Here is a 212,677-nt window from a genome sequence, read left to right as displayed (position 1 = left end):
CACAGCAAACACAGTGAAAGGGCAACCTAAGGAGAAAATATTTGCAAATCACATATCTGATGAAGGATTAATATCCAGAATGTATAAAGAACTCCTATAACTCAATAACATAAACTCAAATAGACCAATTAAAAAAGACAGCAAAGAACTTAAATTGACATTTCCCCAAAGAAGACATACAAATGGCCAATAGTCACATGAAAAGGTGCTCAACACCACCAAGCATTAGGGAAGTGCAAATCCAAACTACAATGTGATATCCCCTCACACCCTTTAGGAAAAACAACCCCCCCCCCAAACCAGAAAATAACAAGTGTTGGTAAGGAGGTGGAGGAATTGCAACACTTGTGCACTGTTGGTAGGAATGTAAAGTGTGCAGCCACTGTCAAAAACAGTATGGTGACTCCTCAAAAAATTAAAGATAGAATTACTATATGACCCAGCAAGTCCACTTCTGGATGTACACCCGAAAGAATCGAAAGCAGGGTTGCAAAAAAGTTACCTGTACACCTATGTTCATAGCAGCATTGTTCACAATATCCAAAAGGTGGGAACTACCCAAGTGTCTATCAATGGATGAATGGCCAAACAAAGTGTGGTCTATCCATACAATGGAATGCTATTCAGCCTTAGAAAGGAAGGAAGTTTTGACACATGCTACCACATGGATGAATCTTGAGGACACTATGCTCGGTAAAAGAGACTAGACACAAAAGGACAAGCATTGAATGATTCTACTTATATGAGGCACCTAGACTAGTCAAATACATGCAGACATAAGATAGTGGGTGCCAGGGGCTAGAGGGAAAGGGATGGGAACTTGTTTAATGGGGACAGATTTTTCAGTTTCTCAAGATGAAAAGAGTTCTGGAGATTGGTCGCACAACAATGTGAGGGCACTTAACACTAGTGAACTATACACTTAAAACTGGTTAAGATGGTAAATTTTGTTATGCGTATTTTATTACAATTGTTTCGAAAAGATTAAGCCTCCACAGTAGTCTGAACTAAGGGGGGCAAAAAACCTAGACTCCATAGTTCATCTTAGACGTGATTGTACCCCTCAACGTCGGCCTCCACCTAGGACAGAAGGTCTTGTGTCCCACTTCTGGGGCCCCTGGGTGGCTCAGTCAGTTAAGTGTCAGACTCTGGCTCAGGTGATGACCTCGCAGTTGGTGAGTTCAAGCCCGGCATCAGGCTCTGTACTGATGGCTCAGAGCCTGGAACCTGCTTCAAATTCTGTGTCTCCCTCTCTCTCTGCCCCTCCCCTGCTCATGCTCTGTCTCTCAAAAATAAATAAATGTTAAAACAAAACAAAACAAAACAAAACAAAACAAAACAAAACAAAACTTCCCACAGGGAGCCAGAAGCAAGCAAGAGCCCAAGTCCCAGGCAGCTAGAAAAATGAGGGAAGCAAGAACAAGAGTCTTTTCCAAGATAAACACCACCACCTCTTCTTTGTGTCACCGCCAAATACTCACAGGAGTTGTTGGGGAGGGTCCTTTCCCGGATTGCGCCCCTAAACCCTTCTTATCCACTCTGAAGAAAGCATCAAGGAAAAGGCTGGGGTGTGCAGGGGAGCAGAGGCCTTGGAATTTCCCTAGAACCTGCATCCTAAGGATCGCACCCATCAGAGGTGGGGAGCTGGGGGGAGTTCTTTCCCATGTGCCCCAGGGAGAGTCTGAGGAAGGTCCTCCCTTTCCACTTAGAGCACCCGGGGATCACTTCGACCAGTGGAAGGCATGTTCACCCACCCAAAGAAGCCTGTTAATCTTATGAGTTTTCCAGGGGTAGCTATTTGTGAGCGGGATGGAGCCTCAGCCCCTTCTCCAGCTCTTAATCCTTGCCTCTGTCAGGCCCCAAGAGAGTAAACTGTGTGATGTTTCTTCTAGCATTTCTTCTAGTGGCAGTGCTTCTAGTGAGAGCGGCAGACAACTCACCTGTCCTTCCTCAGCGATGGGGCTCATGGGAGCAAAGCCCAAGTGCCTGGGAATGAGAGGGCTGGCAATTCTCAGACAGTGAATAGAGCTCCAGGAAAGCCTGGTCTCAGTGCTGCATGTGGAAACCTGCTTAGGCTAAGCTCCCCCTCTCGTTCTCCTCTCCCCTGCCCCCAACACAGAACATTACATGAGCTCTCTCTCTCTTTTAACAGCTTTATTGAGATAAAATAAAATTCACCCACGTAAAGTGTACAACTCATTGGTTTTTTAGCATATTCACAGAGATGTTTAACCACCATCACGATCTAAATCTGGGACCAGGGCACCTGGGTGGCTCTGTCAGTTAAGCATCCGACTTCAGCTCAGGTGGTGGTTTCATGGTTCCTGAGTTAGAGGTCTGTACTGGGGCTCTGTGCTGATGGTGCAAAGCCTGCTTGGGATTCTCTCTCTCAAAATAAATAAATAACTTTTAAAAAGTAAATCCGGGACATTTCATCACTCCCCAAAGAAATCCCACACCCATGAGCAGTCATTCCCTATTTCTACGTCCTGACTATCCTGGGGCAACTGCCAACTTTCTCCCTATAGATTTGCCTATTCTGGGCATTTCATCTAAGTGAAATTCTACAATATGTGGCATTTTGTGTCTGGCTTCTTCCACCTAGCATAATGTTTTCTTTTTTTTTTAATATTTCTTTTTTTTTTTTTTAAGAGAAAGAGTGCCAGCAGAGGAGAGGCAGAGAGAGAGGGAGTGGCGGACAGAGGATCCCCAGCAGGCTCTGTGCTGACAGCAGAGAGCTCGATGTGGGGCTTGAACCCACAAACTATGAGATCATGACCTAAGCCAAAGTTGGACACTCAACTGACTGAGCCACCCAGGTGCCCCTAGCATAATGTCTTCAAGGTTCATCCATGTTGTAACATGAATCAGTACTTCATTGTGTGTATATATACCTACCACATTTTGTTTATCCATGCATCCATTGATGGACTTTCGGGCTGTTTCCACGCTCTTATGAATGAATAACGCTTCTATGAATCCTCATATACATGCATTTTCATTTTTCTTGGCTATACACCAGTAGAATTACTGGATCATATGGTAATGCTATGTTTGGCATTTGTTAGAACTGCCAGACCATTTCCCAAAGTGGCTGTACCATTTTACGTTCCCACCAGCAAGGTGTATCAAGCTGCCAATGACTCCACGTCCTCACCAACAGTTGTTACTTTTTCATTCTAGCCATCCTAGTGGGTGTGAAGTGGTGCCTCATTTTGATGGTTTTGATTTGCATTTCCTGATGACTAGTGATGGTGACCATGTTTTCATTAGGTCACTGGCCATTTGCATATTATCTTTGGTGAAATGTCCATTCAGATCTTTTGCCCATTAAAAAAAATATTCTATTGTTGAGTTGTAAGAATTCTTAATATATTTCAGATTCAAGTTCACTGTAGATATATGATTTGCAAACATTTTCTCCCATTCTGTGGCTTGTATTTTTATTTTCTGGATGGTTTCTCTTGAAACACAAATGTTTTAAATTTTATTGAAGTCAAATTTACCTATTTTTTTTCTTTTCTTACTTGTACTTTTGGTGCCATATTGAAGAAATAGTTGTCAAATCCAAGGCCATGAAGATTTACCACTATTTTCTTCTAAGAGTTTTATACTTTTAGCTCTTACATGGAGATCTGTGGTCCACTTTGAGATAAGTAAAAAAAAAAAATTTAGCTTATTTATTTTTTGAGAGAGTGAGCAAGTGAGCAGGAAAGGGGCAGAGAGAGAGGGAGAGAGAGAATCCCAAGCAGGCTCTGCCCTGTCAGTGCAGAGCCCAATGCTGGGCTTGAAATCATGAACCGTGAGATCATGACCTGAGCTGAAATCAAGACTTGGACGCTTAATAGAGTGAGCCACCCAGTCACCCCAGTTTGAGTAATTTTTGTGTATGGTATGATGTATGGGTCCAACTTTATACTTTCACTTGTGGATATCCAGTACTATTTGTTGAAAGGGCTGTTCTTTTACACAAAATAGTCTTGGCACCCTTGTTGAAAATCAATGACCAGGGGCACCTAGGTGGCTCAGTTGATTAAGTGCCTGACTTCAGCTCAGGTCGTGATCTCACGGTTTGTGAATTCAAGCCCCACATTGGGCTCTGCATTCTCAGTGCAGAGCCCACTTTGGATCCTCTCTCTCTGTCCCTTTCTCTCCCTCTCTCTCTGTCCCTCTGTCACTTGCTCTCTCTTAAAATAAAGTAAAAATTAAAAAAAAAATCAACGACCATATGTGTAAGCATTTATTTTGCAGCTCTCAATTCTATCCCACCAATTCATATGTCTATCTTAATGTCAGTAAGGTACTTCTTTCTTTTTCTTTTCTCTCTGGGTTTATTGGGAAGACCATCTTGGAAGGCCCCTAGTATATCCGGTGACTTCAAGTTCCCCAACCACTCTCATCCCATCTTGTTATCTGGTCCACACAGCAACCTTTGAAGACAAGTGAATAAAGTGATAATCCCCCTCTTACAGATGAGGAAACCAAGGCTCAGAGAGGCTGCAGGTAGTTCAAGGTAACTGTGCTGGTAGCCGGCAGAGCTGGGAACAGAACCTCAATTTTCAAGTATGAAGCTCCCTCCTGGACAGTCACCAGTGTGACTTTGGAGACACACTATTTGACCCTTTTATTTTTTATTTATTTATTTATTTTTTTTCTGAAATTTATTGACAAATTGGTTTCCATACAACACCCAGTGCTCATCCCAAAAGGTGCCCTCCTTAATACCCATCACCCACCCTCTCCTCCCTCCCACCCCCCATCAACCCTCAGTTTGTTCTCAGTTTTTAACAGTCTCTTGTGCTTTGGCTCTCTCCCATTCTAACCTCTTTTTTTTTTTTTCCTTCCCCTCCCCCATGGGTTCCTGTTAAGTATCTCAGGATCCACATAAGAGTGAAACCATATGGTATCTGTCTTTCTCTGTATGGCTTATTTCACTTAGCATCACACTCTCCAGTTCCATCCACGTTGCTACAAAAGGCCATATTTCATTTTTTCTCATTGCCACGTAATATTCCATTGTGTATATAAACCACAATTTCTTTATCCATTCATCAGTTGATGGACATTTAGGCTCTTTCCATAATTTTGCTATTGTTGAGAGTGCTGCTATGAACATTGGTGACCCTTTTAAATAAAGGCAGCTTCCAGCGCTTCTTTCTCTGCCCTGGCTAGTTCACGAAGGTGTTGTGAGACCCGGTGTAGCTCATATAAATCAGAATTTTGTACAAATTCTCAGTGACTCAATACACATGTAGAGTTATTAGTCGTGCATTTCTATAACAGCTCTCACCTGAAATCACCTGGATCAGAGGTTGAAATGGGCCATTTCTCACATCTTCCCTCACCTTGCAGCCATTGTTTGACAGGAGATTACTGTAACTATATCATTTCTCTTTCCCAGTGGAACAGTCACTCTGAGAGAGGTCATTGTTTCAATTGTGTTTGTTGTCCAGAAAGCCCCCAATATCCTTCAATGAGGGAAGCAAATGCAGTATTCTTTTTTGACTCATAGTATTGTATAGCAACTGAGTTAGGCTCTTAAATTAAGCATGCTCTTAATAAATAGGCATTGAACACCTCTGATGTTCTAAACACAGTACTAGGTGCTAACGGTGACACAGAGAGGATTAGGGTACCTAATCCCGACAACTTTAGAAGGGAGGATAAGCACTCAAAGAAACACCTAGATGCTCTTTTATTCAAGTTGTGTGCCAGGACACAGACACGGTCCCCACTGCCACAGGTTAGGAGCAAGTAATAGATTACTGCAGTGGATATGAACTCCCCCGAGTAGCTCATTACAACCCAGACTACAAACCATGAAGGGAGGAGAGCTCAGGACACTGAGAGCAGTGACCAGGGCACTGAGTCAGTCAGGATGTCAGGGAGGCTTCCCCGAGAAGGGCATGTTTGGGCTGACATGATATAGTAACAAGTATCGTGGTCTGGAAACGTATAAACTTCTCTGGGGACCCAGAGGACCAACTGATGAAATCTTGGCTGAGGTGGTGTGTGTTTCACAGAAGCAGTGATTTTTGGGACAGGTTTTGAGCAACGAGGTACCAAACGAGAGGGAGATCGCTCGAAGCTGGAGTTGGCACAGAAGAATGCTACAGTGACCACAGAATACACAGTCCAAACTAGGATGCCTTTGAAAGGGGGCACTGTTCATTATTATGCTGGCACAACAAACACACGCTGGGACTATCCCAGTAAACCCGGACGTTTGATTCCTCTTGGCCAAGGCACAGAGTAGTGGGAGTATAGGATTGGAGGCGGCCGGACGGATCAGGATGGAAGGTGAGTGCATTCCTTTGCTAGGGCTGCCCTTACAATGTACAACACGCTGAACTGCTTAAGCAAGCAAAATGTATCATCTTCCAGTTCTGGAGGCCAGGAGTCTGAGATTAGGCTGTGGGCAGGGCCGTGCTCCCACTCAAAGTCCTAGGGAACGATCTGTTCTGGGCGTCTCTGCCAGCTTCTGGTAGCTCCTTGTGGCAGCATCACTCTGGTCTTCTTGGTGTCCTCCCCATGTGCCTCTGTATCTGTGTTCAAATGTCCCCTCTTTCATGAGGACACCAGTCCTACTGGGTTAGGGCCAACCCTAATGACCTCATCTTAATGTGATCATCTGAGAAGACCCTATTTCCAAAGAAGGTCACGTTCACAGGTACTGGGGGTTAGGACCTCAGCCTCTTTTGGGATGACACAATTCAATGCTTAACAGTGAGGCAGAAGATGGTGACAGCTGCAGAAGAATGCCACGTTAAAATGTCTAGACTATCCCGAAGGTCATGGGGCATTACTACCAGTTGGGAAGCTGGCACACAGCATGATCTCTTTCAAAACAGTAATCCTGGCAGCCAAGCCCTTCAATTTAGTCCAATTAGACATGGACAATGCTTTTTTGGCTTTTTTTTTCCCTCCTCACAGTTACAAAAATACCTTGTTTAGTATTGCACTTCTGTTTTGGAAATCAAAGAAAACAAAATATGCACCCTGAAAACAATGGGGCCCCCTTAATAGAAAGGGTATTTCCTCACTCTCCAATCATTTTCACCACCCAGCTTGCAAGACAACAATTGCACTCTCTACTAGAGTACACGGTGTAGGCTGACTCTTGGTAAATGCTTGTGGGGTGGAATAAAACGCTGTTGAATTTTCCCAAGCGAATTTCAGGGGTAGTCCTTGGTGATCTGTGTGATGTATCACTGGCACTCAAACATTTCATTTGCCTTTGACTCCTGACCTACAACAGGGATTTCCACGTGGCTCTTGGTGCCCCCAGGAAGTACCCTGGGGACTGTCCAGAGGGTGGGCAGGGCAGACCAGAGGGGCTTAGCTTGGACTGTTTTCATACTTGTGAGATTTGTGTCAAAAATGCCTCACACTCTTTTTGTAAGAAGTTGGGAAAACTTGGTACTTCGTGCCCCACAACCAGTTTCTCTTAGCCGAAGGGCTAGTCCATTTGGCCATTAAATGAATTTCATTACATTCATTCAGCCAACGAATATTTATTGAGCATGTACTATATACCTGGTACTCTTCTGGGGACTGGCATTTCAGCAGTGAGCAGGGTGTGTTTCTGTGGTTATCCCTTCAGAGGGGAATTTGATGACAACAGAAGCTACTTTGAAGCACATATTTCTTTTTTTAAATGTTTATTTATTTTTGAGGTGGGGTAAGGGGCAGAGGGGCAGGGGGACAGAGGACCCGAAGCAGGCTCTGTGCTGACAGCAGAGAGCCCGATGTGTGGCTCGAACCCATGAACTGTGAGATCATGACCTGAGCCAAAGTCAGATGCTCAATGGACTGAGCTGTCCAGACACCCCTGAAGCACATTTTTCTCAATCAATGATATCCTCCTAAATAATATCTAGTAAAGATCATTTCTGAAATGCCTACACTGCTGCAGAATTCAGTTAGGAGCATATAGTGGGTTGAATAACGTCTCCCCCAAGTTCATGTCCACCCAGAACCTCAGAATGTGACCTTATTTGGAAATAGTTTTTGCAGGTGTAGTTAGTTAAGGATCTTGAGATGAAATCATCCTGGATTTAGGGTGGGCCCTACATCCAATGACCGATGTTCTCGTAAGAAGGGGAAAAGACACAAAGACACACAGAAGATGAGGCCATGTGAAGACAGAGGTGGAGATTGGAGCAATGAGGCCACAAGCCAAGGAATACCTGAGGCCACCAGAAGCTGGAAGAGCCAGTGGAGTTTCCACCTCTGGAAACTTCAGAGCCAGCACGACTCTGCCATCACCTTGAGTTTAGACTTCTAGCCTCTAGAACTGAGACATAAAGTTTCATGAAGTTCAAAAGAACATGAAGTTCTTTTGAGCCATTGTTCCGTCAGTTCTAGAAAGGCTTTCTTTCAAGGCTTCCCAGACGCTTTACTTAACCTTCTCTCAGCAGAAGAGGGACAGGCCACAACAGTCTCCACACACATCATGACGAACTAGCACCAGCTGCTTTCTTGCTTCCTCTTCCTTCTCAGCTTCTCAGCAAAGGTTGGCCATGAGTGCTGGGGGTCCCTCTGCTCTTGAATGACACTGGGAGAAGTGTCCACAAGAGTAGGGGAGCAAGTCTAGGTGGTTTCTGCTCCCCTCCCCTCCTTTCTCGAGGCAAAAACGTCTCACACACAATGTTTTCAGCAGCAGCTCCAGCCCTTCCGAGTACCCCAGCCCAACCACCTTGGGCTGGCCAACACGACCTTGGTAGAGGAACACAGACCTCTCCACTCTCCGCACCCCCCATGCCATCAGTTCTGCACCCTCAACCTCACGGTGGCCAAGAGGCCAGCGGGAAGTGGGGCGCAATCAAGCCCATGCCAGGTAGGGCAGCTCTAAGTGTGGGAGCCACTGTTGGGAAACCCCTTTTGAGAAATCTGCCTGGGTGACGTGTGCGGAGTGAAGAGCTGTAACCCTGTGAACAAAACGCCTCTAGCCCGACTCCCACTGCTTCCTGTCTGAGGGCCATTCATTTGCGTGCTTCTGACAAGAGTGTCCATTTCCTGAGCCCTGAACATATCGTATTTATGTTTATTATCTTACTTATTATCTTATTAAAATTTCACCACTGCCCTGAGAGGTTAGGAGGATTACTATGGCCATTCTAGAGATGAAGAAATGGAAGTTCAGAAAGGTGTGGGGGACCCTCCTCACGTCAGGTGGCTCTTGAACCCAAGGATGATCAACCCCAGAGCCAATGTGTCTGCCTTTGCCCCACTGCTACTCGCGCTTTCAGATGCACTGTGTAGAGGGCAAGCTTCAGCAGCTGCCGTATCTCCCCCCTGCCTGTGTTCACTAGCTGCTTCATTTGTTTTTAACGTTCACCTCTAAGACCGATGGGCTGCTTCCCAAGGCCTCCAATTTCTATAGTGGATTTATGGGACCTAAAGAGAAGGCACTGATTGCCTCAACCATCCTTGGGGGTGTGCCTGCTTCAGGAGAGATCTGGACCTTTACAAGAATCTCCCCCAAATGCCCTGAGCTTGCGAAAAAGCAAACAAAATCGCTGCTAGTTTGTAAATTTCTTCCTGTGTACCATGGTTAGCATTTTAATTTTAGGCCCAATTATGGGGGCTGTGTACACTTTGTGTGTTGGGCCTTGTGTGATCCATGGCCAGAGAACACCAGTGCCCACTGACCCCGTGCTCCCTTTCTCCATTTTCGGCGATTCTCCGGGTTTAGATGGCTGTCGGGCTGGGTATATGGTGGTCGTAGTTATGCTTTTTCAGATGTCATTTGGTACACCCTTAGTCGAGGAGCCCCAATATGGCAAAGGCACTGGCAACTGTCTTTTAGACGTGGAGTCTCAGTTTGCACCACAAGTGGCAAGGAGAGAGCTTACAGGAAAAGCCTGCCAGGTTTTTGGAAAGTAGCCTTGGAGAGAGAGGACTGGAAGGGACACGGGAACCAAGAGTAGGGCCCAAGGGCAGGGGCTTAGAGTGTTGAGAGGGACAGCCTCCTCAGATGCCACTGCAGTTCCTGGGGCCACACCTGCACTGCCCGGAGCCCTGAGTTTTGGCTGGCATGGAACCAGCTCACACTCCCCTCCCCTACTGCACCCAGAGCCTGCCCATCCCTTTTTCATTGTTCACCCCCAGGGGGAAGCAGCCAGCCAGCCAGTGTCTTCCCATGCAGGGAAAATAACAAATTCCACACTTGCAGTCCTCAGGACATTGTGCCTGGTGTGGGGGTCTGGAGCTCCTTTCAGAAATCATCCTGGAAGCATCTAGGCCTCTTGCCCTTATTCCTTGGGTGGGACTCATCCTACTTCTTCTATTCCTTCCTTCCCCAGTTGGTGGCTGTCCCTCCTTTATTGTGCAGGGTTGAGCAAACAACTGGCTGGACACCAATCAACACTTGCTCCAGGGCTCCAGGACCCTGGGGAGACATTTTCATCTGAGGAAAGCACCAGACCAGACCGGGGACTCTAATCAATGCCTCCATTCTCAGACAAGGTCCTTTTGGGCCATTGCCACACCTCTTTTCCCAAAGTTCCCAGATTTGCAAAATAAAAACACAGGTCATGTAGTTACATTTGAACTTCATGTACACCACGATTATTTTTGGTGTAAGTATATCCCATGCAATACTTAGAATATACTTATACCAAAATTGATAATTTTGCTTATTTATTATTTATTTATTTATTTATTTATTTATTTTAGAAATAGAGCCCAAACAGGGAAGAGGAGCAGAGGGAGAGGGAGAGAGAGAGAGAGAGAGAGAGAGGAGAATCTTAAGCCCCAACGCGGGGCTTCATCCCAGGATTCTGGGATCATGACCTGAGCCTAAATCAAGAGTCAGATGCTCAACTGTGTGAGTCACCCAGGCACCCCTGCTTATGCATAATTCAGCTGTGACTGGAAGTCCTAGTGAATGTACCATCCCCCACCCCATCCCGCATCCCACTGATCCACACTGCCCACGGTAGCAGCACCGGGCTGCAAGCCATGCTCTGGGAATAACCAGGGTATTCGTGAGCAAGCATGAACTTCCCCCCTTCTCAGTAAATGGCTCTGCTCTCGTTCTCTGCAGGAAGCAGGCCCATTCACACTGTCTTCTGTGTTCACAGTCACCTCAGGCACAGCACTTACTGGCTTCCAGTATAATTATGGGTTTGCACATCTTATTCTCCACTGGGGTTGGAGCTTCTTGAGGGCTGGTTAATCTTGCTCCTGTCCCTCTGCTCTCTCCCGTTCCTTGCGGTGCCCAGCAGAATTCAGGACTCAGGGCAGGGTGAGCTCAGTAATGGCTAAATGGTGAAACACCCGCCTGCATACATGCCTCTGATCACAGCGGGGTGACTTATGACAGGAAAGGCCTGGTGTGTCTTGCTTTATGTACTAGAATGGCTGGTCCCTAAGGGCAAGAGCTTACCTGATCACTCCCTACTCTGTCTTCAGGGCCTGGCATGGTGCCCAACACCCAGCAGGTGCTCAGTAAACACGTGTTGCATGAATCAGCAGTTATGCTCCTGGTGACGGAGGGCAGCCTCCACGAACATTTCCCAGATGTCTGGCCCCGTATCCCATGGAAGGAGTGAGCTGGGGTGGTGGTGACCGCCTCCCAGGGCTGAGAGGCAGAGGAGTCTGCAGGGCAGGGAGCAGGGCAGGACTGTGGGAGCAGGCTGCACGCTGGGCTGGGGGAAAGGACTGGGCCCACTCGGGAGGGAAGCACGGCGTGGCCGAGCCCCAGGGATAGAGCCGGGCCGTGTGCCGCGGGAAAGGCCGGGCCCTGGGGAAGCTTCCCGTCCTGGTCCCCGTCTGCCGCCCCGTGAGTGGGCAAGGGCACAAGGGATGGCTTCTCGGCCGAGCCTGTGGCCCAATCCTGGCGGGGGGGGGGGGGGGGGGGGAGGGGGGTTGGCTCTGGCCTGTTGTCGCCCGCTGGGCCGGGCACGTGACCTGCCAGGCCAACAACGGGGCGGCGGGGGACTGAGGTCAAGGGCCCGGGGTGGCGCCGAGGCTCGCTGCCGCTGCCGAGGAGCCCGGGCCTTGGGGGGGCGGCTGCCAGCCCTCAAGGGCGGGAGAAGGGGCGCCCAGGCCTGGCCGCCTGGCAGGAGGCCCAGCCCGGGAGGGCTGCCGCGTGGGTGGGTCCGGCAGGGTAGCGACTGCCAGGAACCCCGGTGTGGGCTCCCCCTTGAACCAAAGCCGGAGGGAACGGGACACTCCTCCCGGTTGGCGGCCGGCCAGAGCGGAAGGCGGACCCTCAGACGTAGGCCTGCCTGGGGGACTCTGCGGTGGACACCTGCTACCCTCAAGCTGCCACCAGCCAAGGCCCCACCTGCCTCCCTGCAGGGGGACTGCTGAAGCCCACCTCGCCAGGGGGCAGCTGCGAAGGACCCGTCTCACCCGCCTCACCTAGCCGGGCTCTGAAAGAGTGGCGAGAGAGGCACGCGCACCCTAGAGGACAGTGAGGGAGCCCCACCATGATGCCCTTGTCAGCGCAGCGAGGCCTGGATCTGTGACCCCACACCTAACACCTCACTCCTACTAGGTCCTCGGGAAGTGTTTGTTACCGAGGAAACAGATGAAGGGATGAATGAAGGAAAGGAGCCTGGCAATGACTGCTGAGGCTGAGGACCGGCCCCTTGGGGATGCCTCCCCTCCGTGGGTGTCTCCGTCTGTGGGGCTGTGGCCATTCTCCTGTGTAGTGTGTCTTTTAAAACAGGGCTGTGGAAGAGGAAGCTGTTGTTCTCTCCTGCCCAGGAGGGGTGAGGTAGAGCCAGGTAACCGCAGTGCCCACTTGGGGAAGACATCGTAAGTCTGAGCCATGTGGGGAAACAAACCTCAGTGTCCACTCCTCCCCGTGTCACTGTCCTCCTGCAGGGCCACAGCGCTCTCCACTCCGGGAGGGTGCCTTGGGTGCCTCTTCTGTGGACCACCACACCCTCAAGGTCCTCCAGTGCTGCAAGGCCAGCATCAGGGGCCTCCTCACTTAAGAAGCATCCTGTCTCCTACCACGAGGGGCCCTGGACCCCTCCCTTCCCAGGATGTCGTCCGAACATTGTATTGTGGTTCCACACTCTGAGCACAGTCCTGTATCCTGGAGTCTGAGAAAGCTGGGTGGAAATACTGGCACCCCCACTTCCCAGCCTGTCTTCGGGCCTCTTTATGTGTGTCTGTAAAATGGGATGACCGGAACAGCACTAGGATTACTCTGAGGGCTGAACGCAGTGTCTCCTCCGAAGGGTCTAGCGCAGAAGTGGTCCTCGGCAAATGGCAGTCTTCAGTCTCCTGGAAGGTCGGGGCTGTATTCTCTTGGCCCCCCAGCCTAACTCTGAAGCCTCCCAGACGGGCTGGCATGAGCAGGCACTCCAGGAAAATCTGTTGTCGCGCTGCCTTGCCCGACCAGGACTGGTTCCCAAACTGGGCAGGGCTGAGCTTGCAGGCTGCCGCTGGGGCTGGGACAGGGAGGCTGACCAGTCTGCCAGAGTGGCTCGAAAAGCACCTACCACTGAGACCAACTGTGTTTTGAACTGGGTGCAGAGAACTCCTTCTTGGGAGCTGAACTCCCTTCAGCTGCCCCCGTGGCCCAGCACAGAAAGGAAACGGAGCATGTTTGGCTGTGTCCCTCTTTCAGTGCCATCCACAAGATGGCTGCCTCTGGAGGTCTGGGCAGCCGGGGCGGGAGCTCAGTCAGGCTTGATCCCCTGCTGCAATTTGCCTAGTGACCTAGATTTGTGGCCAGGCGCCGGTCTAAACTCCTGCCTGGTTTGGCTGGCGCTAGGGTTTCCAGTTTTAGCAAATAAAAATACAGGATGCCCAGTTAAATTGAAATGTCAGATAAACAATGAATAGTTTTGTAGTAGTATAAGTATGTTCCATGCAAACTTTAGGACATACTTACACTACGGAATTATTTGTTGTTCATCTGAAAATCCTATGCAACTGGACTCCCTGCGTTCTCCCTGGCAAACCTAGCTGGAGCTTTTCCAGCCACTGGGGATTGGAAGGGACTCAGCCTTGGGGGGCGGAGTGGAAGGGGATGGCTCCCACCGAAGGCACTTTGAATTGATGTCAGAACAATGGCAAGGGTTGTTCTGTTTTTCTTTGCATAGAAAAAGAGCATTCCATGTCACTCAAAGGAAAACAGAACGGTGAATTTCAGCTCTCTGCCTTGTTCTATTGATGTTGACCCGGAACATGCCTAGATTCTGAAAGGGATATTGACTGTTAGACAAGTGGCCCTTTCATTTGTCTCCGCAACGCTCCTTCCAGTGGTTGGTGCCCACTACCCTGTGGCCCGTTTGGCATACACTCGGGATGGGATGTGCAGTGGCCATTTGCCTCTCCAGAAGTCCCTGTTCTGCAGGGCTTTTCTGATGCTCCAAGTACAAAGGCCACTTAATCGAGTGGCCTGAGCCGCACACTAAGGAACAGATATAAAAAAGGAAGGGTTGTTCAATTTCCCAAGCACCTCTGAAGCCTGGGGTGCTTTGCATTATACGATCTCTAATCCTCATAACTCTGAGAGGCCATGTTATTCCCATTTTACCTATGGGTAAACTGAGACCCAGACAGAGAAGAGCATTTGTGTGGGATCATACAGCAGATGAGCAGTGAGGCTGTGGTTCAGACTCCTTTCTCTCTGAATCCAGTGCTTAAACTCATCCCTATTGTCCTGCTCTGTGACCTTTGTGCCCACCAGCTTGCTCAATCCCTGCTCCAGGCCTCAGTTTCAATATTCATCAAATAAGGGGGGATAGAGGAGGTGATACCTGAGATCTGTCCTAGTGATTCTCTTTTTCAAAAAAAATATATTATATTATATTATATTATATTATATTATATTATATTATCTCAAACTCCCAACATGGGGCTCCAACTCATGAACCCAAGATCAAGAGTCGCATGCTGTACCCACTGAGCCATCCAGATGATTTAGTCACCACTTTCATGCACGTGCCTGTTGCAAGCAAAGCAACCTCTGTGGATTGGCATTTCTATTGCAAAGCTTGGCTAGCAACTTGCAGGCTGCCTATTCTCCGCAGCACGGGCATGGTGGTGGTATAGACACACTGAAGGTCAAGGGCTCACAGCACTTTCTGTGCAGGCCAAGGGCTCCTGCGTGGAGCCCTTGGTCTCCAGGCCTGAGCAGAAATGTGGCATTGGGATTAACTACGTGCCAGAAATACCTGTGACATACTTGTAAGTTATGAAATACAGGCCTGGGTTCCGCATCTGGACCCAACTCTCCCACAGACATCATGAGAACAGAGGAAGAGTAAGTCTTTTCAGACCTGCTTCTCTATTTCATGGGAAATGGATTTGGGATTTGAAGACCAGGCTCTGGGTGAATGGCCTAGGGACTGAACGTCTTCAGGTGCAGCTCCTGGTAACTGTCCTTCGGTTTCAACCACAGGGGTGGGACGCTCCTCACACCATCTGGTGGGGGAAGGACATGGCTTACAAGGAGCTGGTAGTGCCTGACCTGACCCTCCCATGCTCTAGGATGCCTACAGGCTGCCAATTCCAGGGCGCTCAGCCCCACACAGCCCACAGATGCAGAGGCTCTGCTCCCTGGACACAACAACAGGCACAGGTGTTCGGTGGGCTTTTCCAGAGGCAGTCCTTGCAAAACACTCTGGTGGTTTCTCCAAAAGTTAAGCACACAGAGTTACCACGTGACCCAGCAGTTCCACTCCTAGGTATATGCCCAAAAGAATTAAAAGCAGATGTTTGAACAAAAACTTGTACATGAATGTTCATAGCACCATCATTCACAATAGCCAAAAGGTGGAAACAACCCAAATGTCCGTCAATGGATGAATGCATGAAATGTGGTATTGTCATCCAATGGGGTGTTATTGGACTATAAAATGAAACGAAGTATAAAATCATTATACTGTGTACAGAAACTAATATTATATGTCAGTTGTACCTAAATAAAAAAAGAATAAAGTGCTGGTGGATATTACATGGCCGATGAACTTGAAAGCATTATGCTAAGTGGAAGAAGTGAGACACAAAAGTCCATGCTTTGTACGACTCCATGTGTATGAAATATTAAGAATAGGCAAGTCCACAGAGACAGAAAGTAGACAGAAAGGCTGCCAGGGGCTGGGGGCAGGGTGGGGTGGTGAGATGGGAAGTAATGGCTTGATGGGCATAGGGTCCCCTTTGGGAGGGAAGGAAATGTTTTGGAGATAGGTAGGAGTGTTAGTATAGCTCTGTGAACGTGCTCAATGCCTCTGACTCCAGCTCTTGAAGTGGTGAGTTTTATGTTATGCAAATTTTGCCTCTCTTTTAAAAACAAAAAGCAGCCTTCTCTGCCTTCGGGTCCTCACCAGGGTTGAGTTTCAGGAAAAAGCAAGAAAATGGTAGGCGGCTTCTTGCCAGGAATCCCTGGGCGCTGGCACTGGTGCTCCTTGGTTCACCCAAGAGCCTGCTGTTCTGCACCCGTAATTTCCCTTGGTATTTTCACTCCTGAGAGAGGAAACCAAATAAATAACTATTGTTTCCACCCTTTGTGGGCCAGTGTCCAGAATATATGAGATGGGGGAGTCCTGTGGCTTTTCACATCCAGGTAACCCCCCAGGGATTTCTGGGGCTAGCACACCAAGTGTACAGTTGCTCAATTTGACAATGGACAATAGCAAAAGGCAGCTTCTGCTGGGAGGTGAACATCGTCACTCAGAGAACAATCTCTGCTCCAGGCCCACAGCACGTAGAATTGTCCAGAAGCATGGCGCTGACTCGCAGGCAAGTATGCAGATGGGTGGTGCTGCTGTGCCAGGTCCTGCTTCCCTCTAATGCTTCCTGAAGTGCAGGAACAGCCTGTGGAAAATCTCAAAAAGAGCAATCAGGCTTTCGGAGCCTCTCCACCCCCCCACCCCCCCGCCTTTCCCAGGGAAGGTCCCAGGGTATTCAGGCTACTGCAGACTTCAAAAGGTCACCTTTGTTAGAAGCCAGAGTCCAGCCGAGTCCTCAGGTCTCCCACGGCTTGCTGGGATCTCCCACGGCTCGCTGCTCCTGCCCACCTGCTCAGGCCCTCCCAGCCCAGGTCTGCTCTGAACCTGGAACACTGCTTCGAATCCAGTTTGGAAGCACATGGGAACTAACTTATACATTGATTAACATAGTCCTCAGTCATACCTCCTGATGCCAGAGAGATCTTAGTAAAGTACGCATCTGAAGGGGCCAGTTCCTGCTTAACACTCTCCTAGACCTCCCCATTGCCTTCTGGATCAAGTGCAAGCCCCCTAGCCTGCATTTCAGAATATCTGTAGATCCCAGGTTCATCCTGGCTCTAGCCTCTTGCCCCACCACTTGCGTGACACTCTTCCCCGCTCCTCCCTTCCACCACCTCCCCAGACTCAAGCTTGATGGTGTTCCAACCAGACCTTACACATCTGGAGTGGGGCACAGGGAGGGGGCTTCCGTGAGCCGGTTGCTAGAGTCAGGAGGGGCCAGGCAGGCATGAGGCTTCTGTGAGAGGCTGGCAGTCACACAGAAACGTAGCCTGGACCCCAGGACAACAGGCCAGGTCACTGAAGCCAGAGTAGGTGTGCTCCGGGTCTGCCTTGAGCTGCCTTCGGTGGGCTAGGAAGACGCCTCCTGGCTTTTGTTCCTCAGCATCTTAAACTTGCCACCAGGCCCTGTCATGCTAACAGCTCAGCCTTATGGAGCCTTCCCGATCACAGCTTCTGGCCTTCCTCTGTCACCTCAGCTTGCAATGTCCTTAGGCCCACTTTTGAGCTTTCAAGCAATAAAAAAGTTATTAACTCATAGCAGAAAGTCCAAAGGTGGGACAGACCCCATGATATCGTCAAGCACTCGGATTTCTTTCTGCCTCTCTTTGCTGTGAACCAAGCACTCATCCAAAGGCTGGTTCCCCCTGTGTCCCTAATATGGTTGCCAATGGCAGTTCTGGCTTCTGAGATTCCTTGTTTGCACCCACTGGGTGAGAGAGCCAGTAAAGGTCTCAATGGGCCCACTTAGTTCACAGGCTCATCCCTGAATCAGTGACTGTCCCGGGAGGAAAGGTCGTGTGCTTTTTGGCTTAAACCTAGGTGGTCACTTGTCACCCTGAACCACAGGACTGCCTGTGTCACCAGGCTGCACGCGGTCCCACACAGAGTCAGGCAAGGCTACCCCAGCCGCTGTGCCTCCTTTGTCATGGCACTGCTGCCACAGTGTGGTCACTGACGTGTTTTTACTGTCAGCTCTGAGAGGACAGGGGTGCAGAGGTCCTTCTCGGGGTCTCTGTGGCCCCGGGGACTGTCATAGGAGAGCTGCTTTGCGTTATTTGTTGAATGAAAGACAGAAAGGCTGAGTGATGGGGCCAGTGAGTGAGGGACACAGGAAGCGTGGAATGGAGGGAAGGGAAGGCCACTTCCCCAGGCGGGTTCCAGTATGTAAAGCCAGAGTCAAGGTGGGATATGACCCTGCGTGAGCTCTCTCCTCCCATCTGGAAGCCTCGAGCTACAGCCGCAGGAGCCCTGGCTGCCCAGAGCCTGGCCTGGTGTAGCTCCTTTAAGTAGCTGGGCCAACACCAGGTCTGGCCCATCCTCCCTCCCCCACCCTGTCCTTTCCTGGCCACTGACTTCACCCCTCTTTCTGCCACCTGTCCTTGTCTCACCCTCTGGATTTGACACACACTGGTGCCCTCTGTCTGGTTATTAATAATATTCAACTGGCTGTGCCCGTTCCCGGAGTTTCTCAGTGCCAGGCCCTGCACCCGGGGCCGCTCCAGGTGTGGGAATCATCACCCTGATTCCCAGAGGGCACTGGGATCGGGGTGCTGCCTGATGGGTCGCTGGGAGAAAAAGAACCTTAGCCGAGGCCAGCGTCAAGGTGCAGTGCAAAAGCAGTAGCTACCTTTCCCAAGGGAGTCCTCGGTTAGGTCCCTGTCAAAAGGTGGATCATAAGGCAATTGCTCTGACTGGGCCTTGGGGACGGGAGCCCTGCTGCCTCAGCTCCCCACCTTGTGCTCAGTGGACTCCAAGACTCAGCCTGGGTTCAAATCTCACCTCTGCCACTCAGTAGCTTGGTGCCCCCAAGCAAATTGCCTCTCTAAGCCTCAAGTACCTTGTCTGTAGCGAGGAGGGGGAGAGCAGGGAGGGTCCTCACCTCAAAGGATTCTTTTGAGCGTGGCGCGATTTGCTGAGAGGTCAACGAGCCCGTGCATGTGAAGTTAGCACCTGCCTGGCACTCAGGAATTGCTCCTTGCTCTGCTCAGGTACTTGTCCCTGCATCTGAGGACCGCAGCAGAATGCAAGCCCACTTTTTCTGTAGCTCTTCCTATCATCTCCCAACCTGCTCTTTATCACCCAGATTGCCTCCCCATCCACACATCCACCAATACATTTATTAATGTGACAAATATCTGTCGGGTGCCTATTACATGCCAGGCACCAAGCTGGGCACGGAAGGCTGCCCTCGTGAAGCAGTTGTCATCATTCAGTGTCTAGGAGAGCCAGACTAGGGAGGCTCCTCTGCCCAGATGTCATGGGAGATACATTCCCACCTCCCCAGGTTCCTGTGCGGCTGATGACTGGGACCCAGTCCCATGCCCCCATGCTTTCTGCATCTCCTGATGCCTCGGGGAGAGGGCAAATGGTGACAGGCCCCTGCGTCCCCCGCTGTGCCAGGCTGGTGCCCTCAGCAATGTAAGACTTGTGAGTATTATTGTATCATATTTAAATAAATATGGATGCAGTATGCCCTTGATTGCAGTCATGCAGTGGACACGTGCTGGATGGTCCTAGGTCCAGGAGGTTCTCTTGGGGCCACTCTGGATAAACGCTCTGCAGCTCAATTCAGGCAGCTGAAGAAGCCCTCCCTCCACTGTGAACTGGAAATCCCTTGCAATCACAGTCACAATGTCTGAGGGGAAGAGAGCATTTGATTTACAAAAATCCCACATATATATGTCCCGCAGCCTTGGGTGACTTTCTGGGCACTCTGTGATTTGCCACTGTTTCTGTGCATTCCGGCTGCTGTAACAAAGTGCCATATGCTGGAGGGCTTATAAGCAACAGAAACTTAGTTCCTATACTTCTGGAGGCTGGAAGTCCGAGATCAGGGTCCCAGCGTTGTTGAGTTCTGGAGGGGACCGTCTTCGAAGCTGGAGACCATAACCTTACACAGAGGACGGCAGAGAGGGGAGGCAAGCTCGCCCGTGACTCTTATGAGGGCACTAATCCCATTCAGGAGGCTCCACGCTCATGGCCTCATCTAATCCTAATCACCTCCCAAAAGCCTCTGCTTTCTCATGCCATCTGCATTGGAGGGTGGGGCTTCAACATACCAATTTTGGGTAGACATGAACGTCCAGTCCATAACAGCCATGGGTGAGGGTGCAGGGAGTTAGGGGACATGCTTCTCTGGTGGGAGAGCCACGCCCTCTCTTTCTTCCCACAGATCTGATGGGGCCAATGGGGCCCTGTTGTGACAAGCTGGGCAGCTGGATGGGTGCATGAGCTGGGTTGATGTGCTCACAGATGCTAATCCCAGGATGCCAGGCCTGTCAGCCTTGGGAGCATCGGGACACTCATGGAGGTACTTGGAGATCCTTAGCTGAAAAGGGCAGTGCGTTCTCTGATTGTCATAAGGTCAGCACCCTGGCAAGAGTGCAAGTTGTTGGCTTCACCTGGAATGGCCTTCCTTCCCCAGACTCCTGGGAAGGTCTTTCTTCTTTCATGATAGGCTTTACTCCTTCCAGGAGTGACACCTCCCCCTGTACCCCTGCCAGGCCAGGCTGGGCCTTCTCAGTTGTACTTTCACTGCCCCCTGAATTTATCTTTGCCAAGATACTTACCATCTTGTACTATCACGTATTTTCTCCTCATGACCTTGTGACCACTTCCTATTGTCACTTACACTCCAGCTCCTGGCCAAGTAGCTGACATACAGTGAATGCTCCAGAGGATGAATGAGTTAACAATCTTCTGTTGATATCTTCAAGGACAGGAGAGATGAGCCATATAGACATCCCACCAAATGCCTCTGATCCCCTAGGCTCAACCCTGACATCTCAAGTTCAACAGGCAAAGCTTGTTGCCAGGCACTGGGGACATGTAGGCAGGCCGGGCTGCTGCTGGCTGTGGTATGCAAGGCCTTGAGTCATCACAAGGCAGAGTGCATGCACAGGGCCTGCCAGGCCAGCGTGGGTTGGCTGGAGGAATAGGTTCCAGCTCTGGGAGGGGGAGTGAACAAGGTCAGGAGGGCTGGGGGGAGCCATGACCCTCTTGACCTGTGTCCTGAGGGCAGTGTGCAAGGAAGCACCGCCTGCTCCTGGGGGGGGGGGGGTAAGCGTGGGCACTTGTTAATATTGAATATTAACCTGGTGAACACCAGGCTTTTCCAGCTGGGATCCCTACAGCCCATGATCTCTTCGTGGAGGGTCAATTTTACTTTCAAACTGGGGGCAAATAGTTACTTTAACTGGTAAGACTTGTGAGTATTATTGTATCATATTTGAATAAATATGGATGCAGTATGTCCTTGATTGCAACCTTCCTGTGGACTTTTGATGCCCGTAACATAAGGTATCAAAAGGGTAACATTGGTCTGCGCCCTTAGGCCACCCGTGGGAGCTGCATCTCATTCCCTTCAGTTGTTAGGGAGACCTGGTGGAAAAACTCGAGAAACCCAGCATGTTGGGGGGAAACAGCAGTAGCCTCTGGCATTAGATTGACTTGAATTCCCATCCCACTTCCCCCCACTGGCCTCCCTGCTGATAAGATTGCTGGGACCTTGAGCCAGTGATTCTAATATTTGGAGATGATGAAGCCTGCCTTAGAGATTGGCACAAGGGCTAGAGACTAAGGTGGGAAAAGAGATCCTGCCCCGATCCCTGCCTGGGGCTGGGAACCCGCGACTGCCGAGATAGGGATGGATTGGAAGTGCCTCCTGCTTTCATTGGTGGGTGGGGGCATGGCTGTTCCTGAGCCTATGCTGGGTCCGCTCTGTCAGGCACGGGTCTGAACAACTTGACCCCATGATTTCTGCCACCTTCCTGCCAGCTACAGGAGAAGACAGGAGTCTCTGGGGCTTTGAGGGGAAGAGAGGAGACAGGGGCTTGAGGGCCCGGGAAGGCTCTAGCTTGCACGGTGAGTGCTGATTTGTTGCTCCCACCCTTGGAGGAGAAGTGCCCTCCTCCTCCTCCTCTCCATGGCCACCTCAGCTTCTGGGTCAGCCTTCCCTGGTCTGGCCTCTCCTTGACCCCAAGAAGTAGACTGACTCAGCCTGACAGTTCATTTTGCTCACTTGGCCAAGCCCACTCCTGGGTCTCTGTATGGGGAGGTTATAAGTTCCTGGGCCCCACAGGGGTCTGAGCAGGGCCTGCTTTCCTAGTCCCTAAGTATTAGCATCACCTGCCCAAGGTCCCAGTGATCTTCTCATTGGTGAGGTTGGGCTATGGAACAAGGTAACAAAATACCACAAACTGTAGACAACAAGAAAGGACTGTCTTGTAGTTCTGGAGGCTAGAAGTCTGAGATCAAGGGGTTAGTAAAGTCAGTTCCCTCTGAGGGCTGTGCAGGAGGATCTGTTCAATGCTTCTCCCCTCACATCTGGTGTTTTGCTGGCAATCTTTGGTGTCCCATGGCTTAGAGAAACATCCCCCAGTCTCTGCCTTTATCTTCATGTGGCCGTTTTCTCCCTGTGTGCACATCTGTGTCCGAATGTCCCCTTCTTATAAGGACCCAGTCATACTGGATCAGGGGCCCGCCCCACTCCAGGATGACCTCAGCATAGCTTACTTAATTCCATTTACGATGATCCCATTTCCAAGTAAGGTCACATTTTGAGGAATTAGGGGTTAGGACTTCAATATACAAACTTGGGGGGAGGGACAGAATTCAACCCATAACAGAAGAGAAATGGAAATTCAAGTTCATCTGATGCCAAAGGCCACCTTTTATCTCAACACGCTGGTGCTTCTCAAATTTTGCCACGGAGCCTCCCTAACAACTGCAGAAAATGAGATTTTGAGTGATCATCCTTGGTACTGACCTCCCAGGATATCTTTTGCTCAGGGCCACCTCCTAATGATTCACATGCCTTGGTCTCCTGATGCCTCCCTCCTCACCCCACCCTCCTCCTCACCCCACCCACCCCACACCGTCCCAACCAAGTCCAGGGTTGATTTTAAGCTCCTCGATTTGTTCCAGACTCCCAATCTTGGTATTCCAGCTTTTCTTCCAGAGGGGAGGCTTGGGTGTTACCACGTAGGAAGGATTCCCTTGGTCTACTACGCAGAGCCCCAGAGTGTCCGCAGTGGCTCCCAGGTTAGGCTTCCATGGGCACCTTAACTGCAATTCATTGTCCTGCCCATTTGCACCATCCTCTAGACTGGGAGAATGTTATTCTGGCCCAGGCTTCTGGGTTTGTGGAAGCCTCCAGACTGCATCTTGAAGAGGAATTGCTTGGGGGACCATGTGGAGCCCTTTCCTGGGTATGCGGCTCCTCATTTGCTGCGGGCTGTGGGTCACAGCCTGAGGGTTCTATGATTCCCCTCTCTGCATGCTGGCCACACATTTACTTTTAGACTCATCTCAGGAAAGCACGCTCCGATTTAATGCCTTTCAGCCACACTTTCACACTGCTCAAGCCTGTTTCTATTTCACAGTGTGAACACTGAAGTGCCTTGATTAGAATAATCAATTCTGTATCAAGAAACCGCCTCCCCAGGAATGCAGAATCCAGCCAGGTGCCCTGGTGCTGAGAAAATGGTCCCGTCTTATAGCCACATTACCCTGGTCCTCAGGAGCTTTTGTGCATGGTGGGCTCACCATTCCCCAGGTCCTGCCACTATGAGAAAGGAAATCAGTTCTGATCATGTCCTTCTCAAGGATTTACCAAGGGTGACTTCTCCTCCTGCACAGCAGCTTTGGGTTTTAAGTTTGTCAGCCTTCTTAGCCAGCCTGTTGTCAGTTGATGCATTTTAAGGACAATCAAGCATTCGTGATAAAAAAAAAAACATTTTTTTAAAGGAAATAAATAATTTGAGGATTTGATTCAGCCTCTTCATCTGTGGGTAGGGACACTGATGTCTGGGGATAGAAAGGAACCTGCCCAAGTTCATAGGGCAAGGTGGAGCCAATGTGACTTCACAAGTCACCACAGTGGGGGGATGAAACGAGCCCCTCAGAGATCAGAAGGAGAGGCCATTGCTCTAACTTGTCTGTACTTGAAGCAGTCCCAAATCTTTTGAATCACCCCTTGAGTGTCCCGCTTTCTTCAAAGGTGAGAAAACCCCAGAAAAATCAATCCTATGCTAACTCAGAATGAGGGTCTTGCACTCTTTACCTCTGGGCATTTAGTCACACCTTCAAATATTTATCATGCGCCTAATATGTGCCAGGCACTGCTCTACGTGCCAGGGAAACATGAGTGAACAAGACAGACACAAGCCCCCACCCTCATGGGATTTACGTGCTAGAAGGGAGACAGCAATAAGATGGGAAAAAGTAGGAACCACAAGTGGAGAACATGGTATGATGCCATAGAGAATAAGTGGCTTGGGTAGTCAGGAATGGTCTCAATCTAGCCATGGGAGGCTATAGAGGAGCACCGCAGGCAGAGAGACCAGCAGCTGCAAGATGCGGTGTGGAGAGGAACTTGGTGTGTTGAGGAACAGGAAGGAAGCCGGCATGGCTGCGGTGTGATGAACATGGGGCAGAGTGGTAGACGAAATGAGAGAACTTAGCAGGGCTGGGCCTGTGGGGCTTTGTGAGCTGAGGAAGGGTCATGCTGATTTCTGTGGAGAAGAGGCTGGGAGTGGGCAGGAGAAGCAGGGAGACCAGTCTGGATGCTGCGGTGGGTTAAGTGGTCCTCCCTACCCCTCCGTGCCGCAATGTGTCCACCTGGACCCTGTGAATGTGATCTTATTTTGAGAAAGGATCTTTGTGGATGTAACTAAGCCAAGGACCTTAAAATGAAGACCATCCTGGATTGCCCGGTGGGCCTAAATCCAAAGACAAGTGTCTTTACAAGTAAAGGGAAGCTGAGAAGGCATATGAAGATGGTGATGGGGGAGCAGAGATCGGAGTGATGTGGCCACCAGCCAAAGAACACCTGGAGCCACCAGAAGCAGGAAGAAGCAAAGAAGGATTCTCCCGTAGAGCCTGCAGAGGGAGTGTGGCCCTGCAGACACCTTGATTCTGAATTTCCAGGCTCTAGACCATGAGAGAAGAAACGTTTGTTGTTTTAAGTCATCAAATTCATGGAAATTTCTTACAGCAGCCCTAGGAAACTCCTACAGATGCTGCTGCAAGAATCCAGGTAGAGGTGATGGTGGTTTGGACCAGGGTGGTAGTCATGGAGCTGGAGAAGTGTGGACAGTCTTGGGATATGTTTTGAAGGTCCAACTGGTAGGACTTGCTGATGAATGGGCTGAAGGAAAGGGAGGAGATTGCTAGCTACAGATCTCCAGTGGGCACCCCACACTACCTGGCCATTTTAGGAGACTGCCTGGATTTGCTACTTGAGTAATAGGGAGAATAGCAGTGCCATGTATTAAGGTGAGGAAGATTGGGGCAGAAGGCTCAGGAGCAGCCAATTGGCAATGTGTTTGGTCAGGTAGCTTTGAAGGACCTGTTAGATATGCAGGCAAGGTTGACATGGCAGCCAGATATTTGGGTATGAAATTTGGGATGGGAGCTTGATGAGGATGCCTAGATTTAGGGGGTTGTTGGTGTAGACATGATATGTTTTTTTTTTAATTTTTTATTGTGGTAAAATACATATAATAAAAAATTGACCATCTTAACCACCTTCTTTTAAACAGTATATTTTTTTTATTTTTTAAGGATTTTTTAAATGTTTACTTATTTTTGAGGGAGAGAGAGAGAGAGGGAGAGAGCAGGGAGGGGCAGAAAGAGTGGGGGACAGAGGATCCGAAGTGGGCTCTGCATTCAAAGCGGAGAGCCTGATGCGGGTCTTGAACATACGAACTGTGAGATCAGGCTCTGAGCCAAAGTTGGACACTCAACCAACTGAACCACCCAGGCACCTTGACCACCTTAACCAGTTTTAAGTGTACAGTCCAGTGGTATTAAATACATTTACAGTGTTGTGCAACCACAACTAACATCCATCTCCAGAACTCTTTTTCATCTTGTAAAGCTGAAACTGTCCCCATTAAACAGTAATTCCCCATTCTCCCCTCCCTCCAGCCCCTGGCAACATCATTCTACCTTATGTATCTATGATTTTAACTACTCTAGGTACCTCATGTAGGTGGAATCGTGCAATATTTGTGTTTTTACAACTGACCCGTTTTCCTTAATGTAAAGTCCTCAAGGTTCACCTGTGTTATAGCATTTGTCAGAATTTCCTTCCTTTTTAAGGCTGGATAATATTATATTGTGTGGATACACCACATTTTGCTTGTCTATCCATCCATAGATGGACACTTGTGTTGCTTTTATGTGTTAGCTAATGTGAATAATACAGCTTTGAAGATATGTATGTAAATACCTCTTTCAAACCTTGCTTTCATTTCTTTTGGGTGTATATACAGAAGTAGAATTGCTGGATCATATGGTAATTCTATTTTTAATTTTGTAAGCTTATTTATTTATTTTGAGAGAGACAGACAGACAAACAGAAAATCCCAAGCAGGCTGAACACTGTCAGTGCAGAGCCCAACATGGGGCTCAAACCCACAAACTGTGAGATCATGACCTGAACCCAAATCAAGAGTCAGATGCTTAGCCGAATGAGCCACCCAGATGCTGCTCTATCTTTAATTTTTTAAGGAGCCTCCAAACTGTTTTACACAGAGGCTGTACCATTTTACATTCTCATCAGCAGTGCACACGGTTTAGATTTCTCCACATCCTGGCCAACAATTGTTATTTTCTGTTTTTTTCTTTTTAGTAGTAGCCACCCTAATGGGTATGAGGTGGTATTTCACTGTAGTTTTGATTCATATTTCCCTAATGATCAGTTCTGTTCAGCACTTTTTCATGTGTGTATTGGCTATTTGAATATCTTTGGAGAAATGTCTAAGTGCTTTTTTTTGGTTGCTGAATTTTGAGAGTGTAGAGGTGATATGTTTTGATAGTCATGAGACTGGCTGATACTATCTAGCAGGGGAATACAGATAGATAGGAAAGAGAAGTCTGAGGACTAAGCCCTGGTGCATTCCACTGTTTATAGATTGAGTTAGTGAGGAGCCAGCAAAGAGTCAACTGCTGTCAACAGATCAAGGAAGATGAGGACTGGCTGTAGGTCATTGGTGACTTTCATGGAAACATTTGTAGTGGCATGATGAGGCTGCAAACCCCACTGGAGGGAACTGCGGAGGTAGTGTGAATGAAAAATGGAATTATTCTGTGTAGAGAACTCTTTCAAGAAGTTTTGCTGTGAAGGGAAGTGGACTAGTGAGGCAGATAGCTGGAGGGAGATAGGAGTTGGGGTGGGGAGATATCTCAAGAATGATCTAGAGAAGGGATAAATCGATGCAAGGGTGGTGAAAGGGGATGACTGTATGAGCAAGACCTTTGTGAAGGCGAGGTAACTGGAGTCCAGGATGTATGTGTAAGGGCACAAGGACATGTCTTCTGTGGTGACATCAGGGAAGACAGGATGAGTGGGTACAGATGTGAGTCCTTGGTAGGTATGGTATTGTTTCTGTTTTTGGATGGGAGGGAGGAAAATATGTGTGATAGTAGTTTAGGGAAGAGAGGAGAATGTGGTAGGGTACTGGGCAGTGTTGAGTGCCCACATGGTATGTATTGCTACTATTATATTTAAGCAGACTTAGGTAACACCACGTCTAGGCATCACTGCTTGACAAGTGGTATCATAGGTGAGAACTCTGACTTTGAATGTCTGCTTCTTGGAGGGGCCCTTCCTAGCTGGGGAACCTTCACCAAGTCACTTACGTTGCCCAGGACCGCATGGCCAAAAAGTGATGGAGCTATGCTTTAAACCCAGAACCTCCAGGCTTCCTCCTGTGTGGCATGGACTCTGTTCACCAGAGAAAATGCAAAATATCAAGAAATAGCCAAAATGCTTTTACTTTTAAGATATTGTTTGGGAAAATGTGATTTGGGGGTCCATACAGTTTGCCACAGGCTCATTTCTGGTTATTCCAGTCTGGGTTTGAGAGACCATGGAATGCTCCATGAGCTGCCCCTGCCAGGTTCCCAGGCTCTGCCTCTCCTCTCCCCATCCCTTGGGCAGCTTGTCCCTGGAACCTATGAGCCCCTCTCTTGGGGCCTGGAGCCTAGCCCAGCCCAGCTCAACTCTGTGCACCAAGACTTTTGAAGAGAGGCAGGCTTTGTCAGGCTCTATGGGATTCTTCCCTCATGTTCCCAGAACTAAGAGGACCCAGGTCTGGGACTCTCCGATGGTCAGAGAACTCAAAACTGCTCTGAAGGTCTTGAAGAGACTGGCAGAGAGGCAAGGGCTTCTAGTTCCATCCCACTAGGCACCCATTAAAAAACGCTCAGCCTGGTGTCAGACGTTCACGGAGGAAACATCTCAAGCACTATGATTGGTGTTAAAAAGAACTTTAGACACAAAGGTATTCTGGGCCAAAGAAAAAAATCTCAGAATTTTTCAGTGAAATCTTCCATTTTGTTTGTTTGTTTGTTTATTTATTTAGTCATTCATTCATTCATTTGAGAGTGAGCGAGAGAGAGAGAGAGAGAGAGGGAGAGGGGCAGAAGGAGAGAGGGAAGCCTAAGCAGGATCCATACTCAGTGTGGAGCCCAACACAGGGCTTGATCTCACAACCCTGGGATCATGACCTGAGCTGAAATTAAGAGTCGGACACTCAACTGACTGAACCACCCAGGCATCCCTGAAATCTTCCATTAAAAAAATGTTGGCCATCAAATCAAATCAAAAACACAACATTAAGTGTCCCAGGCCCCTGTCCTCATCATTGTTTCTTCCTAGCACAACATGAGTCTCTTTGGTGGATTAGAGAATATGGCAACCATATCTTTAAGGCATTCATGGAAACCAAAAGAATCACAGAGGGATCCAGTTGATTTCATGGGTGAATTGAAGATTTGCTTCATTGATGAGCATTTTTGGAGACTTCTTGGAGTCTTTTTGATATTCTACTGCCGCTTACCTTTTGAGTTTGTAGCAGACCATTTTGCTGGTAGGGTTAGAACAGGAGTCAAAGAACCATGCACATAGGCTTCATTTCTGTCCAACAACAATGTCCTTGAGCAAAGGCATTTAACAGAAAGGATCAAATTGGCCAGCTGGGGCTTGGCCACCCCACCACCCCTTGACCCCATACCATGCTTTGTGTTCTACCTGGGCAGCCTCCAACAGGAATGCTGACAACCTGGGACTATCCCAATGGTAGGTAGATATCACAGAAGGGCTGTTATGAACTGAATGTTTGTGTTCCCCTAAATTCATATGTTGAAGCCCTAACCCCAATGTGACTATATATGGAGATAGAGCCTCTGAGGAGATTAATGAGGTTAATGAGGTTAAATGAGGTCTTAATGGTAGGACCCTAATCTGATAGGGCTGGTGCTCTTATAAGGAGAGGAAGAGACACCAGAACTCTCTCCATCATATGAAGACACAGCAAGATGGTGGCCATCTGCAAGCAGCGAAGGGAGCCCTTACCAGGAAGTGAATCTGTTGGCACCACTGCCCATTCCCCATGCAGGTACCAAGCACATCTTGGTACAGAGGTTGCACTCCCTTGGGGGTCACTCACCCACCAGGGGTTGGGCAGTGGATTGTGGAAAGTGAGAATGACTTCCCTGGCCCCAGCTTACATGTCACATTTTCATTCTGCAGCTTTTTTTATTGCTGAATGATAGGGTGGCGTTCACCATTCTGTCTGTAACTCTTCTGCCTTTACCATAACACCCAAAGATGAACATCCCGGGTAGGACTGGGCAGGTAGTGACTCTACATGCATGTACCTGGGTGGAACAGTGCATCCAGATGGTATCCTTGGCTATCCCACAGCTGCGGTACCTAGTGGATAAGAGTGGGGGGACAGGAGTGCACCCAAGGGTTTGTCCTGACTTCACCTTTATCAGCTACATGGCCTTAGGCAAGTTACTCCACATCTCTGAGCACCAGTTTCTTCCTATGTAAAAGGACGTCATAGTACCACCTCTTGAGTGTTAGTAAGAGAAGAATACCCTATGCCCTTAAGGCTCTGAGCTCAGTGTCTGGGATATGTCAAGTGCTTAAGTGGGATTGCAAATTTACCCCCATGAAACTCTTCACATGTACAAAGAAAAAGGTCACTTCAACAGGTGATATCACAGCTTTACCCTTGCTAATTGATGGTACTGGTCTTGTCAGGCCTGGAGGTAAATGCATCCCTTCCCTGTGCCGCTTTCCAAGACGGCATCTCAGGCAGGCCCAGGTATCACCCCTTCCACCCTCACTACCTCTGGGTCTTTTCACCTTTACTACCATGGGCTCCTCCCATGCTCTTGGACGGCATGAGTGGGATTAGCTTTCATGTTCCCTGAACCACCGTCCAATGTGCTCCTAGTGTGCATAAAGCCTTCCTGGGATGCTAGTCCCAACGAGAGAAAAGAGACTCATGTGCCTACATCTCTCTTTGCTTTCCTTTCCCCACCAACCCTTTGGCCTGAAGTGGGTGTGGGGAGCACTTTCTACCTTTTTTCATCACAGCCTGACCTTGTGCTGCCCCTAGCATAGAATAATATGGGCTCATCTTGATATGATGATAATAGGAACTCTATTAGTCAGGGTTACACCAGAGAAACAGAAACAGTAGGATATAAAAAGTGTGTGTGTGTGTGTGTGTGTGTGTATTATAAAGAATGGGTTTAGGGGCGCCTGGGTGGCTCAGCTGATTGAGCGTCCGACTTTGGCTCAGGTCATGATCTCTTGGTTTGTGAGCCTGAGCCCCGTGTCAGACTCTGTGCTGACAGCTCGGAGGAGCCTGGAGCCTGGAGCCTGCTTCAGATTCTGTGTCTCCCCCTTTCTCTGCCCCTCCCCTGCTCATGCCCTGTCTCTCTTTAATTCTCAAGAATAAATAAACATTAAGTTTTAAAAAATGGGTTTATGTGACTGGGGAGGCTGGCTAGGCAAGTCCAAAATTTGTAGGCTGGAAACTCAGCTGTTGCTGCAGCATTGAGGCAGAATTTCTTCTTCTTCAGGGAAACCTTAGTCTTTGCTTTTAAAGCCTTTCAACTGATTGGATAAAGCCCACCTCAGCTTATGGAGGATAATCTCCTTTACTTAAAGTCAACTGATTACAGATATTAACTACAGCTATGAAATTCCCTTCACAGCAACATCCAAATTAGTGTTTGATTAAATAACTGGGGACTACAGCCTAGCCAAGGTGACACAGGAAACTGACCATCGCAGGAACCAAAGGAATTTAGAAGAAACATCTTTCTCTGTAGATAAAGTCTGGCTTTCAAGACTATTGTCTAGTCATGGACAGAAAAATCCTATTTTAGATATCAAAAGCGGACTTTATCTTTCTTGTTATATTTCTTGTTATGTTCTTCCTGTGATCAGAATATTGTGGGTAGAATGTCGCCCACAGGAAATGTGAATGAGAAAAACACATTAATAAATTTTTAGCACAACGTTTTGCCCAAGGAAGGACATTTTGTCTTTACAGCCACGAGTTATCTCACTGGAGAATAAAAAGAAGCAACTAATGAAACCAGCAAGCTCCCATTTGAAAAGAGCGTGAACAAGGGTGGGTGGTGGGGCTTGTCCATAGACTGTCAGAAAGACACCAGGAAGGCCAAAGCTGAGGGGATGGGAGGCACAAGAGGTGCCGAGGACACAGCCAGGGAGTGTTTGTAGCCAAGCCTGGTCCTTGGTGAACCCGGAAGGATGGGCTTGTTGCCTTAGGAGGCAGGTTTAATATTATCAGCTGATAGAGGTGGGGAGAACAACTCAGTTTCTAATTTACTTCTCATCCAAGAGACGATCTCACACCACAAAGGGCCCAGCTAATGTCACCAGCTGGTAATGGCCTGATTCCAGGCTCCACTCAGCCCTGGTTCATGCTCCCATGCTCTTGGAAGACTTGATGAAGAAGCGAGAGGGAGGAAGGTCAATCTGTGCACAGTAAACTTGGTTTTGCTTCCAGAAAGTGTAAAGAAGGTCCTCCCAAACCTGGACCTGTTACTGTCTTCTCCTCTTTTGATCCTTGCAGCCCAGCCAGTGCCAGGCCATGCCCAGGGGTGGGGGGCCAGGAGCTTGGGTTGCATTTGAACCCCCTCCTGGGAGGCAGTGAGGATACTGGAGAGGTGGGCAGCTGGGGTACTGAGCACTGTTCTCCAGTCTTCGCAGGTACTGATGCTGTATCTTTCCATGTAATTCAATGGGAACGGACAGTTTCTTTTATTTTACTTTGGTAAATAGTTTAACATTTTTGGTGTTTCAAAAGACAGTTTTGTTGACATCTAATTCGTATAACATACATTTTACCCACTTAGAGTGTGCAATTCAATGGTTTTTTAGTCTACTCACAGATATGTGTAACCATCACCATAGTGAGTTTTAGGGCATTTTCGTCACCACGATGAGAAACCCTGTACCCCTTAGCTATCATCCTCCGTGCAAACCAGCCCCTGGAAGCCACTAATCTCCTTTCTGTCTCTATGGATTTGCCTCTTCTGGACTTCCAAATGAATGAAATCCTATAAAATATGACCTTTGGGGGGGGGGGGCGCCTGGGTGACTCAGTTGGTTAAGTACCTGACTGTGGCTCAGGTCATGATCTCATGTTTCATGGGTTTGAGCCCCATGTCAGGATCTGTGCTGACAGCTTGGAGCCTAGAGTCTGCTTCGGAGTCTGTGTCTCCCTCTCTCTCTGCTCTTCCCCTGCTCAGGCTCTCTCTCTCTCTCTCTCTCTCTCTCTCTCTCTCTCAAAAATAAATAAACATTAAAAATATTTTAGGGGCGCCTGGGTGGCTTGGTCGGTTAGGCATCCGACTTCGGCTCAGGTCATTATCTTACGGTCCGTGAGTTCGAGCCCCGCGTTGGGCTCTGTGCTGACAGCTCAGAGCCTGGAGCCTGTTTCCGATTCTGTGTCTCCCTCTCTCTCTCTGCCCCTCCCCTGTTCATGTTCCGTCTCTCTCTGTCTCAAAAATAAATAAAAACGTTAAAAAAATTAAAATATTTTAAAAAAGCAAAAATATGACCTTTGGTATTTAACTTCTTTCATGTAACAATGTATTCAAGGTCCATCCAAATTGTGGCATAGATCAGGATCTAATTCCTTTTTATGGCTGAGTAATATTCCATTGTACAGAGAGACCACATCTTGTTTACCCATTCATCTGTCAATAGACATCTGGGTTGTTTCCATTTTTTGGCTGCTGTAAATAATGCTACTATGAACACCGTGTCCAAGTTTTTATGTGGACATTTGTTTTCATTTCTCTTGGCTATTGCCCAAGAGTGTCATGTGGTAACTCTATGTTTAATCTTCGAGAAACCTATTGGTTCTTTTACTCTGCACAACAGCCGTATGGGGTATAGATACTACTACTATCTTCATGCGGCAAATGGAGAAACTGAGGCACAGAGAGGCTAAGTGGTTTGCTGAGCTGCCCAAGGCCCCATAACTAACAAGTGGTAGAGCCGTGATTTGAGCCCAGGGGCTCTGGCGCCAGAGTTCCAGTGCTGACGGCTGCCCTTTGCTGCCCCTTGGCTCACAGACCATGTCCAACTCCCATGAGGCTCTGGGGCAGCCAGGTCTTTGACTTTGGCCGGCATCCACTCTTGCCAAGTCCTCCCACTGCTGCTTTGCAGGCCAGGATGGTCAGTGTGCCAAGCCTGTTCCTTTTGTTCCCAGAGGAGCTTTGCAGCCATGGCTGCTCAGAAGGAGGCCGGGTCTAGGCGGTGCCTTGAAAGGCCCACACATTTCTTTATTTCTTGCTGACTGTGGGCCATGCTACTGAGTGCAAGGAAATTGATTTCTCAAATCCAAAGGCAAAGCAATGTAGAGAACAGGATGAGGGTGCTGCATTTCCACGAATGCTCTGTGTCCCACACCCCTTGCATCTTTAATGATCAGAAGAATTCAGTTTACAGAGAACCGGTGAATGTTTCAGTGGCCATGATGAGGCTCCAGATCTTCTAATAGAGCAGCTTCCACCTACAGCCACCCAGCAGTAGGGGGTTGGAAAGAAAAGGAGGAAAATCCACTGTAGAAGAAAAGAAATGGAGCTGGTCTGTGCCCATGGAGATGGCCTTGGGGCTGGAGCCAAAGCCAGGCAGATGGGGTCAGAGTAAGAGCCTTCTGCAACCTGAGATTTGGAAAGCCTTGCACCTGAATCAGCAGCCCCAGTCCTGTCTCAGGATGAACCCCTTTCAACTGTGGGCTAGGTGACTTGGGGACAAATTAAACCTGCTGGGGTCATAGCTCCCCCATATCAGAAACCACAGCAGCAGAAAGCAGGATTCTCCCTCTTGTCTGCCCAGGGACAACCTCGGGTAACATCTCTGGGTGCCTTCTTCCTGATGGGTTGACCAGGTTACTCTAGGTGGCAAGAACTCTCATGAAAAGATCATTCTGTGTAAGTGTGTGTGTGTGTGTGTGTGTGTGTTCTCCTTACAGTCCTCCTATCCCCAATGTCAAGCACATCTCTGCCCCAACAACCTTTTGCTTCATACCTTTACTACTGGGTTGCACCTTGTCATTGACTTTAGAATCTGAAAACACACATGCACATGGGATGTGCCAAAGGAATGGACAATTATGCTAATAATCATAATTCTTTTATGCAGGTATAATTCTGCGTCTTGTTGCCACCTTGTTTTCAGCTCCCAGAAAGCCTCTTTGCAAGGCAACACAGACATTCACACCTGTATCCAACTGGATCTCCATCCTGCGTGCAAGACAAGCCATTAAAAGTGAATCTCAGATGCTTTGGAGTTTCTGTGTCATGAAGAAACACCAAGTTCCCATTTCTGCTGACTGTTTGATTAGATCTTTTCTTCTTTGTCTGGCTGCTGGAACAGCTCTTCCAGTAGGTGGTAGTAGGACTGGTGGTCAAGTTACTGAGGCCCTTAACTGGCATTCATGAGGACAGATAAGAGGGTGCTTTCTTTACTGTAAGATTTGAAGAATGATTTATGAAATTCAAATTCAAATTTCAATCGACTCTGATAAAATAAATGCTGAGTGAGGGTTAAGTGCTAAGCAAGAGCTCTCTGTTTCATTAGTTTTTCAACATCCAAAGTACTGTGTCTGCTCTCATGGCCTCTTTTGTTGGATCTCTTCCTTATTGTCCCATGCTTGGGGCAGTCAGTCTGGTGGGGGGATGGGTAGTTGGTACCAGGACTGAAGGTCAAGTTACTGGAACCCTCTATCAGCATTTCTGAGGAGGAATGATGAGAAGCTGCTGTATCTTCTCGAGAATTTTCTTTTGAAGGCATCTGGGAAAACTCAGGATCTAAGGCTAGGTTGAACTTCTGTGGTGGCTCCATGGAGCTCTAGTCACAGCTTGAAGCTCCTCTTGGATCATTGCGTCTGAACAGGAAAGTGATGCTCGAGGCTCTCATGTTGGTATAAGTTGGCTTGGAAAGGAGTTCCAGGCTAGTTTGGGCAGTGGAACCCAGACTTCCAATAAATAGGAAGCCCACATGCTTTTTCACAGCTACATAGCTGAATGGCTTTACCTAGTCCCTATTTTGGACACTTAGGTTATTTCTAATTTTGGCTAGGTCAAACAATGCCGCAATCAGTAATTCCATACACACATCTTTGAGCGCTCGTGTGAGTTTTCCCTGTAATGGATTCCCACCATGTTGAAGGCATAGCCAGTTATCCTCAACCCTGTAGCTTTAAATACAGATTCCTGGGCTTTCCTCTAGCCCCTCTGAGTGATATTCTCAGAGGTTAGGGCCCACATGGATGTATTTATTTGAAAGCTCCAGGTGGTTCTGACTCACAGCCCAAGTTCAAACTCTCCCATCAGGGAGAGAGAGGGCCTGTGTGTCCATGCTCCGTCTATACTGGCTGCCATCAGTTGTTACATCTGGGGCCAGTCTGGTAGAAAGGCATGACAGAACATCATTGGTGTTCCTGTAATTTCTGTCATTATGAGGGAGGGCTAGCACCCTCTCTGTGTCCACTGGCAATTTGGGTGTCCTTTGCTCTATTTTTAGTTTTTGAACCCACAAAATAATAAATGTTTATTAACATAAATAATTTAACTATGAAACATGAAAATGGAGAATTTTGCAAAGATCCATTTCAAAGATATTGAGAACATAGAGACAATTGAGTTGAATAAAACAGGCGAGCAATGGTTTGAGCGAGCAGTTGCCGCAAAATTTTGTCAGAATAGGGGGAGACAAGACCGATCTGTCTAGTTTTTCATGTAGCGACTGGCTATGAGCTCCCTGTGGTTTTGTGTTAAGCTATACGGGATTCCAGAACAGACGCTGTAGGAAAATCAGGCACTATTCCTCTTCCTCCTTCCAAATATAAACTTGGTCTCTGTGGCCTTTTTCTTTCACTTCAAATCGCTATATTTGTACTTAAAAGCACCTCTGTACTTTAAAAAATTTATTTTCCTCAATGTTTTGTTATGAAAATTTTCAAGTAGTCAGAAAAGTTTGAAGAAATGTACATTGAAACTTCATAGACCACCTCCTACGTTCTATAATTGACATGTTACTCTATTTACTTTACCATATCTCTCTCTCTACCCATCCCTCTACCCATCCACCAATCATCTTTTTTTTTAATGTATTTCCAAGTAAGGTCCAGACATGAGTACATGCCACCCCTATGCACTCCAGCAGATAATCAAATAGAGTTCAATATTTGTTTATGATTTTAAAAAATTTTAATGTTTATTTTTGAGAGGGGGGTGTGGAGGGGCAGAGAGACACGGAGACAGAATCTGAAGTATGCTCCAGACTCTGAGCTGTCAGCACAGAGCCTGAAGCAGGGCTCGAACTCATGGACCGAGAGATCACGACCTGAGCCAAAGTCGACAACTTAACTGACTGAGCCACCCAGGCGCCCCTGTTTAAGATTTTTCTATTTTAGGTAAAACTCACTTACAGTGAGATTTCTAGATCTCAAAGGAATCATTCTCTGAGTTTTGGAAATGCATGCACCTATGTAACCCATGCCCCTATCAAGATAGAGAATTTACCATCACCCCAGAAAATTCCTTGTGCCCCTTTCCAGTCAAGCCCCATGCCTGTCCTGAGGATCTCCTAGTTCTGATTTTTTTGTTCCCCATGGGTCACTTTTGCCCATTGTAGCACTTTATATAGATGGAATCATATAGTGCATATGCTTTAGCATCTGGCTTCTTTCTCTCAGCATAATGCACCTGAAATTTATCCACATTGTACCTTGTTATCAGTTCATTCCTTTTCATTGCTGAGGACTCTCACTTGGTACACACGAGGAGTACCGCGTTGCATGAACAGACCACTTTGTTTATCCATTCTCTGATTGGTAGATGCCCAGGTTGTTGGCAGGTTTCGATTACTGTGAATAAAATTGCTATGAAATTCTGGTATTTGTAGACAATCTACTACCTTTATTTGCAAGTATTAGGTATATCAGCCTTTGTCTACCATGTGTTCCAAAATTTGTTTCTAGTTTGTCACTTTGGACTTTCATGGTGTGTTTTTCTGTATGCAAGTTTCTATGTCTTTTCCTTTATGGGTCCTGGGTTTCGTGTCATGATTGGGGAAGTTTGATCTACCCTATATTTTAGGAATAGCCATCCTTGTTTTCTTATAGTGCTTTTACGGGTTATTTTTGCTATTGTAATCTTTGAATCATCTGAATTTATCTTGATGTCAGGAATGAGGTCAAGGATCCAGATTTATTGTGCAAATGGCTAGTCAATTTCTCCAACACCATGTATTGTGTCTCCCTCACTGATTTGAAATGCCACCTTCCTCATTGTCTCAGTTCCCGTGTATGCTCCTATTTCCTTTCTGCTGGCTCATCTGTCTTGCCCTGTGTCAAGGGCCACATTGGAAGAGAGAGAGAGAGAGCTAGAGAGAAACAGTTAATTATATACAGTTGAACCATGAACAACACAGGGGCTGGGGGGCCAATTCCCTATGTAGTTGAAAATTCCACGTATAGCTTTTGATTTCCTCAAAACTTAACTACTATTAGCCTACTGTTGACTAGAGCCTTACTGATAACGTCAATAGTCGGTGAACACATATTTTATATGTATTATATACTATATTCTTACCATAAAGTAAGCTAGAGAAAAGAAAACGTTATTAAGAAAATCATAGGCAAGAGAAAAAAGATTTACAGTACTGTTAGTGTATTTATTGACAAAAATCTGCATATGAGTGCCCCCACATAGTTCAAACTCATGTTGTTCAAGGGTCAAATATGTAGATAATGTTTAATTTTATGTGTCACCTTGACAGGGCCATGAGCTGCCCAGATTAAACCTTGTTTCTGGGTATGTCTGTGAGGGTGTTTCTGGATGAGATCAAAATTTCAAACAGTGGACTCAGCAAGCAGATGGCCCTCCCCAACGTGGGTGGGCCTCTTCCAATCTAGTGACGAGCTGAACAGAGCAAAAGACAGAGGAAGGTGGAATTAGCCCCTCTTTTCCCCTGCCCCGCTCCTTGAGCTGGGACACTTCATTTCATCTTCTCCTGAGTTCAGACTGGGATTTACACAAATGGCTCCCCTGATTTTAGGCCTTCAGGCTCAGACTGAACTACAGCCCTGGGTGTGTGGAGTCTCCAGTCTGTGGATGGCAGACTGTGGGACTTCTCAGCCTCCAGAATCGTGTGACCTGATTCCTCATAATAAATCTCAATCTCTCTCTCTCTCTCTCTCTCTATATATATATATATATATACACATATACATTTATGCCTATATATCTACAGATATCTCTATATATGTATATATATCTATAGATATAGATGTCTCCATCTTATTAGTTCTGTTTCTTTCTTTGGAAAACCCTGACTCACTCTCTCTCTCTCACTCACACACACACATACAGACACACACCACACGTATAGCTCCCACGGGTTCTGTTCTCTGCTATAACCCCGATGGATACCCCCCCCCCAACATACCCAGTTGACTCCATGAGGCAGGGGACCATGTCTGTCCCCGTCCCTGTGCATGGCACCAGCATGCTTATTGAATCGCTGAATGGCTACACAGTAGAGAAGCCAACAGTACGTGCTTCTTCAGAACCCCATGCCCACTGGCAGATCCCCTGGGCTGAATGGCAAGTGAGAGATGGTACCTTATCTAGGGATCTTGGCCCTGGGGGCTCCAGTGGCTTGAACCTGCTCTAGTGAAGGAGGGAGGCCCTAGGTTGTCACAAAGCTACCTGGGGACTTGTAGCATTTCCCCTGGGGTTGGCCCCAGAGTTGGGAGGGGTGTGATAGGAGAGGGTGTGGAGGCTGTGACTGTGGTTCTTTCTGCAGCACTGTGGGAAGGCCTTCAGGTAGCCACCTGTAAGCTCCTCAGGAACCACGGGCAGTGGATGCTTTGGGTCTTGCGGCCCCCCTCAAGGAAGGACTTGCTCAGGCCAGGGGCGTATGAGGGACTCAGACCAAGCCTGCTTTCTGAAGCAGATGAGGGAGAACTGTCTTCTCAGGAGTCATCTGCAGGCCTCTAAGCTCTTTCACTCTTTCTTCAAGGGGCCTAGAGGGTTTCAGCCCAATGTGCCACCCAGTCCAGAAGCATTCCCTGGGGGATTGAAACTTAGACCCTGGCCCAGATGCACCATACTCTTCTTGACCAGGCCGTCAAGATGCTGAGATGCTGGGATGCTGGGACACAGGCTCAGAAACCTATTTGCCCAGGAGAAGGAAGGCAGAGGAGGAAGGAGCAGTGTCTCCTTATAGAGGGGTGGGTGAGAACACACCTCAGAGCAGGACAGGGCCAGCCTGCAGGCCAGAGGGGATGAAGAATCCAGGGGCCTGTGGCTCCTAGGAGCCAAGGGGCAATGTTTTTCTAGAAGGAAGGAGAGTGTAGTGCTACTGAAGGGGCAAATCCACTGAGGACTGAAAAGCTTGCATTGGAATTAAGGCCAGGAAGAAGCCATACTCTGAGCAGTGTACTTAGGGGAGAGATGGGGGACTGGAGATAGGTTGCTCTGTGTTGAAGAGTGAGTGGGAGGATGGCAGGGAGCTAAGGTGGCAGCTGGTTGCACTGTGGTACTTAGGGTCTTTTGAACACGGGTAGGTTGGAAGCCCTTGGGAAGAATCCAGCAGAGGAGAGGCTGAATGCACCAAAGAGAGGGGAGCTAAGTGGTGGCAGAATGGCGGGAGCTGGCACTCCCTGAGATCGGAGGGAAAGGGCTGCTGGGGGGCAGGGAGACCATGCTGGGGTCTGGTGGCAGGCATCACTCAGGGAGCTGTCAGTGCTGTGGTCCACGCTGGCTCAGCTTTGAGGTCATGTCTGGCTGGGGTGGGAAGTGGGCCCCCTAGGACTGGAAAATGGAACCAGCCCAGTGGGCCAAGCTCAGCTTTTCTTTGGGGGTTTGGAGGGCCAGCAGCGTGGGGACAGTTGTGATCCCCAGAGCCCTCTGGAAGGCTGAGGAGGCCTGACTGGGAGTGCTGGACTGGGGGATCTATGGGGATTCAGCTCCCCAACTGACTGGCTGTGAGCAGCATTCACTGGGCAGGTGGGTCCAACACAGAATCAGGAAGGGCACCTGGTCCAAATCCGGATACCCCGGGGCCATTGGAGAGAGGGAACAGGAGAGCTGGGCCCAAGTGCCCTAGCATGGGCCTGACATGAAGCTGGGGACTGCCTGGGGCCTGGCACCCTGGGGCATTTGGGGTAACACTGGGAGCCCCCGTGAGGATGGTTCCTGGGGACATACTGCCTGTGAGGGGCAGAGGGAGCAGGGACAAAGAGTGTGACAGGGAGTGAGGACAGGAGCTCATGAGAGACACATACATTACCCAGACCTACAAGGAACGCTCTGCAAGAAGCAGAAGGGGCCTCTGTGAGCCAGTGGGCCAAGAGCAGGGCTTTTGAGTCAAGGCTGTTTTTAGCACCCGTCTGACCGGCAGGCTGGGGAGGTCAGCTTCCACCCCTGCCTGTCTTTACTTAGTCACACCAATCAAGAATGGTGGGTGGGGGCGTCCTCTTGGAGCACTTCAGGCTCTATTGGACAGGACAGGCCTGCCTCAGTGTTCCAGCCTCCCTCGGCCCCCAGAGTGTGCCATTATCCTGGAACATTCTGTACCTCCAGGATAGGATATAAAAGTCTCCCAGCCAGTTTGGAGGGTAGATGTGATGTATTCAGTTTCTGCAACGATCTACAAATGATCACAAGCAGTGCTTCGGCTCTGCTCTCAGAGCTCACCGCAGGGGCGTCCTGGCTAGCTTCCTCGCTGCCTCTGCGGAGGCGTGCTTTCGTGTGCACCCCCCTGCCACCTCCTGGGAGAGGCACAGGTCCCAGCCCTCCGAGTAAGGTTCTCTTCCGAATGAGGCCCGACCGACCGTAAGCCAAATTCCTATTAAGCTCTGTGGAAGCCACTTTTTTGCTGTGAGGGGGTGGCTCGAGCGTGGAGTGACAGCAGTCCCTACTGTTTCTGTGCAGTTTAAATCGGAAACAACCAGCCGCCAAGCCGCGTGCCACAAATGCCAGCGGGGAGGGGGTAGGAGGGGACCGGAGCGGGGGGCGGGGGGGGGTGTGGTGGTGGTGGCGGGCTGGGCCGGGCAGGTGCTGACCGCGAGGGCAGCTCCGGGCCTCCAGGGGGCGGGTCTCCGGAAGGGGTGGAGCTCGGCGGGGGGTGGGACCGCGGGGCAAAGCTGTGGCAGTAACTTCCCGTCCACAGCGGTCCCGACCCTGAAGCCAAGTTCTGCGCCCCGTCGCCCCCGCCCCCGCCCCCGGGCGTGCTGAGCTGCTCCCGCCCCACACTCCGGAGGAACAGGGTTGGATTTAGCCTAGGCTTTGGGGGAGGAGGTGGAGGGGAGGCGGGAAGGCCCTCCTCTCCCGGGTGTCTTTGTGAAGTGACAGGACTTCTTTCCCGTGCAGCAGACTGCCTCAGCGCCCCCCCCCCCCCCAACTCGCCGCCCTACATGGGTGTCCCTTAAGTGGGAAGAATACAGATCTTTAATTGGGTCTGTCACCCTCTCAGGGGTGAGAGGATAGTGGTGCAGAGGGTCTACATTGGCAGTGGGAGTCTCCCCCTGCCCCTTGCCCCCTGCCCCCAGTGCACTTGGTTCAGTGGCCTCGGCTTCCTTCTCTGGAAAATGAAGGGCTGCAGTGAAAAATAACGTGCTTCCGTGCTGTGATGCAGACTGATGGCAGAGGCAAACTTTTTACCCCTCGCCCCTCGGGTCAGGGCCTGCCCGGTGCACAAGGCACGTGTAGACTCTGAAAGAACCAAAGACACCAACAGGCTTAGCTGCCATGGCTTTGTAAGTACTGAATGCTCCCTTGAAAATTGAAAACATAGAGGCACTTTTCTCCTGGCTGTTTATTATAGAACAAAGAAAAAACGCACTGGCTTGAAACAGACGCCAGATTTCAAATGTAAAGGCGAAATAGGAGGTGGCAATTAAAATGTGATTACACAGAGTCTGGACACTGAGAAAAAGTTTACAGAACACATGTGGGTTTTCTATAACAGACACTTAAATATACATGACAATAATTGCAGATAAAAACCATCAAAGACAAACCCCAAATCAACTATTAATGTTTACAGACTCCCCCCTCCAACCACAGACCATACATGAAAACAAATACTGAAAGGCTTTAAACCAGGTACATCTAATCTCCACCCTGCAAGGTGCCACTGGAGAAGCGTGAACCTGGGGGTTTCTCTGTCTGAATGATAAACGGAGAACACTCTAGATCCTCAAGGTGGACAGCGCAGCCAGTGTTCAGCTCACAGGCTCTCTTTTCACCCCTCCCAAATCTACAGAACTCTTAGCCTCCTGGCAAATTTCCTCTGCGGGGCACTTGTAAAGCTTCCGCTGTAATATGCGCATCAGGAAAGAGCCAGCGGAGACCCAACAGGTTTGCGAAAGAGTTTAAGAATCACACAAGACGATATAATTTTTAGTGAAAATGGCAATAAATGGCCAAGGGGTTTCTACTTGGCATTTGTCAGTTTGTACAATGCCTCTTGGTCACATCCACACCTGCCATTACATCAAAACCATAAGCAACAACCACCTGGCTTCTAAGGTAGTGCTGGGGCTTAACAACCAGCTTAACAAGGTAGCGCTGGGGCAAAGAACACAGCCTGCATATTTGCAACAATGTATAGTAAACACAAACAATGCATAATAAACACAACTCTACTGAAACAAAAGCCGTCACTTTATTTACAAAGTCACAAAATGAAGTATAAATACTTCTGTCATTAACGTTTACGAAAACCATTTACAAAATTTTCAAATATGTACAGGTAGCTTGAAAAATCACCAGCTTTCCATTTTGTCACAGGTAGAGACAGGGATGAGCACAGGCTGATGCCACTCAAATGTGATGAGGAAACTGGCTGTGGAGGTGGCTGTGAATTTGCTATGGGTCCAGCCACTGCCTAAAGTGGTGACAGCGCAGGGTTTTCCACGGGCACTTAAAGCACCCCCGCGCTCTGGGCGGCAGCATCGTGGGCGGCGGCGTGCTCTTCCAAAATGTCGTCGATGAGCCTCAGGTCGCACACCCAGCCTTCCTCTGGGCTTGCGCTGGGGCCCTTCAACAGAGCTTCAATGAAATCCGCCTCACTACAGTCAGGGGGTGAGATCAGACCATTTAGTTGGGGCTGGGGCTGGGGCTGGGGCTGGGGCAGAAAGTCATAGGGTGGCAGATCAGGGGGGTTGCCCATTCTGGGGAATGGACCTGGGGACTGGCTGGCAGCGACGGCAGAGGCGGCGGCGGCGGCGGCGGCCATGTAGCTTGGCGGCTCGATGCCCTGTATGGGACTCATGGGACCAAAGCTGGCCATTCCCTGCTGGAGGGATTTGGTGGCATTGAGCGCAGGCACGGGACCCTGCACCGGGCTCTGGCCGAGGCTCTGGTTGCCCAGCGGGCTGAAGCTAGGGTCAACCAGAGCCGCACTCACTTTATGGCCTGGCCTGCCTCCTGGGGTCACCTGATTGGGGGGCGCAATTGCCTGATGCGGTGGAAATGTCGGGGCTACCATGGGAACTCTTGCGGGCGCCTTGGTGAAGATGGAGTTGCTATCAAAATGCTGCTGGACGCTATTATCTACACGGCTCAAGGCCGGTTCCCTTGAGACCGCTGTGGTCACAGCTGCCGCCGCCGCCCATGCAGCATTGTTGAACACTGCGGGCATTCTTGGCACACAGGGCTGTCTGAGCTGGTGGGGGCTCGGGGGCTGGGTACTCAGGGGCCTGGGACAGAACCCAGGCAGGGGCACTCTTGAGGGAGTGGCCTTGGGAATCTGCAGACGACGACAGACAGAACCGAGGCTACTTAGGGGGTTCTGGCCCAGGCGCAAGGGTACGGGAAACAGGGGGCCGGAGTTGAAAATTCCTTGCTGCTTGCCCGGAGTCGGTGAGATCACGCCCATGCCTTCATGGCTCTGGTGCCTGGTGGGTGGGATCATTCCTGGACTCAGATTGTTCTGAAGGAGCCCAGCTCTGGGTGGCATCATAGGCTGGTTGGATGGGGGGCTTGCCTCAGTCTGGTTACACTTGGACGTGACTTGTTCTTGGACGGCTACAGAAAGGGAAAAGTGGAGGTCAGTTCCACAGTCACCTTCAACTTGGGCTGCAGCTGCCGCTGGGGAGCTACTGGCCCGGCACTGATTTCTTGCTTTCTGCACTCAGCTCCTCAACTCTTCTCAACTCCCCTTCTTTCTCCACCCTCAGCTCTCCCCACGCACACACCGACATACGATCCCACTGGACTGAAAATGCCAGCTTTTCGGTCTGTCTTTTCAGGTAGATCATAAGCTCCACAAGGCCAGGGTCCGGGTCTGGTTTTATACTCAGCACTCCATACACAGGCCTGGCCCTGCCCACGCCTTGACAGTGGTCCACCCCTTGCCTCTGGCCTTCCTGGAACTTGTCTGTCCTGTCACTGCAGCTGAAGTATGGCCTGACATGCTACCCCAGCTTGGGCAGGGAGGACATTCGGCTGGTGTCAGGCCCAAAGGAACAGGGGTTTTTGCTGGAGAATGGAGGCAGCACTGGGCTAAAACCAGGTGAGGGCATTCTTGGCCCAGCCCACTGTCGCTCCGCTGGCTGCTAAGTATTGTTTCACACCCATCTCCCCAGCTAGTGTGAAAGTTCCACAAAGTGGGGACCATGCCTGGCTTTTTTGTTAAGGACTGTATCCGCGGCCAATAAATGTTGAGCCCATTCAGAGCTGCCGTGGTAGGGAAGGGACCCCTGCTATGTGTTCAGGCTCTGGGAACCCCCGCCACAGACTCTTTGAGGAAGAGTGTCCTCAACCCCTGTCCCACTGCCCACACCTGAGGGATGGCTCAGGAATGATTAGAGTGGAAGGTCACTCCAGCAGTGGCTGGGGTGGTGGTGGTTGGGGGGCGGGGACAGCTTCATGCTATTTAACTGAGTTGCAGACCTCCCCTTTCTCCCTCAGGAGTTTCAGAAACACTGACAGTAACGGCTTACTCTGGAGTGAATTGTTCCCCCTCCCCCGCCCCCCACTCCAGCCTGCCCCTTTGGGAACAATGACCTTAACTGCTTACCTTGAAACTGACTCATCTGTTGGGCAATATATGTACTCCGCTGTTCAGGGGTCATTGCCATAAGACCTGATCTCTGCTTCTCTTGCTAAACAGAAGATGAAAAAGATGTGTTAGATAGCGGCTACCAAGAAACTCGGCCTTGGGATTGCTGCATGGGGGCCCAGGACTTGGCTTTGGTGTAGCAGAAAGCATGAGTGAACACATCAACACACACTTGCATGCATGCCCCACCCTCCCGCGCAAAACTCCACAGGTATAAACAAAAGTAGGATTCTGCACCTGGGTTAAAAAATCAACTGTGACAGCATAGGATGGGGGCGGGAGAGACAGAGCTTAACAGCAACAGCACACAGAGAAAAGATTCAGGCATTTTGGATGTCCTTCTGCTCAGGATGGGCCAGCAGTGAGATGTGGTCACCAAAAGAGCAAATGTAACATTAGGCTGCATTAATAGAAGCAGAGTATGTAGAAGGAGGGAGGTGACAGTCCTACACTCCTCTGCCTTGGCCAGACCATGTCTACAGTGCTGACAACAGTCTTGGCAGGCCAGCCTCAAGGAGACCCAGACGAACTGGCTATATTCTGAGGACGCTAAGCGATAGGGGTGGGGCTCGGACCCGGAACCACGCAGACAAGGAATGGCTAAGCGAACCAGGGACGCCATGGCTGGGGCAGAGCAGACTCTGGGCTATGTGGTGGTGGGTACCCCGCTTCTGCAGGGCTGTCACGGGGAAAGGGCTCAGGCTCCTTCTGGGTGGTCCTGGCATGAACGGCAGGATGATCACATGGTCAGATAAATGCATTGTCTGCCACCCAGAGTAGCCACTTACTGCCAACTTCCCGTCATTCTCCCGCCTGGCTGTAGGATGGGTAATTGGGACAAGCTTCCTGTCTCCCTCTCAGGGGACGGCTGGTGGGCTGGGGCAGGAGCCGAGCTTCAGGGCCGCAGTCTCAGCACTGAGTCTCAGTGGCCCAAGGAGATAGCAGAGAACCGGATGAGGGGCCGGGGGCACGACTTACCCGGAGACCCTCAGCCATTTGGTTCCAGGTGGTGACTGGGACCCAGATCTCGCCCACTGCCCTCTCTCTCCCCTTCTCAGGAAGCCTGCTCCACAGTGTGCTGGCAACCAAGGCAGCTCCCACCCCTTAGCCCATGTTTTGAGCTGCAACCCCCTCCCCAGATGCCAGAGGACTTGACCTACAACATGGGCTGCCCAGCGGGGCCTGCTTTTCTGCACCCAGTGGGGCTGGCGCTTCGGAGAGTGCTGGGCTCCCAGCCTGGCGGCAGAGGACAGACACAAGGCACTGGGCAGACCACGCCAGAAGCGATTTCACCATCCTGCAGTTAGCCTGCTTCCTGTCTGGGCTCTTGTCCTCCTCCACCGAGGCAGCTGGATGTGGGCGGTGGGGGGCTACTCCTGGGGCTGCCCATGGAGCTGCCCTCTTCCTGCTAGAGTATGGGGCACCCGGGGCCAGCCCACGCATGCTCACTGTGCTGAGCCGCCCGCACCCTTCTTTCATATCATTGCAGTTAGGGATCTGGCCCCCGAGTAGCACGGGGGTCACATGGCTGCCCGAGGCAGGAAGCAGGGCATCGAAGCCAGGCTCTGCCTGCCACACTGGGGGCAGGCAGGCTTTCTGAAGGCAGGCCTTTCACCCTGGGCCAGCACTTTCACTTCTGCTCTTCCCTTCCATCCTTATACCAGCGGCCAAGATCTGGGCAGAAGATCCACAGCCCCCCGCTTACTAATGTGACATGTGAGGCTCAGAGAGGTTAAATGCCATGCCCAACGTGATATGGCTAGGAAGTGCCATGTGTCTCAACAGCAGACCCGGTGCTCTGGCCTCTCCAGCCCACTGCTTCTGGGGACTGGCTGCTTCTGGGGTCTGGTTCCTGTGGCTGGCTGGGTCAACACCCACCCTAAATCCATTTCCACTGTTTGCCCCATTAGTTGCCTCAAAGAACGCAGTTGTACAAGGGGTGGGGGTGGGGGCCAGGGGGCAGGTTGGAAGAATATAGAGCGCAACGGAAGAAAATGCCAGGGAAGGGCAAAAGAGTCCAAAGGGAAGGAGGTAGAGAGGAAAGACACCCATGGGGCAAGGGGTGGAGAAACTGGGTGGTGTTGGCCAGATGAAAGAGAATGCTTCTTGAGCAGTCCGGCGTTACAGGGACCACGGGACAGTGCCCAGTGTTCATCCAAGGAAGCAGAAAATCCGGACCTTCCCAAGTTTAAGGGCAAATCTGGTCAGCGGCATGGCTACAGAAACTCTCAAGTTCACATAGCACGGTGACACCCGGCCTGTGGGGCTGGGCCTCTGGCATCCTGGGACACAGACATCAAGCAGGAGTCTCTTCAGTGGCCTGGGGCCTCCAGAGGCCAAGGCAGCCCTCTGCTCCTGGCCTGGTCCTGTTGGCCCTGGCAGAGGAGGCCTCCCTGGGAGGCTGCTTCCTTTGTTTTGCAGACGGAGGCCCCCATCCTTTGTTCTGAATCAATGTGCTCCAAAGATAAGCCCCAAGAAAACAGTTGTTGCCTTTTGACACTGACAATTGGAATCGTTGGAAAATGGAGAAAACAGGAAATGACAAATGTTTTCAGTGACCAGGAGGAAGTGATGGCTGAAAGTTGCTGCTTAGTGACAGACACTTGTGAATGATGGCCCAGGCAACCTGTGGGTTTTCATAAGCATGGTTCTGGAGAAGGTCATCAAATGACTCATTTTTCTAGTGCCGCAGTTGTGGAGGTGTCCTATTGTGCCAGGTGACACTGACAGAGCAGTGTCAGGTGAGTGCTGTGTGAGCCTAGCTGTGCTTTCCTCACGGAGAGAGAGAGACCAAAGGCTGGCCTGAACCCCACCACTGTCCCCTGGCACAGCCCAGCCTCACACAGCGTCCCCCACCAGCAGGCCAGGCCAGACGCTGTGTCAACCTCACCCTTCAGCCACCGCAGGTGAGTGTGTCCTATAAGGCCCAGTGCAACCACCTGGATGCTTTCTCACCACTGCAGGGAAAGTGGTTGCCAGATTCAATCACTTAATCAGAGGGACTCTAAACTGGATGGGGGATGGGGGAGAGAAGGAAGAGCAAAGGACCAGCAGGACTCATGGACAAAAGCCTACAAAGGGTTTCTGGATTTCAGCCAGATTCAGACTGAGGTTACTGTCCCCAGGACCCTGCAGGAGGAGAGCATTCTGACTCAGAAGGGGATTCCAAAGGAATAGCTCCAGGGGGATGGCAGGGAATGGGCCCAAAGCCTTGTTTTGTAGAGCACATTGAGGGTGAGAAGGAGTGGGGGAGAGGGAAAAAGGGAGATCTTTTTCTGCTTTTAGGTAACTAGGCCTCCTTTCCAAGCAGACCCACCCCCTGAGTGTCCCCAAAGGGAGCCAGCCTGCCTGGCCGCTGAAGGCACTCAGCTACCTTAAAGGTTCAAAGGTTAATGAGTTCTACTGTGTAGGTTTGTTTGTTTATTACTCCACTAGGAAAATCACCTTCTTTTGTAGTTTCTGGAAGCTAGATTTGGAAACAACTCACCCACCTTTTGACTTTTCTTTTGAAATGACAGGAAGACAGCTTTCTGCCTGGAAACTATAAAATCAAGATCAGAATTCTTGGGACTCTTGCTCCCATGGGGGTGGGGTCCCCTGATACCCATGGGCTCTGGTTTGTCATGGCCGATGGATGAAGGCAGTCAGATACTTCCATCGGGAGCCCTGTTTTGAGGGGGTGTTGACTCTTTTCGGCTATAATCCTCCTCAGTGTCCTTCGAAACCACAGGGGCTTTTTCCTACAGTGAATGACAAATGAGGTTCATAGTTTCCTGGTCCCTCCTAACTCTCAGAACCCGTGACTCAGTTTCTCCAGGAGGCCTCTCCGTGGACCGCTAAGGCCAAGATCTGGGGAGAAGGGGTTTGCCGAACACCTGTTCTTTTGAGTTGCCTTTGCTCAATGCCCTTCCTGGTCCAGAGTGCACCCAGTGACATGTGGGCCTCAGTGGCTCTGGAGCCCCCAGCGTGAACATGCTCAAGGACCGGATGGGAAGACAAGGTTTACTTAGCAGCTCGGTTAGTCCCTTTGTCAATCAGCGGACAAACACTTCTTGTGGGCTTCTCATTCTTCCGGAGCTTATAATGGAGGGGGAAACTGACAAGATACAAGTCAGTCAAGGAAGATCACTTCAGATGGTGACACGTCTTCTAAAGAAGATAACGACAGAGTGAAGGGATCAAGAGTGGGTGGGCACGGCAGAAACCTTGGGTCAGGGCATGGGACCCTGAGGGTAAATCAGAGCCTGCCACACTATTCTCTAAGACAGGTGAAGCCTGGGGCAGCAGTAGTCTGCTAGGGTCTTTCTGTGCCCCTCCCGGCCTTTGGCATTCCTACGCCAGAGACCTCCCCCAATGGAGATGCTGCTGCTTTTGGGTCGGAACCCATCTGAGGCTGTCACTGGGGGCTTCACAAAATCAATGCCACCAAAAGCCAACAGCAGAGAGCTGTAGCTCAGGTTTTTCACTCTCCGGTTTTCTGTCTTTGTACTTGATCTCCAACTGCATGAACTCTATTCTGACTCCTCCTCCGTCTTGGTGGTTTCAGGGCTGCCTGGTCCCGGAAGGGCTTGGCCTCAATGCTGGGAACAATCCTGGGGCAGAGGAAACAAACGTCTTTGCAGCTCACCTTTCTTCTTCCCCTATGGTGCCTGCGTCCTCCGTCTCACACTGAGTCTGGCCTTCCTGAGTCATGGGCTGAGCTGGCAAGGCTCTGTCCCTCAAAGCCCCCCAGGAGGGTCCAACTTCCAGAGATTCTTAGGAAAGATTTGGGGGCCAAGCGTCTGCCTGGTCCTCCACTGCTTGGTGGAAGGCGTTGCCTTGGGAAGAGACATAATAAGGTAGGGGCTAGGAATTTGAGGCAAGCTAGCTGGGATCCCCTTCAATGTTTGACTTCTGAAGGAAGGGAAAGGCAGGGAAGACTAGGGTGGAACAGTGACATCCTGAGTGGACCATATCCCCATCCATTTTTGCTAATTCTGTTTTCCTGGTGGCTTTGTGCTGGACGTGATTTCTCAGGTTTCAACTGAAGAGCGAAGGGCTGAGGAACACGGTGACTCTGAGAGCACACACAGAAAAGGGGGAAAGAGGCAGGAATCAATAGACCTTGAGCAAAAGGCACTGCTTGTTCTTCCCGGCTGGGGCTGGCAGGATAAGGAGAACAAGGCTGTACCTACCAAAGCAGAACTTCCATTAAAGGCCAGAATCCCGGCGCCCTTTCAGCTTGATGACCATCTTCTGATCACTATCACTTAGCAAATGCTCATTTCGCCAGTTTTTTTTTTTCCTGCAGATAGGGCAGATGTCCTGTGCACACTGATATTTTATGTACCAGAACAACATTTCCACGACCCAAACGATACGCCCTGCAAAGGCCCGCTCTGGCTGGCATCCACCATCTTGCTCCCACCACCGCTAACGTGACTCTTCAAGCGGTTCCGTCTAGGCTGCAGGGGATGGTCCAAACTCACAGCCATTGTGGACAGGCTTGGCTCGGCTTCCTTCTGTCTGCTCTCCTCTGGCTGCCAGTCCTCCAGTGAGGTGATCCAACTTCCCACTTTTAGGGCGCACGAGTCTGGAGTGGGGTCAGAGAACACTGTGGGGTGCAGAGTCCACAGCAGATCGCTGGCAGGAGAGGCAGTTCCTGAGTACCCGCTAGGCACAGAGCAGGCAGGTAATGGAGGGTATCCAGAGGTGCAGAAGCAGAGTCCCTGTCCCCCTTGGGCTCACAGTCTGGCCGCAGGGACAGACAGGCAAGGAAAGACCCGGGGTGCTGGAAGGCGTACCACAGGGAGGGAGTAATTGCAACCGGGGCAACCCCCACTCATTTCCCTGGAGGTGAGGCTCAGGCGCCTGGAGCACTCTGCTTGCTTGGGTGGTCTCTTTGCCAAAGATTAGCTGGGACACAGTAGAGAAAGCACTAGAAATCCCTCATAGGTGTACAAGAGCTTTATGGGCTGTCACCTCCTGTGTTCCTCCCAACAACCCTGTGAGGCAGGCGGGCAGGCTGAGCAGGGGACTGCGCCCCAGTTGACAGATGAGAAAGCGAGGCTCGGGGGAAGTGACTTACCTACAGCGTCGCAGCTAGGCAGTAGTGGAGCGGGCACCTGCCTCCAGGCCTTCGGATCCCAGCCGCCCCAGGGCGCTGCCTCTGAGGTGCTGTACGAGGAGGTGACTCGGGCCAGCTCATGAGCAAAGGAGCTGCCGGGCAGGAAGGACTCACTCCCCAGGGCCTGGCAGGATGGGGGCTGTCGCCCGAGGCTGACCTGGGGGGGCCTGGCTTCCCCAAGCTTGCAGGCTTTGTCTACATGAGTCTACAACAACCGATTGAACAATCCATCAGCTGTTTGGCCACAAAATGGTCCTGACTGATCTTGTCACTGCCATGACCGCCTGCCTAGCTGGGTCCTATGAGTGTGGTGCTTATACACACCACCTGGTCTGGGGCCACAAAACCAAACAGCTTTGCGCTCTTAATTGTCATGGGTCACAAACTCCTTTGAGAATCCATTAAAAGCTATGGTCTCTCTCCACAGAAAAAGCACTCCCAGTGGTGTTTCCCCTTTCCCGGCCCACCAACATTTTACATATAATCTCAGGGGTTTTCTGGACACTTAATACCCATCCAAGGATCTCAGTTAAGGATCCCCTGCCTTGATCAGTCATTGTTTTGTTGGAAACGGGAGGAAAGCTAGGTCACATAAGCTGGTTCATCGGCAATGACCTTGACCAATCCCGATCCCTCCCATCCCTTTACCGCCCCCCACCCACCCAACAGAGCACACAGTTCTAAACTGGTTTGTAGGTTTGTGTGTGTAGAAATGTTGAGGAATCTGCAAAACCAAATGGTGAGTGCAAAACCAAACAGTTAAGTGTAAATCCCACAACAGCCAAGTCCTGAACTCTAGCCCTCACCGCACTTCACCTTACCAGGGCCCCGAGGTTTTGGGACTTGTGTGTGTGTGTGTGGGTGGGGGGGGGGAAACTTTTCCTTTCTGTCATGTTTTAGATGACAGGGATTTCACCAGAACTGAACATATGACCCGATTCTTTCAGCTAACAAACAGCAATTTAAAAACCTCACACTTGATAACCGTGTCAGAGAACATTTCAAGACTCAAATGAGCTGCTGATATAGCCCTGACATCCTGATGAACACACCGAGCGCTTGACACAGCCTCTTCCCTCTCGTGCTGTAACACCTGGGCTGGGAGGCACGATCTGTGTCTCCTATCACCCCAGTAGAAAGGGAAAGCTTCATCCCCCAAACTAAGCTAACCAGCTGGAATCAATTCAATTCACTGCAATAAACACTTACTAAGCACCTACCGTGCACGGGTCTGTGCCATGGACACTAGGCCGGTAGATATTTGGATGTATCGTTTGAAATAACACTAAACATCGCCACCACTGATTTTATTGAGCATTTGCTATGCACCAGGCACTGACCCAAGTGCTTTCAATATGCAGTCTCACTCGGTCCTTTAAGGAGCTGTCTCTGAGGCAGGAACTACTATTGTCCTTATTTCACAGATGAAGATGCTGAGGCCCAGAAAGGTTAACTAAGTTGCCCAAAGTCACACAGCTAGTTAGGAGCAGAGCAGGATGCAAACTCAGGTTCGCCTGGTTCCCAAGCCCACACGTAGTTTGCCGTGGTGTGTGTGTGTTCAGTCATTAGCTTACCAAACGCAAAATGCATTTTGAAATGTAGAAACTATTCAAATGCAGCATTTAGAAAAGTTCAAAGTTTTACAAGGGCGGTCCAGACAAATTTTTAAGAACAAATTATAGACTTCAGGAGGGGACTGGGAAGACATTCTAACTACCTGGAGAGTTTCAGAGAGTACACCTGTCCCCCAGACAGATACAAACCCCCCCCCAAAAAAAAACCCACAAAAAAACACAAAAAACCAAACCAAAACAAACAAACAAACAAACAAAACAACAACACAAAATATCCTTAGCAAGTAAAGTCCGTGCACTTGGGAAAGAAAAGCTCTTCACCATCTGATGGTGTACCCACCGCGCAGGGCCCAGTGCCCCTCCTCTTGGGGCGGTTCACTCGTAGGGAGCTCAGCTCCCTGGCCATCTGTGGCTCCGGTTTTTCAAGCTTCAGTTTGTCCTTGGAGCAAGGTCATCCGGGACGTAAGCAGAGAGGTCGCTTTCTACAACTGACAATTCTTAGTGCCCGCACACCTAGCTCCTTGATAATTTTACACACTATTTTATAGCCACATTGGAGTTTTTACAACCCCCAAATGCAAATATTACTAGACCTCTGATTACTCACCCGCTCCATGACGACACAACTGAAAAGCAATGAATAGGGCTTATTTGTAGGGAACTGAAGCATTTTAAGCTTTTGCTCAGGAATCCCTGGTAGCTTCATGTGACTTGTAGGATATTAGTGATGGGTCAAGAAACAGGACCCCCCATCAGTGTTAACATACGCTTGCAGTGCCTCAGTAGTTTATCAGGCAGAAAAAACTGCAGATGGCACATGGAAATTACCAGCGGCGGAAGATGCCCCAACAGTGTGGGCAGTTCTATTTCGGCAGCAATTGGGAGTGGGCCTGGAGCCATTCATTCGAGTGGAGCAGAATGGGAGCAGGCACTTGGCGGACCAATGCAATCCCCAGTTGAAAAACAAAACACATAAAATACATGAGATTCAATCTTGACTGTGACTGACTAGCTTTATAGCCGATGCTCATGTGTCTCCTCTGTTTTATTTGGTTTGGAAAGAAACCCTGCTTATCACGTACCCTGTAAGCGTGAGGCCTAAGTTTCAAAGAAATGGTGGTTAGGGACATTTCAATTCCTTGAGGTTTCCAAATGTAAGGTAAAGCCATCGCTTTCTTTGGAATCACTGAAAATCTGAGAAAAGCTAGTCAATGAACAATTGGTGGGTACAGTCACTAGCTCTTAGACTGGTTGGTTCCACGTGACTCCAGATCTCAGAGATTTAGACCACAGGTGGATAGTGTCTGAGAGTAGTGCCCAATTTCACAGAACTCACAACCATTCAGTTCCCTGGATCCTGAGGTTTCCATGGTTGCAAGAGAGCCTGCTGGACTGAGGTTGGCCAAAGGTCCCTCCCCCTGAAAAATCCTCCAATGGCTCGCAGCTGCCTAGAGATGCAAGAACATCCTGTTAAATTCTGCTCTTAGGGCTGTCCATAACCTTGGCTTCCTGTCGTCTTGGCAGTCAGGTTTCCTGTCCCATGGTGTCATGTACTCTATCCTCCAGTCATGGCAAAATTTCCTTTGAGCTCATCAGATCTCTCCAGACAGGCTGCCATGTGTGTTCAGCCCTCTGAGCTTGTGCCCCTTGATTCACCCAGCCTGGAATTCCTTTTCCCCAAGTTTTCACTCTGGGAATCCTACATGTCCTTCGAGATCCAGCCCCTCCACCCTGAGAATTCTGCCTCTCCTTCAGCCTAGCTCCTGTGGCTGAACACCTGTGGCTGACTGAACATCCTTGCTGGACCAGGTCTTAATTATCTCTGAATCCCTCTGGTGCCCAGGTAGTGCCTGTGCCTTTGCCAGGGGCTCAGCAAATACTCAAAGTCCAAATGACCTTGCTTTGTTATGAACTTGGCGTGATGTCCCAGGCGCTTGGGAGATGGTAATCTGGTGAGAACCGTGCTGGCCTCTTTTTGGGATGAACCTTACTGACAAAAGGAGCCTTGACCCTCACTGAAGCACATCTACTCATCGTTTTTTAACATTGTCATGTTAATAAAACCCATCCAAAGAACAGAGAGGAATCATAACTGCACCATAAAAATAACATCAGCTAACATATTTACTGGGCACACACTGTGTGCTAGGCACTGAACTCTGCATACATGCAGTTGAGACTGTGGCTAGTTTACAAGACAAAGAAGTAGAGATACGTTTACCCAGGGCACACAGTGGCAAGGAAGGGTACAGACCTGGATCTGATTTACAGTGTGGCTAAAACCCAAGCAACTCCTGGGTCTGGAAGTACAGAGGCTCCTTCTCTGCACATGAAGAGGAACAGTAAGGTATCCTCTTTCATTTACAGTGGAGTAACTGCACCTCGTTGGCTATTCTGTGACATCATTGTAGCTCAAACGGGTTCTGGGACATGGAGTGAAGGTTATGACTAACCCCCGTAGACATTCAGCTACTTTGCAAGAAGCGGATGGGTGTTCTAACTCTATAAATTATTGGCTAGATTATATATTGGTCCAGTCTTCTCCACCATGGGGATTCAGAAGGAAGTATATGTGTACTCACAAAGTTATAGCTGTGTACTATAATTCCACCAGCTTCCGGGAGCTTGTGGATTTCTAGCCCCCATCATCCAAGAGTTCAGGTAATGAATCTTGAACTCCTTTCTTTCTTTTCTCTGGCCTTTACTAACCATGTAATAGAGGTGAGCAGAGAAAGCCCAAGAGAAGGACCTGGAGGCTTGGCACAAATGCCAGAGACCCTCAGAACCCAAGGTCCTTCAAGAGCTGGGCCGACTTCAGAAGCCAGCTCCAGTTGTTATCCAGATAGCCCAAAGAGGTCAAGGTGGAGCTGTGGAAGAAGCTGAATCTTTGGGCATATTGGTGAATGTCCCTACGTGTCAGAAGTGACAGAGGACAATTTGGTAAATGTGAAGTAATGCATTAGGAAAACAGGAAAAATGTAATGTGAGTTAGACTTCTTGGTTTTCTGCTTGCCATTTCCCTACTTGCCCAAGTGCAGATGAGAGTTCAATATATCACAATTACGTGTCTGTTAATAATAACACAAGACAGCTATACAACTCAAGTCTGGGATTTCATAAGGAATAAAATCCCAGAAGCTCTATAAGCAGCATTGTCCCACAGAACTTTCTGAGATGATGTTGAATCATCCTCCCAGAAAGGAAAGAAGGCTCTGCCCAATATAGTGCTACAGAGCCCAATATAGTGGGCACTGGCCTCATGTGGCAAGTGAGCACTTGAAATGTGGCTACTGCAAATGGAAAACTGAATTCTTAATTTTATTTACTTTTAATGGATTAAATTTATTTAAAAAGCCACACGTGGTTGCTGCCTACAATACTGGAAAGCACAGCTTTTGGCAAGGCGGCCAAGAGTGCATGTAGGCTCTGGAGACAGAGGTTTGGGCTGGGGTCATGGACTTGCTGCTTCTTAGCTATGTCATTGTAAGGAAGTTACTAACTCTGTGTCTCAAGTGGTAGGGATTGTGAAGATTCCTTGAATTAACACATATGCAGGGCCTGCCTGTTACACGCACTGTCTGAAGACTAGTGAGTGGTAGTCTTCATTAACAGTAACACTTTTGCCATATACTGAGCACTGTTGCGATGCTCCATGTGGTGTCCCAAGAATTGTTCAGGGATTAGCCTGGAATCAGACATTCTACTTTAAGCATGGTTTGGCCAACACAGTTCAACAGGGCCATCACCTCTCCCAACTCTTGGTAACCCCTTCTGGCGGTGTCTTTCAATTAATTTTTGGGACAAACCTATGAGGAACGTACTATGATGAACCCCCTGTAAATATGAGGAAACTGAGGCACAAAGAGGGTAAACAACTTGCCCAAGGTCACTTGTTAGTAAGTGCCAGAGCCTGGACTAGAACCCAGATATTGTCTGACTTCAAAGCCCACCCTGAGTTTTGCTCAATCAAGTGGCCCAGCTGAAACCTTTGCTATTATATAACAAGCAGACCAGCAGAAAGAACATTCTGGAAAGCCCTGAGGGGTCCACAGCTGTGAAATGGCTGCTGGGTTGGCTACTGTGTGGCCCACATGTTCTTTTTGCAACAACTGTATCCCCAAATTAGGAGAACTCCAAGTTGGAGCATTTCTGTTATGATACATGTGGTACAGGGGATGAGAGGGAGCTAGGGCTCACTAAAGAGATTCTGCTAAGAACTCTAGGGTAGCACCAATCCCACCCACTGGGTGAAGCTTTCCCGTAAATTTGCATTTTGTTAGAGTGTCCTTGGAGCAGCATATTCTGTATGCAAGAGCTGGAAGAGTTTGAGCTTTTCTGGATTTTTCCCCTTTATAAATGTATATTTAACCTTAATTTTTCAAAGTTTAAATGTCTAAGGCTGACTAAAATTGATGAGGTCCAAAATCAAGTTCACTTAATCAAGTTCTCAGACTTGAAATTTAATCACAGGATTAAGTTCAACTGGTAAATTGCTACTTTGCTGAGAGAAGAAAAAAAAAAAGCCAAGAACACAAAAAAGGCAAAATCAATAATGTATACATCAATTAAGGAATGAAGGAATAAGTATCTTTTCTGCAGCATGAATTCCAATGAGTAGGCAAGTGGCCTGAGAAGCACCGGGGCTAAAGACTGGCATACACCTCAGTATCCCCCATCGCGTGAGGCTCAGAGCAGGTCTGCGGTAGTCTTGATATTTAGGTGAGCTGTTTTCTGTGGGGCACTTCTGTAGTGTGGCCAGTGCTGCACCTGCTGTCATTAATGCTGGAAAACGAGATAGGAAAACTGGCTGGTCAAGGCTAGGTGGGCCACTGGGAATCATCACAGGAGCAAGGTGAGGTCTAGACCCCTGCTATGGGGGACATCAAGGGCGGGGCAAAAGGGAGGCCATCAAGGTTCTCTGGAAGCTAGAGAGCCTCAGCAGCCAGGAGAGGCCTGTGGCACTAGTTGCTCTGATAGCTTCTGGAAGGTTCCTATTGTCTCATGACGGTGATGGTGATGGTAAACCCCTACGATGTACTGAAATTGTACAACATGCCAGGCACTGAATAAAATGCTATACAGTTTTTATCCCATTTAATCCCCATGGCAACCCTGAAAGATGGGTACCATTACCACCCTCATTTTAATAGGGACGAAAATAAGGTTCAGAGTAACAAAGTAACTTGCTCCAAGTCACACAGTAAGTAAGTGGCAGAGCTGGAAGCCAAACCCAGGTCTGGCTTACTCCAAAATCCAGGCTCTTAATTACAAATACTAACCCTTATGCTTATGCATTCCCACATTCTTTCCTCAGCAGTGTCTCCCTGCTGGGCGTAGTGAGCACTGCTGACAGGCCCCAGGGCGCCAAAGGAGCCATCCGACTAACCATCACATTCGGGCAACCGAGGAAGGGAGTGGCAGGATTTCCTTTGGAGACTTCCGGATTTAGACAGCAGATTTAATGCAAGCATCTAACTTCACTCCCTCCCAAAGCCCCACTAAAAGTGCGGTAAGGGTTTTGTTTTGTTTTTTAAAGGCACAATCCCATGAGGGTAAGGAGAACAGGAGAGAAGACAGCAGCACCATAGTTTCCCAAGCCAGTGAATGGCTAGACCAAGGTTAACGGACTACACAGCCTGAAGAAACTGAATCACAAGATGTCAGAGGGAAAGGCAGAAAAGCAGCTTGGTCTGAATGGCCTAATCTTCATTGGGCTCAGAGACAGGAGCTCCAGGTTTTCTCTGGAAGGAGGTGAAGGGGACAGAGGTGGCCAACGTAATGCAGTAGATCCTGGATCCCCTCCCTCACTCTATGTCTGTGGGTATCTGCCTCTCCTTGACCCTGGCAAAGGTCTGGCTTGACCATTTGCTTCTAAATTCCTGCTCTGCCTTCCAGATCCTGCTGCCTGGATCAGCTGAGGACACTCAACTTCACCCCACAGAGGTGTCCTGTGTTCACCTACACCTAAATGCTGGAGGAACTCGAGGCAGGCTGTGGTGAGCTCAAAAGGAGACACAGAGCAGCCCAATCCCTTCTGCCATATTTTCTGTGTGTCCAGTATCATGCCCATAACTCTGCCAGGAGTCCTGATGGTGGTGGGCTCTATACGTGCCCCAGTCCACCACTGTCTTTGGCCACCAACTTCCCTAAAAGGGGAGCTGGGGGCAGACAGTGGCCAGGACTACCCAGCTTCTCTTCTTTCGGAAGCCTTCAGCTAACAGCAGCACTATGGTTCTTTGCTGCTTACGTATCTACCTCGTGCCCACTGCTCAGTTCTCCAAAATGAAGGGACTACTTGTTTAAGAGTTCATTAAGGAAACTATAGAAAAGCAAGAGAATGATTACATCAGAATCAAGAGAGTGGTCGCCTCTCCGGGGAGGAGAGGCTAGGATCACAGAGGCACATTGGGGGTCTACTCAGGGGGTGGCAACATTCTATTTCTCAACCTAACTGGTGGTGACACAGGTTTTCACTTTGTACTTCTTCTTTAAATTGTACATATGGGCCTTGCACACTTTTCTGCACCTATGTTATATTTCACAATGAAAGTAAAAGCTATATACAAAGCTTGGTGTCAGTAATGTGACAAATATATTTCTGCATAGGAAAAAATGGAATGCTGTATTCCAACATGTTAACAGTGGTTATTCCTGGCTTATTTGTATATTATATATTTGTGTATTTTATTATCACACGGAGTTTGTGTTTTCTCTATACTTTCTTGCACTTTCCAAGTTTACTATGAAGAACACATTACTCTTGTAATCAAGAGATCATAAAATGTATTGGAAAATGACGAGGTCCCCATCTAAAATTGAAACCAATGAGGATCAACACAAAATAGATGGGAGGAGCCATCAGTGGAAATCAGACAATAAGTACCTAAAGAGATTGGAGAGAAAGAGAGAGAGAGAGAGAGAGATTGGTGACTGTCTAATCTACCTAGGAAGACCTCAAAGCTCATCAAGGGGCTTCAGGTGCATTCCTATATTTGACTCTTAGAAGTCAGGAGAGTTGTTATCTCTGGGAAATGGGAGGGGTACAGAAAAGGCTTCTAAGATATTTAAAATTTTTTTAAATGTTTATTCATTTTTGAGAGAGAGAGAGGCAGAGAGCCAGTGGGGGAAGAGCAGAGGGAGAGGGAGACACAGAATTGGAAGCAGGCTCCAGGCTCTGAGCTGTCAGCACAGAGCGTGATGCAGGGTTTGAACTCACGGACTGCGAGATTATGACCTGAGCTGAAGTCAGATGCTTAATGGACTGAGCCACCCGGGCGCCCCTAAGGTATTTTGAATGTTTCATTTCTCAACCTGGTTGGTGGGTACATGGGTATTGGTCTTATTATTATATGCTTTATATACTCTTCTGTATGTATCATATGGATTCAAGAAAACCAGGATTAGAAAAATCCAGGAATCCTGTAAACAGAAAATATGGTGCTATGTCAAAGGAACAACTCAAGTTCATAAAAAAATCATCATTGTTTACAAGTTAAGAAAAGTTGCTTTGGAATTTTGACCTTATTTTCTTTTCTGTTGTCAATCCCATCTCTCTGGAGATGCTCCAGTCAGACAGGTTTAGGGTGAGGTCAAGGCTGGAAAGACCTAGTACAGCACACTCTTCATGAAATTTAGGGTTGGCCTGGTTTCAGCTCCCTGAACCCTGGCAAGAATGCCAATACTCCCAGAGCTCAGGGTTCCTTCCCCAGATTTTGTCCACAAGGATGTATAGGTGAACTGCAAATGAACCAATGCTTTCCTGCTACCAATGCTTTCTCATGCCTCCTGTGTGCTCTCCTTCCTTCCCAACCTTTAAGGGGCATCATTCTCTACTTTCTTTTTACTGAAATCCTCATCTTCTGTCGTCTTCTGACCCATTCTGCCTCCCTGGGGCTAACACCTCACCCTACTACCCTAGCACTTTTGTAACTGGAGGGGAAATGAGAGATCACCTACTTGAGTCAACATTCCCTGTAGATGGAGAGGTCCATGGTTTGCTCAAGATTGCCAAGCAATGGACAAGCCTTGCTCTGGGAAAACGGCCTTGGTGATCACAGTATCCCTTCTGTCAGGTAAGTACAGTGGTTGCCAAGGGCTGTGCAGAGTGTGTCATGAAGAGTATTGTTTAATGGGGACAGAGTTTCAGTCTTGCAAAATAAAAAGAGTGCTGGAGATGGATGGTGATGATGGCTGCACAATGTGAATGTACTTAATGCCACTGAGCTGTACACTAAAAAATGACCATTTCTATGTCATGTGTACTTTAACCACCATAAAAAAATCAGGGAAAAAAAGATTGCTGAGCAAGTTAAGGACAGAGAGTCTGAGAGACCTACAGGGAGCACCTGTCTGTTTTTGCAGGGATTCAGTCTCTGGGAGTGGGACCTTGCAACACGACCTTCTGAGAAATACTGCTTGCTACCAACTCCCTACCTGGTGGGTGGGGACTCTGGGGCTCATGGTAGGGAAGAGCTTCACCCCAAGTCAGAGGAGACTAGAACTCAGCACTTGTGATTTCCAGTCCATGGTGCCTTCTTGCAACCCCTTTATCCCAAAGGAAGCCACTTTCCCTGGTCTAAATGTCAGGAAAGAAGAAAAGGGCAGGAAGAGTATGCAGTGTTGATGCGGGGCCTGGTGGGAACATATCCATATGCGAAGCAGATGGCATGAAGAAGAGAAGAGGTGTCCCATACAGAGTCGACCTCTTTAAACCTCTCTGTGATTCTCAGTGAGAGCAAGAAAAAAGGGTACCCCACATTGCTGAGTTAAACAGGCATAACAGTACTGGGAAAGCCCTGCTTTGTACACTGCTGACAGCCAGCACACCCCCACCATAGCCGGCATGTTCGAGCCCTGAAAATGGCCTGCAGGTTCAGTGCTTGACTCTGGGGTGGGCTCTCCCAATGTATTTTTGAGGAGAAGAAGTTTTGGAGGCCATGGTGAACACATCCAGAGGCAACTTGGCCAACTGGGCCCTCAGTAGAGCACCATCTGAGATGCGCAGGTGTGAGGCCAAAAAACCCACAAAACAAACAAACAAACAAACAAACAACCACTTCACTGCATCCTGGCTCTGCTGTGTCTCTCTCCCTGACTCTCTGAAATGTTTGCCTTCTTTTTCTTGTCCCAGCAGGGAGAGCCAGGACTCAGTGGCAAGAGCTCTCATTGGGCTAGGCCCTGCCAAAAGCCAGGCCAGCCTGGCCCTCAGCTTCTCCGGGAACAAAGAACAGCCTCATCCCTCTCTTGGCCCCACCGGCCTCCACTTCCCAGCCTTCTGGCCTCTGGCTTCCCCAGTGCTTCTTTACAGACCTCCAGTCCTTGCACAGATGTTCTAGTCATTAGCATATACAAATGGCCACTTAGCCCAGATTACACCAAGGTAAGTCAACAGCTTCAGCTCTGAGAGTTGTCACACTCTGGCACAAGAGAGGGGCTCTTCCCCCGGAGAATCTGGAGGACACTTGTATCCACTCAGCACAAAGCCCATCTATTTGGCTTGGCAGCAGATAATGTGAGAACTAATGGAACCAATTTAATCCAGTAGCACCAATCAATAAGGGGATCAGTGATGGGTGAGGGAAAGTACCAGAGGGAGAGACAGGAGATCTGGGGTCTAGGCTTAGCTCCTCCTTGTGCTTGGCAGCTGGGTGGCCTCGGGTGGCCTCTCTATGCCTGCTTTTTCATGTGGAAAGTGCGCTCTGCCAGGGGCTATTGTGAGAAGAAGATGGAAGGAAGAGGGGAGATTCCTCAATATGGGCTCAGTGCAGTGCATGGATGTGGAAGGGCTAGTTCCACCTTCTGTCCCCATTCCCACTACTAACTATGAAGAGCTCTGGCCTGGAAGGTAGGTGACTGCAGTTTAGCCTGGGCTTCGCCATTAGCTTTATGAGCTTGAGAAAGTCTCTTGCCTTTTTTGTCTATTGAGATGATCTTTTTGTTGTTGTTGTTCCTTGTTTTACTAACAGGGTTCATTACAATGAATGATTTTCATAGGCTGAACCAGCCTTGCATTCCTGGGATGCAGCCCACTTGGTCATGGTGTCTAATCCTTTTCATAAGTTACTGGATTTGTTTTCCTAGGGTTTTGTTGAGAATTTTTACATGTTTTTTTCTCTAAAGGATACTGGTCTACTTTTTCCCTTTAGGGCCTCACTGTGTCCTCATCTGTAAAATGATGTTGTTGAACTAGACAAACTCCAAGGATTCTTTCAATATTCATGTTCTCTGATTTTAGCATACACAACTAAAAAAATAGTGATTCTTAGGCACTAGACAGACAAAACTTATACTCTTCCTTGTGTAATCAAGAGGCTGAATATTCATTTGTTTATTTCCCAAATAACTGTAGTCCCTTCAGTCTGCCCCACTTCCAAAGCCTGGGAATCTTTTGATGCTTAGGATAGAAACTAAAGCCAGCCAGCTAATTCATTTTAAACTTCTTCCAAATGCACATGGTTGTATTTTCCTAGACCTGGGGTCAAAGGGTGAATTGAACAAACAAGGGGACAGGAGGGAAAACCAAGAATCCAAACACTAAATAAACAAACAATGAAGAAGCACAGTCCACCTACAGACTAATCAAACCAGCCTTGGCCTTGTCCTCCAAAGTAGTCAGTCTTGTTCAACCCCATGAATCTATCCTTGTAGCTATCTGTCTGCCAGGGACTCTGGGAAGGGCCTTCCAGTCATAGCTACCGAAGGAGGGATGTGGTGGCTGTGCTAAAGGCTGCTGGCATCTCCAGCCATGGGAGGCATAATTGACTGATAGCCTCCAGAAGCCATCCCTTTGGATCTGTCACCGTATCTGGCCCCAGTCCCTCTCCTAGCCATTGACTGAACATAGCAGGTATACTACTAATGCAGGCCCACTCCTGTGAGGTACAGGTCTCTTCCAACAGCAACTTTGGCTCGAGGACTCTCCACTGGCCTTGCCGAACCTTTCCTGGAGCTGCACTGCAGTCTAACATTGTTATTTTTTTGTGTTTATTTATTTTTGAGAGAGAGAGAGAGAGAGAGAGAGAGCAGAGGAAGGGCAGAGAGAGAGAGAGAGACAGAGGATCTGAATCAGGCTCCATGTTGACAGCAGAGAGCCCCATGTGGGGCTCAAACTCACAAACTTCGAGATCATGACCTGAGATGAAGTCAGATGCTTAAGTGACTGAGCCACTCAGGTGCCCCTGCAGTCTAAGATTGTTCTTACCCAATCCCCCTCTGTCTCCCGATCATCATGGACCACCTGCACTGTGGGCTGAGGCTCTCCCCGCCTTCTCTTGCTTCCTTTGCCTTTAGCATTCATAGGCTTCCCCTACCCTCATACATTTCTTATATGTCTAACTCCACACAGGTGTCTGCCTTTCAGCAGACCTGAACAGACACAAAGGAGCACTTGGCTAGTTAGCTCTTCTTGCTTTCCAAAAATATAGAGGAAACCCTTTTTTCTCACCCCCCGCCCTGCCACTCCCCACACTGCCCGTGAAGCACCATGGTGAGCAGTGAGCAACATGAGAAGCACTCTCCTGCCTCTTCCCTTAAGCACTTGGCTCACAGCTCAGAGATTTCATTTCTGTCTGAGTTTTATTGGAGTTTCTGTAATTTCCTGGGCCAGATATCTTTTTCTGTCGTCTTCCTGCCTTACCCTAGTCATGAACTGGGCAATGCAAGTTGTGGGGAAACCCTGGACAAGTCCAGCAGCTCTCAGAAAACGCAGTACGACTGGCCTGCAGAGAAAGTTGTGATATCTACCATACTGCTCTCTTGACCTCATCAAAACTTTGCAACCCAGTAAATGGGTGGATTATGGGGCTGTTTTGCAGGAATAAGGGCTAGCTCTGGGAACTAGAAAGGCAAACATATACATAACCTACCATTAAGGCTGGGCAAACAGACATCCTTTTTGATGTGTGGACATCCAATGAGAATGGGTCCAGCAGTTACACTGAACTTAGGCACAGTTTTTAACGTCAACATCTGCATGATATACTTCTAGTTAGTTTGTAGACTTGAATAATTGGCCTTCTCCAAATAATTTATTTTAAGGGTTTGGTTTGATTTAATTATAAAATTCTATTTAATAGCAGAGGGTTGATTACAGCAATGGTAATAAACTGTCAAGAATGTATGAAGTTCATATCCCATTCCCAGATTTGAAGCCACCTGCGTGCTTCAAGATGTAGAATTTATTTATTTCCCTACTTATTTATTGAAGTTGATTTATTTATTTTGAGGGGAGGAGGGGCAGAGAGAGAGGGAGAGAATCCCAAGTAGGCTCTGCACTGTCAGCACAGAGCCTGATGCAGGGCTCGATGTCATGAACCATGAGATCATGAGTTGAAACCAAGAGTCAGATGCTTAACCAACTGACCCACCCAGGTGCCCCAAGATGCAGAATTTATGAGCTCAGAGTCTGTGTCAGAAGTCAGGGACTCCAGCTATTACTCAGAGCCAGTCATTTCATGGCCTTGTGGAACTCCCACTGCCCCAGTGGGTAAGTGCAGGGTTCACCCAGATCAGCTGTGTCCTGCTGCCTGGGGCATCCTGTGAGCTGAGGGGCCTCTACTGCCTTCCCCCAACCGCCTATCTCCAAACTGTATGGGTGTGGGATAAGAGGGAGCTGGGTGCTCAAAGGGCTGCTACCTATGGTGAGGAGCCCCAGGGTGCCTGGTAGGTAGGGAGATACCCAGGGTCCCTGAGGCACCAGGCTGCCAGAGAGAGGAGGAGGGGGCTACAAAAGAGTTGGCTGCAGTTGCCAGGGACACTAAGGTTCTCTGTGTGTTTGTTACTTCTGAGGACTTGACTGTTGTGTTCCTTTGAAGCACCTGTCATCGTACACTGTAGAATGCAGAGTGTAGATTGTTCCATAGTTCTCCACTGTAATAAAATACTGCAGCTCAAATCTGCTCACTCTGCCTTTTATAACATTCGCACAACACATATTTACTGAGCACCCACAATCTAGGCCCTGTGCTGTGACAGCATTGGTGGATAAGGCAAATGTGCTTCTTGCCCTTTTACAGCTGGCACATTTGTATTATGGAGAAGCACTTAGATGAGGGTCGGTAATACAGATTGATTAAGTGCTGCACGGGAGCACTGCAGAGTGCTAGAGAACAGGAGAACCCAATCCAGTCTGGGGAAGGGTTGGTTAGAGCAGGCTTCATGGCAAAACTGAGCTTTAAGCTGTGGCCTGAAGAACGATGGTGTGTTATCCCCAGGTGAGAGGCCCTGGGGAGGAAATTGGGAAAGTTCTCAAACCAACTTTATCTATCATAGCTGCACCCAGTGCCACTCCTCTTCCAAGACCTGACTAATACCTAGGTTATGGATATTTGGGGGAATTCTTACAAAATGAGGCCTAAGGATACGGGTTCTCCCTGGATAAAGGGCTGCTTCCAGGAGTTGCATGGCCACTCCAAAGAGCCACCTTCACATTTCTGTTCCTAACTTATTAAATGCCAGAACTTCGTTAACCTTCTTAAAGCCCTAAGGTGTTCCGGAACGTGAGGGTGGTGCATCACCTGCAGTTTCTAGATTGGAGCCGAATCCTCTTGGGGAGGGAGTAAATGGGCTTTCTGTAGGGGTGAGCATCTGGGAGGCATACGCTTGGGAAGGAAAGAGCAGATGGACGTTGATGACTGAAGACACCGATTGTCACAATATAGTTGGCCGCTTGGCCAACATCTAGTTTTCCTTCCCTTGGCACCTTCCCCAGTTTCCGCTCAGGCAACCTCACCTGCCCCATGCTGCCTATACGCTTTGGGGAAACCTGGCTCCACCTAAGGGTTCTAGAGGTGGGGCACTTAGCTCAGCTCACAGGAAACAACGCAGTAGGCGTGCAATCAGTTCAGGCCACGAGGCCCCGAATTCCCAGGGGTTTCTGGGAAAGAAGCCTCCTTGTTTACCTGACAGAGCTTCTAGAAGCAACTCTCTCTCCTGCTTCTCTGCCTGAGGGAAAAGGAAGTTTGTAGCCCCTGGAGCTGCTGGCAGCCATGGGTGCCCACAAGGGGGAGCCAGCTTTAGGATGACGGTTGAGCTGTTGATTCAAACCACCCTGCAGTCCCCAACTGCTGGACTTCCGCTTATAGGACTCAGTCCGTTCCTTTTATTAGCTGAGCCAGTGTAAGCTGGTTTTCCTGTTATTTGTGACTCAATACACCCTAACTGGTAAGGATTGAAGCCTGGGCCCCTAGGCCTCTGAGCTCATGAAGTCTACATTGTACCTCCAGCCTCATGTTGGAGAACATTGCATTTCTAATGATGAAGCACAGAGCCTGTTGGACCCTGTTCAGCCTCCAGTCATGCTCCTTTATCCCTGGACTGGTTTAAAAAGAAATCTACCACACGTGAACCACCTGCACCACCTCCTCCAGCAAACATATCTAGTGCAGATCAACTACGGCAAGCTTGGGCTCTTCATTCAGATCTCAAGTGCAGTAGTCAAGCTCTTAAATACTCTATTTTGCATTAGTTGAGTGCATACACATTTTAGAAGCAATCGCGTAGCTTAACAACATTAAGGATTTCTAGTTCATATTCAATTCCGATGCAAACCTGAATATGTACTTTGTGGCTTTCTGTGAAGAAAATAATTGAGGACCCAAACTGGAATTCATCTATAGAAAATAGGCAGCGCTAGCTCCTAAAAGCAATTATTGGCATTGAGTTCCTGAATTTTTAAATCCCTTCAAAAGTCCAAGAACATACCAGAAAGTAGAGATTTCAGAGGTAATAACTGTAAACAAAAAAATTAAAAGCCCGTTAAGAGGTGTTGCCAAGTCGGATGCTGATGGCTCTAGAAACAATTATGAGGGTTCATTCTCTTTCTCAATCCCTAGTCCAATATTGTATTGCAAACTTTATTTACCAGGAGAGTGGGAAATGGACAAGTCAAGCGCAAGTTTACAGAGAAACACTTCGCCTTCACGAACCTCTTCTGCAACAGGGGAGTATATAGATTAGAGTTTGGCTGGACAATGAGATAAGGCAGGGCGGACAGGGTATGTGGTCACCCACCACTGCAAGTGACATTCAGGGGGGCAGGAACAACACGTGAACCTCTCTGTGGCCTCTGCACAGGGCTGATGCCTCTGGAGCATTTGGTTTGGTGGAATAGAGCCTTCCCTCCCCAGAGGGCCTTACTGCAACGCTTTGTGTTCCTTTCAGAGGTAAGCCATGAAGACAGGGGCGGAGGACTGGGAGGGGTGTGTGTGTGTGTGGGTGGGGGGAGACTCTGTAAGAACATCACAGTTGTCTTCAATTCTCCCAAGGACCCTGAAGTCAGGAGACCTTTCTAGAGGGCAATGAGAACACATCTCCTTGTAATGTAATTATTCTGCCAAAGAAGACACTTCCAAATGAAAAGTTAACAATCAAAGAAACAAACAAGACAACTGTCAAAATGACAAAAACACACAAATAAGAACAAAACCCTCATGACGTCGTTTCCGCAAAGGGTGTAAAAATCTGTGCTCATGAACTGGTAAAAAACAAAAACAAAAACAAAAACCTGACTGAAATGTATTGGTTTGTCAGGAATATTGGTGCCACCCCAGAGTGGCATGAATGAATCTTAAGTGGGAAAGAAGCAATGGAAAGAGTGGCCTGAATTTCTAAGCCAGCAATTTTGGGGGGGGGTGGGGTGCAGTTCTTACGTGCTGCTGTCACTGTGCTACCTGCAGCGGCCCCCGGAGGTCCCGTTTCGGCCTTCCACCAGCACCACCACTGCCACAGAACAGCCGGTGCCAACTGCCACCTGAGGTACTAGACTGTGGGTCTGTCGGAGGTGGAAGAAACCCTGCGCTCTCAGATCCCACATTTGGAGACTGCCAGGCACTGTTTGCCCAGTGCTGCAGGAGGACACGGGCCCCAGCTGGAGCAGAAAAACGTGTCACGAGCAGGGGGTGGTGGCACAACACGAGAGCCCAAGTTCATCGGCCTCCTAGGCTTGAAGTCTGGGACTTCTGACCGATAATGACTCAGAAACACTCAAAAATCGTCTCAGGAGCTTAATTCTGCAACGCCACTTTATCCCTTCCCGCCAGCTCCCATTCATTCCCCCAAAGGGCCCTCCAGCTCACTGTGACCGAGCTAGAGAAGACTTCTTCCTTTTTGTCATCAAGTGACAGCACAGACAAGACACAAGTGACTCTGATTAAACAGTGGATGCCACCAAGCCCTGAAATGTCGAAATCAGTGGTCTTGGGAACCGGGGTGTGAGTAACCAACCAGGTGTGTCGACTTTTCAAATGTCAGTTGGCATTGGTCAGAGGCTCTCACTCCCTACATTGTGTGCCAGCGTCAGGCCTTATGCGCTGGTTCTTGTGTGGTTGACATCCTTCACTTTTTCCAGAACTCTACCCCAGGGCCTAGCACTTGCTCCAAAGGGATACTTTGCACAGAAAACCAGTCACAGACAGCGAGTGCCTAGCATCATTCTGTTGGCTCTTGTATTAATCAGCAAACTGTGAGTCATCGCAGCATTTCCAGACCTGCAGCTACACCAGAGAACCAATGAAGCAAGTGGAGTTTCTTATCCCATTCAGAAGCAGAGACAATGTCCCTTCCTGTCTATAGTCGCTTCTCTGTTCTCTGACCTGCGTGTTGTCCTGTCTCCAAAATGCCCAGAGAAGGACAGAAATTGTGTTCAATTTACCAGGAGAGTTATTTCTCCGTGGTGGCTGTGCCCGAGAAGTCTATCCCACGTGTTTGACATACATGCATCTTGCTAGGACATCCAGCAAACGCAGCTGGCTCCCCGAGACGATGCGCATACCCATATCCATACCACTGCTCCCTATGACAGAAAGCGGGCAGTGCACCTTGCTGCCACCTGTGCGTTGTCTGCTAATTCTATTTGCAAATAAAATATTGCTTTTGATCAGGAGAGGAATAGCAAGTGTTTTAAAACTTAAGGTTTTTGGGGCGCCTGGGTGGCTCAGTGGGTTAAGCGTCCGACTTTGGCTCAGGTCATGATCTCGCGGTTAGTGAGTTTGAGCCCCACATCGGGCCCTGTGCTGACAGCTCAGAGCCTGGAGCCTGCTTTGGATTCTGTGTTTTCCTCCGTCTCTGCACCACCCCTGCTTGCACTCTGTCTCTCAAAAATGAATAAATGTTAAAACTTAAGGTTTTCTTTTTTATCATGGTAAAATTTGCCATTTTAACCATTTTAAGCGCACAGCTCCGTGGCATTAGGTACGCTCACAGTACTGTGCAGCCATCCCTGCCATCCATCTCCAGAACTTGTTCATCATCCCAAACTGGAACTCCATTCCCATTAAACACTAACTTCTCCTTTTCTCTCCCCCAGGCACCCACCAGTCTGCTTTCTGTCTCTAAAAATCTGCCTACTCTTGGTGCCTCATAGAAGTGGCACTGCACAGCATTTGTCCTTATGTGTCTGGCTTCTTTCACTCAGAATAATGGTTGCAAGGCTCATTCATGTAGTAGCACATGTCTGAATTCTCTTCCTTTTTAAGACTAAATAATAATCCATAATATGAGCATATGGATTTGTTTTTCCATTCACCAGTTGATGGGCATTTGTGTAATTTCCACCTTGTGGCTACTATAAATAGTGCTGCTATGCACATTGGTGAACACATAGCTGTTCAAGACCCCGCTTTCAATTCTTTGGGGTCTATACCTAGGAGTGGAATTGTTGGGTCAAATGGTGATTCTATGTTTAAAGTTTTAGGAACTGCCATCACGTTTTCCACAGTGGCTGCAGCACTTTGCATTTCTACTGATAGTGCATATGATTTCCAATTTCTCCACGTCCTTGCTAATGCTTGCTATTTTCTCTTTTGTTTTGTTTTAAATAATAGCCACTCTAATAGGTGTCAACATTTTGTCTGTTTACATTTTCCACAGCTTGTTTCTGAAAGTGTTGCCTGATAGAGGGAAAGGGTCATGGAACTATTCCCACTTATCTGCACTCAGGGGTGGTTGGGGGCCTCCCACACCTTTCAAAGCTTTGTCACACGGAAAGAAATGATCATTGCTCAAAATTGCAAGTGAGGAGTCTACCTTCGTCTACTGGCCTACGGAGTCGGCTGCTTTGGCAAACTCTCTTCTCGTGCCACCCAGCCATGGGCCTGCAAAAAAGAGTCTAGGTCCCCACCACTATGCTCACCTTCTCTTCTCAAACATGGAGAATGGCCGAACGCAGCAGTGTGCTACAGGGGGAAAAGCTGGGTGGAACCTGTGCCGGCAGCTTCAAACATGAAGTCCGCCAAAGCAAAGCAAGACTTGGAATACTTTCTGCTGAAACAGGGCTACACATGTGTCAGGCCTTCAGGGCCACATTTAGGCCAACACTATATGATACTTTCCTAAAGTGCCCACTTCCCTTTTTCCTGCATACCTAGTTCCAACTCGCGACAGCCTCGCTTGTTTTGATGGGAAGAACAACAACCAGATGGAGTAACGTGGAGAAAGCATCATTTGTGACCGTGCGCAAAATTAACGAGACCAAAGAGAAACCCAAACTTTTTCAATCCCATAGGAAAAAGCAGAATCTTTTTCTTTGGGGGGGGGGATGGGAAGGGTTTTGCTTCAACCATAAAGTGTTCTACCATCTGCTGCTCCCTTCAAGCTCACCAGTAGCCAGGCCAGAGTGCACAGATCTTCGAATTTGTCAACCCCCAAGGGACAGAAGAGGCTAAGAGTACAAATGGACTCAGGAGAGGTTTCCTAAATCTGTGCTATGCGGGCCCTCAATGGTGGCTGGGGGTCGGGGCGGGGGGATGTGGGAGGGAGGCGGAGGAATGCAGCAACATGGCAGGCTCTAGGTATCAGGGCCACAGCTGAATGGCACAGGCCCCCCGTGACTTTCCAGCCTCCCTAGACAGTTTTTACGTCTTATAATTTTTCACGTGGGGTCCATTGAAAGGTGCTCACCACACAAATTTATGTCCTCTTCTGCTCTTTGCAAACCTTCCTTTGCTTTACAGTGACAAATAGGTAGGTTTTGCTACACTTCGTTTTAAACGCCTCATTTTGAATACCCTGGCTTCAGCGAAGTTCATGGTTTCTCGTCAAGTATGTGAAGGCAAGAAGAACGAACAAACAAAAAACCCAAACAAACGTGACACAGGAGGTTTCTGAAACTGGTGGCCTTCTCGGCCTTCACAAGTCAATCACTAAGCAACTACAAAATTATACCTATCGATCTCTATGATTGAGGCGTCTGTACTGGGGGGGGGGGTTTGCGCATCCCCACGATTTGGCTGTGGACCTCACTGAGTGATGGGTTGTGACTCCAGGTGCAAAGCAACGTACCCCTGCCTCACTGCAACACGCCACCTCGTTCTTCAACTTCCAACAGAAAAAAAAGGTTGACGTTTAAAAGGTTAGCACTTGACAAGCAGCACATTTTGAATTTCCGCTTTTTAAAAAAGAGCCGTCGCTTTGAGGTGGAGGGTCATTAATGATTCTCAGAAACCGGAAAAGAAACAGAAAGAAAAACCTGACTCTTGGTAATATTAGTACCAAGTTCTGAGACTGCATTTCCCAAATTCAACACCCTTTGGAGTTTCGTTTCCTGGCAATTCAGAGTGGTTAAAACAAAACTTGGTCAACACGGAGGAACTAGCCCCTACATTTTCAAAAATGTATGTTACACTGGGTCTAATTATATTTCTTCCCAAAGCAGCTAAAAAAAGGTTTCCCCAAACGAAATAACATGTTACGGCCCAATTTAGGAAGAAAGGAAAAAGTAAGCCGTTACGTACAATCACGCTCACATACAAAATGAAGACGCTTATTCAGGAAAATGCTGCCCCATCTGGCAGAGAAGATATGTGCTGAGCTTGCCCCTGGCTCTAGTGCACTGGGAACCTGACTCACCTGCCCCGTCCTCCCCAGGGTGCTTAGAGCTTCCCCAGAGGCCTCCACTCTCTCATTTCAGCAGGACTAACCTTTGAAATGAAGCTGTGATGCTTCGTGCCAGAATTAGTAAAAGACAAACGCAAAGAAACTTTTCTCATAATAGGGGAGCAGTGCTGCTCTCCCCCAACCCTTACCCTCAAGACAAGAGAATAATGAAGGGGAGGAGCGAAAGGACTCAAGAGCCCAAGGTCACAGGCCACCCCCCACCCCAACAATATGTGCTGTGTCTGATTCCAGGGGGATCAAGTATGCCAGGCCAGAGAACGGCCACCTGGTTTTAAACGCTAACAGACAATTTGAGACTAGAAGAAGGCTGGCTCATGTCACCATCTCTCCTGACTCTCTCTTGTTTTTAAATTAAAATTGTTTTTTAATTTTAAAGTTTTTAATTCAAGTATCATTAACATACAGTGTTATATTAGTCTCAAGAGGACACTTATTGTGATGAGCACGGAGTTAATGTATAGAATTGTTGAATCATTACATGGTACATCTCTGAATCTTTCTCTAGTCAAAAATGGAGCCGATGTGACTTTGACAAGAATAGACAATTCTCTTGGTCTAGCCTGCTTTTATCATTTTGTTTTCCATGAGAGGTCATGGTGCAAATACAAAGATTTTAATTTGCAGTGCTAACTGAGACAGCAGTAATTAAAGGTTCTGCTCTACTGAGCAGGTGAGTACAGCCCTGGAAATTTAAACCAAAAGGAATCTTGAGTTTCTGCAAAGGTTCTTGTGGGAGGCTTTGGGAGCGGAGTGAGTGGTGGAGGGGAGGGGGGAGGAGAGTGGAGGAGGCATCCCTGAAGGTTCAGCATGGGTGCTCTGAGCACCGCCATCATCCATCTGGGGCTCTTAGCAAGCCTCCCCATCCCCCAATGCCAATGACTAAGCGGAAGCAGCGGTCCTGGCCCTCGCTCTCCCTGGCTCTCTGCTCTCCCACTCTCCCGCTCTCGCTCTCTGCTCTCTCTGCTGTTTGCTCTCTCTGCCTGTCAGCCACAGTCCTGGGGTTGGCCCATTTGTTACTCAGCATTCACTGCACCACCCTCCCCATGGCCCCTAGCACTTCATTTTTTAGAAACTTATTTATTTAAATTCAAGTTAGTTAACATACAGTGTAATATTGGTTTCAGGAGTAGAACCCAGTGATTCATCTCTGACATGTGACACCCAGTGCTCATCCCAACAAGTGCCCTCCTCAATGGCCATCCCCCATTTAGCCCATCCCCCGCCCAGTCCCCTCCAGCTCATAGCACTTCTTCGGTCTGCGCTAGGAGGGAGGAGCAGCCAACGTTCCCCCCTTCTCCCTGGCCAGGAGTGCTCAGAAAGCTATGGCCTGACTCAGCTGCTCTGCTCCTTTCTGGGGTCACCGACCAGTGTTGTCCACCACTTGGCTTCTCTTCAGCCACCTCGCAAATGTCCTCCCTGACTAATCCTCCCCAACCTCCCCCCCCCCCCCCAAGAGCTGGAGAGGAACCTGGACACTGAGGCAGTCTAACCCATTCCACTGGGTTACTTACTGGTGTTCTAAGTTTCAGGAACTTTCTGGACGTAGTGGCAGCTAACATGTATGGAGCGTTGTTGTGAGCCAGGCCCTATGCCAAGCACTTTTACCTCACTTCATTTAATCCTCCCAGCGACCCCCTTAGATAGGTATACTAGTATCTCCATTTTATAGATGGGGAGACTGAGGCCCGGAGAGGGAAAATAGCTTGCCAAACTAAAAAGTAGCAGAGCCGAGATTTGGACCCAAGTGTTCCAAAGCCTGGGCTCTCTTGAACCTGGTCTCAAGCCCAGTCCTGGGGCCTACACCCTGCCAAGGCCCTGGGGTCCCCTCCCCTGTGCCGTCTCCATCAGGCCCTGGGCAGTGGGAGTGCTGCACTTTAGAGGGCTCCGTTTGCCAAGGCCAAGAGGGACCTATGGCTGAGGGCAGTGAGAGGGCTTCCCCAAGGCCCCACTTCGGACCAAGCTGCCCAGATCCTCATTGCAGGCCCAGCCCCTCGAGGAGGGAAGATGGCGAGTTCTCTCAATTTGCCCACTGTCTCCGCAATTGCTGGGCGCTCATCGCTGCCTCAGCTAAGCGGATGGGAGGCTTATCACTAAAGGTAGAAAGTGTAGCAAACCCAGGAGGGGCCTCATCCAGCCTCCCTCCAGTCGGGCTGGACTCCCCTCGTACCCTTCTCAAAATCTGTCCAAACAATATCATGTGCCTCTTTGGTCTGTTTCTCCACAGCTGCCCCCTTCCCCTGTGCCTCAGCCTGCCTCAAGGATCAGATTTCAGGCCTTTTTGTTCTTATTCCAACTGGCCGCCATCCACATCCCTCCTCCCCAGGATGCTGCGCTCCCAGCTCTCCAAGCCATGTGCACTGAGGGCCCTCGAGCTGGGCCGCCTCCCGCCGCCCCCATCTCCTCAATGGACCTGTTTTCGTCTCTGAGCAAATGGAAGTTCCATTCACCCATGGTTGGTGGTAAAATTGAAGTTCTAACACTGATTTTTGCATGTATCTCCAATAAGTCTTCAGGGAGAAGGAGCCCTAAATTACGGAAACAAAATTCATCATTCATTGATTAAAAATGGAGAGACGTCACCCAGCCTTGGGAGTAGGGTGGGGAATACAGTGAGGAGATCTGGGGTCATTAAAATCCGACACAGAAGGGCTGGATGCCCCAACTCCAAAAAGTCGCTCCCTTAGTAATTCCAAGCCCACATCCCTTAGCTGTAATTTCAAACCCCAAAAGCTCTGAAAGCCTATTTTATTTTGGTAAGTTGGGCATCAAAATTTATTTGGGGACAAAAATTGATGTGGACTTAAATATTTGTATTTCTCTGCAAAAGTAATGAAATGCTGCCCCAGGTTCTACCGGAGGCTTGTGTGATATTTGGTATATGCACCACATGATCTTTCTATAGTCCCAAATGTCCACAATTTGGAAACACACCTGTCCTCAGAGGTGGTGGATCCCAGCCCAGCACGTACTGTGTGCCAGGCAGGGCTCTGGGCAATTTCAGCTTAGTGCTTCCTTTGTCTTCCAATGTCCTAAGGCTCAGAGAGACTAAGCGACATTGCTCCCCACCCAGAGCTCAGTCAGTGTCAGTGCCTGGACTTGAACCCCAGTGCCCTCGCTTCAGCTGCCATGCTAAACTGCGACCCTGGAGCCAGATGGCATTTGCCTTTTACCTTCAGTGCAAGCAAATGGTCCACTGAAATTGGGTCGTTTACCTAACTGGTCAAGTGAAATTCTCAGAGCTGAGAAATATGAGCTCCTGTAGATGACTGGACGTAGTTTTTCTGCTTACTCAAGAGTTGGTTTCTCACTTTTCATTTAGAAAGTACTCTTTTCAGAAACCAAAATCTAGATTAAAATGAAGGCCCAGTGCCTCTGTGGTAACCACGATCACATCTGGAAGTGCAACAAGGTAGTCTGTGTCACCACGTAGTAGGTGAAGAGTATTTTCTGAGGCTCAGTCTGGCCATCAGTGAAATTCGACCAGCTGGCCCCACTGGAAGGAAGAAGCTTGTGCTCTTTTCTCTCTCCTGGAAGGGTGAGCAGGGCTGAGTTCTCAGGCCTCAGAGCAAATGCAAAAGGCCATGAGAAGGCATGGTGAGCTGTTGATGTGCCCAGCCTGGATGTCCACTCTGTGTTTTGGCTAGAAGAGTGCCATGGACAGAACCGGGAGCCAGGCGAGGGGTAGTGAGAAGGAGATCCCCGCCCGCCAGGCAAAGATGACCTTTTCCTTTTCCTTTTTTTTTTTTTCGTAGGAAGTGTATTCTGTTTTTTTTTTTTTTTAAATTTTTTTTCAACGTTTATTTATTTTGGGGACAGAGAGAGACAGAGCATGAATGGGGGAGGGGCAGAGAGAGAGGGAGACACAGAATCAGAAGCAGGCTCCAGGCTCTGAGCTGTCAGCACAGAGCCCGACACGGGGCTCGAAATCACGGACCGCGAGATCGTGACCTGGCTGAAGTCAGACGCTTAACCGACTGCGCCACCCAGGCGCCCCTGGTTTTTTTTTTTTTTAACTAAAATTTGTTTAATGTTTATTTATTTTTTGAGAGACAGAGCACAAGTGGGGGAAGAGCAGAGAGACAGAGGAAGACACAGAATCCGAAGCAGGCTCCAGGCTCTGAGCTGTCAGCACAGAGCCTGATGTGGGCCTTGAACTCACGAACTACAAGATCATGACCTGAGCCAAAGTCGGACACTCAACCGACTGAGCCCCCCAGGGGCCTGTTTTTTTTTTTTAAGTTGATTCATTTGTGTGTGTGTGTGTGTGTGTGAGAGAGAGAGAGAGAGAGAGAGAGAAAGCATGAGCACAAGTTGGGGAGGGGCAGAGAGACATGGAGACAGAATCCCACACCGTCGGCGCAAAGCCTGATGCAGGGCTCGAACTCATGAACCTTGAGATCATGACCTGAGCCGAAACCAAGAGACCGACGCTTAACCGACTGAGCCACCCAGGTGCCCCCCGCCTTTTCCCTTTTCCACCAGGCCTGGAGTTGTGTCAGTGGGGCAGGGCCTGGGACAGGGAGAACCCGCGAGGCTGTAGGCTGTCAATCTCGCGGTAGGCAGGGGGTCTGGAGAGAGCACTGCTCACATTTTGTCGTGACACATCTCAGCCCCCACCAAATGGATCTGGAGGCTCAAGGCCAGGAGTTAGTCATAGTGATAGCAAACCTTCCTTGGCAGGTACTTTGTGCTGCTAGGCCTTGTTCAAAACGCTTTAGATGTATTAATGCATTGAATCCTCAATCAACATGTCATAACCTATTGCCCATTTTGTAGAAGAGGCAACAGTTTGGAGGTTACAGCAGGATCAGAAGGTTTTGGAAGCAGTGCCCCATGCATGGGGTTACAAGTATGGGCTCTGTAGCCAGACTCCCTTCTCTGGCCCTAACTTCCTGTGTGACTGGGAAATTCTAGTCACTTCTTTGTGCCTCAGTCTTTTTGGCTTTAAAGTGAATGATAACGGCCTCTATCTCTGATGACTAAAATGAGAAAAAGGCAGGTGAAGAGCTGAGTTGTATGCCTGGCCCGTGGGCACTGGCCAGCACTGGCAGCGAAGGCAGCTCTTGGCAGCAACAGCCTCCCATCCAGGGAGCCCAGGCTCCCCCCTCTGCTGGTGGCGGTCACCTGAGCCCTTCCTAGCCTCAGGGAGCTTGGCTGCTGGTCTTTCCCTGGAGCACTTTCTCCAGCTCACCTAGGTAACCAGTTGGGTGTGATTTTCATGACTCAGGTCATTAAGGATTCTCCCTCTGAGCCAGCTGATTGAGTTCTGAGGCCACATACTCAGGCTACAAATGTACCCCACTGAAGAAAAACCCCAAACGGCTCACAGTGTTAGATGGTGATCGGTCTCCAGGCTGAGGACCTTGCCTGCTAGGGGGAGACTTCCAGCTCCACGAAGGCAGATGGCAGTAAACCTGCCGCAGACTCAAACCCAAGTGCTCCCAAACTGCACACGAGGGCCTGCGGCTCTCCCTGGCCGCACCCACGGATGCTCTGTTTGCTGCACAAGTCCATCAGAGGACCAGTTCCCTGGTGTGGAGCTCTCTGCTTGCTTATGCTTCATGAGGCATGGAGGAAAAAGACTTGGTTTTTCTCCTCCGGGGGCTGCCCCCGTCACACTCATCCAGGGCCCTCAGAAAAGAGGTCAACCCTGACAGGTGCTTCCCTTGGGCCAGATCGCCAGCCAAGCTCTCTTCCTTGGCTGTTTTAGAGAAGAGAGAGGCAGAGTGGGAGATGGAAGTACCAAGGCTGGTCCTGGAGGGGATGGTTCCTGAGCCTTAGGAGCTGTGGGTGTGGGGCAGGAGAAAGAAGGTGGGAAGGCACTGCCAGGCACAGGGGATGGTAGGAATAAAGCCGACTGCCAGCACTTCGAATGATAGAAGCAAAGTGCCAGACAGGGCCCGATATGCACAGAGTCCAAGGAGATGGATGGAGCCAGGTTATGGGCCCCCGGAAACTTCTGGCCAAATGTGAAACATGATCAGGTCTCTGTTATGTCAGGTCTCTTGAAGGTAATGTTTTGAGTGATGGCTGGTTTATTGGGGAAAACCAACTTAAGAGTCAACTCTGAGTCCAGGCAAAGAATCAAGAGGACTTGAACTTGGGCAAGGCTGAGAACAATGGAAAGGAGGGACCAAGATAGAAAGTGCTCTGGGTAGGCAGAAAGTGCTCTGGGTAGGCAGATATCTGACATGGTCCCCAGTGACCCCTGCCTCCTGGTATTCACACCTTCATGCTTGTGTCCAATGAACAGAATACAGCAGAAGTGATGGGACATCACTTTCAAGACTGCGTTCTAAAGACTGTAACCTCTGACTTGCTGGCAATCCCTCTGCCTCTCTTGCTGGCACATTCTGTCTTGCTTAGTCAGACAAAGCCGGCTGCCATGCTGTGAGATGCTCTATGAAGAGGCCCACGTGGCAAGGAACTAAGAGAGGCCTCTAACCAACAGCTCATGAGGAATGAGGCCTCAGTCCAAACACCTGCAAGGAACTGCTTCCAGCCAACCACCTCAGGAGTGAGCTTGGAAGCAAGAACCTTCCCGGTTGAGCTGGAGATGATGATAACCTTACAAGTGACTCAAGGCCAGAAGACCCAGCTAGGTGATGCCAAGACTCCTGGCCCATAGAAACCGTGAGGTAATACACCTGTGTTGTCTCAAGCAGAGGTCTTGGAGTCATTTGTTACACGGCAATAGATAACCAATGAGGGCAGGGGTCAGAGCAATGATGAGGGGAAACTGTGATCAACACCCTTGGGCAGGCATCAGCTGAGCTCAGTGATTGATCATATTGTAGATGAGGGAGGGGGAGAAGTCACAGTGATTCTGAGAAGAGCACAGGCTCTGGACTAACACTTCCTGGTTCCCAGTTCCTGCTCTGTCCCCTGGCTATGTGACTCCGGGCAAGTCATTTCAACTCTCCGAGCCTCAGTTTCTTTGTAGAATGGAGATGGTAAGAGTAACTACTTTATTTGCATCTGTCCTTTTCATTTAGGGCCTGCCTCAGTGTCCAAGCCAGCACAGTGGTGAAGGGCACACTGGGGCTTCTCAGCAGAAGTTTGCTGTGGCACTTCTGGAAGGCTCAGCGTGCAGCCATATGCCAGCAGGGTAGGATTTACATGCCTCGGTGCAATTTCCTTGCGTCCTACGAAGCCTTCACTAGTCCTGTGTGAGGGAACACGCTACCTGGCCCGGTGCAGGGGAAGGCAGTTCTAGGTGATTCTGACTCATCTCCCCTGGTTCCTTCCCCTAACAGCACCTTCTGGGTGCACTTTTCCTCCCAGGGAAGTTAAGTGACTTGCACAGGAGCTAAAACCATAACCTCGGCCTCATGAACATTGCACCTTGACCACACAGAACTAGCTGCCTTCAATAGACTTCTCCAGAGTTAAGTCCAGTCTCAGAGAGGACTATGGCCAGATTTGCCTCCAGAGCCAAGTATCAATAGCACGAGACACGGTTCCTATGTCCAAAACAAAGGAACGCAACCGGACGCGAGACCGTCTTACCTGTCTGGGCAGAGAAGGCATGGAGTCCGGGGCCACTGGCCGCTGAAAGCGTGGGGGTGGCTGCTGCATCATTTGCTGCAGGAGGAGAGAGGAGTGGTCAGGCTGCTGCTGCAGCTGCAAAGTGGCAGTGGCGGTGGAGGAGGCGGTGGCAGAAGAGGCCGGGGTCGGCGTCGGCTGCTGCAGGTAGTGGAGCAGGGACGGCTGCCTCGAGGTGGCGGGCATGGAGGGCATCTTCTGGGGGCCCGGCTCAGAAACGAAATGTGACAGGGGCTTGGTGTTGCCAAAAGTGAACGGCTCTGGGGCTCCCGGGCTGGGGCTGGCCAGCCCCTGCTGCATGATCACGCTCAGGGTTTTGGGTGGGTTGGTGGCCATGGGCTTGAAGATGGTGTTTGCCGGCTGCTGCGAAGGCGGCTGCTGCTGCTGACTTAGCGGATTGCTGGAGGGGGTGAGGCTCCGAATCAGGGAGCACTGCGGAGTGAAGGACTGCTGCGGCAAGCCTGGGCTGGAGAGCTTCTCCGGGCGGTAGGGCGGGGATGGCCCCGGGTTGCTGGTGGGCAAAGCAGACATCAGGTGTCCCTGAGGACTTTTGATACTAGAGGACACCAGGTTGGCAAGGAGGGAGCTCTGTGGGCTGTACTGCGGCTGCTGATTGAGAGCCGGGCTGGGGAGCTTCTCGGGAGTGTAGAGCACAGGGGGCCCCAGGGCAGCACTGCTGCCGGATGCCATGCTGGCCAGTAAGGCGTTGGGGGAGGCTTGGAAAGCGCTCCCGGGCAGGTTGCCGGACGCCATGCAGGACACCATGAGGCTCTGAGGGCTGAACGGCGGTGGCGGCGGGTGTGGTGACGGCACCGGGCGGTAAGACGGGGAGAGGCCTGGAGGAGGCAGGCCAGACCAACTGGGGTTGGGCCCCGGCTGCCTCGTAGCAGACCCCTGCTTGCTGGCTGCCAGCACCTTCAGCTGGTGGGCGTGATGCCACTGAGGCACTGGGAGTGGGGGCAGAGCGACAGGGACCATCCCCTGGACCTGGCTCTTGGTCTGTGCTGCCGAAGAGCCCGGCGAGGCCACTTGCTTCCCGCTGGCAGGAATCACATAGCTGAGCCCGGCCGGGGAGGGCGGGACTGGCAGTGGTGTGCCCGGGAGCTGGCCGCAGCTGGAAGCAAACTCCTTGCCGGAACCGAGGCTCTCCAAGTGTGGCATCTGAACCGAAGGCTTGGCACTGGCACCGAGGGTTGCCTGCGGGTGCTCTAACACCAGTGGTTCCTCTGGTTTGCTCCCCAGTATCTTCTCAAGATCTAGCTCATTCGGAGAAGGTTCTTGAATTTTTGTTAGCTCCTCCAGGAGATCTTGAAGTTCCTGGTCCACAGCCGGCATGCTGTTGGCTTTGTCATAGTAGGGACCGGAAGGCCCTTTCAGTCCCATTTCTGCAGCCGATGGCACTGCAAACGGTGAACCCATCATGCTGCCATTCATGGGATTAGTTTCGAGTGGTAATGGATGGCCAGGTACTCCCACGGCGGCAGGGCTAGGGTTCATTGTCAATGGAGGCACCTGCAGCTCTGCACAGGGTGTGCTGTGATGGGCGCCTGGGCCCATAGAAAGGGTAACGTCTTCAAGGCAAGGCCTCTTGATTTTATTAGGGTAACCTCCGTCAGCCATGCCTGGAAACTGGAAGCTATCTCCTTCCTGTCTCCTTTTAGTGGGTCCCTGTGGTGGAGACAGAGAGTGAGAGGGAGAGAGAGAGACAGACAGAAAGACAGAGGGAGAGGGAGAGGGAGGGAGGAATTTTTATAAAGCCTTGGCACATGAAAGCTAATGAACAGGAAACTTGCAACATAAAACATCTCTCAGTTTCAAGACTTGTCAAAACTATACAATACAGCCTATTTTGGGGGACCATAATGCTTGCTTCTTTGTTGCTGTGTTTCATTTAAACTGTCTTGTTACACTTCAAATTAGGCATTATGCTGTCTGTATACTAAACACCGCAGAAAGTCCCACAAAGGATCTTCTGTGCCCACGTAAGGGAGAGCTCACCAAAACTATGCGGAAGTCACTAACTGAACTGAGCCGCCCCAGACAGGCACTGGAGGGCAAACTGGAAGTACTTCAGATGCTCTCAATTCCTACCTGTGTACAGATATCCCCATTTTTAAAAAGGAAAAGTACAACATGGACAGGCAACTTTTAGGTTGCCTCCCCGTCTCGTTTAAATGCACCGGGCTGTGGTGACCAGACGGAACACAACAGAATCTTTAGAGGAATGAAGTAGATCTAGGTGTGTGCTTTGGAGCAACTGTCTGAGATGTACTGTCTAGGGGAAAACACAAGTGGCAGAACAGTCACTGAGGCATGGTTTCACTTATCTTTGCACACGCAGACACACACAACACACACACACTACTAGCTACACACAAAAATAACGTGGAAGAACCTACATGCAACCATCGGGAGTAGGGATCTTTTGGGGAGATTGGCAAGTGCCCTTTCTATTCTCTATGGTTTTCTATCACTTGTTTGTTTTTATTGAGAATGACTTACAACCGTCCCCCTCAAAGTACAGGAAAAGGCCCCGATCTGCGACCTGCACCTTGGGGGAGCTGGTCACCATTTATAAAAGCATAGCCTTTGGGAACAAAGCAGTTAGTGAGGCACTATTTCCTACTCGTTCAAGGCTTCATACAGTCATCTGTGGCTGTCATGTTAATAACCATGACCTGCAAGTAGAGGGGAAAGCAAGTGGGGTGGATTGGAGGCATGTGTGAAAAGAGAAGGGCTTGGAAATTACCTACACGCCAACAGTGGAACACATATACAGGTGAACCTTGAAAAATGCCCTGTGGTCAAAAATCCGACTATAATTTTTGACACCACTCAGAACTTAACTACAAATAGCCTACTGTTGACTGGAAGCCTTACAATAACATACAGTCGACTAAGCACATATTTTGTACGTTATATGTATCACGTACTGTATTCTTAGAACACAGTAGGGTAGAGAAAAGAAAATGTGATTAAGAAAATCATAACGAAGAGAAAATGCATTTATGGCACTGGACTGTATTTATCGGAAAACATTTAAGCAGACCTGTGCAGTTCAAGCCTGTGTTTCCAGGCTCAACTGTATTTCTCTTGACACACTTTTTCATGTAAAGAAACCCTGTTTAGCTTTAGAAGTCTTCCTGGGACATTCGTTGCCGATCCTTTGATGTCCCTTCACGTCTGGCTCACTGGTGGGGCGGAGGGTCAATGTGTATGGTAGCGCCACACTGGCCACGACTGTCATGACAGAGTGAACATCAAAAGAGGGCTGCACATGTCACGTTTTGGTGCTCATCAGCTTCATTGAGAAACATCCAGATTCCCAGGGCTTCCCACCACAGACGAACTGCTTCAGTCTCATTCAGAGCAGGGCCCGGGTATCTGAGTTTTCTCAAGGCTCCTGGGCCGATTCTAAATGCACAGCCAAGATGGGAACCACTGGCCCAGAGCGTGAGTGGAGGCAGTGTGGTGAACGGTCCTGGTTCTGAGGCAGACACAAGCAGGTCTTCACCTTGCCACTTAACCTCTCTGGACCCCGGTTTCTTCATTTGCAAAATGAGCCTTATTTGAGTTCTCATCTCATGATGCTACTCTGCCTAGTGAGTACAATGAAGCAGATTCTGTGACACCCAGTAAATCCTCATTGACTGGTAGCCGGCGTTACCAAGGGCAGCCATGGAAGGGCCCTGGAAGTCCAACCTTGTCCTAGGAAGAGACAGGGGCCCTGACCCCAGGGAAGGGGAAGGACTTGCCCAGAACTGCTCAGCTGGAGGGCAACAGGGTGCAGGCCAATGCAGGGCCCCTCCATGACCACTGGGCAGCCTCACAACCCACCGCCTTAAACCACCCTGGTGGCAGGACACTGTGTCACTTCTGCAGGAGGGGTTACACCACCTGGAGTAACAGGACTTGCCTCCTTCTTTGCCTTTTCTCTGCAACCTGAACAGGGGCACTTTGAGGGGCCACTCTGCCATCAAGTCCATTGGGGGCTGAGGGCCACAGGGGAGGCAAAAATGCACTGGGCAGGGTAGAGAAGGTGTAAGAAGAGGCCTATCTGGTCATCTGCATCCGCTCTTCCATCCAGGGGCAGTGGACTCTGTATTGGCCCAGAGCAGGTGCTTGGGAAATAGCAGCTGAATGAATCCATGGACAAATGAACCCAAATGCCCCGAGACACAGGCAGCTCTGCCTCGTGCTTTCCCGGCCGTTCATTCCATCAGTCATGGGGCAGCCCACAAACAAGTCACTGAGTCCCAAACGAAAATTCCATTTTGTCTACATTCCCCCAAGGACTTGAAAGAATTCCCATATATCAAAAATAGAAATGGATGACCGAGTACAGGTTTTATAGCAGACCCCTTGCAGGGAGTCCGAGCTGGCAATGGCTGGGCCCAGCGTGCTGTGGTGGTATCCTGGACTGCACTACAGGTGTAATGACAGGGAAGCATATGTGGCACCAGACAGGGGAAAGAAGGGAGGGCGGGGGCCGTGAGTTCAGCAGCCTGGAATCCCTGGCAGACTCTGTGGGTTCCCAGACCGTTTCTTTAATTGTTAGTCTGCCGTTACCTCGTTGGAACCAAGGTAGCAGGACGTGGGGAAGACCAGGCATGGCCACGGGACGCGACAGCTAATATTAGGAACCACTGGCAAGGGAAAGTGGTCTCTAACTCTCTGAAATGAGAGGGCACGTGCATGCAACTTTCCAGGCCCCCAAGCCAATGGTCCCCACTCAGTCCCAATTCTGGAACCCAGCTGTCTCCTCAACAACAAAGCAGACCCCAGGATGCCCCTCCAGGGTGTTAGCTCACTGCTGGTGAATCCAATTTGGAGTGGGTGCCCCCCCCTCGCTGCGCCAAGTTGGCAGCTGGATGCCTCACTGAACACTTTGGGAGGATGCCTAACCAGGGGCCACGTTGGCCTCTCTGTCCCTGGGAATGCAGTTGCGGGGGTTGGGGGGGGACGTGCTGGCTGAGGCCACTGGTTTGGTAGGGCAGGCGGGAGCCTCTTTGGCACTTCCCTTTTTCAATGGACGTTAAGGGAGACTTCGCTTTGTTAGAGGCCTCAGCTCTGCGTTTCAGGTTTTATGCTGAGAGCTTTCAACAGCCAGCCTGAAGCACCCTGGCTGAATGGCCAGAACCCCAGCCAAGCATGCACAAGGCCAAGGGAAGGTGGCTATGTTCACACAGAGGCACTCAGCCTCTCGACATCAGCATCTGCCTCCCCCAGGCACCGCCAAGGCTTGGAAGTCTGCTATCCAGTGACTTCTGCGCCTAGATACAGGCTTGCATGCATGCCTTCTCTTGTGCACCCCCGAGATTTGTTACTCATCTCAATTTCCAGCAGCCAGCTGGGCTTTCCTCCTTTCCTAGCACCACACCGGCTCCTCTGCGGGTCACCTGGGCCAGTGGGTGCTGGGCTGAGGTCTGCCTGACTGGGCTGGTTGCTGCTGACTGAATCCCAAGGCACCCTTGGGTGCACCCTTGTTGCAAGTGCAACAAAAGCTGCTACTCTGGAATGACTTCCCTCTCAATGTCATGTTATTGGTGGCAAGTCCCTCCCTAAGCTTCCAGAACCTTCTTAAACAAACCTTCCAGCTTTGCACGTGTCCTGTTTTCCAGTCTCTGGACTCTATGACAGCAAACTATTGGTTCCAGCTACCATAGGCTCCTCTTTCCTCAGGCCATGTATTGTGCATGATCCTGCCCACTTGCTGTGAGTTGTTTTTTTTTTTTTTTACAATAAGTAAATCAGAAAGAAAATAAATCATTGGATGGTAGCAGGATTTCTAGAGACCACATCTCAACCTTCTCTTTTTACAGAAAACAGAATGAGATGTGATTTTCTTGTGGTGGACACAGCTAATTAGTGGACGATGACAACACTAGACCCCAGGTGTCCCCACTCCCAGCCTGAGCCCTCACAGGCCCTTTGGTGGCAGGAGGTGGGGCAGGGAGGGGAAGTGAGGGAGGTTCCCTGGTGTCTTTTAGAAAGGAATGACCATCTCCATCCCCAAATGCCTGCAGAGTCCCATTTCATAGGCAGGCAGACACAGCCACCGATGGGTCCCCAAAACCTTATGAAAATTCACTAAACTGCATTTAAAAGCATGTGATGGCTTCCCCACCCCCTAAATAATGAGAAAAGAAAGGCAACCCTTCTGATAGGGGCCAAGTTCAGCTCTGAACTCATTATTTCTGGTTCTGTCTGGATAAAAAGAGCAAGGATTTCTTGGGAAAGGTCTAGATTATAAGAGTACAGTCCAGGCTCATAAAATGGGCATAAGAATAAAGAATATAATATATGTGTGTGTGTGTGTATACATTATAAATATATACGCATGTAAAATACATAAATATATTACGCTTCCCAAAGAAACCTGGCAGGCTGGTATGAACACTTAATTTTGGAAACTGTAGCTAGAGGTTTAACATGGACACAGTTCCTGTTGGGTAAGTTCATAGGAGGCCAAAAGCGTCTAGAAGAGATCAGTTCAGGGAGCCTCATTTCCCTCCGGAGGTCGCCGGGCACATGGGGCCTGAGCAAAATTGTCAAAAAGGTGGAAATAGCCTGTGGCTTATTAGTCTCCCCCTTTCTCCCCCACTGGTGCCTCCTCCAGGTCAGCTTAGGCCAGTCCGCTTGCCGGTTCTCTCAGTCTCTCTCCCAAGTACATCTGTACTCCATCAACATCTTTCTTCAGTACTGTTCCACATTCCCTGAGTTTCTGAGGGCCTGACGTTGCCTCACTAGATTGGATTTCAAGCCCTCAGAGACAAGCATGATCCCTAGTATGCTTGCTTGGAAGGAAGGAATAAAGGTATCATGCATGGTGGACGTAGCCTCAGAATAGGTAAGACAATGATGCATCAGGATTGGGTTTGCAGGAGCAGAGAGAAGATGGAAGGGAGGGAGGGAGGGATAGAATATGCCCAGATATATTCAGGGGATCAGATGAGTGTCTATGTGTACAGTATAAAGGCCTATATTGGGGCATATATTCCATTTGCATGTTTGTTCTTCAGAAAAACCTCCTCATACACTGAAATGGACCTTCTTGTAGATCAAACAGGATTTTCAGCATTTCCAGAATTGTAAGATATGATGCTTTGGACAACCCCAGGGTAGCTGAGAATGGCAGAGAACCCTGAAAGCCAATTGGCTTCAAGAGGAGTCAGTTGGTCCCAAGCAGGAACCTCTGCTAGTAAGCGGTTTGGAGCGAGAGTCTGATGCTACATATAGGGGATTTATTGGTGCCCCTGGCTTGCCCTGATCCAGCAGAAAGTGCAGCCTCAGCACCTGATGCAGCCGGCGGCAGGCAGGGGTGCAGGACAGAGCCTTGAAGGAGGCACCAAAAGACCTGCATTGAAGTCCTAGCTCCTTCATTTGCTGTGTGACTGTGGGCCAGTCACCACCCCTCTCTGAGCCTCAATATCTTCTGTAAAATGGGCACTCAGCGTGCACTGTGTGCCTCACGGCATCACTGAAGCATGTACACCAGGAGCAGTATTGTTACTGATCTCATTCTCCAGGCCCTGGGTCCCCATTCCGCCCCACTGCCCTCCAGCCTCGGCCTCGGCTTGCCCTCTGAGAAAGAAGGACATGCCCACTAGGACTGGATAGAGGATTGGAGGGAGCAGAGGGACGTGAGCAGCCTAGACCTGACAGCCAGCAGTGCTGCCTCCCTCTGCGTGCCACCGCCCCATAGTCTGGGCACTGTCACACTGCCGGTGGCACTCTGCTACCCCAAACTGGGGACTTGTGGCTTTGGCAAGCATCCATCAGACCCATCTTAGCAGCAGCCCCAGCAAGTGTAGAAATGAGCAGACCTGGGTGGGTAATTTTCTAGAACTGCATTCTCCCTTTCTCTAGTGTAGACACACTAGTTGGAAGAAGAGTTGGCAAGTCTTAAGAATGGCTCCAAACCTAGACACATACAGATCCAATGAGCTCATAATTCATATTGCCCCCCTTACCCCGAGAATTGAAATATTCTGTCACTGGACACGGGTTTCTGGAGCGCTACCCTTGCACTCCTAGCTTGCCAGAGCTTCCAGGCTCTTAGAGACAGGCTGGGGCCTCCCACTCATGTTAGGACTGGTGATGCCTGGAGCCAGAAACAGATGCGCCCATGGGCCAGCTTCTCTGACTCTCAGGTTGGTCTTTCTTCACAGGAAGAAACCCTGACCTCGTTTCCTCTGAACACATTCCCATGTAACCTCAATGGTGGGATAAGGATGATCACTCTGGGGAGAAGAGAAAGATGGGGAGAAGAGAAAGTCTCAAACGGTTGGATGAATTTGGCGAGGCTGGCCTACAGATGAAGCAGGTACTGCGTGGGGCTGGAACAGAAACTGAAGGTCGAAGGCAAAGGCCCTGCCCGAGTCCAGACAATCCCATCTGTGCAGGACCCAGGTTAACAAGCTTCATATGCGTTTCACTGGAATTATGCTGATGAGCCCAGAATCATGCAAAGAAGGGGAACAGTGGAGGCGGAGCCAAGGTTGGAGGCCACACACCTGATGTTGGGAGGCTGCCAGGGCCGCTGGGCAGACCTGGGTCTCTATATGTGAAGAGGGCAGAGGAACCTTCAGAGGTCATTTAAACTGAACCTCCTCACTTCCCTCTGGGCTGTGCTTCTAAAGACCCTGTGGTATGACCTCTCCTAGGCCTCTGCCTCACTTCCCTCTGGGCTGTGCTTCTAAAGACCCTGTGGTATGACCTCTCCTAGGTCTCTGCCTCACTTTGGGCTTCACTTTTCCTAGCTGTAAAGTGAATGCCTCCCAGCTTTGGTAAGCTAATGCTGTGACTTTCTTCCTCTACTGCTCCTGTAGGGAAATGATGGATTCTCTTCTCTTTCACCCAAGGGGGTCTCTCTCCCTGGGGCGGGAATAGGCCAAGGACAGCCCAATGGCCCACAAATGCCCTTGCCATACACAGGAAGTGCACATTATTGCCAATTGCAGATACTCTTAAAGCACAACATCCCCCAACCCAGTGGGGGTCAAATTGTGGTCGTTCCCGAATATCTCTATGTCTTTTTAATAAGGGATTACTTGAACGTGTGTGTGTGTGTGTGTGTGTGTGTAGACTAGCACTGTAGTCCTGAGAATAGCAGATCTGCTCCAGTTGAATCGAGAAAGGTGGCCTACAATTTTGGTCAAATGAGCCGTGCTTACTTACACATTCTATTAGAAACCTACCAAGTCACCAGTCACCAGGAAGGCTGCCAGCTCCCCAACCAGCTCAAAGGGCATGTGAAAATCAGTGATGCTGTTTTAAAGCTTGTTCCTAGAGATCTATACAGAAGGACAACTTGGCAATGTGTTATGTCAGTCATCTGGGCCTCTGTCCCCCACCTGCCTGCCCTTAACTGCTTCAACCAGTCACTGGAGGCATTGTCCAACTGCAACTTTGGATATCTCCAGTTGGAATCCAGCACATAGGAAATGAACAAAACTGAAGGGAGGGTGACTGAGCTCACAGAGAACACTATACCAAAGGCACCACAGTGCTTCCAGTTTTCCAGAGGTCGTGAGCTCTTATATTTTGATGGCAAAGCCTCCTGGCAGGAGTCAGGCCTAGCTGCCAGGGAGTGCTTCTGCAACTGGGGCCTGGCATCCCCTCAGCCCTGTAGCTTCAGTCCAGCCTGGTTCACCTGTGGACTCTTAGGTATGGACAGTGTGAAAGCATGGTCACAGAGCTGTCATTTCCTGAGGTCTAGTTCATCTCTTGGTCTACCTCATAGCCAAAAGAAATCTCTGTTGAATCCAGGGAGGCAGCTCCTGAGAAAACACTCTGTCTAGAATGCTCGAGAGGTGGAAGGATTCAGAGGTGAGGAAAGAAAGTCCCCACCAGGAGGCTAGGCAGTTTTCATTGAAGCCAAACTTCCCTTCATCCAGAGGCTGACACCAATGGAAAACACCCTCAAGCAGTAACCCACAGACACCCTGTTGAGCCAGTGGGGTCTTGACACCTCTTATGCTGGCAGACTGTTGAGTCTGGTTGTCATGTTGCTAACATCTCTCTGTTGCCCTGGGCTGTGGCTGACCCTGTCCACAGCTCTTCACATCTCTAACCAGAGCACATGCACAGGTGGCCTAGTGCTCAGAGCCACCCAGGAAGGTGGGGCGCAGCCACACTTGTAGCTCTGGACCCACTTGGTAGGCCCTGCATCCATACCACGAAGCCTCCAGTGAGGCCCCCAATTTGGCTGATGACCATACATTGGATGGGAAGCTCTTATCCCCCCTCCCTTGCTGTCTGGCTCCTGGCTCCCCAGGCCTTCCTTTCACAAGTGTCTCCATATTGGCTGGAACTCTGGATGTGGGTTCCATCAGGCAGTGGTTGTCTCCTTCCTATGGGATTAGGAGTGGGGTCAGCCAGGACACCTCTGGTCTGGGCCCTGATGGGCTGAGTTCTGAGAGGGGGTGTTGGTGCATTTCAGGGATGTGACTTCTGGCAGAGCTAAGCCAGGGTAACAACCAGCCACTGATAATCAAAGAACTGGAAAGAAGTCCTGGGTCATTTGGAGCTGGAGCAGTTTGAGCTGTATGGAAATCATGCACCCCATTGGGTACTCATGGCTCTCCATCCAGATAACTCTAGAGACCTGTGCTTGTGTACGGGTGAGCACAGCAGCAATATCTCTCCTCATAGCAAGGCCCCATTGGATTCCTGTGGCTGAGTCAGGGCCACGGGGACAGTCCTGGTTTTGTGGGAAGCGCTCCTCCCCATTGCTGGGACACCAACTTGAGTAGTTTAGAAAACAGAATGGTTGCTTATTGTTCAGCACCTCCTCTGTTTGCAGGAACAGATCTCTACATTGTGGGGACTGGCTGATGCTTATAGTTTGGGGGGCCCTCTTCAGGGAAGAGAATATAACCTGAAAAGAACAAAATTAGGGGCATCTGGTGGCTCAGTCAGTAGAGCGTGCGACTCTTGATCTTGGGGTTGTGCATTTGACCCCATGTTGGGTGTAGAGATTACATGAAAAAAAAATCTTTAAAAAAATCTTTAAAAAAAAAAGAACAAAATTAGGTGCCAGGCCTTGGAAGGTTTGAAGGGCGAGTCTTAAAGCTTACGCACAATGTGACCTCACTTCTGCCTGCGCCCCAACAATGGGCTAAGTCAAATGGCAACAGGCTTTCAAACACGGCAGGGATTCCCTTGCCTGAGAAACCCAGCAGCTGTGTAGGTGGGAGAAGAATCCAGAGCCACCTGGTCAGTCTCGTGCATTCTGAAGGTCACATGCTCGGTGAATAAGCACATTTTAGCAGCTGAGTGCCAACTTCTGACTCTAAAATCTACTAACTGTCTGCAGATGTATCAACCCCCGTCAGTAGATTTTAGCACCAGGCTGTTTGAGCTGTGATGCCACAGACACAGAGGCTGGGAGGGGATATGGGATAAGGAGCATCAGGTCAGTCCAGAGACCCTCCCCATGGTTAGGTCCTCTTTTATCCACAGCTTTATCGAGTGACGCATGATTGATAAATAAAAATTGTATGTATTTAGGTTATACAATGAGATATTTTAAATGTACAGTGTGATGATTTAACAGACACATACGCTGTGAAATAATTTAGGTCTTTTTTTTTTTAAACTGAGGTTAAATTCACAGAGCATGAAATGAACCTTTTTTAAATGTACAATTCAGTGGCATTTCGGTCGTTCACAACACTGTGCAACAAAAATGAGGATAGGAGGGCCCACTTCACACATTTTTATAAGATCACATGAGTTTAGAAATGTAAAGTGAGCATCGTTCCCAGCATGGTGCATATGCCAAATAAATATTCTTTCTGTTTCCACTCTTGAAAATGCAAACACATTCTTGGTGGTCCCAAAATAGCCTTTAATATGGTTTACTCAGCAGCATTTGTCATTCAAGGCAGATCTACATTTACTCACTGGCTGTACTTCTGAACAGCTGTATGCAAGGCTAACTTTTGTAAGCTAAATCATAATAAAATGCAAGAAGACTTTGCCATTGGGAAAAGAAAGAATGTGCCATTGAAAGGAAATCCTTAGTCAAACCTTTTATGAAGTAAAAGATCTTTCATCCAAAGTCACATGCTCTTTAAGGTGTGCACTTGGGGATATAGGCTTTTTTGGGTAATGAATCCTAATTTAATTTTTCCCACAAACTCATGCTGACGTTCCAAAAAGTACACAGCAACAGGAGTGGGTTACATATCGAAAACAATGACAATTCAAAATATTCATTTCTTTCACTGTATATGGAAAGTGTCTGTGATTGCCTCATGGAATATGTCATAGAATCTAAAAATTTCCCCTGCCTCGGTGCGTGTGTGTGTGTGTGTGCGTGTGTGCGTGTGTGTGCGAGGGTGGTGGTGCTGTGGTATAGATGGCAGTGATGGTGGTGGTAGTGGTAGAGGTGGTGGCGATGACGGAGGCAGCAGTGACGTGGTGGTATTGGAGGCAGTGGCAGGGGTGGTAGTGATGGAGGTGGTGGCGGTGGCGGTGGCAGTGGAGGCGGGGGTGGCGGTGGTGCTGCGGATCTGGGGGTAACCCTAAGGACACCTCCTCCTTGCTCTACATCTCTGTCAGAATCTCCACGAGCTGGGCCAGAGGAAGAAGACTCTCTCTGAATTAGCAAAACCCTCAAAACGGTCTCATTGTGGTCATTTCTAATTCTCTTTTTCTCATCCAGAAAGCAAACTGAATTACTGGTGAAAACGCAGGAGATTTTTGTTTGTTAAAATGCTGCCGATAAAGTAATTTTATGTCAGATTTAACTACAGGAAAGGGCAAGGCATTTCTCAGTTCCTTAGCTGTCATGTGGCTAAAATAAATAGGATGGACAGCAGTTAGCCCCTGTACACTTAGCTCTTTGAAGCCATATATTCAGAAAGCAGATGTTGGGTGTTAGTGTTTGGGGGCTGGCTTCCTGGAGATATTTTATATTGGCCAAGCTCATTGTTCTAAACCCCAAAGGCTTGACTTAAAGGACAAAAAGAGGCAAGAAAACGTTCAGCTTTCTTGACAGTGTCCCATCAGCAGTCCTATCACTAGACAGCATTAGCACCAGAGGCTCATTCTAGAAAAAGAGGCAGCTAGAGAGAGTGGCACATGGCTTCTGTCCGCTAATTGTGCAAATCAAGGCTGTCTAGGGGGTCTCGGGTGAGCACACACCAGAGAGAGAAGTGGTGGGTCAGCCTGAGGAGAAGATGGAATTCCAGCAGCACAGACAGTAAGTGAGCACAGAGTGAGTGGTGTTCGTCACAGGACTGAAGAAACGGCTACGTGACAAAGGCTAGGTGGCTCCCCTTAAAAGGAGACAGTTAAGTAGACATCTAAATGCAGGCCTCCAGGCAGGAGGACAGAAGTGAGAAGGCCCTGCGGGGAAGCTCCTGGCATGTTCCGGGGCAGGCAGGTGGCCAGCGGGCTTGGTGCGCAGTGAGCCAGGGAAGCAGCCGTGTGCTGGCACAGGGCGCCACAGAAGGCGGTGGAAAGGTGGTTGTCAGCAGTGGGAACGATCAGTTCAGCTTGTTTGTGGAAGACCTCTCTGGACGCTGACGGGACAGGGAGAAATGGACGTTGTGGGAAGAATGGGGAACAGTCACAGAGGCAAGGACTCCAGAGGAGGGAAAAGCTCCAGAGCAGGGGACCGAGCCGGCTGTGGCATAGAAGAGAAGCAGAACACTCGGGGAGGTGTGAGGGTCTGTGCTTCCTCCCCCAAGCGGTACCCACTTATTAGGAGAAACTGTGGCTTCAGAAAAATGAACCACAGCCCAGTGACCTAGGTCAGAGGTCAGCAAACTTTTTCTGTAAAGGCCCAAACAGTAAATATCTCAGACGTTGCAGGCCTTGTGGTCTCTGTCGCCCTTCTGTAGTAGACAATATGTTAACGGCCGGACGTGGCTGTATGCTAATAAAACTTTACAAAAACAAGCTCCCGGCTAGATTTAGCCCACGGGCTGGAGTTCGCCACCTCTTGACCTAGAGCCCGAGCTGAGCATTTTCCCCGAGGGACATAAGTTATTTCCAAATTGCCCTCCTTACACTGCAGGGGGCCACGGAGGTCTACCGTTCACAAGAGCGTTATGCGACATTTCCAGAGTTGAAAAGCTTCACGGTTTCTACCATCGCCCAAGTTAGGTGACCATTTCTGAACCGGGCCTGAACAGGGCAATGTAGGCAGCAGTCTCAAATGCCATGTTTCACCTTCACTAATGACAGTGAAAGGAGAGAACACCACCTCCTCCAGGATGTCCGTCTGCCTTGCTCTTCCAGCTTTGGTATACCCTTGAACCATTCACATCTTGTCTATCAGCTTAAAACACCCCTTCTTCCCTCAGGCCTTCACGGGTCTCTATGATAATGCAGCTTCGTCTTCTACCCCTTTCACCCCCAGCCCACTGCTCTGGCCCACCTCCAGGCTGCCATGCTAGGCCTATAGCTCTCTGACAGCAAGGATTGTTTCCTCCTCATCTCTGTACCCCCAGAGCACCTAGCCTTGTGACAGGGCTCAGCTGGCATCTGCAGGTTTGAATGAACCATTGGAGCAAAAGGTTTCCTGCAAATTATCCTGTTCTTTTTGTTTCTAAGCACAAGGCCAAGAGACAACTGCTTTTCAGAAACTGTGATTAAATTCACTAACTGGCCCAGTGACCTTGGACATGTTCCTTCTCCTTTGTGTGCCCTTGGCCTCTTATGTTCAACACAGGGGGTGAACTGAACGATTGCTAAGGGACTTTATGGCGAAGAGGAGCAGTAGCCACTGCTTACTGAGCATTTATTATGTGCCCAGGCCTGAGCCTCGGGTGGGACAGGAGACCTCGGGGTCACAGGGCTGCCTGTGCCCATTGGGGAGCAACTGAACTGTGAGGGTGACCAAACCCTGCAGCACTGGAGGAGACAGACAAAGGCACATTTCTGTGGAAGGGCAGGGTAGCAGGAGAGTGGGAGGTAGTGGCAGTGGTAGCCACATCTGGGCCTTGGGCCTGGGCCCCCAGTGGTCAAGTCCAGTGGCCTGTGGCTCATGTCTGCCTTTCTAACTTTGGTATTTTGGGGGTTGGAGGTCTGGTGAGAAGGGAGGAGCAAGATGAGGAGAGAGAAAAGGCAGGAAGGAAGGGGAGAAGGAAAGGCAAAGGGGAGAAGGGAGGGTATTAAATTATTCTATGTCGACTGCAGAAATCAAAACCTGAACCCCAAACCTCAGAAGCACATGCTTCCCTCGCTCCCCTGTGAGGTCTGGAACTCCGCACCCCAGGGGAAGCTCATGACCCATATATCTGTCTGCAAGCAGAGTTATATTGAGTTCCTAGCTGGGGATTTTCAGCAAAAGCAAGAGGCCTTAGCTGACACAGGCCAGCCCAGGGTTTGGGGGAGCCCCAGGCCCTCATCTCCAGGGCTTGCCCCCAGTTTGCACATATCCTGTGGGGAGTGATGCCTGAGCTTCTGCTCAGCTGGGCCCTTCTACTGCCCCGATCTGGGGCCCAACAGAGTCCACTCTCCTTCCCGGGAAGCTCAACCTCCAGAAACCTGTCACCTTGGGCCTAATGTCAAGGCAGCCAGGGGCGGGGGCCAGGCAGGAGTGCAGACAAGGCAGCACCGAGCCCCCAGATGCCAGCAGAAGCCAGCTGCCAAATGGAACTCGCCTCCCAGCATCCTCTCTTTCAAACAGACTGCGATTTTCAGGTCACCGGCTTGCTGAACTGGGCTGCCCAGGCAGGACCCAGATGCGGAGCCCAGCGGTATCCTGCTGGCTGAGCAGCACCGAGTCCTGGTGGAAGACATCAGTCTGGAGGCAAGGCCTCTGCCTGGTGGCCGCCCTGGCTGAATGTCTGAAGCAGGAAAGGGCCCTTCCTGCAGGAGGAGGAGGAGGGGAAAAGGGAGCGAGCAGCTGCGTGCTCCGTGGGGAGGATCCCCAAAATAGAAAGGCGCATACGCACTGCAGGCCTTGACCCAGAATGCTCAGAGCTACAGCGCAAATCCAGCTTTTCTCAGTCAGAGAGGCTGCTGATGAGACTGAGGTGTCCTCAGGGGTCCCGTGAGTTTCTACCTGAGCTCCAAGGACACGCCCCCCACTGCCTTCTGAGTCAATGCCAATCTCTGATCATTAGAAAAAAAGTGCAAACAGCAGTAACACCTGGTGGTGTTTAGGCTGCGTTTATAGCCACATCTTGATCATCATCATCCCAGAAACCCTGGTATGGGAAGAGGGTAGATTATCAACCCTACGGTACTGGTGCGGACTGAAGCCCAGACACTCAGGCAAGATCTCACTAAGCGTCAGGTACAGTGACCTACCTGAGGAGCTGGTCCCTGGACCACCTGGTGCTTGGAAATGAGGCCATACACATACTTCCCATCTCCTGGGGCCAGACCTGTACCTGCAACATGCCCACAGCCTGCATGACGCAAGGGACACTGGGCTTCCCCTCCAGGATTCCAAGAAGGCCATTTGGACAAAGTCCAGATCCTGGCTGGCTGTCCCTACCTCCCTGTAGGGTTTTTAATCAGTCTGGCTCACTGTGTACAAGCTGGGCTGTAGGCAATGCCGGTCAGAAGGTTCCAGGGAACCACCGGGATGAAATAAAGACTCATCCACTCTATTTCTGTTGATGGGCTGTCTCTGCCACTGGAAGGAAATCTCCAGGCAGCCTGGGACTCTGATCCACTGCTCTGGCCTGAGTCCCCAGAGTCATGGCCAGCCTACAGAAGACTCTCTCTGGGTTCCTAATCTGGGAATGGGAAGCAGCAAAGGAAGAGGACCTTTGGAATCAGGGCGCCTGGATTTGAGATCTGAGTTTCCAACCTACTGACTGTAACGTTGGGAAAGTCACCATCCTCTCTGAGCCTCAGTCTCTTCATCACTGAAGTGGATATACTAATCCCCCAGTCACAGGAGCAGATGAGCCAATATATACAAAGTAGGTCACGCAAGAGAGCCACTCCACTCTTCTCTCCTCCCAGTTTCAAGGTAGGATAAGTAGAACTACAGAGTATGACTGATTTGTTCCCACTGCAGAAAGCCTAGGAACAGTCCACTCCTCGACTGGGAACTGCTGGAGCCCGGGGTGTAGCACTGGGTTGGGCACACAGGAGAGACCTTGGAAATGTGGTGGGAGGCCAGAGACAGGCCCCCCAGCTCAAGAGGAAAGGGACATGCTCAAGGTCTCCCGAAGCACTAGTCTGAGGTCTCCTTACAGGGTCCTGTGCTTGTTTTGGAAGGAAAAGCCATGTGCTTCCAAGGACGATGGATATACATCCTGAACCTGATCACATGCCACAGCAGGAAGTGACTAGCCCTCCTCCTCCTGGGTAACATTCCTTGTTACACTTGGGGCTCCTCTCTCCCCCTCACTCAGCCCCACTTGCCTTTAGAGGTGAGAAGCAGAAGGGGTGATGGGTTGGTTTTGGGCAGTCTGTGGGTTTGGAAAGCAGGCTGCACTTGGGGCTACCCACATGAGGACTCTGTGTTGTTCGCCACCTTCTTGATGGGCATCTTTCTGTAAGTCACTGGGTTTCTCAGGCCTTAGTGTCCTCATCCATAAAGAGGGAGAATGGTTGGAAAATTCAGAAGTAATGCCGGGCATGCCAACTCACTGTCACCTATAGCGAGCCATTTAGTATGATTAAATGACAAAACACAGAAGATGAGCAGAGACCACAGTGTCTCCTTCTTTCTCCAACTGTGTGCCCTTGACACCCCCATCTTGTCTGGAGCCGAATGGACTAGGTGGCTGCTCAGAGCTGGGCCATCTTTGCACCTGCAGTGGGTGTCGACTGAGACAGAGATGACATGTGACATGTACTCCGAGTTCTACTTCAATGCAGGCTCCAAAGCACTTCCATCTGCAGTGCTAATGTTTTAGAGATTCTCACACTAGTAATCAGTCAGCCCATCAATCTGGGGGAGGAATGGAGATCTTAACTTCAAAGGGAAGGACCAAACGTTCTGCCTCCTGTTAAAACTCCATATACACTGATGGCAGAGACTGGATGCCTTATTAACCTTGGGTGGATGCCCAAATGTTCAAAAGGTAAAACTCTGCTTTTCTCCAGATCATAAGACTCATTAAGCAATCATGCTCCTGAATGAATGAACAAATACTGAAAAGGTACTTGTGCCGCTGAGATCTCTAATGATGGCTACTGCTGCCTGGTATGTGCTCAGCGCTTTGTGATTTTCAACGTGCTCTATGACTTTGGTCAAGTTGCTTAACCTCCTTGAGCCTCAGTTTCCTGGAGATAGCCTCTTCATCTCAGGGTTAGCCTAAAGATTACAAGAGCTAATGCTCCACAAGTGCCTGGCACCTAGTCAGTGCTCAATTAAATGTGGCTATCCTTACTCCTGGCTCATTTGACTTTTGGCCTCGGGGAGGGCAAAGGATGGACAAGGTCCCAGAGCTATTTAGGAGCAGAAGCAAGACTAGACTCCAGGTGTCCCGAGCCCTGGTCTTAGGCCAAGAATAATCATCACATCAGATGTACATTTTCCTGCAAGGGGGTTCTCGATTATTCGCATTCCTGGAAAGCCTGGGGCTAATTTAAAAGAATTCTCCTTTGAGGGTGATAGAATTTTATTAACAGATCTTTACTTGAAACATTTTTGTTGTTGTTGATAGTTTGTTTTGGGGGAAAAGACAAGAGAACCAAGTCAGCTGAGTGTCTCAATCAGGTCACCATGGGAAAAAGATGCTTGCAGGATGAGGGAGAGTGGTGTACACGGTTTCCTGAGGCTGGGGGCGGGGGCAGGGTGTCATCGTTGGATGTTAGTAAGCAACGAAAACAGTGGAGATACAGCTGAGACAAACCAACAGGCCATTCTGCATTTCATCTGTCTGTCTCTGTCCCTCAGGCCACAAACACCCAGGCTGCTGAGAACCTCAGTGTGTACTGCAGAGCTCCATGTTAGAGCCGGTGTCTTCCCAAGGCTGCAGAGATTTAACAACCAGGAAAACTCAGCTATGCTCAAGCCAAGGACTGCCCTGGCTGCTGGCTGATAGCAACAGCAGTACCTGCTGGGCCAGACTCTATGCTTACCTATCAGGCCCAGCCAAAGGAGTGGGCTCCTTCAATGTCATCACCTTCAGAGGCCGCATGCATCTTCCAAGAAGACACATGTGCTTTTTGTTGCAAACAGGACTCATCTGACAGAGGTGCTTTTGGAGCCTGAGGCATGTTTTTTGGATTCCCTCAACTGGGGCAAATCCTTGGTCTTCTAGGACAGCTTGGAATTTTGGAAACGGTCAGGTCGCTCAGTCAGAGCCAAGGGCAGTGAACAAGGTGTGCCACAGAAGAAGGAGAAGGACTGATTTTGAACAAGTCCAAGGAGTGAGTCTAAAGCAATAAATGTGAGTTTTTGGCAAGGATTACAAAGGGCTCTAAAAGGCCATCTGCAAAGAGACGCTAAGCCCAGAAATGGCATGAGCAATGGCAACTTCTCCCACGTGAGGGCATGGATGGCTGTTCCAAGGGCCTATTCTAAAGAAAACCCTTTCAGCATTGAGTTTATACTGATGAAAACCAAAGCAGTTACTTACTAGTCATAGTTTTTTTAAAGGGTGTTGGTGGGGCTCATGAGGAGAAGGAGAAGAGGACCCTTGCAAATACAACCCACCCATGGCTCCTAGGAACAAAAACAGGTGTGAAACAAAGGAGAAATTGAAAGTCACACCCAAATGAATCTGGATTCTGGATGTATTATCATGAGGTTTTCCTTCACTGATTCATTTGTTGATCATAAAAGAGAAGCAAGAAATCTGAGGGGTAATTAGGATGGAGGTTAGAGATTGCCTGCTACAAGATGTCTGACTGAAGGGCTGGCAACTTGGAGGACAGGTGGCTGGCCAAGTGATTGCTCCATGACTGTCATCCCATCTGACTGCCATCTCTGTGAGCTGGAACTTTAGTAATCAAAGTCTGTTAATGTCTATGTACTCAACCGGATACTACATTCTCAATACACTGTTGGTGGTAGACAATGAAGAAAAACAGAGAAGCAAGATTTTGACAATCTTTCCCAACACCTGTGCACATCTCAGAATCCTAAACTAAATAGAAAGCTGACTTACTGAAAGTGGATTGCCCTTGGAATTGGAGAGGCCTGGCCCTCTAGTTATGTGAAATGACGTTACCTCAGAGCCCCAAGCTCCCAGTTCTCTGAACAGGAAGGAAGCAGACCCATGGCTCTATAAGAGCCATTTCCTCTCTGCTCTATTAATTTCAGAGATTAAGTAAGCCACTCCTCTGTGGACCCAATACACTGAGATAACAGCCATTGTGTTTGCTGCAACTCCTACTAATGGAGCTAATCTTGGTAGACTAGTAATGTTGCAGGCTTTTGATGTCAAATTCAACTAACCAGTGGCTCTCATGGTCTCCTCTATCATCCTGGCTCCTAGACCTACCACTGGAAGCCCTAACCCCGAGTTTCAGATATTTGGATGATGTCTGGGTCCCAAGGGGAGAAAGTAGGAATTTGTCAAATGGGTTTTTAAAAGGACACCAGAGCCAGAGAGTTGAATAGGAATCTCATTCTGTTCCCTACTCACTGGTTTCTTGTTCTCAGTGGTACTAGGAAGCTAATGAAATATATCTAGTGCCCATCAGTCCCACATTCCCTGGTTTCTATTAAGAGAAAAAGAAGGCTTTTCTTCCCTCTCACTCTTCCTTTCTTTCTAGCTGAAGGGGTGCAGTGCAGAGATCATTAGACCGGGAATCCAGATGGAGCCTTGGACTATATTTCCTGCTCTTCCAGAAATTCATAAGGGGTAAGGTCAGCTCATCTCCTACATCTTTTCTAGGTCAGATTCTAGTCCCTTACATTTTGGGTTGGTTCCCTGCCAACAAATTTGCACAGAGAATTTCAATAACACATCTTACGTTCAAGTTTAAGATTAGAAGCATTCAACACCCCCCTCCCCCCAATAGCCCATTGTCTGACCGATTCCTGGAGCTTTCTGGGCTCCTGACGATTTCCCACCATGGCGAAATGGGGAACCATGCTCTTGATTACAAGCCGACTTTTCCAGTCATCCATTGTTTGACCTGCAATTTTATTCTTGACTCTCCAAGGCGCTTCCCAAACGACCTAGACACAGGGCTTAGGGAGACAAAAAGTACACTGTCTTTCAGATATGAAGATGAGACCATAGACCCCGTGAATCACAGACTTTCACTCTGAGGACAGGTTTGGGTGGAGTCAGCCACATTCCCTTTCATGTCTCTCTCCCCACCCCACCACCCTCATTGAGCCCCTCCCACCCCCAGGGATGAGGGGCACTTCTGTAAAGCAGTTGGCTGGGATGAGATGGCAGTCCCCAGCTATGGGGCAGAGCAGAATTCACTGGAGAGCTGAAGGATGGGTAGAGAAGCAGCCTGACGTAACTAAAATAACACTAGGCTTAAAGGCAGGGAATGTGGGTCCTAGGTCTGGCTATTTTGCATGTGTGATAGATATGCAGTGAAATTGAGGAAAAGACTCTTCTGTTCTCTAGCACAATTTTCTTATACTAAAACCATGGTAGGTGGGTCAGGTGACAGCTTATGGCCACTTCTGCTCTACTAGAGTAAGCCCACTCTACCAGAGTATGGCCCACTGAAGGAGCAGCTCCCAACTCTGGCCCCACTAGCACCCAGCCAAGTGATCTAACAGTTTATAGCCTGACTGTCAGTGGAACGAAGCAATGGGTGTTGGAAAGGGCTCATGAAGTCCTGCTGTACTGGTTTATGAAAAAAACCAACAAAGCAGGCTGTGATCAGGTCTACCCCAAGGTATGCTCTCCACAACAGATAAGCAGACCTGTGCTAAACCAAGTAAAGCTTTTTTATTTTTTTTCATTTTATTTTATTTCATTTCTTTTTGTTTTTCATGATGTAGACATGAAATAGCTGCTCTGCATTCATTCATTTCTCCTTCTCAGAAATCCCCTTGACAGTATGGCATCAGGCACTAAAATGCAATGTCTACACTTCTGCCTCTGGAAAAATGGAAACGTACTCTTCTCATTTTCCCACTGAGTACACTAAAATCTCTGGATATTTATATAAAACAAACATAAGAAGATCCCAAAAAGTGGAAAGAAGAAGGGACCTTGGGACTCGAGGAACGATGTGGTGGTGAGTTCTCTGGGTTTCCTTTTGGCTCACCAATATCAGACATGGACCTGAAGAAGCTGGCAACCCCAAAATGCCAATGGACACAGGCAAAAAGTCCCCCAACAAAAGTTTACTTTCTTTAGCTAAAGGACTAGGACAAGGGAAGACTACCAAGGCAGAAAATTTGTATCCAAGAACTGGTACAATTCACCTAAATACCACAGAAAAAAAGTGTGGTCCCACCAAGTCTCAACATCAAAGGCCAAGTGGGGCCTAGACTCCACCCCCATCTGGCAATAATGATTTATTTCTTCCTACCCCCCTGGGGTGGTATCAAAGGAGGCCTAACAGACAGGATCTTTTACCCTGCAGAGTGGTAATGAGTCCACATCCCATCACCGCCAATTTCAGTGGAGATCATATGGGGAATGGTAATGAGGCACTTCCACTGATCCCAGCCAGGATGGTATTAGTGAAAGCCTAGTAGGAAGCTAGAACTACCACACTGCCCAGAAGTAATGAGCCACCCTAACCTTGTTGTCAATGAAGGCTAAGTGAGGAGCCTAGACTTCAATACCCACATGAAAGAAATGAGATGGTGTCTCCTTCCCTGCCAAAGCATTGTCAGAGAAGTCAGCTAAAACAGAAGAGCTAAGTAAGTGCTGAAATAAGAGAACTGTCAACCCGGAATCTTATACCTAGGGAAAATATGTTTCAGATGTGGAAGGGGAATCCAGATATTCTCAGATAAAGGGACACTAAAAGTATTTGTTAGTAACAGACTCCTCCTAAGAGAATGGCTAAAGGAAGTTCTCTAAACAGAACGGAAGTGATAAAATAAGGGATTCTGGACACCACCAAGGAAGAATGTACAATGGAAAGAAAAAATATGGGTAAATATAATACACTTTCCTTCTCCTCTCAAGTTTTCTAAATTATGGCTGAAGCACCAATTATAACATTGCATGCTGTGGTCCTAAATGTTATGTGGAAGAAATATTTAACACAATTACATTATAAACAGGGGAGGGTAAAGAGGTGAAAAGAGGGGTAAGGTTCCCATACTTCACTCAAACTGGTAAAATGTTGACATCAATGGACTATTACAAGTTATGTATATATGACATAATACCTAGAATAACCACTTAAAATGGCACACAAAAAGATGCATGCAAAAACACTCTACATGAATCATCAAATGAATTTCAAAAAATGTTTAAGTAACCTACAGGAAGTCAAGACAGATAAAATAAAGAAACCAAAACATTTCTATACACCAAAAGTGAAGCAGCAGAAAAAGAAATCAAGGACTTGATCTCATTTACAATTGCACCAAAACCCACAAAATACCTAGGAATAAACCTAATCATAGAGGTAAAAGATCTGTATGCTGAAAACTATAGAAAGCTTATGAAAGAAATTGAAGAAGACACAAAGAAATGGAAGAACATTCCATGCTCGTGGATCAGAAGAACAAATATTGTTAAAATGTCAATGCTACCCAAAGCAATCTACACGTTCAATGCAACCCCTTACAAAATAACACCACATTCTTTACAGAGCTAGAAACAAACAATCCTAAAACTTGTATGGAACCAGAAAAGACCCCAAATAGCCAAAGAAATCCTGAAGAAGAAAACCAAAGCTGGAGGCATCACAATTTCGGACTTCAAGCTATACTAAAAAGCTGTAATCATCAAGACAATATGGTACTGACACAAAAACAGACACATAGATCAATGGAACAGAATAGAGAATCCAGAAATGGACCCACAAATATATGGCCAACCAATCTTTGATAAAGCAGGAAAGAATATCCAATGGAAAGACAGTCTTTTTAGCAAGTGGTGTTGGGAAAACTGGACAGTGGCATGTAGAAGAATGAACCTGGACCACTTTCTTATACCATACACAAAAATAAACTCAAAATGGATGAAAGACCTAAACGTAAGACAGGAAGCCATCAAAATCCTAGAGGAGAAAACAGGCAACAACCTCTTTGACCTCTTTGACCTTTGAAGAAGCAACTTCTTACTAGACATGTGTCTGGAGGCAAGGGAAACAAAAGGAAAAATGAACTATTGGGACCTTATCAAGATAAAAAGCTTCTGCACAGCAAACAATCAACAAAACTAAAAGGCAACTGACAGAATGGGAGAAGGTATTTTCAAATGACATATTGGATAAAGAGCTAGTATCCAAAATCTATAAAGAACTTATCAAACTCAACACCCCAAAAATAAATAATCCAGTGAAGAAATGGGCAAAAGACATGAACAGACACTTCTCCAAAGAAGACATCCAGATGGCTAATAGACACATGAAAAGATCCTCAACATCACTCATCACCAGGGAAATGCAAATCAAAACCACAATAAGATACCACCTCACACCTGTCAGAATGGCTAAAATGAACAACTCAGGAAACAACAGATGTTGGCGAGGATGCAGAGAAAGGGGAACACTTTTGCACTATTGGTGGGAATGCAAACTGGTGCAGCCGTTCTGGAGAATAGTATGCAGGTTCCTCAAAAACATAAAACTAGAACTACCCTACAACCCAGAAATTGCACTACTAGGTATTTATCCAAAGGATACAAAAATGTTGGCTCAAAGGGGCACATGCACCCCCATGTTTATACCAGCACTATCAACAATAGCCAAATTATGGAAAGAGCCCTAATGTCCATCAACTGATGAATGGATAAATAATACATGGTCTGTGTGTGTGTGTGTGTGTGTGTGTGTATATATATATATATATATATATATATATATATAATTACTGAGCAATCAAAAAGAATGAAATCTTGCCATTTGCAACAATGTGGATGGAACTACAATGTATTATGCTAAGTGAAATAAGTCAGTCAGAGAAAGATAAATATATGATTTCACTCATATGTCGAATTTCAGAAACACAACAGATGAACATAGGGGAAGGGAGGGAAAATAAGTTAAAACGAAAGAAGAGGCAAACCATAAGGGACTCTTAAATACAGAGAACAAACTGAGGGTTGCCAGAGGGGAGTTGGGTGGGGGGGGATGGGCTAAATGGGAGATGGGCATTAAGGAGGGCACTTGTTGGGATGAGCACTGGGTGTTATACATAAGTGATGAATCACTAACTTCTACTCCCGAAATCATTATTACATTACATGTTAACTAACTTGGATTTAAATAAAAATTTTTTAGAAAGAAACAAAAACAGAACAAAATAAATTGGTATAATTAAGCACTAACTACCAGTAAGTTCGCTAAAATGAGAATGATCTAAATCCACCAATTAAAAGACACAAATTATCAATATTGGAATGAAAAAGGTAATGTTGCTACTGATCCTATAGACATGTAAAGAATAAGGAAATACTACAAGTATCCCTACCCACATGAATTTGGAAATTAGATGAAATGGGCCAATTATTCTAAAAGCACAAACTACCAAAATTTACTCAAGATAATTATTAAAGGAATTCCTAATTTAAAAAAATTCCAGAAAATGACAACTCCAGGCTTAGACTATTTCACTAGAATTATTCCAATTGTTTAAAGAAGAATTAGCACTAATTCTACATAATCTCTTCAGAAACTAGAAGGAAACTTGTTTAGAAGAATTAGAAGAAACTAGAAGGGAATTGTTTAAAGAAGAATTAGCACCAATTCTACATAATCTCTTCAGAAACTAGAGGGAACACTTCCCAAAACTGTGTTACCCTGACTGTAAGAATGAAGACTGTACAAAGAAGACTACGGACTAATATTTCTCATGCATACCAACACAGAAATCCTTAACACAGTTCTAGCAGTTTATGAGAAGAATTATACACTATGATCAAGTTGGGTTTATTCTAGGGATGCAAAGCTGGTTCAATATTCAAAAGTCAACCCACATTATCCACCATACTGACAAGCAAAATAATAAAATTCATGTGATCCCCTCAAAACAATGTTGAAAAAGAACAAAATTGGAGGATTCACACTTTCCCGTTTTAAAACTTACTGCAAAACTACAGTAATCAAAACAGCATGCTATTGGAATAAGACGGGCATATAAGCCAATCGAATAGACTCGAGAATCCAGAAATAAAGCCATAAAACTGTGGCCAATTGATTTTCAAAATGGGTGTCAAGACCACTCAGTGGAGGAAAGAATAGTCTCTTTAGCAAAATGTGCAAATGTGTCACATGCAAAAGGATGATGTTGGACCCCTCCCTCACACTACATTAAAAAAAATCAACCCAATGGATCAACCTAAACATAGGAGCTCAAACTATAAAACATATAGAAGAAAACATAAGGGAAAATCTTTATGACATTGGGTTTGGCAATGGTTCTTAAACATCACACCAAGAGCATAAGCAACAAAAGGAAAAAATAGGTAAGTTGGACTTCATCAAAATGAAAAACTTTTATGCATCAAAGGTCATTATCAAGAAAGTAAAGATAGCCCACAGAATGAAAGAAAACAACTGCAAATCATATATCTGATAAGGTTCTAGTATTTAGAATGTATAAAGACCTCTTACAACCCAACAATGAGAAAACAATACAATCTAAAAAATGGGCAAAAGACTTGAATAGACATTTCTCCAAACAAGATAAACTTATGGCCAACAAGCACGTGTAAAGATGCTCAATACCACAGGTGTTAGGGAAATGCAAATCAAAACCATGACATACCACATCCCGCCCATTAGGATGGCATACTTAAAAAAAGGAAAATGACAAGGGTTGGCAAGAATGTGGAGAAATCGGAACCCTCGTACATTCCTGATGGGAATTTAAATGTTACAAGTGCCGTGGAGAACAGTTTGGCAGTTCCTTAAAAAGTAACACAGAATTACCATCTGACCCCACAATCCCACTCCTAGGTATATATCCCAAAGAATCAAAAATAGGTATTCAAATACTTTTACACAAATGTTCATAAGCGCATCATTCATGATCATCAAAAGGTGGAAATAACCCAAATGTCCATCAATGTATAATGGATAAGCAAGTTTTGGTATAACCATACCATGGACTGTTACTCTGTCATGCAAAGGCATGAAGTACTGTCTGCCACATGCTGCCACGTGGATGAACATTTATAACATTACACTAAGTGAAAAAAGCCTGTCGCAAAAAGTCACATAATGTATGAAGTTATCTTAAATGTCCGGAATAGGTAAATGCATGCAGGCAGAAATCAGATTGGTGTTTTCCAGAGCTGGGGGAGGGGAGAATGGAGAATGACTGCTTTATGAGTATGGGGTTTTATTTCAGTAAACGTTTAGGAACTAGATAGAGGTGATGCTTTAGTACATTGTGAATGTATTAAATAACACTAAGTTGTTATGTGAATTTCACCTTTAAAAAAATAGTGACCAAAAAAAAAGAAAAAAGAAACTAGTGACCACACTAAATACTGGCAACAGTGAGAGGAATCAGATCGCGCATGCATTGCTGGTGGGAATGAAAAAGTCACTCCGCAAAAACAGTCACTGCAAAACTGTTCAGTGGTTTCTTTAAAAACTAAACACGCAACCATTATAGGACCTAGCAGTTGAACTCCTGGGTATTTACCCCAGAGAAACAAGGACTTGCGTTCATACAAAACTTCGCAAAGGAGTGTTTGTAGTAGCTTTATTCATAGTAGCCAAAACACGGGAAACAACCCAGAAGTCCTTCAATGGATGAATGATTAAACAAACTGGTGCATATATACCATGGAGTACTATTCAGCAATACAAAGACATAACTGTTGATCTATATAATGACCTGGATGAATCTGCAGAGAATTCTGCTGAGTGAAAAGAGCCAATCCCTTCAATTTACATACTGTGTGATTCCATTTATGTAACAATCTCGAAATGTCAAAACTATAAAAATGGACTGATTGGCAGTTGCCAAGGATTAAGGAAGGAATGAGTGAGGGAAGGAAGTGGATGCATCCACACATGGGCAACATGAGGGGGTACATGTGGTGATGGAAATGTTCTGTACCTTGACTGTACCAGTGTCAGCATCCTGGTTGTGATATCACACTATAGTTTTGCAAGATGTTATCATTAGGGGAAGCTGGCTAAAGGGACATGGAATCTATTTGCATTATTTCTTACAACTGCATGTTCATCTACAATTATCTCAAAACAAAAACTTCAATTAAAATCATATAATCATATCATTTGATGCAGAAAAATCACTTCACAAAATTCAACATCCATTTATGATAAAAAAAAAAAAGGCCCTCAGAAAACCAGGAATAGGTGGGAAATTACTCTACTTGATAAAGAATGTCTACATTGAACCTACAGATAACATCACACTTAATGATTAAAAAATAAATGCCTTCCCTATAAGGGGCGCCTGAGTGACTCAGTTGGTTAAGAGTCCCAATTTGGCTCAGGTCATGATCTTGTGGCTCGTGGGTTTGAGCCCCCCCGTCGGGCTCTGCAGAGCCTGCTTGGGATTCTCTGTCTCCCTCTCTCTCTCTGCCCCTCCTTGACTTGTGCTTTCTTTCTCTCAAAAATAAATAAACTTAAAACATTTTTTAAAAATGCCTTCCCTATAAGATTGTTAACAAGGCAAGGATGTCTGCGTCTTCATTGCTTGTACCAAATCAATGTGTTGTATACCTTAAACTTACACAGTGTTGTCTGTCAAATATATCTCAATTAAAAAAAACGAAGCACTGGAAGTTCTAGCTAGTACATTAAGGTAAGAAAATGAAATGAAAGGCATGCATATTAGAAAAGAAGAAGTAAAACTATCTCTATTTGCAGTTGACATAATTGTCTACATGAAAAACCTTAAGAAATTTACAAAGAAACTCCTAGAACCAAGAAGTGAGTTTGGCAAGGTCTCAGGATACAAGATCAACAAATAAATATCAATTACATTTATAAGTACCATCAATGAATAAATGGACACTGGATTAAAAATACAGTACCACGGACTACTGCCCCAAAACTTCCTAGGTGAGACCCAAACAAAACATGTATAGGACTTACATGCTAAAAACTGCACAACACTGATGAAAGGAAAGAGAGAAGAGCTAAATGAATGGAGGGATATTCTGTGTTCATAGACTGGAGGACTCAGCATAGTAAAGATGTTAGTTTTTCTCAAAATCCCGATTCCTTTGTAGATACAAACAAGATGATTCTAAAATAAATGGGAACAATTTTCCAATATTAAGTGGAAAGGCAATGGAAGTAGAAGAGGTGAAATGATTTTCTGGTTGCTAGACTCATTATATGGCTGCATTAATCAAGACTGTCCGGTATTGGCAGAGGGACAGACACACAGATAACTGAAACAGAACACAGAACCCAGAAAAAGACCCGCACTAATATGCCCAACTGATTTTTGGCAAAAGCACAAAAGCAATCCGGTGCAGGAATGATAGCATTCTTAACACATGGTTCTGGAGCAAAGGAGCATCTGTAAGCAAAAAGTGAACATCAACCTCAACGTCACCCCTCACACAAAAATCAACTCAAAATTGACCATGGAATTAAGTGTAAGATGTCAAAATATACAAGTTTCACAAAAAGAAAAAAGTAGAACATCTTCAGGATGAAGAGCTAGACAAAATGTTCTTTCTCAGATGTGATCCAAAAAGCATGCCCGATAAAAAATATCGACAAATCAGACCTTATCAAAAATAAAATCTTTGGCTCTGTGACCCTGTGAATAGGAGAAAATATGTGCAACATCATATGTGATAAAGGACTAGTATCTAGAATATGTAAGGAGCCTCAAAACTCAACGGTAGGAAGACAAACTACTATCCAAGTAGAAAATGGGCAAAAGACATGAAAAGGCATTCCGCTGTCGAGTTTCTGTGGGTGGCAGATAAAGACATCCAAAGATGCTGAATGTCATTAACCATTAGAGAATTGCTAAAATCAAAACCAGTTATGACAGCAAAACCAGGTGAGGATGTGGAGAAATGGGTTCACCCATGCACTGCTGGTGGGAATGTAAAATGGTACAGATACTCTGCAAGATGGTTTGGTAGTTTCTTCTAAAACTAAACATGCAAGTGACAATTTCTTTTTTCTTTTTTTAAAAATTTTTGAAGTTTATTTTTGACAGACAGAGTGCAAGCAGGGGAGGGGCAGAGAGAGAGGGAGACACAGAATCCGAAGCAGGCTCCAGGCTCTAAGCTGTCAGCAAAGAGCCTGACACGGGGCTCGAACCCATGAACTGTGAGATCATGACCTGAGCTGAAGTCGAACACTTAACCGACTGAGCCACGCAGGTACCCCTGCAAGTAACAATTTCTGTCCATGCAAGAGAGCTGTAGCAAGACTCATCAGAAAAAAAATAATAATAAAACTGTAGCAGGGCACCTGGGTGGTTCAGTTGGTTAAGCATCTGACTCTTGAGCTCACAGGTCATGACCTCACAGTTTATGAGATCGAGCCCCACACTGGGCTCTGTGCCAACAGCATGGAGTCTGCTTGGGATCCTCTCTCTGCTCCTCCCCCACTCATGCATGCTCTCTCTCTCTCGTAAAATAAAACTCTAATAAAAAAGAAAAAAAACCTGCAGTAATATTGATTTTTTAGTTTTGATATTATACAACTGTGATTTGCAATTTCCCATGCATCTGTAATTACTTCGAAATAAGAATTGAACTGCTATTCCAAACAGATTTCAGTGTCCAGATCCAGAAGTTTGTATAGACCTTTTTATTCTTTAAAAAACAATTACCACCCAAATCTTTCTTGAGTACTTCAGGGACCAAGCCCGAGGCCTTGGCTGTGACCTCACTCAAATACTAGGATCTGGGGACAAAATGGCATATAACGTACAATGCACCCAAAGAAAACTGGAAAAAAGAGACCCCATTTACCACAGAGGCCATCACTAACTCTCTGGCCCGGCATCTGGAGCCCGTGTGGGGGACGGAGGCCCGGATCTTATTTCAGGGCTGGCAACACAAAACCTATCGACATCAAACAAGCTACCCATTCAGCTCAAAAGAAAAAAGGCAAAAAAAAAAAAAATGCCGCTTTTGCTTTTAAAGACTTCACTCCACTGATTTCTTGTCCTGCCCCTTTGTGGCTCCCAGCAGCCAATGTAAAGGGGACAAGTGGGGGTAATGGCCAGAGCTTCCTGAACAAAGGCCTGATTCTCTGGTCCGCAGTAGCAGCCTACTGGCCCAGCATCACATCAGTGCACTTGGGTACTGGCTGGACCCAGGGCTGGGGATCACAGCCAATGGAGGAGGGCACTGGCAGGATGTCCCACCTGGAAATTGACTTTGTTTGGTCCAAGTCATAGGAGTCTCCCACCCCCAGCCTCGGGACACGGTCTCGTTTTCTCTTTCTCTCTAGATGAGCCTGGGCCTGGGAAAGAGCCCTTGGGCAGACCTTTCTGTCCACAGCAGGGGTCTGCCACCTTCCCACCCCTGAGGCCTGCCTGGGCTTCTCCTCCCCTGGCAATGCCCATGAGCACCTGTCTGGGAAGTCTACGCCCCTTGCATTAAAAGAAACCAACCCCCAGCAATTTTTCTTAGCCAAGCACAACCCAGGGCTGTAGACGAACCCTAAACCCATCTGCCACGCAGTTTGGATTTGAGTCTCACAAATCCATGTACACTCAACTTGCCATTTCATAAAGAAATGAAATGCTCCAGGGATATGTGTTGCTTTGTGACTTTGTGGACTGAGCACGTGGGGATCAGGATGGGGCAAGGACTGATCTCAGACCTCAGCTTCAGAACAGAGGCCGGTGGGCAGTCTCTCTTTCCCCCTCAGGCTCTAAGTGCATACCTGGGAGCTCCTGGCCACCCACATCTGGAAGACATCAGCCTGAGCTCTGAAGGCACACTAGTACCTCTGGGGCTATCACCGGCTCACCCCACCCCGCATTAGCTATGCCTCTAGTGCCTGACCTGTTGCAGGTCTGCAGACTCTGCCAGATCCCTGATGTCCACCTCTAAGTGCCAGCTGGGGCCAACTCTACCTTGCTGCTGCCTAACTTCATGTGTGACAGTGGAAGGAAACGAGGAGCCAGATTAAAGGCACGTGGCAAGAAAGGAAGGGGAGCATGAGGATATTGCTGGAGCAACCCTGAAATCTTCTTTTTTTAAATGTTTATTTATTTATTTATTTATTTATTTATTTTATTTTTTTTATTTTTTTTAAAATTTTTTTTTTCAACGTTTATTTATTTTTGGGACAGAGAGAGACAGAGCATGAACGGGGGAGGGGCAGAGAGAGAGGGAGACACAGAATCGGAAACAGGCTCCAGGCTCCGAGCCATCAGCCCAGAGCCCGACGCGGGGCTCGAACTCACGGACCGCGAGATCGTGACCTGGCTGAAGTCGGACGCTTAACCGACTGCGCCACCCAGGCGCCCCTAAATGTTTATTTATTTTAAGAGAGAGAGAGAGAATGCAGGGAAGGGGCAGAGAGAGAGGGAGACAGAGAATCTGAAATAGGCTCCAGGCTCTGAGCTGTCCACACAGAGCCTGATGCGGGGCTCGAACTCACGAACCATGAGATCATGACCAAGAGTCAGATGCTTAGCTGACTAGGCCACTCAGGGGTCCCCTGGAATCTTCTTTAAAAGCACAAAGCAGTCCTGGGGCGCCTGGGTGGCTCAGTCAGTTAAGCGTCAGACTTCGGCCCAGGTCATGATCTCACAATTCATGGGTTCAAGCCCCGCGTCGGGCTCTGTGCTGACAGCTCAGAGCTTGGAGCTTGTTTCAGATTCTGTGTCTCCCTCTCTCTGCCCCCCCCCCACTTATGCGTTTTCTCTCTCTCTCTCTCTCTCTCAAAAATAAATAAACATTAAAAAAAAAAAAAAGCACAAAGCAGTCCTCACGCCTTTGACCCCCAGCCCCTACCAGCTTGGCCAGGAATAGCCTTGGGTTTTGGACCAGAAGAGCCAAACGGCATGCTGCACCGTGAGGCCTACTTCTCAGCTTCACCAATGGACCCGAGAGTGTCCCTCATCCCAACCACTTCTTCCTCTATGTACCCTGGGTAGGGTGAGGGTGAGGAGATGGGCACTGCTCAGCCATTCCCCAGGCAACCTCTGAGCCCATGATGTCCCACCCTGAGGCTCCAGGTTGTTGGGCACATTTTTCGTCAGGACAGAAGAAGCCATTCAATAGGAGAGCCCTCATCTTTCAAGGGTGAAATTTAGCACCCAAAGCAAAGAAAAAAGCCCAAAGACCTCCAGGTTTCAAATGGGCTTGCAGATGAACACATCTATGATATGGATGGCTAAATAAGTCAAATCTGTTTTTGAACATGCGCACTACTGCTATAGGTCAGGTGGAACTGTGTCCCCTTCCCAATCATATATTGTCATCCTAACCCCAGTACTTCAGAATGTGACTTTATTTGCAAATAGGGTCATCGCAGATGTAAGTAGTTAAGATGAGGTCATACTGGAGTAGGGTGGGCCCCTAATTTGGTATGACTGGTGTCCTTACGAAAAGGGGACATTTGGATCCAGAGGCACACTCACAGGGAGAAGGTCATGTGAGGACTGGGGTGATGCTGCCACAAGCCAAGAAGTACCAGATCCTTCTGTGGCCCCTTCAGAGGGAGTGTGGCCCTAATGACACTTTGATTTCAGACTCCTATCTTCGAAGTGTGAGAAAATAGATGTCTGTTGTCTAAGCCTCCTAGTCTGTGGAATTCTGTTATGGCAGCCCCATCAAAATCATACACCAGGGACAAAACTGTTTTTATGGGAAGGTGGAAACCAGCAAGGAGTGGCCTGTGTCCACAGCAGAGTACACTCACTGGTTGGGCTCAGGGTACTTCTTCTTTTGTGGCGAAATATAATCTCTCATTAGGATGTCTAAGAGCTGGAGCGTTCAGAGCCCAGGGCAGTCTTCGGCTCTGGGCACTTAGAGAATACTCAGTTCTGGACTATTATTCATCTGCCCACCCCATTAACCTAAAGCCAGGGATCATCCTACCTATCCCAGGCAGCTTGGAACCAGAGCACCTGATGCAGTGCTGTGCTCATGGCAAACAGTTTACAAAAATTCTCTAGACAAAACTGTGGTGCAGGGGCCACGTGGGAAAGGAGAAGCAAGGAAACAAAGGGAAAGAGGTTCCTCCAATGAAGATTCCCTTGGCTTGATGGCTGGCTGCATGCAGACCAGGAAGCTAAGGCCACTCATACCTTCCAGACTTCCAGGCTGGATGGTGGGAAGAAGTATGGGGCTGCTGATAGGCAGAGAACATTGCATGAGGAACAGACTCAGCAGCTCACTGCCATCAATCATGGCCACTGTGGGTACTAATCACAGCAGATCACTAAAAGGTACTGGCTAACTGTGAATAATTACTATCTGCCACTAGCAATCTTAGTGTTAAGCTGGGCACAAGTCAAGTAGGATGCTATGGTCCAGCAGGATTCAGACCTAGGAGAAGCAGGCAGAACCCAGGCTGGAGACAGGCAGCTCAAGTGTTAAAGAGGCCAGGCTTCTATGTCAGTATAGGCAGGGCTTTGGAGCCCAATGACAGGCCTTGAAGCAGGAAGACCAGCTTCTGAGTCATGAGTTATGGGGCTCTGGGAAAGCTGCTTAACCTTAAAGACTCAGTTTCCTCATGTGTAAAGTGCAAACTTCTATGCAGAAATATAACAGCTACCACTGGGTGCCGACCATTAATCAGGCATCTGTTTGGCAATTCACACAGAGCATTTCACTGGCTCTGTCCAACCTTCCTACAAGGTACATATGAAGAGCTCCCTTTGTGTCCCCATCAGCCAGGGCAGGATGTACTTGTCTAACAGTTGGCTTCCCCTCTGGTTTGTAAACTCTCTGAGGGAAGGAAGCATGACTTCCATGTGGCTGCAGCTCCAGAGTCAGAACACACAGTAGGGGGCCAGGAACTATCTGCTGGATGGATCTGTAGAGTGGATTCGAGCTTGGGTGGAAGGCTGGACTAGAACCTTCTAAAGCAGTCCCTCAGCATAGGGTGCTGATGACCTGGTGTGTTGGAGCCCATGTGTCCGTAGGAATACATGACATGTTCCTCAATATTTCTGTGCATTTGAAAGGACTGCTTTGATAGTGCGCAGAACTATATGGCATAGAATTATATAGCCTTGTGCTAATAAATATATCAATATTCCAAAACACCAATACCACTCTTACTTTTTAAAAGTTGGCTTTAAAAAGTCCAAAGTGATGTGGAAAAATCGGAACCCTCAAATATTGCTGGTGAGAACATAAAATGGCGCACTCTGGAAAACAGTGTGGTGGTTCCTGAGCAAGTTAAACATAGAGTAGCTACATGATTCAGCAATTCTGCTCTTGGGTGTATACCCAAGAGACCTGAAAACATGTCTACACAAAAACCTGCACATGAATGTTCATAGTAGCACTATTCATAACAGCCAAGAGGTTTAAATCACCCAAATGTCTATCAACTGGTGAATGGAGAAGGAAAATGTGGTCTATCTATACAATGGGATGTTATTCAACCATAAAAAGGAATGAAGTGTGGGGCACCTGGATGGCTCAGGTGGTTAAGCGTCCAATTTCGGCTCGGGTCATGATGTCACAGTTTGTGAGTTCAAGCCCCGCGTCAGGCTCTGTGCTGACAGCTCAGAGCCTGGAGCCTGCTCCCGATTGTGTGTCTTCTTCTTCCTCTACCCCTCCCCCACTCACATGCTGTCTCCCTCTCAAAAATAAATAAACATTTTTTTAAAGGAATGAAGTGTGATATGTACTACAACATGGAGGTACCTTGAAATCAAGATGCTAAGTGAAAGATGTCAGGTACAAGAGGCTACAGATTGTATGATTCCATTTATATGAAATGTCCAGAATAGGCAAGTCTGTAGAGAAAGAAACTAGATTTGTAGTTGCCTAGGGCTGTGGGGAGAGGGGAGAATGTGGCGTGATGGAGGCTGGGATTCTTTTGAGGGAGATAAAAATGTTCTAGAATTAATTGTGATGATGGTTTGCACATATCTGTGAATATGCTAAAACTCATTCATTCATTCTAAATTTTCAAACAGTGAATTGTATGATATGTGAATTACATACTAATTGAACTTTTTCAAAAAGCCCAAATTATCACTCCTTAATCTAACTTGGGATTTTAGAAAGACGCTCCTTTTAGAGAAAGGATGAATGAACATCTTGTAAGTTTTTGGAAAAAAGAAAGTCTATATCCTCTACTCTTTTTTTTAAGTTTTTATTTTAATTCCAGTTAGATAACAGAGTGTTATATTAGTTTCAGGTGTACGATATAGTAATTCAACACTTCCATGCATCACCTTGTGCTCATCAACACAAGTGCTCTCCTTAATCCCCATCACCTGTTTCACCCATCCCCCCCCCCCCCCCCCCCCCCCCGGTAACCATCAGTGTGCTATCTATAGTTGAGAGTCTGTTTCTTGGGTTCTCTCTCTCTTCCTTTGCTCATTTGTTTTGTTTCTTAAATTCCACATATGAGTGAAATCATATGGTCTCTGTCTTTCTCTGACTGACTTATTTGGCTTAGCATCATACTCTCTAGCTCCATCCATGTCATAGTAAATGGCAAGACTTCATTTTTTATGACTAATATTCCATTGTATATATAAACCAACTCTTCTGTATCCATTCACCTATCCTCTACTCTTAGTAAAACTGGGTCCTTGTGAAATGGGATGTCAATGGGTCTTTTCACCTGTTGCTGGTGACCTTTCCCTAGTGACCCACATACTCAGGAAAAAACTTACCAAGTTGATGTGGAAATGATATCTCAAGCTCTGGTTGATTATACTTTTCGCACTGCCACTGCTGCTCCCCAGGAACTCCCCACTCTGCCTCCTTTTTCCTCTGGGGTTTCATGCCACTGATGTTAAAAATGTCCTCCCTCCCCAAATGACCCCCATCTGGGTGTCATGTGCCACTCAGTGACAGATACACTTGGAGTTGGGGCTTCCCGGCAAGTACAAATGTCCTGCAGTCCCACACAGTGGGCTCAGATGGCAGAGTCCTGCTTCAAGGGGCTAAGACTGGTACAGACCACTAAGTTAGCTGAGAGTACTGTTTGTCCAGTTGGCCCCGCCCTGAAAGGGATTTGACTTTAAACCTGAGCAGTGCATGATGGCCACCCATTATGGCAAACAGAGAACAGAGTTTTCTGGAACATGGGGACACCAAGAAATTAGGGCAGACTGAGACAGTCTTAGGGCAGTGATGACAATGCTAATCTTGTCACGAATGACTGCAGCAGGACTGGCCTGCGAGGTGATGTGAGGCCAAGTTTTGTCAAGACGTCATTTTTTATTAGACTTGTGCAGCAGCATCTTTTCCTGTTATAGACATCATATACTTTGAGAACTGAAAGAGCCCTGAGATTTAACATGGCAGTGCAAGTGAAGGCCGGGCCCACTACTTGCTGACTTTTCCATGTGTTGAATGCCTATAAGCTAAGTTTCTCTAAGCTTCTGCACAGCTGATCATTAAATTTGGGGTTGTGTTGGAAGGTTTCAGGAAACTGCTGTGGTGTCCTCTGCAGAACCAGACCATCCCACTCACATGTTGTTACATGAACGTACACAGAGACACAGATGCACACAGTCATATATGCACACAGAAACACATTGACACACACACAAATGTCACACATACATACACACACACACACACAGTTGCATGTGCATTCAGAAACGCACACAGACATAGACACAAATGCACAGTCACACATACATACAGAAACAGAGATACACATAGACATGCACGCACAGGCAGACATACACACATGCACAGACACACACGTGCACACACACAGACACACGCAGACATGCACACAGACACACACGTGCACACACATACACAGATACACAGAAATAGACAGACACACAGATTTCCCTCCATCTCCCCGCCGGGAGCACTAGGTGCCCTGGAGAAAGCGGTCCCTCTCTCAGCTGGGAACACTGCCTCAGTACTTGTGGGAGCCTGGCCTCTCTACCTTCTGGCTGGGCCCAGTGGCGGCTGGCAGAGGGAAGCGCGAGGCAGCTGCCCTCCTCCTTTCCAGCCCTTCCTGCCACTTAGCTGTGGGAAGGCACACACTCAAGCAAGGTCCATTCCCCTCGAAGTGACCAAAAGCAGTGTTGTCCCTGGACTTCCCATACAAGTAAAACTGGCAGTGCTGGGCTACGGAGGGGGAAAGCATTGGACACGGTTTGACTTTGCAGTAACTTCACCAGGCAATAGCCTCAGAATGTAGAAACAGCTTGTAAACACCTGCCACTTGGGCCCAGGTGCCAGCAGCCAACCGTAACCACAGCCAAACCAGGCACATAGAGGTGTGCAGCGTGCTGTTAGCTGGTGGCCAAGGTGAAATCGCAGGCAGGACCTGGGAGCCAGGGGACCTGGGTTCCACTTCCATGTTACACAAACCACTTGACCTCTGTGAGCCTCAGGCTCCTCATCTGCAAAATGGGACTGATCTCCTTGGCTCTTCCCCCCATCACATGTATCATGTGAGGGTCAGAGGAGAACCTGAACTGGAAAGCCCATGGGACAGAGGGGCAGGGGCATGGGGTGGGTAGGCCCTTTCTACAATGCAGGAAATGGAGCAAGCCACTGTGCTGAAAGGAAGTAGTCCCTTTTTGTGGCCTCCTCCTTTACAGTAAAGTTGGTTAGGATCCTAGAATGTTAATATTGGGAGGGAAAACTAGAGATTATAGGTATACCAGTATGGAAACCAAGGCAGAGACTTGTTCAGGATCACAGGAACGATGGGCAGGGAGAGCTGACAATGAATCCCAAATCAGGGCACCATGGCAACAGCTGGACTGAGGACAGGCACATGAGCTAATGTTCCCTCGGGTTCACATTCTGAAAGGTACCGGGCAGAGGAAGCCTAATAAAACCCTGAGGCTGCCTCCCAGGCTGTCCATGACCCTGCCTCCCTTCAAAGTATGACCCTGCCAGCCACACTGAGGTTTCAGCCTGTCCCTGCCAAGGCTGATGGGCGAGCCTCTTTACCTCTCTGGGTTTCACCTTCTCTCAACGTCTTAATGACTTTGGCCTGGAGGACCCTATGAGGCTTGCCAGCCGGCACCACCTCAACATCAACTTTCTTCTACAGCCATCTACCTGTTCTGACTTCCTTGCCAGAGCTACTGGAAACACTCTAGACCGGCTCCTGATTCCCAGTGGGGCTGGGTGGACTTTGGGATCCTCTCTTTCTGCATTAAACCAAAGACCCATGGAATCCCCCGCTCCCTGTCCCCTGGGTGGTACACAGGCAATCTGGGGATCAGAGCCCTGGGTCACTAATTAGGACAATGCTCAAGAACTCTTCATCAACCTCAGAGTCCAAAATGCTCAAAAAAGAAAGTGGGAGGAAATGAGGCCACAGCTAAGAGAGGAATGTGGCCAGCTGTCACTGGGCCTGGCAAGAAGATGTCCCTGTAAGGCCTCCACCCACAGTCCAGCCTTCTGTCTCCAACTACACTGTCAAGGGTCCACTCAGAAAACTACCTAAGAAGGTGAGCAGTACGAGGGAAGCGTACTTAACGGCCTATAGGAGCAGTGAGTTAAAAGAAGAAACAGAACAGCCGTTTCTTTCAAAATAAAGATTACTGTTACTAGGAAAGAAAAGATTTGTGAAGAGTTCATGTTTAAGTTGTCTTTCTTAACACATTCCACTCTATAGATGGATTTAGAATAATGGGAAAAAAACCCTAGTGTTGCACTTACAGACTTCATGTGAAATCTCATTTGATGGGAGGAAAATGTGCTTTCAGGACTTATGATGATGAAATAAATTCTCTCCATTCTTGGAAATGCTTCTTTGCAAATATTTTAGATATTATTTCACAAATGAAAGAAAACAGTCAAGGCTGCTACCACCAGCTTTGGAGAAAACATTCTAATTTTCAAGATATTTATCACGAGTTGGCAACAATGGCCCTGGTTTCCACAAAAAGTGGGAAAATTGCTGTGCATTTCGGAAATGGTTCCCAGACACTCCCCTTTGAGGACACAGTCAACAAAATGCACACAAGTGTGATCAGCAGGCAACTGGCTGAAAGGGAAAACTGTCATGAATACTTTTGGAGGCTACTTGGCTTGATAGCAAGAGTGAATTTACACAGTTCAAATTACACGAGCCGATTCCTGTTCCCAGTCCTACGCCGAGTTCGCCTACTTATCCAACATGAAACTGCACTGCTGTGATCTGTCACGAGCAAAGGACAGGCTGCTGCGTCCCAAGCAGATCTTACATGCAAATCACTTGACACATCCCATAAATTCAAATGCTAATACAGAGTGAATAAGGCATCTTTTCTTGATCAAAACTGTCTTGCCTGAGACAGAAAACAAACAAACTCATGCCATTGGCTGCGGCTTAAGACTGTGAGGCCACATGTACAGTGTGCCAGCTCACCAGGAGGAAGTTTCAGGAAAGTGACTAAAGTTCTACTTCGGGCTGATTCTATCCTGCTCAAGGGCCCCAGCTGGCTCTGATCACCTGAGGAGGCATCCTGAGCCCACTAGGAAAGATGTAATTCTAGCTTCTCCTGAGCCTGACTCTATCCACTGCATTTATTTCTTCTGGACTGATCTCTTTGCAATCCAAATCAGTACCACCTCCACAACTTCACTAGTCCATCATGCTCTAATTCCTTCAAGGAGAAATATTTAACCCTGTTCTTGGATTAAATGTAAATGTATATTTCTGGGGTTTAAGGGTTCAAACAGCCAGAGCTTGAAAGGCATATCACTAGGGCATGTTACAGAGCCACAGAGCAACAGGTTCTTCACTAGAGTGTCATCCATCACACCCATCAACTGTGCACAAGGTTGGTTAGGAATTCAGAAACATTCCAAATACACACTTCTGTGCCAAGACCACAGTTCATTCATCCAATCAGCCATCCATTTATTCATCTAATCAAGCTGCCTGTGTCATACTGGTTCATCCTTCCTCTTTTTACTTATACAAAAAAAAAAGGATGGGAGAAATACTGAAGGTATAAGACAAACTTTTCATTGTTTATTGCAGTGAAGTTAAGGTACAATAAAGTTCTGCTAGCTGTATAACCTTGGTGCATCCAAAAGGTATTGTTTTATAATTGTAATATTTCCCTTCTAAAACGGTTAAGAAGGTTCTGATGGTTTCTGAAATTGATTTCATATTCATTTAAGAAATTGATTTTTATGATAGAGTATCTCTGCTGAGTTTCTCTTGGGTATCAGAAGTTAGAGGGAGGAGCCCGCACATCTACAAAGGCTGATAGGGTCTCTGCTTTCTATTAAAATGTTTTCCAACTCTCAAAGCATTCGTCAACATGCTCAGAAGAATCAGAATGAAATGATTCCAAGGCTTGGTGTTCAGTGTCTATAGCGTCTTGCATGGGTGTTTATGAAAAAGCTCTGAAGTTGGAATCAGGGTCCCTGGGTTCAAGTCCCAGCATGGGAGGTTGCTGGCTGTGTGCACGTAATTTTAAGCCTCTTTATCACCCCGTCTCTCACCATCCTGCTGGCTACTTCTGCTTGTCTATACCACTCGATATGAACCAAGGACCAAGCTCCAGGGATGGACACAGCAGTACCTTCAACATCACACCCAACAGCCCACTGCGGGCACTCAGCCTAAGATCATGGTGACACCGTTGGCAGGCCCAGCAGGCCGAATTATTCTGGCAGGCCGAATTACACTGAGGTCACGGTCAATAAAAAGTCCCTAGTTTTTTCTCAAGCAACGGTTCCCGCATCCTACACTTGGGCAGATGGGTTCACAACCAAAATGGAAGACTTGTCATTTGTCCCTGTTAAATTTGCCATGACGATCTCAAGCTTGTCAAGATCTCTTTGGATCCCAAGTTCATGATACAGAGAATTTATCATCCTCTGGCACTATGTCAGGGACAAACACCAGATTTGGGTTTTTCTATTCTCACCCAGATCATTGAGGAACAAGTGAAACTGGCCATGAGAGAGCCCTGGGTCTTGCCTCTAGACTTGCTTCCCTAAGGGAGGTCATTAATCCATTACCCATGGCCTTGAGATCCAATCCTTTAATTGGTTACACAACCATATAACTGGGCTGTAAACAAGGATTTCACAACTGACACTACCAATTGCTTTGCTGAGGTTTAAAAAAACACTTGCTTGCTTTTCTCTGACCTACCTGCCCAGTGAGCAACTCCAACAAAAAAGGAGGCTATTCTAAAACTTTTTTTTGAGAGAGAGAGAGAAAGAGAGCCGAGTAGAGGGACAGAGAAAGAGGGAGAGAGAGAATCTCAAGCAGGCTGCACACCCAGCGAGAAGCCCTATGTGGGGCTCCATCCCACGAACTGTGAGATCATGACCTGAGCCGAAATCAAGAGTCAGACGCTTAACCAACTGAGCCAACCAGGCGCCCCAAAAAGCAGGCTATTCTAACACAATAAACTGCTCTTAATGAGTCCCTGGTGGCTCCACGGGGTCCCTACTTCTTCTGCTTTTGTTTTAGATTCGCTTTTTACTGGTTTCTTTTTCCTTTCTTTTTTTAAAATGTTTATTTATTTTTGAGAGAGAGAGCGAGTGCGCGCGAGAGAGAATGAGTGGGGTGGGGCAGAGAGAGAGGGAGACACAGAACCTGAAGCAGGCTCCAGGCTCCAAGCTGTCAGCACAGAGCCCAACGTGGGGCTTGAACTCACAGACCTGTGATATCATGACCTGAGCCAAAGTCGGATGCTCAACCGAGCCACTCAGGCGCCCCTACTGGTTTCCTTTTCTAAGCATGCATTCGCTCACTTTCTCTAATAGCATGTTCCACAGTTTTTCCAGGAAGCCATACCACTCTGACTACAGCTACATAAGATATCCAGCATGGGGAACTTCTTTTCTGGCAGTATGGAAGTACGTGCCCATCTGGTGGCTTATGGTTCCTTTTTGCAGTTGTGTGTGATTCCTTAATGCTCCGTGATGAAGGTTCACAGTTTTGTTAGCAAGTGCTCTCCCTTCAATGCCTGGCCCTTTGGCTCCCTCTCTCACAATCCCCTCATCTGTCATCGTCTCCAAGTCTAGCTGAGCAGCACCAGCAGCCCATGAATCTCTGCACGACGAGTCTCTTCACTATCCAGGGACTCCAGGCTGTAGGGTTTCTTTCCAACCTTCTCTCTTTCGGGTCACACCCCTCCAGCTCTCCACCTCGGACTCCACTGCATCTCGGCCACTGCCATCAGATGCTACTGCCTCTCCAGGAGCTCTCAACTCTTCCTCTCAGTGTGATGAGCTCTAAACTATTGTTTCTTGCTCGTGGAAAAGGGTTTCTTCTGGTCTTCCCTGTATCATGCCTTTCTCCATGTTCCTGACTCAATCTTCTGTCAGAAAGCAGCGTTCCTGGGAAACGTGCGAAGGGGAGAGATGCACTTCCATAACAAACTCATAAACGTCCAGTGTAAGCTTGTTAGGAATTGCCCTGGGCCCCCAGCCTTCCAGTGATGGCTGAGTGTCACTTGCTGCATTTCCAAAACAGGAAACACACAATGCTTGTGCAGAAGAAGAGATCTGAGAAACACTGTGCAAGAGAATCCTGGGGAGGTGGGGGGAACTGCGCGGTCATTGACCAAAAAGACATCTCAGATTATTTCTCAAGATTCCTGAATAGATAGGAGAGGTGATCTGATTACCCACAGTAACGGGAAATACAGGGACCAGCAGCGAACACATCGAAAATTCCAAAGTTGAGTTTGTGACGCTTCAGGTAGCTAAAGGAGTGTTGTGGTTGGAATAAAATTGATAGTGTTCAGGGGCACCTGGGTGGCTCAGTCGGTTGAGTGTCCGACTTCGGCTCAGGTCACGATCTCACGGTCCGTGAGTTCGAGCCCCGCGTCGGGCTCTGGGCTGATGGCCCAGAGCCTGGAGCCTGCTTCCGATTCTGTGTCTCCCTCTCTCTCTGCTCCTCCCCCATTCGTGCTCTGTCTCTCTCTGTCTCAAAAATAAATAAACGTTAAAAAAAATTAAAAAAAATTGATAGTGTTCAGTTTAATTGAAAAACAAACTCACGTGGCTATTTATGAGAGAGAGAGGTAAGGGATCTGAAAAGTGTCTGTGAACTCAAATTAGTGGGGGAAGTTGTCACAACTCCATATGGGCTTGAGGCGCTCACACTCACGATTATTTTCATGTGTTCTGACATTGGGTCATGGGTCTCAGGGCCCCCACATTACTCTCTGTGGCTAAAAGTACAAAATAGAACCCCAGTGTTGTTGATTTGCTGACACGTGGACTCTTCTCTTCCTAACGAGTATGTCCCCTTGAATGAAAATCTGTATGGCCACACTAACACCATTTTAGCTCTAGAGCATTTTGTGGGGCACTTGAAAGTCCTTCGCTTTTAACATGGTTGTCAATCACATGGTTTTAATCACTAAACTTTGATTCCTTAAATGTGACACCAAACAATGTGATTTGCAAAGTGCACAGGCCAGTTAAATAAAGTGGATTCAGTTCACTGGTGGCCTTCCTGCTTCTCCGGCCAGTAAGTGCCATTTCTGCTCTCATGGCTCTGACAGCTGGCTTGCTGGGACCCAGGAAAGAAGGAAATGGGCCAGAGAAAGCCACCCTGGCAGCAAAGGGTCCTGTTAGGCAGGTTTGTAGGGCAATCCTGAGACAGGGCAGTGTGGGGTGTCGTGACAGCATCCCAGGCACATTGACAGCCTCTAGGCAGCCGCTGATCCAACTTGTACAAGTCTCCTCCGCTCATCACAGTGGCCTCAGCTACAGCTTCTCCAGCTGGTTTGGAGGCCAAATCCAAGAAGCACTTTGCACGATAAAGGCAGAAATGGCCTTGCAGCTGGCAAGACTGCTCCAAATCACAGGCAGAGCTGGTGCTCATCTGGCCTGGCAAGACAACAATCTATGGTACTCTGCAAAACCTGCTGTCCCAGCTTGGACCCAGACTGGCGTGGGGGATGGTCAGTGCTGCTAAACGTTTTGTGGGGAGGGAATTGGGAGTGATCGGAGCTGGACCTTCCTGGAACTTGGTGGGACTTCACATTCTGAGGGGCAGGGTAGTAGCTGAGCAGTTAAAACACGGACTCTGGCACTCAATGGTTTGGGTTTGAATCCTAGCTTTGCCTCCAATTAGTTATGTGACCTTGGGGAAGTCACTCAACCTCTCTGTGCATGTTTCCTTATCTGTAAAAGAGATAATAATTGCCTCTGCCCATTAGGTTGTGATAAGGATCAAAGGCATGATACCTATAACGCACTTAGAATAGTTGCTGACATGTAGTAAACCCAACCAAATGTTGGCTAGTGATACTGTCTTCCTCTAGGCCCCCATCCAGGCCCAGCAGAGGGGAACCTGGCCACTGTGGCAGTAACTGCTGGGTGGAATGAAACATGTCAGGTGCACAAAGCAACGTCAACTGTTTTTCTGTCCAGTCTCCCCCCACTGGATATGAGCCACATGCTGAATACCCGCTTCCTGGAAGACAGCCTGGCACATGGTAAAAGAGCAGGTGCAGGAATCCCCCCCTGGAAAGAGTCCCAACATTTAAAAATTCCTAACTTGGGTGCAAACACAGGTGGGTAACAGACAACAAGAGACCTAAACAGGCTTCAGACACTCTACAGAGCTAAGAGTTGGCCTAGGAGTCTGGAGGTTGGGTTTTGAGAACCTTTGCTGCTCCCTTGCTGTGGGGCCTGGGGCAGTCCCTGCCACTTTCTGGGCTTCAGTGTCCTCTCTGGATGACAGTGTGAGTTGGGACCATGGTCTGTACCCTCCAGGAAGTTCCTTTCCATCAGGTCCCAGAACACACGTGCGCGTGCGCGCACACACACACACACACACACGCACGTGTGTGTGCGTGTGAACAAGGCACTAGCACAACAAGAGGGGAAGGGATACACCCAATTCTAAGGCTTGGGCTCACTACTATCAAGTTCAAGGTCAGGCTCAATCCCTTCCTCTCCTCCCCTTCCCTTCCCTCTATGTTTCTTTCAATTCAAGTTAATTAACATCCAGTGTAGTATTGGTTTCAGAAGTAGAACCCAGTGGTTCATCTCTTAATGTGACACCCAGTGCTCATCTCAACAAATGCCCTTCTTAATGCCAATCACCCATTTAGCCCATCCCCCCCAACGCCGCCCCTCGAGCAACCCTTAGTTTGTTCTCTGTATTTAAGAGTCTCTTATGGTTTGCCTCCCTCTCTTTATCTTTTTTCTCCTTCCTTTCCCTATGTTCAGCTGTTGTGTTTCTTAAATTCCACATATGAGTGAAATCTATGATATTTGTCTTTCTATGCCTTATTTTGGAACTCTAGTTCCATCCACGTTGTTGCAAATGGTAATATTTCATACTTTTTGATCGCCACGTAGTATTTCATTACATATCTATTCATCAGTCAATGGGCATTTGGACTCTTTCCATAATTTGGCTATTGTTGATAATGCTGCTATAAACATTGGGATGCATGTGCCCCTTTGAATAAGCATTTTTGTATCCTTTACATAAATACTTAGTAGTGCAATTGCTGGCTCATAGGGTAGTTCTGTTTTTAGCTTTTTGAGGAACCTCCCTACTGTTTTCCAGAGTGGCTGCTCTAGCTTGCATTCCCACCAACAGTGCAAAAGTGGTTCTCTTTCTCCCCATCCTCATCTGTTGTTTCCTGAGTTGTTCATTTTAGCCATTCTGACAGGTGTAAAGTGGTATCTCATTGTGGTTTTGATTTGTATTTCCCTGATGATGAGTGATGTTGAGCATTTTTTCATCTGTTGGCCATCTGGATGTCTTCTTTGGAGAAGTGTCTATTCATGTCTTCTGCCCATTTCTTAACTGGATTATTTGTTTTTTGGGTGTTGAGTTTGATAAGTTTTTTATAGATTTTGGATTCTTACCCTTTATCTGATATGTCATTTGCAAACATCTTCTCCCATTCTGTCAGTTGCCTTTCAGCTTTGTTGATTGTTTCCTTCGCTGTGCAGAAGCTTTTTATCTTGATGAGGTCCCAATAGTTCACTTTTGCTTTTGTTTCCCTTCAGGCTCAATTCCTGACAGCAATATCCACACACCATTTCTATGTCAATTATAGGAGCCAATTTCTCTGGCTTACTTTATAATATGTTAACTTCCCCTCCCCCATGCCTAAATGTGAAACTTATATTTAAAAAACACATTTTGTGAAGCAGGTACATTTTGACAGGAACAATTTGAAATTGCCACGGGTGTAAACACACATGAATAGCGAGTGCTGTCTGTCTGGTTTGCTTCAGAGAGCCACATCGTCTATGCAGAGGCTCCTCAGCTGGCCCCTTTCTCTGAAGGGCATGAACTATGGCATACCAGAGAAAAGGAGGAGCCCAGACTAGCCAAGTGGTTGGCATTGTTTTAGGTTATCAGCTTATGACTTTTGCTTTCAGAAGCCAGTGTCCATGTTGGCAGCGATGGTCCCCATCCCTAATTCCTTGTCATCTTTGGGTAATGACAATATTAATATCCAGTCTGGATGATGAGGCTGGCTCATCTACCTACTGCCAAGCAGCCAGCCAGAGGCATTATCCGAGTGAGGTTTTAAGGGGAGGAGAGACAGAGACATGGATGACTATTGTGTGCATCACAATAATGCTGACTACAGGCAAAGGAAAGAGTGGAATTCGCTGAGGCACCCAACCCACTGACCCTAGCCACATTTCATGAGAATCTGTACGATCGCAGCGAAACCCGCATCGAGGTGAGGAGAGCGTCAGACCAATGCTCAGCAGGCCGCACAGTCTCTGCAGAGCTCCACAAGGCCATAGGGAGTGTAGCTACACACTTCCCCTGGCAGAGCACCACACCACATCCCCACACAAGAGGCTGTGGCCCTCCGTCCCTTCCAGAACCCACTTCTCCATGGTTCTAGGTTCTCTTGCAGCCCACCTCCACCATGTTTGCCTTCTCCATCATGTGTTAGTAGACACACCAGGTGGAGAGCAGCAAATACAACTGGCTTATAGACTGTGGCAAGCTAGCAGAGAAGCACTGGAAAACAGCTCATGCAACCAAATGCCAATGTTTGAGCAAACCACCACCCTAGGCCTGCCTCCCCCGCATTGGCCCTGCAAGTCTAGCTACTCAGCGCTTCCATTTGCAGACATAAACATCCACTTACGGGTTCTGAAAACACCATCTAAGCCAACATTTGGACTCAAGTAATGCTAACAGGGCTGCATAATCAGTAAACTCCCTTTTCTGCTGTGTGGCTTTGCAACACTCTCCGGGAAGGAGGTACCGGAATCTTACAGATAAAAGCTGACATGGAAGTAAGTTACCAGTACATAAAAATATTGGATTTTAAGTAAAAAATATCGTCCCCTGCAGATAAAGAGAACAGACATTTTTTTCCTTATTTAAAAACAGATCCTTTTGCAGAATTGCTGAAATGGAGGTAATTATGAAGAACTGAGAACATTAATCAAGAAAAACCTGTTCTTTCCTCAATCCCAAACCGTGTAGATAGACGAATCAATAGACTGAAAATGGAATTAACTTACACCACAAGGAACAGTTAGTTTTCTCCTCCGAAATCCATCTGACGTTCACGTCCTCCCCAGATACAGCAGAGGTTGTCCCACCATCAGCAGGGTGAGAGGCGCCCCTCACCCTCCTCTCTGAGTGCTGTGCTGGTAAATAATTAACATGCAGCTCTCCAGGGGAAAAAAAACTCTCTCGGGGGCCAGTTTCTGGCCACCAGAAAAATTCCTGCAAATGTAACAATAGGCTTTCGGGAGCAGGTGTGCACCAGCTCTAGCACACCACCGTCCCCCGCAACTCCCCGTCTGCGTGTATCCCAGGTCTTCTACTCCAGGATTGTAGAGATGACAAAGAGATAAATCACCAGAGAATGCAGATTACTCTAACGGTCATACACATGCAGCCTTCTGGTTTAGGAACTCTTTCCCTAATGATAGTTATTAAAGCTAGTCTTTATTAACGACTGACACCAGGCCAGGATGCTTTACAAGCATTACCTCATTTAATCCTCATGTCAACATAAGGAGGTGGATACTCTTGTCATTCCCATTTCACAGAGGAGAAAACTAAATTCAGAGAGGTTCAGGAAGTCACCCAACGTCACACAGCTCACAAGTGGTGTGTGTGGGGGGGTGATGACCAGAACATAAGTTCCCTGGTTGTGCTTTGGCAGTAAGAAGAAAGCACAACACTGTATCAGAAAAAGTTGTAAGGTCAACAGTTTGACTTAGCTGAAGAATCAGGAAAAAAAAAAAAACACAAACCACTCAATCAATGAACTAGGTTTCAGTGTTGCCCTAGCAGAGGGCTCTTAACCTAGGGTTAATGCGTAGAATTCAGAGAGACTGTAATGTTCAATGCAGGAAAGAATTACATTTCTATTTTCACTAACCTCTAACTGCATTCCTTTCGCTTATGAATGTTGGCAACACACCACAGTAATATTTACAGAACCTGTGACTTTGTCACCAGAGAAATCGCAGATATTTTTATTTCACATTATGGTCATAGCAGGAATCTCCAAATAGCACTACCTTGAAATTACAGTAATTATGAGACCTGCTGCCAGATCTTACCTCATGTGTTAAGAAGCACTTATTAACAGAACAAATTTGTGATATATGTATATATGATAGCTATCTTGATAACGATTTCAGTCTAACTGGTATCCTTTGCGATCCCATTGCTTTATGTGTGCATTTGAGAACAGTTTTTTTTTTTTTTTTTTGAAAAAGGTCCATAAGTTTCACCAGAAAGCCTTCCAGAAGGTTTGAGGACCAGCTTGGTCCCAGAATGCTCAGAAGCCACCCCTCACAATTGCTATAAGAATCCTAGAATCTACAGCCTCCCCTGCCCCCATCTCCAGGTATAATGAGCTTTTTGATTGTTAGTTAGAGAGGTTCTCCCGAGAGCTATGTGTCTGGTTTCCAGAAACAAGCATGCTTGTTTGTTTAGGATGGCTGGGCCCACTCGGACAGAGGCCATGCCCATGGCTTATAATCGTCCACGGGCACTCCAACATTTTTCCCTGGTGAGACAACTTGGGATCATGAGTCAGTCCTTCCTGGGAAATGGCTGAGAAGCAGCTTTCAGAGATGAGAATGAAGTGGAGGGGGTGACTGAGGGATGGGCAGGGGAGAGGTTGAGTCAGACCCCAGACACTCTTGTAGGCTATCCTAGAAGCCCTGCTCTGAGGAAAGGGGGCCCTGGTCTGCCCTCCCTGGGGCTGAATCACTTGGGGGCGGTTCGGCTCCTCCGCCTGCATTTCCCTTGGTGGGGCCCCAGACCCAGTCAATGTCCACCCCAGAGAAATTCTAGAAAAAGTGTGTTACTATCTTGCTGGAAAAATACTAATAGGGTGGGTCCCAGGGAGTATGACACCCACCTCCTCTTGGCTTGGGCATCAAGGGAATCCTAAAGGCACCCACAGGATCCAGAGGCACCTGTATTCTAACAGACTAAGGAAGCAAAGCTGTAGTTTGGGGTTTGGAGTAGTTCTGTTTGGACGGCACTTGGTTTTGCTCATTTCTACGCAGGCTCTGTGAGGTGATGGCGGTCTGAGGGCAGTGTGCCCTTCCTTCCTGACCTGCATGCTTGAATTTCATCTTCCCTGGCCATATGACAGGGAGCAAGGACTTCACCCCGAGCTCCCTCCCCGCCTTGCCTTTCTCCAGTCAGTCTTTTAAAAGATAATAGAAGAAAGAAAGGCTATACAAAAGAGGAAGTAAGCAACAGGTGGGAAACAGGTAACCTCACAACTGCCCTCTCTTTCTGACTTAGCCCAAGTTATAAGCCAAATGGGCGCTGCCCACTGCAATGGGTTCTGAGACCCAGGCAATACTGTGGCCACATAGGTAGGATCAGGGCCTGGAAGTGGGTGCCCAGGAAAACTGCCCATTCGTTCCACAGAGAGGTCCCAATTCTCTGGCAGGCAGCCAGGAAAAAGGCTCTGAACACACGCTTAGTTGTTGCTGCTCCCGTCCCTCGGCCACTGGCCATTATCAGGCTTCCTTCAAAGGAGCCAGTTTGACTCCTGCTGACGTTCCCCTATCCCCAATGTGCCTCTGTCCCCCACATCCAGTTTGCCCTTCACCACATGCCCTCCTTCTGATCTGGTTTCATAATATAGCTCCGAGAACTAGACCAAAGGTGATTTCTGGACACAGCCTAATGTCTGATTTGCTACAGAACCGGTCAAAACCCCACAAACCTCTGCCAACCCCACAGAAAGGCACGGATTTTAAAAATCGCAGCAGCGTAGGGGCACCTGGGTGGTTCAGTCGGCTAAGCGTCCAACTCTTGATTTTGGCTCAGGTCATGATCTTGTGGTTCGTGGGTTCAAGCCCCGCATCGGGCTCTGCGCTGACACCACAGAGCCTGCTTGGGATTCTCTCTGTCTGCCTCTCAGTCTGCCCCTCCCCCACTGGCTTGCACTCGTGTGCTCTGTGTGTGTGTGTGTGTGTCCATCAAAATAAATAAATAAACTTGAAAAACATTTGGGAGTTTCTTTAAAAGTTAAATATGTATCTCATGACCCAAGCATTCCACTGCTGGCCATTTACCTAGGAGAATGAAAGATTATGTCCACACAAATACTTGTAACTTCTGTTGACAGCACTTGTATTTATAGTCACCAAAAATTGGAAGCAATCCAAATGCCTACCAACAGGTAGATGGACGAACCGATGCGGCATAATCTATACAACAGAGTATTAGTCAGCAATAAAAGGGCATGGGTGTCAGTCATTATGCTGAATGAAAGCCAGAACATGGGGCACCTGGGTGGCTCAGTTGGTTAAGCATCTGACTTTGGCTCAGGTCATGATCTCGCAGTTCGTGAGTTCGAGCCCTACATCAGGCTCTGTGCAGACAGATCGAAGCCTGGAGCTTGCTTTGGATACTGTGTGTCTCTCCCTCTCTGCCCCCCACCCCTGCTCACACTCTGTCTCTCAAAAATGAATAAATGTTAAAAAAAACACTAAAGGAAAAAAAAAGACGCCAGAACAAAAAAGAGTCCCAATTCTGTGATTCCATTTATGCAAAACTCTAGAAAATGCACACTGCTCCACATTGATTGCAAGCAGACTAGCGGCTGCCCACAGATGACGAAGAGGGTCAAGAGGGAGGGACCTACGGTGGTGGGTACATCATTATCTGGCCTGTGGTGATGCTGTACACACGTGTCAAAACTGATTAAATATGAGCAGCTTGTTGCATGCCAGTTACCTCGACAACGCAATGAACCAATCCGATTGGTGGCTCAGCTGCCAGCTTTGTGTGCCACCCTTGAGCTTTGGACTATGGCAGTATGGGCGACTTTTGGCATCTCATATGATGCATCAACACGCCTTCTCATTGTTTTGGTGCCCGTGCTTCCTTAGCTCTCTGGATGACAATCTCCAGTATATTTTCACTTGAATTTTCTGGAGGGTTACAGGAGACCCCAGCCTAGGGAGAAGCCACCAGTGAAGGAAATCCCTCTTTAAACTCATAGCCATTTATGGAGATCCTTTAGCAGCAATGGAGTGAGTGCAGTGGGCCTTGCCTCCTTACACTTGGGTTTCACCCTTTCCCACCACAGGATGCTGCTAATCCACCCAGAGGCCAGAGAGAGCAGAGAGTGCCCCAGCACACGGTGATCTGTGGTGGCTCTCCTACCTTGCTCTTTATTTCATGGGGACAAATGGGAGCTCTGTGTTGCCTGCTGCTCAGCTGAAGGTGGTGGCAGGGCCACAGATAGGGTTACTGACCTCTCAACTTTCAGAAAATGAATAATAAAACCTCGTGTCAGGCCTGCAGTGACTTGGTTTACGGAGGTAAAAATCATGCAACATTAAGCTAACCATTTTAAAATGGTGTTTAGTCTCTTCACAATGCTCTGCAACAGGCTTTATGTGATCCCAAAGCATTTTCATCACCCCAAAAGGAAACTTTGTAGCCATTAGCAGTCATGTCCCATGTCCCACTCCCCAACCCAGCTCCTGGAAGCTATTCATCTGCTTTCTGTCATTATGGATTTAGCCATTTTCGGACATTTCGTATAAATGGGATCCTACAACAATTGGTCATTTGTGTCTGGCTTCTTTTCCTACAGACTTTGGGAGGTCGTCCATGTGGTAACACAGATCAAGACTTCATTCCTTTTCATGGCCAAACAACATTCCACTGCATGGATTTGTAGGCCGCCATCTTGTTTCTCTGATAATAGCATGTGACAACTTCTGAGCAACACCCAGAATTTTTTTTTCTAATGCTCCTCCTTTTAGAGATAAGTGAGGCAACCTGGGTCTGAAGTATAAGACAATCTCTCCCCAAGCCACGACAGCCACTGCCAGACTATTATGACATGAATGTCCCCCTCATAACCTCCTCAATAGTCCCCAAAAGCCCATTCAGTTATCTTTCATACCACTTGTGTTAGTTTTCTGTGGTGGCTGTGACAAGTAAAACACTAGAAATGTATTCTCTCCTGCTTCTGGAAGCCAGAAGTCTGAAATCTAGGTGTGGGCAGGGTCAGTTCCTTCTGGAAGCTCTGAGACAGAATCTGTTTCCTGGCTTTCTTCTAGCTCCTGTTGTGTTGCCAACGGGCCTTGGTATTCTTTGGTCTGTGGTTCCATCATTCCATCTCTGTCACTCTTCATGGGGCCTTCTCTTGTGTCTCTGTATCCACCTTTCCCTCTGCTTGTAAGGACACCAGTCAGGTTGAATTGGGCCCACTGCCATGACCACATCTGAACTTGAATACCTCTGCAAGGACCCCATTTCCCAGTACAGTCACATTCATAGATGGTGGGGGGGTCAGGGCTTCACCGTATCTTTTTAGGGGACACAACTCCACCCACAACACCGTTCAAGTCTCCAAGTTGAACACCTTCCATACTTGTTAATAACTTATTTTTATCACAAATTCTAGCTTGCATCCTTGTGTGGGTGAGACATCAGTCAAGCCTGTCTTCGGAGTAATAGCCATCTGTTGATTCTGCCTCTCAGCTGTCTGTCAGGCCTGTCTCCTTCCACTGCCCTGGCTTATCCTCATCATTTTTCCTCTGGACTCTTGCCACAACCTCCTCTCAGGGGACCTCCTCTGCCTCTGGTCTCTTCTTTCCAATTTTTCCTCTACACTGCATTCAGAGCCATCTTTCCAAAACACTGATCTGACCATCTTCTCTGCTCAAAACTATGGGTGGTGCCACAGTCCCTCTTGGGAAAGTTCCAAAGCATGGTCTTTGGAGTCCCCCATATTTTCCTGCTCCTTTATGTCCTGCCTTCAGCCCCCTGGAGCACCTGCTGCTCCCAACCTGACCACCTCAGGGCCTAAACAAAGGCCTGGCTGTTTCAGTGGTGGCTTCTGCTCCTCATGACCTCTTCCTCACTGCCTGTGACCTCTGAGCCATACATCCCCCTCCTTTCCCTGAACCTGAATATCACTTGGTTTGGACCCTTCTGGCATCCATTCATCTGCCCCTCTGAGCATTTTTTCTGGGCTGCACATTAAGCTTGGATCTCAGTGGGAGAAACTGACCTATGACACACATCAGAAGGTGCTCAACACCAAAACAGAAGGGTTTTGAGGGTGATAAAGCATGACCAGATTGTAAGTTCCTACAAGGCAGAAAGCACAACACACCAGCATTTCATACTCAGTAGTTAGTACAGTAGCTGGCACAGAACAGGTGCTTGGGAAATGTCTGTGGAATGAATTCTGACTAAGAAGACTGATAGGAAAACAAGACAGAGTGGTTTCTAGCATGCTTCCTAGCATCAAAATAATGCTAGGTCCAAGGACCTAGGACAGTTCCTACAGGAACTGCCTAGAAATAATTATACTGCAGGGCTGGAGGCAACCGATACCTTCAGAAAACAGAAATGTCCTTTGGAGATTAATGGAGGAAGTAGCATTCTATAGTTTACTTTCTATTTATGGTCACTGGTGTTATATGTCTTTGTTGGTCTGTCTCTTCCACTAGCCCAAAGTTTTTCGATGGCAATATATGTGTGTCACTATACCCCAACTATGTCAAGGTAGTAGGGAATGGCTGCTGAACATCCGTTATTGAATTCACATCAAAAATACCCTGGTGGGGGCGCCTGGGTGGCGCAGTCGGTTAAGCGTCCGACTTCAGCCAGGTCACGATCTCACGGTCCGTGAGTTCGAGCCCCGCGTCAGGCTCTGGGCTGATGGCTCGGAGCCTGGAGCCTGCTTCTGATTCTGTGTCTCCCTCTCTGTCTGCCCCTCCCCCGTTCATGCTCTGTCTCTCTCTGTCCCCAAAATAAATAAAACGTTGAAAAAAAAATTTAAAAAAAAAAAAAAAAAAAAAAAAAAAAAAAAAAAATACCCTGGTGTAATTATCACTGACCACTGACAGCCTTCCTACAAAATGTGCCAATGCTGCCAGTTCTCTTTACCTGCACTGATAGAGTAGGAAAGAAGGAATATCTACAACTAATATTGAAATGAGCCTTTGGGAACCTAGTGTGATCTCGTTTCTTACTCCTCCTATTCCTTCTCCTCTTTCTCTTCCTCCTTTTCTTCTGTCTTTTCTCCTGCCTCCACCTCTACCCCCAGCCAGAATAGTTGGAGGTGATGTGGGAGAGGAAGGTTAGGTCAGCTCAGAAAATGCCCTGATATATATATAGAATAAAAGGAAAGAGAGAGTGAGAGACAGACAGACAGAAATGACCAGGAATAAAATGGACCGCCCATTAAGGGAATAACCTTCCTGCCCCTGGAAATGTATGTTCAAGCAGGAAACAACATAATGAAGAAAATGAATAGAGAATTTAGGGAGCAGAAGTGTGGTTATGCTAGATGACTTTATGATTCCATCTAACATGGAAACGAATGGCTTCTAAACTGCTAGAGAATCAGGACTGAATGACGAATTAGCTGGCTAGGGGGTGAATAAGAATGAGTTGGAAATAACGTATTGGAGTGAGAAGGAAAGAGGAGCAAGTGACCCTTGCACACACTGACTTGAAGGTGTGAGAGGGCCAGCCAGTGAACAGGCTCCCTGGGACTGGAGTTCACGTGACAGGCTGTAGATCTAGATTTGAAGGTCACTGGTTTACTTCATGTACCCAAACAACCAGGGAGGGTATTCACACAATAGGAAAGAAAACCCCATTTATAGAAACAACAAAGAAAATAACATTCTTAGGAAGAAACAAATGGAAAGATACTTTTTGCTCTTGAATAGGATGACTCAACTCACAAAAACATCAGTTCTCTCTAACTTAGTGTATAAATGAGATGCAATCCTAATAAAAAGTACTAACAAGCTTCTTAACGTTGCCACATAAGTTGACATCAATTTCATATGGAAAAATTAATACACAAAAATAGCCAGGAAAACCTATTTTAGGACATGTTTGCTTTCAACCAAGATGGAGTAGTCCCACTTGTCCCAGGTCCTCCCTCTTACAACTAAAAACCCTGCATATTGCCCAACGATGTGAATATATTTAACAATGCTGAAATGTACACTTACAAATGATTATGATGATAAATTTCACATTATGTGTATTTTACCATAATTATAAAGTTTGGACATAATATAACAAGCATAGGAAAACACTAGAAGAAAGAGAAGGTGGTCAGCCTAGGGACTTACAGACTTGAAGAACAGCATGTCAGGGAGTTGGATGGGTTTCCTTATGGACTCCCATAGATCCTGGGCAGGATACTGCAGAAACCTACAACCTATAACTGCCAACAGGTACAGGTGATAAATAATAATAATAATAATAATAATAATAACAATTATTATTATTATTATTATTATAGTCTTTTCCCACTAGTCAAAAAACTGAGGAAAGGTGGCCAAAATGACAGAGAACTTTCTTAAAATTCCCTACCCTACACCAGCCAACACCAACAGAAAAGCCATCCTTGTCCTGTGGCTTCAGCCAGGCAAAATAGGAAGTTGATATTCCACATCACCTCACTCCCAGCCCTATGTAAGCAGATGGCCATGCTCTGATTCCTTGGCCCAGAGGTGTTGGGGGTCCAAGCATGCTCCCATTTTCCCACAGGAGTAGTGTCAGCTCAAGAAATTACAAATACTCCTGAAACAAATTAATGAAATAGAAAATCTCAACAAAGAAATAGAAGTTATAAAAAAAGAACCAAATGGAAATTATAAAACTGAAAAGTATAGTAACAAAAATAAAATTACTCACTGAATGGGCTAATCAGTAGGATGGAGATGAGAGAAGACAGAGTTAGTGAACTTGAGGACATATCAATGCAATTAAGCCAATGTGAACAACATAGAGAAAATAAACTAAAAAAGGAGAAGGAGATCTTCAGGGACCCAGAAGAAGAGGAGAGAGTGAGATTGAAAAATTAGTCAAAGAAAATATAGCTAAAAATATTCAAAATTTGGCAAAATCATAAACCTACTCAAGAATCTGAGATAATCCTAAACAGGAAAAATCCAAAGAAATTCACACCAAGACACTTCATATTGAAACTTTTAAAAACTAAAAGACAAAAAAAAATCATAGGGAAATATCAATTCAAAAGAAAGGGGATTTCTTTTCAGGAACCATGGGGTGCAGAAGGAAGTGGCATAACATTTTACAAGTGCTGAAAGAAAAGAACTGTCAACTCCAAATTAGAACTCTGGCAAAAAATATTCTTCAGGAATGAAGGGGAAATTGAGACATTCTTGGATGAAGGAAAACTAACATATGTTGTTGCTAACAATCCCACCATTAAAGAATGGCTTAAAAAAAAAAAGAATGGCTAAAAGAGGTTCTCCAGAAAATAAATAATACAGAAAAAGAAACTTTATAAAGGAAAGAAGAAATTCAGAATAGATAATAACAGTGATAAGTATAATAAATGCTTCTCCTCATGAGTTTCTTGAATCTTATATTTGATGGGTGAGGCAAAAACTGTAACACCATCTCATGTAATTCTCAGTGTATACAGAAGAAATGGTTAAGACAATTATATTTAAAAAGTGGGGATGGAAAAGGGATCTAAATGGAAGTAGGATTTCCACACTTTACTCAAAGTGATAGTGTAGACTGTAGACTGTGATAAATTACTTATGCATATTGTTATGAGAATAACATTAAGTGGTTACTAGAGTAATGACTAAGAAAAATTATACAATGTGATACTCAAAAACGCTAAGTATAAATCAAGATGTAATTCAAAAATATGTCTCAGTCACCCACATGAATGCAAGGAATGAGAAACAGAGGAACAAAAACCAGAGGAAGCAAACAGAAAACAATAAAATAGTATACTTAAGTTAGAACACAGCAACAATTACCTTACATTTATATGGTATAAACACCTCAATTGAAAGAGACTGGCAGAGTAGATTATAAAAAATAGCGCAACTATATTCTATCTATAAGATATTCCAAATATAATAGCATAGGTAGGTTGGAAGTAAAAGGATGGAAAGATATGCCACGCAAACAATAATTAAAAAAACAGTAATGGCTGCATTAACATCAGAAAAAAAACTTGAGAGCAAAGCAAATTATGGGAGATAGACAATACCTAATGATAAAAGAATCAATCCACTGGTAAGACCTAGTGATCCTAAATGTGTACACACCAAACAACAGTCTCAAAACACATGAAGCAAAAACTGAGAGAACTAAAGGTAGACAAATCCACATGATACTTGGGGACTTCAACGCCCCATGTAAGTAATACAACCAACAAAAATGAAGAACTTAACAGTACGTTGTGGACTAACAGGATCTAGATGACATTTATGGAACACTCCACCCAACAACAACAGATTACACATTTATTTCAAGGGTCCAGAGAACATATACCAAGATAGACCATATCCTGGGCCCAAAAACACACTTAAACAAATTTAAAAGCATTGAAACCACACAGAGTATATTCTGTAATCACAATGTTTTTGATCAGAGTAGAAATCAATAACAGAAAGAAATCAGGAAAATGTCCAAATACTTAAAAATTAAGCAACACACTTTTAAACAATCCATGGGTCAAAGAGAAAGTCTCAAAGGAAATAAAAAATGCATTTAACTGTATGAAAATGAGGACACAACGTCTAAAAATGTGTGGGGCACAGCTAAAGCAGTGCCAAGAGGGAAACATATAACACTAAATGCATACACTAGAAAAGTGGAAAGGTCTCAAATTAGTATGTAAGATAAATCAATAATCTAAGCTTATACCTCAAGAACCTAGGAAAAGAAGTTTAAAATAAACCCAAGGCAGCAGAAGGTAAGAAATGATAAAGACAAAGAATCAATGAAATTGAAAACAAAAAACAATAGAGAAAAACCAATGAGACAAAAAGCTGATTCTTTGAAAAGATCAGTAAAATTGACCTCTAGGAAGACTGAAAAGAAATAGAGAAGACACAAATTACCAATATCAGAAATAAAGCAGGGAGCTATAGCTTACAGACCTGGCAGACAGCAAAAGGCTAATAAGGGAATATTATGAAAACTTTACATGCACAAATTTGACAAATGAAACGGACCAATTCCTTGCAAAGCACAAGCTACCAAAATAGATTATTTGAATAGCCCTATCACTACTAAGGAAAATGAATTCATAATTTTTAAACTTTCCCCCCAAAAAACACCAGACCCAGGTGGTTTCATTGGAGAATTCTACCAAACATTGAATATGAATGAATACCAACTCACACATTCTCTTACAGAAAATAAAGAGGAGGGAACACTTTCCAACTCATTTTATAAAATTAGTATTGCCCTGATATGAAAACCAGACAAAAACAGTTGAAGAAAGAAAACTAGAGACCAGAGCCCATCATGAATAAAGATGCAAAAATCCTTAAGAAATTGTTAGCAAACTACCACAACTCTAACAAACTACCACAACTTCTACAATATGAAGAACTGTAACTGTTAAAGAGATGAATTTGCAGTTAAAACCTCTCAAAGAGGAATCTCCAGACCTAGGTGGTTCCACAGGAGAATTTTATCAGATGTTTAAAGAAGAATTAGTACCACTTTTACACAATCTGTTTCAGAAAACAGAAAATGCAGGAAAACTTCCCAATTCATTTGACGACTCTGCTATCAAAGCCAGACAAACACAGTACAAAAAAAGAAAACTACAAACCAGTATCTTTCATGAACATAAATTGAAAAAAATCAACCAGATATTAGCAAATAAAATCCAGGAATATATAAAAGGAATAATATATAATGATCAAGTGGGGTTTATCTTGGGATTGCAAGGTTGGTTCACCTTTTAGAAATTAACTCATGTTATCCACAGTATTAACAGGCTAAAAAAGAGAAACCACATAGTCATATCAATTGATGCAGAGAAAGCATTTGACAGATTCAACACCCATTCATTGATTTAAAAAAAAACACTTTTGGGGCACCTGGGTGGCTAAGTCGGTTAAGCGTTTGACTCTTGGTTTCAGCTCAGGTCATGATCTCATAGTTCATGAATTTGAGCCCTATGTCGGGCTCTGCACTGATAGCTGAGGAGCCTGCTTGGGATTTTCTGTCTCCTTCCCTCTCTGCCCCTTCCCCGCTCACTCTGTATCTCTCCCTCTCAAAATAAATAAATAAACATTTTAAAAACAAACACCTTTCACAACATAGGAAATAAGAACTTCCTCAATGTGACAAAGAGCATCTACAAAAACCCTACAGCTAACATTATGCTTAATGGTGAAACATTGAATGTTTCTCCTCTAAGATCAGAAACAAGGCAAGGATGTCTGCTGTCACCACTGCTATTCAACAAAATACTTGTAGTTCTTCTAGCTGGTGTAATAAGGCAAGAAAATAAAATAAAAGTCATACAGATCAGAAAGGAGGAACAACATCTGTCCCTAGCTGCAGATGACATGATTGTCTACATGGAAAATCCCAAACACTTTACAAAATAGCTCCTAGCACAAATAAGTGAGTTCAGCAAGGTCACAGGATACAAGATGAACACACAAAACCAACCACATTTTCATATATTAACAACAAACATTTAGAAACTGAAATTAAAAACACAATACCAGAATGGCATAAGGATAGTTGTATAGATTAATTACACAGAAGTGAGGGTCAAGAAATAAATCTTATATTCATGTTCCATTGCTTTTTTACAAGAACACCAAGGCAAAACAATAGTTTTTTCAACAAATAGTGCTGTGGCCACTGGATATTCACAGCCAAAAGAATGATGAACTCCTTTTACACCATACACAAAAATTAACTCAAAATGGAAGACAGACCTACATGTAAGAACTAAAATCACACAAACTCTTATCAAACATAACAGTAAATTGTGGTGCCTAGATGGCTCAGTTAGTTGGGTGCCCTACTTAGGCTCAAGTCATTATCTTGTGGTTTGTAAGTTCGAGCCTCACGTCGGTTTCTGTGCTGACAGCTTAGAGCTTGCTTCAGATTCTGTATCTCCCTCTGTCTCTGCCCCTCTCCCGCTCACGTTCTCTCTCTCTCTCTCTCAAAAATAAATAAACATTAAAAAAAAACATAGCAGTAAATCTTTGTGTCTGAATTAGACGAGAGTTTCTTGGATATGGCATCAAAGCATGTGATTAAAAAAAAACTAGATAAATTAGATTTCATCAAAACTGAAACTTGTGTGCTACAAATAATACCATCAGGAAAATGGAAAAATGACCCACAGAATAGAAGAAAATATTTGCAATTCATATATCTGATCAGGGTTCGGTATCTAGAATACATAAAGAACCCTTACAACTCAACAACAGGAAAACAAATAACCCAACTTAAAAATGGGCAAAGGATCCAAAGAAATATTTCACCAAAGAAGATATACAAATGGCCAGTCAACACACAAAAAGATGCTCAACATCAGTATCTATAATCAAAAAGACAAAATTGCAGATGTTGGTGAGGATGTGGAAAAATTGGAACCCTTATATATTGTTGGTGAGATAGTAAAATGCTGAAACTACTTTGCAAAACATTTTGTCAGTTCCTCAAAATCTTAAAAACAGAGTTATCATATGACCCTGAAACTCCACTTGTAGGTATAGACCCAAGAGAAATAAAAGCTACATCTACACAAAAACTTGCACGTTAATGTTCATAGCGGCATTATTCATAATAGTACGAAAGTGGTAACAACTGGTGAATGGATCAACAGAATGTGGTATATCTTACAATTGAATATTATTTGCCAATAAAAATGAATGAAATACTAACACATGCTTGAACAAGGGTGAAAGTTGAAAATATTATGCTAAGGGAAAGAAGTCAGTCACAAAAGGCTACCTATTGTATGCATTCATTTATAGGAATGCCCAGAATAGACAAATCCACAGAGACTGAAAGCAGATTAATAGTTGCTAGAGGCTGAGGGTAAAGGGGAATTTGGAATGGCTGATGATGGGTATGTAGTTTCATTCTAGGGTAACTAAAATGTTCTGAAATTAGATATGGGTGATGGTTGCACAACTCTGTGAATATACTAAAAACACCACTGAATTGAACACTCCACTTTTTTAAGTTTATTTTCATTTATTTTGAGTGAAAGAGAGAGAATTAGTGGAGGAGAGGCAGAGAGAGAGGGAGAGAGAGAGAGAGGGAGGGAGAGAAGGAGAGAGGGACAGGGAGAGAGAGGAGGGGAGAGAGAGAGAGAGAGAGAGAGAGAGAGAGAGAAGCCCAAACAGGCTCCACAATGTCAGCACAGAGCTCCACTGCAGAGCTCAAACTCACAAACCGTTGAGATCATGACCTGAGCCAAAACCAAGAGTCGGACATTTAACTGACTGAGCCACCCAGGCATCCCTGAATTTAACACTTTAAGTGAATTTTATGGTATGTGAATTATACAAGAAAAGAAACATGTTTTAAAAACACAGTATCGGGGCGCCTGGGTGGCTCAGTCAGTTAAGCGGCCGACTTCAGCTCAGGTCATGATCTCGCGGTCCGTGAGTTCGAGCCCCGTGTCAGGCTCTAGGCTGACAGCTCAGAGCCTGGAGCCTGCTTCCGATTCTGTGTCTCCCTCTCTCTCTGCCCCTCCCCCGTTCATGCTCTGTCTCTCTCTGTCTCAAAAATAAATAAAACGTTAAAAAAATAAAAAAATAAATAAAAACACAGTACCATTTACAACTGCTCCAAAGGAAATGCAATACTTAGATATTAAAATCTAGGAAAATATGCATAGGGTCTGCATCTAGAAAATTACAAAATACTAATGAAATAAATAAAATTTCAATAAATGAAGAGACATCCTCTGTCTATTGATTAGAAGACTCAACATAGTAAATATTTCATTCAAACTGATCTATGGTCTTAATGTGATTCCTATCACAATCCCAGCGAGGCTTTTTGCAGACACAGGTAAGCTTATTTTAAAATTTATATGGAAGCTTCAGGTCCTAGAATAAAACAATTTTGAAAAAACAGAATACAATGGGAGGAGTCACTCTACCTGGGATTAAAGTTTATTACATAGCAGCATTAATCAAGACTGTGTGACAGTGGCTGAGGGATAGGCACATAGATCGATAGACCTATACAAATATGCCCCGCCCATTTTTGACAAAGGTATGAAAGTAATCCAATGGAGGAGAGAAAGCCTTTTCAACAAATGGTGCTTGAGCAAGTGGGCATCCATGGGCAAAATAAATAAAGAAATAAACCTCAACCTAAACCTCACACCTTATGTAAAAATTAACTCAAATAGATCAGTCATACGTGTAAGGTACGTAACCAGAAAACTCAAAACATACATGAGAAAATCTTTGGGACCCAGGGCTTGATGAAGAGTTCTTAGAATCAACAACAAAAGCATGGTCCGTAAAATAATCTTTCTGTGAAAGAATATGTTAAGAGGATGAGAAGGCAAGCTACAGATCGGCAGAAAATATTTTCAAATTACATATTGGATAATGGACAAGTATGTAAAATATATAAAGAACTCTCAAAACTCAATGGTAAAAACCAAACCAAACCAAACAAAAATCCCACAAATGATCCAATTAGAAAATGGGCCCAAGTCATGAACAGACATTTCAGCAAGGAGAATATAAGGATGGCAAATAAATTCAAGAAAAGATGTTCAATATCATTAGGCATTAGGACGCTGCTCTCCTCCTGAAGAAAACACACAACAAACAAACGAACTCCGACAATGAGATAGCACTACACACCAATCAGAAAGGACCTCTCATACATTGCACTTCACCACTACCAAAATATGCTGACTGAAAAAAGCCCATCCCAGAGGTTATATGTTGTTTAATTACACTTATATTACATTCTTTTTTTGAAGTTTATTTATTTATTTTGATATAGAGATAGAGAGCACAAGTAGGTGAGGGACAGAGAGAAGGAGAGAAAGAATCCCAAGCAGGCTCCATGCCATCAACACAGAACTGGATGTGGGGCTCAAACTCACAAACCACAAGATTGTGATCTGAGCCGAGATTAAGAGTCAGTTGCTTAACCAACTTAGCCACTCAGGAGCCCCACTTATATTACATTCTTGAAGTGGAAAAATTATAGAAGTAGAGAACAAATTAAGTGATTGCCACGAATTTGGGACTTGGGGTGGGGCCGGGTGAAGAGGAGGTAGGTTTGGTTATAACAGGGCAACATGGAGATGATGGAACTGCTCTTACTTTTGACCATAGTAGTGATCACATTCACCTGCCTATTTGATAAAATGGCTTTCAATTAAATGCACACACATACATAAATAAGTGCATGTAAAATTGGTCAAGTCTGAATAAGGTGGATGGATTGTATCAATGCCCATGTCCTGGTTGTGATATTGAACTACAGTTATGCAAGATGTTACCTCTGGGAGAAACTTGGTGAAGGGTTTATGGGATCTCTGTTTCATTATTTCCTAAAACTGCATGCGAATCTACAATTAACTCAAAATAAAAAGTTTTTGAAAATCACGATGTAAGTCTTCTATATTAAAAGAGTGTCGCATTAGAGGAACAGACAAATTGACCAGCAGAATAGAGCATACATCTAGAAATAGACTCAAGTATATGTGGAAATTGAATATGTGATAAAGGTGACATTTAAAATGACTGGGGAAAAGATAGATGTTTTTAAAAATGGGGTTGTGATAACTGAGTAGCCATTTGAAAATAAGCAGAGATCCAACCCATATAACCATCCATAAGAATAAAGTCCAAATGGATTAGGAATCTAAATATAAAACTTGAACCCTTACAAACAGTGGAAGAAAATCAGGTAAATTCCTCTTTAACCTGGGTATGAGGAAAAACTTTCTACATGTGACACAAATCCAGATGCAATAAAAGAAAAGGCTGATATTTGACGACATAAAACCACTTTTGCAGGGTGCCTGGCTGGCTCAGTTGGTGAAGCATGCAACTCTTGATCTCAGAGTTGTGAGTTTGAACCCAAGGTTGGGTGTAAAGATAGCTTAAAACTAAAATCTTTTTTTTTTAAAACGCTCTTGCATGGCAAAGAAATAAACAGCATCAGAAAACAACAAATTGGGAGAAATTACAACACATATCACAGGTTAGAAAACAAATAGCCTTAATATAAAAACTCTTAAAAATGAGGATAAAAGACCAAAAACTCAGTAGAGAAAGGGAGAGAGACATAAACACATAATTCACACACACACACACACACACACACACACACACACACACAAGGCTCTAGAGCATATGAAAAGATGCTCCAAGTCACTCATAATTAGAAAAATGCTAATTAAAATTACTGAGATGCCATTTCTAACCTATCAGATTTACAAAAATTAAAAAGTATAGCAAACACTTTATTGGCAAGGTTTTAGGAAAACAGACCCAACTCTCACTCGTTACTGATAAGAATGCAAACCGTTCAGGAGGGGAATCTGGCAATCCCTAACAAAACTATATAGGTGTTTACTGTTTGATATGCCAACATCATTTCTAGGAATCTGCCCTGAACATATATCTTCAGCAAAATGAAAATACATATGCACCAGGTTGCTCACTGCAGCGTTGTTTTAATTGCAAAATACTGGAAACAACCCAAAGCTCATACATAGGAAGGTGGTTGAATAATCTATGGTATATTCACATAATACTATATTATGACCTTCAGTAAAAGAATGAGAGAGAGCTCTGTGAAATGATAAGAAGTGATTGCTAGGATGTACTGTCATGTGAGAAAGCAAAGGTCCCCCAAAAGGATCTGTAGGATACTATTCTTCATGTAGGAAAAAAGGGCTGTGGGAAAAGACGTGCGTATCTGCTCATTCGTCCAAAAATGAATGGAATGAGGTAGGAAGGGTAGACGTAATGTGAAGTGTCACTTTCTGTACAGTTCTAACTTTTGGAATTCTGTTATTTTTCACATGCTCAAAAAAAAAAAAACACAAAGAATTAAGATTAACAAATACGGGGAAACAAAAACCCCAAAAGGAATCTAAACAGAAACAAGTCAACTGAACCATACTCAAATGACCACACTGGGGATAAGGGGATGGAAAACTAGCTCAGGTAATTTTTTAACACAGTCTTTGGATGATATAACCTCAAGCTAAAGACAAAAAGAACTCTAAACAAATATCATACTCTAGTTAATGGGCTTCTTCTCACAGAGTTATGGGTTAGCAATTCTGGGACTACCTTCTGTGTATTTTAGGGTTCAGTAAATGAGTAAATACATTATGGATAATAGCAGAGATTTCTCGCTGTCCTAAAAGGGAGTTACAAATATGGACAGGGAAAGAGAACTGACTTTGCTGTTGGATTAGAATTTAAATGTATCAGTGTGAACTGCTGGATGATAGAGAGAGAGAGAGGAAGAGAGTAGATAGATGGTAGACAGACATGTAGGTGGGTAGAAAGAGAAATTACCACAATAATAAAAACTGATAAAATAGTAAGATAAAATGAAATATAGATTTAGGTTAATTATTTTCCTACCTTTGTAGGCTGAGAGAGTCTATTAGGAATGATGCTCTTGTAGAAATAAGCATATATCTAGTACCCAGATCTTGGTTTCTAAATACCATTCTCCATTAAAAGAAACTAGGGCTCCTTGGAAAAATGGCTGATTTTTAGGGCTGAGGCAGAAAATGTACAAGATGAGCCTGGAGCATCTTGTTATGTCAGAAACTAAGGCCATGCTCAGATAATAATTAGAGATGTGTCAAAAAGACTTAAGAGCTAGTACAAAGGGGCTCCCACTGGCCAAATAATGGGGCAGTTTGAGCATCAAAATAGTGATAATAAAGGATTATAAGTCAATGAATAAAAAAATAACCCACGAGCTTATCTGATATAAATATATAAGAAATCGGAGGGAGGGTGGGGGGAGGAAAACTCTCTATTATAGTATAAAGCTGAACAATACATATAGAAGGCACGATGAAATTAGAAATTCATTCTTTGGCAACCAGCATAATAAATTTGCCTCAGGCAAGAGGATCTTCAATGGACGCTAAACTGGTGAGTGAAAGTTTTCAGAGTAACAGGATATTAACACTTCTTCCAATATATCCCCATTTGATCATTTCAGCAGGAAAAATAGTACCTTGGCAGTGGAGAAACCTGGCAGACAGTGCATTAACCAAGCGATTGAGGTTAACATCACCAGTAATGAGACATCTAGATATCACAGACCTCATGATATGATGCACTGAGAACGACACAGCATCACCTCTATGGCAATTCCTGCCAAAAGTGCAGAACCCGAATCTAATCACAAGGAAACATCAGACAAACTCAAAAGGAGGGACATTCTGCCAAATAACTGGCCTATAATTTTCACAAATATCAACACTAAAACCAAAAAGACAGATTGAAGAATTGTTCTAGAATAAAGGAGACTAAAGGGACATAATGACCAAACATACCATATCACCCTGAACCTTCTTTTGCTGTAAAAGATATTATTGGAAGAATCAGCAAAACCTGAATAAGGTCTTTAGATTCGATTGGAAACGATGTTAGCTTCCTGATTTTGATCATCATCCTGTGCTTGTACAAGAGAATGCCTGTTTCTAGGAAATATACATTCAACTACTTAGGAATGGGGTCATCATGTCTGCAATTTATTCTCACACAATTCAGAAAAAGCAACTCTCTCTCTCTCTCTCTCTCTCTCTCTCTCTGTGTGTGTGTGTGTGTGTGTGTGTGTGTGTAGGGGAGTGGATAAAACAAAATGTGGTAAAATGTCAACATTTAGGGATCGAGTGAAAGGTATCCAGAAATTATTTGTACTATTCTTGTAACTTTTCTTGAATCTAAATTTATGTCAAGGTAAAATATTAAATTAAAAAAAGCTTAGAAGCCATCAATTAACCCCCGAGGATGAAGGTGTAGAGAGCAAAGAGTAGAGGCCTAAGGGTCAACCATCAGAAAATGCTCACAATTGATGGCAGGGTTTCCCAGAAGCAACAGGACAGGAGTCTCTAGGCATACGCAGGAATTCAGGGAAGAGTTACTGTCATTTTGATAAATTTCAGGTCAAAACTGGAGCCTTCCTTGGACAAAAGACCTGTTGCCAATGTTCACAAAGCCCAGCTCAGGGTGACAGAAACCAGCTGTTTCACTGAATTCCCTAATGCAGAAAAGGGAATCCTCACGAGGCAGAAAAACTGAGTCATTTTGGAGGATGACTGGATGGATAGATAGATGGATGGAAAGATGGATGGATGGATGGACAGGAGACGGAGAGTTAAGATGCAGCTGCTGAGCACTTATAATGTGGCTAGTCTGCACTGAGATGTGCTGTGAGTATAAACTACACACTGGAATGTAAAGAGTTTGCGTGATAAAAAATGTACAATATCTCAGTAATTGTTAAGTTGATCATATGTTAAAATAATATTTTGGATAGATTGGGTTAAATAAAATATATGATTCAAATTAGTTTCACCTGCTTTTTAACTTTTTAAATGTGGCTATTAGCATTACATTTCTATTGGACAACAGTGGCCTAGTTGATACATGGTTTTGTAAGTTTCTGTTCAAATCTCACCTTCTTGGCAAGGTCCTTGCTTCCCACCCTATTTAAAAGTGCACCCTTCCCTGCCACTCCCCAATTCCCTTCCTTGATTTATTTTGCTGCAAGTCAGTTATCACCTCAGACATATTATATTTTTTACTTATTAATCTTGTCTCCCTTTGGTCTCCCCCACTGGACTACCTTCCATGAGTGTTGGTTTTTTTTTTTTTTTTTTTTTGTCTGCTTTGTTCACTCCTTCATCTTTGCCCTGACAAATCATTAATTTGCATATGTTCTTTCACATTGGGTACTTAGTAGCCTTTTACATCTTATGTCTCATGTATCTGCCTATTCTTCCTTCCTTCTGTCCATCCATCCATCCATCCATCCATCCATCCATCCATCCACAGTGCCCGGCACATGGTCAATACACAAAGTATCTTCACTGAATCAACTTTTCAGAATGACTTTTGACCTGTTCTTGAATTGATCAGCACCCAAGTTCCAGTTTTGAATGACTTTGGGCTCCAGTTTCATACTGGCTCCTGACCTGTCCAAATCGGAGAGGAGAAGCAACCCAATGTACCCTACTACCTGTAAGGGTCCACATTACAGAGAAAGGTCTTGGGCACTGCCCTCCTTTCCACCTCCCTTCCTGCCTTGGTTTCAAGGCCAAAGCTCCTAAAAAATCTGAGTGAGGGGAAGGAGATAGATACGTTTTTCCAAAAGGCAGGCAGCCGTCAGGAACTATGTGGGCAGAGGAGCACATATACTAGAGAGTGTCCATTTCCGTTTTCTTGCACTCAATGTCTACCTACCTCTTCCAGTGATTCAGGCAATCACTTAATTTTACCTCTAGAAAGGATTTAAAGGTCATATACTCCATTGGTCAAATCACAGCCTCTAAATATAATCCAACCCAAGAAGAGGAAAATCTCAGAGAGCCGTTTACTCTTCTCGGCCAGCCCAATGGAGTGATGGGGGCCATGGGGCCCAGAGAGGGGAAGAGAATTGCCAAAGGTCACACAGTGAGGCAGCAGAGCTGAGCCTAGCACCTAGGCTGCCTCCCTTCCAGATGCTGGTCATGTTTCAGGCCAGAGAAAGGGGTAGCTGGGCACAGATAAGAGGTGGTTGGGTGGGCCACAACCAAGAAAAATAGTCCCAGCGTTGGTGGCTGTATGGGGATGGGCCGGGTAGATTTAGTAAGCGCCCCACGAGCTATAGGTGGCCAACACAGACCCTTTGCTCTGTGGACACTTGCAGGTGGTGGGACACATTGGGTTGCTTCTCCTCTCCAATTTGGACAGGTCAGGGGTCAGTATACACCTGGAACCCAAAGTAATTTTTAAAACAAACAAACAAACAAACAATAAGCAAATATGCCAAGTAATGTGGGTGCAAACAGTTGAGAAATTTAAAGCTTCTTCTAGACAAGAAAAAACTGTTACTCGTTACAAAAATAAGGGTGGGGTGGCTTGAGGGTTTTTTTCATAATGAAAATTAGCAAATATGAAGTCCAACTTAAACAGCCCATATGCTTAAATTAAAATAATTCCAAATAACAAGTGCCCAAGGACCACATCCTTACCCCCGCCCCATTGTTTTTTTAAAAATCTGTTTTATCTTAAATTAGGCATTTGGTACCAACAATATTAAATACTTACTTTAGTTGAGAACAACTCTTAGTTATTGGGGGCAAGGAATTTTTGATAAGCTACTATTTGATAGCTAGAAATCAAAATCAGCCCTATCTTCCTTCTGCTGCCCACAAGCTGGATGATGCTTCTGTAAGAGTCTCTGTACAATGGGGTGGAGCAAACAGTGCCACAGTGGGCTGAGAGTGGGAACACCTGAATCCTGGACTAGCTCAGCCCCAGAATCCTCCTGTGTAAAACCAGGGTTCTCTAAGGGAACTTCCACTTTTCCCATTCATTGGTCCTACATAAATACATATCAATTCCTTTTGTCTTTACCCAAACTTTCAGAACTACTCTTACCTATATAACAGTCACAGCCCCCACCTACCAAGCTAACACAAAGCTCCCACATTGTCAAGTCTCTGGTCAAAAAAGAATAAATTTTGTTATTGGGGCATCTGGGTGGCTCAGTTGGCTAAGCATCTGACCCTTGATTTCAGCTCAGGTCATGATCTCACGGTACAGTTCCTGAGTTGGAGTCCCGCTTAAGATTCTGTCTCCCTCTCCCCCTCTGCCCCTTGCCCTCTCGTGCGTGTGCCCTCTCTCTTTCTGAAAGTAAATAAAAATAAAAACTTTCAAAATATTTGACTTACCCTTTTCAAATATTTTAAGTAACTTAGAGTTTAATTTGCAACCAGAGAATCATGGAATATCGGGGCTAGAGAAACTCTTCAGATTCCCCTTCAGATTCAGTCAGTTCCTTCATTGTACAGATGGAGAAACTGAGGCTCAGAACTGGACCTGGAGCACATACTGGCTGACCCCCAGGTGGATGTTCTTCCCACTATAGCACTAGAGACCCTTTCCAGACTCAAAGCTGGTCATAAACAGTGAACCTTCCAAAAGGCAAGTGCCAACTGCCATGATTTCCAATTTTCAGTTGATTACTCCACGTGCCTACAATTGCTAGAGGTCATCTGCTTTCAAATGACTTGTACAACTCCTCCCCCTCCAGATGAACACTGAAGCTGAGGCTAAGACACCCCAGCAAAGGACAGAGTTGGTGCCACTCCGCATGCATAAGGACCCAGTACCGAACAGCCATCTTCAATGTGATCCCTACTTAACGAGCCCCCTGGCAAATCTGGCTTTCTTTAACACAAGAAACAAAGGATGGGGGGACACCTCAATCTGTGTGCAAACCAGTTCAAAGCAAAACAGCACGCATCTCTTTCTAAAGGAGAGAGAAAGTCCAAGCTCCTAGCAACATACTGCCTTCCAAACGGTTCTACCTTGAGGGTGGGGGATGGGCATAGCCAGATCTGCAAATGTGTGGCAAGGCACAGCAACTGGCTAGGCAAAGCCAGGATCATCCTCTGAGGGTTCAGATGGCTTCACAAACCTATTCTTTACTGTCTCAGCTGACTCTCAGGACCTGAGAATTCTTTAGGGCCAGACAGGCTTGTCTCTAAGAGAGGTAAAAAGCCCCTGCTGTAAGGAGCCAGGGGGCCTGGAAGAGCACAGGCCCAGCAGGGGCCAAGAACTCGCCTTCATGCTCACCTGTGCTCTTGCGCAGCCCTTCTCAGTGTCTCAGTTTCCCTACCTATGGTTTATGAGCTCTCCTGGCCTTGCCACAAATCTTTCCACATTTGCAGTGTTGGACGTGGATGGTGGAGGAGGTCCTCTGAACTGTGCCCAGCAGGCCAGCCCCCTCTCCGATCACAGTGCCTGCATACCCCTCCTGAGGCTGCTCTCTTCACCACGGAGAACACAGGGAACACGACGCTCCCCTCCCTCGGGACAGGGCCCTGGCCAGATACCCGGGCAGGTCCACCACCCCATTTTCGCAATGAGCTGGCTAGACCTTTTCAGTGGTTTGGGGGAAGTCAAAGACCCGCTTTGACCTCCTAATGCCAGGTGTGACAGTGGAAATGTAGAAAAGCAAACCAAATCATTGGCCTTCTCAGATTCATTTGCTGACTTCCGTGGCAGGCAGACAGGGAACCTCCCCCAGGGCACGGGCCAGATACACATGCCCTGGCCCCACTCTGGAGCTGCTGAGGGCTGGGTGAACAGGATCCCTAACCAGGGAAGGCCTCCAGAACTGTCTAGATCCCAGAAACACTGCATGGCCTTGGGGGTCCCTGCTAAGCCAGAGAATTTTTCATGCTGTTTGCCTAGGTGTAACTTATACAATTATCAAAGGAAGAAACAAAAGGACTTTCTGTGTCAAAAGAGACCTGTTTTTATTTTGTTACACTTCTCAGGCCACATGGGAAGGCAAAATGAAGAGTAACCAGTGACAACCCAAGAGTGTATCCTGAGCCTGATGTCTGCAAGACCATCTCACCAACACCAGGTCTTTTGAATCTCCCATGATGCCATTTCGCTGGGTTGGACTGGCATTCTCATATTGCCATTTGTCAACTGAGGACACTGCAGCTCAGGTAGGTTCAAGGACTTGCCTAAAACCCCAAAGTTGGTCAATGACCTATGCCCAAGGCAAAGCTCATTGTTCTTCCTGCCACGTCGCAGTATTTCTATGCCCATGAGGTGACCAGGGATGACCATGCAATCTGGCACAGCCCAAGGCACCACATTGAGGTGTCCTTAACCTGGCTTAAAGAAACCTTGAGGGAACCATGAATGGGCTTCCAGAAAGGCCTATGAGCCCTTGAAATTAGACGCAATATTGCATATTCTTGTGTGGTGGTCTAAGGAGAAGACCCACGACTTCCATCAGATTCCCAAAGAAGTCTGTGACCCACGAAAGGCAAGGAGCTATCCCTGCTCCAGAGACAGGTATTATTTTTGTTACGATTTGGGGCTCAGGAGGCCAGCTGGAGTCGGCTTCCCTGGGGGCAAGCTCAGGAAAACCTTGGCAGCCAGGTGGTCCTGGCCATTCTCCAATCTTATGAACAGAACCAGCTTTATGCAGGGCATGGTGCCACTCTGGGGGGTGTCCAAAAGGGCCTCCCTAAACCCCCAAACCCTCCTACCTCCAAGCTAAAGAGACAACATGACAACCCTTGCATCCCATAATTCAAGTTGGAGGTTCCAGACTCTTTGGAGGAAGAGAATGACATCAGAGCATAGAAGGCTAAGGATGGTGTCTTTCCAGGTAAGGGGGAGGGGTTGTGAGGGGCAGGTCTAGGACCCAGGAAGGGGATGGTAGGGAGACTGGACCCGAATTTGGTTTGCTCAGGATTTTGCAAAGGGCCAACACAAAGGCGTGACTGAAAAGGCCAGAGAGCCTGTCCCCAGCCATGTGGGGAACAAGGGCTTCAGACTTAGCCCTTTCTATCTGCGTCCCACCTTCCAGAAAGGATGTGGTGAGGATGAGAGAGACCATGTCAGCTTCTAGTTCTCAACTTCTGGGGTGACATGAGCTCTAGAAGGCAAAGTGCTTCTCCTTCCTGAGAGGTAATGAGGAGTGATCGTGCTTTTCTGCCCCTGAGACAGAGGTGCCTGTGAGAGTACAAGTCTGGCTCTCCAGCACAACGTGCTGCCTTGTGCACATTCTGCTCCAGAGCCTAGTGCGGTGCACTCGGAAATAGGAGCAAAAATGATGCTTTGGGGGCCTCCAGCCTGGGGTCTGAGAAGCCAGGCTTCCCAGCTACCCCAGAGAGGGGAGTGGTCTCTGGCTCCCACACTCACCCACTGCCCTTTGGCGAGAGGTGCAGAAAAGGCCCGTAGGGCCGCCAAGGGGCTGTCACTCTGGAGGGATGCAGGGAGGAGGAGAGAGAGAAGCCTGCTTGGAGACCTCCTGTCAGGGGAGCCCTGCGGTTTCTATTTCGTTGTTGCCGCCTCGGGAGCAGATCTTTGGGGGGCTCCACTTTGACTTCACCTGCACCGTGGGACCAGCGCTCACCACCCAGCCTTGGAGAGGCGGGAGGCAGGGCTCAGGCCGTGCTACTGCACAGGGCATCGCGCATGCTCCACGGATTGTTCAAATGGCATGGATTGTTCAACTTTAGTTCAAATGGCAGCCCGATTATTCTAACACCAAGTGTGTCGAATTTGACTCTGTATCCCCCAAATTAACTTAAGAGTGGCAGTGAAATGAAATGGCATATTTCTTTGAGCTTTTGTTACAGCACGTTTGCACGGCAAACTGCAAAGAAAATTAAAATGTAGTAATTAGGGGTTAAATTAATCCTTGACAGACAAGCAGCTTAGAGACACTGTGCCCTCCTCCCTGGACCTAGCATAACGCATGCCAGTCTTTCATGTGACTCTGGCAAACACACCACAACTACTGTCCCACTCAAAATTCTGAGGTCGGCGCTGAAACTTCCGGAAACAGATGGTAACCCTGAGATCTCTTTAAGAACCAAACCCAAACGGGGGCGCCTGGGTGGCGCAGTCGGTTAAGCGTCCGACTTCAGCCAGGTCACGATCTCACGGTCCGTGAGTTCGAGCCCCGCGTCAGGCTCTGGGCTGATGGCACAGAGCCTGGAGCCTGTTTCCGATTCTGTGTCTCCCTCTCTCTGCCGCTCCCCTGTTCATGCTCTGTCTCTCTCTGTCCCAAAAATAAATAAACGTTGAAAAAAAAATTTTAAAAAAGAACCAAACCCAAACAATCCCCTAAACTGCCAACAGAGCCCACCCGGCCAAGCCCTCGGAGGGGCTGGCTCTGCGTGACTGTCCATCCGCGACTTGAAAACAGGATGAGTGGAGACACACTCTTTTCTGAGGTCCCCAGGCCTGGGTCCCAGACTGCTCCTTAACTTACAACATGCCATCTTTGCTGGTTTAGATTTGGAGCTCTAATCACAAGGCACCCCTCTGCCTTCCTAACAATGCTAAGAAGCCAAGCACACCACGATCTCACGGCATTGGCTCCTCCTCAAAAGGAGAGGCCTGTGTGCCCATAGCATGGGTGCAGAGCAGGGTTTCCTGACTCAAATATGGTTAACTGAGAGTCAGTGTACCTTCGGGAAAGTTAGGCCCCTCTCTGGGCTTTGCCTTCCTCTTATGTAAAGTCACAAGGTGTTCTCAGCTAGAAAATTCTCCACCTTTTAGCACGGGAATTTGTAGGTGACTTGGGGCATCTATGCCAACCATGTGCAGGAACTGTAGTCAACAAACTAATGGGGCCATGCAAAGGAAGACAGGGCTGGATCCTGTCCCCCTCCTCTCTGTGTCCCTGAGCCTCCAAAAGAAGCTAGCAGGGGATAGGGTTCAGGATCAAACACTGGGCAAAATATGAAAGCTGATGCCATTGACTAGCTCATGCCCCGTGGCGTCCAGGGGCCTTTTCTAGAATCAGCAGAAATACATCCCTATGGCCCAGTGTCCAGGTCCTGGCACAGGTGAAGGGAATAGGGAGACACAATGACCAGCTGGCCAGGCCCCCTCCCAGCATGATGGAATGCCATGTTCAGCCCCATCCTCCTCTGGGCCTCATGGAACAGCTCTCGGCATTCAAAAAACAGCACTGCCCAAGCCCCACTTAATGGTTATTTACTGGGCAGAGTGAGCAGCAGGGCATACTGGGAGGGGAAGGCAGCTGGGCCCCCCACCCTGAGGAAATGGAGGGACTTCCAGGCTGGCACCCAGGCTGCACAGAAAGGGACACTGGCTCTCCCCAGGGTCAGAAGGCAGTCAGGGCAGGACTGGGTTGCTATGGATGGACTCCTTCTCCGTCGTCTGGTCTGTCGGGAAGAGCCTACCCTCTGTGGGCCATGGAGGAAAGGGGAGTATGAAGCTGGGGCTCTGTCTAGGCGAGGACAGTTCTCACAGACTTTGCAAAGGGTTCTTTCTTTCTGGTGCTCGTTAGGCCCTGTCTCTAGGAGCTTTTACTCCGGGGAGCCCGTAGTCAGCAAAACCCCTCGATTTGCCTCACCCTGGGTGACCTTTCTGGGCTGTGACAAATCTGATTGCTTTGGAAAATCTAAAGAGGTCAGATTTTAGGGGTGGACTCCAGGCCCAGAGGAAATCGGGGAGGCTCTGTGAACAGGGAGGAAAAAGAAAGCAACTGCAGGGTAGGGAGGAAACCCAACTCTTTTGCTTCTATCCCCTCCTCTTGCACAAAATGCTCCTGGGGCTTCTGAAGCCCAGGGCTGGTCATTTGGGAGCAGGACACCACTGGGGTTGTGCGGCCACAATCCTCGAAGGTAAATATTATATCACGCAAGCTACTGTTCCTCACCTCTGAGGGACCCCTGACCAGTGACTCCATGGGCCTGTCCTTCCTTTGCTACAGTTGCAACCCAATGATGACAACAGTGACAATGACAACAAGTAATACGCCTTGCCATACAACCCCATCAGGGTCATGTGGATTTAGGAAGCTTCCCTGCTCTCCACCTGGAAATGTTTCAGGACTCAATGCCTGCAAAATCAGACTGCTTCCAACTGAACTTCGAGAGGCTTCTTTCCTACCGTACAGCTGACTGATGCTACCTAGGTTACCCTGGGTGGCGGAGCTGGGAGGGGTGTGATGGGAATCGGTTTATTGTGTGGGTGCATGGTAACCGGCTGCTGCTCCCCGCCATCTATCTCCCTCCCCGGCCACATCTGTCTGCTCCAACAAACACTCAGCCTTTTCTGCTTGGATAAGGAGATTTTCTAGTTACATCCATTATATGTGTATCAACATTTATGGCAGCAAGATAATTGCCAAAGAGCTCAGAGGATAAAAGGTCCTTCCCCATAATGTTCGCACCCCCCTCCACGTTTAAAAAAAAATCAATATTAAAATCAAGCAGGACAGTGGCAGGTTCTTACATGGCTGCTGTCTCCTCAAAGTTGGAAATGTGATTTTTAAAAAATACCCAGCTGGACTAGGAAGAAAAGAAAAGGTTCAACAGCGAGTTCAGAGCCCAAACTCCAGCGGGGCACGTGTGTGTAGAGGGAAGGCCTTTTTGTCCTTGAAATCTTTGCTAAATAACTGCAAAGCAGCAAATCTGTTCTCCATTAGATGAGTCCTTTGGAAACATGCCAGTCTAATTTCAAAGAGTTTGAATCCCGTTATCTGTAAACCAACCCAATGATTAGGAGGCGGGCCGTCAATAGGCCCTGAGATCACCAGATTAGGGTTACTGGACAAGAAGCCTTCTGGGTTGCCTCCCAGCCTCCAGGATCTATGTTTCTGGGTTACAAGTTCACACTGGCATAAGACACAGAGAGAGGGAGCACTTCCCACTTTTATATTGTTTTGATTGGACTTCTGCCATTTTTTTTTTACTTCTCCCTCTTCTTGCTGCCCCTCAAAAATCTCAGCCCCATTTCCCTCTATATGTAGCCATTTTCCCCAAAGGTGTTTCACTTTTCCAGAAAATGACTATTTCATTTACAAATCACAGTGTGTGTGAGCTGGAAGGCACTGACTCCTAGGTCATGAAGGTTGGGGGGAGGAGGAGGAAGGAGGGGGACAGACTTGCCCAAGATCACTCAGCTAATTAGTGGGGAGAGTGTTCTAGAACACAAGTTTCCTAGCTCCTAGGCTGATTATCTCTCTAGTGCACCACTGCAGAAAGACAGAAAGGAAGAAAGACAGAGAAAGAAAGAAAGAAACAAAAAGAAAGAAAGAAAGAAACAGAAAGAAAGAAAATCAGACTCTTAAAAAAAGGAAAGAAAATCAGCCTCTTAAAAAAAAAGAAAGAAAATCAGGGTCTTAAAAGAAAAAAGAAAGAAAAGGTTTACTGCATAGAAGAAGCCCCTTTAAAGAAGGAGAGTAGTCCAACTATTGTCAGATGAACTGCTGATTTAAGATCAGTTTCTGCCCATTTTATAAGCCTGGATAGCCACTGAGTTTCCTAGGGATGATCTATTAACAGGTGCATTTTAAACTTTTAGGTGATCTGCTTAAAATGGGGGGGGGGGGGGTGGAAATGATACTAAACATGCTGGCCACACTTCAGAAAAAAAGAAAAAACAAAAAACCTTTCCTTATTGAAAAGGATCAACAAATCAACAACAGTAAATCTCCTAACTTAAGATGCAGTGAATGGATGCCCCCCCCAACCCAGCAACAGGCTATTTCCTGGTTGAGTTTAAAAATTCAATGACGTTCCTGTTTCAACCCACACATCTGTGTCACTGTCAGCGTCAGTGGCAGGAAAACAGACGAAGTCACCCTTTGCTAATGATTTCCTAACATGGAATTTCCTTGTATCTCCTCAAACACTTTGTACTGAAGGAAAACTGAAAATGGTCGCAGCCGGAAGATCTTTGTGATATTTTTAATGTGTGTATGTGTGTGCGGGGTGGGGGGAGAACTGCTAGTTTTTCTAAAGCTAATAGGAAGAAAACAGAGAGATTTCCTCCCAGGCATCTGGGACCATCTCAGCCCCTCTCCTGCCTCCTTCTTCCCAAGTTCCACTTGGGGCAACATTCTTTTATCAGTGTTAAAGGAAACACACCCTGTAGGCACGCATGCGGAGAGAAGCCAAGGCAGCACGCAGAGTAGCGGGCAAAGCGTGTGGAGAACCACCAAAGCACAAAGCAATATAGAGGCCCATCTCCTATCTCCTCTGGAGAATATCCTATTTAATATGCAAACTGGTCATCAAGAGAAAAGAGGGATGTTACTTTAAGGCAAAGAAGCTGATTAGTTGCTCTGGCTGGCAGCAAACAGCTGGTCTGTCCGGCAGGTTCAAGGCCATTTCAGCTACTCTCTTATGGAGGCACCATATGTTCCATCTCGCACATCAGCAGCTTTATTTTCCAATGATCTTGCTACAGAAGGGAAGCACAAAGGGGGGAGGAGAAGGTAGAGCCTATGGTTTACCCTTTGAGTACTTTCTTGTGGTTTTAGATGCAGTTGGGATGTGTGTGTGTGTGTGTGTGTGTGTGTGTGTGTGTGTGTGCGCGCGCGCGCGCGCGCGCGGGCGCGCCTGTCTGTGTCTGTGTGTGAGAGAGAGGAGGGGGTGGGGGAGGTTAACGCTTCACCTTCAATTCCAAAAACCAGAGAACAAATGTTTGACCAACACTTTCGAATAACCTCCAGAGATGGGAATGGAGTGGATTAGGGGAAAGATATGCAAAAAGGTACAAATAATATGCCGCCACAAGATTAAATGGGCAGGGGGACGGAGGCGGGCAAGAGATCAGGAAGAATCTGACTTCGTTGTTCGGACCCCGCCCACTTCTCCTTATTTGTCAATTTTTTTCTTATTGTCAGTATTCCTTTTCGGAACGGAACAAACTTTACGAGAGAAGCGGACAGATTTGGAGAGGAGGGCGGAGGCGGGGCAGACCAACAGGATGGCGAAAGGTTACTTCTAACATGTTTAACATTCCTCAGTGCAAGTCCGGGTTCCCACAAGTCTGGGGGGAAGGGCAGGTGTAGGGGATAGGGGCCCGCTAAATTTTCAATCCAACTAATGCCGGCAGCCCATGCATCCTGGACACCCTCAACTGTCCGGCGCTGGGTCCATGTAGAGGCGACAAACCGACGCATGGTCGGGAGGTGCAACCCCATCCCCACTGTCCACTCAGGCATCAGGAACCCCCGAGGCTGTGGTTCCGACTCCCTCCCTGCCTCCAAACAAAGGGGGTCCGCAGAGCATTTGAGCCCCGGTGTGTGTGTGTTGGGGGGGGGGGTGGCCGGCAGGAGGGCGCAGGAAGGAGTGAGGAGTGTAGCCGCAGGGTGGCGAAAGCCTCAGTCACTACCGTCGTCTCCGCCACGGGCGGGCGCGACAGCCGCCCTGAGCCGGGAGGTGAGGGGCGCGGGCTGCAAAGCGAAACCGAGGAAAGGGCGCCCCCTATGCCCGCGCCCCGCGAGCGCAGCGGCGAGCCGCGTCTGCCCTTCCCGCGGAGCGTGCTCGGCCTCTGGCCTCCGCGTCCTTCTGCTCACCGTGCCTCCCGCCCGGCGGTCCGTGCCGCCGTAGCCCCGGGTGTCCGCAGCCAGCAGGCGGGGCGCGCAGTGGGCGGCAGGAGCCAAGGGCTCCCCACGCGTTCCGGGGTTCCTGGGGAGGGTCTTCGAAATACAACCCCCTCCCCCACCGCCTACACTTGCCCTCCTGTCCCGAGCGACTCGAGGCCAGTGGGAGGCAGCCGCCCCCGCCCCCTGCCTCTGCGTCCCTTTTCCCCTTCCCTCTCTCCAGCCTCCTGGGAAACAAAGGGGCTTTTTATAAAGCGGATTGTTGGCGGCTGCGGCGGCGGGGGTAGGAGGGAGGGGGATCTATAAAGACAAGAAGAGGTGGGGTGGGGGAAGAAACTGTGCGGCCTCCGGGAGCCCCATGCGGCCGGGCGGCCGGGAAGCCCCCACGGGTGCGCGGCCCACCCCGCCCGGCCCGCGGGCACACTCGGGCGGCGGCCCGCGCCTGCCAAGGGTTGGGCTGAGCCGCTGCGATGCTGCCCGCCGGCTCGCCGCAGCCCGGGAACAGATCACTCGGGCCGTGGGGCCCGGGCGCTGGGGACCGCACGGTTCCCGCGGGGGTCTCCCCTGGGAGACCGGGCCCTCTTCCCAGCCAACTCTTTCGAAATTGCTTGGGCTCGGGGAGACTTTGCGTCTTTGTTCCAGCGCGGCCGCCTCTGGTACGCTCGGCTCACTCGCCCTCACAGACAATGTCCCGGGGCCGGCCTCGTTCGGCTACCCGCAAAAGACACGTTCGCTGTGGGGACGGCACCCCGGAGGCGGGGGGGGGGGGGATTCCTTGCGCTGCCAAACAACGACGACAAGCCACCCCGGCAAGCAGAGTCCCTTCTCCCCGAGTTCCCCAGCCATCCTGTGCTCCCTCCCGCGCACACATTCAAACCCACACTCCGGGTGCCCCGCTTAGCCGCCCAACTGCAGGAGCGCGGTGGGGCTAAGGCCCCGCCCGAGGTGCGTCAGTTTGCTCAGGTTCCGACGACTTCAGGGCAGTTTTCTGGCAGGCTAATCCTATTAGTGTCTGCTCAGTCCGCATTTAATCACGGATCAAAATCAGACGGTACCGCCAGCTTTCCAAGTGGCTTCGGACACACTCACTGCATCGGGACGGAGCCTAGCCGAGCCAACTGGCCCAGAGAAGTATTTGGCGGCGCTCCGGGGGGCTTCCCGCCCGCCCTTGCCGGCGCCGGGCGCCCGGCTCCGCCGCCGCTCCGAGGCCTGGGAGCTCCGAGCGCGGGGGCGCCGGGAGCTCCGGGCAGGAGCCCAGTCGGGGCTGCCTCGAGCCGCCAGCTCTGCTCGGGGCTGCTCTCCAGAGGAGGATTTGGCAGGGGAGGGAGCGTAAGGCAGCGGGCTCGGCGCACGCACACTCCACACTCCGAACTCGGTGGCGGCAAACCGGGTTGGGGGGGGTGGGTGGAATCCTGTGCCCAGCGCCCACTGTCGACTGGCCAACGCTCAGGGAGCTGGCATGCGATGGCAACGTCGCCGGTGGCATCCGGGCCGCCAGCGGCCCGGGGGTCGCCGGAACGGAGTGGGAGCTTCCCGGTAGCCCGGCAGGGCCAGAGAAGATCGTGTGGCTCGCGCCCCTCTGCTTTCCCTCGCGGGCACTTAACGGCCCCCGCCCGGTTCCAGACGCCCGTTGGGCGCTGGGGAGCAGGCAGAGGCCGAAGTCCCGGACGATGGGAGCTGCGCTCAGGCCGGCCCCGCCGGTCCGAGAGAGGGGCTGGCCGCGCATAGCGCCAGGTGGGCCGTGTGCTCGGAGCAAACTTTGGGGTCCCCTCAGCTCCTCCGCGACGGGAACCACAAGTGGGGGCCACAAGTGCCCCCTGGACCCCCCAGAGCAGCCGGACCTCCCGCTCCCGCCCTCAGCCTTACCGTGCTGCGGAGCTCCCTCGGCGGCGGCGGGGGCAGTGCCCGAGGGGCGGGCGGCCGCCGGCGCAGGCAGCCTGGCCTCGGGCACCGGCTGAGTGGCCGGGCCCGGTTGCAGATCACCCTCTGGCTAGCGGCCGGTGCCCCCGCGCCCGCCCGCCGCCGGCTGCTTCAGCTTGCGGCCAAGTTCATGCCGGCGGCGCTGCAGTGGCGGCCTCAATCTGCTCGCTCCATTCCCACCGCCCGGCTCCGCGCCGCGCGCCCGGAAGGTGGAGTTTCGGGGGTTTAAGTTACTGATAGGCATTTCTCACTGCTGTGTCACTCGGGGAGGAGGAGACACGCACGCCGCACACTCACACACCCTCACACTCACGGCGACGAGCGGCTCGGCCTTAAAGGGGAAGCCACGCTGCCCCGCCCGCGACCCCGCCAGCCCTGAGCCCCGAAAGGCCGAGTTTCCAGGCAGGATGGGGCCGGGGGCAGCGGAAGCGCGGCGGCCGCCCAAGGGGCCTACCCGACCCTCCTGCCACTCTTTGAAAGGGAAAGCGGCCGCAGGCTGGCTTCGCCGTGGTCGCCTGGTTTCTCCAGCCCACTCGAGCCAGGGCAGCTGGGGAGTGAGGGAAGGAAGGAAGGGCCACGGCCGCACGTACCTCGGTGGCTCCGCTCTCAGCGGGAGGCGGTCTGTGCCCTCGGCGGCAGGTGGCCCGTCTAGACGGTGCGCTGATGGGGAAGAGCGACAGCGGGGTGACCGCGGGCCCCTGGGCACGGGCGGATGGAGCTCGCGGGAGGGCCGCAGGCAGAGCCCGGCGCACTTGGAAACCCGCACGCTGCAGGTAGCCTTCCCGCTTCTGGGCCGAGCGAGCCGGTGAGCCGCGCGCGCCCCTGACAGACGGAGAGCGAGCAGGGAGAGCGAAAGAGCCGGCACTCACCGGCGGCAGGGCGAGACAAGCGCGCGAGACTGACAGAGACCGAGAGGGACCGAGGGAGAGACGGAAACCGAGACGTACGGGCAGACCGAGAGAAAACGACGGAGACAGAGTGCTAGAGAGACACCAGGGGGGAGAAAGAGAGACAGGGAGAGAGAGACAGAGAGAGAGAACGCGCGAGCCGATCCCGGAGGACGCCGGAGAGTCACAGGGACGGGAGTCTCACCATAAAGTAGCCTGTTCAATCTCCTCCCCACACACCCCTTCCCCATTCTGAGCAGAGCAGAGACTGACCCAAGAGCTGGGAGCCGGGCCCCCCTTCCCCCTCGCCCTGGGAGGGCGCTCACCTTCAGCGGTGGCTGCTTGGGTAGGTAGCGCCCGTCCCACTGGCAACGCGTCTGCTAGCTGGCTCCCGCCACGACAGCCAAGCCGACCTGCTGTGACGGCAGTGGAGGCCCATGCTCTCAGGTGGCGGCTACTAAACTACACACCCCCTCGCCTAGCGTCCTCCTTCGCCCTCTCCTGTCCCCCGCCCTCTTCCCCCTCCCCTCCTCCACTGCCCACCACCACCCCACCCCCCGCCTCCGCGCAGACCCTGGGCCGCCCGCCGGTGTGCTCAGCCGGGAGCCCAGGGGCGCCAGCCGGTCTCCCTCCCTACTGGCCCCGGGGCCGGCGAAGCCCCTTCCCGAGCTGGGCTGGACCTGCTGCCTCTCCGCGCGGGGTTATCCCAGGGCAGACACCTGCGGCTTCTGTACGGACATGGGTTCCTTGTGAACCGCCCGGAGGGCCAGAGCACGCTGTCCGCCCTCTTCCCTGGCGCCAAAGCCAGCAGCTCCCCTCCCCCCATGCCCGGGGGCCTGGCTTGCGCCCCTTCTCCGGGGCCCCCGGCCGGGGTGCGTTTCCTTACCTGGACTTCCTGGGTGGTAGCGGCGGCGGGGGCTGAGCTCAGCCCACGGACGCCGCGTCTCGTCCCGAGGCAGCAGCGCCCGCGAAACCCCAGAGCCCAATCACAGTTACTGCCCGCACCTCTGAGTAGCGACCTGTCACCACCACATCTGGTCGCACTCGGCCGGAGCCGCGGGCCAGGAATAAAGGGGTGGGCCCGCCGCCCACTCGGCCCCTCCTTCTCTCCGCGCCCACGCCCTCGGCCCGCGGAAAGCGCTGGGGCCCCCTATGTGAACCAACCAAAGTCCCTTCGTGGGCTACGTAGGCGCAACGGAGCTGGGGAACTGGACACTTGCCTCCGAGCGTTTCACAAAGTTCCCAGACTGAGGAGCGGCGTCCTGCCTACCGCGAGGCACAGGTGTCAGACGCCTCTACAGCCCCCCCACCCAACCCCAGGCACCTTGAGGGCGCCCCTCAGCCAGGCTGTTGGATAGGAATCCACCTTGGCTGTGTCCAGCCAGGGCTGCTCTGGAGAAGTTATTGCTCTCTGGTGATCAAACTGATCGCAATCCCTACCTTCAACCCACACAAGGCTGCCGTGAAGTCCTGGCCGTGGCCTGTCCCTTCCTGCAAGGAGGGGGAGTCATCCTAGAGCTACCGTGTCCCCTAGAGCGATAGAGAGCTCATGAGTGTCTTGAAGAGAATCTGATTAAACGCAGCAGATCAGGGGAGAATTGCAGAGTGCTTTTAAAATTTGACCCCAAGGGTCCTGTCCACCTGGATGGCCACTAGGCATCTCAAACTCCACATGCCCCCCAGCTGAGCTCTTGGTCATCCTCAAAACACTCCTCCTGAGGTCTGCCACCTCAGTTCATGAGGGCTCCATCATTCAAGGGTCCATCTTCAAATTTTTTTTTTCAACGTTTATTTATTTTTGGGACAGAGAGAGACAGAGCATGAACGGGCGAGGGGCAGAGAGAGAGGGAGACACAGAATCGGAAACAGGCTCCAGGCTCTGAGCCATCAGCCCAGAGCCCGACGCGGGGCTCGAACTCGCGGACGGCGAGATTGTGACCTGGCTGAAGTCAGACGCTTAACCGACTGCACCACCCAGGCGCCCCTCAAGGGTCCATCTTCAAAGTGCATCCACCATCCCAGCCTTTTCTCCTTCTCCACTGGTGCCGTCTGAGCCCAGCCACCTGCATCTCCCACCTGGGTTACTCCAGTGGTCAGCTAACATGTGGCTCTGTTTCCTACCTCCTCCCCGTCACCTTCTCCCCAAACCCCAGTCCAGTCCCTCATCTCTGCACACCTGCAGTGGCTCCCCATTTCACTCAGTAAAAGCAAAGTGCTCCTGGTGGCCTAGAAAGGCCTGTACAACATGCCCCTACCCCCAACCTGGATGGTACCATCTTCCTTCTTGCCCTTCCTGGCTCTGCTAGTGAACTGCAGGCTTCCTGACTCTTTCCCAACACACCAGGCACATCTCTCCTTAGGGCCTTTGCACCCTCTGTTCCCTCTGCTGGAATGCATTCTCCCAGAAATCTATGGGGCTGGCTCCCTCATTTCCTTTAATATCTACACAAATGTCACCTGGCCTCCCAATGTAACGTTTCAAAGCCTCACACCCACCTGTGGCACTTCCTCTCGCCTTCCCTGCTTTGTTTTCTCTCTAGCGCTTACCACCAGCTGACCTCTATAGGTTAGAACCCACGAGGGCTACTGCCAGGGCCTGCTTTGCTCTATGCTGTCTTCCCAGCTCCTAGCACAGTGCCTGGCAGGGAGTATCTGCTCAATGAATGTTAGTAGGATTCTATTTTTCTGGAAATATCTGGGGAGAAACTTTCAGGAAACTCTGGGGGCCATGGAACTGTACACACACACTGGGAAAGGGGTCCATACTTGTCGTACATTTTAAGGAGTTTTATGGCCTGAACAAAGGTTAAAGAGGATGGAGGTCAGGCAAAGAGCTTTGTGTTAATGTCCTGAAACCAGCCTCAGGTCATGTGACCGAGGGGCACTGTGGCCCAGATGTGTTGTCATTCTTTCAGTTACTGTTGGAAACAAAGGTTCCCTTATGGTTGTCACCTTGGGCATCCCAAGGTTGATGGAGAAATGGGAGGAGAGGCTGGATGAGGGCTTTCTCCTCACTGAATAGACTGGCTACGGGACCCTTTTGTCACCCAAAAGGCAGACGACGTCTGGAGCTGACAGCTCCCTACATTTACCTAGGTCTACTATGTGCTTTATCTGCATGGGCCCATGTACACAATGAGGTGTAAGCCATCATCACCTCCATGTTGTAGATGAGGAAACGAGGGGCTCAGAGAGATGAAGGGACATGTCCAGGGTCACACAGCTTGAGAATTGCAGAGCGGGAAACAATTGGGTCTCAAAGCTTAGGCTGCTTCCACCTGCAACGGGGCCACTTACGTTTAGTGTGTGTAGTCCTGGCCGGTGGGTCCATGTGAGGAAAAGAATTCCACCAGGCTCTCAAGGGGCTCCTCTTCTCCTGGGACACTCTCCTGGCCTTGATGCTGAGAGGGCTGCCAAGCAAAGGGTTGAGCTTGGGCTGTGCAGGTCCACGCACATCATGCCAAGGCTGATGTGGGCCCTGCCTTTGGTCTGACTGAAACCTGGAGCTCAAGGGATATGAAAACAATCAGTGGCCATCTGTCACTCATTGTCCTATTCCTGCGAACATGCAGTGAGTTTTCCCAAGTTCTCATGACAAATGCTGGGAGCTTAACTGGGCAGCCTGTAGAATATGGAAAACAGGCGTGCTGACTGCAGATAAGAAACACATATCCGGTTGCTCTGTTCTTCGTCACTCCTCTGCTCCAAAGCATCTTGTGGCTCCCTACTGCTGGTGGCACTGAATCCCAGCTCCTCAGCCTGGCATTCAGTGCCCTCCATTTAGTGGGTCCCAGCCTCCATTTCGAGATTCATCACCTGGTGCTTTCGCACAAGCCCCTGGGCCTCCTGCCTGGCTGGACTATTAATTGGACACCAAACAATTCCCAGTTCTTCCCGCCTCTGCACATTTGCCTGTGCATCTCCCCTACCTAGAATTCCAGCTCTTCCGTCAAAATCCCACCTGATGTTCAGGGCTCATCTCAAAAGTCTCCTCTTCCGTGAAGCCTGGCCTGAGACCCATCACAGTACAGCATGGGTGCCCTCCCTCCCTTGACCATCGATGGGCCTGTCTGTGTCTCTCTGATTCCTCAGGCCCTTGCCCTCAGCCTCTCCCATTTCACTGTTTTACTAGAGACTTTTGGGGTTCCCCCCAAGCCCATTGATGAACTCACAGTTGAAGGGGATTTGGGGTGCCCCCTGGATGACTGAATCCAGATCCAGGAGGAAGAAGACGGGTAATGGGTGTGGCAGGGCTCAGCACTGGAATTTGGCATGTCCCCCCACCAGCCCCTGACCACTGCTGTGCATGTATAGAGGTTGTTGGCTGTGTCCACCCGCCACACTCCACCCATGCAGAGGCCATGCCCCACAGCCAAGGCTCTGAGTTCTAGGCTCCTGAAGCATTCACTCGGGGCTTGCTAACTCCTCTGGTGACACTCATCACCCCGATGACCACAGCAGACTGGAGGCCATGACTGACAGACACCAGGAGAGACAAATGCCCATGGGATAGCCTAAGGTAGGGAGGGATTGCCCCCTCCAGAGGAAGTGCAAGCCAGTCCAGGAGGCTGGAGGCCAGATGTCGATGCAGGTTCTGCTGCCTCCTGGCTATAACACCTCCCAAGCTCCAGCTGTCTCCTTAGTAAAATGGGGGTCACAGTAGTACCTGCTTCACTGCGCTGTAGTCAGGCTTGTAGCCTCTAAGCATGGGACCACCCCTGGCAGGGTGCCTAGGTCATTAGTGCTCAGAGAAGAAGCTACCGTTATGATTATTGTCCCCAAACCCCCAAGGACAGGAGGCAGGTGTTGAATGTAACATGACACATGTAAAATGAAAGCTCGGGTCCCACACACAGGTCCAGACATCACATGATATTGGGCAAACTGGGAGCATGTTGATATGCCTGGCGAAAAGGTGAGTCTATGCCACGTAGGAAGCCAGATTGGGGCACTTACAGAGGACAGGTGGCAGTTTGTCCTGGTGGGGTTAAGGAGAGCCACTGGGAAATGGGTTGAATTCTTTCTCTTCCCCGTGTTCTTAAACAATTTTAATTTTAAGGGGGGACATCGGTGGTAGTGAGCATTTTTAAAAATCACAATGGAAACAAATGGGAAATTGTTAAAATATTGATTGTAATTTCCTAGCGACTTCACTGATTTAAAAAAATAAGGAAGCTTTAAGAAAAAAGGCCCTCATTAGCAAGCGAGCAGTTAATTAAGGGGTTGTAGAATGGCTTGCATTGATTTTACCGTGAAACCAGAAAACTGTGGCTACAAGTCAATTCCACCCCCCTCCCTGCCAGCTCCTTGCTTACCACGAATGCCACTTCCAGAATGCCATAGGCAATACCATCAAAGCATAGATAAGGATGGGCAATGGTCATTTACACAGAAATGCATAAATAATTTAGGGAATTAACGTAAATCCAGATGGCTGCCAGTTTTCCTCTTGCACCATACATACAGCTGAAAGACATTGTCAAAGCTTTTATATAGAAAAAAGTATGCAGATGGCTTGCTAATTATTACTCTTTATGCAATGACATTTTTTTCCAACCACACAGGCACGGCGCAGGCCCCACATGGGAAGAGGCTCCATCCACTCTTCTAGGACCCTTCAGACCATTTGCAGTTTTGTGATTAAAATTAAAAAAAAAAAACCCACACATACAACAAAACCCCGGCCTGTGGCTGTCCTAGCAACCAGTTAGGCTGCTGCCGCACCATCACCACAGCCATTCAGAAGGTTAATATGCCCTAACGCCAGGGAACCTGCCAGGGCCCAGCGTCAGGCAGGCATACTATCTAGGCAGACGTTTGCAGAAAAACCAGACAATGTGCCCCTGCTGTTCTGGGTTTGGAAAACGCAATCATATGAGCAATAAAAGCAGCTAAATCTTGGGGCACACCTACTATGCCCCAGGCCCTATACTTCACATCATGAGCTCAGTGAAGCCCTGTGAAAACTAATTTCAGAGCTGAGCAAACAGGCTCAGAGAGGTTCAGCACCTTGTCTGAGATCACACAGTTACTCACCGGTGGAACCAAGATTTGAGTGTCCACGGCAGTCTGGGTCTCAGCAGCCTCCATAGAATCCTGTTATGATAAAGCTCACCAGGGAGGACGGAAGTAACCTGTGCTCCCCGAGCTTACTAGTGCTGTGCCTGACATTTGGCTAGTTGGCTGGCTTGCACAGCTCACGAGAAAGGATTGCTACATTTTCAGAAACTTTGTGAACCTGTTGATGACTCACTGGTAGCTTGGACTTGACCATGGCAGGAGTACCTACATCACAGAAATGGGAAAATGCTGCAAATCAGGGCTGGTTGTTAAACATTTACCAATATGCCATCGCATGCAGGTGCTGCAGCTGAACACTACCTACTTCAAATCCTGGCGCCACCACTGGGGCAAGTTTCCTAGCCTGCAAAATGGGGGTGACAATAGTGCCCACTTCATCGGGTTATTGTGAGTATTGAATATAAGAATCCATGTAAAATCAAAACCACACTCAGATATCACCTCACGGCAGTCAGAGTGGCCAAAATGAACAAATCAGGAGACTATAGATGCTGGCGAGGATGTGGAGAAACGGGAACCCTCTTGCACTGTTGGTGGGAATGCAAATTGGTGCAGCCACTCTGGAAAGCAGTGTGGAGGTTCCTCAGAAAATTAAAAATAGACCTACCCTATGACCCAGCAATAGCACTGCTAGGAATTCACCCAAGGGATACAGGAGTACTGATGCATAGGGGCACTTGTACCCCAATGTTTATAGCAGCACTCTCAACAATAGCCAAATTATGGAAAGAGCCTAAATGTCCATCAACTGATGAATGGATAAAGAAATTGTGGTTTATATACACAATGGAGTACTACAGGGCAATGAGAAAGAATGAAATATGGCCCTTTGTAGCAACGTGGATGGAACTGGAGAGTGTGATGCTAAGTGAAATAAACCATACAGAGAAAGACAGATACCGTATGTTTTCACTCTTATGTGGATCCTGAGAAACTTAACGGAAACCCATGGGGGAGGGGAAGGAAAAAAAAAAAAAAAAAGAGGTTAGAGTGGGAAAGAGCCAGAGCATAAGAGACTCTTAAAAACTGAGAACAAACTGAGGGTTGATGGGGGGTGGGAGGGAGGGGAGGGTGGGTGATGGGTATTGAGGAGGGCACCTTTTGGGATGAGCACTGGGTGTTGTATGGAAACCAATTTGACAATAAATTTCATATATTGAAAAAAAAAAGAATCCATGTAAAGCACCTACCACAGTACAAGTGATCAGCCAGTATTAGTTGTACAATGTTTACTGCACCTGCTGCTAATTATTATCAGGATTATTATTACTAGTATCATACTTGGCAGCTATCCACTTTCATCTATAGAGTACAGCAACATGTCCTAACTTGACTTCTTGCCTCCTGTCTCGCCCCATCCAATGAATCTTCCTTACGGCTGCTGGGGTCAATTTCTAGAATACAGAGCTTCCTTCATTCCTCCCTGGCTTAAAATATTTCCATGGCTCCCTATTACCCTCAGGGAAAAGTCCTTACTCCAAAATACTAAAATTCCTTAGCCTGCTCAGGCTACCATAACAAAGGAGCACAGACTGGAGGGCTTCAACAACAGAAATGTACTGTCTTCCAGTTCTGGAGGCCAGAGTCTGAGATCAAGGGGCTGGTAAGACGTTCCTTCTGAGCTGTAAAGGAAGGGTCTCTCCCACACATCTCTCCTTACCTTGCAGATGGCCATCTTCTCCTGGTGTCTCTTCACATTGTCCTTTTTCACAACACATCTTTGTGTCTAAATACCCCAGCCCCCAAATTTTATAAGGACACCAGTGGAATTGGATTAGTGTCCCACCTAACACTAGTGTCGTCACACCTTAAGTTAATGGATGACATCTGCAATGACCCTACTTCCAAATACGGTCTCATTCTGAGGTGCTGGTGGTTAGAACTTCAACATACAAATTTGAGGAGGGGGACACAATCCAACCTATCACAGTCTGCCCTCTGGCCCCTAGAGTTCATGTGTCTTTCTCATATGCAAATGACATTCAACACCCCATCCTCATGTCACCCCAAGTCTCGACTCATTCTGGCACCAGCTCTCAGTCCAAAATCTCATCCTAATGTCATTGAAATCAGATATGGATGAGACTTGGGATAGAATTCATCCAGAGCCATCACTGTTGTAAGCCTGTGAAGCCATGTAAAAAGTTGTCTGTTTCCAAAATGTAACAATGGGGGTAATGACTTTTTATGTGTCAACTTCACTAGGCAGAGAAATGCCCAGATAGCTGGTAAAACCTCATTTCTGACGGGTATCTGTGAGCACATTCATGCAAGAATCAGTAGTTTGAGCAAGGAGAACCACCCTCTCCACTGTGGGCAAAGACCATCCAATCTATTGGGGGCCCAAATGGAACTGAAAAGTGAAGGAAGGGCAAGTTCCTCTCTCCTCTTGAGCTGGGATATCCATATTTTCCTGCCCCTGGGCATTGGAGCTCCTTGTTCTTGGACCTTCAGACTCCCAGAGGTACACAAGCAGCCCCCTGGGTCTCAGACCTTTGGACTCCGACTGAATTACACCACTGCCTGTCTTGGGTCACCTTGCAGACAGCATATCATGGGACTTGTTGGCCTCTGTTAGTGTGAGTCAACCGCTACATAAATCTCCAATCTATTGATCGATCAACAGATTGATATAGATATCTGTTGCTCTGTTTCTTTGGCGAACCCTGAGTTATATAGTGGGACAGGCATAGGATAGACATTCTTATTCCAAAAGGGAGAAATTAGAAGGAAGAAAGGGATCACGGGTCCCAAGAAAGTCTGAAACAAGCAAAAGTCAAATTCCATTTGATTTGAACACTTGAGAATAATCCTCTGTCTCAGTGCTCTGTCCTCTGGGTTTGCCCCCCAGCCTTCTTGAAGACAACGCATGTGATGGACACAGCGAATAACTGGTTGTTCCAAAACACATTGTTCTTTCACACCTCCGTGCTGTGCACGTGCTGTTCCCTGCAGGTGGCAGAGAGCCCTCCTTCCTCAGCTCACTTGGGGCACTCCTCTGTAGCCACCAGACCTCAGCTGAAGCCTTAGTGCTCTTGTGTGCAGGCTTCGTTGACCCACCTCCTCCCCGAAGCCCAGGAGAAGGAATCGTCCCTTTACAGAAAGCGCCTCTGGTGGCTGAGCTGACTCTAGTGCCATCTTCATGGCCCTGGCCTGTAAACTGGGGATCCACCTGTCTCCCCAGTAGACTAGGTACTGCCTGACTTCAGGCACCAGCTCTGGTTCATCATGTGTTCCCAGCACAGGGGCAGGCACAGAGCTGGTATGCAATGTACAAATACAAATGCCTGTGTATCTGAGTGATTGACTGCACCAAGGAGCCTTTTCTGAACACCTACTGTGTGCAGAGTGCTGGACTTGGGCTGTCCACTCGGGGTCGGCAAAGACAAACCATCTCACACTCATTAGAGAGAACACATGTACCCCACTTGAGGGCTGGAAGGGCCCTTAGCAGCAGATGCTGATACCTGACCCGTACAAACTCATTGGATCCTCACACCGACCCTGGGAGAGATTACATAGCATAGTATAAAAGCAAGCAACTAGGAGCCAGCCTGATTTCAATACAGGCTTTGCCACTTACCAGCAGTGTGACTTTGGACAGCTTGCTTATGCTCTCTGTGCTTCTGTTTCTTCATCTGTAAAATGGGGCTAATTGGGGTACCTACCTCACAGGGTAGGAGTAGGATTCAGTGAGTTAATACCTATCAGATGTTAGCTGTTATTCATATACAGCCAGTGTATACCTCCTGCCACTGCAAAATCCTTGCTAAGGGCAAAGCATAGGCATTTGCCCTGTGACAGAGCTGGGCCAAGTAAATCCCAAGAGCCCCTCATAGGAAATGACTTCAATGCACCAAGAGGCAACACAGACAAATCAATATGGAGGGAGCGATCCTCTAAAGAGCCAGTGATACTGGGTGCCTTGTAGGGGCAGCTCCTTCAAATGATAAGACGCCTGGCCTGGAAGGCAAGACCCTGGGGACTTCGCTCAATCTTGCAACCGGCCCAGCATGAGACCCATGGCTAGGCTTTATTTTGTGGCTCAGACATGGGCTTGGACCTCCTATGTGCAGCATTTTCCAGGGAGCGCTTCCCCGCCATCTCACCTGCCCTGGTGACCGAGAGACCAGTCCTGGCTGCAGGGTGGCCACTGGTCATGTTGGAGTTGCGGCTATGCCGTCACAGTCCTGCTTCCAGCCGCATGGCACGTCCACCAATGGGGAAGCCATGCTGCCTTGAGGAATGAGCATGGATGGCATCTGGTACAGTTTGAGTCATGAAACCAAAAGGGCAAGGAAGTTTGTCTCCCGGCCCTTTCTCCTGAGCACAGAGGCAAGTGAGGCTAAGCAGATGCTTTGCTACCCAAGCACATTCTCCCTGAGTACCTCATTACTCCCTCAGTGTCTCAGGACCTACGATGCAGAACAGTCTTCTTGCCCCTGAGATGCTGCCCAAGGCACTTCCAAGGTGGCACTATATAGGGAATTACGGTACTGGGAATTTGCCAGGAGGAAGAGTGTGTGCTTTACATGGGACTGAAATGTCCCTGCTGTTCAGAGAAAGGAGATTCAGAGAATAAGGCAAAATCGGTGCCTTTTGCAGCAGCCAAATTTCCATCTCATAGCTGTGTGCCGGCAACGTGATGCCCAGAGCCAGATCGCTTAGGCTGGTGTCATGTTGCAGCAAAACAACCAGCCTTAGTAATCAAATCCCCTGGACCTGGTGGCAGATGCCTGACTGGCTAGGAGGGCCATGGTGCCCCACTTTAGGGCTTCAGTCTAAGCAAGCTAGACGTGGTGCCACACTGACCCTTGCACACAGGTCTCTAGAAGCTTCCTACCGGTGACCAGGTGGAAGTCAGCTTCCTCCCCATCCTGCCCTATCCCACAGAAACCCCCCTTCCCAGGATGCATCATTGTCCATTCCAGAGTCCTGGCCCTGGCTGTGAAGCCACAGCCACACACTGGCTCCTTGTTCCTGAAGCGCGAATGTGGCAGTGCACCACCCCACCATGCCTCTCCATGAGCTCAGTGAGGTTGGGGGAACCGGAGCAGAAGCCTCGAAAAACTTCTGTAGCCCTAAAAAGCTGTAGCCACAAGGGACCATGTTTCTCTACAGTTGGACGACCAGCAAGCAGTGAGCATTTCCTGCCCCTGACAGAGGCCAGAACTAGCCAGCTCTCCACTCAGGGTTTGTTCCTGCTAATGAAATGGCCATTTCACCAGTGTAACATTACTTAGCGATTTATTAGTGATTATTGATTTTCAGTTGTGGTTTCCTGGGACTGTGGGATGGTGCAAATCGAAGGCATCCGGCCCATGGATGTCCATCCATTTGCTTGAGGCCATGGGCTCAGATGCAAGCAGCTTATCCTTTGCCAAGAGCACCCAGAAATGCAAAGAGCTCATCCCCCGCAGAAAGCTCCCAGAGAGGCAGCCGGAGCCGCTTGCTGCTGCTCAGCTTCCACTCACTGTCTCCTGAAGAACCCTCTAGCCCACTTCCTGTAAAACCCCAGCTACAGATGGGAGCAGACAGGACTTTACACGGATGCTGTTATGATTTTTTTTTTCACGGTCCTGAGTGGATCCTCTCCCCCACTCCCAGAGCCCAGCTCTGCCCTCCCCCCGTTCCTACTTTTTTGGAGTGGTCCATTGTCCCTCGGTTTGGAAAATGGTGGCATTCCGTCCCCTGGCAGAAAGGAACCAGATGCCTCTGGACCAGTAGTCTCTGTTGCCTGTGATCTTCGTCCTTCCCACCACCAGGTTCTTGGGCCTGGAAAGAATCCTAAGCTTCACTCTCCAACCTGAGAAGGAGCAGGCACTCAAAACTCTCTCCCAAGCGTCTCCTGAGCAGTTTGCCCCAGCACTACACTGGTCATGGAAGAAAGATCTGTTTGAAAAACAAGGGGAGGGGGGAGGGTTACCCACACATCTTAGCTACCATATCCGATCTGCCTAGCTTCACCTGTCTCTGATTCCTGCTACCTCTGAAGCAACCGTACACCGTACGTCTCTATCCTGGGCGTGGAATACCGGGGGAACCTGTCTGCTAGGCACACATGCAGGGGGGTTAAGTTTCCGTGCAGTGAAACTTTGGCCAGTGGGGAAAGGAGATGAAGGGTAACTTCTGCCCTCCCCCCACCCCGTCTCTAGTTCTGAGACATGTTTCGTGTGGATTCTCAGAGGGCTACATGGCATCAAGCAACCGGTTACACACTATAGTGCATAATTAGATATCATAGCCTTGTTTGGGCTCTTCCCTCCTCCTTCCCTATTCCATCCCTGCTCCCTCCAGTTCTCACTCCTGCTCTCTGGGATCATATTTCCCAATGAAGATACTTGCAGATAAGCTTTTTTCTCTTATGCTCTGATTTCTGGAAAACTAGGTAATTGGTACTAGGAAGGGTCTTAGAAATCCCGAGGATGGGATTCTGGAACCAGATCTCTTACTAGTCAGATGGCAATAAAGACCCCATTTCTGGTGGGAAAAGTGGTGACAGCCCCTGACATGTAGTGGCTTTACAGTTATTCAGATTCTCAGCTGTCAAGCATCTAGTTGTGTGGTAGTTGTAGCATTCAAACTGCATGGGGATGGCAGGAATCATAAGGATTTGGGGGTCCTCTGGCTTTTGTTATTTTTTAGAAACTTGCAATAAAGAAAATTACAGGCTTGTAATTCACAAATCTTGCAAAAGCTAGAGGGCCTCCATGGAAGCATTTAAAGGCATTCACGTCTCCTTTAGCACTAGGGCAGACCATGGTGAAAAGCAGACCCAACATCAAATTGAAAGGACAGAGTGCTGTGAAGAAGCTCGATAGCTTCTATATCAAGGTCTTGATGGGAAAATAGTGGGGCCTTGAGACCTGGGATAGAGACATTTGGGTGGATAAGCCTGAGAATATTGAACCCCATATTCTCCAGGACCCTCCAGGCTGGCAGCCTCTTTTCTTTTGCCAGGGGACAGTAGCCTACCCCTGTCTGGAGACCCTGCAATGGTCACACCTGATGCATGTGCTTTGCAAATGATGCTTTCCCTTTTCAAGACTCACCTCCACTGTCTCTTATTGCCTCCAGGATGACAGCCAGACTCAGATCTCAGTATACCCCAAGCTTGGAAGTGCAGTTCTTGTTTTGAAAGAAAATAGCTTGCGTGACAAAAGAACTGCAGAGACTGGCTAATATGTGCTTGTGACAGTTGTGAGGACACTTATGGAAGTTGGATATTGAAGGTGCTGGACCCAGGGAGTAGATGGGGGAGAATTGATTAAAATAGTGGCACTCACTTGTGTCTAGGCATTCAATGTTCAAAAACACTTGGAATGGATCCTAATACTCTGTTGGGATGGCTCCTCGAAACTTGGACATGACAATAGCCTATAATAAATGAGATGTAGATGCTATAACTTGGTATATATAGTCTTGAGGATGCTACAGTATTGAGAATGGAAGCATAATATTCAGAAATCTGTTAGAGCAGATCTGTTATATGACACCAGAAAACCTACCATTTGACTAGGTTCCTTGCATGGGACAAAGAACATTTCCTTTACCAAGGCAACAGGGGAGAGGGCACTAGCACATTTGAGAAGCTAGGTGGGTAGCTGTCCTCTCTAAGCTGAGTTTTACAGTGTGAGATGCCACCGTGACACTGGGTTCCCTGATACCAGTAGACACGATGAGACTCAAAAATGACAGATGGTGACACTTTGCCATTATTATAGTGGGGAGCAAGGTCAGAGTAGCAACCAGGGTGCCATACCTGCAGGGATATGTGTGATAACTAACAAACCATTGTGTTCCTAGGACTGATAGATGGAGAGATAGCTGGGGTGTCCCTTGATTAGTATAATAAAAAATATCTAAACCTTATGAGCAGAGGGTACATGTTAGCCACCACAGTGAAAACTTCAATTCCTTACCCAGTTTCCAAATCTATATCACTTCCAAGACCCAGATCTCAGATTGAAGGGGAGACTGGTTTCTTGGTGGAAGAACCCTACAGTGTCACTGCAGTTACATATGACAAATATTCTCCCAATCCTTCCCAAACAGACATAAAGACATTTGTGAAGGTAATTATGCTAGGGAAAGGGAACTACTTCTACTTTTTAAGTGCTGTTGGAGACAGGGTCTGAACTTACACTAGTATCAGGAAACCCAAAATGCCACAGTGGTTTTCTCGTTAGAGTGGGAACTTATGAAGTCAGCTGATAAATTGAGTTCTGACCCAATGGTTCAATGGATCTGTGGACCCATCCTGTGGTCATTTCCCTGAATCACAAAGTATATAATTTGGATAGATATTTTTAGCAGTTAGAAGAACCCTCATATTGGTACCCTGATTTGTGGAGTAAAAATTATTTTGACAGGAGGAAGCAAGTAAAAAGCACTGAAACTGTCTGTTCCCTCAGCCAAGATGGTAAATCAGAAGCAACACCAGGAGGAATTGCAAAAATCAGTTCTACTTTCAAAGACCTAAAGGGTACGAGGGTAATGGTTCCCATTATATCTTTGTTCAACTCACCCGTAAGGTTCCAACAAAAACCAGATGGACTGTGGCAGGTGATGGCGGCCACTTACTGCAAACTTAACCCGGTGGTCGCAGCACTGCTTGTGCTATCTCTACTGAAGCAGACCAGAACATCCTTTGGCACTCGGTGTGTGGCTCTTGGTCTGGAGAATGCATTATCTTAATCCCCACCAGTACGTGGGATTAAAAGAAGTTTGCCTTTATACGAGCAGGCCATCAGTACATATTCAGTGTGTCGTCCCAGGGCTAGGCGAATTCTCTGCTCTCAGCTCTCTCCTGATGTGGTCTGTGGGGACCTTGGTCTTCTTGACATTTCCTAGAACACCACAAGGTCCATCATACTGATGAAACTGCTGACATCATGCAAATTGGATCTGGTGAGCATCAAGTGGTAAGTACACCAGATTCTTTATAGGATACATGCAGTTAAGAGGGTGGGAGATAGGCCCCAAGAAGGGGCATAGGCTGCCGTGACAGCGAAACTGTTAGGGCTCTAATGATCTAAATGTGCCACAGCATCTCCTTTAATAAGAAGAATAAACCAGGGTGCCTGGGTGGCTCAGTTGGTTAAGTGTCTGACTCTTGATTTTGACTCAGGTCATGATCTCACAGTGGTGAGATCCAGCCACGAGTTGGGCGCCATGCTCAGCGTGGAGCCTGCTTAGATTCTCTTTCCCTCCATTGATCTATGTGTCTGTTTTTGTGCCAGTATCTTACTGCCTTGATGATTACAGCTTTGTAACACAGCTTGAAGTCCGGGTCCAGCTTTGTTTGTCTTTTTCAGGATTGCTTTGGCTATTTGGGGTCTTTTCTTGTGCCATGCACAACTTAGGATTGTTTGTTCTAGCTCTGTGAAGAATGCTGGTGTTATTTTTATAGGGATGGCATTGAACATGTATATTGCTTTGGGTAGTATCAACATTTTAGCAATATTTGTTCTTCCACTCCATGAGCATGGAATATTTTTTCATTTTTTTGTGTTGTCTTCAATTTCTTTCATAAGGTTTCTATAGTTTTCAATGTATAGCTTTTTCACCTCTTTGGTTAGGCTTATTCCCAGGTATTTTATGTTTTTTGGTGCAATTGTGAATGGGATCACTTCCTTGATTTCTCTTTCTGCCACTTCATTATTGGTGTATAGAAATGCAACAGATTTCTGTATGTTGATTTTATATCCTGTGACTTTGCTAAATTCATGTATCAGTTCTAGCAGTTTTTTGATGGAGTCTTTTGTATTTTCCACATGGAGTATCATGTCGTCTGCAAAGAGTGACAGTTTGGCTTCCTCCTTGCCGATTTGGATGCCTTTTATTTCTTTGTGTTGTCTGATTGCTGAGGCTAGGACTTCCACTACTATGTTGAACAGTGGTGAGAGTGGACATCCCTGTCGTGTTCCTGATCTTAGGGGAAAATATCTCACTTTTTCCCCATTGAGGATGATATTAGTGATGGGTCTTTCGTATATGGCCTTTATGATCTTGAGGTATGATGCTTCTACTCCTACTTTTTTTGAGGGTTTTTATCAAGAAAAATGCTGTATTTTGTCAAATGCTTTCTCTGCATCTATCGAAAGGATCATGTGGTTCTTATCCTTTCTTTTATTAATGTGATGTATCACATTGATTGATTTGTGGACATTGAACCAGCCCTTTATCCCAGGAATGAATCCCACTTGATCATGGTGAATAATTCTTTTAATGTATTGTTGGATCCAGTTGGCTAGTATCCCGAGAATTTGTGCATCCATGTTCATCAGGGAAATTGGTCTGTAGTTCTCCTTTTTAGTGGGGTCTTTGGTTTTGGAATCAAGGTAATGCTGGCCTCGTAGAATGAGTTTGGAAGTTTTCTTTCCATTTCTATTTTTTGGAACAGCTTCAAAAGAATAGGTTTTAACTCTTCTTTAAATGTTTGGTAGAATTCTCTGGGAAAGTCATCTAGCCCTACACTCCTGTTTGTTGGGAGATTTTTGATTACTGATTCAATTTCTTTACTGGTTATGGGTTTGTTCAATTTTTCTATTTCTCCTTGTTTCAGTTTTGGTAGTTTATATGTTTCTAGGAATTTGTCCATTTCTTCCAGATTGTCCATTTTATTGGCATATAATTTCTCATAATATTCTCTTATTATTGTTTTTACTTCTGCTGTGTTGGTTGTGATCTCTCCTCTTTCATTCTTGAATTTATTTATTTAGGTCCTTTCCTTTGTCTTTTTGATCAGTCTGGCTAGGCGTTTATCAATTTTGTTAATTCTTTCAAAGAACCAGCTCCTGGTTTCATTGATCTGTTCTTTTTTTTTTTTTTGATATTGATTTCTGGTCTAATTTTTATTATTTCCCTTTTGCTGGTTTTGGGCTTTATTTGCTCTTCCTTTTCCAGCTCTTTTAGGTGTAAGGTTAGGTTGTGTATCTGAGACCTTTCTTCCTTCTTTAAGAATCCTAGGCCTGGATTGCTACATACTTCCCTCTTATGACCACCTTTGCTGCATCCCTCCTTCTGCCCCTCCCCTCTCATGCACATGTAAAAGCATGCCTTCTCTCTCTCAAAAAAAGGGAAAAGAAAGAAAGACAAAAAAGAAAGGAAAATTTAAAAAAGAAAGTAAAAGAAAAAGAATAAATTATTTTTCCTCGAATTGACTACCATTAAGAAAGAGACACAGAACTTGGTGGATCTTTTTGGATTTTGGATGCAGCTTAGAATGTATCTGGGAATTTTTCTCCAAGATATTTATTGGGTTATTCAGACATTGCCAGTTTTAAGTGGATTTGAGAACAAGAGAGGGCTCTGCAATGTGCCCAGGCTGAAGTACATGCTACTTTGCCTCTTGAGCCCAATGACTCATCAGGTCCAATGGTGCTAGATGTGTCTGTGGTAGAAGAGAATGCTGTGTGGAGGCTTTGGCAAGCTCAAATAGCAGAGTCACAGTGTGGACTCGTAAGGTTTTAGAGCAAGGTCATGCTTTCTATGGCAGAGAATTAGAGAATTGTTCTCCTTTTTTAAAAATTTTTTTATAAAATTTTTTTTCAGGTATATTCATTTTTGAGAGACAGAGAGAGACAGAGCATGAGCAGTGAAGGGGCAGAAAGAGAGGAAGACACAGAATCTAAAGCAGGCATAAGGCTCTGATCTGTCAGCACGGAGCCCAATGGGGGCTCAAACCCACTAACCGTAAGATCACGACTTGGGCCAAAGTTGGTTATCTGACTGAGCCACCCAGGCGCCGCCCCCTTTTTTTGTTCTCCTTTTATAAAACAGCTCCTGGAATGCCATTGGGATTTGGTAGAGAATTAGTGCTTGCCCATGGAACCCTGAGTAACTATAAGACTGCAGTTGTCTTCCATGAGCTAGGTATTATTAGACCCATTACCTTATAAGGTCAAGCAACTACATCCTTTGTATGATGAAAATAGTAATTTGACTTTGGATCCAAGAAGGCCCATAAACTCAACTAAATTACACAAATAGATGGTCCAGGCTCTTGTGTCATCTATATCAGTTACATTGATCATGCCTTTCCCTCAGCCCATACCTGTGCTTTAGGGAGTTTCCCTATGACCAACTGATAGAGGATAAAATAATTTAGGCCCAGTTCTCAGATTGGTTAGCATGACATATTGGTGAAAGCTGAAAAAGAAATAGACTGTTGCTACTTTCCCACCCACCTCAGAAATGACATAAAGAGCAGTGGCAATGGGAAACATTCCTAGTTGGTGGAGTTGCAAGTGGTAGAGTTGGTCATTAACTTGGTATGGAGGGAGAATTGGCCTATAAAAGGATGGACCAGTGGGTAGTGGCAGGTGGCTTAGCTAGTTCTCATGGGTTGAGTTTTGTCTGCCTTCCAAATTTATATGTTGCAGACCTAACCCTGGTATCTCAGGTTGTGACCTTTATTTGGAAATAGGGTCATTGCAGATGGAATTAGTTAAAATGATGTTATACTGAAGTAGGGTGGGCCCCTAATCTAAAATGGCTGATGTCCTTACAAGAAGAGGAGATTAGAACACAGACACACACACAGGGAAGAGCATGTGAGGAGACACAGCTCAGAGAGGTGGCCATCTACAAACCAAGGAGAAGCCTCCCTCCCTGCCCTCAGAAAGAACCAACCTTGCTTACTCCTTGATTTTGGACTTCTAGCCTCCAGAACTGAGAGGCAATACATTTATGTCCTTTAGGTCTCCCAATTTGTGGTACTTTGTTATGGCAGCCCTAGCAAAATTAATACACTAATTGGCTAGGGTCCTGGAAAGAACATGCTTAGAAAGCCATGTTCATGGCAAAGGAGGTACAACAATGGGGTCACCATGTACCAAATCACTCAGTAGTAGCAGGTGTAATAGAATAGCCTGTTAAAGGCTTATCTAAGATGCCAGCTTGGGGACAACACACTATGGAGTTGACATGCTATCCTTCAGAATGCAGTGTATACATGGATCCAATGGCTGATATATGGTTCCCAGTAGTTAGAACCCACAGATCTGGAAGCCAAGGTGTGGATATAGGAGTGGACCTTATCACCATCATTCCCAGAGACCCATTTGTTGAATTTGTGCTTCCTGTCCCTGAAGCTTTAGTCTCTGCCAGATTAGAAGTTCTGGTTTGATGGGACAGAATGTTTCCACCAGGGGTCACAGGAAGTATTTCACTGAACTTGAAGCTGCAATGACCATCTGGTCAGTTTGGGTTTCTCATGCCAGCAAACCAGCAGGAAAAGAAAGGAGGGGTTAGGGTTGCTGCCATACAATGGTGGCAAGGAGGAATATGTTTAGAGCCTGGGGAATTCAATGGGGCCATTTTCTTGATGCTTGTATGTCCAATAATAGAGTTGAATGGCCACTTGTAGGAATCCTGGCCCAATAAGAGCAAGGTGGCTAAAAGCTTAGAGTCTTTGGAGATAGAGGCCTGAGTCACCTCACCAGACAAGCAACACAGACCAGCCAAAGTACTAGCCCATGGAAGAACATTTCTAGAAGAGAGGGTGGAGGAGGGAGAAAATGACTTCAATTATGGCCTAGGGATCAGCTGGGGCCCCAGGGACTGTCACTTTTTCTTAAATTTTTTTTAACGTTTATTTATTTTTGAGAGAGAGAGAGACAGAGCATGTACGAGGGAGGGGCAGAGAGAGAGGGAGACACAGAATCGGAAGCAGGCTCCAGGCTCTGAGCCATCAGCCCAGAGCCCGACTCGGGGCTCGAACTCACGGACCGTGAGATCGTGACCTCAGCTGAAGTCGGAAGCTTAACCGACTGAGCCACCCAGGCACCCCTTGACTGTCACTTTTTCAATAACCCTCTTGCCTTAAGTATTTGCAAACATTGCAGCCAGGCATCACCTTGAAGGGACCTTTGGGATGGATAAAATGGACAGCATTTTATTTTCTCAAAAATGGAGGCCACATATTGTAGTAGGAGAGTTGGGCATAATAGAAGGCACAAATCCGAGTGGTACAGGGAATGGACTGTATAAGACATTTCAGATTCTCCTGGCTTCACCCATCTTTTATTCAGCCACTGCTGTTGTGACCAGTTCTGTGGAGATTCTGGCCACCTTCATGCTGATGCAACCTGCCAATTCCTTGCAGTGCCTATGATTGATGCTTCTCCTCTCCTACCTTGGGGTTCTCTGATGCCTAGGGATGGGATTCTGGAAATTCACTCAGCACCCTCACACGTGCACTCTGGCATTCGCGGGTATTAACATCCCATGAGGTAACGACTTTCCTTTTTCTTCTGTCATGGATGATCTCGAGATGCATTTCATATGGCTTCTTAGATGGGCCCATAAGTTCAATCAGCCAGTTGCCTTTCACAGTGGCCAACTTGATAAACACGTTATTCTGTTGACTTTCTTTCCCTCCCTGCACTGTTCCCCATGCCCCTCACTTCTGCTTCCTGGGGTCACTCTCCACTGAAAAATATTCACACATAGGCCTTTGTCTCAGGTTCGACTTTCTGAAGAGTGCAGGCTAAGAGAGACAGGACATGCCTGTCCTCACTGAGTTTCCAGGCTCGTTGCAGAGACAGATACAGGACATTTATATATGTGGTGTAACATGTCTCACACAGGGGCTGTACCCAGTGCAGCAGGATGTGGGAGATCATAGGAGCCCTAAGTAATCTGGGGGGAGGTGCTTAGAAGGGCATTCCTAAATTGTGATGGTTTAGCTGATATAGCGTGAGTAGAGGGTTCGTCAGGAAAAAGGGGTGTGAGCCAACACTTTGGGGGAGAAGGTTTTTTTTGTAGAGGTGAGGGGAGGAGAGGATGCATCAGAGATTGCTTGCTGTTTCAGCCTTAGAAGCAGGGGTGATTACAAGGATGTAGAGGATGTTGGGCCAACCAGAGCAAAGAACTCTTTCTAGAAGTGAGGCCCTGGAAGAGATGGGACAAGAGGGGATCCAGGACCCAGGGAATTGGGTCAGCCATACACAGGGGAAAGAGCAACCCTTTTCCTTTGAGACTGAGTAGAAAGAAGGAAGAGAGGGAAAGGAGATGTGTGGTGATTTTGAGGTGGAGGGGACAATGGAAGCTTCCGGTTGGATGACTTTGGTCTTCTCTGCAAAGCCCAAGCTGAGCCTGCTGCTGGCAGAGTCAGGGTGGGGCTAGGGCTGGAGGAGGCTGGTGGAGAGGCTCTGGACAGCTGCTCTGGGGAATTCCAGAGGGATTGAATTGACAGAGGGAGCGCCTCCTGCCCTACCTGCCAGCCAGGCAGATGGGACTTCGCACAGAGGAGGGCCTTGGGATGTTCGCTGAATGTAGGATGGGTTTGACATTTCTGGCCGAAATTGCTGTGAGTTCACGCTTACCCTCCACTTGACCCATGCTTCGTTCTCCTTACTGCCACCCCCACTGTCTCCAATGCACCCCCCTTCTTATCCCCAAGGCTTTGCCTGAGTTGTCCCTCATGCAAGCAACAACTGGTCTTAGATCCCCCCCAAGCCACAACCCACATTCTTCAAATTGCAGCTCAAAGCCCCACCTCTAAGAGGCTATCTTTGTGATTAATACCAACCATTCTCGAACCCCTCAGCAGAAGCCCCAGACCGGCCCTCTTGTCCCATGCACTCCTATAATTCCTGTTGCTTTCTGAATTTAGCCAGGACTGGGAGATGACAAGCACCTATCTCAGGACCTATGTTAGAATGCCAGGTCTGAAGGGCAGGGGCTGAGTGTCCTGCCTGCCTGCCCCACCCCCCATCTTGCACATAGACAAATAAAAAGTCCAGATTTCCTTTGGGGTCAAAGTCTGTCAGAGGTGAGCCCCATCCAGGAGCCCCAAGACCACTCCAGGGGTTCTCAAGCCAAGTCTAGGCACCTGGAGGAAGACCAGGGAGAGCTTCAGGTCATCAAGGAGACCCTTGGATGTGGACCCAGAATATTGTGTGTGCACGTGTATGAGATTCTGTGTGTTTTTCTGGAAAGAAGTTCTCAGCCCTTCAAAAAGATCTACAATCCCCTCATAGCCCAGAATCATGGCTGTGGACCTTTCTTGTAGGATATACCCTGTAGTGGGCTTACACCCCACTGCACAACTCATCTGCCAAGCGTCCAATCCAGACAGTCAAATGCCTGGTGTTGTGGCCACAGATATTTGCATTTAGCCAGAATGTAGTCTGTGAGTCATAACATCCCCAACATCCCAATGAATGGATGACAATTAATGGAGAACCAACCAGGTTTATGGGTCTTGTGGAAATCCTAGAAAATCCTAACCTGTTGGAGCTGGACCATGAGTTTTGCCAGATGTGAACAGAAGGTGCTCCAAGAAAAAAGAATTCTGAAATCAAAAGAGTTTGGGGGATCCTGGGTTAAACAACATTAAATGGTGCTCTTTGTGGTTGGACTAATGAGAGTCTTCATTAGGCAATGGAGGCTTTGAATTTTCAGGAGAGAGAGTATTTCCCAGCTGGATTTAAAGTACTACGCAGCCCCTTTGTAGAGGCTCTGGTAGAATAACAGTTCTGTTGACCCTGTTTGAGTGGGAAACCATTTCATGAGTGTCAGGGGGTTCTGTTCACCCCCTACTTAGCTGGAGAAGTCTGCTGGGCACGTGAGCTTCCTTGGGGATGAGTGGAAGGATGGTCAGGGCAAATGTGAGTGCTCAGGCACTGCCCACACTGTTGCTCCGCACCCCTGCCCTCGGCCCCAGCTGCCACGTGTCTCTCCTACAATCCCTGGTGTAGCACTTACTTATGTCCCAGATGCCATCCCAAGCACTTTACAGTTACTCACTGTATCAGGCAACGTTCGTCAGGGAAACTGGGCCAGTAGGATATAAATATATAAGGAATATATTAAGGAGTTGGTTCATGCGATTGTGGGGGCTGGCAAGTCCAAAATTTGCAGGACAGGCCAGCAGGCTGGAAACTCAGGCAGGAGCTGATGTTGCAGGCTTGAGGCAGAATTTCTTCCTCCTCGGTAAACCACACTTTGGTTCTTAAGGCCCTTTGACTGATCAGGGCAGGCAGCTAGCTAGCAACAAAGGTGGGATCCGAACACAGGTAGCCCAATTTCAGACGGCGCTCTTCCCACTACAGCAGGACCACATCTCAGAGCAGCCTGCCCACCAAAAGTCAGTTTCTCAGGCCAGTGGTCCCCTGGCTCCAGGTCAGGCTTTAGGGACCAGAGCTCAAGACCAGCCACAGTCTTGGACCCAGGGGGCTGTGATGTGCCCCCCTCCCCAAGATTTTCTGCTGACAGGAGACGTTCCCACAAAAGCAGCAGGAACTTGGCACCTGTCTGGGCCAGGCCTATAGGGCTTTATTTGACTGCGTGTTTGTTTGGAAGTGTCTCCGGGTTGTGTTTCCTAGGCATGTGTGCTCAGGCCTGCGGGGGTGGGGAGTGCGGACTTGCCGCCTGGTCAGACTGTGGAGCTCAATATCTCTGTGCTTCCAGCATTGCTCAGGGGCTGTCCCAAAGTCTGACACTGTAGGCCCATGCCCCGGTGCATGCCCACCTGGTACCCCAAGCCAGCACCATGGGCTGCCAGTCTCCCAAATGGACATGCCTCCATGAGATGTCCAGAGGCACCTCCCATGCTGGCCACAGGGCTATACTGCAGGCCTCGTATCTCAGATGAGGCTGGAGCTGGGGGCTGATGAGGGGACTGTCCCTTGCATTGGGCCTGACATGGTGACTTTGGGAGAGACCTGCCTCCTCTCTGGCCTCAGCAATCCCATCTGTATGATGAGAGGGGAGACCAGAATGATCCTTGGTGTGCTCTCTGTCTTAAAACTGGTCTTGGACAGCAGAGTTTGAAGTCACTTCCCAGATGGCTCTATTGAGGACTCGTTGTTTGGAGCTGGGTTTCAGTAGCTGGCTATAGACAGCTAATGGCTACACGGCACTTGTTTGCACACTTGCATAAAACAAATTAACAAAACCCAACAGACCTCTAGTGGAGGATGCCATTCTAGGAGCAAGGGACAGCAGTTGAGACCAATACAATTTGGGAGGAATCAGGAACTTTAGGAGATGCAGCCTCAAAGTTTACTCCCTCCTTCCTTCTTCTCTCCCTCCCTCCTTCCTTCCTCCCTTCTACTTTTCTCTCTCCCTCCCTCCCTTGCTATTTGTCATCTGACCCCAGCACAGGTCAGCTCCAACAGCTGAACAAGGATAGCAGGCCTACACCCTTGGATCATTGGGGGAGGGGGCGACCAGCAGCATTCTTCCCCTGCCTCCCCTCACATTTAACACGCTCCCTCATTACTCTGAAAGAAAAATGCCCGGATTCCGGGAAGCAGTACAAATGTGTGCTGGCCTTGGATCCTGAGATCCTTACAGAAGGCGACCACAGGTGTGCGTGCTGCAGGCTCTGGCCTCTCTTTCCTTCTGAGCCCCCGTGTGGCTGATCCTTGGGCCTCAACGCTGATCGTTGGTCAGGCAGCCCTGACCAACACAGAGTTTAGAAGAAAGAACTAGCCCAGCCAAGGCACTCTGCAGAGACACCCTCTACTGGGCTGTCTCAGAAAGAAGAACCTAGAAGCCTGAGTCCTTGTTCTCGCTTTTGGCCCACTGGGCTTCCGTAGGAGAACTCCCTTGGCTTCTTTACAGATTCCCAAACATGTTCTTGTCCATTCTGTGCATCAATCCATCTGTTGACTCTTATGCCCACTACATATGTACCAGGTGCTGGCCGTGTGCTAGCCCTGGAGGCAGAGTGGTGACTGAGAGCTACCTCACCATTGCTCTCCTGATGCTTGCCATCTTGCAGTGAAGATAGACAAGGAACAAAGAATTGTTTCAAAGGCTACAGAGAGTTCCCTGAAGCTCTGAAAGGGGGCAAGGAGCACATGGCCATGAGTGGGTGCTCAGAACTAGGCAGGGTGAGGGCATTTGATTGCAAGTGTCCTACCTCACAGTCCAGGGCTTTCTCTACCTCTCTTCACCACCTGCCCCCAGCAGCTGCCAATTGGATTGTCATTTACTGTCATCCAATGACCTTATAGCCAATGACAACGTCCTGCACTGGCTTCCTCTTTCCAAGCCAGGTGATAAAACCAAGGCCCTTGGGAAGATGGAGAGAAGGCCAGGACGTAGGCAATCAGGACACCTTAACAACCTTCCTTGGTATCCTGTCCTCACCAGCAGGACCAGGATTGGCCCTGGGGTTCCTGACACCTGGGAGTGGGACCGAGTTACAGGGACCTGAAGGGGGCCTATCAGGGTGGGGCTGGGAAGAGAGTAGACCTGCTTTGGTGAGGGATGCTGTGGGTGTGGCTGTGCTTAGCATGTAGAAGGAACCAACCAACTTTGGCTCCTCTTCTGTGCAATAAGCCTGCACTTGGCAGGTATGGAGGCTGAGGCTTAGAATGGGTAGGAGTGTGACTTGTCCAACATCACGTGGCTAGTAAGTGACAGGCTGGTATCAGACCCCACATCATAGGACTCCAGTACCATGCCATACTGCTTTGGGGGGGTTTGAAGGGAAGAAGACCTGTATTGACTGTCCCCAGAATAAGGGAATCCAGAGGACATCAGACTGTCAGAAAGGGGCAGGAGAGAGGGCTGGTTGAGTCGTGTGTGGTCTTCCAGCCCAGGTTAGACAGCTCTGTTCCGGGGGACTGCCTGCAGGGTCTTCCAGGGTGGGGCACCAATGACCTCTTCTCTTGCTTCACCCTTGCTGCACATTTGCCTTGGATTTTGGAACGGCAATCAAGGCTTTCTAAGCGCTGGCATCATATCGCTGTCCAACTCTGTGCTCAGCATTTGCCCGCTGGTCTGAGGTCATCCTGATGCCACCCTGTGTGGGAAGTCCAGTGAGCAGTCCCACTTGACAAGAGAAAACCCAGAGGCATAGAGTGAAAGACACAGGCCCAAGGCCACCTGGCCCCCAGTTGCACTCTTGTGCCTCTCTGACCCACATTGAAGTGTCCCTGGCTGTGCCTTTCTGCAGAGTGGAAGCTTGGCTTACACTAGCTGAGCCACGTTCCTGAAATTTCACAGAAGATGCTGGAATTCTGTGGCAGTCCTCTCACACTAAAACACCGGTACCCTTTGCAGCTGCACAGATATCATTCTCGCAGCAGTTCGCACTGCTGTCCACTGTCCACCAGGAACCAGAAGCCCTGCCCACGTCCCTGTGACTACACCCGTCAGCTTTCTTCCCTCCTCAGGATGGGGCTGACAGGCACTTCCCAGACCTCCCAGTGCACAGGCCCACCTTCCTGCAATAAACCTGATGGTCTGGGCCCATTGTCATTACACAGAAAATCGAAGCAGCTCCATCAGGAGGTGTCCAGTCCATTCCAGGGCTAAATATGGAAGGGGAGGAATGTCAGGAATTCTTTAGGCTCTCAGATTCCACCTTTCTCTTTTGGAGTGGAGGAAAGAAGAAGCAGTAACTATGAAATTGTATCCTTAGCCCCAACTTTGGTGCTGAAGGGAGAGGGAGGGCCCGGGAGCCCCGGGGACGACGGCCCCTCACACACCCTCAACCGCCTCTGTTGTTTCTGGTTCACCCAAACCAGAAACACATTGTTTCTGGTTCACCCAAACCCCTCTGGAGCCCTGGAACCCCGAGTCTGGGGCTTCAGGCTCCTGCGCTGTCCCAGGGGTGAGGTCCTCTGGGGCCCAGCCGCCCACCGCGAGTGGGGCCCACAGCCCCTTGCCCGGCCAGCCTCTTCCTGCCCTCGTGCCTGCACCCTCAGGCTGGCCCCATGGAAGTCTCACTCTCCAAGGCTAGTCCTCTGCCCCTTAGCACCCGCCCAGTTGGCTCTCTGAGGAGGACCAGGTCAGGGCTTGGTGGGGAGGGGGGCCCCCAGACTGCAGCCTGCGTCTGTCTCCTCTGTGCATTCCTGCCACACTGGGGACATGGGCCATCTCTGTGCTGGCAGGCGGGGTTCTGCCACTAGAGCCACTGGTTACCCCGGAAGCCCTGGGTGCACCTCCACCAGGCAGGGACCTGCCTGCGGCTCAACGAGTGGCCTGCTGTCCTTTGCTGAGAGGCCCAGCACCAGGGGAGGCTGGGGAAGCCACCGGCCTGCAAATGGCAGTGCCCTCCCACTTGGGGGGAGCAGCCCGCTCTTCAAGGGCTGTCGGGGACAGACAGACATTCAGGTAGGAGGTGAAGGGGATCCGGGGCTGAGGCCCCGTGCCTGGGTTCCTCTGACAGTCTGGGAAGGAAGGGAGAGGTGAGGGAGAGAAAGAGGGGCCACGGAAAGAGGGGAGGAAGGAGGGCACCCATGGTTTTCCTGGGCACCCATTGGAAAAGCGCCACCAGTCGGCACCAGGGCCAACCTGGGACCAGGGTGGCTAATTCTGAGACGTGCTCTGTGTTCTCAGGGCCCGTATGCTGGACAGATGCCACCTTCAGCAGGTGAGTGGGATCACTACACCAAGCCAACTGAATCCCTGAGGAGGAAATCTCCCAGATTTTCCCCAGCCTCGGACCCATTGCTCCTGGTGGTCTTGGATGGGACTTCTAGGTCCTCTCTCTGGAGACCGTGGGTGCCTGGAGAGACCCTGAAGAGAGCTCTGGCCAAGGACACAGAGACCCTGGGCTGGCCCTGACTTGCCTGTCACCTTGGCTACAGGCCCTGCCCCCTGTGGGCCTGGCCTCCCCCACCTGTCAGCAGCTTGGGCTGGGGACCTGGCTGACCTGACAGGCCCTGCCTGTCCCTCCCACAAGCTCTCAGAGACTGGCCGGCTCAGGGCTCCAGGTTTCAGGCATGTGAGGGCCCCCTGGGCCACCCTGGGTCAGCCCTGGCTGCCTTATTGATGCACAGGGATGGGAGGCCAAGCCAGCCTTGGGCCCATCTGTCTCCACCCCTTCAGTCCCAGTACCGCTCCAGGGACAGGGTGCTCTTTCCACTCTGCAGAGCCGTCCTCCCCATTGTGGACAGTGCTGGTCCTGGAGATTGTCATGGGGCAACCAGAGTTCCGGTGGGCATGGCGACCTGGAGCTAAAGATGTGAAAGGGGTGGCAGAGACAAAAGCTGGTAGGGCTCTCTCAGGCTTGAGCTGAGGTTTATCCCAGTCAACATTGCCTGGAGTCCATACAAGAACCCCAGGAAGAAGTTTCTTGCTGTCTCCATCACACAGATGAGGAAATGGTGGTCCAAAGCCACACGGTAGCTTGAATGACCCCAGAGCCTCTAAACTGTTGCTTCTTGGGGACTGAGACCCTGTCTGGACCTCACTCCACCCAATGCCCAGCACCATGCCAGACACAAAGGAGACATCCGGCTGGCATTTCGTGAACAATCACCTGGCTAGAGGAGCCACCCAGCCAGCTAAACAGGGAGCTGTACCCTGTCCGGGCCTGTCTTGACCTATGGGGACTGCAGCAAGGGAAAGCTGCTTCTGCACAGGGGCTGTCCCTTGCCATCCTGGCGCACACGGCACGGAACCTGTTGCCCCAGGCCACAGGGGCTGGTTCAAGGGCACTTGGTAACTAACCTCTGTGTCACAGGGCTTGACCCCAGAGGAACCCTGAACCCACTGAAGCCTGAGCAAGACAGGGTACCGCTGATTAATTATGGTGGGAGGGGCAGGGCAGGGTGGGTAGGGGGATGATGGGGGTGGCGGGGGGAAATGCCTTCAATGTCTTCCAAGGAATTACACTTCTAGAAATGAGCATAAGTTACAATCAATTTCCAGATAATACTTGCCTTGAAAGACAGGCTGGTGGCTTGCATGTTCATTGTACCCAAACTTTAATTAAACCCTTTAAAACGAAAAGCTGCCTGGCATTATTCTGCTAATTGACCCGACCTGGTGAAAGAAGGCCCTGTCTGGGACTGCAATGATTGTGTGTTAATAACATTTATTCCTGCGGTCTCGCCCAACTCCCTATTATGTATTCAAGAAATGTGTGGGCTCAAAGCCAGTCATCACAAAGCAAAAGGAATAAAACATCCAAAGACCCTTTCTCCCGCCCTCACCCTCCCCACCCCCGCCCTGCCATTTCTGGTCAAGCTCTGTCTGGTCTGGGCTCCCTGTGCCCCAAGTTCAGGTGGTATCATTTGGGTTTCTTTCCCAGTCTAGCAGTGGAGATTTGGAAGTCCCTGTGGGTGCTGAAGTTGGCAGTTTGGAGACTCAGCAAGGTGATGGGTAGGCAATATAGTATGCGGCCCATTCTCCAGGATTCTGTTCAGAGAAGTCAGGGGTTCTGGCCAGCACAGCCCCTTAGGCTCCTCTCCTTGGAGGGGTGCAGTGCCAGGAGCTGTCACAGCCCTTCCAGAACCTCAGACCTGGCTGTCCTTTAGCTGCCCACGTGTCTGACAGGAAAGGAAGTGCCTGCAGCCTCAGCTCCCTGGCATTTCTTATGCCACACAAGGCGTGGGTTAACCCTGAATTTGAGGCCCAGCCCTGTCTCTGCCCTGCTGAGACACCACAGGCCTTGGCGTCCCCCTCAGTCCTGGGAGGGGAGCGCAGTCTCTGGGCCTACAGTCAGCCCCGTGCTTACGGAGCTGCAGGCCTCCTGGCCAGGGTGGGGAAAGGCTCTGTTTGGGAAGACATGGAGGGAGCCCACCTGCAACCCCAGCCCCGATTACCTGCATGCTCTGTGCTATGAATGGGGCAGGCTGGCATTGGTGGAGAGAGAAACCACAGCACAGTGTTTCCTGACCAGCCCTGCCTCCCATGCTCCAGTCTCACCAAGAGGTTGTACCAGTGAGACGGCCGGGCCAGAGAACTGTGTCCCCCTGGGCGTGGCCCCAGGGTCTCCATGGCACAGTGGTAGGCACTCTCTCAGTTACCCGACAAATGGGTGCTGAGGATGACAAAATGAACTGGTGCCAGGTGCTGCCTCGGTAGCTGTGGAGACAGAAATATCTAAAGTACCACTTGGCAAGTGCTGTGAGAGGGATGCGTGCAAAGCACTGTGGGAACTCAGGCAAGGGAGTGACTAAGCCTTCTGGGGTGCAAACTGCCAGACAAGGAGGGCTTCTCAGGGAGGGGGCATGGGACCTGGCCTTAAGGGATTTACCAGGGAGAGAAGCAGAGGGAATAATGGGTGGGGGAGACTGAAAGCCCACAGAAGCTCCCAGTGAGCTCTGGGATGCCTTTGGCCTTGTCGACGTTTCCCACCCTCACAGCCATGTGGGAGGGGTGAAGGGACGGCTGTGCTTGGGGCTGGACAAGCGCAGAATCCCAGATCCTACATGGAGAAAGCAGGAGGCAGTCCTAGTAAGAGGGAATAGCTCAGAAAATCTGGAGGGGACAATGATGGCAACTGCCTGGCACACACACACACACACACACACACACGTGTGTGCACACATAGAGACACATGCACGCATGTGCATATATGCAGACACAGTCAGGACTGCACGCACGGGCACTGCTATGGATAGAATGTTTGTGTCCCCCCAAATCCCTAAGCTAAAGTCCCGCCTCCAAGGGTGATGGCATTAGGAGGTGAGACCTTTAGGAGGTGCTTAGGTTTAGGTACAGCTTCCATTATGGGATTAGTGTCCTTATAATATGAAGAAAAGGGACCAGAGTGTTTTCTCTCCACCATGTAAGGATACAGTAAGAAGACATCTGTGTATGAGGCAGAGAGACAGCTGAGGACCAGGAACGAAATCTGACGGCACCTTGATCTTGTACTTTCAGCCCCTAGAACTGTGAGGAAGAACTGTCTGTTGTTTAAGCCCACCCAATCTTTGGTTATTTTGTTAGAGTGGCCTGAGCTGAGTACCAGAGGCACATACGTAGACACACGCGCATACACAAGTGCACACATATGGACACACACAGACACGTGTGCACACAACCTACAGATGTGTGCATGCAAGGGCACGTGCACACCCAGGGAAGCATTCACTTGTCCATGCACAGATGTGTGCTCCCATCCAGAAGCATGCTCAAGGGCACGCACCCCCTCCACATGCACATGGCCACACATTCGTGCACAGAGCATATGCGCATTAACCCCCCTTTCCACGGTACCCCAGCCTTGTCTGCTCTTGGGCATCCAGTCAAAAGGCCCCGCTCTATGAATGGAAGCCAAATCTGGAACAGACCCTCAGTGTCCCATTCATTCCACAGGCTGAGACTCTGAGTGGCCCTTTCAGAAAGGCATGGAAAATCCTGTCCCACGACTCCTAGATGGGACAGCCGTTCCAAAAGGATGGATCAAAATCCATTCTTTCATCTCTGCTTATGCTTCCCCTCCCCCACTGCCACCATCCCTGGAGGGCTGGTAAAGGGGCACGTGGTGGGGGCAGGGGAGGCAGTGGCTGCAATTCTAGGGTGAGGGGAGGGCAGGCAGCCTTGAGCCTGGCCCACAGGAGCAACATCTGGCTCTGTGTGTATGCGTGTGCATGTGCATATGAGTGTATACCAGTATGTATGCATGTGATTGTATGAACTGAAGGCAGCAGCCCTTGCTTGGCCCCCTTAGAAATGCTGAGCCACTGCCATCTGCCACCTGCATCCGTGCCAGTGGGTGCATGGCAGGATGGGTGTGAGCAGCCCAGAGGGAATAGTAATGTTCTATGACCTCAATGGCCATGAGAGGGGCTGGGGGTCAGGGTGGGCCAGGGGGTGGGTCATAGTCACCAGAAGCCAAGTGGGCCTGGAATACAGCACAGCCAGGTTGAATGCCAGCTCCATCCCTGTGTGGCTTTGGGTGAGTTCAGTCCCTCTCTGGGCTTGTTTCCCCATCGTAAGACCTTGTTAAAAAGAAATAAAGAGGTAAAATAGTTGCTACCTTTGTTCGAGGAGGGAAAGCGAATTTTGAGAATCAAGAGACTTGCATGTATTGTCTGCAAGTTCACTCCATAAAATGCAACTAGCACAATGTCACCAAGGGCAAACTTCGTGCAGGCTCTGCACTTGGGCAGGGAACATGTTCAGGGTCATGTTTGGCAATGAACATGGCCAGCTGTGTCCCTCCCTTCAGGGACTGACATTCTAGCCAGGGAGGTGGAATAGACAGAGCTGGATGCAATCGGTGGTCTCTTAGGACCCTCCCCCCACCCCACTCTGAGGCCCCTGAGGTGGCTCCTAAGTGGCCCACTCAGAGAAGATGTGGTCAGCAGAACAATGCCTCCCCCAAAGATGTTAACACCATGATTCCCAGAACCTGGGATTATGTTACTTTCTATGGCAAAGAGGATTTTGCAAGGGGAATTAAATCAAGGGTTTGAGCTGGGGAGATTTCCTGGGTCTTCCCGGTGGGCCCTAAATGTAATCACAAGGGTCCTTATAAGAGGGTGAGAGTCAGTAGCAAGACATGTGACTAAGGAAGCAAGAGGTGGAGTGATGTGAGGAAGGGCATGAGCCAGGTACGAGGCACTCTCTAGAAACTGGAAAAGGCCAGGAAGCAGATACTCCCCAAGAGTATGTAAGCCTGGACTGGCTGGGCATCATGGTCCTCTACTGGCCTCTGACCCCAGAGGTGAGCCCAAAAAGGTCTTGAACACCTGTGCTCTGGCAGCCTGGACACCGAGCCTCAGAGAATGACGGGACCTTTGCCAAAAGTCACCCAAATGGGTCAGTGTCAGATGGTGGCAGAGCCTGAGGCTCCTGACTGCCAGCAGCCTACTCTTTCTGTTGTGTGAGATCACTGGCCCTGATTTATGGGCCAAAGAGAACTGATTCAATAGCAGACACAAGCAATGACCAATTAGCCCGCTGGCATGGCATGAATTTCTTCACTGGCCTTTGCAAGACCTGGCTGAATAGCACAAGAAGGTGTTAACATCGATCCCGGAAGCCTCACTTCCCAGCCCCTTGGATTAGCACTGATGATTGTCCAGCCTGTGACAACAGTGGTGGCTGGGAGGCAGCCCGGCTCACTTGGCTGACCATGCCTTCCTCACCTTTGCGTGACACCCCCTTGGGAAAAACAGCCAGAGCAGAGGAGAGATGCGTGGGCTTCCAGCTCGCCAGACTCAGGTCTGGGAGGAGACCAGGGAGTGGGATGGGGGACAGAGACCATCCCACATCTGTGTCCTGTCCTTTCCTCTTGCTGCCAGGACTCTCCTTTTGGGCAATGCCAGAGATAGACTTATAGCACCATTTGGGGCAGTAACACAACAAGATGGGAATTGTCCCTTTTCTTTGGTTCACTGGGGACCCCACGGGGTCTTCCACAGATTCTAACTGCAGAAAGTCCTGGCACTGTGCAAAGTTCTGTACCCCTTCCCCAACCTCCTCTCCAAGGTCCTAGCTTCATGCTCAGGAGCCTCTGAGCATCCCAGACCAGTGGACTCCAGAAGGTCAGACCGGGGGTCCCACCCCCAAGGAGACCTCACAGTCTCTTGAACGAGAGAAAGGGGAGTCGAGGTCCCCCCAGGGATGTGTCCCCAAGAATCATAAATTAGAGCCTCAAGGTGTCAACCACCACCCAAAACTCTGTGAAGCACATCTTGTTATCCCATTTCACAAAGTATGAAAGACTGAGCATGGGTTAAGCAGCTTGCCCGCTGTTGCCAGTGGGAAAGGAGCACCACAGATGGGAACCCACAGGGAGTGAATCAAAACCAGTGCCAAGCCACGTGCTGGACAGGTCACGAGTCTCCAGGGGTCCCATTGTCCCTGATCCATGTTTTGGGACTTCTCATTGACTTGAATTCTCATTTGGGAGCTCCCATATCTCCATTTCTGGTTGATCTTCAATATATTTTCTCTATTCCAAAGTAGTTAATGGTCTGTAAACACTTTCTTAAATGCACCTGGGAGCTATTTTGTCAGCACAATCTTTTTTTACTGTTCTAATACAGTGGTTCCCAAAATGTAGTTTACAAACCAGTAGTAATAGTATCACCTGGAGCTTCTTAGAAGTGCAAGTTCTCGGGCCCTGTCCCTGTCCCAAACAGATCGAAGCAGACATTCTGGGAGTAGAGTGCAGCCAGGACTGGCTACGTAATTTGTGGGGCTCAGTGCAAAATGAAAATGCCACATCTCTTCTTCAAAATTTCTTTAGAATTTCAGGTCAGTGAAAATGACTCATTAAACCAAGCATGGGGCCCTTCTGAACATGGGGCCCAGTGCCATTGCCCGGGTCACTCGCCCAGGAAGCTGGTCTTTGGCACATCAACTCTGTTTCCCCAAATACTTCAACTGATTCTGATGCCTGCTCACGTGTGAGAACCACGTGTTTTCATTTTAAAAGTAGTACCTATTAAGGGGTGCCTGAATGGTTCAGTTGGTTTAAGCATCTGACTCTTGATTTTGGCTCGGGTCATGATCTCATAGTCGTGAGACTGAGCCCTGCATCACTCAGCACTGGGCATGGAGCCTGCCTGGGATTCTCTCTCTCCCTCTGCCCCTTCCCCACTCACACTATCTCTGTCTCAAAATAAATAAATAAACATTTTTAAAAAAGTAATACCTATTGGGGCTCCTGGGTGGCTCAGTCAGTTAAGCATCTGCCTTTGGCTCAGGTCATGATCTCACAGTTTGTGGGTTGCCCCACATCAGACTCTCCACTGTCCATACAGAGCCCACTTGAGATCATCTGTCCCCCTGTCTCTCTGCCCCTCCCCTGCTTGCACTCTCTCTCTCTCCATTTCTCCCTCTCTCAAAAATAAATAAATAAATAAATAAATAAATAAAACTTAATAAAATAAAATAAAAAGTAATACCTATTATTTAAAGAAAATGTAGGAGGGGCACCTGGGTGGCGCAGTCGGTTAAGTGTCCGACTTCAACCAGGTCACGATCTCGCGGTCCGTGAGTTCGAGCCCTGCGTCAGGCTCTGGGCTGATGGCTCGGAGCCTGGAGCCTGTTTCCGATTCTGTGTCTCCCTCTCTCTCTGCCCCTCCCCCGTTCATGCTCTGTCTCTCTCTGTCCCAAAAATAAAATAAAACGTTGAAAAAAAAATAAAATAAAGAAAATGTAGGAAATACAGAAAGATGCAAAGAAGAAAATTAAAAAGAAAGAACCACAAATGATCTCGCCACCCAGAGACAATCAACGGTTAACTTTTGTCATATTTCTTCCTGCCTTTTTTCTAAGCACAAGTTCTGGATTTTTATATACACGGGATCCCACTTTAACATGCTATCATAAGCGTTGTCCATGTAATCACACCTTTGTTTGAAATATCACCTGTAGTGGCTACCCACCTATGTCACCTGGCCTATAGCTTCAGATCCCCCATGTCCCAGCTTTTTGCTCTATGAAGGGGGCAGGTCTACTTTTTGCCCAGAGCTATCTTACCCAAGTGGTCTGCTTAACCATTCTTGGCACATGTGCAAATCTGGACACCGAACTCAACACTCACTGGGGCATCCTTTGACGAACAGATGAATATTGTTCTCTTCTACGTCTTGGGCAGACAATTCGAAGTACACTCTTTTGGGTCTTCAGAATGTTCTCTGTGGGTCTGACCACAGCAGTGACCAACTCAAAACATATCTGGTTCATTCTTTCCAGACCCTTCCTCCTATTCCCTGGAACCACTTCACAGAAGAAATGTGTCAGACCCTCCTTTTGGGGTGAACACAAGCTGAGATGATACTCTTCCAGTCAAATGGACGGAGCATTGTTGTCTTAACTACTTGCACTTGTGGGCACTTCATTGACTCCTGGGTTTTCTCCATTTTACACTGAGGCGGGTCTCTCTGGGTATGAAACTTTTCTGCACACAGGTGAATTTCCAAGAACAGAATCCCGGAGATAGAATTCATGGGTCAAAATGTTGAGCCTTTTTTTTGTTTGTTTAGAGAGAAAGTGAGCATGGGAGAGGGGGAGACAGGCAGAGGGAGAGAGAGAGAGAGAGAGCGAGCAAATTTTAAGCAGTCTCAACACTCATCACAGAGTCTGATGCAGGGCTTGATCCCACGACCCTAAGATCATGACCTGAGCCAAAATCAAATAGGATGCTCAACCGACTGAGCCACCCAGGAGCTTCAAAATGAGCATTTTTAAGGCTCTTAATCCTGCTCTGTCTAAAGGGTAACATGTCAGCTCTGGCTGGTCAGGCCAGCTGCACTTGACCGACCCGATGGAAAGTCTCTCTGGTTTAAAGGCGTAGGAAGCATGGCCTGGACACAGTTCTCACACCGCCCACCAAGAGTAAGTGGCAGGGCCAAGTCAGAGGTGGGGAATGGGAACATGGATGCACTAGTTTCCTGTGGCCACCATAAGAAAGTACCACATACCGAGAGGCTCACACAACAGAAATATACTGTCTCACAGTCTGAGGTGAAGATGTTGGCTGGGTTGGTTCCTTCTGAGGGCTATAAGGGAGAACCTGTTCCCTGCCTTTCTCCTAGCTTTTTGTGATTTGCTGGCAATCTTTGGTCCTCCTTGGCTCATAGAAGCATCACCCTGATCTCTGCCTTCGTGTCCACATGGCATCTCCTATATGTGTGTCTGTCTCCAAATTTCTCCTTTATATAAGAACACCAGTCACATTGGATTATGGACACACCCTACTCCAGTATGACCTTCTATTAACTAATTACATCTTATTAGTGACATCAATGACACAATTTCTAAATAAAGTCACATTCTGAGGAACTGGTGCTTAGGACCTTGACGTGTATATTTGAAGGAGACAAAATTCAGTCCCCAACAATGGGGTCATAGCTCACATGGGAGGACCTATCTGAGGCTCTGTGCCTCCATGTAATCAAAAGGAACAAGGCAAGGGCCCTCCTTCAAACCACAGCCTCAGAAGCACTTGGGAAATTATAGATAGAAAGAGCAATGGTTCCTATCTGTAAATGGATATGGACTGGAGCTTGTCCCAAACCACAGTGCCTAAGCCAGGGTTTTTAGTCCACCAGGCCAGCACAGGTCCTCTCCAATGCACAACCCCCAGTAAGACCAGAGGACCACAGATCTGAGCCCAGATAGCTTAGCCCCTTCTTTTTCAGAGAGGAAGATGAGGCCCAACGAGGGCAAAGGGCTTGCCTGAAGTCACAGAACCAGGAAATGGCAGTCAGGCCTGGGACTATGTACTCTGGACCCTCATGGCTGCTCCATGGCCAAATGTCTCCTTCCTTCACCTCTTTAGCAGAGACTCTCAGAGCCATGAGGTCCAAGAGAGGCCTAGGCTGGTGGGGACTCACTCAAGTGCACCCAGCAAGCCAGTGATGAGGCCAGGACCAGACTTGAAGTCTCTTGACTCCTAGCCCAGTGCTCCTTCCAACACCCTTGCAGGTGGTGTCTACCCTTGTCTCCTATGGCACATTGCATGGACCCTTTGTTAATAAGGGTGTCACACCAAAATGTCTTAACTCATGTTTGAGAAATATTACATTCTTCAAAGTTAAACCATGGGATTTGTCACGGCCTTTTCTGTGTTATGTGCATTACGGTCCTCCAACATGGGGATAGAATGTGCAGAGTTTTGGGGCGCCTGGGTGGCGCAGTCGGTTAAGCGTCCGACTTCAGCCAGGTCACGATCTCGCGGTCCGTGAGTTCGAGCCCCGCATCAGGCTCTGGGCTGATGGCTCGGAGCCTGGAGCCTGTTTCCGATTCTGTGTCTCCCTCTCTCTCTGCCCCTCCCCCGTTCATGCTCTGTCTCTCTCTGTCCCAAAAAATAAACATTGAAAAAAAAAAAAGAATGTGCAGAGTTTTACAACTGCTTAGACCTCAGAACTCCTTTATCTGTGAATCTCTATTGACTTTTCTTTAGCCCCTTGGGATGGGCCCCTGAAGTCTGTGGGAGCCTTGAGGTCTCTCTGCAGGGCAGCAGGCAAAACAGTGTGGCTCTTGGGAGGATCCTGCTGTAGGGACATATGGGAAGACGGGGGGGGGGGGGGGGGCGTGGGGAGGAGGGGCCGGGAGCAGAGGTCTTCAGGCCCACACCTGCCTTCTGTGCACTCAGGAACTGGAACCATCTCTGGCCTCCATAAGAATTAATTATTCAAACCTCCTCTTGACAACGCCCCTTAATAAACCTCTAATTTATTCTGTGCTGAAGTTTCATAGACATATTTTCCTGTATACAGAAACATCCAGTCTTCTTTTCTGTTCTCATCCATACCTGCCATAGCACTTAACAGCACCTTGTACCATTCAGCTTGTAGCCAGGAAAAATGTAGCCTACTTCTCGTACCAATTTCCATCCTCATGACGGAGCTCAGTGTTTCTGGAGGAAGCTTGAGACTTTCAACCCACAAAGGAAGGGAATATGGATAGAAGTGGCCTGACCCATGGGAGGGCCGTGGTGGCTTCCATGTCAGCTCCTTAGGGAGGAGCCAGGTCTTGCCTCCATACCAGCAGTGTGTTCCACGTGACCAAGGCTGGAATGGGGGTTGGATGGCCAATCTTTGGTGCTGAAACCTATGCAAAGAGGGCTTGATTGTCGGGAAAGGGAAAGGGCTTCCCTCAAAATTCATGAGGTCCAACTTTGAGGATTCCAGGGTCAACAAGGCAAGTACATGGAGATGAAATGTCCTTTCTGACAGAATTTGTTTCCCAAGCTGAGAGAAAATGTGTTTGGCTAAGGACTTTTGCTGGAGCCCAAACTTGGCAAGCCCAGATGGATGTGGGTAATGGCACCTAACCTCCCAAGGCAGAAAAGCACAAGGTAGGAATCCCAATGAGGGGAAACCTTTGCAGACAAGAAATCTCACGTCTCAGCTCTGGGTTTATAGTAGATCGAACTAAGTGCTATGAAGCATTCATATTTAGAGCCAACAGACAAGGATCAGGGTCCATGTGCCCAATCCATTTCACTGTTGTTGTACAGGAGCCTGTGAGGTAGATGCTTCTTCCCTTTCACAGAATGCAGGTGGAGGCAAGAGAGGTGAAGGATTTTGTTTAAAGTCACCCTCATGGCAGAGCCACCCCAGGCTGTCAGAAACATGGAGTGTGAGAAGGAAGAGGAGCCCCCGATTTGGCACCCTTGGCCACAGGAGAAGGCAAAGGAGCCAGCAGGGGCTGTGGGCACCACCCCACAGCCCTGGCTCCGCTCTGCACTCAGTGCCCAAGGAGAAGCCTGGAAGCGAAGCAGGCAGGAAGCCCCTGTTATCAGCGTCCAGGTCGCCTGTCATCGAAGGAAGTGTGTTCTCTGCCCTTGCTTCAGGGGAATTTAGGAGCCATGAAGCAAGGCGGGTAGTGCAGGGACTTCCTGCTGATTCGGGAGGTCGGGAGAGGATGGGCAATCCACCTGACCTCCCAATGCATGATAAAAGGTGTGTTCTGAATTTGGCAGAATATCCTGTTTTATTCATGAAGCACCGACCCGAAATAGAGTGAGAGCTCTTACATGTGGACGTCCTGGCAAGCTTGGAAAGTAAGAAACAAAAATACCTCAGCCACAACATTTTCTATCTCAACTTCAGGCAGGCGTGTTATGTAATTGTCACTTAGTCATACTATTAAGTATACAAATTGCCAGGTTGATAACAGGGTGGAGGAGGATGGGGGAGGATTTGCTGGGGGGAAAGCCCCACCTCCCAGCTCCTCAGGAACTGGGCAACTGGCAGTGCTGCGGCCGCTCCAGGGCTCAGGAGCCAGGAATGGAAGACAGAGGAGGCAGCTCCCCGTCTCATCCAGCCTCCAGGGCCCCTGACAATGGCTGGAAACAGGAAACCCTGCCTAGATCCCCAAGATGACCACTTCAGTTGCAAGTTTGGGAAGATTGATAGCCAGGGAAGCCGGTTCCCTGAAGCCCATTGGAGGAGGAAGGGGCTGGGCTTCAGGCTTGGGAAGCCCCCAAGGCTCCCAAGGGATTACTTAGGAGCGAAGCCTTTGAAAGGCCCTGGTTGCCCCAGAGGTTGGAGGGAGGCTGGGGTCAGGGACGCCCCCTCCTAGGGGCCTCACCCATGTCACCACCACTGACAGCCTCAACCTGGCTTTAGGGCCAGAATTCTGCTTGCCGAGAAGGATTTGTCAGGGGTGACAACACTTGAAACCTCGGCACCTGAAGAAAAATGGCGTTCATTAGCTGTAAGGCCTGAACCTGATTTAGTTGTTGATCTAAAAACTGAGAGAGACAGAGACAGAGAGAGGAAGACAAAGAAAGAGAGTGAGCCAGAGCCAGAGAGAGACAGAAAGAGAGAGTCACAGACACACGTGAACTGAGAGAAGGGGACGGAGAGATTTGAGAAAGAGCGTGCCTGTGTCAGAGATGTGTGAGCTGGGAAGAGCAGGCCCGAGTGTGGGAAAGAATGTGGTGGGAAGGGAGGAGAGAAAATGTGTGTTTGGTTGTGATGGGGCGGGGGGGGGGGGGGAGCAGATGGGAAGAACAATCGAGTTGTTTTTCATCTTCCCCCAGAGGGAAGCTACACGCTCAGGAGAAGAGGAAGGAAGGAAGAAGGAAATGCAGGAGGATAGGGAGGGACCCGGCACAGCCTGGGACTAAGCCTCCGCGTTTCCTTTGGGAAAGAAGGCCAGGTTAGGTGAGCATCGAGCTCGGCCCAAGCGGCAGGCACCCATACTTACAGAAGCCCTGCAGCTTCTCAGCCTACAAGGCAAATACACCATTTGCTTTTCACCCTGGGGGCCTGCCGAGTACAGAAGGCCCCTTTGGGCACCCTTTCAGGTTACTCACCTATGTCCTTCATAAGCGCTACAGGCTGGTCACACTGGGCGACTCCATCCTTGTTGATGTGCCCTCTACTTTCTCATCTTTCTGATTTTCCTCATACTATTTCTCCAACTTGGAATGTCTTCCCCCTTCCTTTCCACCCCATGCATCCTTTCGTAGGGCAAATCAAATGCCATCTTTTTCGCGAAGCCCTCTTAAATTCTCCCAAGGATAATGAATCATTCTCCTCTCTATTCTCCAGAAGTAATGTGCTTTTATCGAATTAACTCTTTGTCATTCTGCCGTATGCTTTCTCTTTTTCTAATTAGTCAAGCATGCTTAACGGAGATAATTCAAGCAAAAATAGAAAAGCATCAGGGAACATGGGTGGTTCAGTCGGTTGAGTGTCTGACTTTGGCTCAGGTCATGATCTCACAGTTTGTGGGTTCGAGCCCCCGCATTGGGCTCCCATGCTGACAGCTCAGAGTCTGGAGCCTGTTTCCGATTCTGTGTCTCCCTCTCTCTCTGCCCCTCCCCCGCTCATGTTCTGTCTCTCTCTCTCTCAAAAATCATAAATAAAAACATTTTTTAAAAAAGTAGAAAAGCATCAAGAAAAAAAAGCCAAAGGGGGAAACCCACCCATAACTCCCTCTCCCAGAAACAACTGCTGTTAAGATTTTGCCATATTTCTTTCTAGTCATATTTCCATACGAAGTTTCCTTGCTGTATATAGACATTAGTATCCTGCTTGTTTCATTTTCCATTTGTTTGGGAACCCTAAAGCAGAGCCCACCTCATACTATAACTTTTGCTGCAACAATCAACATAACTCAGAAAACTCAAGAGGATGGAAGATGTCTGTATTTGCCCATAGTTTTACTCTTTCTGTTGTCCTTCTTTCCTTCTTTCCTAATGTTCCAAGACTTTTCTTTTTTTTAATCATTTATTCCCTACTTAGAAACCTTCCTTCAGCCATTCTTTCAGAGGAGGTCTGTTGGGGACAAATTCTCCTGGTTTTCCCTCAGAACGAAATGTATTCTGAATTTGGATATCTGGATTGACAGTTCTTGAGAAATGCTGTGTCACTTCCTTCTTCTGCTCTGTGGTTTCTGAGGAGTAATCTGCCCATCATTCAAAATTTTCCCCTATAAGTAAGGTATCATTCTCCTCCACTTCAATCAAGATTTTTCCTTTGTATTTTTGTTTTTAGGACTGTGATATGTCTTGGCATATATTTCTTTGAATTTATTCCTTTTGGGTTTCACTCAGCTTCTTGAGTCTGTAGGTTTGTGTCTTTTGACAAATTTGGGACATTTTCAGGTGTTATTTCTTTGAATACTTTTTCAGATGCACATACTTTTTCCTTTACTCCTGGGACTTTAATGACATGAATCTTTTTTTTTAAATTTTTTAATGTTTATTCATTTTTGAGAGACAGAGACAGAATGTGAGCGGGGAAGGAATAGAGAGAGAGGGAGACACAGAATCGGAAGCAGGCTCCAGGCTCTGAGCTGTCAGCACAGAGCCCGACGCGGGGCTTGGACTCATGAACAGTGAGATCCTGACCTAAGCTGAAGCTGGACACTTAACCGACTAAGCCACCCAGGCACCCCAATGACATGAATATTTAATGATCTTTCAATATAATGATCTTTCATCATAGACCCACAGGTCCCTGAGGCTCTGCTCATTTTTTTCCAGTCAATTTTCTCTGTTGTTCAGACTGAGTTCTATCTTCCAATTCACTGGTAATCCTCTGTCATCTCCAATCTACTACTTAGTCCATCCAGAGATATGTTCACTTCAGTTACCACATTTTTCAGATCTCAAATTTCATTTAGTTATTTTTTATATCTTCAATTTCTCTGCTAAGATTTTTATATTTTTATTTGTTTCAGGCATGTTTGCCTTTGAGTGCTGAAGCATTTTTATGGCAGCTGCTTCAAAATTCTTGTCAGATCATTCCAACATCTGATTTGTTTCATTGTTGGTATCTGCTGATTATCTTTTGTCATTCAAGTTGTGATTTTCCTAGTTCTTGGTATAACAACTGATCTTGATTATATCCTGGGCATTTTAGGTATTATGTTGTGATGCTCTGGGTTTGACTGAGATCTGTTACAGTAGGGCTTGTTTGACACTGTTCAGGGCTGCCTTGTGAGTGCCAGGTGGTGTAGGAAGTCCATGTTCTATGCTCAATCTCCTTTGACACCCTGGGGGCAGGGGGTGAGGAAGGGACAACTTGTTACTTCTGAGTGGGAGTAGGAATTCACATGCTCCATTGGGCCTCCAATGCTACCTCCTGTCTGAAAGAGAGAAGAATAGCTTCTTACTGCTCCCTGTGTGGCCTCCATGGCACGAAGGGTGGAGGTCTCCTTAGTGCTGGAAGTAATGAAGATCTCAGCTCCCTACTTGGCCTTCTCCAATACTCTTCTCAAGTGGGGGAAGTTGTGATGCCTTGTTATAGCCTGGTCAGGGTGGAAGTACGGGCTTCACACTCAGCCTCTGCTGATTGGGAAGGGGTGAGGGTCATAGTTTCTCTCTGATGTTTGGTTGTAGTAGAGAAGCTATCTCCCAAAACATTTCTATCTTTTTATGCTTTCCCTTTCCTAGTCCTTTGGCTAGCAAGACTAGGCTTTTGTTAGGGCCTTTTTTCATGTGCTCCCATGGATGTTTCTGGGTTGCTGGCTTCTTCAACTCCAAGTCTGGGATATATGAGGCAAAAAGAAACCCCAGGTACCTCCTTACTATGTCATTCCCTGAGTCCCCTGGTCCCTGGCTGGTCTGCTTCTTCTACCTTTCAGAGTCTCCTTATATTTGTTTCATATGTGATGCTCAGGAGCTTTGCCATATTTCATGAGAGGAATAAGGACAAGTGTGTCTACGCTATCATGTTCCAGCTGCAATTTCACTCTCTTCATCCTCATAACAACTTTGTGAGGCAGGTACTAATTCATTTCCATTTTACAAATGAGACAAATGAGTCCCAAGGAGATCACACAGATACCAAGTACTAAAGCCAGGGCTATTGACTCCTGGTGTAGAGTTAATTCCATGACACAAGACATGATGGTTTCTGGTGCCAATCTGGAGGAGGCAATGGCTCTGCTTTCCCATGCCTTCTTGGGGTAGGGAATGGGAATCTCTCTCATGCCCACCTTTGTGGGCAGTGTGGCTCTTATTTAGATATCTCAGCAGAAAGTCCTGGTTCACAAGCCAGAAGGACAGAGATGAACAGGCCATGAGAACATCTGGTTGAAAGCCAAGGCAAAGCCCTATAGAGATTTCTAATGAACAAGGCAACATTCTTGGACCCTTCGCTTGCTCCTTGGGCATGGTGAACATGGTGGGCAATGGGCTTACTATAATACTCGCTCCCTGTTTGTGCTCTTGGAAGCACTTGTCCATGTCTTATCTTGCTAGAAACCAAACCTTTGTTACTTGTATTAGCCCCCATTTACAGGTGAGGACACTGAGGCCCAGAGAGGTGAAGTGACTTGCTAAAAGTTCTATAGCTTCTAAATGCTTGTGCATCTGGCTCCCTTATGATTGAGAAGCCCCTCAAGTGGGGGTACTGTATCTGATTCATATGAGTCACCAGCATCTAGTTTAGTGCCTGGCACAGAGGTGACTTAGAATTTTCTTTGATTTTCTCCTACCCTGGCTCAGTTGTGGATGGGGTCCAGGGGTGACTGGCACCCACTAGGAGTCCCAACTCTCAGTCATGTGCAGAAAACCAGGCTTGGGGCGTGGGGAGAAGGTAAAACTAAGGGGGTAGCCCATTGTAACCGGCCCATCTGGCCTGCGTTCCATTCCAGAGGACCTAGGGATGGACAGCCCAAGGCTTAGTATTAGCCAAAAGGAGAATGGCTGGCATAGCATTGGGGTCCATGGGCAATGTGGGAGGGCTCTTTGGATGCCTTCTTTACAGTGTTTAGGAAACATTTTCTGTGGATGGGCCCTTAGCAATCCCCCCTTCACACCCCACTCTATGCCCTTTGAGTGGGACCAAGCTGGTGACTTCATGCTAATTATAAGGTTTCAGTTATAAGGCTCCAGACAGTGGCTGAGCAGACATATCTCATGTTACATCTTTCTGAACCAAGCTAAGCTTATATATGTGCTGCTAAGTAGAAATATTGCTATCGGATAAGATTCATAATAAACTGCTGCTTAGACTGAGCAGGAAGCTACTTAGGAGAATGGGGGAGAAGATTCATCTGGCTTCTCTACAATGAGGTTCTTGGTAGCATGTCATAACCCCAGCAGTTTGCTGTGCATGGCCACACACACACACACACACACACACACACACCAGCCCTCTGATGGAGTTTTCTCTGTGATCAGGCAGGAGGGGAGCCATTTTGCTGCACTGTAGACTGGCTGTATGGCAATGGGGCTCGTGGCAGCTTGGTTTGGTGAGTGCTGCCACACAGAGGGAAGGGGACATCCTCATTGAGTGGCCACTGAGGCTTGTCTTAGCTTCCCATTGACCAAAGCCTGAGCTCCAGCTACCAGGGTCAGGGGTCCAGAAACAGAGACTGGGGAACACTGTGCTCTGGGAGCTAGCCAGGCTGGCAAGGCCACATGGGAGACTGAGACTGTCCTCACAACCTACTCACCCTGAGGCTCTGGGCTTGCCATCTGGCAGGTTGGGATAAAGCAGCCAGGCCTACAGGCTTGTGGGTTCAGGGAGCCTTTTGCTTTGGGAGCTTGTACGGTGGGAAGCCTATGATGGGGCTGGCTCTGTGATGACAGCAGTACCCTAGTGACCCAAATCTGCATCGCCTCTTGTCCACTATCTTTCCAATGCAGTCTTACTATGTTCTGGGAAGAGCCTCCCCAAAGACATCATATGTGACCCAAATCCAGAACTCTTACTTTCTCAACCCTGAAACATTTTTAGGCTTGGTGGCATAGGTGTACTTAAAAGACAGCCTTCTACTTATGAATCAAATCAACTATGTTTCTTAATTCTCCTCAGAGAACAATGAGGATTTCCATGTAACCAGGCCTGTGGAGGCCGGAGAGTTTACAATTCTCAACTGGACTTTTAATGCATAACCCCTTGGCCTGGCATATTCTGTTAATGCTCAGTGAAGTGACCATTCACTGAGCAAATACCACATGCCAGAGCTTACAAATAAATACAGGCTCTTCTTGAACCTTTACAACCAACCTGCCACAGTGTATTAGTTTTCTGTAACAAATGACCACAAACTTGGTGGCTTGAGACGATAGAAATTTCTTCTCTCACAGTCTGGAGGCCAAACTTCCAACATCATTATTACTGGGGCTAAATCAAGGTATCAAAAGGGGCACAGTCCCTCCAAATTCAGGTGGAGAAATCTGTTCCTTGCCACTTCCAGCATCTGATGGCTCCAGGCTCTCCCAGGCTCCCTCCCACATCACTCCCATATCTGCCTGCATGGACACGTCACCTTGTCTTTTGTGTATGTCAAATCTCCCTCTTATAAAGACACCTGTGATTACATTTATGGTGCATCCGGGTAATCCAGAATCATTTCCCCCATCTCAAGATCCTTCTTCTTCTTCTTCTTCTTTTTCTTCTTCTTCTTCTTCTTCTTCTTCTTCTTCTTTGGCCATTATAAAGGAACATTCACAGGTTCTGTGGATTGAGGTCTGATATTTTTGGGCCACATTTTCACCCTCCAGTTCTCTGGGGGCAAGGGTGGAGTAGGGAGAATGCTTATAGGCAAAGGCAGAATAGAGCTGTGACCACTTGGGGAGGGGCCAGGTCAGGGCAGAATTTGCAGGGATAGAGTGTCCTGCTCTGGAATGAGGATGCATGTCAGATTCCTCTCTGTGCTTTCCACCAAAGAGCCAAGCCCAGAGTCTTATCCAGAACCAGTGTTCAGACAGGTTTGGAGGGAGGCTTGGAATGGAGGATAGATGGAAAGATGGATGATAAATGGACAAATGGAAGGCCAATAGGACTCATCAATGTGCCCTGAACCCCCTCATCTTATCTGTCTACATTTCCCCATAATCAGGACAGCTGCATTTCTCCTGCACTGTTTTCTTTCCCAGCCAAGGTCAGTCTTCCCTCCATCCAATGTTTCTCATTTGCTCTGCTTGTTGATTCTGATTCAGAGCCGAAATGCCTTTGGAAGTACAATCAACAGTCCCTTCAGCTCCGCTCACCGGCCTGGCGAGGATGGAGATCAGATGCCAGCTGGGCAACCGCCCTCGTCTCTCCACACGGCCCCAGGCCCAGCTTCATGGGCGCACCTCTCCCCCTCGCTGGCCAGGCCTCTGTGCTTCTTCCTGCATCCTGGTGGGGAGGCCTCTCTTGAATTTCCCTCCAGCATGGCCGCTGTCCTGGCTGGAGCTGAATTCAGGCTTTTCTTCCCCCGAAGAGTATGTCCCGGTCTCCATGGAGCCCTCACCACCTCTATTGAAATTCAAGCTCAATGACAACACTGTCATTGGAAGAAAGTCTCTCTCTCTCTTCCTCAGATGCTCCATTCTATTTAGACTCCTCCCCAACTTGGTCAAACGAGCAGTGGTAATTTGTCACTCCAGCTGGCAGAATCCACATCTGAAGTGATTTCTGTGTTTCAAGAGCCTCAAACTCCCAACGGCCACATCCTTCAGCTGCACATAGGTAACTAACCACTGCTGATCAGTTACACACCTTGTCAAGCCCGAGCCCCCATGTGACTTAGAAGGCAGAGATTACTTCTGGAGCAGACCCTCTACAAGTCTGCCTTTTTAAGCTGCATTTAGAGAACAGCAATCTTGGGTGCTGGGTGTGGTAGAAAGGTGATTGGCTTTCAGCTACCTCTGTACTAGTTGTGTGACTTTAAGCAAGCCACATAACCTCTGAGCTTTCATATTCCTCATCTGAAAATGTGGGTGGAATGGCCTCTACCTTACAGAAGTATTGTGACAACCACATGAGTTAATGAGTATCAGGGAATGTAGGGCCCTCCTATCCTCCTCTGTGGGAAGTGATATGGGTGTGGCTAGAACTTGAACTCTAACTCTTTGAAATGAGCCAGGAGGGTGAGCTCCCCAGGCCTTGGGCCCACCAGGGAGAACTTTGTAGCTGGAAGTGGAGGACAATTCCCAACATAGGTGTGAGGCTGCATTGGGGAGAGAGTTTTGGAGGGAAGGACAGATGTATTCACAAGGTGGGCCAACTCAGGGAGCTGATGGGCTCCTTATGGTGTTGAGTGGAGAAGGGTGCCAAAGACACCTCCTCTCCCTACAGGGTGGGCTGTAGAGGTTGTGTCCAGGATCCACTCACTCCCCTTCAAAACTTAGAAGCCTTCCAAGACCCCATGGGCATTGCATTAGTCAGAGTTCTCCAAAGGACCAGATGCAATAGATGATCTATCTCTCCTCTCTCTCTCTCTCTCTCTCTCTCCAATCTGTCTGCTTTAAGAAATTATCTCACATGATTGTGAGGTGAGGACTGGCAAGTCTGAATGTGTTGGGCAGTCTGGCAGGCTGGACACCGAGGTAAGAGTTGTTGTTGATGTCTTAGGGCTGAAGGCTGGAGAGTCAGGCAAGGTTTCTATGCTGCAGTCTAGAGGATGAATTTCTTTTATCTCTTTAGGAAACCTCAGTCTTTGCTCTTAAGGCCTTCAACTGATTAGATGAATCCCACCCACCCTATGGAGGATAATCTGCTTTATTCAAAGTCAATTGATTTAAATGTTAATCACATTTTAAAAATACCTTTAAAGCAATATGTAGTTTGGTGTTTGACCAAATACCTGGGCACCATGGCCTGGGCACGTTGACAGACATGATTAACCATCATGTGCACCTTGACTTTGGCTATTCTGTAATGTCCCCAGCTGCCTGCAAACTTGGTCAGGGCCAACTTTATGATCAGAGTAACAAATCCTGGGAGATTGGGTGATGCTTTTCTGAAGTGAGATGGTGATAGTGTCTTTGGTGGCCTCTAAGCCACATCATCACAAGGTGAGCAGAAGCTGGAGGCTGAATTCCCATTCATACTTTAAACTCCACGTTCCTCAGCATGCTTTCCCTAAATGGTGTGAGGTAGGGCACAGGGAAGGCGGGCAAGGGTGTTGGGCTCTTAGGCTCTCCATGCTTTCCTTTTTGGCAACCCCCTTTAGCCCTGTAACCTGGTAGGTACTTTCCAACATGTCTTGGCCTCCTGCCCTTAGGTAACTCATGCTGGATTTATCCATTCCCTCGAATGAAGCTCTAGTGCAGACTGTCAGTGATATGGCATTGC

General features: G+C 48.1%; 1 protein-coding gene across 5 annotated transcripts; it reads right to left on the bottom strand.

The window, feature by feature from the left end:
- Positions 1-42,385: 42,385 nt before the first annotated feature.
- Positions 42,386-164,940, bottom strand: MAMLD1 (mastermind like domain containing 1). 5 transcript variants are annotated; one of them, XM_047844262.1, is made up of 6 exons: positions 163,009-163,247; positions 101,672-101,830; positions 80,719-82,422; positions 51,707-51,950; positions 45,598-45,682; positions 44,466-44,603 (listed from the first exon to the last, which is right to left on the bottom strand). In XM_047844262.1, the coding sequence occupies exons 2-5, from the start codon at positions 101,765-101,767 to the stop codon at positions 45,642-45,644; spliced, it is 2,085 nt and encodes a 694-aa protein (XP_047700218.1). In that variant the 5' UTR covers positions 101,768-101,830; positions 163,009-163,247; the 3' UTR covers positions 44,466-44,603; positions 45,598-45,641. The 5 variants fall into 5 exon arrangements, with proteins under 5 accessions (XP_047700215.1, XP_047700214.1, XP_047700216.1 ...); XM_047844259.1 differs by lacking the exons at positions 51,707-51,950; positions 163,009-163,247 and adding an exon at positions 164,836-164,940 and having other exon boundaries at positions 42,386-44,603; XM_047844258.1 differs by lacking the exon at positions 51,707-51,950 and having other exon boundaries at positions 42,386-44,603.
- Between the last annotated feature and the right edge of the window lie 47,737 nt (positions 164,941-212,677).

Source organism: Prionailurus viverrinus, chromosome X, assembly GCF_022837055.1.
Source record: "Prionailurus viverrinus isolate Anna chromosome X, UM_Priviv_1.0, whole genome shotgun sequence".
Taxonomy (NCBI): domain Eukaryota; kingdom Metazoa; phylum Chordata; class Mammalia; order Carnivora; family Felidae; genus Prionailurus; species Prionailurus viverrinus.
The sequence above is the reverse complement of the archived record's forward strand: the minus strand, read 5'-3'. Positions and strand labels throughout refer to the sequence as shown.

Bases quoted from the DNA above. Each gene is read 5' to 3' on its own strand.
- MAMLD1 (XM_047844259.1), bottom strand. From the start codon at position 101,767: ATGGATGACTGGAAAAGTCGGCTTGTAATCAAGAGCATGGTTCCCCAT. The intron at 82,423-101,671 runs GTCAGACAATGG...TCTCCACCACAG, and splicing joins CCAGAAAGCTCCAGGAATCG to GGACCCACTAAAAGGAGACA. The intron at 44,604-45,597 runs GTAAGCAGTTAA...CCCTTTCTGTAG, and splicing joins ACAGATGAGTCAGTTTCAAG to CCGTCCAAGAACAAGTCACG.